Source organism: Diceros bicornis, chromosome 16 (assembly GCF_020826845.1).
Source record: "Diceros bicornis minor isolate mBicDic1 chromosome 16, mDicBic1.mat.cur, whole genome shotgun sequence".
Classification (NCBI taxonomy): domain Eukaryota; kingdom Metazoa; phylum Chordata; class Mammalia; order Perissodactyla; family Rhinocerotidae; genus Diceros; species Diceros bicornis.
Genome location: NC_080755.1, coordinates 21618584 through 21906941, shown reverse-complemented (window position 1 = coordinate 21906941; position 288358 = coordinate 21618584). Strand labels below are relative to the sequence as shown.

The window sequence follows — 288358 nt, the reverse complement described above, 5'->3', positions numbered from 1 at the left end:
ATGATAGAAAGAGATTCACTTTCATTGAAGTTTAAGAGGAGCCAGGAAATTGAAAAAGATGTCAAAAAGTAGACTTAGGACTATATGTAAGAATTTCAGGAGTGAACACATAACCCTCTTCATTAATTTTTTATCTAATCATCTAAAATATGGATTACACCAATGTTTGAAGAAAGAGAAAGGTATTTTCTGATTTTTTTCTATATGTAAGCATTGAAAGAAAACAAAATTACGTATTTTTAAACAAAACATGTGATTATATTTTTTTTGTATGTTATCTAGAGTACAAGATAGAGTCCATAGGGAAAGAAGAAAGAGAGTCTATTGTGGTTCACATTAAATTACTAACAATAATAAAAAGTATTAAACTTGGTGGAAGGTCAAAGATCCTGCCCCAATGGGCCATTTTCTGTTAGATTTCCAGCAGCGGGAATGAAACTGCATTGACCTGCCCATACTATTTTTTCTAAGAGCAGCTGCAAAGATTGGGTACAATCTACAGATAGAGAGGATGGCTAACTGGCATCTGTCCAGATCCAAACCCTCAGATCGGTTTTCATGGGCACCCTTAATTACACCAGAGTCATCCAGCAAAACAGAACAGGACATTCTCTCTGTCTCATGTGGTTTTTGCGGATCAAATGGAAACTAGTGTCAGATCCTTCCTAAATAGTTTAGCCTAAACCCTGTGGCCATTTGCAGTGGCAAGAAAAGATTTGAAGCCAAGATTCATCTGACTTTAAGTTTTCATCTCACTTTTTATGTTCTGCTTAAAACGCAAGTTTTACAGGGCACCAACTGGAGAACCCAGGTGAGATCAAGTTTTGGCTGCAAAAGGAATGAAAGCAAGGAAGACTCTGATTGTGATAGGAAAAAATTTACATGGAAAATCCACAGCTGTATTGTTTGTTAGGGCTGCCCTAACACAGAAAGGGTGGCTTAAACAACAGAAATTGATTTTCTCACATTTTTTGGCGTCTAGATGTTCAACATCAAGTTGACCGCAGGTTGGTTTCTTCTGAGCCATCTCTCCTTGGCTTGTAGATGACCATCTCCTTCTTGTGTCTTCACATGGTCTTCCCTCTGTGTGTGTCTGTGTCCTAATATCTTCTTATAAGGTCACCAGTTATATAGGACTATTAAGGTCCCACCTTAATAATCTCATTTTAACTTACCTTACCTCCTTAAGGCTCCTATCTCCAAATACAGTCACATTCTGAAGTACTGGGGGTAAGGACTTCAGCATACGGATTGGGAGGGGGAAGCAATTCTGCCCGTAACAACAGTTAAATATGTTAGCATCCCCACAAGGGACTACTGCAAGGAAGAAAAAGAATCGCAGACACATGAACTTGAACTGCATGTGACTTCTTTGAAACAATTCAGTCTGCCATGCGTGTAGCTAAAAGTTACCTGCACTTGAGATGGAAAAATTCAAGAGCTGCTTCCCTGATTCTCCCCAGAAAAGCCTTAAATTAATCCTTGAAATGATATTAGTCTCTGAACTAAACAGGGCCACAAAGAATCATGCTCCATCCTTTCTCCAGGAAAAGGAGGTGAGTTTTTTGATCTACATAGATACCTTCTTATGGCCCATGAGAAACATAGATGGTACCTAGCATTGTACTTGGCAAGTAGTAGGCCCCATAGGTAAAGGTTAATTGTATCATAAGTATCTGGTTTGAAACAAGTAGGGGCTTTGTAATCACAAATATTACAAATAAATTGTTTTAAGAACTCAGAAAACTTATTTCTTGGGGTAAGATCACTGAAATGCATTTGTTTTTTCCCTGCTTTCCCTTTTACTATTAATTTATTAAATAAACATGTATCCAGCATCTACTAAATTCCAGAAACCATACTAGACACTGAAGACAATATTTATCCTGGAGTAGGTCACAGCCTAGGAGATGAGGCAGACATAAAAACACATGAGTAACCAAGTAACAGGCAAAAGCTATAAGGTAGGTGTGATAATTTCTTTTATGGGTCAATTTGGCTGGGCTGAGGTGCCCAGATATTTGGTCAAACATTTTTCTGGATGTTTTTGTGAAGGTATTTTTTGGATGGAATTAACATTTAAATTAGTTGACTTTGAGTAAAGCAGATTGCCCTGCATAATATGAGTGGGCCTCATCCATCACTAAAAGACCTGACTAGAACAGAGATTGACCTTCCCCAAGGAAGAAGGAATTCTGCTAGCAGATGGCCTTTGGATTCAAACTGCAACTCTTCTCTGAGTCTCCAGCCCACTGGCCTACTCCATCAGATTTTGGACTCACAAGCCTCCACGATTATGTGAGCCAATTGCTTAAAATAAATCTCTTTTTCTCTCTCTTGCCGCACACACACACACACACACACACACACACACACATACACACACACACACATCCTATTGGTTCTTTTTCTCTGGAGAACCCTGACTAATACAGTAGGCTTAATCTTTTTTTACCCTAAAAATTTACAGAAGGTTTCACCAAAAAATTATCATCTAACTTGGATCTGAAGAAGAGAATACTTTCTAAAACCAGACAGTTATAAATCTGACTAGGGACAAAGCCAAGGGGCAGTTTTTCTAAAACCAGTTTCCATCAACCAGACAAACGCTTTTCTGGAATCCCAAGATCTCTATGAGAATTGTTTTCAGTTTCCATTTTGATAATCTTTGTAAATATTAACATAAGCATACTTGATATCACTTGGATAACTACATAATAACAGAGTGCTTTCGTGCAATTTTAGCATCTCCAATTGCACTTTTGTCTATGAAAAGTTTGCATGAAATGACATTAAAACAGGATCTACAAATGATGTGATGAGAGAATTTAGACACCACATGGTACATCCTGTGCTGTGTAATAGTTAGATTAAGGAAAGCAGAAGTGCATGCACATAAACACACTCACACAAAGACACACACACATGCACATACAGATTCATTCACATGGGTTTTTTTTTAATATTTTGATATTTTAATATGTCTAGAAAATGGTAGGTTAAACTAATACAGAAATCCTCCACCTACAGACACCTAGAAATTCTGCATGAAAATTGAATAGTTGAGCTTTAAAAGAAGAAAAGAAAAGAGAAAGAAAGAAAGAGAGAAAAGGAAGGAAGAAAGAATAATGGCTGAGTACTTCTCAAAATTGATTAAAAGCATAAATCCTCAGATGAAGAAGAATTTTGAATCTTAAGCAGAAGAAGTAAAATAAAAATACCCTTTGATATACCATCGTGAAAGCAGAAAGAGAAAATCTTAAAAGTAACTAGAGTAAAAGAATAGATGAACCTAAAAGGAAAAACAATTAGACTGACAAATGACTTCTCAGTAACAAAAGCAGAGGCCAAAGCACAAGGAAACAATGGAATAATTCTCTCAAAGTGCTAAAAACAGAATCTAGAAATTTATACCTACCTAAACTACCATTCAGTAGTGGGGGTATTAAAAGAGAAAAAATTTTTTTAGACAAATAATGAAAGAATTTACCATTCATAAACTCTCAATTAAAGAATTATGAAAGGATATACTTTTAAAAGGACTCCAAACTCCCAAAAATAAATTAAATTTAAAATAAATGAGCCTGGAAATAAACCCATATATACACAGTAAACTAATATTTAATGAGGGAGCCAAGAATACTCAATGGAAAAAGAATGGTCTCTTCAATAAATGGTGCTGGGAAAACAGGACAGCCACATGCAAAAGAAAGAAACTGGACCCCTATCCTACACCACTCACAAAAATTAACTCAAAATAGATTAACAACTAAAATGTAAAACCTGTAACTGTAAAAGTCCTAGACGAAAACATAAGATAAAAGCTCTCTGACATTGGTGTTGGCAATGACTTTCTGGCTATGACACCAAAAGCACAAGCAACAAAAGCAAAAATAAATAAGTGGGACTACATCAAACTAAAAAGCTTCTGCACAGCAATAGAAACAACCAACAAAATTAAACGGCAACATACAGAATGGGAAAAAATATTTGCAAACCATATATCTGATAAGGGTTTAATATTCAAAATATATAAGGAACTCATACAACTCAATAGCAAAAAAGCAAAAAATCTGATTTAAAAATTCAGACGGAGGACATGAACTGATATTTTTCCAAAAAAGACATACAAATGGTGCCTACAGGTACATGAAAAGATGCCCAACATCACTAATCATCAGGGAAATGCAAATCAAAACCACAATATCACCTCACACCTGTTAGAATGGTTATTATCAAAAAGACAAGAGATAAGTGTTGGTGAGGATGTGGAGAAAAGAGAATCTTTATGCACTGTTGGTGGGAATGTAAACTGGTACAGCCATTACGGAAAACAGTATGGAGGTTCCTCAAAAAATTAAAAATAGAACTACCACATGATCCAGCAATCCCACTTCTGGGTATATATCCAAAGAAAATGAAATCACTGTCTCAAAGGGATATCTGCACTCTCATGTTCATTGTAGCATTATTCACAATAGCCAAGACATGGAAACAACCTGTGTCCATTGATGGAGAATAGATAAAGAAGATGTGGTGTATATATACAATGGAATACTATTCAGCCATAGAAAAGAAGGAAATCCTGCCGCTTGTGACAACATAGATGGACTGAGGGCGTTACGCTAAGTGAAATAAGTCAGACACAGAAATACAAATACTGTATGATATCACTTATATATGGAATCTAAAAAAGCCAAACTTATAGAAGCAGAGAGTGGAATGCTGGTTGCCAGGGACCGTGAGGTGGGGAAAATGTGGAGATGTGGTCAAAGGGTAAAAACTTCCAGTTATAAGATGAATAAGTTCTGGGCATCTAATGTACAGCATGATGACTGTAGTTATCCATACTGTACTACATACTTGAAAGCTTCTAAGAGAATAGATCTTAAAAGTTCTTACCACACACACACAGACACACAGACACACACAGACACACACACATACAAAAGTAATTATGTGAGATAGAAGCGTTAACTAACCTTATTGTGGTAATCACTTAATATATACATGTATCAAATCATCTTATTGTATACCTTAAACTTACACAATGTTATATGTCAATTATATCTCAGTATAGCTGGGAAACAAATGAAAGGAATGATGAGCAAAGTAATTGATCAGAATGTGTATAAACTTAAGTATTGGCTATAAAATACTGGGAAATAATAACATGTAATAGGAGGGGGTGACTTTAAAGCACTCTAAGATCTTTGTACTTTAAAGAAAATGGTAAAGATATTGATTATTTATAGATTTGGTCTGGTCAAATGGTCATTTAAAAAATTTAAAGATAGCCACCAAGAATAAAAACCAAATGTTTAAAAGAGGATAAAGGGAGGGATTTTGAAAAGTAGGAAAGGGGTAAAAAGAAACAAATAAAAAGCAGACAGTTAGAAAGCATAAAAGGAGATGGTAGAAATAAATTTTAAATGTCAATAATCTCAATCAATGTAAATGAATCAAACTCACCAGTTAAAAGAGAGAAACTCTCAAATTAGATAATTTCCGTTCAAAGGAAATACAGGGGACTGAAGAATAAGATAAACGAGATCACAAAGGAAAACTTAGACTTCAAAAATGCAAAATATGGGGCATTTCATAGGAAACTAACTTACTTCTGAAATAAGTCAATAGCATGAAAGGAAAAAGAAAGGAGAACTGCTCTATATGAAAAGAGACTTAGACATCGCAACCAAATTAACTATATTGACCTTGTCTAGATCCTGATTTAAATTGCCAACTGTAAGGAAGCAGGAGAAAATTAGAGGAATTAAATTATATATTGGATACTATATGATACCAAAGGATTACTATTAATTTTGTTGGATATGAGAATGGTATTTTGTTATATAAGAAAGAATATGTTCGTATTATTTAGACACACATACCGTGAACTGCATAGGGTGAAATGACATGATATCAGGGAAGTGCTTTAAAATATTTCTTCAAAGAAAACAAAACAAAAAGAAAAGAAACATTTTAAAAGGGTTAGGGGAGGCAAATGCGAGAAAATCTTGATAATTGATGGATCTGGTTAATGGGTGTACAGGAGTTCATTGCACTACATTCTCTACTTTGGAATAAGTTTTCAAAAGATTTTAGTCCAACTGGAAGCTGTTTTTGAAAAACACCTCTAAAGGGCAATAAAACACAAAATTTGTAAATAAAATGATAAAACACATAAACATCCACCCAAAGAAAGCTGGAAAAAACTATATTCATATACGACAACTAGATCTTAAAGCAAAAAACAAACAAACAAAAAATTGGGGGAGCATAAAGAAGATCATTATATAATGATGAAAGGAACAATTAATCACAGAGGGAGAATCCTGAACCTGCAGGTACCTAACAACATCACCCCCAAAATATATAAAATAAAAATTGGCAAAGGTATCAAGAGTTGAAAACTGACTTGGTGGGCAATTTTAATACACTGTAGTGGGTTGAATGGTGTCCTCCAAAAGAAATGTCCTCATCTTGACCCCTGAAACCTGTAAATGTGACCTTATTTGGAAAAAGGGTCTTTGCAGATGTAATTAAGTTAAGGATCTGAAGATGAGATCATACTAGATTATCTGAGTGGGCCCTAAATCCAATGACAATTGTTCTTATAAGAGACAAAAGAGGAAAAGACACAGACACAGAGGAGGCTATGTGAAGGAGGAGGCAGAGATTGGAGTGATGAAGCCACAAGCCAAGGAAAGTCTGGAGCCATCAGACGCTAGAAGAGACAAGAAAGGATTCTCCCCCAGAGCCTTTGGAGGGAGCATAGCCCTTCCATCACCTTGATTTCACACTCCAGCCTCCAGAACTGTGAGAGAATACATTTCTATTGCGGGATTTGTTACAGGAGCCCTAGGAAACCAAAACATCTACCTCTCTCAATAGTTGGTAGATCAAGCAGACAAAAATAATAAAACATATAAAAGATTTGAACATATAATTAGCCATTTTTATCTAATGGGCATATGGCAATCCTGCACTCAATTATTTTTAAAAGTATACATTCTTTTTAATTGCACATGAAGTGTCTATATAAAGTTGAGCCATATTGTAACGGAAAATAATTTAAGTCAATATTGTAGAGCTGAAATCATTTTTGCCCTCTAAAAGAGCAGGTGCATTGCCCAAATGTAAGAAAAATTGGCTTAGAACTTTCTGACCCTTTAATCTGCTCGAGACAGCTTGTCTTCTTTGTGCTTAGTAGAGAATATAGTTCCCTAATTAGCCACAGATAAATAACTACACCCACGCTTCTAGTTTTATCTATTTTGGTCAACTCTTACAAGAATTAAAATTTTCAAGGACACAAAGATTCGATTGTCTTTCAAAGTAAGAACTCAAGCTGGAATCATTGTCATCATTACTAGCAGGATAATTACTCTTAAAGTAACAGTCCCCGGAAGCAAGAAGGTTTTTTTTCTCCTGGTGTTGCTGATCAGCCCTGAGGCTTCGTAAGTAAATACACACAAAATTAACATGCCTAAATGAATTTTGCATGAATCAGATCATACATTTTATATGCCTCTCACAAAAGGAAGTAGGTTAACAAGTGCAACACATTGGACATCGAGGAAGGAAAAACGTAGACAATTTTCAGAAAATAGCAAGACTTATCTTTCTTAGCTAGTATACCAACATAAAACAAAAATCAAAATAGAGCAACATGACGAGAGGATACTGACAACATGAGCCTTCTCCTTTCTCCTTAAATTGCATCATTCATACCATCACCTCCTCGGGGCAAGGACTAAAGTTATTATTTTTTGGCACAATTCTGTTTAACCATGCAATGCACGTACATTTTCAGCTTGTAGAAATATTAGATAATAATTTTATTAAAAGACAAAAACTCCTCACTACTTCTGCAACCTATTGTGTCTCCTGGCCCCCAGTGAGGGCAGAAATCTTTAAAACTGAATGCAATTGGAAGGAGGGATGTTTGCCCAGTGAAGCATAAAGTGTGTCCTAGGAAATCTGGGAGAAAGGTCACTGTGCCAGGGTTTCCATTTCATCAAGTATACACTGTCACGGCATTTCCTGGAGGGATTATGTAATGTATTTGGACAAAGACCTCTCTGGTTGCCCACTCTTAGCAAAAAGTGAGCTTTGGAAGGAACAGTTAAGGCATAAAAAGACAATTCCTTAGGGCAGCTTTGCAGATAGAGCCACAAAGTCTCATGACCCGTAAAATACTTTAAGTTCTAACCAGCTTTTGCCACAGAGCAGTGTCAGAATCACATCTAACAGCATGAGCTGCATCTGCCAGCAGACGTCAAGTGATTGGTTCCAAATTTCTGTTTAATTCTCACTCTTCCTCGTACTGTGGTTTCTTTTCGAACTAGATTGATTGCTTTTGAACTCTGAATCTAGAGACTTATGCTACTTGCATGGCCACCTTAAAGAAGTGGAATGATACCTTCTGAGAAGCCACCTCAACTATTAGGTAAAATCAAGTTTCCTGTGCCAAATTTTCAGAGCAACAATGCGGTGCTCTAATTGTCCTTTCTGAAGACAATATATTTTTTTCTTTTTTAAGAGATTGTCCCAGGCAACAGCTAAACAGCTGATTATAACTGATGTGTAAACGCTATTGCTTGATTTTCAGGAATAGAGCAGTTAAAACCAAAATCTTGAATTAATTACAGCATGTAAATGTTTCATGGATACACAGAAGCACTTTCCTTTTGGGAGGTAGACATTATAAGCCGGGTGATGTTAATGGGGAAGAGAAATGCTTACAGCTTGTGTTGGGAGAAACAAGGGCTTCCAGTAAAGGGCCGTCCCACCCCTCGGAAGTTGTGTAGACCTGCAGCTACAGAGGTCGTCCCTGCTTACCCCTTACTGGACCCTTACAGCTTTCTTCTCCAGGAGCTTCTCAATATCATGCCAAAGGCAGTCTTCCCCATTGTTTTAACTATCCACACTTTCCTGAGGACACTACATTCATTTCCCATTGTCCTGGGCATCAAGACTTAGTCCATCCTTCAAGAAATTGAGCCCTAACTTTCTACAAAGATTCTGCAACCAAAATACCCTACACTTCAAAGCCCCCCAAGGGTTCCCCAATGGGTTTCCTTCCCTTGTCTCCTCTCTTCCTTTGCTTATTCTCTGCTCCCACTACCCCTCCCCCTGACCCTCCCAAAAAAGGAGTAAAAAGAAAGTGTGCAGCATTCCACCAGTCATATTTAAGCGAGCCCAGCCCTCTCAAAAGGTCAACAGTTCCTAAATCCTTTCTGTCTTCTTCGCCTCCTTGGTCAGCTCCCTAAGACCTTTTGCAGCCCTGCCGGACACTTCCTTGTCCCCTGTTATACTCCCCTCTCACCTCCAGCCACTGGATTTCCCTATTTCTCAGCATTTTAGTGGGTGCCTAGCAGAACTCCAGGTAGTATACATATTCGTGAGATAAACACAGCATATCTCCCAGGGATGACAATTCTCAAATCCAAGATGGGTGGAATGAGGGGGGAGGAATTAAGTAATTTATCTAAGTAATTTGAAACATTATTTTTGTATTAAAACAAACATGGATGTGTTATGGAGTAGAATGCAAAATCCACATTAATTGTTAACATGAAAATGAGACTTCAAAGAAATTTAGCATCTGTGGAGGGTGGCTCCTGGCGGCACCAGGAGATCTCTCCACTTATATATTCTCTCTTTCCTCTACCTGAGGGGTGAGCAGAGACATCCAAAAACACCTGCCAAAAAACCAGGCTGCTCTTAACTTATTATAAATTTCTTCATTCACCAAATTGAGTACCTACTATATGTCAGGCCCTGTGAGTATAAATGATTTAAACACAGTTCCCACCTTCAAGCAGCTCACAATTTAAACAGACTAACATAAATAACTAGCTGTAGTAGAATGCAATAACCTTTATAATAAAAATAAAGGTATGTGCAAAATGTTATGGTATCACATATAAGGTAGCAATTAACCATTTCAGACAGAACAAAAGAAGAGTTCAAAGTTTGACAATCTGGCTGTATTCCTTAAATTGTGTATATTTTTCTACCGTATTTTCTACTATCCACAAAGCCTGCCTTAGGCACTACATTTCTGTGTCTAATTAATTTACTTTGCGTAGTACCAGATGCATATAGAACCTAATGTATTCTTTTGATGCTGGGAAATGGTAATGGTTAAACACGTTATGGGTTGAATTGCATGCCCCTCAAAAAAGATACGTTAAAGTCCTAACTCCCAGTACCACAGACTGTGACCTTATTTGGAAATAGGGTCTTTTCAGAGCTAATGAAGTCATTAGAGTGGCCCTCACCCAATGTGACTGGTGTCCCTATATGAAGGGGAAGTTTGGACACAGACACACACAGAGGGAAGATGATGTGAAGAGACACAGGGAGAAGATGGCAGGTGACTGGAGTGATGCATCTATAAACCAAGGAACACCAAGGATTGTGGGCAACACCAGAAGCTACAAGAGGCAAGGAAGGATTCTCCCATAGAACGATCAAACAGAATAGCCCCGCTGACACCTTGATCTCAGACTTCCAGCCTCCAGAACTGTGAGTCAATAAATTTTTGTGGTTTTAAGCCACCCAGTTCTTTGTACCTGTTACGGCTGCCCTAGGAAACTAATACATACATGTTCCTATTTCAGTGTAAGATTATAACCTCCTTTCTAAAAGTCAACTTCAGCTTTGTCTCCCTCGGTAATATTCTCTGCTTGAAGCTAGCTGCCAAGTCAATTTCTCTACTGCAGTAGTTCTCAAAGTACCGTCGCTGGACCAGCAGCATGAGCATCAGGGGGGAACTTGTTAGAAATGCAAATACTCCAGGAACACCCCAGATCTACTAAAATCAGAAACTGTTTAAGCAAGTCTTCCAGGTGATTCTGGTTTGAGAACCAATGCTCGACTGCATGTGTCAGCCCATCTCACTTTGCCCCTGAATCCTACTCTATTCCAAGTATTAAGGGTTATTAGACATTAGTTCTCATCACTTGAAATATCATAACAATAAAAATAAGGTACAGTTTTAATATTATTATCTCCCAACTAGACCTGCAAAGACCAACAGAGTCTCTTTGGAAGGGCCTTTACTTCTGCGGTAGACAAAACTGGCAAGTGAATGAAGTGTAGAGATTTTTGAAATTTTGTCCCACACTTGGCCTGGCCTCCTGCCTCCCAGGTGCCCTGTTACCCAGCGTCCTCATTTATAGCGTGTCAACCCAAATTCACCAGACCACCTCGTCCAGGCCTATCTTTTCCCATGATATCCTACAATCCAAAATTTCTTCCTCTCTGTTCCTCAACAAAATGTCCATTCGCTGAGGAGATTGGTCTCAACTAAATATTTGGAGGAAACTAGTGATTAATTTATAATTATAACATTAAGGACTAACAGCCTTTCTTCTTTAATTAGCCCAGGTTGCATGATTTTATTTTAAAGGTGATTTTTCACCCAAAAGAACTCTATTTGGACAGATTTCAAGCACAGTGTAGAAATAAAACAAAGATCTGTTTGTTTGTTTGTTTTTCATTTCAATGGTGGGTTTGAGGACTGGATGCGCTTTAAGGGACAACAATCTCATGGAACAAACACTCAGATTACGTGAGGCCAATCCTGTTTGGCAACTTCCTCCCATTCCTGGTCGCCAGCCTGCCAGCTTGTTGACCTTGAAGAAATGGCACCAGGTCTATCCTTCTCCTTTTGCTGCTTTCCATATTGGGTGGCTTTTTGGCTATTTCAATTTCTTAACAGGAAATTTTAGCTGCTGGTTTGAATCTAATTGAAGTATTTTGTATGCACACCCTGAGACCCTCAGGCTAGGTTGTATTTTTAATAAATCAAACAAATAAATTCCATATTTTATACTAACTGAAATGTCTTCATGCCTTTAATGGTCGCCCCCTAAATGAAAATATCAAGAAATGCAGGAACAATGCCTCATTAGTGGCAAACAAACCTAATGAAGGGAGGAAGCCCAAGTTTAAAAAGACGATGAAATTCATGGCATAAATTGTCCTGGAAATTGGCCCCCAGTTCTCAACTTGCAGAGATTACTCTGAACCTAAAGCTATGGATAGGGGGAAAGGAAATCAATGTCTAATGAACATTGTGCCAGGTGCTTTCCTTCTATTATGGGACAGTTGGGTTAAGAGACTTCAACCAACCAGATATAGCCCGCTGAAGAGCAACCTCAGTTCTTGGTCAAACTCTAGGACTGATTTAGGTTTGCCTATACAAGGGATCCGCCAAAGTTAAATCATGACTAGCTTCATTCCCAAACTAACTCCTTATCCTCGAACCTGAGTGGAAACTAAACCAACCATCAGAGGAATGGAATCTAGGCCATTGTGTCAGTTAGGGTATTGTTTTAAATAACCAAGAAAGTTTATTGGCTCTTATAATTGGGATGTTGGTGGGAAGATAGATTTCAGAGTCCGTTTGATTAAGCAACTCAAAAATGTCATTAAGAAAGAATCCAAGACCTTTCCATCCCTCCACTCCACCTTCCACAGGGCAGGAAACTTCAACCCAAGTCTTTTTCATGGTGGCAGCAATTCCAGGCTTCATGCTGATATATCACAGTAACCAGAAGAAAGACCCAGTCTTTTCCGATACCTCTCTCAGAAGAGTGAGGTGACTTTTTTCCCAGAATGCCCCAGCAAAACTCTCTTTTTTATTCATTCATTCATTCATCTAATACTATTTATTGAGGACCTACTATGTGGCAGGCACTTGGGATTCACCAGAAAACAAAACAAAACTTTCTGCCCACTTGGAGCTTGGGTTCTAGCAGAAGCTTACATTTTAAAGTCTCTTGAATCTCATCTGAGCTGTCCTATGAACTCTGAGGTTCTGGTAACCTCACTCCTTTCCTTTGGTCCCCCAGCCTTAGGCACGAGAGCTGCTTTCAGCAGCTCCTGATCTCTGGTTAGCTGAGTGTCCTCTTTTTGCTCTTTCAATCTTTGAACATCTGTGTAACCAATTCCCCATATTAAATCCCTCTCTGTTTGAAATAACAAGTATATATCTCTTTTCTTGATGGGACCCTGAATTATACAGAATGAGAACCTAAACAAAGATATAGTTACTACTGGTAAACATTGTGAAGATGAGAGTGAATCCTATGTAGGCATCCAATCACTGTCTATAATCACTGATTATTTTTCACCAACTGGGAGACTTCTCATTGAAAAGCCACGAGTCAACAATACTAATAGGAATTTCTGGTTTGAGTAAAGGTGTCACATGTCTGGGCAAAACTGGTGAATTGATCTCCAGGCATCTATCTGCATGAATTGATTTGAGTTGAATGGAAGGAAACCTTCTAGAAGATGTTTTCTGAATAGGCACCTAGAAGCAGAGAAGGCACCAGAAGAGGGAAGGAATTGTAGGAAGATAGCATGGTGATGTTTCCTCTACCCAGCCACATGGTCTAAATCTGTGCCCCATGGAGAAACAGAGTGCGAGCCATCACAGGGGACAAGTAATGCTACTTGAAGCCCAGGTGACAATTGTCTGGAGCATCCTCTGACTCTGTATAGAACCCAGCAAGCTTTTGTTCATTCTTTCTTGGGTCTCTCTCTAATCAGGCTCGCATCCCCATCATTCCACCAAAACTGCTCTTGTGAAGGTCACAAATGACCTCTGTGTTGCCAAATCCATTGCTCAAATGTCAGTTCTCATCTTACTTCATTATCAACATGCTAATCTTTTGTGTTCTTTTACAAAAGCTTGTATTTTAGAGACATTCAGCTGCTCTGAATGAATGCCAAATAGCTAAAGGAAAACTAATCGGTTTAATAATTCGACTAATAAGAATCACGACAACAATAATAGCTAATATTGATGTTACTATGTTAATAATAACATCAGATTTCATCCTTATGTGGATTTAATCCTCACTGCAGTCCTGTAAGATGAATACTATTATTATCTTCATTTTACAGATGAGTATTCTCAGGTATAGAAAAATTGAGTAATTTGCCAAAGATCACACAGCCAGTGTGCAGACTAAGTGGTAAAGCCAGGCAGTCTCCATATCTCCATTATTTGACCACAAGCAGATCAAATTCTATATCAGAATTTTAAAATTTTCATCTAGATAGGTTTTATACCTATCTGAGAAGGCTAGCGAACTGAGCTCAAGGAGGTCAGGTTTTTGGAAAGATCTCCATGATATTTTGCCTTCTCTACATTACTGGTATAGCTCAGGCCATGGCTGGCCATGGTGTACTTACCTGCAGCTGGAAGGGTCACAGCACCAGTTTCAGGAGCCAGGAGGAGCATGCAGTCCAGCTGGCAGGCAGTCTATGAATCACCATCAATATTCAAGAAACCTGGGGTTCACAGCAGAGCAAAAGGAAACCTCGGGAGTGGATGATGCTCTGATCAAAGACAAATAGAGAGATCTTTGGAGGGTCCCAGGGACCTAGGTACTAGGTTGGGGCTCAAGGATAGAACCCTTATCCCTGAAAAAGGAATTGGGAAAACAAAGCAAGACCGTAGCACTAAAAAAATGATTTTTCAGCGTATTATAAAAAGTAAGAATCAGAAGCAGTGAACAAAACACAAAACCGTAGGCTCCAGAGGGACAAGAAACCTCTTTGTCCTGCACCATCATATCTGCCGCACAACCTGGCATACACTCCACTGCTCAATGAATTCCAGTTATCCAATCTCAAGCCAAAGACCTGGCACTAATAGTATGTTCAAGTTCATATTCAGTGGACATTGAGCACATACATGGCAAAAGTTGCTGTGCCAGGTTCCCTCATGCTGGATCTAAGAGTGGTGGGCTACAATTTCTTGACCATCTCCATCCTAAGGATATGTGAGTACTAATGAGTACGAACTCATATAGTACTTATACAAGTACTAATATAGTACTTATATAAGTACTATATGAGTACTAAAGACCAGGTTGAGGCTGGGTCTGCTGTTTGGGGTCTTAGAAGCCAAGAGTGAAGGATATAGAAACTAGTAGGCCGAGCCATTTTCTTTCACCTTTCTTACTATAAGTACTCCTCATATTTCTAAATTTCCATGTCATTGTTCATTCAAGTCATACCACAGACAGAAGGCTAAATGTACCACCAAGTGCTCTGAAAGTCTGATAAAACTGATGAGATAGTCTGATATTTTTTGAATAACCTTAGCAATGGAATCAATTAAGATCAAAAGCAGATTATTTCCAAAAATCCATTTTTTCCCTTTGTAAATGCCCTTTATTTATTGATTTCAACCTCGCTAAAATGTTACTTAGATATTTTTTGACCCTTGTTGGAATTCTCCATACAAATAACTAAATACTAACACTAAATGGCATCAATGCTCAGAATCAAATCAACCAATTGAAGAGGAGATCATTCACATGAGTACAGAGGCACCTTTTGTTTTTATTAATACATCGATTTTCTATTATCCAAAAATGAAGGATTGTGCAAAACTATGAAGTAGTTACAACACAACCCTCCAGGTCTTTCAAAATACATTTTGTTTCCTGATGACAACGGTGTATTTCCCTTTTTTTGTAGTTTTATCATTCCGTGAACCATAAAATCTCACTCTCAGTTATGAAAATTTAATTCCATGAAGCCCCTGCATCATCAGAAAGTTCATGTCACCCAAAAGATGGCATTTAGAGTAAACTGGCCTTGCTCATACTCCATTTTAACCCTCCATTTCAACTCTTCTCTCTTATCAAAATATCTTCTATCGTAAAGAATGACGAAAGAAGGGAATAGATCAAAGAGGTTGAGTAAAAACCCAGGAGTCCTAAATTTGAACTGGAAGTAACAGGGAAACTCAGTATAAACAAAAAGACTGTAAAAAAATTATGAGACAATTAGAAATATAAACACTCACTGGACATTTGATGATATCAAGGAATTAATGCTAAACTTCTTAGGTATAATAATGATATTATGGCCATGTTTTTTAAAATAGTCTTTATCTTTCAGAAAACCATACAAAAGTATTTTTCAATAAAATGATATGATGTCTGAGATTTTCTTAAAAATGCTGCAGGACCGGAGGAAGCATGTGCTGAATTTGGATGATGGTAGACGGGATGTTAATGGTACTAATCGGTCTAGCTCCGTATATATTTGAAGTAGCTTCACTACAGATTACTGTACTGGAGAGTCATACCTAACTTGCCTTGTAGCTAAACAGTGTTTTTCTCAAGAAAACTCTCTTCACATTTTTTTGCAAATTAAGCTACTTAATCCTCCTGCTTTTAAGTGAACTATCATAGGTTTCCCTCCACAGATGTACATCCTTCTCTTTCACTCATGGGGAGAAGAATCAGATTGAATATGAATAAGGAGGGACAAATTAGACAGCAGTCCAAAAGGAAGTCAATAGATATGTCATTTTGGGGGTGGAGGTAGTAGTGAAACACTGGATTATTTTTTATTTTCTAAGGAACTTGCTGTTTATTACTGATCTTCAATACTGGAAAAACCCTGGACCATCATATAGCCTAAGATAACCCTACTCTTCTGTGCATCTGGGAAAATCTTAGTTCTGCAATCTCTAGTGTGCAAAAGGCTGAGGAACATTACTGTGTCTTTTAGTGCATTTCCAGAACTTCCCCCGCAATACCCTTGAGGTACCAACAGCCACCGTTCATTAAGAAAAGTAAATGCCAGGGGCCAAGTTTCTGAGGACTAACTTCAGTCACTCAGAACAGAAATAATAATAATAATAGAAATTATTCCAGTTTGTATATATAAGGAAACTAATGTCAAGGAAGGTTAAGTAATTTTTCAAAAAATTCAATAACTAGTGAAAAACAGAGCTAGGATCTGAAGCTGGGTCTCACTCAGGCTGTTCCAGGCCTGCTCCCAACTGCTGAATGTCACCGAGAAGAATACACGTTCCAGTTTCCTCTTTAAATTCATGACCACAAATCCTCAATGGGTACTCAACTCTTCTGGGAAGTCCTGCTACACTCCTCTATTTAGTTCACTCTTCTACTTTCCGAAAAGACAATTTCATTCCTTTTTCTTCCTGCTCAAAGGTCCAACAACCACTTCCCATCCCCTCTCTCATAATTGTCCACTTTGCCTTATGCTACTTTGGAAAAATAAAAGCCATCTGAAGGGAATTCCATTGTCTTCTCCAAACAAATCTGTCAGCCTGCCTACATCTCTGTCAATGCTCCCTGCCCTCTATCCTGTTACTAAGGGAGACTCCTTTCATGCGGGGTATATTGTAGACAAACACTCCTTCACCCCTTCTCTCAGGGAGTTTGTCCTTAATAACCACTTCTCCCCTACATCTCGAAGACTCTCCACTAAAGCAGCCCATCAACAAAGAAACATATTCTATTATCTATCATCCATAATAAATAAAATAACGACACTGCCCTTTACCACACATCCCTCTCCAGCTACTGCCCCATTTCTCTGCTCTCCTTCATAGCAAAACGCCTTGAAAGAGTTGCCTCCAATGACATTCTCCTCGTCCTCCTCTCCTTTTTTCTCCTCCACTCATAACAATGAAGCTTCGGCTCCCACCGGAGAAATTGCTATCATCAGAGCCTCTGATGACCTCCATTTTCCCAAAGTTCAGGAGTGATTCTCTTAAGCAACACACTCAGACTCTCAACACAGTTGGTCATGCCCTCCTTCTTGAAACACTCTTCTCTTAGCCTCCATGATACCAAAACCTCCTGTACCAAGGCAGGGATGAGGTAGGTATATTCAAGGAACAGAAGAAAACCAGTGTGGCTGGAGTATACGGAGTGACAGGAGAGGAGGATGACATGGGTTTAGAATGCCAAGGGGACACGGCATTATGTAAGACCTTTTAGGTGAGGGGAAGAAGTTTGGGAGATTTTTAGGGGATTTTAAGCAGGTGACCAATGTGCTCTTAACTTATGTTTTATAGGTCACTCTGGCTGACTGTGGGAAGGAGACTGTTCAGGCATGAGAGTAGGAGCACAGACAACAATTGGAAGGCTCATAATAAATTCTAAATAAGTGTTTGTTGGCTTGAAATAAACTGGGAAGAAAGGAAGACACCAGTAAGCAGAAATGTCTGGAGGACAGAAATAGAACCAAAGAGCGAAACTCCAGGGGGCAGATAAACAGCTCTTGGAATTAGTGAGGGGGCAACTTCCCCCATAAGATTTGGCCCAGTTCCCAGCAAACTCAAGAACTGTCGAATAAGGATCCCTGTCCTGATGTGCCCATGGAGCACATTTGCTCCTCCAAATGGTGAACACACAGCCTTCATCAGCGCCTGCGATTACTATCAGGTGATGTTCTGCAGTGGGGAGAATTTGACTCATTATCTTCCACTGCGTCTGTCATGTCACATTACTCTTCAGGTCCTGACAGAGCACTCTAGAAGCCTGATGCATTAGGGCTTGATTCCAGGTACCCAGTGCTGTGCCTCATTAGAGGGAGCAGGAAACGCACGAGCGAGGGGCAACCTGCTTTGTACTATCCCAACTCTATCCACGACTTCATTAGTCTCTTAATCTTTTTGCAGTTGTCATTAGGGGCTCAGAGTTTTATGTCCTGGTCAATTTCCAAATGACAGCTTTTAGTGTCAAAGTGATCAAGGAGAGCTGCTTTCCCCTCTCCGGAGTGACAGCAGCAGACAATCACAGGAAATTGATCATGTTGGGTAAACTCACCTGATCCTAAAAATGATATTGGCTTCATGCTCCAGGGCAGGGCAAAAACAACTGAAAAATAATTGCCAGCACACCCCAGAGGAAAATTCTTTCCCTTCCCCAAATTTGACAATCAATCTAACCCAGTACACATGACTAAAAATCACTGCTATAAAGAACGTAATTCCGTTTACACACCAAAACACCATGGCAATTTGATTTGAATTGGGGGTCATTCTGACTGGGTTTTTATTTTTCTTTATGAAAGACTGTATTTACAAGAGCTGCAAGGACTTACAATACGAAAACGATAACCATGTCTAGAACAAATAAGCGTGTCCCTATCAATCCTGGTTAGATTAGCTAGTTTTTAGCTATGTTTTGATTATTCCTTCTCAATTTTTAATACATTAAAAAAAATATGTGGCACATTGCAATGTTCTTTTCCACCTAGTCTCAGAGTTAAGTGTGCTAGCTATCTTCAGAAAACACCCCACGTTTTGTATGGTTTTAGTTTTTCATGTATGGAAAGTCTCTAGAATGGGTTTATTCATCTCTCTCAAAGTGAGGAGTCCAGCCTGACCAATATAATTCTGAGAGAGGCTTTCTGTAACCAGGAAAAATAGTTTGCATTCCTTTACGTTTAACTTCCAAATGTAACCAGGGCTTTTAATCTTTGTATCCTTTGAATTTTTAGGGAAAGACTGGGGAAGGCACTTTGGGTAAAGTTGCTCTCTGAATTAGTAAAAGAGCCTGCAGGGTTACGTTGTGGCTCTATAGCTATGCCATCCTTTGAAGATCTTGAACTAATTAGAACATGTCTGCTCACCACTTACAGCACTTGACCTTCCATGGCAAAGTGACCTGGTGCTCATTTGCATGTTATTTTGAATATGTTCCATTTGTAGTTTTCTCTCTAAAGGCTCTGCTCTCTCTCTCCAAGCCTTTCAAAGACTAGAGGTTCTCAGTCGCCATGCCTTCCCCACAGAGCCAACTGCCATGCCAGTTTGCCTCTATACATCCTACCTGGATATTTCCAGCTAGGCAAATGGCCCTGATTCATGTGCAAAAAACCAAGCCATTTGGAAAAGAAAGCCAGGTTCAGAGTCCGAGCAAACTAACCAGGATCAAATTCCAGAACTGTGTTTCCCCAACTCTACGTTGTTTTACAAGTTGGAAGGAGATTCAGTAGCCAATAACCATGCAAGAAACTCTAAAAGTGTTCAGTGAGAAGATTAATTGATAAAGGACAAGGGAGACATCAGAAGACACCATGACAAACTTGCCCAATGTCATCCAAGGACAGTATCCACCTACAAGCAGTTGTGTCAACAGTATTTCCCATCCACAAAATATAGTCTATTTATCTACGTATCTATCTATTTATCTATTTATTTACAAGACGGGTATCTCTGTTTTTCTTCACATCTTTTCCTGGGTGTATAACAAAGACCATAAAACTTAGAAAATAAAAACTACAATTGGAAATTATGTGGTGTGCATAATTTCTTGATTTGTATTAGAGGGCTTCGTGGTCAAGTATTTTCAACAAATCTAAGGTTAAATCTACTTGGGTATAGGGTATCTAAGATCTCAGGATGAATGAAGCTATGTCATCTAGTCACGCAGTGTGGGCTCAGGTCAAATCCCAGCCCCACTATTGATTTATCACTGTATTTCTTTGGGCAAATTTCCTAATCCCCCTGCATCTCAATTTCGTTAACTTTCAGGGGGCCAATAATAACACTCATAGGGTTATTGTGAAGATCTAATGAATAATACATGTAAAGTAACTAGCACAGTTCCTGGTACTTTTCGGGTGATCAATGGTACTAGTTCTTTTCCTTTTTACCTTTGTTAGATTTCTAGAGCTATACATCACTCCAGGTTTATAAAGTTCTAAGTCCATACTTATACTTTAATATGATCTGTAATAAACTTGAACATAATTATGAGATGTTTTAGTTTTATTCCAGATCCCAGTTTACATCTTCCCCTTGCCTATATGAGGACCAAAGCTAAAATGTCCATACCATCCTGTACAGTAGCCACATGTGGCTATTAAGCATTTAAAAAGTGGCTTATAAAATTTGAGGTGTGCTGTAGGTATAAAATACATACCAGATTTCAAACACTTGGTACCAAAAAAAATGTAAAATATCCCATTGATAATTTTTTTTTCCTTCTCCCCAAAGCCCCAGTGCATGGTTGTATATCCTAGTTGTAAGTCCTTCTAGTTCTTCTATGTGAGCCACTGCCATAGCACGGCAACAGACAAACAGGTGGTATGGTTCCACAGCCAGGAAACGAACCTGGGCCACCAAGGTGGAGAGCGTGGAGCAGGTCTACTTTAACCCGTAGACCATCAGGGCTGGCTCCCATTAATAATTTCTATGTTGATTACATTTTTAAATGATAATATTTTTATATGTTGAGTTAAATAAAATATATCATTAAAATTAACTTCATCTGTTTCTTTTTCCCTTTTTAATGTGGCCACAGAAAAATTTTAAGTTGTATTTGTGGTTCTCATTGTATTTCCATGGGACAGAGTTGGTCTAGAGGGTAAAGACCCAGAGACAACCCAAAGGCTCACAAGAGGTGAGGTGTTAGCCAAGTTCACCAATACCCTTTGGGCGAAACTCAAAGAATTTAAGGCCCATGCACTTGTTTACCTCAGTCCCTTATTGTATCTACACATCACAAAAAGTGCTTTGCATCTGGTACTACTGATCCCTCCCCTTCCATTCCTGCTTTTTCTGATGATGACAAGTATGCAACCACTACAGAGAAAGGCCTACCACAGTGCTATGTCTCAGTCTGGATAAGCCACATTGCAAGTGCTCAAGAGCCACTGGTCATTAATGGCTATTGTATTGTACAGCTCAGCTGCAAAGTATAAACCCACTATGTTTTCTTGAGTATAACAATTAGGGTGAACTGTCAAAACAACAGAAATATAGCCTCCCCAAAAGAACTAAGCTCAAGCCATTCCCGTAATCCTCTTCAAGCTCTACATTTTTTAAAATTTATTTTATTGAGGTCACAATAAAATAACATTATGTAAATTTCAGGTGTACCTCATTATATTTTGACTTCTGTGTAGACTGCATTGTGTTCACCATCAAAAGTCTAGTTTCCATCCATCACCATACACCTGTGCCCCTTTCACCCTCCTCCACCCCCTTCCCCTCTGGTAACTACCAGTCTGTTCTCCATATCTATGCTTTTGTTTGTTTATCTTCCACGTGTGAGTGAAGTCATATGGTCATTGTCTTTCTCTATCTGACTAATTCCACTTAAGCTCTACATTTTTATAGGTTACAATAATCGCCTTTATTTAAACAATGGCTTCTATTTTATAGTTTTAGATTGGCCTGCCAATGAGAAGTGTTTGTCCCATAGCAGGCTTACAAAACAGAAAGATATACAGTCCAAAACGAAGCAACTTAATCTCCCATTTGCTACTAGTTACCAGATGTTGCATTTTGACCCTTGAAGAATTCAAGGCACACACCTTGACTAATTGCAAACTGGGTATGAGATGTAATAACATGGAAAAGATTAGCCATGTGAGGAGTCTTGAATCAAAGGGTCTTTTTTAGGATTTAGCTGCTATTTCTGCCTTTCACTAAATGACAAAAGACTTTTAAAAATCATAAAACACCATGTAGTGTGCTTCTCAGTTTTCTAAGGCTCCATTAATAGAGTAGTTCTGTGTTTGAAATGGCATGTAGTCTACACAACCACAGCAGTTTATTTAGCATTGAAGATTGTATATGTAATTTTCAAAGTGACACTTTCAAAATGCTGGGGAAATAAACGTTAACTCTTTTTATACAGAATTCTGGTAACAAATGCTTACAAAGGAATTATTTATTACCTTGGGATAAACGCACTTTGAAATTTTTCCCCCAAAAAGAGAAAGTTCAAGTAGAGGTAGTGGCCATGAAGAACAAGGATGCTATTGTGAACTACTGTTGTGTTATGCTTTGAGGACTAACTTTATTTCTCCCCGTTCTTTGATTTGACCAAATATCTTAAATTGATTTATCCACTTTATGAAATGTATTCACTTTAGAAAGGCAAATCTGTATTTTTTTTAAAGAGCAGAGGTGACTTAGTTGAGTCATTGGACCACACAGGAAGCACAATGGTGAGAACAGTGGGATTAGGAGGACTGTCCTCTTCTCCATCTCTCAACTCTACCCGAGCAGTCATGGACAAATCACTTAACCCCTCCGGGCCTCTGTTTCCCATTAGCAAATTGAAATTAATGACTCCAACTCTTCTCTACTGCACAAAGACATTTGGATGGCTAGCAGGAATAAGAGTTGACTCATTCTTCTGCCTTAACCACACAGGGAACATAGACTTGACTACTCACCCCATCCTCCTACCACCCCATCCAGCTCAAGGATAGAGGCAGAGAGGTAGAAGAGAGGTCTGTACAGCTGGACTTAAGGAGAAAAAGTAGTAAACTGAAATCAGTTAATCCTTAATGGTTTCAAGAAAACTCAAAACTCCTAGCTAACTTGATCTAACTTCATAAGTCACTAAATGCTCAGTGCCTTTTCCATCTGCAGCACTATACTAGCCTCCGGAGGCAGTGCAAAAGACCCTCCAGACGTGGTCACCACACATTGTTTATTATCTTGCCAAGAAGAGGACATTCATTCATGCAGCCAGCAGAGCAGGTATGGGCAACTTTTGAAAAATAAGGTAACAAGTTGTTCCGCTGTAGTGCTAAGGATGGAAGGAGAAGGAGAGAGTAATGACTATGCCTAATCTCGTAGGTGGTTGTCAGAAGCAGAGAGAGTGTAGTGGGATTCTGCATAGGCCAACTCTTGAAATTCGTTGTGTGTGGTAGAGAAGCAGGGTATTATGGTGCATCCAGACACTGAATACGAAGAATATATTATCTCAAAATATGAAACATACACAATTAAATTCATGAATTTTTAATATTAAATATCAGATTTCAACAAAATGTTTTTAGCTTGCTGCTTCAATTTATCCTGCTCAAGAGGACATGTTCACGACCTTTTGCCCTTAGAGTTTCTTTGGTGTAAGTTTTTGAGAATTTAATTTCCTGAATTTTTCTGATACCACTCATGGTACTTGTCACTCAAGTATTGCATCAGACAGATCCTCAGAGATGATCCTCATGGAAGCACAGAAAGACCAGGCCAACCTTCATTCTTCTAAGAAATAAACGCAAACACGTCAAACCAAAGAATATGACCTACCTCTGTGAAGTTCTCAGAAACATCAGGCTGTGCTATGGGATGTTTATGGAGATAAATAGCACACATCCATGAAGAACTCAGTGTGCAATAAACATACCCAGTCCATCTTTTCTATTTTCAATCTACTTATCAATAGAACTGAGTTCAAAAAGTCCTGGGGTTCTGGGTTACGCTGGAGATTCTATTTAGAAGCAAAGATGGAAAATAAACAATTCACCTTTAAGTTTCCTCTGATCTTGTTATCTTCCAACTTTAAAATGCTTTTGATAAGAAGAAATAACACATAAGACAGGACTTCTGCTATAGGTAGAATAACAGAAATTGGATGTATCCTCCTGTCTTAAACAACAAAACCAGAACAAAACCCATGACTAGTTTTCAGACGTTAAACAATAGGCAATGTGGGATTGTGATTCCTGAGAGAATGGTGATTGACTACAGTTGATGAAGGCAGTTTTCAGGCTGCAGGGCAGGGAGGGAAAACCTGAACAGAGACCAACAGTCCTCCTAAATTGAGGAGGCAGAGATCAGAGTTCAGAGAAGCCAAGGCAGCTGAAATTTGAGGACTAGAGAACCAGGGATTAGGAAACTGCATAGTGAGAGAGCTCCAGCTACCTGTAGAAGAGTCCTCTCAAGTTTTGGGCTTGAGTACTGAATACTGATCTTTACATGCAAGAGAAGAAATTATCAGAGTTGAGAAAAAGAACCACCAGAAATGAATACGCAGAACAATTTCCAAAGTTCACACAGGGCTGAGAATAGCCTATGCCCTCCACCATAGCAAAGTGGAAAGACATTGTAATACAGGGCATCAGGTATTACCTTAGTAAGCGGTTAAATTAAACCTACACTAAAAGCTGCCTTGGACCTGCCCTAACAAATCTTATAAGCAAATCAAAAAGACAAACTGATTCCAAGTCACTTAACTGTGCACCAGAACAAAATCCAACAATAGTTTTAAAAATACAACAAAATCCAGCAAGCAACAATGTAAAATTCATAATGTATAGGATTAAATAAAAAATTACAAGGCATGAAAAGAAGCGAAGAAATATGTTTAATAACAGGAGAAAAATCAATAAATAGAAACAAGCCAAGAAATAACAGAGATGATGGGACTAGCAGATAAGGATGTTAAAGCCAATAAAGAATAATAATTAAATTTAAAAGTATAGCTAATAAGTAAAAATTAAAGATAAACTGGAGCCATAAAAAATTAATCTAAAAGTAGGCAGGGAAAGAAAGTAAAAGGCACAAAGAACAGATGGGACAAATAGAAAACAAATAGCAAAATGGAAGTTTTAAACTCAACCAAATAGATAATTACATTAAATACAAATGGTCCAAACACTTAAATTAAAATACAGACTTTCTCAGATTGGCTAAAAAAGCAAAATCCTACTATATGCTGTCTACAAGTAACCTACTTTAAATATAAAGACATGGATAAGTTAAAAATAAATGATGGAAAATTTTATACATAAAATGTCCTAATCAAGAAAAAGTTGGAATGGCTATACTAGACAAGTTAGATTTTAGAACACAGAACCTGGGATAAAGAAAGAGATTTCATGATAAAGGAGTGAACTCATCAAGAGGATTACATAACAATCCTAAATGTATGTACCTAATAACAGAGTCTCAAAATATACAAAGCAAAATTGATAAAATTCAAAAGAAAAATAGACAAATCACAATTACAGTTGGAGAGATTGAAATCTTCTCTCAGTAATTGATAGAACAAATAGAAAATCAGTACAGATAAAGGAGATTTAAACAATGTTATCAATGAACTTGACCTAATTAACATTTACAGAACACTCTGCTCAACAGTGCCTAGAATAGTCACCAAGATAAGACTATATTGTGGGCCATAAAACAAGTCTGTGTATATATATGTGAATGCGTGTGTGTGTGTGTCTGTGTGTATAAATTAATGAAATTTAAAACAGAAAAACTATGAAAACAAAAATTGGTTCTTGAAAAGATGAACAAAATTGATAAACTTCTAGACTGATGAAAAATAAAGAAGAGACACAAATCACCAACATCAGGAATGAAAAGTAGGATAGCACTACAGATCCTACAGCTGTTAAAAGATAATAAGGGAATATTTTAAATTTTGAATTTTATGCCAATAAATTTGATAGTATAGATGTGTTGAAAAATTTATGTGAAAGACAAACAACCAAAGCTTATTCAATAGCCTCATTTACAATAAAGAAATTTAATTCACAGTTTAAACCCTTCACATGAAGAAAACTTGACATAAGGAACTTATTGATGAATTCTTCCAAACGTATAAGGAATAAATAATATAAATTCCATGCTAATTTTTTTCATAAAAACAAGACAAGTGAACACTTCCTATCTCATTTTATGAGACCAGCATCACCTTGATACCAGAACTAAACAAGATATTACAAAGAAAAATAATTACAGACTAATTTCCCTCATAAACATAAACATTAAAATCTTTAAGAAAGTTTAGAAAATCAAATCCAGCAATACATAAAAAAGATAATACCTGATGACCAAGGTAATTTACCCCAAGAATGCAAGACTGGTTTAATATTCAAGACCAATTGATGTAATTTGCCATCTTAACAAACTCGAAAAGAGAAACCACAAGTTCATCTCAATAGATTCAGCAAGAGTATTTGATATAATTCAACATCTATCCATGATAAAACCTCTCAGCCAACTAGGAATAGAAAGAAACTTCCTCAACTGGATAAAGGGCAGCTAAAAAACCCTACAGCAAACATTACACTTAACGGCGAAAGATTAAATGCTTTCATCCTAAAATCAGGAGCAAGGTGGACTTCTTTCTCTCACGGACTGGGAGAAAATATTTACAAACATATACCAAATAAAGGACACGTATCTTTAAAACTCAATAATAAGAAGAAAAACAAACCAATTAAAAAACAGGACAAAAAATTAGGTTAGACACTTCACCAAAAAGAGGATATACAAATGGCAAATAAACATGGGAAAAGATGCCTAACATCATTAGTCTTTAGGGAAATGCACATTAAAACCACAATGAGATCCCACTATATGCCCCATAGAATGGCTAATATTTTTAAAACTATGCTGACTAGGATGCTGGCAGGGATGTGGAGAAACTAGAACCCTCATTCATTGCTAGTGGGCATGCAAAATGGTAGGGCTCCACTGGAAAATGTTTGCCAGTTTTTTGTAAAGTTAAAAATACACATACCATATGACTCAGCAATCTCTCCCAGGTATTTATTGAAGAGAAATGAAAAAATACACTTACACAAAGTCTTGTACTAAATGTTCATAGTATTTTTATTTATAATACAAAAAACTAGAAACAATACAAATGTTCATCAATTGTTGAATGGATAAACAAATAGCAGTATATTTATTTAATGGAAGACTACTCAGTAATAAAAACTAGATACATAAAATAATATGGATGAATCTCAACAATTTATGATAAACAAGAGAGACCAATCACAAAAGACTACATACTGTGTGATTCTGTTTATATGAAACTTCAGAAAAGACAAAACCATAGTGACAAAAAGCAGATCAGTGATTGTCCTGTACAAGAGGCAGGAGGAGGAGAATGCCTACAAAGGGGCACAAGTGAAGTTTTTGGGGTGAGTAAATATGCTGCAATAGACATTTGTATTGAAGTTTTTGTGTGAACATACGTTTTCATTTCTCTCAGGTATATCCCTACGAGCGGAATTGTTGGGTACTATGACAACTCTATGTTTAACTTTTTGAGGAGATATATCTATATCATGATTGCAGTGGTGGTTACGCACTGTATACTTTTGCCAGAACTTATCAAATTGTACACTTAAAATTGGTCATTTGTATTGCATGTAAATTATACCACTGTAAGTTAATTTTTAAAGCAAAAAACAAAAAAAAACTGAGATCGAACAGAAAAAAAAAACAAATCATAATTAATCCTGAATTATATATACTTTACTGATGCACAGTGCTCAAATCAACAAGATGCTGCCAAATCTCTACTCACTTTGTGCTGTGTAGACCCAGCCAAGTCCAAAGTCTCTTGTGCCTATTCAAGAAGCAGTGACAGGAACGTGGGCATTAGAGAGAAAAGGCCTGGGCTTCACTCCTGGAGACTTCTCCTCCACCAGATGGGTATGCTAGCTGAATTGCCTCCAAATCCCCCCTGATTCAAGGCCCTCCACCTCCACTTGGTGCCCCTCCAACCCTTTGCAAAAGCACTCTCTGTGAGCATCTCAGGCTGGGGGTTCCGTCTTCAATCTGAATCTGTTTGCTTTCCATCTTTCCAGGATTCCTCACAGTTTATGGTCCACTGAGAAGATTCCTACTCCTGTCTTTGGATGTGTGTGTGTGTGTGTGTGTGTGTGTGTGTGTGTGTTTTCTATTATTTCTACGGGCCTGGAACAGAACACTGTGTCGTTAGTTTACCTTCTTGTATTTCTCCGAGCTCGGTTTTCTGATTTAAAAATTATTGTATAGTCTTCTCCTCTCAATTTTGTTGGACGAACCAAATAACATAATGACGTAAAAGAACCGTGTAAATGGAAAGCAAATAAAAGACTCATAGTTAAAGCCAATGTGTTCTCTAGAGTGAGTTAAAAGTCAAACACGAAATTTCTCATTCAGAGTTTAATTATTTTCACTAATAAATTTTTCCTGTCTACATACGTCCTACTTGAGGTCTCCCACTCTTCCCAGGAAAATTCTAAAGTGTATTTACCCAGAAAGAAAAATTAAATTAGTGCTGGATTTTATAATGACAAATAGGTGAGAGATGATAGCCAGCTAGATGGATAGATAGATAGAAAGATACACATAAAGGAAAAAGTTGTTTCTTATTTTCTAATGTTTTAAACATACTTGTGTGTGTCTTTATTTAAAAGTGATGAAACTGAAGTCTAGCACATAAGCAAACCTTCTTCTGAAGTGACCTTCTAAAATTCTGCCTAAAACACAAATGGAAATACATCTGTCATCTTTCCTCCATCGTGTAACACATATTTAAAATTCTCAGAAGATTTTCTAGCTTCTCTCAGCAAACAGAAGTAGGTTCTCTACTTCTAGTTACACAAAATCTCACCACAAGCATTCACCTGATGTCGTCTGCTCAGTTGAGCCTGAAGTTGCCCAGCCAGAGGTTTTCTCAGGACAAGAGAAAGTGCCAGAGGAGAAATAAACTGGTAAGGAGCCAACATCAGACCCGGGCGACAGCCGAGACAAGAACGGGTTGAGTGGTCAGACCTGAATTACACTCGCACCATGCTAAAGTATGGGTTCCAAAGTAACACTAACCATTTAAAACGTTAACAAGTAAAACTTGTCATGCACAAAAGCATGCAAATATCAGGTCTAAATGCCAACTATATTTAGCTCACAAAGGAAAAGTCGAACTTGGACAGAATTATCAAACACAAAAACCAATTCACAGTCATTTCAACACTCCAGTGGATGTTGGACAGAGCCCACAACCAGGACACGAAACAAGGTCAATAACTCACACCTCTGCACCCCCGCAGTGGCTCAGCCCATCAAGCTGAAGTGAGAGGGCAGTTGTGACCAAGACATTTGCTCACAGGCCTTCCAGTGCAACAGAAACACATGTGAATATCAAGTAATAGAGAGTGACATTCCTTATGTTGTGTCAGTTTTAAAATCCAGCGAGATGGAGATATAGATGTCAGCGCCTAGGACAGGCCGTCTTCATTGCCCATGGACACGGCGCTGCCAGCACCTGTCCGCTCAGCAGGTTGTGTGCCTTGAAGTGAAGAAATACGAGAGATTCCTCCCCAGCCTCTCCTTCCTGGGCTGCGGTGGCCGTAAAGAGGACACCTCCCCTCAGTCTGTGCCAGCACATGGAAAGCAGTCAGGGGAGACCACTTATAATTACATGATGCAGATGGTCACTTCATTAGCATATACACCAAGCAGCCCGATACAGGGGGTTGAACTGCCTACCAAGCCCTCCTCCTGCACAAGCCTTCAGGCTATCAAGCCATGTCTTTTAAGCAAAGAAGAGCCTTCTCGTACCACTCTGGAGGCCCATTTCGTGAGACACGTGGAGGCATTTTAGGAAACCCTAAAAGAATGACAAGTTCCTGGGTTTGTGTGACTTAGAAGCCAGATGCTCACCTATTCCTAAATGAGGTCATCAGAATGCGTGGAACTCATCATTAGAGCTGGCAGTTTTCTCAGCCCCCGTGTGAATCCGTAGCAGGTTCTGAATTGTAGAAATCGGTCCTCACAATAACACTGAGCTAAGACTCATCTTGACAACTCACCTCTCCCAGCACAAAGAAAGCAAACCAGGTGGCCGGAATGGCTGGAGACTCGGATCTCCAAATTTTAAAGTGAGAAGGCAACTTAGACACACAAGTCCAGTGGTTTTTCAAAGGTATTTGAGGAGCACATCTCATTTGAAAATAACATCTTTGAGTGAGTGCCAATGTACAGAACAGGAAAAGCAAAAGAATTTTGAAGGAGAGTTTGGGACCTACAGCGCTGTCCACCCGTCTTGCACCTTGCCCCAGGACGCCACAAGAGAGCTCGCGGAGGAAAGCCAGGTCTCCTCAGAGCGCAATTTGGAAAACACTGATTAAAGATGCTCTTTTTGTGGAGAAGGTAGGGAGCCCCAGGAAAAAACCTCGTGGCCTGTAATCCAGTCTCCCTCTCCTCTTGCCAGGCAGGCACTCCCTACTGACCCCAGGGACTTCCAAGTGTTACTAGCAAAAGTGTAGTGACTTCTTAGACAAAGGGTAGTTCAGTTCAGCTTTAACCCTGATGTCTCTCACACATACAATGGGATCCACACTGAGAGGTTACAACATACAGACCATCCAGCACAGCCTGCAAAGCCCCTCAAAAAGATATCTTAATCTCACCATCTGCCCTGCCTTCCAGCTCCATGCCACCAGGAGCACATACACCCTGCCCACGCTACGGATTTTGTGGTGAATTTATAAGGAGGTCCCACCTTGGCAGGGAAACAGAAATAAGGAGGCAGACATCTGAACCTGAGCTCTAAGGACAGACCATCTGTAAGAATATACGACCCTCCACTCCTTCCCACTCTCCCCTCAACAGAGTTTTGCTGCCTGAGTTATCTAAACAATTGCACTTTGCCTGACCTTCTGTAGACACAGCAGAAAAAGATCATTCCTGTTCATGAACAGAAATTTCCTTGGATTCTTATCCATATATCTCCTGTGCATTTTAAGATTTTATTTATTTATTTATTTTTCCCCCAAAGCCCCAGTAGATAGTTGCATGTCATAGCTGCACATCCTTCCAGTTGCTGCACGCAGGACGCGGCCCCAGCATGGCCGGACAAGCGGTGCGTCGGTGCGCGCCCGGGATCCGAACCCGGGCCGCCAACAGCGGAGCGCGCGCACTTAACTGCTAAGCCACAGGGCCAGCCCTGCATTTTAAAGTCTAACAAAAACTTGTACCATTCTTAAAAAGCGCCAGCTATCTGGAAAGCGCATCTTAATCTCAGAGTGCAAGGTTGATTTATATACCTAAGCAATCGTGACTAAGATGCTGGCCACATTTATTTAATGGTTCACATAGCGCTCCTTGCTCAGCACAGTCTCCACGCATCTTTTCACTGGTCAAGTCAACACCAATGTCTTTTTAAAAACACAGTAAATCTCTTTGATTGGGACTTGAGGCTGGAATCATTCAATTTGTGTTCAGCTAAACTGTCTTATCTCCTTGTGTGCCAGGCTGTCCCTGGCATGTCCAGAACGGCATCCCAGCATGGCCTCAGATGCCAGCGTGTAAAAGCAAAAAACAGGAGCATTCGAGCAGGACAGACAGGCTTTCTCTGCCTTTCCCACCACTGGGATCCCAGTGATGACAGATAGGAAAATGTCACGTGGTCATTACTCCAAAAACCAGAAGAAGGCTGCTCCTCCTCCTCAGACAAACAGTGGCCTGAGCACAGACCTATTAATTTCAAAGGGGAAGAGACAGCTGCACATATGTTGCCTGTGAGTGGTCTTAGGCAGAGTCTGCAAATACCAGGAAAAATACTTCTGTCAGGAACTTGTTTTAAGAATAGTATTTCTCCTGCAGTTTTAATGCTCTTTTCTTTTCTATTCATTCATTCCATCACCTGACATTTATTGAACAACTACTACATGCAGGCATTGTCCTGCACATGGATGAATTCACTCATTCCCTCGTCATGTATTCATTCATTTAACAACCAAGTATTGAACAACTATTTAGTGTCAGGAACCTTGCCAGGTGCTGGGCATGCAGAGAACAAAGATATTCTCCCTCTCCTGGAGAAGGTCAAGGGGCATTAGTGCTGAGTCAACGGCTGCTTGGTGCCAGGTCCTTGCCAAGAGCTCTATGGCCATTGTCTCAATCAAGGCTCATGGTAATCTTGGGCCCATTTTACAGATGAGGAAACTAAGGACGCAAAAAATTGAAGACCCATCTCAGGCTTTTCTAATTCCAAAGTTGAAATTCCTTCCAGCTCACTAATGTCTATAGCATCAGAGGAAAAGGAATATGCTATAAGAAAGATACATGAAGAATAACATTACAGCACCATCTTTTCCATCCAAAGATGACAGCAATTTCTATTGTTCTTTGTGCACCTGTGGTTAAAAAGAGATGAATGATGTGGAAAAGAGTCTGGCAGTTTCTCAAAAAGCTAAATATGATTACTGTATGACCCAGCAATCCCACTCCTAGGAATACACCCAGAGAAATAAAAACATTTCTTTATATAAAAATGTGTCCATGAATGTCCATGGCAGCATTTTTCATAATAGCTCAAAAGTGGAAACAACCCAAATCTCCATCAAAAGATAAATAGATAAACAAAATGTGGTATATTCATACAATGGAATATTATTCATCCATAAAAAGGAATGAAGTATTGACACATCCTACAAAGTAGATGAATCTCGAAAACCCTATGCTAGGTAAAAGAAGCCAGACACAAAAGGCCATGTATTGCATGAGTCCATTTACATGAAATGTCCAGAATTGGCAAATCATCCATAGAGACAATGTAGATCGTGGTTGCCAGGGGCTGAGAGGAGGGGGTAAAGAAAAGTGACTGCTAATGGGTATCGAGTTTCTTTTGGGGGTGATTAACATGTTCTAGAATTAGATAGTAGCGATGGTGGTACAACCTTGTGAATATACTAAAAACCACTGAATTGTACACTTTAAAATGGTGACTTCTATGATATGTAAATGACATCTCAATTTAAAAAAGGGAGAGAGAGAGATGAAAGGGCTGTAATGAGCCAAGAAGCTGGCGAGGATTCTGCTTCCTCCTCTCCTCTAAGTCATGGCCCAAGAAGAGCTTCACGAAAGGACCCCTTTGCCAGCTCCTGCTGCTTCAGCTGCTCAGAGCAGGGAACAGAAGTCACTCTGGGGGGAACCCCCATGTCTAATGCAGAGAAGCTGGACGGGCAGCCCTCGGCAGAGTTTGGAAGCAGGCGACGTTTATCTCTGCCAGCCCCTAGCTGTCCTTTCCCTGAGCCGGCCCTGGGCTGAGTGTCGAGAGACCTTGGCCCTAGTCTCAGCCCTGCCACTAACTTGCTTTTTGACTTCAGACAAGTCTTAGTGTTCTCTCAAATAGCCTAATTCTTCAGACTTATTGCCTTAAATAAATGACTGGGGAGGAGAGGGATCATCCTTATCCATTTTTTTCTCATATAATGGCAGCTGCCTGCTTAACCTTGAGTGATACTAAAAATCAAGCAAACAGCCACTGGATGCGAATGTAAAGCCCATTAGCACTCAGCCCGCCCGTTCTAAGGTGGACAGCTGCAGACAGGAAATCTCCTTCCAAGGAAATGCACCTCCATCAGGGGCACCCCAGGAAGTTAAGATACTCACACTGCCCCGGAAGGGCTGGCTGGGTGCTTCAATTCATTAAGTCATAGATCTTCTGAGCTGGAAGGGTCTTCCAGATCATTTAGTTTAGGTCCCTCATTTTACAAATGAGAAAGCTGAGCCCTGGGCACTTATGCTCCTTATCCCCAAGTCACAAGCTAATAGAGGCACAACCCCATTCTCTCCTACCTCCTGCCCAGGGCTCTTTTTAGCCCAGCACACTGCTTCTCTAGAGTCACCTCTTATTTGTGGAAATCCTATGCCCATGATAACCAAAATACATTTGTCCCAACACCTGCACCAAGCCTGACAGTCTCTAAACCCGCTGTAGCCCAGATGTGAAATTTCATTCTTTTTAGGGCTTGTTTGCAGGTTCAAAGTAGGAACCTAATTATATGAAAGTCAAGAAAAAGCAAAGAGTATCATTTAAGGGAAAGTAAATGCTGCCCCTAAAATCCTTATCTTAATTGTGAGAGTCTTAACCCATGAAACTATTCCTCATCATCATAGCATCTGTTTCATGGATTAAGGTGATGGGTTTTTTAATATTGTAACTATTAGAACTCTTGATTAAAAGTGAGAGAAAACCCAACTAAAACTAGCTTGCATAAAAGGGAAATTTATCAGCACACAGAGGTAGACTTTAGGCAAGGCTTGATCCAGGTTTCAGAAATGTCACCAAAGAGTTGGTGTCCCTTTCTCTGTCTCTTGACTCTGCTCTCCTCCATATTGGCTCCATGCTCACAAAGACTCTTCCCATTCCAGAACTTACACACTCTTACCTTCAAGACCGGTAGAGAAGAGTAAGCATCCACTTCCCTGAGAGTTCCAACAGAAGTCCGAGAATTGAGTCTCAATGCCTCAGGTTGGCCCAACAGAGTTATTTTTTCTTCTTCCTTAGAAATATAGTCATATTTTCATTCTTTCTGTGACATTGCAGACTAATTAATAAAGGGCCATTAAACATGGAAGAGAATTCTGCCACCATTTGGCCTATATTTATTAATAAAGATAATCTCAACATCAAACCCCACCTTCTGAAGATCGGTTCTCTCTCAGCTAGGACACCAAAAACCCATTAAAGAAAAAAAAAAAAACCTTACGAGAATCCTCTATGAGGTCCACACAATATTTTCTTTAGACTAAGAGATTATTCTCTGGAGGTTTGTGTTGCTAATTATAATACACAGTTTGAGACCTTGAAATTGATCTAGTATGAAAACAGATAAAACCCTCCTGCTATCTGGGATGATTCATCAAAGCCAGAAAGTGTGCCATGTCACCCCTCATAAGAGGCAATTGCTGGAAAATAAGTTATTTTTGTAGAGTCATTTGGCTCGGCAAATACATTCATGCTAGTCAGGGTCAGCCCCAGGCAAAATGTGAAACAGGAAAAGTTGGATCTTCAGTGTTAGCAACATTCCTCATCCCAATCTCCTTTTTGAGCGAGACTTTTCTCACCTTTCAGTAGCCTTGACCATTCCCACACCCCCACTAGTGCCCTCATGTTGTACCCGGGATACCCTGAATTCCTCTCTTTAGAGCTTGGGTCTCCTCTTTCCTGGAAACACTTCATCATTGTTATCAACAAACATCAGCAGAATGTCTAAATTGTGAAAGCGTTTGCGGGGTGAGATGGACATCTGCTACTATTTTGGCTACGCTGTATCACTTTCCTTGGGATCCTGCCTCTTCCTTATTATAGGCAATTCTTGTGGGGTTGTCAATCAAGGGGAAACACTTCCCTCCACAAATGGGTGAACTTGTCATTCAGGCTGGCCAATCAGGACAGATGACTATGTGACTCAAGTGAGAACAATCAAAGTCCTTCTTAGGGATGGTTATTAAGGCTGAGACAGAGAGAATATTTTTCTTCTGCTGCATGACCATGTGCTGTAAGAAGCATATAAGCCTTACACTGGTAGTATCCATCTCTGGGCCTGAGAATGAAACCAACTCAAAAGAGAGGGGAATTAGAAATGGGAGAGATATGGTCCTGATGGCGTTATTTGAGTATTGGATTGAGCTGCACCTAAACTTTTATCCCTAGAGTTTTCATTTACCTAAGCTATTAAATGATCTCTTTAGTTAGATTTGTCCATGTCTTTTCTCTTGCTTTCAATCTAAGAAGCTTAACTGATATAATAAGATATCAAGAAGTATAACATATCAACACTCTACTATATAATCGGCCAAAGAAGGTCATGGCTTTGTGGCCCAAGTAAGAAATTCAAAGTAGCCATTGATAACACAGGCTTCCTAGCAGAGCTCATTCCTTCCTAGAAATCTGTAACCAGCTGGCTGATTTTGCTGCCACATGGTCCCTACTCTTCACTTTCTTTCTTGGTTCTTAGATCTCCACACTGATTACACAGCACCTCCTAGCATACCCCTCCACTGGCCTCTTTCATTGATTTCCTCTGAAAACTTTGTCCCCTAAATTTTGAAAGGCTCCTAGCTTTCCCCAGCAGACAGCAGATTTTTAGCTTTCATTCCTCCCCTCTGATTGTTAACACAGGCTTCCCTATAAATAGGTCCCTGCTGCACTCAAATCTCAATCACTGTACAGTTATCATCCTCCCTGGATCACCACCAACTTCATCCCATCCTATTTATCTCCTAGGATCCTTAGTCCCAGCCCTTGCAACACAACTCCCTAAGACATGAAGGAACTCATGTATAGGATTTCTCTATACAAATAACATCATCAAAATCACCATCAACATCATCACAGCTACCATTTACTTGTTGGGCATTTATTATATACCACTGTGTTAAACAGTTTACGTGCATTGTCCCAACTTGCTCCAAATAACATAGCTACAGTCTTTCCAACTCACTGAAAACAATACCAAGCTGAAGGTCCATGTCTACTGAAAGAGAACTAATTCCTAAATTCATAACCCAGTTGTATTCCTCACTCTCCAACCTCTGGCTGCCCTTACTTCCATGTCCTCTGTTGTGTATTCCATTGACATTCCAGGCTAAGTTTCAAGGGACCAAGGAGATGTTACTCAGACTTTTGATCCAAATTCATTTTATGATTTCTCCACTGTGGGTTTTCTCACATATATCATTGTCAATGAGAATAAAGTTAGTACCACATTGGGCCAGTATAAAGACCTCAAGCCTGAACTTAAGCTGATGATAAATGACTAACAAATGGAAGAAACTGCCAGCAGCAGGCTTCCACCTGCTAGCCTAAAGCTAGAGTGGAATTTCTGACCACTTCCTCAGAAATAATAATTGGTAATATTTACTGAATCCTTGCCATGTGTGAGGCACTCACTCTTCCATAATCTGTCCAGGAATCATCTCATTTAGTCCTCACACTATCAATGAGCTGGGTGCTATTATTCTTCCTCTTTTATACTGAGGAACTGGAGGCAGAGATGTTAAGTAACCTGCCCAAAGTCACATGGTTTGTCTGGCTTCAGAGTGCTTGCTATTAACAATGAGGTAGTACCACTCAATGGTGTCATAAATCAGAGCATCATCTTCCTGACATGTTCGTTCACATAAATATCAGTGGAGGGTGGCCTAAAGGTGGAGAAACTATAAGTGGTGTACTATTTTTCTATTGCTGTATAACAAATTACCACAAAACTTAGAGCTTAGAACAACGTACATTTATTATCTCACAGTTCTGCAAGTCAGGAGTTTAGGCACAGCTTAGCTAGATCCTCTGGTACAGTCAAGGTGTTGGCCAGGACTTGTGCCTCATCTGAGGCTCAGGGTCCTCTTCCAAGCTCATGTAATTGTTGGAAGAACTCATTTCCTTGCAGCTATGGAACTCATTACTTGTTTCTTTTTCAATACCAGTAGGAGAATCTCTCTGACCTCAGGAAGGGTCCAGTCTCTTTTTTAAAGGGTTTATCCACATAGGTCAGGCTCACTCAAAATAATCCCACTTTTGACTAATTCAAAGTCAACTAATTAGGGACCTTAATTACATCTGCAAAATTCCTTTGCCTTTGCCATATAATGTAACATAATCATGAGAGTGATACCCCATCACCTTTTCCACATTCTATTGGTCAGAAACACACTATAGGTCCTACCTCCCACTCAAGGGGAAGAAATTATACAAAAGCATGGGTCATTGGAGATCATCTTAGAATCCTGCTTACCATGCCATCCATACCAGGTCTTGGGTTGGTTAAGTGGTTAGACCTGCTGCCCCCAAATTGAGCCATTCTCTAATGATCTGACTCTGTCAGGGCCTCCATCTAGAGGCCAGAACCTGATGCCTAGTGTCCTGCCAGAACCAAAACATGTCTTTTTATGACCAAGGAGCCAGAGCCATAGTGATCTGCAGAGTGGTACTGGTACCTCTATCCATTGCACAGACTCACCTACGAGAACAGAGGCACCGCTACCCCATCTGGCAGAACAGCCCTGTAATGATTCAGTGCTTGATGGGTAACACCTTGTATGGCCTCTGGCTCAAGAGTTTGAGGACTATCCGGGCAATAAAACCAAAACCAGGAAGTCATCGATCTGAAGGGAAGAGGCAGAGAACAGAATCTAGGTAAAAGCATCATGACGGAACCCAGGATGCTGCCTGGACAAGCAGCAGTCATTGCTCCTCACTCCCACCCAAATTATCCTCTCTCTTCCTTCAGATCACTTACCTGGCTCCTGAGCACTCCAAGAGCTGACACTAAAGCTGGCAAATAAGATGTGTACAAATGAAAAAATAACTACAACAAAGATGAGACTTGATAAATGAAGGATATAAGTAATGAATGCCAGGAATTCAGATGGGAGAGAGCTCACATCTTCTCAGGTAGCTCAGAAAATACTGCAGGAAAAAGATAAGAACTGAAGTGGACAGTTGAGGTACAGTTGAATTTCAATGGCAGCAAGAGTGCTTTTAAAGCAATAGAATATACATTCACAAAGGTGCACTGTCAAGACAGCAGAGAGCCTATTGAAAATACTTTTCCTAGTTCCCTTTCCAATCAAACTAGACTTCCTATCTCCCATTCCTTGGGGCCCTAATCTCTCTCCTCTGATCTGATAAACTAATCCTTGCTAAGGTGCAAATGGATTGATGAGTAGCATATTTGCATTTTAATAAGGACCTTCTGGACATAGAGCCTTGAACCAAAGAAATGGCTACAAATCCTGGTCCTCTCTGGTACTATGATAAGTTGATAGGGGAGAAATTATGGGGTAGGTAAGTTTTCATTTTCCCTCAAATCACTCTTTTTGCATGTAGAGCTGATGCTCATCTCAGGGTTCAGAATTTAATAAAACTCAGTTTGTCTAGTAAGTCATGTTTCTCACAGGAATACCAGTATTCATGTGCCAGGCACCCAAAACATAGCTACATAAGTAAAGTTTACTCACAAAACCCTGGTATTTTCCTAAATGCTCCATAGGTCAAATGGTAACTTCATACAGGCCAAAGCTGTTCTTTGTGCCGTGGACTTGTCATCCCAGGTCGACAGGACAGGAAAATCCCTTAACTACTTTAAGACACTACAAATGTAACACGTTGCTTTGGGATTTCTTGATCCTAAATGCTCTCAAGTTTGGGAAATCTTATGAAGTGATGATTAAGTAATAAAAGAATCACAAAGGAAATCTTCTCAATTATAAGAAAAAATTATAAATAGCAACAAGTCTTTTCACTTTAAGGTTTTTTGGTTTTTTTTTTTAGTAGTAGTAGCATTGCTCTGGAAAGGACGTTCTATCCAGAAGCATAAAATGGGAGGTAACTATGACTGTACTGACAACTTTCCTACTCTAGCTCACATTCGTTCCTTTTAAACACAGGTACTTGTCATCAAACCAAAGTTTTGTGATATCACTGATACTGAACTCAATACGTTAATGATCCACAAAATACACAGGACTATCAGAGTCCATGGCAGAAGAACTCATGAGTTAATTTTTGAGACAAGAGAAATAGGTTGGTTTGGCCCCTACCTCAACTTCTTTTAGGACATGAATCAATTCTTTAACCTTTCTGGACTTTACTATTCCGCTTAGCAAAATGTAGGCAACCCCTTTGTCAACCACAAAGCAGTGTCATGATAGCTTGCTGAATAGTCTTTCTTGAAGACTCAACTAAATACAAAGTTTAAAGTATTAATTATTTGTACTATATTTTTCACTCATTATAATTCAGCTTTAAAATATAAGGGAATATATAACAAGGTTACTTCTGTAGGCATTCTATAAAAACTTCAAAACCAAAGACTATAATTAAGTATAAAATTAACTTTTACCACATCCATACGATAGAAAAATTGGCCTCATCCAGTGACCTTTATTGGAACATTGATTAAAATCAAGCTCAAAATGGCTGTTGTTGGCTACAGATTAGTACCTGGTATTACATCAAGTGTCCTGGTTCTCAGCATGATGATACCTTTAAAGAATTTTTTTTTAATTCCCAGAAGAGCCATTGTAGGCTTCTTACTTTCGCTGAAGTTTAACATACATACAACTTCAGACCAAACACATTTCTTTTAAAAACCCACAGATCAAAATTGTGCACTGCATCTTAATACTGTCTGTGCCCCGGTATGTAATTTGCTTGGGGTTTTTCTGTTGCTTTTTTGTTGTTGTTGCCTTACTTTGAATAAGTAAATTAACCAATGAATGCCTGAGGACACACAGCACATGTTCAGGGTTTGTGACACAGGAGGGCATAAAAGCAAGGATGGTAATATCTGCTAATAGAACTTCCCATCCCACGAGGGGGTTTTCATTTCTTTTGTTTGCACAATTTAAATAGGCAAAGCTACCCCTTTAAATGCCATGAACCTTTTGTCCCTATGAGACTTCGGTTATCAGGCCACAGTCTGTCAGTTTGAAACCATTTCCTTCCCAATTAGCTTGCAGTTGGGTGGTGCGGCGTGCTGTTTTGCGGTTTCTCTACCTCCATTTGACCTTCAGCGTCATCTGCAGTGCTCTCTGTTTAACACCAAAAATCACAATCAATGCAGAGAAGCACCTGGTGTGTCTGTTCAAGAATTTTGTGCTTGAAACCTTATAGCTTGGGAGGATTTGGGGACTGTGGTTTGTCTGTAGTTGAAGGTTTTGTCTGTGACCAGGATACTTTCTCTTCCAGGAACTGCAGGGAATAAAAACCCAGGAAAATCTCCCATCCGCTCAAGGCATCAGCAGCAGTGCAAGGGAAAACACCTTTATTGGCAGATTCTATCTCTTCAACTCTTTTCTTGTTTTAACCGAGATTTGGGCTATTTCCCCTGAGGCCGATCCTCTCTAGCTATTCCCATCTCCCTTCCTTCCTGTTCCAAAATGATTACCTGCAGACTACAAGGACCTAAACATTCTTTCTCACACTCTTCTCTCTCTTTACCACCACCGTCCAATTACAAAAGACAACTGGACGACACAGAATAACAACGTAAGTGGGAAAAAATCAAGGAATTCAGTGCAAATACCTAATCTGTCCAAAAAGATCCCAGAGCAAATGCAAAATAAAACAGCTCACCCAGCAGCTCCACAGTTGGAGGGAGAATCCTTCCACCAGAGTGAACTGCAGCACCTGATAACAGCCAAGGGCATGATTAAGGAAATCTTTAACTCAAAATAGAAGAGAAACCTGTTTCCGTGAATATGTTAGTGTGTCATTAGGGTGCTGAAGGGGATATAGGAAATATTATAGGATCACTTAAAATTCTTTTAAAAAATTAGAATCTTTATCTTAAAGCTTAAAAAATTTCCAGCTTCTAAACAAAAGAGAAATTTGTTTGTCTTTTTGAAATTTCAAAAAGACATAAAACCTTAAATATTATTTGTTGCAGCGTTGTTCTACAAGGGAGGAAACTGAGGCCCTAAAACATCAAGATATCCAGTCAGGATGAATGAAATGACCCAGCCACACAGAGCAGTTGCCCAGCTGAGTGCAAAGCCAGCTTTCCTAACTCCCAGCTCACCTTCTTCCATACTGTTCTGGGGGAATCAGAAGAGGCTTGAGAGGTAACAATGATAGTAAAGAGAGGTCTAAGTCTTCAAAACTGTTTATTCTGCATTTTATTTGGAGTCTGCCTCTTTTGACATTTAAATCACCAGCATTTTGCTGGGTGAGAACTCTAAAAATGAAGAGAAATTGCAATTTGACCTGAGAAGTTTGTCTCACAAAGAAGCAAAGCTAAGAAATGTCACAAGGGTTAAAGCTAAGCATCCAGGCTACACAAAGAAGCCCGAAGTGAGCTTATTGTACTAGGAGTGTTAGCCTGAAATCAGTACTGCCCGGAGCCCTCCATCTGTCAATCAGAAAACAGGAGGGCGGGTATTCAGCTAACATGATGAGTTTCCAAGCGAAATCTAAGGAATACCATCTGTAATTTGTGCTAGAGGATATCTATCATTCCATCATAACTATCATCATTGCTATCAAAATCACTTTCTACCTAGACACCCACCAGAATGGCTGAATTTTAAAAGACAGACAACACCAAACACTAGCAAAGATATGGAGCAACCAGGACTACGGTGCACTATTGGTGGGACTAACACGGGGCGACCCCTTTGGACGGTGTCTGACAGTCTCTTATAAAACTAAACATACATCTACCCTATGGCCCAACAATGCTTCACCCAGACATTTACCTAAGTGCAATAAAAACATATATTCCCAAAAAAACTTGTACAAGAATATTCATAACAGCTTTATTCATAAAACCCCAAAATTGAGAAAAGTCCATCAGTGGGAAAATGGATAAACTAACTATAGCATATTCATGCAATGAAATACCATTCAGCAATAAAAAGAAACAAGCTACTGATACACACAGCAATATGGATGAATCTCAAAAACATTATGCTGAGTGGAAGAAGCCTCATACAAGGGTACATTGGTGGGAAAATCGGAACAGTGGTTGTCTCTGTCGGGGGAAGAGTAGGCAGGAATTGGCTGGGAAGAGATGTGAGGGAACTTTCTGAGGTGATGGTAATATTTTATATCTCAAGGGGAGTTTGGGTTACACAGATATATGTATTAATCAAAACTCAGTAAATGTGCACGTAAATCTTACATCAAAAGAAAAGAACTTGGGGCCAGCCCAGTGGTGCAATGGTTATGTGTGCATGCTCTGCTTTGGCGGCCTGGGGTTCACAGGTTCAGATCTCAGGCGCGGACCTATGCACTGCTTATCAAGCCATGCTGTGGCAGGGTCCCATATAACGTAGAGGAAGATGGGCACTGACGTTAGCCCAGGGCCAATCTTCCTCAGCAAAAAAGAGGAGGATTGGCAACAGATGTTAGCTCGGGGCTAATCTTCCTCAAAAAAAAAGAAAAGAAAAGAACTATAACCAAATACTGAAGGTTAGTTAAACATGTACTTTCTGAAGTATTTAGGGGGAAGTGTACTGATGTCTGCAATTTACTTTGAAATGCATCAAAAAAAGATAGACTCATAGATGACAGAGGTATGGCTAGATAGATAGATAGATAGATAGATAGATAGATAGATAGATGATAAAATAAGTACAGTAAAATATTAATGGCAGAATCTAGGTGGTAAGTATACAAGTGTTCACTATAAAATTCTTTCAATTTTTCTGTATGTATGGAAAGTTTTATAATAAAATGTGGAGAGAGGGCAAATCCTTTGGGATTTAGGACTGTGCTCAAATTTGTTTTAGCAAATCTCCCGGTGTGTTTCTCTCTCTGTCTTTCTGTCTCTGTCTCTATCTTTCTCACTCTCTTTCACACAGACACACACACACTTGTTCTCTAGGAGTTTCCAATCCCAGCTGTAAAGTCCATTAATTCGAATGTGAACATATCAGTAAGAAGTTTCTCTAAGAGTCCTGTCAGCATGCACAGGAAGAAATAGGTGGCAAATTGGTGGCATCTGACCAGCCTGGGCTTGGAGGCTGGGTCTACTACTTCTAAGTTGTTATGCTCTCTGAGCCTTGCTGTTCCCATCTGTAAAAAGGCTCATCATCACCCACTTCTGCAAGTTGGTATAAGGATTGAGATGACTACAGTGACCTCGGTCCCCAGCCAGGCCCCTACAAAGTGCTCAATACATGGACCTCTCATGAGGTTGGGCACCAACATGCAGTGCTCAATTTAGTTCAATAACACGTTACCTTCAACATACTACATGGTTCTTCATTTAGGGAGAACTACACTTGAGAAATGCCCTATTTGGAAACACACTGTTTTAACGTCCTCATTTCCCTCTGAGTTTTTCAAATATAACCATCTGGAGGCGGTGTGGGACACAAATGAGAAGGAATGTCCATGTGCTTTGTACATAGCACAGCACTGTATAAACCAAAGCAGACAAAATAATACCATCAAGCTAGGGGTGGTTGGGGCATGTTCCTTGTTCGTTTTTGTAATTTTTCTAATTTTACACACACACACAAGCACATGCACACAAGTGCCTGTGCACTATTGGAAGGATATCTTGAAGGGCATCCATTTGCTGTCTAATTTTCTCATGAGGACCTCCCACCCCTCACCCCTCCGCAGAGTCTAACTACTTCATCAGCATTTCCTTGGCAGGCCCGGGGCCCTGACATGCTAAACAACAAGCCCTCTGTTTCTCATGACTGTGCTTGTGCCAAAAAAAGATCTTTGTACCATGCCAAGATTAAAACCTTCCCCTTGTTTTATTCAAATGCCTGTGTTTCGACATTATGAATTCTTAGAGGAAACCATACCAAGATAGTCCAAATTGTATATACTCATCATGCATATCACACGTTTTGAGGAAGTATATTCAAAAAATGTCATCCCTGGAGACTCTGCTCCCATCCTCCTTTCTGCAAAGCCAGAGCACTCCCAAATAAGAAAGCATGGGCTGCTGGCAATCATAGACAAAGCCACCAGCACACTCTGATTAACCCTGCTTGCCAGTTGAGAACAGTCCCTTGGCAGTTTCATAGACAGTGCACATTGCTTTGGGACCATTGCCTCTGATTGAAGGATATTGATCATGAGTTCAAAGGACAACCCATAATCAGAAAGTCTGAGAATTGAGCACCAAGATAACTTGGTGGTAGCCATCCACACAGGATAAATTGCGAGCCGAATATAAAAGTGTGCTGTTACACAAGAGTATAGCTGGCCATCTCTGCAGGAGACCCTATACATTACTCGCCCAATACAAATTGGGCCTAATTTATCCCCCTGCTGGAGAACTGAGCCATAAGCAGGCGCCGTGTCCATTCACCTTGGCACCACCATACCCAGCAGACTTCCAGACACAGAGAAGGCCCTCAGTAAATGTTGGTTGGGCTAAAAGATAAGGCTGCGGGATGGAGACAGGATAGCACAGTGTTTATACGTACAGGCTGTGGAGCCTCCTCAGTTCAAATCCTGCTCTGCTACTTACTAGCTATGCACCCTTGGACGAGCTATTTAACCTCTGTGTTCCTGTTTTCTCATCTGTAAAATGGGAATAAAAATAGACCACTAGTCTCTGGGGTTTGTGAGGACTGAATAAGTTAACATGTGTAAAAACACATAGACCAGTGATTAACTCAATGTAAGGGCTATTGAGATGTTATCTATTATTTTTGTTTTATCAGAGCAAGTCAACAGGAGTGCAACTTGCATGAGAAATCCCTAGGTCTTCTTGGGAGAAAATAAGAAGGAAACTGTCAAACTAATAAGTGGGCACCTGACCACTACCCCTAAAAAAATTAGGCACATTGGAGGAAAGACCAGAAAGACAATTCGGATATACCTCTGTTATTCTGGTATAATTATTTACAGCACTTCCATTCACTTTCAGAATTGTCGCAGTTTGGACCACAGATTATGTGATCACCCTACACATGATCCACTGGTTCAGAGCAAGTGAAGAATGCAGCTGATGCATCACCAAACGTGCCCTTTAAGGACCCACCAGCTCTGATTCTGGGGGACCCATTCAAAATTTTTCAGTAGAAGTCACTATAAAATGCAAAGCGCAAAACCCTTTGATCACTAAAGAGTTGTAATTAGTTGGGATGAGGAGGGCTACTCTCCAACTCTGAGAACCCTACAGGTAGGATAGTGATGCTTAGAAGAGGACAAGTCAAAAAGAGGAACAACCTGGGGCCAGCCCGGTGGCGCAAGCGGTTAAGTGCGTGCGCTCCGCTTTGGTGGCCCGGGGTTCGCCGGTTCAGGTCCCAGGCACGCACTGACGCACCGCTTGGCAAGCCATGCTGCGGCGGCGGCCCATATAAAGTGGAGGAAGATGGGCACGGATGTTAGCCCAGGGCCAGTCTTCCTCAGCAGAAAAAGAGGAGGATTGGCAGATGTTAGCACAGGGCTGGTCTCCTCACAAAAAAAAAAAAAAAAAGAGGAAGAAACTCATGAGAAATGGAAGTACAGGAAGAGCAGAGCAGAACCTCCACACTGGCAGCTGCACTGGAGGAAGCTTAGGGTCGGCCACAGCAGCCATGACAGACAATGGCAGTAGCCAAGCTATCATGGGTGCGAGGAAGATTATCAAGTGCCCCTAACTCTATCCTCCGGAAAGGGAGTAGCTTTGGGAATTTAGAGACTTGGAGACCCAGGACCATACTGGGACTATTGCCCGCATCTAGCATGTTCAAAGTCAGTAACAAATTCTCTTTCTTGTATCCAACTCTGGTCACTCTATCCTTGGCCCTTTAAGCAAACCTTGCTCATCTGTCCACAAAACACCTGCTAATTCCTAGAGGTAAGCTGCAAGTGTATAAGCCAGGGAGCAAGACACCTGTCCAGAACATTTCCCCCTTCCTTGTTCCTCACGTATCTGAGGTGCTGACCTATTGTCCCAGCTTGGAGCTCACGGATCTATAGGGTAGATTTTCTTTTTATTGAGGTATAACTGACCTATAACATTATATTACTTTCAGGAGTACAACATATCGATTCAATATTTGTGTATATTGCAAAATGATCACCACAATAAGTCTAGTTAACTCCATTACCATACATAGTTACAAAATTTTTTTTTCTTTTTTTTCTTGTGATGAGGACTTCTAAGACCTACTGTCTTTATAGGCTGGATTTTGATGCCCACCTCTGACACCTCCCACCTGGTGTTTATCATGTAATCCTTGGATATCAGGCCTTGGAATTTTCTAGACTGCTGGCCCTTTGCCTCCCAACTTCTCCACTGCCCAGTAGAAACGCCCTCTCAAGGCTGGTTCTCTCAGAAGCAGCAACTATCACAGTGGCTGGCACAGAGCAGGCACTCAGTAAACTTTGGGTGAATGAAGGAATGTGTTTGGGGACAATGCTTGCACCTATCCCCAAGCAGAGAGAACTGCACCAGCATTTACACGCTCCACTCTCTGCACATCCTCTCACTCTTCACCAGGAAATAAAGACTAAAGCATCTAATTGGGGGATTCAGGGGAAATCATCTGGCGATGTTGACTCAGCTCCTTGCTCTCTGCCATCTAATGAGAGAGTCTGCCTGAAAGGGGAGGTCTGCTTTTTCCAGAGATGCCTGTGCTGGGAGGGGAAGTCCATCAAATCCTGGGTTTCAGGATTTCCGGCCCACTTGCCCACAGGATAAAGCCAGGCTCTCCAAGCTCAGCTACATCTGTATCACAACACCTCTTCCTCAGCAGTCATGTGGGGAGAGGAATTCTCAGCTCCACTCTAAAAAGTATAGTGGCCAGGAATGTATATACATATAAGAAGAGACCTTTTTCTTCATAACTTCATGAGAAAATGACCTACAATTATTTATTTTTAAGGCATGAGTTCATCCATTTATTATGTTCATTCTGAAGCCACTAGGAGGACCAAGACCAAAACTTGGGTCTCTCCACTTTCATTTCTTGATTGAATCTCTGGACTAAACACATGTCTTCCTTGTGTATATTGCACAAAGGCGTATGGAGTGCTTTGTGTAGACACCCACGGGAAGAAGGAAGACATGAGGTAGGTGGTGCCACTGTGTTCGAGTCAATAAGGAAGAATGTGATGTGATCCAACGGTGCTGCAAAATACAGAAAGTAAACAACCCGGAACACTTGTCGCTGCACCTGACCTGGGCCACTTGTGCTTGAGAGGAAAACCAAGCTGTTGGTTTAGAGAGGAATGGCCGATCTTTCTAGTTAACATGTCCCTGAAATTTATTTGCCTTCTCCAGGGATCACTGCTCCTGCAATGGTTCCAGAACACACCAGCTCTTTCCTAGAGAAGCAATTCTCAAACTCTTTGGTCTCAGGACCGTTTTACATTCTTAACAATCACTGAGAACCCAAAGATCTTTTGTTTATGTGAGTTATATCTACCTATATTGACCATATTAGAAATTAAAACAGAAAATGTTTAAATATTTATGTAGTAGCTTATTTTAAAAGAACAATAAACCCATCACACATTAACATAAATAATACAGATAATATAAATAGCGTTTTTTATTTTATTAAAAAAATTGTATTTTCCAAAACAAAAATTAGTGAGAAGAGTAATGCTGTTTTACATTTTTGTAATTCTCGTTAATGTCTGTCTTAACAAAAGATAACTAGATTCTTGTATCTGCATCTGCATTCAATTTGTTGCAATATGTTGTTTTAATTGATGGATTTGAAGAAAATCCAGCCTCAGATAGATACTTGGAAAGGGGAGGGCCTCATAGACCCCCAAGAGAGTCTTGGGGACCTCCAAGGGCCCCCAAGCTACACTTGAGAACCACGACACTGGCAGACTCTTGAGGTCACAAACGAGAGCGACAGGTGGGGTTCTCTCTCCCACCATCGCTCCTCTGTGCTGTCGTCTTTGATCTCCGTGCTTTCTGCTTTGCCCTCTTCCTTCTCAACGTAGTTAATGAGGGAAAGTCTCATCTGAGAGTGTCTTCCACTTGGGAGGCCTCCCCCACCCACCCACTGCCGGCCTGCCAAGCAGAGTGTGCAGAAATCCAAACTAGCAATTTGCCTGGAATATTCTCTGCTGTGAACATCCCCTGGGAGCCCAGGGCAACAGCAGGCAGCTTGTTGCATAATCAACCATCCAAACATTGGTTATGTCTTTTTTCATCAAAAATGTCATATCTTCTCATCTGCTTTTCCTTTCTTGGTATCACCCAATGGTCTCCCCAGGTATGCCTATGGGACACTGGTGGTTTTATAATATTTAAGAACCCCTGGGTGAGATTCATTTGAAGAGATAAAGAAAGATACTAGAAAGAGATACAGACATCATCCTGAGAGATTTTAAGCAGAAGAAAAGTCAAGGATCCAAGAGGAGACATAAAGGAAAGAGAGACTGCGTGTGTGCGCCAATTTTTCACGTGTTCCATTATAATTTCAAAGGAATTATTTTGAAAATAATAATATTATAAAAGGAAATATTTGGGGCCCAGAGTGGGAATAAAAATTCCACTTGAGAATTATTATATCCACAGCAGGGACCATTCCATCTTCTAAAAAAGCAATCTGCATTTACGTCCCAAGTGACGCATGCCAAAAGTTAGCTGATGGACAACCAAGTCATGTGAATATTTCACCAGCGTCTGCTAACACTACGGTTGATGTCTATGTCTGTTGGAGTTTATCACTGATTTCCATAGACCTGAGAATCCTTGGCTATCCTTTCTTACAGAATATTTAGCTCAATGACTAAATGATATTTGTTCAATATCTCAAGCAAGGCAATTAGCCTCTGCCTCGAATTCTCCGCCTAGTATGATTGCCGAGCCATCAGAAGTGCACGTGCACCAGCTCATAGCAGTGGCTTTAACGTTCCCATGTGCCACAGCCACTCACCATAATCAAACTCTGAAGGGTGTGTGCTCACAATAACCTCCATCCACATGTCCTTTCTCTCTCTGCAGAAGAGGAAGAAGTAGCTTTCCTCCTCCTGCACCCATTTATCCCAATCCTGCTAATATGCCTCTCATTTGTTTTCCTTTCTTTAGAGCCCTGAAGCTTTAATCTCATAAAGAATTGCTTAGGGACAGCCTTTCCAGTGTCTGCCCTGGAAAGAAGCTTTTAAACTCTCAGTAAATTGCGAAGAGGTAGGCAGAGGGGGGTGGGGCTAATTTTCAGTCACCTTTCCCCTTTCACCTTTCACCACTGCCAAGCTCAAACAAGCACTTTTTATCAGCTCTCCCCACCCCAATTTAAGAGAATGTTATCAACCCCCAAAAGGGACTCACTTTCTCTCTCTCTCTCTATCGCTCTCCCTCATTCCCTCCCTTTCTTCTCTTGCTGCAAGTTATCAGAGCTAAACCCTTCTTCATCCTGGTTTGTGAGAGAGAGATGTGCATTACACATACTGGGGTTCAGGCATAAATGTGCAAGAAATCCAATCCTTTTTTCTGTTTACATCCTGCTCAGATCCCTGGTGCCCCAGAGTCCCTGTGCCCCTGGGAAGTCCTTGGTAGCCCACCCCATACCCTCCAGGAAAGAGCAGCCACCCTGCAGCCCTGCACCACCCCCCAGGATCCTTCATTAGAGGAGCATTCAAAGAAGAACATTAGCTGACAGGGCTCTGTGAAGATTTTTTTCCGTTCCCATAGGAGGATCTTCCCAAAGGGAGATTCAGATCACTGCCTTGGTTTGTTCAGTGCTGTAACTTTAGTTTGCGGCTCCCCTTTTGCAGGAAATCAATCAACAAATATTTAATCAGCACCTACTATGGATCTATCACTTGGAGAGGCTCCGAGTGAGAAATAAGGGAGACTCAAGACAATCTTTGCCCTCAAGGAGAACATGACCTATTTAGGAAGAAAAAGCTAACACAAAACAATTAAATGCTACACTGTGAGGATCTAAATAAGCAAGAGAGTAGGAGGAACTATATCCTAGAAGAGAGAGAATTTGTCTTAGGACTTGAAAGATGTGTAAGATTTAAACCAGAGAGGAGAGAGGTCACTAAAAGCAAGAGCAGACTGTATAATTAGGGGCACTAAGCAGACCGCACCAATTAGAAAGCAGATAACACCCTGGGAAGTCTTAACGAATAGGGTGATTAGAGACCAGAGTGTGGAAAGTCAGAGACTTAGGTAAATTTGAACACAATCTTGACGTTTTCTGTACTTCATAATTTTAGATTTCCCTTAGATTCTTCCCCTGAAAAACAGGGCATATTATCACCAGGTCCTGGTAGCTGAGATGTCTCGAATTATGCAATGTATACTTTACCTGAAATTCAGTTTATAGCTACAAACATTGCCCTTTTTTCAAAAACATTTTTTAAAGCATTATTAAAACAGTCAAATAGAAAACAGTAAAGATATTCATTTTAATGAATTGTTTTCATCCTGGCTCCTCTGAGCCCTAGGAGTCCACAGGGAGGCCTCCGGACAGCCCTGGGAGATGCAATAGAGAAGCCAGTGAGGGTCTGGATGCCTGAGAGGAACTAGACTTTTATCCACTCGTTACTGGGTTTCTATTAGGATTTTCAAACAAACACATAAATAAATCTCTGATGCAAAGAAATCCTTGATGACCAGTCTTTTGTGTGTCATCAAAAGCCCTTATCAGTTTATTGGGGTAAAATCCTACACACAAACACACACACCACTGCAATGATAATGTTATTGCAGGCCTCATTCTCTCGTTTCTCCAGAACCTGTTGGGGGCCTGCTATGTCCTAGCACCTGCTATGTACGTAGTCAACATCACTTAAGGGATGAAGCCAGATTATCGGTGGGCTTTGGCCTTGAACACCAGGATAACGAAATGGATGTGAGGAGGCTGATTAATGACGATGACGATGATGACAGCGATGACGATGACGCCAACGCTGATCACTTACAATGTGCCAAGCACTGTGCCCCACAGACATTATCTAATTTAATTTTTGCCACAATCTCATGAAATATTATTAAACTGAAACTGACTGAGGTTTAAGATATTTACCCACAGTCACGCAGCCAGAAAGAGGTGGAAACCAACTTCAAAGGTCACGCTCTTAGCCACAAGGATTAGCTGACTTGGTTTTATAACAAAGACACACCACCAGAAACATTCGTTTGTTCTTTTTTTTTTGTGAGGAAAATCAGCCCTGAGCTAACATCCATGCCAATCCTCCTCTTTTTGCTGAGGAAGACCGGCTCTGAGCTAACATCTATTGCCAATCCTCCTCCTTTTTTCTCCCCAAAGCCCCAGTAGATAGTTGTATGTCATAGGTGCACATCCTTCTAGTTGCTGTATGTGGGATGCGGCCTCAACATGGCCGGAGAAGCGGTGTGTCAGTGCGCACCCGGGATCCGAACCCGGGGCTGCCAGTAGCGGAGTGCGCACACTTAACTGCTAAGCCACAGGGCCGGCCCGCATTTGTTCTTTAAATATTGTTTTCTGCACATGGATATTTTCTGATTATTTTCCCTTCAAACTGTCTGAGACTTACAGGTTAAATAACCATCTTCCAGGCCCCTAACCAGGGAAGGACCCTCCGACCATCTATTTCTCCTTGCCTTGCCAGCCCATCTTATCCTCCTGCTCAAAGGCCACAATCAGCCAAACCTGAGAGAACAATAAATTAAAACAAGAAAATGAGGACAAGACTTGAAGACACTTTTAGAGAAAATAGGAACTACCAGACTCAAACACTATATATTTTTGAAAACATGTGACAATTAACTTCATCTCATAGCTAGTGACACACACCCTGTAACAATGTTAGTCCAGAACCCAAGCTCAGAAATCACATTATTTGCTAACAGGATTTGGGTACTTGCTATGTCACACTGCAATAAAAAAAAAGAAGTAGCACTTCTAAATTGCTCCTGGAAGAGGGCGTTTCTCACAAGATTGCCCAGTTGCACCATAAGTTACCATTACTCTTACAGTCACTAGGAACAAAATCAGGCATACTTTGCAGAAGTCAGCAAAATTAACTAGGCCCTAAGCAACTCCTTATTTGTTGGTTTCAGCAACGCATTATCCACAGAGGCAGGAGGAGGAAAGTGAGACTGTAGGATGCCACCAAGATGTTCCTTTGCTAGAGTTATTTCAGTACACTATTCCACCAGAGAGCTTTTAGAACATTTGCCTTTCTCCTATGAATCAGGTTGTTTTGCATCAAAACAAAACAAAACAAAAAGTACATTATTAGCATAAAACAATATTAACATCAATAGAAAGAGAATCGGGATGTTTGGGGCGTGGGAGAAAATAGCTCACATAAGTGGCCTACTCATTTCAGTCAACTTCACTGTAGCTGATAAACTGTGAAATTTCCATAACAATATAGAGCACAGAAAACAAACAGCAATTTTATTTGATAGGGAAATTGCATCCTGTTACTGGATATAAAATTCTACAGCATGTTCAATGGCATTTTCAAAGCACTGAAAATGGAGACATATGTTTTCATTTTTAAATGCAACTGTAATGTAAATAATAAATCCACCACAATTTGGCTGGTCCAGAGACTGCTGGCATCGTTAACTCAGGAACCCAGAGATCCAAACGCTCTACTTATCTTGCTAGGCCCTCAGCCAGAGGTCCCCCATAACTCTGTGGATGTTAATACATGTCCTCTGCTTCATCTACATTTCTTTCTTGCTTAAGGGTCTTTCGGGGTTCCCTATTGCTATCTGCATCACATTTTAACCGCTCATTGCTCTTTGATGCCCTTCTCTCTCCCTTGCCTGTATCCTTTTTTGTTTCTTCCTACTTCTCTGCTCACTCATTCAGCAACAAATCAAGCCTACCTTCCCAATACTGTCCACTCTGGTAAATTGATGAAAAATAGCCACACTTCTCTCTTCCCTGTATCCACTCCCTTTCAAATGTGACTTTGCAGCCCCTCTCAAGAGGGCTAGCTTTGTCATTTGTTTGGGCCAACAGCACCCAGTGGAAGTAACAGAAGACTAGACCAACCCCAGGAGGCCTTGCGTGTTTCCACTTTCTCTTGAAAATCTGCCATAGCTGTGGGAATAAGCTCATGATAGCCTTCTAGAGGATGAGAGACCATATGGAGAAGAGTCAAGGTGCTCCAACCGACAGCCGCCTAGGAGACCCAGGGGTTGCAACAGACACACGAGGAAGACCAAACCAAAATTGAACCCAGCTTAAATTCCCAACCCCTAGAATCATATGCTAAATAGATGGTTGTTGTTTTAAGCCGCTAAGTTTTTAGGGTGGCTTGTTACACAGCAACAGCAAACTGATACATCTATATTGTCTTGTTCTCCTCTTATTTTTCTGCATTACTCACACCTGACAGAACACTTAATTCTTCCAGGAATTCCAGCATGCCTTGGAAAACAATATTCACGAAACAAATTAGATCCACCACTAACTCCCAAATACGAATGTGTGGGTAGACGGTAGTCACCAAGCTAAAGGGATATGGATGCTATTCCAAAGTTCTACCACCACCAACCTCCATGGTTTTTTGTTTAGTTTTCCTTTTCTGCCTCAATATCCTTTAACATGGGAATGAATCTTTTATTTACCTACTACGGAGGTATTTATTTACCTAATATGGAGAAATTACTAAAAAAAAACTATTTCAAAATTCTTCATAGATTACATGATATTCATTAAGCTTCCCAGTTTTAAAGCTGAAAAATAGTTGCTCTCTTTCAAATTCTCCCAGCAACGTAAAGTACCTCTGTGAGGCAAATAGAATCAAATCCATTGATTTCCATGTAATTTATTAATTACAACCCTGACAAATACCTGCAGAATCTGAATCATAGCTATTGTGAGACAGGAGTTCTCAGGCAGTGTTTATACCATTATAAACATCATTTATCCAAACTACAATATGCATGACACCTTGATTCTCATTCCTTTCTTAAAATACCCCAAAATTTTATTTTCAAACATGTAATTTAATTGGTTTGTGACTCTAAATTAAATTTCCATTCACACCTTTATCATTGTCAAATTCCATTGGCCTAGCACAGCACTGGGCACATTGGAAGAACTGAATCATTTTAGCTTGCATTGAATTTAATTTGAACATTGCTGTAATTATTTATATAATATATACTGAGAGAATATATCAACATCTTATGGACTTTGCATACATTAACTGTGCTCATTTTCAGTTTCATGGATTGTCAAAGAGAGATTGAGAAAATAATTTAGTTTCTTGTCAAATGTATTCTTAGAACAGCCATCAGGAAGAAATAGTTAGGATTAGGCTTGACACTAACAAAAACTCAAAATAACAATGACTTAAACAGGATAGAGATTTATTTCTTTCTCAAGTAAAAATTCAGGTGTAGGAAAGCCAGGTCTGTAAAATCGCTTGCTCCCTGAAGTGCTTAGGGACCTAGGCTCCTTTCAGATCACAGCTCTGCCATTTCTGAGATAGAGCCCCAGCCTCATGATACAAGATGGTAGTTAGAGTCCCAGCTATCATATCCACATTTCAGGCAGCAGGATGAAGAAAAAAGAAAGAAAGAAAGGTAAAGGGTACATGCCAGCTATCTTTTGAGAAAATTACCTGGAGGAGCTGCTTAAATCCCATTGGTCAGAGTTTAGTCACATGGTCATGCTGAGTCACAATGGCGTCTGACAAAGTTTTTTTAAAAGTTGGTTGTGTGCCCAGCTATAATCAGAAGTTTAAAAGAGAAGAACAAACATCAGAGCAGGTAACCAGCAACCTCTCCAGAATGTGCTGTATGTTGGAGAGATTGTCTTTATATTTTCTCAGAGTATAAAATTGTCCATAACTTGCAAGTTTTCCATTTTGTCCTTGTTTTGCATAACAGCCTCCTAATTGACAAGCTCTATCTCTAACATCCCATGGCATAGAGTGGTAGCAAGAGATCCTTCTCCAATCAGGACTCTCTTCTGTTGAAAATGAAAAAACACTCCATCAAAATTGGCTTAAGCCATAAGGGAGTTTGTGGGCTCACTGCAGTGAAAAGTCCAGAATGGGACCCTCTTCAGGAATGGTTTGATTTGGGCTCCACTGACGTCATCAAGCCCCATTTTCTGTCCATCTCTCAGCTGGGCTCTGCATTCCTCCACTCATTGGCCTTATTCTTGGTCTACATGTGGTGGCAAGGCAGCAACAGTAGCACCAGTCCACATGTTTCCAGTTTCAAGTCCCTTGGGATAGAAAACAGTCTCATTGCGTGGCTCTGATTGGGTCACATGGCCAATGAGTGAACCAATCGCTGGAACCAAGGAGAAAGTAGCATGCTGAGTTGCTTAGGCCAATCAGCATTCCCCCCTGGTGTTAGGGATGTTTGATGCCTTTTAAACCATGTGGCCCGAGAGTGGGTGGTTTCCCAAAGGGAATTTGGGATATCATTTTACCTTAAAAACAGTAAATAGATACTGAGCAAACAACAAATCTCTGCTATGGAGACATATTTCACGCACATTGTGGGATTCAGTTGGTATTTTCCATGACTCAGGATACAACCACTTCCCAAGATATTCCCAGGACCATAAGGCTAAGAACAAAACAACTTCACAGACTTGATATGATAATTATATGACATAACATATTTGAAAATGTATAATATAACATCTTGAAGCAGGAATAAAGCTTGTTAAGATAGCATTCTGTGAGGGTTACTGTTATCTGCTCTGCCAGATTAGGCCACTAGAAAATCGTTGTCATCATCATCCTTAGTATTCCTGGCATTCAGTGGTGCCCAATTAGGGAACTGGTGAGACCCTAAGCCAGGCCTTTTATGCTTTTCCCTATATTCTATTCTCATTTTGTTATCTGAAATCTGTTCACATGCTGAGATTTTTCTGTACCCTACTCTGTTACATCTCTCTTATGAAAACTTTTATACTAATACTAGAGAATTATTAGTTCCTCTGTCTTCAGTGGCCCAAAGTTCCCATTTCATGTACAAAGTCTTCATCACATGAATTCCTAGGTAAATTTGCTATCTTCCTACACACAGTCTCTGTAAAAGTACCAGTTGTAGCAGTCACCTGGAATGGCTTCCCTCTATTATTCCTACTCGTACTTGCTCTCTCTGTCTCCTCCCCCAAGGAACTCTGGGAAAGGCTTACAGCCCTCAGGTTTGGGCAGGAAGTGAGCAGTTGTCAGGTTCAGGCCAACCTATCTGTGCACCCCAGGAACTCCCCAATATTTCCTTAGCAGCAATGTCCCAGCACTTGAAGGTTTAACCTTTTGTGTACTATTTGTGGATTCAGCAGCTATTTGTAAATGGTGAATAATAATAATTACCATCTACTGAGCATCTACCATATCCCAAACACTCCTTGCAGATTATTTATTTTTTTCTCAAACTCAGCATGTTTACAGTTTATTCTTCCCATATCACAGACAAAGAAACTGAGCTCAAAGACATTCAAGTTTTGCCAAACACCCCATGAGGGTGAACAACGAAACTGATTTGAAACCAGGGTTATCTGATTCCAAAGTCTGCTTTTTCCACTCTGATATACTGCTATCAAAAAGTTATTTCTTAAAAATATCAATTGGGTGGAAAGCAATTTACTTTTACATTTGATAAATTATTTCGAATAGAATTGTAGTTACGTGTGATGATTTTTCACGAGTGCACTGTCTCACTACAAATCAGGATTTAGCATGGAGTCAATGAGCATGCTCCAAAGATTACCCACCTTGGCCAAAAAGAGGAGGGCAGGGATTGGAAGGCCTTTTTGGTTGGGAGCCCATTTTAGTTTGGGCTGAGTTCCAGGACACCATGAATAGAAGATGATGCAAAGCACATGAAGTAAAGAGTAGGTAGAACTATACATTAGACCTTGCAAAGCAGTTAACTTCAAATGTTAATTCATGCACATCCCAATTACATGGAAGTTTCACAGTGCAGATTCCTCGACTCCAATCTTGGATGATTCTGTTGCAAGTGGCTTATTGACCACACTTGGAGAATGACTGTCCAAGATCTCAAAGCCCAATTTTGGATGTGAAAAGAACTAGGAGTGGGTGAATAGGAAATCGATTCTCCTCTCCAGCACACCTTAGATTTGAATCCTTTACTGGAAAGGATCATTCTGTACAAAAATCTTCTGACCTACAGCGTTTCTAGAAAGTGTTTTGAGAAAGAAAAATATATATACATATATATTTTTAGAAAAGATTGAATTCAATCTTTTTTATTGAATTCAATTTACAATTTTGTAAATTAATTTATTACTGTGGGAAAGGTCTAAGTTTAAAAGCCTACTGTGGAGGATCTCAAAAAGGCAAAACCTTTTGTAAAGCAAATAATTGCCTCTGATTGGTCTACTTTGAACCCTTGATGTTTATTTACATTGGATATCATCATAGCAGGACACACGTGGTATCTGGTTTGTCTAAATACTTAGAAATTCAAATTATTTAGTTATCAAAGCCCCGTCCTTATTTCCTGAACATGTATGGGTGGGCCTTCAGGAGTGATGTGCAGAGACAAATAAATATCCGTTGCTCAGAAATGCATTTTCCAGAGGGTCTATGTCTAACTTTCTAACAGATAAAGGCAATAAAAATGTTTTGGTCCAACATTGCCATAGAGTTTGAAATTCCTTGCCTACTGAAATCCTAGCCAAAGGCTTTCTTTAGTTTTGTATTAAATTATCCCATTTGGTTGGCTGCCTTAATCAACTTAACTGATTATTTACCAGATCACCATTTCACTTTGTGCAGACCCCATATCAGAGCTCATGGGAACAATTTCTTGGACCTTAACTCATTTCTTTCTTTTTCTCTAAACGCTCAGCCTGTCTCCTTTCTCGCCTTTACGCAGTGCTCCTGCCTGCAACCTCAGGTTCATGATGCTTTGCAGCTTTGTTATTTGGTTTGTCTAAAAGAAAATTAGGCATTTCAGATTTTTATTTCCTATTTGGGGAAGAGATGATTTGGAGGAGAGTTGGTGAGGTGACTGAACAAAATCAGTTGAACAGTTAATGCTTTAACCTTGCGTATAATTTATACAATAAACAAAGTCACATGCTCCCCTAATAATTTAGATGTAAGCAAATGTTGATTTATTCAGGAAGGCTACTGCCAGAAGCAAAGCCTGCAGCACTAGAATTTGAATTAAACTAGGACAGAAGCAGGCTAGTCTATAATAACATTTGTATAATTTTATTTTTGCCCTTGGCTCAGTTCATTTCCTTGTACAGTAGATGCATGAAATTGGTTCTTCAGCCACCTTTAGCTGATGTTCATTGATATCCAGGCAGGGAGCGAAGCAAGAGAATGCACCTTTCTAAGCTTTGTGTTTTCATTCACAAGGTCTTGAATTCCTAGGTCATTTCTGACAATGATTATCTTTCTCTGAATTGTGTTTTTGGTAAATATCTTAGAATAGCTTCATTTAACCTCGAGATATGGTTTTCCCCTCATACTGTGAGGGGGCTCTTAGAACTGAGACTGTTAAATAGATGCAAATGTTGTGCTGTTTTTATTCCTGTATTCAAGCCCGGGGGCATGAAATCTGAGTTCTCGTACTCTGCTTTCAGCAGTGAAATAAGGGCCTTAGGAAATTCTTTAAATGATGGTGAAAAATAAACATTAACTTGAAACAGTGAGGGACCAACCCCCCTTTTGCTATTAACCTTTGACTTAAATAAAAATTGGGAACTACATTTTACAACTTACCACTTTTGTTAGGGACTGAGCCTCCTTTAGAGGGATCAGGTTTAAGCCAGTAAATAATTTGCAAGAGCTTCTGAAAAGTAGAAGTTTTCCACCCAAACAGAGGGAAACTTGGTTTTTCATAGTACTTCCCTGCAATCCGACACCCACCAACATGCAGAGAACAGAAAAGGAAGCATTCTCAAAACCCACAATCACTTTAAATGTCACAATTTTTATCCAGTCTCCTCCATAGTTTCATTTCAGACAAAGTAACAGCTCTTTGGGGGTCAAAAGTTCTGAAATAAAGAATTTCTTCCCTTAGGCCAGGAAATCAAATATGCTAAAAATTCTTTTGTTTAGAGGGAGTTCAGAAGAAAAAAAAATCCTGAAAATTAGAAATGAAAGATTTGGTATTTGCACTTGATGTGAAATATGCATTTATCTCTCACTTCTTCCAGCTGAGAAGGTAAATAGCAGCCCAAGTGTTTTGGAGGCAAATATTGTTCTGTCCTATTCTTGGTAACAAAATCTGCTCCCAGGCCTTCTCCATCCCTGTCTGATTGTGCCCTGAGGCTGTCACAGGCAGCCAAAGGAGGCTTTCAGAAAATCCAGGCCATGTTTTGACTTCATTACAAATTCCAAATAGAACAAGTTTTCGCCTGGCTTAGGCTTGGTTATGAAAGTTTCCCACAGCTCTCAAAAATATACAGAATAATAAATGGTGGGGCAGAGAAATAGAAGGCAATAGTAATTCCATCAAAGGCTTCTAGTCACATCATAAACCACAATGCAGAGCCCGAGGAGCTTATGTCACTAGGACCCAGAGATAAAATGTTTTGCCTTCGGGCCCGAGGTCACGCGTTGGGGCAGGTGCTTTGAGGTTCTGTCCTTTGTTCGCAGGCTGGTAGGGAGAAGGGCACTAGATACCCGACTAGGAAGAGAAAGAACTGCCTCTCTCCCCCAACCATGGCCCCCTGGCCTTTCCTGGGGACACGCCGTGAGATTCACCGAGCATTGTGAAACCTACTCACCCCAAGGGGTGGCTGTGAAGCTTCAAGTGTTTTTGGGCATTTCCAGCATAAAAGCAAAAATTGATGAGTTTCAGTGGGATAAGCTCTGAGGCGCAAAGGAAAAACCCCTAAGGCAGTGGGTGTGAGGAGGAAACTTTTTATTGTCTTGCTGTGGATTTCTTCTTTCATTTTTCTTCTCTTTTCCTTTTGCTAGTCTCTTTATTAAGTCAAGATGTTATACAAATGCAGCAGTTAAATATTACATGCAGACTTCTTAAGAGAACCCTTTCCTCCCCAACTGACAGATGAGACTCCATTTGGCCATATTCCTGTTCCCCATCCGTCTTCTTCCTCCCTTCCCCCTCATTCCAGGTTCTCCCTTCTCTCACTTTTTTGGGGGGAGGGAGGACATAATGCAACACTTTAATGACAAATTCTAGAAGGCCATTTCTCACCTTATGAGAACTCTAGATGTTGACCCTACCAGCTTCCACCGCATGCCCTCCTTTTCCCACACATTTTTATTTTCGAAAACATGTATGAAATACTTAACGCCAACAATGGGGGATTTACATTAATTTTTTTCCAAAATAGTCTATTAACATATATGTCCCTCCCTAGAAGCAAATTTCATTAACTCATTTTTTAAAAGCCAGCGACTGACTATAGCCTGACAATTCCTAATCTATCACACCGACATCCGATTGGTGAGCTGTGGCTTTATGACATCAGAGCCATGGATTATGGCTTTTTCATATGTGGTTTACAATGCAGTCATGGCCATTATCCATACATTATACACTACCCTCTTGGAACCACTACAGTGATGAGAGACATGCTGTGGTTAGTGATTAAAGACTGGACACAAAATTGTCCCCAAACTCATTTTTAAAAAGTCTTTGAACATGACCAAAATTTTATTAATGAGCTTTGGCTGGGAAGAACACTATTGTGTCTCTACCTCCGTTTCCCACATTTAGTTAAACTCGTAAACTCACCCTCCAGATGGTTTCCATTGGTAACCATATTAAACAGAAGCATTAGCTAGAGTCTATAAGAAAATATTCATAGCCTTTTCCATTTATATACCACCTGGTAGAGCATACACACCTTAAATATACATAAGGGTTTAGTAAATATTTCTAATTCGACCCAAGTGGAATTATAATATTAAGAGAAACTGTTTTATTGGAAAATCTACCGTTGCAGGGAGCAGTCTGCAGATGTGCGCACCTGGGTGCATGTGTCTGTATTAAGACAATGGAGGAACAAGGTGAAAAGAAGTTCATTCACTGTCTCAAAGAAATAAAGACTTCAGATTTTTTAAATGAAAATATACCATTGGCATCAGATACTAATCACAAGGTAATTATTTTTAAAGACGTTCTGAGTAAGACACACGCACCCAAGACACCGTTAGGCTAATATATGCACCTAGAGACTAATTCTGCCCTTGGTTGTATGTGAGTTAGTTGTCCTTGGAGTGAATAAAAGCTGCTTCCCACATTACTCTACCCTCCTATGAAAAAAAAAAATGCCACTTCAGAAGATATGTTCGGATAAAAATGCACCAGATTAAAAAACACTCCTCAAGGGCAATTTGGATGAAAAGTTAAGCTGGGCAACATCAAACTAGGCCCCTTCCTGTAAAATACATCAAATTCAAAGAAGTACTTTTTTTTAAGTTACTGATCTTTCTAATGAATCTCAGACTCCATCGGCCAAACTGCCTTTTTGGCAAGAGCAGTTTTTACCTACGTAAAAGATGGCAAGGAGTGGTTTAACACAAAACACCCAAAATATTAATCATGTGGTAAGATATTTTTCTATTCTTTGTCCGAGGAAAAAGTCTTTGTTCAAGGAATCTCAAGCTAAAAGCACTCTCACCCTGGAAAGGATGGTCCCTGTCAATGCAGGGGGCTTGTGCTGTGGGCCTTGTCCCTGCAATGCCACGTCAGTGGGCACCTGAGAGGACCCCCCCTCCAGCACATCCCCTACATCCTCGCTGGAATGCACTGCAACACCAGATCATCTCCCCGAGACCTCTCTGTTAATAAATCTTCAACTGTGTAAAATATCAGATGCGGGGCTAGATGCTGTGAGGATTTTTTTCAAGTATAAAGATAATTCCTGACCTCATTAAGCTACATTTTAACTCCATATATGTCCATATCTTATACCCGGCCTATGAGCCATCCAATGTTCTATAACTCTCTTTGGAGCTATATTGTAGTCAGCATTCTGCTTTCATTCATTCATTCATTCATTCAACCACTACTTGTTGAAGACCTACAATGTGCCAGGCACTGCTTCTAGGAGCTGAGGAATCAGTGGTAAAGGAGAGAGACAACACCCCACTCTCAAGGAGTTTATCTACTACCAGGCAGAGGCATCAACAAACCAGCCAACAAATGAAGACAATAGTTGAAGACAATGATTAGTGAAATAACAACAAAGGAATGGTGATGATAAAGACTGAGCTAACGTGGATGGGAAGGCCTCATTGGGGAGGTGAAGATGTTGAGCTGAAACCTGAACGCCAAGAAAGAGCCAGTTGTTATGAATCTAGGAAGACAAGTTCTGCCCGTTTCTTAGTCATGACATTTACTCATATTTTTGTGTAGACTGTACAACTTCACAACTGATGTCTCAGAAAACTCAAGCAATTCCAAGCAGAAATCTTAAATCCCAGGCATAGCGAGAACACTTACCTTTTACTTACCAGCAGGACAACCCCAGGCATTATTTCTCAGCTGAGGGCATATTTAATTACCAAATGTTCTGCAAATGTCTTCCAAACTGTATAGATAAAGCCATCTAAATTGCTGACTTTCAAGAGCATGTACTTCTTCCTTTATCATAGAAATACCCATATTCCCTGATGAATTTGCATCTTCCATGATGCAGCATTCATTCTAATTTACAATTACTTTCTTAAGTTCTTCTAAACAACACTGTCCCTAGAAGTGTGTTTGCTTTACTTCATCAGATAACTAACTTCATTGCCACAGGAGCAATTTTATGCTTGAGAAAAAATGCAGCAGTCCACTGTTCAGCAGCATACTCGCCACGCCAGCCAGATTCAGAAATAATTACTTTAGCTTGTGGCTTACAAGAAAATACTTCATATCACATATTAATTTTTAAAAAGTTTTCTTAAGCCCCTTTTAGCCTTTATGGCAAGCCTGGAGGCCGGGTAAAAATGAATTCTTATAATATGGTTTTGTTTAAAGGCATGAAAGTTTGCCACAGCCTTTTTGTCAAGTCACATCTGGACACCTCCATTATGGTTACCTAGGTGTCTGATGGTTTGTCAGAAAGCTGGCCATAACTTAGGCGGAAAACTGGACTCCATTAAAAAAACATTAAAAGCTGAGAGGGAGGCAAGTTGATGTGGCATGGCTTCCAGCAATAAGGAAGCAAGAGTGCATGCTGAAGCTTAGAAATAGAAAGTGATGTCCTCATAAAAACATGGCTCTAGGCTGGTGTGCCACTAGAAATTCTTCTGTCAGTTTAGAATATTTAGCTCTAAGGGATTTAGACTTTCAAATGTATCTTTGGATGCAAAATAGGCTGCACAGGAGGAGATAACATTGAAGAAGGGAAAGAAGCATTTGCTCCCAATTATGATTAGTTTACGTTAAACTGAAGATTTTTTTTTTCAGATAGACTATTTGATCAGAAAGTGTGCAAGAGGGTTAGATGAGCTATCTTGCTGATATCAAGCAATCCGCTGGGCTTCATAACTAGAAAATGTTGCCGAGAACTGATAGAGCTAAACAATATTAAAAGCTTCAGCACTACGGGTTATCAAGGGAAACTTTCAGCCTAATTGGAAAGCTTCAGGCATCTGAAATCTTTGGTTTGGGGCTCTTCTCCGCATTCCAATGCAGTATTTCCAATCAATAATGGGATGCTATGCATAGCACCATCACGAGGCTTATTAACTCCCCTGAGTTTTGTATTTGACTTGTTAAACTGTAAAAGGAGTTGGAGAAACAAACAGAAAAGAAATATCTTGGTCCCTAACTGCCAAAATATGAAACAATCAAATAAACAAATACCAGTGCTCAAAGAAAACTGAAAAGGGCGAAACAGAAAAAAATGTACAGATGTATTTTCATTCATAAAACATGAGCATCTTGGGTGACCTTCCTTAGTGTGATCTGTCCTTCAGGGTGATAGGCAAAGGGGTCATCTCTCCAGGCGGATTGAATTACGTGTTAGGATTGAGTTATGACGGTGTACATTCCTCCCTAAAACCTTTAGACGTGAGGCTTTTTTTTCCACAAGAGATTGTGGTATTTTTCAGCCCAACCTAGCTACAAGTGGTGGGTTATGGATGCCGCAGTTCAAGCATCCCCAGGAAGTTCAGTACAGTCAGCTCCTCAGAGCAACCGTCACCTGCGCCTGGAATACTTCACCAATCCCCTTGCCCAAATCGAACAGCAGAGTCTTCACACTCTGGCCATTCTGATGTGTACGGAATTGCGTGCTTCAGACAACTTCCGCTGAAATCAACAGGGAGTGTTGAACCTGGAACAAGGTCTTCATTGGGTTTTGAATTTTCCTTTTGCCCCAAAGGTTCACCAAACTGCTTTCATCAGAGGTGTGAAAGGGAACATAGGAGACATTAGCAGTTGCATGAGAGGTGAGGAGCTGACGAAGTTGGAGTACAGATCAAATCCAGCACTGGCTCCCGCCCTTTGATATGAAACATCGACTTCTGGAAGCAGAGGACAAAAGCCTCCTTTGTGTCTGGGGTAAGACAGAGACAGACCTCAATTTGAACCTAAAGATACATATTTACATGCATTTTAATATTTCTGAAATCAGAATCTATCTTACAATCGCTGTCGGCCAGCAGTGGTTGGCCATGGTTGTCATTGCCTGTACACAGGCATAAAACTTGTGGAACGGCTCAGAAGGGAATCCTAGAGATGACAGTGGAGCAATCCTTTAGGAAATGCTACATCACCAACGCTCTTGATGGCACAGAGGATGAGCCTGTGCAGCAAAACTTGACCATCACTGACTCCCAATTAGAAAATAATTCATAAGAGTGATACTCTGACTTTGAAGGCTTATAAATACCTTAACCAATTTATTTCATTCATATTTTTCTTTTTACATATGCACAAGAGACATATATAAGAGAAATCAATGCCAAAATAAGTTCAAGAACCCTTCCAATACGTACACAATAAAAATTAAAGGCATAAAAAAATCACTGTGCTACAGTTGTGGGAATATTTCTTGCTTTCTTAGTGGTCCATAAAATCACGGTGGGTCTTACAACCGATGGTATCTAAAATTCAATGAAATACATAATTTGTGTTACCTAGAATAGTTTACTTCACGACTCTGAACTTCAGATTTCTCTTTCGAAAAATGAGAGACATAACCCCACATCCTAGACAGATGGGCTGAAGGAGCTAGCCCCAGTAGAGTTCACCGAACTTTATGTGGCATGTTATCGGTTCCCAGTCAATGGCAATAAATATCATTCTCTTGGCATCTCCCTACTTCATCCGGGCCACAGTACAAATACCACAAACCAACTCATTTGCTCATCTCAGTGTGCTTTCCTTTGTTCCTTCAACTTGCCAATTGTGCACCAGGTACACAAAAAAACAAACACCAATAAGGCCTTGATGGCAAATGTATTTTTTGATGATCATCTGTGAATCAGATGAAACAAAATGATTATTTGGATCTGGTGTTCTACTGATAGAACGATTTTGGCATCAAATCAGATCTTTTTAAATGCCATTCCAGGACTAGAGTACATCAATCTCAAAGTAGGTAGAGGGAATGGTTTAAAAAATTTTTTTTAACTAAAAAAAATTGATAATCAGAGAATGGGCCAACTAAAATGTTTTTAAGTTAAAAGGCTGAGTAGCAGTTATTTTTTCTCTAATTCTAAAAGTCTCTATTAAAAAAAAATGAGTGGGCCGGCCCCGTGGCTTAGCGGTTAAGTGCGCGAGCTCCGCTGCTGGCGGCCCAAGTTCGGATCCTGGGCGCCCACCGACACACCGCTTCTCTGGCTATGCTGAGGCCGAGTCCCACATACAGCAACTAGAAGAATGTGCAGCTATGACATACAACAATCTACTGGGACTTTGGGGGAAAATAAATAAATAAATAAAAATTAAAAAAAAAAAAGGAGTGAGTAAATCAGCAATCTTCAACTTAAACTAAAATTTTTAAAACTAGTTATTATTTTTACTTGATTTTTCCTCTTTGAAGATCCTTTTTTTTTTCTTTTTTTTTTTGTGAGGAAGATCAGCCCTGAGCTAACATCCATGCTGATCCTCCTCTTTTTGCTGAGGAAGACCGGCCCTGAGCTAACATCTATTGCCAATCCTCCTCCTTTTTTTCCCTTTTTCTCCCCAAAGCCCCAGTAGGTAGTTGTATGTCATAGTTGCACATCCTTCTAGTTGCTGTATGTGGGACGCCACCTCAGCATAGCTGGACAAGCGGTGCGTCAGTGCGCGCCAGGGATCTGAACCTGGGCCACCAACAGTGGAGCGCACACACTTAGCCGCTAAGCCACAGGGCCGGCCCCTGAAGATCCATTTTTAAATGGCAGTTTCTTTGTCAGTGAATAAACAGAGAGCCTATAGGCTTCCAGTGCTAATTTCTTTCTTTCTTTATTAGTATTTTCCTGCACACAGATCTTTACCATGACACTGGATATCTTCCTTCTGCTTGGGTGAGATCACCATCAGTGGAGTCATAATATAGAAGAGATCAAGTTAGCCAATTTATGCCTTAGCAAATGTGTGACATTGCCCTTTTAAAAGGCTATTAAGGGGCTGGCCCCGTGGCTTAGCGATTAAGTGCGCGCTCTCCGATACTGGCGGCCGGGTTTGGATCCCGGGCGTGCACCGACACACTGCTTCTCTGGCCATGCTGAGGCCGTGTCCCACATACAGCAACTAGAAGGATGTGCAACCATGACATACAACTATCTACTGGGGCTTTGAGGGAAAAAAAAAAGGAGGAGGATTGGCAATAGATGTTAGCTCAGAGCTGGTCTTCCTCAGCAAAAAGAGGAGGATTAGCATGGATGTTAGCTCAGGGCTGATCTTCCTCATAAAAAAAATAAAAATAAAAATAAAAGGCTACTAAGAGAGATAGAAAGATATCAAAACAGAGAATATCAGGACAAGTCAGCAACAGTTAACGTATTCTTAGATGTATGGCATTTACTACCAAACTATACTCCCATAATTTTAGGTCAATGTACACCTCAAACAAAGAAAATAATCTGTTTCTAACACTCAGGGGGAAAAAGAGACAATATAAAACATAACACAAATAGAAAATAATTACACATGATGGAGACCCATGGACGAGTGAACTGAACAAGGAAGCGGTGGGACATCAGTCTTCACCCTAGATCGCCCTTCCTTCAGTCAACTAAGCTGGGCCTCTTGCACTGTGGTTGCAGTTGCAGAATATTCACAAGACCCATTATTTCAGGCTGTTGGCTGTGGTGTATCTTTGCAAATAAATATTCTGCATTTCCCCAAATAAGCTCATGTGATGGAGATGGCACCTGGAGCAAAGAACAGGCCCCACAACCTGAGACCACACGGCTGCTTGCCCTTTACACACCACAGCTGCTGCTGGAGTAAAAAGGGAGGGTTCCCTGCACCTCTGCCCAGCTCCGCTAACACGGCCCCACACGTTTAGATAAATATAGCTGCCCAGAGTTTATTCAGAGGAGGTGGAGAAAGATGATACAGGCTTTGTGCTCCAACAACCTCACCAAAACTGCCCTCATTAAGGACACCAGTGACTTATGGTCCAATCTTCTGGGCAGCTTTCAGCATCTTTCTTTTCCTCTCTTGATCACATCCTCCTTAAAATCCTCTCCTCACCTGGGGGCTTCAGAACACCATCTTCTCTTGGGACTCTTCCTCCCTCTCAGAATCCATGGACTTTGCCTTCTGGGTTCTTTCTTGTACCACTCTTTGAAGGTTGATGTTCCCCAGGGCATCCTAGTCAATGTAGGTTCAACAGTCAGCAGCACAGGCATCACCTGGGAGCTTGTTAGAAATGTGAATGTTCAGAATGAAGCTTTGAGAATGAATTCACCTTCCAGCATCGCCAGTCTGATGCCACCTCTCTCCCCTGACTGCCACTGTCTTAGGCCATGACCTGATTATCCCTCATCTGGAATATTAATCAGTCTCTGAGTTGGCCCTCCTTACTCCCTTCTCTCCTCTTCCACCAATTTTTTAAATGCAAATTTTATCCTATCTGAGGCAGGCTGAATAATGCCTCCCACCAAGATGTCCATATTCTATCTCTGGAAACTGTGACTATGTTATCTTACATGAAAAAAGGAATATTGCCAGTGTGATTAAATTAGTAATCTTGACATGGGGAGAATATCCTGGATTATCCAGGTTGGCCAAACGTAATGACAAGCGTCCTCATAAAATGGAGGCAGGAGGATCAGAGTGAGTGTAGGAGTTGTAACAACGGAAGCAAGAGATTGGAGGGATATGAGCAAGAGGCCATGATCCAAGAAATGCAGGTGACCTCTAGAAGCTGTAAAAGGCAAGGAAATAGATTCTCCCCCAGAGCCTCCAAAAGGAACATAGCCCTGTTGACACCTTGATTTTCAATTTCTAACCTTCAGAACTGTAAGATAATAAGTTTGCATTACTTTAAACCACTAAGTTTATGGTAACTTGTTAGAGAAGCAATAGGAAACTAATACAATGTAATACCCTTTGTAAAAGTCTCTCGTACTTACTTCTCTCTCCCATATATCCATTTCCAGTCTCACTGTGTGACCCCCTGATCCATTCCCTGAAGCCGAGCTCTTCTGCCCCCTGAAGACTTGAACACATGCCATTCCCTCCACTACCCTTTTCATTCTGTCAAACTCCTATCTCTCCAGGCTCGTGTCAAATGTGACATTTTCTGTACGTGCTGGCAGAGGTACCCTTCTTCCTGTCTACCCCTGATAGCACTCTGTACGGTCATGCGCCACATAACAATGTTTTGGTCAACGGCAGACCACATATATGATGGTGATCTCATAAGACTAGTAAAATACAGCCTAGGCGTATAGTAGGCTGTACCATCTAGGTTTGTGTAAGTACCCTCTATGATGCTCACACAATGATGAAATCACCTAACGATGCATTTTTCAGAACATATCCCCGTGGTGAAGTGACGCACGACTGTAAATATTTCACTGTGGCTCATAGATCTTGAGAAGGATCCTATGTAAATGAGAGGTCTCGAAGCCTGAGCTTCATTAGCTTCATGGTAAATCTGTTTCTGATTAAGAGGAAAAGAAACATAATTGTGTGTTAAAAGTAAACTAAGTTAAAAAAAAAAAAGGAGCTATGTAGAGTATGTTTAAGATGCTGGTACCCTGTAACCTCCTTTTGCCTCAGCTTCTCTTCTGGCAAGTGGGAATAAACACAGCATCTTCTGCCTTGGGTGACTGTGATGATTACAAGTCCAGATAATCCATATAAAGTGGTTGGCACCACAGCTGTAACATAATATGTGCTCAGTAATGTTAGCTATTAACTACTCTTCTTTATTAACATTCAACTAAAGTTGTTGACATCTATTGAGCCTTTATTCTACTACAGGTACTGTGTTAAGTGTTTTATGTGTAGTCACTTACTTAATCAACTACCCTCTCAAGTAGATACTATTATTATCATCCCAACAGATGAGGAAACTGAGGCACAGAGAAGTTAAGTGGCTTGCCCAAGGTCAAACCTTAAAATACAGAGCTGACATTCAAATGCAAGCAGCCCGACTCTAAGTGTACACATAACCACTGTGCTACATATTTCATGGATTCTAAGATGTGCATTTGTTTTTACAGGCTGCTCTTACAATCAATATCCTAGTTTAATTGGCTGCATTCTTTTTTCTTGTGAGACATAAAATCATGTTATGTCTGACAGTTGATGGTATCTTGGATTCTATGAAATACTGTATTGCTTCATTACAGAATCAATGTGGAGAAGCTTTGGTTCCTACTGAAATTCTCAAACAAGAGACCTCTTCACAATCCAGAAGAGTGATACCAATGTTAGGACCAGAGTCCAAGACTATGCAAGGGCCTGAAATCTACTTTTGTTGTCAGGAGGAGGCCAGGGGGAGGAGACGTCTCCTCTTGTACAGCTGAGTAGCAGAGCAGGAGCCTTGTGGGGCAGGGCTAGGTCAAGGCCCCCAGGCAGCCTGTCTCCCTCCTCATCCAGAAGGTGGTAGGTGTGCAGGATTCCTGGAGCCCGTTCTCACAGATGGGGTGGAAGGACTCGGCAAAGTTCACAATAACAAAGGCCCAGAAGCAAATTAGAGTAAGCTTCCATGTATATCCCTTGGAGGAAAACTCTCCTTAATTAGAGACCATTTCCTAAAAAAAGGCCAGGGCTTACTGAAGCTCCCTTAGACTAATGTCTCTAATCAAGCTTGCACTTAAGCTAACGCACGATTAAGCTTAGTAAGAGCTACATAAACAGAACCATTGTTATTTTATGACAGGGAAATTGTATTCAGCCTAAATCCATGATCTTTCCTTTCCAGGAGTCCTGAGGCACCTATCCTGAGAGTGAGACTTGGAACAGGCCACCTTCTAAGACTGTAATTCAGGTCTTATATTTATACACGTCATAGCCCCTCACAGGCCTTTCTCCAGGTATTTGTGGACTAACTATAAGAATGAATCAATGGAAGAATGAACGAATGAATGAATGAATGAATGCGATGAACTGCAATATTCTCAGAGCCCCAGAAGTCCAGAATGGGAGCTAGTTTAGAGGAGGCTGGAGTGAGACGTTCTGAGAGCACTGCTGGTCCCAGGAGCAGGGACATCTGGCTGACTTTAGAGTACAGGACCAGGGTCATGCACAGAACTGCAACAGACTATATACTGGACCCAAGTGGTAAGTGCAAAATATCCATACTGTTCTCAGGCCCTAAGAACTCCAGGGAAGTCCTGAATATTTTGTATACATTTAAAATAGACAGAAAGATGGAAAGAAACCTTCAGGTTGGTTTAGGGCTGAGCTGTTCTGCTGGGCTAGGTAGCAGTGGTGGGCATTTCTGGAAAGAAGAATGACATTTGTCAAGCTCAGAGTCAAATGCAGAAGTTGGCTTTTCAGCTTATTTTGATGACTTAAAGAGTAAGTCAAGTCTGGATGCAGTGAGGACAGGCAATTAGGAAGATAAGGGGAAAGAAAACCTAAGAATGTTAAAGACACTTTCACTTCCAGTTGAAAGGAAATTAGGAGCAACTGTCTTGCTTCTAAGAAGGGAAATGAAAGGACAAGAAGGAAGGAAATGGGAAGGAGGGAGGCAGGGAGGGAGAGAGGAAGAGTGCCCTATCGAATGAAGAGGACTGTCCAAAAAGCCCAAGGTAGCATCCTCCTACGACTTCCACTGCCCAAGAACAAGCACCTTGAAGCCTCTTCACCCCTTCCCCCAACCTCAAGAGCCCAAGCTCTATGTGTCTCATAGGGGAAAATAACTTAGAAAAATTTAAAAAGGCATTAGATTTCAAAGCCCAATCATCCAAAAGACCTTTATTTTAAATATTATAGAAATATGCATACACCTAGTCACTGAGCCATAACTTGGGTTGTTAAAACAGATAGTACTTAGAACAAGAAAGGTTCTCTCGGGTTTCTTCCTACGAAGCATTCTAAGTGCTACAAGGGAGGTGATGTACTGATGCCTAATAAACAATTCCTTCTTAAAACTCATGTGGGTGTCTGCCAGTGAGAAGGAGAGAATTCATCTAGTCTTATACACCAGGTGGAAGTCTGAGTGTGGGAGCTGCAGTGGGCCGCTAGATCGCCACAAAAGCTAGGTTTGATACTATAATTGAGGGTGACTCCCAAGAGACAGTCTGTAACAGTGAACTTGAGGGAAAAGGGCAAAATCCAGGAATAAGAAGAAAATGGTTAATAGCAAGCTGAAGGGCAAAGAGAAGCTCAACCCTCAGAATCAGCTGGAGGCGAGTTGACACCATGCAGAGGTGCTCAAGGTCTCCGTGCCTCTGAGCACAAAACCAAAGCATGAAAGAGGGAGGTAAATTGGAGACTGTTAAACAGAAAAGTGTAGATTTATGAAAGCAGCCTTTAAAATCCGTGCACTTTTTCAGAAACTAATGAAACAGAAGAATCCTCTCCCTCTTCTCCCCTCCTCCTCTACCCACTAATCAAAAGAACTGACAAATAAAATAAAAGATAGTGAAAATTTGAAGGGGAAAATAAAAAGGCAGACAGGGAGGGTTTGGCGAGGAGCGGAGGAGAATTCTACATTTGAAGACAGAATCCTACAGGTGAGACTGGGGGCAAGAGTTTCCAATTACAGGGAAAGGTGAAAATGGCAGAGAAGATATGAAATATCGTATTTGTGTTTGTTCTGTACCGAAAATGAGGATCTTCCTACCTCAAGGACAATTTTCACAGAAAGCAAAACGTGCTGTGAGGGAGGATGGGGGCTCTCTACGCGTTCACCAAGCAGCCCAGACAGGGCTGTTCCACCCACCAGTGACAGCGTGGATCGGAGGCCTCGACCCCCACACTGCAGCTATGAGGAGGGCCAGCTATGACCCCCATGGGCCCTTCACTCCACACTAAAGCATTCACCGTGGACCCAACCAAAGCATGAACACAAACACCCACAAAGGCGTTTCCTTTTCTCATAAGATGCTACTACAGTTCTCTTGCCTCTGATTTTTTCTTCTCCTCCTCCCAACTCTAGTCCATGCCACATAAATAAATAGATAGATAAATAGATACATAGATAAATCGGGAAAATTCAATCTTCTCTGCCCTTCCTACCAGCCCAGGGAGGCCTGGGGCTGCCTCTAAGGTTGACTTTGAACTACTACACTTGATCTTAAATGACCCACCTTAGCACTCCACCCGCTCTCGCAATTCTCCAATGTAAATATTCTGTCAAATCCATGCTTGCATCACACAGTCCATTTCCCAACTGCCTGCCCTCTTGCTCCTTTCTACCTGTCCAAATACCGCACGTCTTTTAAGATTTACCTCTTTTTTTTTAAGCTTTATTGAGATATATTTCACATACCATAGAGTTCACTCATTTAAAGTGTACAGCTCAGTGACATTTAGTACATTTGCAATGTTGTGCAACCATCACCACTATCTAATTCCAGAACACTTTCATCACCCCAAAAAGAAACCTCAAATCCATTAGCAGTCACTCCCTCTTCCCTCCCTCCTTCCCCCCACCAACCACCCCATCCCCCGGCAACTACCAATCTACTTTCAGTCTCTATGGATGATTTGCCTATTCTAGACATTCTATATAAATGGAATCATACAATATATAGTCTTTGGTGACCACATATCTTAGGCTTCCTTCACTTAGTTTTCAAGTTTCACCCATGTTTTAGCATGTCTCAGTATTTCATTCTTTTTTATTGCCAAATAATATTCCACTACATGGATATAACACATTATGTTTATCTATTCATCAGTTGATGGACATTTGGGTTGTTTCAGTTTGGGGCTATTATTAACAATGCTGCTATAAATATCTGTATACAAGTTTTGTGTATGTATATGTTTTCATTTCTCTGGGAGTGGAATTGCTGGGTCATGTGGTAACTCCATGTTTAATATTTTGAGGTACTACAAGACTATTTTCTAAAGTGGCTGCACCATTTTACATTCTCATGAGCAATGTATGAGGGTTCCAATTTCTCCATATCCTTGACATCACTTGTTATTGTGTAATATTCACTTTTAACTTAGAAACACACACATAGAGCCAACTTACTGATCTTTTACTATGTACCAGCATCTGTGCTTGGTGCTCTACATATGTTATCTTGCTTAATCTTTACAACACCTTGAGGAGCAAATACCATTTTCCTCTTTTCCCAAATGAGGTAATCAAGCATTAGAATTTAGTAATTAGACGAAAATACCAGTGGTGGAGTGGGGACTCATCCCTATCTGTCTGCCCCCAAAGCCCACTTTCAAATACTGCCCCAGGCAGCCTCCCAAGATGCCTTTCCAAGCCAACCACAGCCTCTCGGTTCATTTCTTCTTCTGAAATGAGAACTAGTTAGTCATGGTTTGCCTACCACCTTGTATTGTTTCCTGTATAAAACATTATGTTCCCAAGTAGACAATAAACACTTTGTTGGCTGGACATATTCTTCCTCCATCTTGTACTAAGGAAATAAAATGTTTAATAAACACAACGAGTTTACAGAATTTTTTGAAAGTTTCACGTTTGCTTACTTTCTTCTGAGAGGACGGGGATAAGCTGAAGACATGATTTCCCTTTCAGCTTGTTTCCATGATGTTTGAGTGATGCAAGAAGGAATCGACCATGACAATACTCACACTCAAACTCACAAAACCCCTAAAAAAACTAAAGAAATTTGTGTTTTAGAGAGTGTTACCCAGTTATTTTTAAAAAGCAAGACTTTATAATGGAAAGCCTTGGCTTTTTCTTGGGAACCCAAGATACACACACACACCCCCATACATATACATATATACATAGGTACATACACATGAGCATTTTTGCATGTGTATTACATGCCAGGGGCTTTATATGTTATCTCTTATCTGTCTAATACAACCACAAAGTGTTAATTACCCTTATTTTATTCATAAGCAAAACTGATGCTCACACATTCATTTGACCAAGTTACACAGCTAGTAAATGACAGAACCGACTTTGGCCCTTAAGCCGAGTTCTTTTCACTATATTGCACTACCTCTCTCAGATATTCAAGAAGGAGCCATGTAGGTTGGCCATGGGGCCCCATCAATATGTCCTCTTATCTTGGAGCACCTAGCCCCTGGCCACCACAACCTGCCCCACTCAGGCCGGCTCAGTGTAATCTAGTCTTATATTCCCATCTCTACGGCCTCTTCACCCAAACATCCCGATCAAATCCTGGAGATGTACATAGAAGCATCTGGAATAAGGAGCAGGTGCAGCTTGGATTCATGGGCCTGGGCCTTCAGGTTTTGAAATGATGGGGCTAGGACTGGATGGTATTCAAATAAACTCTTAAAAACATGCTCACCTTCAATGAATTCCAAAGTGTTACCCAACGCATCCTGTGAGAAAAAAATAATAATAAATTCCACAAGTTAAAATGGTGTCAGCTTGATCATGTTCTCACTAGTCACATCACCTAGACAAACGTGAATGAGCATCATCGAAAGAACCTTCAACTAAATCCACATAGCTCGGTTTAATCCAGTGTGACATTAGTCACTTAATCTCTCTGGGCCTCTGTTTCTTCTACTATTAAAAAAAAAAAAACCATTTGACTGAATTACATGATACCCAGAGCCTCCTTTAAATATAAAACTATGTGATTCTTTAATAAGGAGGAAGGGGCCTCTCTGGGAGGAAGAGGATCAAGAACAGGGTAATTTACCTGGGGTCTACAGATGTGCTTCAAGGGGACAAGAACCTGCTGGAGGGAATGTAAATTTTATGAGCTCATATTGGAAGAGAGAGGATTCATGGTTTCCTTGGATTCTCTATAGAATCAATAACTCCCCAAATTGCCAACTATTGGCTGTAGATTGGAACTGAAAAGTGGTTGTGGAGAATTGTTTCCCACAGAGGACTGAATTCATATTGAGGGCAATCTCCAAGTTCTCCCCTTACCTCTTACAAATGGAACAATATGAAATATTTAGACAAGAATATGGACTTAGCCGAGCTCTCTAAAAGTTCCTCCTCTAAGGTAGCGAGCGAGGTAGATCAGTTTTTCTCAGTGTGTGACAAGGCTCACCTGCATCAGAATGCCCTTAGATGACAATTTTGGATGCTGATTTTCATCATCACCTGCCAAATTTGCTAGGTGAGTCTTTCCAGGGTGGGGGTCCTGGAAATCTGCAGAGGATTTTTATCCACATTCCAGATGATTATTCTTCATTTGAGAACCAATGTTAGAGATTCATATACTAGCCATACCCCTTTGTACATAATCCTAAGGAAAGTCTAGATTTGGCTTTAAACACTATAATTATCTCTTGGATTTTAGTTTATCTCAACAGATAAATGATAGATTGGATCTGAGAGCTAATTAAACTTAGAAATTCCAAAGAAGTATAAAAATAAAGGCTGCATTGGTTTCTCCTTGAGATGTTTCTAATTTGAAAACAGCCTAAATACAGAAGTTTAAATGGGATCAAACTTCAGGACTAATATTTTATTGTGGAGGTGCAATATTCTATGTTATCTTGGCATCAGAGGAGAAGACACCTCTGCAGAAAAAGGCACGGATGCATACACTACATGCCTACTGCTCCTTACCCTACCACTGAACGTGAGAGCAAAGAGGAAGAACTGGATATTTTAAAAGCAGAAAACACAGAATTAAAGATTATAAACAGAATCATATAGATACAATGGGCCTTCACTTTAAGTGAACGGACTCTGAACTTGAGTGGATCTTGGGGGGGTGGTGTGTAGCACTCCCTTGCTTTTTGTTTTCATTGTGGTAAAACATACCTAAAACTTACCATTTTAAGTACACAGTTCAGTGGCATTAAGTACATTCACATCGTTATGCAAGCATCACCACCATCCCTCTCCAGAAATTTTTCATCTTCCCAAACTGAAACCACATACCCACTAAACACTAACTCCCCATTCCCTCCTCCCCCCAGCCACTGGCAACCACCATTTAATTTTCTGTTTCTATGAATTCGACAACTCTAGGTACTTTATATAAGTAGAATCATACAATATTTGTCCTTTTGTTTCTGGTTTATCTCATGTAGCACAATATCTTCAAGGTTCATCCATGTTCTAGCATGTGTCAGAATTTCATTCTTTTTTAAGGCTGAATAATATTCCATTGCATGTGTACACCACAATTTGTGTATCTGTTCATCCATCAATGGACATTTGGGTTTTTCCCACCTTTAGGCTATTGTGAAGAATGTTTCTATGAACCTTGGTGTACAAATACCTGATTGAGTCCCTGCTCTCAATTCTTTTGGGTAAGGATCTTAGATTTTAGGATAACTTCTCCAGGGCCTCAGAAACCAATGACAAAAACACTAATGCTAAACTCATAAAAATCACCAAATCCCCAAGGACACTTATTCCTCCCCTTACCTACCTATTAACAATCTCAGTCTTTTCTTTTCCTTTCAGTTGTTTTTATAATGTATCCTTTCCTTTATATTCATCTATTCATTCATTTGTTCATTCAATAACAAGAATTTATTGGGCACCACCTGTGTGCCAAGCATTATGTTAGGTCCTTGAGACACTTGTGAGAAACAGCAGATAAGTTCCTATCTTATGAAGCAGATGGTAATCAATTAATAAACAAATACATAATTGCAAATTGATTAGTACTCTAGAGGAAAAGTCCAGTGTACTGTGAGTGCTTATAACAAAGTGCACTGAGCTGGTCCTGGGGGGAAGGAAGTTTTCCCTGAGGAAGCGATACTTGAGCTGAAGGATAAGCAGGAGTTACTAGGATAGAGGAGGGAAAAAGCATTCTTCGTATAGGAGATGTCTCCTATGCAAAGGCCCTGGGGTAGTGAGCTGAGTGGGAGGAGCTAAAGGAAACCCAGAGTATTAGGGGCAACCCAGAGTAGGGAGAGAGAAGCCTCATATGGGTGCAGAGAGAGATGGGCCAGATCAAGCAGCACCTTGGGAATTTTTGGTCTTTACTCCAAGAGCAGGGAGAAACCATTGAGGAGATTTGCTTATTTATTGAGATCCTCTTAAGGGCCAGGCCCCTTCTATCAAGAAGAGAATCTACGTCCTCAGAAAGCACAGGAAGAGGAGGGTCTCTGTCTCTCTGTCCTGTGGCATTCGTCTTTCTTGAGTGTGAAGGGGAGCAGTGGCCCCTCTGCATAACACAAAGGCTCTGGGGATAGTGATTGACTGGCTTGTTTTCTGTATTAGGAGTTGGTGGTTTGGGTTCATACTCTTTTGAAAATTCTCTTGCTATTGTACAGACAACTACTACTATATACGCATATAGAGTTTAGAATTCCACATCAGCCAGGCCTTTTATTGACTATCAAGGACATTTGGAATTAAGCAAGCCGAGGGTAATCAATTCTGATGCTTTAGGCTATTAGACCACCGTGGGGCTTGGGACAGATATTTCCTCTTTATATAGAATTGTCCAATTGGCTTTGTGTGTGAGGGGCTCTCCTCTCCCCTGGCACTGATGTCTTACATAGCAGCCTCTGCCAGAGGCAAGGTGCCTGACTACCCAGATCAGGGTCCAGTTCAGTTTAGGAAATCCGAGATTCATTAAAAAATAATGGAATTTGTTTTCATTTGCAGGAACAATTTCCTTTTCCTTCTTCAAAGGGAAATGTGCGTTATCTATACCTGTAATTCATATGAAATTGCATATAGAGACACAGTACAGGCAGAGAAAAGAAAACTGGGAGAATCTTACAACATTAAAGCATTAAACTTAGACCTCTGCAAGATTTTTCTGTGATTTGACACATGATGTATAACTGGGCAAGGGGTGCAAGGCTTTCATCTTATAAAAGGTTCAAGTTTAACTGAAGCCAAAGTTGGGTAAAATAATTACAAAGAGAAAAAGCCATATTTCCTTTGGATGGTAGCTGTTTTGTGTTCACGGCTTGCCTGGGGGAGGCAGTGTCCCACTCCCATTAGGCTTTCCTAGTCTAATTAGGAAACATACACAGTTAAGTTTCTCTGAAATTAAGAGCAAGCTAATTAGGCTGTAAAGATGTTCCTCTAGAACTTGCTTTGGTTGGGAAACATCTTTCCCTTTATTTGTCACCAACAGAGGATGAGGGAAGGCTCTGAAAAGGAGAAGAAAGATGTGACGCAAGAGAAAAATAAATGGGGCTAGAATATGAATGGGGTAGCCAAAGAATGGAGACCTTATGTTCTGCCCTCTCAGGGGTGATCTACGTCATCCAGCCTCCAGCCATCCCTGCACTGGGCCCTGTGAACTGGCCGAGTTGCGGGCATTATGACCCAGCACAGTGTTGCAGGGGTATTTATCAGCATAGAAACATGGGGAAGATATTTTGTGCTACTTGCCTGCCTGCCTCTTTCTTTTCTTGTTTCAAAAAATAAGGGTGGGCTTATGCCATATTCCACGGACAATAGAAAGGCTCAACCTCACCATTAACAGCTACTCTTTCATCCCGGCAAAGTCACCCCTTTCCTGCTCAGTCATAGGACAGAAAGGTCTTACCGAGCTATCCAAAGACAGCTGCACCTTGTTTGACGTATCTGAGTTGTGAGTTTGACTAATCCACCAACACATCAGAGCATGTAAACTCCTCTCAGGACCCTACCTCTGTCTATAGAAGAGATCATCAAAGAATCTCAGAAGACCCTACAAGGAGTATGATATCAGAAAAACTACGAGAGTCAAAGTCTTCATATAAAAGAGAAAGAGAAAGAAGGAAGAGGAGGAGGAAAGAAAGGAGGAAAAAGTCAGTTTCCTGTTTCATCATTCACAACTAGGAGCTTGTTATCCTATGGATAAAGAAATTGATTGACTTGATTCTCTTGCTTTACTTACTGAATATTGCGGCATAGAGTGAATTATTGGAAAAGTTCATTCACTACTTCAGTTTATACATGCTTACTACAAGAGCCTGTTTTTTGTCTAAGAAGCCAAAGATGGGTACAGAATAGATAAAAGTGAGAGCAAAATGACTGGTTATGACTAAAACAAATGTGAGTTCTCAGCTGGTGGAAAGAGCATTGATCTTGGAGTCAGAAGAAGGCTCTTCCTCTTGCTACACAATTTTGGGGATCACTCTTTCTCTTTCCTATCCTCAATACAATTGGGATAACAATCCCACTTGAAAGGACAAAATGAAGTAATGGAGGTGACAGAGTCCGGTAAATTGTACAAATATAGCCTCTCATTGTCTCAATCTGAATAAGAAAATTTAGAAAAAAAGGAAAGTCACAATAAAAAACCAACACGACTAGGTGGAATAATGGCAGAGCTAGCTAAGGCTAGATTTAGCCTACATTAAAATATAGACTCGAATCTGTGTCAAGATGCTTTGAAATTAAACATGGTGCCTAAAAATGGAGATTCATATTACAATCTTAATTTACTCCTTCCAGTTCTTCGGGGAGTGACAATGAGAACTTGTAACTTCTAAGAGCCCAAAGAGGGAAGGGAAGAAGTAGGTTTATCCATTCTCCATCACCCAACCCCAATCCTTCTTCCCCTAAACCTGCAGAGAAGTGGGCAGCTTGAGTTGGGTCTGTCCTGTAATTTATTTATTATCAATTTAAACTGTTTTCTTAAGTTTCTACCATAGGCTTAATTCTTTCTGGATCAAACACAAAGAAGAACCTTCTCATTCTGTTCAAGATTCTCCCTTCTGCTTAGACAAGCTTCTGGGAAACCCAAGATACAATACTGAGAAGACGAGTTGAATAATACCAATATCTAGAAAAGACACATCTCTAAACGTGATTATGATCAGCCACTCTGCCATCAGCACCAACACTCCTTACAGAGAAGCTACAAGAAATAATAAAAGATGAACCACAGACAGAGGCCAGTACTTAGGTTGAATAGATTTAAAAACCAGATAGTGATACCCCCTATAGGAACTGAAGGCAACAGGAAACAGATGTGTTCTTACTCTTTAAAATCTAAAGGTTTCTCTTGCTGTTGTTCCCAGAACCAAAAAAATCCATTTCTGGGAAATAAAAGGGCACCAATAAAACTATAAGAGGTTACTGTGAGGCCAAAGGAAGTGGGTATTTAGGCTGACTGGACAGATCTAAGCATCTTTAGATGGCCACAAGAAATTAAGCAAGAAAACCAAGGCTGTGGCTATATGTGGTTGATTCAACTTAACCCAAATACCAAGAGAAATTAAAAAGTAAAAACATAGATTTTTAGTTTCATGAATTCTAAAAACAAAACAAAACAAGGCATCCAGTTGTCTGATTCCCAAATCTTAACTAGTGTTCACACCCATAACACGTGGCAAATGATTCAGTTTAGTTAATTATTTCACCAATCTGCAAGCTGTTTTGGATTTTATACTTTCAAGTACAAGGCCATGTCTACACAATGGCAAACATATAGGGCACATCTAAAATACTGTCAAACAGTAGGCTGTTTCGCCTACGTAATTCCAACTATCTAAACACAGATGCTTTCTCTTTACTACATAAAGATAAGTTTTAAATTATGAATTTGTTGCAGACCAAAGGTTTAGCTCCTCCCACTCCCCAATTCTTTTCCATAGGTTTTACTGTAGTGGGAAAACCTAGGGAAATTCAGCAACTTTCAGGGATTGAACTTGACTCAGAATATCCAAGTTTTCATAACACAATGAAGGAATCTGTAACGAATGGGGCATTTTAGCTGAGCTGGGTACAGAAAGGTGAAGTGGTCTGTCTGAGTTCACACTCCAGTTGGGTCTTCAGTGTGATGCCGTGGCCAACACGGAGTATGGGGTTTTCTGCTTCACTTCTTGATAACCAGCTGCAATCAGGTGCAAATCACATGCCACGTGTTCTGGAGGTAACACCAGTGAGGAAGGGAGTCCAAGAACTGGATGCCTTGTTTTGGTTTGGTTTTTACCATATTGTACTTTCCCCACTATATTTTTTCAGAGTTTAATATTTGTATAGTTTATTTGTTTTGGGGTTTTTTTTGTGTGTGTGGTGGTGGTAAAATATAGACGAAATTTACCATTTTAATCATTTTAAGTATACAGTTCAGTGGCATTAAGTAAATTCACGTTGTTATGTAACTATCACCACTATCCATCTCCAGATCTTTTTCATCTTCCCAAATGGAAACTCTGTACCCATTAAATAATAAATCCCCATTCCCTCCTCTCCCCCAGCCCCAATAACCACTGATCTACTTTCTGTCTCTATGAATTTGCTTACTCTAGGAAACCTTTATAAGTGGAATCAGACAACATTTGTCCTTCTGTCCCAACTCTATTTTGACACAGCCAGAGAATCTAAAAATTAGAAATAGCTAGACCTAGGTGCAATAAAACTAAAACGACATATCTACTAATACTGACCATGTTCAGTGTGAGTTAGATGATTTCTCTGATATTTCTCTTTACTACAGAAAGATAAGTTTTAAATTATTTGTTGCAGACCAAAGGTTTATCCCCTCTCACTCTCCAAAATTTCTTTCAGTAAGCTTTCCTGTTGGGGAAACTCTTGCCCCCACTTTGGGGAAACGAGGATTAATAGGATTATAATGATGCTTTACCTATCAAAAATCTTCAGAAGCAAAAAAAATAAAATAAAAGGCTGATGAGTTACTACCATTATCTTATAAGCTCTTTCACAGAGGCTTTGTTTTGTTTAGGGACATCAACAATTAGAAAAGAAATAGACACACAAGCTTTGTTTTCTCAGCAGGAGCTGCTGTTTGGTACAATGGATTTTTTTTTCTTCCTTTTAAAAAATTAAGATATCCATTATCTACAAAGCAACCTTAGAGGGACAGATTGAGGATTTAATTTTAGAATTTCATGTCTGACTCTCATAGCCAGATGGTCTTACACAGTGGAAGTTCCCTACCATCATTTATAATTGATTCTTATCACAACTATCATTAATGTTAATATTAAGAACAATGTTGAAATCATTTAAACACCCATGTTGAATAGTCTTGTCGATTGGCTCCCCACTTCCCAGGGCCCATTTTAACTGATCAGGCTTATACTCACTTAGACTCTAGAAACTGTTTTCTCTCTCTCTTTTTTTTTTTCTTTTGTGAGGAAGATCAGCCCTGAGCTAACATCCATGCTAATCCTCCTCTTTTTGCTGAGGAAGACTAGCCCTGAGCTAACATCTATTGCCAATCCTCCTCCTTTTTTTCCCTTTTTCTCCCCAAAGCCCCAGTAGATAGTTGTATGTCATAGTTGCACATCCTTCTAGTTGCTGTATGTGGGACATGGCCTCAACATGGCCGGACAAGCGGTGCGTCGGTGCGCGCCCGGGATCCCAACCCGGGCCGCCAGTAGCTGAGCGCGCGCACTTAACCGCTAAGCCACGGGGCCGGCCTTGCTTTCTCTCTTAACTTTAAAGAAAGTACACAGATTCTTGCTTTCCATAGCAATTTGTTTATAGCGGCTCTTCCCCAAACCTAAAGAGTAATACCTTTGTTTCTTGTTTAATTATTATTTTTTGACCAGATATTTTTTGTTGTTGTTGTTCTTGGGTTTGTTTGTTTTTTAACTAGAGCATGTTCATGATTCTTTTATTTAAATTTTATGTTGTTAACCACAAGATGATTCCATTGGATAAGTTTTATAGGGTTTTTTTCAGGGGTGGAACAGGGAAAGGTTTTTTAAAAATTGAAATACAGCATCCATATGATTAGAGTTTTAAAGTTGGTAATATGCTTAAGGCAGATTTTTTATGGTTAGCAAAGCTGAGAGGTTCTGACACCCAAAGGATGCACGAAGAGATAACTTACATAAATGTATATGGTGCCCTGGAGGGGCCTCGATTGTATTACCGGGCTTCTCATGAATAGCCTTGGTTCCGATAGAAGAACAGTGAAGCAAAGCTAAGTGGTTCTCTACCGGATGGGCTATGCATGAGACATATTACACTGCAAATAGAAGTACCTTTCAATGCCAGCTAGTTTACTATGAGGTGCTGAAATATGAAATAGAACAAAATACATATCTAATGACGTGTTTATCTTATTAAAAATGTTTCCTTAAAATAACCATGGTATAACTTTAAAATTGACAGCCTGACAAATAACATGGAAAAATCTGAAAATGCTAAGGTCTAAAGCTTGGCAAAGAAGAATATATATAAACTGGAGAATGTAGAAAATTGGGTAATATGATATGATTGATTGATTGGACTATTTCTTAAAGAATTGAATCAGCTCTGAAGTTCATTTCTTCCAATTTTCAAAACTATATTTTCTTTTTTTTAATTTTGTTTTTAAAGCACTTGCTTGCACTGATTCTGTAATTCCTGAAAGGCAAAAAGCAAATCATTACGAAGAAAGAGATTCATGGCAGAATTCTAGTTGAGTCTCATTTCTTATACAAGCAATTATACAAAATGCTTAATTAATTGTTTTATTTTATTTATTTATTATTTTTTTTGTGAGGAAGATCGGCCCTCAGCTAACATCTGCCAATCCTCCCCTTTTTGCTGAGGAAGACTGGCCCTGGGCTAACATCCATGCCCATCTTCCTCCACTTTATATGGGACGCCACCACAGCATGGCTTGCCAAGCAGTGCGTCGGTGCGCACCCAGGATCCGAACCAGCAAATCCTGGGCTGCCGCAGTGCAGCGCGCACACTTAACCGCTTGTGCCACCGGGCCGGCCCCTTAATTAATTGTTTTATATATGTAAGGCAGTCTTGTCAAAATCAAGGATCCTCAAAGGAACAAAAAGAGTGCTCCCTAGTAAACAGCATCATAGATATATGATTTTTCATAGCTAGACTTTACCTGGAGAAAATCTCATTTCTCCTATTATTTTACATGAAAAGGTGATGGGCTGGCCCCGTGGCTTAGCAGTTAAGTGCGTGTGCTCCGCTGCTGGCGGCTGGGGTTCAGGTCCCGGGCGTGCACCAATGCATCGCTTGTCTGGCCATGCCCAGGCGGCGTCCCACATACAGCAACTAGAAGGATGTGCAACTATGACATACACCTATCTACTGGGGCTTTGGGGCAAAAAAGGAGGAGGACTGGCAATAGATGTTAGCTCAGGGCCGGTCTTCCTTGGCAAAAAGAGCAGGAATGGCATGGATGTTAGCTCAGAGCTGATCTTCCTCACAAAAAAAAAAAAAAGAAAAAGAAAAGGTGAGGTGTTTGTGTAATTTCTAGATGAAATAACAAAATGGGATTTAGAGTCAGTATCTTTAAAAAAGACCAGCCACAGAGATTTCAATAAATTAGGTATCTCCCATTGCATACATTTCCTTCTTCTATGCAATTAAACAGTAACACTTCACTAGGGACCATGTTGTTTATTCAACAACTCCCCTAAATCATAATTGCTATCATTTATTGAGAACTCACTGTATGCTAGGCACAATTCTAAATACTTTCCCATATTGTCCCATTTAACCTCAAAATAATGCTTCAATATAGGAATTTTCATTCATGTTTTATGCCTAAGAAACTAAGGATCAGGTCACACCAAAAATTAAAGCACAGAGTTACAATTGTAACTCAGTTAGAGTCATAAAACCTACTTGCAATTATTTACTTGAATTATAGAATGTGAATGTCCAGCAAAGCATCTTAATTGCCAGAAACTAATATAGGTGCTTCACAACTTTCTTCACACATCTACTTCCTTGCCAATGAATATATTCCTCTACTGAATAAGACTATCTAAAACAGATGTCAGGGTATCCGACCACAGTTATGTTTTATTTCTGCATTCACCTTCTGTGTTGCTCCATAATGTGAGATTATAACCTGTATTCACATTGCACAACTAGAGAGGAAAACTTAACCCAAGACCAAGCTGATTGAAGGGCTCAGTATAAGGACTTGGTATCAGTTTCTATTCAGAATTATGAGTAAGCTGAAATTGATGCCCGTCAGCTGATCTGCCACCGTTAAAAGATCTACCTTTTCAGAAAGTAAGTTATTACAGATTCTTAATATTGACAGTGTTATAGAAAACTAATATGTTTTCCAGAGGCTAATTATAAACAGATGGTGGTTGGGGCCAAACCTCCAGGAATCACAAACCCATTCTGTTTGAGCTCGTTAATGCTTCCATTCAACTCCAGGAAAATGTGCACATTCCACAGTATTACAGGGAGTTTCAGGTTGGCTGATAAAAAACAGGTGATTTCTCCCAAAAAGCTGGATCAAAGATAAAATAAAACAACATGATTAGCTTTCCTGTGTTGCAGGGCCTCTTGTGGTAGTTATAGGTGGATCCTGCTGGAGCAATGATGGAAATACTGTCACTTAGTGACCTAGAGGGAGAAAAGTGCGGTAGCCTTGCCGTGGCTACTGATATCCACACACGTCTAGGTTGAACCCAAACACTGTGGCTTCTCTCTTCTTCCTAATGGAAAGTGCAATGGAATTTTTAACTTTGATCTGAGTGTCTGGCTGCTTCAGTGGAGGGCTCTTCAATTTCACATTTCATCTCAGCAACTAATGTCCACATCTCGTCAAATCACCACCAAGAATGTACTGCAGGGCTACTCCTGGACAAAGCTGTGATGTTCTGTGCGTACTTGCAATTTGAGGGTTCAGTGACACGATGCAACCATATGAGCTGTCCCCACGTTAACATTAGAAGAGGCTGCTGCTCCCCTTAAAGAACATCGTGTTTTCTCTTCCTCAATGGTCCTACTGCTAAAACTTTTTCAACCAGGCTCCTGCTTTCAATTCAAAATATCTTATCATTGTTTACATGCCTTTAAAAACTGGTGGGGGGCCAGCCCTATGGCCTAGTGGTTAAGTTCGGCCGGCTCCACTTCCAAGGTCCAGGTTCGGTTCCCAGGCGTGGACTTAACAGCACTTGTCGGTGGCCACGCTGTGGCAGCAACCCACATACAAAAAAAAAATAGAAGAAGATTGGCACAGATGTTAGCTCAGGGTGAATCTTCCTCAGCAAAAAAAAAAAAAAAAAAAACCTACTGGTGGAACTCACTTTGTTAGAGAGACTCTGGAAGATGGAAACAGAGTTCTGTGTTTTCTTTCTGATTGTTTTCTTACCGAGAATTTTATTGCCATTGTCTTCCCTTGCTAGCTAATGATTTAGGCTGCTGGTCTCACTTCAACTATTTATTGAAAAAGGAGGTTAGAAGGATTTTTAATATACTTTTTTTCCCAACTTCTTCATGATTGGCAAAAAAGCACTGTGGAAATCACAAGATGCAGAAGTTCATTTGCACAGGTATTAATTAGATAAAAAGTGCTTTCGAGTAATTTTATGATTGCAGAGGCTGATTGGAGTAAAGTCAGTAAGTCTGTCTCTTGTACTTGGCAAGATATAGGCCCTGCTTTCCACACGCCATTTCATTAAAGAGCTATTTTAAAATTTAAATAAGTTGTAATCATCCTTGATTTGAAGGTCACGAGGTTTATTCCTCTCTTTGTATTGCATGGTACAAAATAAATTTCATTCTGAATCCGCCTAGTCTCAACTTTGAGTCCCCTTCAAACTACATGAAAATTAAGGTCCTCACCACAATAAAGTAACACCTTACTCTGCAATTTATTTACAACTGGGACTACCACAAATTTACTGATCAACTGAATAGGCTGGATCACTTTAAAATGTCCATGACCTGGGGCCAGCCCCAGTAGCCTAGTGGTTAAGTTCAGTGCACTCCACTTCAGCAGCCTGGGTTTCACGCTCAGGCGCAGACCTACACCACTCACTAGTGGCCATGCTGTGACAGTGACCCACATACAAAACAGAGGAAGATGGGCACAGATGTTAGCTCAGGGCGAATCATCCTCAAGCAAAAAGAGGAGGATTGGCAACAGATGTTAGCTCAGGGCGAATCTTCTTCAGCAAAAAAAAAAAAAAAAAAAAGTCAATGACCTAATGCTTAAAAAGAGCACCTTTTTGTAAGCAATGTCATTCTGAAGTATTAAAACATCTTAAAAATGAACATTTCAGAGGTTAATTTGTTTAAGTGAGTATCCTTCCCTTCAAAGTAGTTATCTCGGAAAGCAAAGCTCTTGTCCCAGTAATGACTCTAATGCTTCAAATACTTTGAGAATTGTGTTTAGTTTGTTTAGAAACTAAGAAGAAGAAAATTGGCCTCACTGTTCTTTGTCATATTTTCTTTTTTGACTCTAAATAGCATAAACTATCTTAATCATTTATTTATTCCCCAGAGCTGGTACTAATTTTTTTTCGGGGGGTGGGGTGGGCAGGAGAGGCAAAGGGGATTGTTTCCAAAAGTTAAACATCAAAAGACAAAGATTTGTTGCCATCAGAGATACTTAAAAGAATGTGCTAACGGGCTTTTAGGACAATTTCAGAAAGAGAATTCCGAAAGTATGGTTTAAGCCACCTTAGCACAATTTAGAATGCTGTGCAGTTTCTCAAGGTGGGTGCCTTCAGGGGGACACCACTCACCTTTCTTTTGTCCTGCCTTTTGTGGCCTAGTCTTGGCCCTGTCAACGGCTGGCTTGTGACCTTGGGCAAGTTGCTTTAGTTTCCTCATCTGTAAAATGATGCAAAGGACAAGATGCCCACAAAGGATCTTTCCAGCTCTAACATTCCAGCACAATGATACAAAGTTCTGCAGACTTTGAATAAAAGTCGCTTTAAGCCACACCTTTAATGTATTAAGTCATATCAGTGATTGAGGATGTTTCTTCCATGGTCTCTTTTCTTCTCAGGTTCTCCTATGCTAACCTTTAGCGCCCTTTGGGGGCAAGAACAAAGTTTTTATTCAACTGACTTTGCAGTTTTGTGGACATTTTAAAAGTTTTATTGCAGATCAGAGGATGTATCTACCCTGTGTGGGGCGGGGGGAGAAAGAGAATGTGCAAAGAACAATATGATTTTGTTTTGAGTTGTTTTGTAAGCCATTCTTTTTTTCTCCTTATAGGGCACTGATATTCTCAAAGCACAGTCCCATGTCACATGAACTTGTTAAAAAAAACTACCAACACCCCTTATTGTCAGTATGACATTAATCTTCCATGTCATTATAGCACTGATCTGACGGACTCTATTTTTTAAATGCCTGGCCCTTTCCTTTTCTGCTAGTACTGCAGCAACTGCTTACCTTAAAGGTAAAACGATGGTTAAAAAATACTTCCTGTGAAACGTTGCCAATTGCAGGTATTCACAGGATATGTCTGGTTCTATTTAGGATTTTTTTTCTTGCTTTCTTTCTTTTTTTAGTATCCTTGGCCTTACAGCTTGGTCTTTTTCATAAGAAATGTCAGCAAAGTCTTTGAATTAATTAACTGTAAAGTGCTCAAAAAACATACCATTTCAAAAAGTATCCTGCAAGGATATAACACTAATGGGAGGCGACCCTTGAGTTACAACCAAATATCCCACTCCAACTAAAAAGAATCAAGATAAGGACCAGCTCAGGCACAATCTCTTTGAACAAAGACCTAGAGAGGAAGGAGAAGTGATGAGGAGTGGGGGAGGTCAGAACTAGAGAGCAATCTGGGGAAAATTGTTTACGTTAGAGTCTCTATAGCTCTGTGGGGCACTTCCGTCAAATAATGGAATTATACAAACCCCCTATAAAAGATACCAGGTGGAGAGAAGCAAAGAGAAGAGAGCAGGGGAGGTATGTTCAGAAGGTTGATCAAATAAACCTAAATGGCAGGTCCTTGGCTACAACTCATGTAGGTTTTGTTTTCTTTTAATTTTATTACAAAAAAAAAAAATGCGGTGTAACTCCTTCAATCTTTTTGCAATTCTGCATGGTTGAACATTTGAAATGAGTTTGTGTATCACCCCCAGGCGCTCATTCAGACTTGATTGGGGCAAAGCAGACTGCATGTGCTTATTTTTATCCACGTCATTTGGGACGTTATGTCGCCAAAGGAACCAAAAATGTGCTACTCTATTGCCAAATTATTACCTATCCTTCGATCAGACAGGGCGGTGATCTTCATCAACAAGTTGCGCGACCTTAGTGTAACAGCGATGTCAGGTCAACTTGAGAAAGTGAGGGGAGAGCCCTAAACACAAATAAAAAGAAACAACCAACAATTCTTATAATTATCATCATCTGCTGCTTTTCCCTCTTTTGGCAAAGAAACAGTCCATCCATTTGCAGAAATCGCCCGCGGAAACGTTACATCAAAACTAATCACAACGATTAAAATCAGCTTTTCTGTGCAAGAGGAGGGTAAAAAGCAAGTTGGAGGCTGGAATAAGACTGTTTTTCCACCAAAAAAAATCTGGAAAAAAAATTTCCTATATGTATATTTATCTATACGTATATGTAGAGCTTTATTTTCGAAGGAGATCAATTGTCTGCCCTGTGATCAGTTTATTTGATTTAAGTTTTATTTTGGAGATTGATTTAGACTGGAGGTAGAGGCATGAGCTAATTGTATCCTGATCCTTGCCTTGAGGGGTTTCAAAGCCCTGGAGCAACTCTTCTCTGTATTTTGTTCTGTCTACCTTAGCCAAGCTATTGCATTTCTCTCTGGTGTGGCGAGCCGAGCAGATCGCTGGGAGAGAAATCGGAAAAGGGGGGAGAGGAAAAGGAAAAGGGGACTTGGAGAGAGACTTTGTGCTTCAATGTTTCAGGTAAGATCTGACGGTTTGGGTTTGTTATTATTTGCTAAGGAGGGTATGGCTGGGACTTTGGGCGCAACTCGCTTTTACGCATGTGCCAGGCATGGGGCGAGAGCGCGGCACACTCGCACACACACAGCCCGCCGCGGCGGCTCGGGATCCGCTCGGACCGGCGGCGGGGCAGCGGCCACCGCCTCCTGCGGGGCTGCTTCTGCCGATTCTCGGCTTTCTTCCTCGAGTGGGAGCGGGCGCGAGCGGGGCGGAGCGGGCAGGAGGAGCGGGCGCGGCCGGCGGGGGCCGGGGCGGCCAGGGGCCGGGAGCCCGCGCGCCGGGGCCGGCTTCCGGATCTCGGGGCCCGGTTCCGGATCTCGGAGCGGAGCCGCCGCGGCTCTCGGAGCCTGTGCCAGCGCCGCCCGCCCGCCGCTCGCGCGCCAGCCTCCCCGCCGGCCGCTTTGCAGCGGCTCTCCCCCCGCCCTCCCCTCACCCCCTCTCCCCGCCCGAACCGCGCGCGTCCCTTTCTTCCCGGGCGCAGAGCTCCGCGCCTGCAAACCAGCCCCGCTGAGAGCCTCCCAGCGCCGCGGGCCCCGACCCGCCGCCGCCGGCTGGAGCGCCCCGGGTCGAACCACCGCTCTGCGGGGCGCGCGGGGTCGGCGGCGCCCGGGGCTCTGCTCCCGCCCGGGGTGGGGTGCCCTCCGCCCCCTCCTCGCAGGCAGCCTCGGTGGCGCCCCCGGACGCCCCGTGAAAGACGCCATTGTGGCTGCCGAGCGGATGGGGCCCCGGAGCGGTTTTTGCTTCCCCTTTTGCCCGGGCTGGACCGCGCCGCTCGGCTTTGTGAGCGGCGGCCAGTGCCCAGCGCTGTCCGCCGTCCGTCTCCGGCCGGGCTGATCCGGATTCGCCGCCTCCGCCCACCCGGGCGCCTTTAAAGCCCCCTCCCACCACCCCTCCCTTTTCCAGCTCCCCCCCCGCCCCCCCACCACCCTTTTGAGTGCAAACGTTTCATTTATTTTTAAAAAGCTCTATTCCTCTTCCTCCCCCCCTCCTCCCCTGATAAAGGGCACAGCACATGCTCCGGATTAGAAGTCTCCTTGGGAGGCGGGGACGGGGGAGGGGGCGCAGGGTGGGGGAAGGATGTGAGCGCTGCAGGTAATGGCTGTGGCTTTGCTGCGTTCGCCTCTTCCCCGCGTTGCCTGCAGCGCCGGGTCCGGAGCCTGCATCCCTCCCTCCCCCTCTGGCGGCCAAGGTTCCCTTAAAGGGACAGAGTTTCCTGGCCGCCTCCGGTCTCCGCCGTCTAATCCAGCGCTTGGGGCACAGAGGTGGGCGGGAGGGATGCAGTTTGGCTCCTTTCTGACCTCTTTCTTCCCCCCACCCCGCATCCCCGCCGCCCCTCTTTATTGAAATGTGAAGTGTGCTTCCTCTCCCGCCCCCAAGAGGGACCTGGCTGGAAATAAAGAGTCGGCGCCTCCTGGAAAAAGAACGGGCTGGGGGGCGCGTTATGGTGAATTCGCGTTAAAAGTGAAGTCGAGCCCCAAAACATCCAGGAAGAGGAAACCAGACCTGTGGTACAGGAATCCCTTACCTGGACGCGTGCTCCGCACAGCCGCCCGGAGTACCGCAACTTCCTAGCTAGCGCGGGTCGACAGTGTCTGCCTTTACACTTAGCACTGTCGTGGAAATGATTTTCTGGTATCATAACGTCTTCACCGTGACTGTGCTTCGGGGGCCGGCTGGGCGGGAGCCAACTAAGTTTGCAAAGTTGCAAATGGGGCTGTCCGCTTTGTGCGTGGGGAACGGCACGCAGGAACTGTCCAATATCCCCGTGGCACTGGCGTGCTCGCTCGGAGGCGCACCGCAGTAGGCAGAAGTAATTTGGCACAAATGCAGCATTACCTTTAAGATCATAGAACCGGCTGCTTTCAAGCAAATCCTTGACTCGTGTGTGTGTGTGTGTGTGTGTGTGTGTGTGTGTGTGTGTATGTGTATCCTTTCTGGAATGGTGGAACTGGGAGATACATAACAGTTTAACATACTCATTCTTTAAGAAACGTTTGCCTTCTGTTTTCAATCAACTAAGCTGGCAGCTAGAGATACAAGTTTATTTGAGAATACCCTCTGGGTACCAAACATGCTTGGATTGTTTTAGCAAATTAAAAATGAGCAAAATGCTTTTACCTTCTCAGCAGTAGACTCCTTAAGAGACCTCCAGTTTTTTAGAGAAACGTTTTCTGTGTGTATCTCAAATGTGTTTTTAATGTGGAAAAGGAGGGGAAAAAAGGATTTTTAAAGGCTGAGGCTGATGCCATAGAATGATTCATTAAATCTGATTTTACATCCAGGAATTTACCTGCATATACGGGAATCTGTGGAAACTAACAGCTAACGTACTCGGTGAATTTAAAATGGTAGTGGATCCATTTGTCTCCTGGATAATGGGCAATGTGCCCATCTATTCCCCGTGTTTATATTTGTGTGGCATTTGGCTTACCAAGAGGGGCTGGTGTTCAGGAGACTGCACACTGTCTGCCACGATTGGGCAGAGGAGCCCTGCTGCTGCTTGAATGGAAAGAATTGTTAGCAATTGTTATAATGACAGTAGGTTGCATGTTTACTAATTAGGTTGCAAAGGTGACCATTGAATTTTAAAACTTTGCATCACAGAGAAAACTTCATTGGTTTAGGCAATATGTTTATACAAAGAAAGTAACTAATTAGGCAAAAATATCGTACATTTGCTGGGAAGAAATTTTGAAATGAATTGAGCGTGAATGATAGTTGGCAAAAAATCTCCCACTACAGTATTCAAAATGACTGCGGTGATTTTGCTGTATTAATTATGCCCGAAGCACAATATAAAGTTCTCTAACACACACTAGAGGTCTCTCTTCTAGCTGTAAGATTTTCGTGTTTGTAATTCTTTGCCAGGGCTTATAGTAGGGGTGCGCAATGGTAGCTTCGTTCATGCTTATTTAAGTAAGCGATTTACTGACCATTCATGTTACTCTGGTGTGAAGTACTTATTTTGGAGACTATTCAGTAATTACTGTAAAAATTATACTACCTAAGCACTAGGAAAGTAACTGCAATAAGATTTATAGTAGATGATGATGAAAACATATTATGTAATTTGTTACATAGCGTTATGGACCTTTTGGCATACAATTATTTGTCCAAAACAATTTGTTTTTAAATGTAAAAGTAATTCGTGAAAGATGTGTTATATCAGAGAACTTTCTGAGAATTAAATTTCCATTTAGCTCTAAGTTTAGCGATAAGTTGCTTGCACAAATGCTTTCTTGTTTTGATGTTTCTGAGTCAGAATGATTGCTTTCCAATCCTAAAATGAGCTGAGATGTGATGTTTTCTGCTAAGATCTGTTCCCATTTACATTGCTTTTGAGTCAAAGGATGTTTGTGAATCATCAGTTCACCAAGGCTTTTATTTAGTTGGATCTTAAACTTCATTTCTGAACCTTCTTTGGGACTGCAATTTATAATTTCCCAAGCAAATGGAGCTTCTATTTTCTCTATCTTTAGTATGAACCATCTTGGGAATAAAAATGAAATTTTTGGACGCAAGCATGTATGTTTATTTTAATAGCTTATTCATGTAGAAGTGAGAAACAATTCCATTTTCCTAGGCACTGTAATAGTGCTCTGGCTTTTCATTCATAAAAACGTACTAGGTGAAAATCGTATTATGCTTGTTGATGAGTTTGGTTTGAGATAATCATGCAGAAAGCGAAACAGAGATTATTCTTTAAGAATAACAAGCCAGGGGCCGGCCGGTGGCTTAGCGGTTAAGTGCACGCGCTCCGCTACTGGCAGCCCGGGTTCAGATCCTGGACGTGCACCAACGCACCGCTTGGCCAGCCATGCTGAGGGCGCGTCCCACATACAGCAACTAGAAGGATGTGCAACTATGACGTACACTATCTACTGGGGCTTTGGGGAGAAAAAGGGGAAAAAAAAAAAGAAGGAGGATTGGCAATAGATGTTAGCTCAGGGCCTGTCTTCCTCAGCAAAAAGAGGAGGATTGGCATGGATATTAGCTCAGGGCTGATCTTCCTCACACACACAAAAAAAAGAATAACAAACCAGTATTAATTAAGTTCGTTCATTCATTCAACAAATATATATTTGTACCTGCTGTAGGCAAGACACTGTGTTAGATGCCAGAGACATTATAGTGAGAAAAAGCATTGAGAGTCCCCAATCTCCCAGAGCTTATGATTCAGATAGGGAGACAGACGGTAATCAAACAGTTGAACGATGGACAGACAGAGATTAGTGCTTCGAAGAAAAAGGAACATGGGACTCTGTTAACATTAACCAAAGAGGGGCAAAATGGCCAAGACGGGGGGCAGAGTTCCAGAGGGAGTGTTAAGAACTGAGATCTAAGTGACAGGCAGAGGCAAGAGAAGAGAGAGAACAAGAAGTAAGTTCCAGGCTGCAGGAAGAGGGAAAGCCATAGCAAAGAGAGCAATTAAAAGGTTAACTAGCTGGGGGCAGTGATGGGAGAGCAGGCTTTGGGGACTGGCCTCTGGTCTTACCCCTAAGAGCAGTGTGAAGGGGTGGGCCAGGAGGATTGGGAGCGGGGCAGAAGTGCCATAATCAGATTTGTGTTTGGAAAGGATAATTCTGGTGTCACTGTGGGCTGTGAATAGAGGGACCCAGAGTGGATGAAGCATAGCACTTGGAAGGCTATTACAGTCATCCACGCAAGAGAAGTTAGTGCTGGGGTTAGGGTAGTGGTAGGGGAAACAGAGATGGAAAGATCCAAGATCTATTTAGAAGGTAAAATTGACAGAACATAGTAAAGGATTGGTTATGGGCGAACAAGGAGAGAGAGATGTCAAGTGGACGCCTGGGTTTCTGACATGTTAACTGAATGGCCCCTGAGATTCTGAAGACTGGGTAGATTTTGTACCTTTCATTTCATTTCTACTAGCCAGAATGAGTAGCAATGATAAGCCTCATTGACATCCTGTGTAACTGAATTTACAAGAGAAACCATTCTTTTTTTTTTTTTAATTGAGGTAACATTGGTTTGTAACATTATATAAATTTCAGGTGTACATCATTATATTTTGACTTCTGTATAGACTACATCATGTTCTCCACCAAAACTCTAGTTGCTATCCATCACCGTACGCAAGTGCCCCTTTACCCCTTATGCCCTCCCCTCACCCCCTTCCCGTCTGGTAACCACCCATCTGTTCTCCATATATGTTTGTTTATCTTCCTCATATGAGTGAAATCATATGGTATTTGTCTTTCTCCATCTGACTTATTTCAATTAGCATAATATCCTCAAGGTCCATCTATGTCGTCACAAATGGCAAGACTTCATCTTTTTTTTATGGCTGAGTAGTATTCCATTGTATACATATACCACATCTTCTTTATCCATTCATCCATTCATGGGCACTTAGGTTGTTTCCATGTCTTGGCTGTTGTGAACAATGCTGCAGTGAACATAGGGGTGCATATATCTTTTCAAATTAGTGTTTTTGTGTTCTTTGGATAAATACCCAGAAGTGGAATTGCTGGATCATATGGTAGTTCTATTTTTAATTTTCTGAGAAGTCTCCATACCATTTTCCACAGTGGCTGCACCAATTTACATTCCCACCAGCAGTGTACTCGGGTTCCGAGGTCATTCTGTAATCCCTCCGTTTGTTCCCCAGTCGTGTATGGAGCACCCATGGTGTGTCAGGCGCTGACCTCCCTGCTCTCATCCTGTCACCCATGACGCCTTTTCGTTTATGAACTGCTCTGTGATGTCTCATTGATCTAACTCCAGCTACGGTGGAATTCATCATTTGAACAGGCCTGTGTTTAACCTTCTGAAACAAAATCAAGCCTGTGCCTTATAGTGCAAATTAGTTGTGCTTAAAAATATTATAAACATGTATTAAATGACTATAAAAATTAACTGTTCAACCATGCTTTTTAAAAGCCAATTTACATACAAATAACTGGCACAGTCATTGCAAATCACTCATTGAAGAAACTTTTAAGGACCTTAACACGAGAAAGTTTGTCTGGTCTGATTGAGTCTGCTCAGCTTTGCTTCCTCCCAGTAGATTTTAGTGCATTTGTCTCTCACTTTTTCTTTCTCTAACTTTTTGTCTAATGTGTCTCTAACTTTTTGTACTGATCCTTGGTTAGTGTTATCTCAATGCAACATTTTCATACTTCTCCTAAGTGGACATTGTTTTTGGTATTTCTAATAATCTTGTCCATTCTTTCCATTTGTTCTTACTTCTCTAAATGTCGTTCCCCCTTGTCTGACTTCACAAACATGTATAACCATCAGGAAACAGTGTTTTGCCCAATAAATATGTTATTCACCACCAAAATAACATTGGCTGATGGACAGTTGATTAATTTTAAAATAACCTAAATTACGCATTCGTTTTTCTTTCAACATCAAAACTTATTAGGAAGGGAATTTCAGTAAAAGAAATCTGCCATGAATGTTTTATAATAGCTTTCCCCTTTCTGGTTGTAGTCCTTCCAGGAAATTCCAGGTTGGAGCTCATTCTAAGAAATTCGGGTTTCAGTTATTTCCAGGAAACAATTTGAATATCACTCTCTGCATAGGGGTTTGATACATAGATGCAATTCTGTAAGATACTTTTCTTGGTGGTTCTTGTGGGTGGCCCTGAGGGCAGGCTCTGGTTGGGGAAACATCTTCATTTTAGCCAAGCCACCTGGGGATCCATTTCTTCTGTAAATATGGGAATGATAATATCTCTCCAACCTGCTTTCTAGCATTGTTGAGAGGAAAAATCAGAATGTGTATGGCAAACTGATGTGCAAATAAGGAGTATCAAGCAACCCTAAAGGGCAATTTTTCTGAAGGACCCACGTGAATTCTTGCTCCTGCTGTAAGTAGCAGAGGCCAGCCTGGATTACCTCACTGAACCCCCAAAACAACACTGTGAGGCTACTCCATCTCACAGGTGAAAGAACTAAGGATTAGAAAGGCTTGCCTGAGGTCTAAGACTAGGCTAGTGGCAGAACAGGGATTCTAGTCCAGCAGGCTGAATACAAACCCCTACCTACCGTTAGCCACTCTACTGTCTCACCTACACTCCTAGTTCTTTCTGTCCAGTAGGTACTAGTTGAGCACTTTTTGGAGGCACTTGGCACAGAGTGCCTTTCTTCTCTGCCACCAGCTTCCATTCATCCTCTCCTCTCTTCTTCCTCTCCCCACCCCCCACCCCAGCCATCCATCCTTGGTATCTCCCCACCAGTTAGCACCCTACTCTTATACCAAGAGAGAAAGAGAAAGAGATTGTTGTGATCAGAACATCTGGATTGCTCTTGCTGAGCAAATCATTCACTCGCACATACTCTGTCGTGCTGACCGAAATATGGATTTGTTTCCTATCCAATGAGAACCGACAACAATTCGGGGCTTGCTGCTATTAAGAAGACACCAAGGCTTCTATTAAGAAGAAGAGTTATGAACTGAAGAGAATGTTAACCAGGTAGATTTCAGATGCTTGCTAGAGGAAGGGATATTCTTCCTGATGAATCTTTCCAAAGCATCTACTGCTATCATCACTTACTATTTGTAGCACTTCCATTTTGCAAGAAATTTCTAACTAATGGAACAGAAAATGTGTGTAAAACAAACAACCCAGACTTTCCATGTAGGGGAAATAAAAAAAGCTACATTTGTCCATGTTGTCAACACATCTGTCCTCCACCTAACCACCCCTACTCCCCCATATTCAAACACCACTCCATTTCTTTCTCATCCTATTATCTTGGGGAAATTACTTAATCTCTCTAAGCTTCAGTTTTCTGAACTATAAATGAGATAGTCACTATAAATGAGACAATAATATGAGATCATTGTAAATGAGATAATATTAGATTCTAGCGTTGTTCTGAGGATTAAATGAGATGTAACGGGATGTATATGCCTGGCACATAGTAAGCACTCAGAAAATAGCTATACAATATTATTAAGAACAGGGACTGTGTTTATTCATCTTTGCTTCCTCAGTTCATAATACAGTGCCTGGCTCACAGGATAAGTGCTCAATAAATAATTGTTGGGTGCCTGAACATAGACTTTCAGAGAACACCAGAATAAAGCCAGATGGTGATTTGACTTCCCAGTAAGCACTTTTTGCCATTGACAAGAGGGTCCAAGTTCTGCCAGATGCCCTTGCCTGATAGTTTTGGGCTTTTTCTAACCAATTACGTCAACCATTTGGGAACAGAACAAATGTGATCTAGGGAACTGTTGATGCTAAATAGGACGTTGCTTCAGAGATGTCATCAGTAGGCCTTTTGATGACTCACGGGAAGGTTCTCCTGTGCACAGTTGTCACGAGATTTCCAAAATCTGCAGACATTTAGAACTCATGCTATGAAATGATGAAACCACTAGATTCTGAACGCACAATTGGAATCAGTGAATTTGCTTATTACACAGCAAAGAAACATGGCTGATGCCCATTCCATCCAGCAGATGGCAGCGGTATATTCACAAGCAAATTCTTGGAACAGCCTCTGGTCTTTCTCTTAGTTTCTCACTATTGCCCCACCCTCGGTTGAAAAGGAAGTCTGAACCAACTTTAAAACCCCCCTTTGGCTCCTTCTCAGGAACAACTGAGGTTCAACAGCAGCAGCTGGAAGAATCCACACCTCCAAGTTGCCCATTTCACCCCAGTGTGTGGGGTGGGGAGGGGAGAGAAAGCAGCTACCGCAGTCTGTTAGAATCCACTCACTGCCAATTCCCAGAGATAGAGGTCTGTTTTCCTGTGCTTTTAAGCAAATCGACAGAAGAAAGTGCTCTCAACCTCCAGCATCTAGGATGCTACCCCACACTCTGGGTTGAGAGCACTTGATGCTAATTAGAAATCAAGAATACTAGTAAAGAAGATAACCCATTTTAGGCAGGCATATGCCCCTCAAGGAATGGAACAGTGTCATGTGCAGCTAAAGACCCACATGTAGCCCTCTCACATGGGGTAGTGAAATGAGCTTGGTCTTCCAGTTGCTTGGACCTGTGGACCCACCGTTAGCTGTGTGACCCTAAAGCTTGGCTTCATTATCTATACAAATGGAGGTACTGAAAGCCACCTCAGAGGGTTGTTGTAAGATTACATATGTAACCAGTATAGTACTTATATGGGTCGGGCTGTTTTCCAAGGACTTTACAGTAAATTATCTCACTGAATCCTCACCCATCACCCAAGTCTATTGGTATCCCCGTTTTTAAAACGAGGAAATCGAGGCACAGAAAGATTAAGCAACTAGCCCAGGGTCATCGATAGGTGAGTGGTAGAGCCGGGATTTGACGATGCTCGGGCTTCAGAGTCTGTGCTCTCAACCTCCAGGCACTGCTGCCTCTTATTAATAATGATTGTTACTAATAGGTAATAATTATTAAGCACTTTCCTTGTGCTAGGAACTTCACGTATGTTAACTCCTCTAATCCTCTCAGCTGCCCTATAAGATGGCTGCTATTACTTTCCCCATCTTATCAAATGAAGAAAAAATATTTATTCTGTGCCCCACTCTGTAAGAAACATGGGAAAACAAATTAATGGCAAGACTATAATATATTAAAGTGCTAACTGGTGAATCCCTCTGTAACTGCCAGAGTGGTGTAGAGATAAGAGAAATCAACAATGAGGCTGTATGGGGTTATGTTCCAATTGTATAAGATAACATATGTGAAAAAATAAATATCTTACCCTTTTAAATTTCCACCAGGGCCCTTAGATATTTATTGCCTCAGAACCCTTTCAGAAATGGTGAATGGCCCGCAAAGATCAGGGTTGACCCCCCTCCTGCTTAGCACTGCTTTCCTCTCCTGAGAGTCGTCACTCATCATTTTATGAGCAGGTAGGAACATTCAGGTGCTTTGCTAAATGGCTATCACCTTTCTCTCATACGTGAGAGCCAGCTCTTAGCTCTTTGGCTTGTGAGTTCCGGGAACTCACAATGGTGAAAGAAATTCACCTGTGATATGTACTAACTCAGCCTCTCCCTGATTAGAAATGCCATTCCAGTCTGGAACGGAAGACAGGTTTCCAGATTCTGGAGTCTAATGACTTTGGACCCTGGTTTCTGCAGGATGTCCAAGTGAGGTTTGGGAGAACAGACAGCTCTCTGAATGAGGACCTAAATTTCAGAATGAAGCCTTCCTCAGTGGCTGCACTGTGTTTCAAAGATCCAGAGTATCTGAGAAGTGGATCATTCTAAGGTTGCACAAGTCAAACTAGCTGTAAGGGAACTGCAGGTGGTTTTCTACAGGAAAAACAGATCTTAACCTAGACCTGCTTTCAGTGGAGCTCATCCCCACTTAGTAGAAATAGCCCAAGAGTTCCTGACCGGTGAATTCACGGGGACCCCACCAGTCATGCGTATTGCTAGGCGATGAACCAGGACTAAGTGAAAAATAGAATAGGAGGTTCTACAAACTTCCACCTTAAGAAATCAGAGACATTTCTTATCATTTTTTTCTTCCAATTAAGCCTTTGTGCTCATGCAAATCTTTGCACAGTGTTATTCTTTCATTTCTGATATGTCTTTATGTCTAAATGCATTAGAAACTAAGCATATTTCTGGCTAAAGCACGTTAAAAAGCTCAATCATTTAGCTCTGCATAATTGTTCAAGGGGTCTTCTTTGTTTCTTTTCCCTCTTAAAATTCTGAGTCAAAGTGCATTTTAAGATTTAGACTTATATTCAAATTTTACTTTTGAAAACGTGCACCCAGATTCCTTTTAGACTCATACTTTTTTTCCCATTGTACAGATGAATCATTCATATATCCACGTTATTTTTGACGGCTCTTCTGCAAACTATAAATGTATGGTAAATACCTTTCCAAACTATTCTGCTAAGGAGTAGGACAGATACATTTTTTAACACTTGAAAATTATACCTGCTGATGTTTTAACACCATAGCCATTTATTGTAGAAGTGAATAAAGTGCTTCTGAACTGATTGATTGATAAAGCTCTTTGCAAATAATTGCTTTTTAAATGACTTTTTAAATATGAGTTTATATAGCCATACGTACAATACTTAGGGTCAGTTTTTGGTTATTTAAGAGCTGATGATACAATTTCCATATGATTTATCTTCTCTTTTCCTTTCCATTGCTGTCTACCTTTTGGCCTCAGAATTATTTTTTGGTAATTCTGTCAAAGGATGAGAAGGGAAAAGAAAGGAAATAATTTTCAAATCCATTTCTCTTTCTTTCCCTCTCTCCCACCAATAACTTGACAAAATATGTTGGAAAGGAGCCAGCTCTTGATTCATGCTAATAGAAGGACATAACGGTATGAATAATCCAAAGGAATAGGCAATCCAATCATTTTTACTCATATTTTGATGTGATTTATTAATTAGGCTAGTATTACATTTTGCAATCTTAATTTGCACATTACTATTGGACAAACATTTTTCTTCTCCATTTCAGCTTCTGCAGTCACACTATGTGACTTCAGCATTAACCTGAATCACTTATTCCACCCCTTGACAAATAGTCTTTCCCAATTACGAACATGAATCAGTGTTCTCCAAAGTATTTTCTACCTCATTGGTTATGAACTTCAGCATGCATCAGAATCACCTGGAGGACTTGTTAAAACACAGCTTCCTGGCTCCGCCCCAGCTTTCTGATTAGATAGGCCTGGGGAGGGGCCTGAGAATTTGCATTTCTAACAGGTTCCCAATGGATGCTGCTGTTCCAGGGACCACGCTGTGAGAACCTCTGTTCTCAGGAACCTCTGTTCTCACTAGACCCTAGAGAGGCTCATGGAGGAAAATAAAAAGGATTCAGCAGTCAAATAAATTTAGGAAACACTATACCCTCTTTTGAAGTCTTTTTTAAATATCTTAAAGATTTGTAGAAGTCTTGCAGTAAGTGAATCAGTTTTCTAACTGGTATTTTCTAAACTTATTTGACCGCAGAGCCCTTTATTCTGTTAGTACCAATTAACTCTCAGAATACTGGACCACATTAGGAAAGGCTGCCCTGCTGCACGGTGCGTTGATGGGCCAAACTTCAGTGCCTCTCACCTTCCACATCCTGTTGGCAACCACCTGCCTGGACACAGGTGGGATGTTTTCATCTCTTAGCACCTCTCCAGCACCGCAATCTCCCACTCCAGTACTCTTCTTTTGACCAGAGTATCTTATTCTCTTACTTATTCCCACCAAACCTGCTTTTTGACCCTTCCTTGCTTCCTGTTTTCCCATCTCTCTGATCCTCCCTTCCTCCCTGCCTTTCTTACTTGTCATCTCTCCCTCCTTCTTCAGCCTGGGGTCAGTGGACCACCATTTCCACAGCACACTCACTACCACCCTTCCTTCTTCTTTCATCTTGCCGTCTCTGTCATTCCCACCTAGTCAATGCTCAGTCCTGGATAACCTTTCTTTTTCCTCACTTTTGATCCTAGGAGCCTGAGTGACACTGGTAGAACGTCACATAATTCTTCTCTTTGGTGCCATTACAAAATCATTCATCCATTCAGCCAGCAGAGACTTCTTTGGTTTTTACTGTGCGAGGCACTACCATGAGCTTTAGAAATAGTGCACCGAGCAAGACAAGAAGATCCAGATCTCATGGGGTTTACACTCTACTGGGAGGAATAAAAACTTAATCAGATATGATTAAGTGCTATGCTGAAAATTAACACAGGGTGGTCAGGTGAGACCTCCGTAAAGAGGCGACATTAAAGCTGATGTCCGCATGGCACTCATGTGAGCTCACCTTGGCTGGCCCCTTGATATTGCATGGCAGTCCCCAGTTAACTTCTTATCTCATTCCCCATGGAGGCTATTCTGGATCTTTTCACTCTTCTCAAGTTGCAAACCCATTCCCACTCACCAGGTAAACTGCCCTTGTGATTTACTGAGGTATCCGCTCCTTCTGCTCCTTGACACCAAAAATCCCATCTGTGGCTCCACTAGTCCTCTCTTCCTTTCTTGCTGTCCCTCATCAATGTCTCGTCTTTCCTCTCTCCACCGGGCCCTTACCCTTAGCCTAAAACCATTTGCGAAACAATCCATCTGTTTTTGTCCCCCCCAAATTCATATGTTCAAGCCCTAACCCCCAAAGTGACTGAATTTGGAGGTAGGACCTTTATGGAAGTAATTAAGGATAAATGAGGTCATAAGGGTAGGGCACTGATCTGATGAGATTAGTTTCCTCGTAAGAAAAGGCACCAGAGAGCTGGCCCTCTCTGCTGGAGCACAAAGAAGTCATGTAAGCACACAGCTAGAAGGAGGCCGTCTACAGGAAGAAGGCCCTCACCCGAAACCAAATCGGTCAGCACGTTGATCTTGGACTTCCCAGCCTCCAGAACTGTGAGAAATAAATTCCTGCTGTTTAAGCCACTCCGTCTATGGCATTTTGTTATGGCAGCCTGAGCTAACACACCACCCTTCAACACAAAACAGAAAACCTCTCTGCCTTATGCTTCTGCTCCCCTCGCCTCACCACCAGCACACAGCCACTTCTGCACACACCCTGCCCACCACAATCTGGCTTCTCACACCTCCTTCCTTCCACCCCTCCCTCGCAGGTTGTACTTTTCAAACCACCTTTTATTTTAGTGTGTGTTCTTGTGCCTTTTCAAAATGCAACAGTATTGCAAAACCGTGGATGTTCTAAAAGGCTAGAACATTTTTAACTTCTCTTGGGATCAGAATCTCTGCAGTCTTCCAGTGTTTCATGCCACTTAAATGACCTTAAGCACCAAATTTAATCTCTGCTTGTCCCCAAATCCAATCATATTTTTTAGTGAAGTTCCCTTTTTTATTTCCTCAACTGAGTGTTTTTCAAACAATTTAGGGAAATAGGGTTAGTTATTGCTCTGTTTGTGTTTTTCTACGTCAACACTATTGGTTTTCTACCACTTTCCAACTGAAATGGTAATAGTCCTGAGCGGGAAGGGAAGTTAAAAAATTAAGATTGGGAAGACGGTTTATTCTTTTTAAGGAAACTTTCCCTCTTAAACTCTGTCTTCTCTTTTTAATTTAATTGGAATCCCATCAAGCATTGCTTTTAGTGGAATATTGTCACAGACACGTGCTCCTCAGTACTGGATCTCTGGGGAGAGGTCAAGTGTCATTGCTTCCCCAAGTTGACCTGTGGCATCCAGACCCTGGTCACTCTCTCTGAGTGAGAGTTGATAAGAGATAGAGAAGAGACAGGATCAGGTCATCTCACATCACTGCTAGATTTGGATTTCCTCCAAATCTTCTGTGCTGATCATAGAAAGTTCCTGGGTCTACCTCCTTCACACCCCCACAGAGAAGTGAAAAATTCCTATCCAGCATTGCAGTGATTTAAGAGCAACCCCAAGATTCTATAGGACATGGAAGAGTGGCTGGGAGGGAAGGGAGGATTAAATGAAGCACTGTCCATAAAGCACTCTGCAGAGTGCCTTACATGTTGTAAGTGCTCAGAAAATGGTAGTTATTAATATCAGCACTGTTGCCATCATTGTTGCTCATCTTATACGCATACACACATATACGCATGTATATAAGTGAGGATTCTTTCTGACTATATGTGGAACCTACAAAGATTGAAGCAACTCAAGATGAAGTCATGAAGCTCTTCGTGGAGATCTGTCACCTGCCGTTATAGTTGCCTAGAGGGCTGGTGAAAAGTCACTGAGTTCTGTGCTGAAAGAAGGATCATGGAGCAGAGTATATCCATCTTAATCCCATCAGATAAATGAGTACCTTCAAAGAGTTAAACGGTTAGGCATACATGGCATAGGGGAAGGTATGCACCATGGATTCTAGAATGAGGGGCTGTCATAAGTTGGGAGTGAGGGAGATTGAGGGATGACTTCGATAGAGACCAGTGGGGAAATGAAAAGAGTACAGTGAACAGAAGATGAATCTCAGCTCTCGGGCGGCCTGGGGAGTGTTTGAGGAGCAAAATGCCAAGCCAACGGGGAAGAATATGCCATTGGAAGAATTCACAAAGCTGAGACTGAGCTAAAAAGGGCAGAGGAGCTTCTGGTATAGAGAAAGTATATTTTTAAAAATCCAAACTATATAAGTAAAAGAATAAGCTCTGTGCTGAGAGTTATAAGCAATCGATTAATCAGCATCTTGTTTTCAATCAGGCACTATGGGGCTGCAAGGAAGGCAGACCTCCTGCCCCAGATGCTTGGAATCTTGGGAGGAAATAAGATAAATGATGGGGGGGTTGGAGGGGGGGCGGGGAATGTGAACAGAGAGCTGGAGGCCCAGTGGCCAGCGGGCTGGGAAGGCTTGCTGGAGGAGGTGAGAGCATGCCAGGCTGGAACAATGAATGAACCGGAGATGAACATGTGAAAATGATTTTGACAGGCGGGTGAGACATTAGCCCTGCAGAAACAGGGGTTTGGGGAGGAGAGTGGTGGGTCTTCTTCCTGTTCCCATCACATTCCGCTCTGTGATCTCTGCAGGCTGGCCGCCCTCAGATCTAACTGTCCGACTCTGCCGTCCTCTCTGATCGTGTCCTTAAGCTTCCTCTGCAGCTTTTCCTCTTTTTATTCAGTTCATTCTTCCCGGGGAAATTTGACCCCAGTCCCAACAATGCATCCAACTCCACTCTGTGTTTCCACCCGAGTGTCTCTGACTGCCTAGTGAACACATCCACCTGGCAGACAGCGGCCTCTCATGAGGTCTCAAAGGGACTCATCACCTTTCTGGTCTCCCAAACACTTCTCCCTCCTATGATGGCTTTAGCATCCACCCAGGGGTTCAATTCTCCTTCAGTCCTTCCTTTCCCTCAACTCCTGCCTACACACACACACAGACACACACGCACTGAGTCATCAAGATCTGTTATTTCCACCTCCTAAAGGTCTCCGTGTCCATCACCTCATCTCCACCCTCGCTCTCATTGCATCACCCTTGTTCATCGTCTTTCATGTGGAACGTTGCAGCAGCCATCTAGTTTGTCTCCCTCCCACCACACTCTCTGAACTACTCCCCACCTACACAGCTCCTTTACGCTCTCACCAAATTCAGAACATCAGGATGCCAAACTCTATGTTCAAGAAAACTTTACATCTCTCTATGTATGTGTGTGTGTTGATTGTGTAACCACCGAGCGGCAATGTGACCTAGGGGTTCAGAACTTGGGTGCTGCAGCCCAATTGTCTGGTCTGAAGCCCAACTCTGCCACTTACCGACAGTGTGACCCAGAGAAGCTTCTTAACCCTTCCTCATGTGTAAATGGGAATAATAATTTTATCTATAGCATAGTTGTGAGGATTACATGAGGAAAGCTCTTGTAACAATTTCCTGATACACTGTAAACGCCCGTTACACAGTAGTCACGATGAGAGAGATGGGGGGCGCGGGGATGAGAATAAGAAGTAAATACAATAATGTCATCAATATTTATCTCTGGGCCAGAGGATTTTTATTTTCCAATTTTTACTTTGGTATATTTTTCCAATTCTCTATAACAACCGTAAAATCCTTTTATGACCATTAAACTGATCTTTTCTTTGGAAATTACAAGATGTTACAACCTCGCTTAAGAATGGTCAGTAACCTCCCACTGCCCACAGGCTACAACCCAAAGCCCTGGGCTGGCTGGGGAGCCCTGCTCCACCTGCCTCGGCTGCATTTACCGGCGTCACCTCCCACTGTCCCACTTACGCCCCAGACTTCAGCCTCTCCAGACTTCTTTGCCCCAAATGCTGTGTCCTGCCATCCTCTTCTCTTTTTACTGTGTCCTTTCCTCCCAGGGACTCTCTTCTGCTCTGACTTAACACCATCCAACCAGACCCCTGTTCACACGTGGAGACACAGCTCAGATCTCAGCTTGCCCAGGGGCCTTTGTTTCTCCCTCTGGATTCCCCTTGTATTCTGGGCTGGCATCACATCCCCTGCCAACCGGACAGAGAGCTCCCCAAGTCTGTGGGCTGGGTCGCAGTCCTGTTGGCATCTCCAGATATGTGTAGGATCCTCAGATGTTTGGAGACAGGAGCAGAGATGTGGAGGCAAAGGAGAGAGAGAAGAGAGAGGGAGGAAATTGTGAGGCTATTCCATGCTGGGCTCTAAATGCAAGAGGGAATTTTTGAAGATTTTTTTGAGTAGAAGGACAACATGATAAAATTAACATTTTAGGAACAGAAGTTGGCAACAGTATGCAAAATGGATAGTGTGGGGAGGCCATCAAGTCGGTTAAGAGGAAGTTGGCAGGAGTTGAGGCAAGAGGAGATGAGGCTTTGCTCTAAGGTGGCCGGGCCACTGAAGACAGTGCCCAGGGCTGCCACAGCTCCCGGTCCTGGGCTTCTGCCCTGTGCTGCCCTGCCAAGCACTTCCCCTTGTGGGCCCAAGGACCCCCACCAGCCTTGTGACAGGTACTAATGTCAACCTACCTTACACATGGGACTTAGTCACACAGGTGACTGTTAAACAGTAGAGATATGATTCAAACCTAGATACATCTGACCCCAAAACAAAGGCCACTAACCAATCTTCCCACACCCTAAACAGCCCACAAAACGCCTTCAGAATGGAAACAGAGGGTAAGAAAGAAAACAGGAGGGTGTGCTCAGCCCTGGAATATTCTTGAAGGTATACTTTAAGAATGTCTAAAAGTTACCGGAAAAACTGTGGTGAGAGATAAATAAAATGTTAAAGAGGAAAAAGAAGATATTCAAGTGTCTAGGAAATTATGAAGATTAGGAATAGATGAACTTGGACTGGTTCGCCATTGAACTGTGAGAGTGGGAGCTTTTGGATAAGTGAAAGAAAATATGTATATTTTACATAGCAGGCTGCAGAGCTTCTGAACTTTATACCTGCAGAGATGATATAGGCTGAGAATAGAAAACAAGTGCAAAAGATTTAGATACATGGATGGATGATCGATTTACAACTAATTTTTCAAAACTGACTACATATATGTGTCTCCCACATATATGTGGGAGAGATTTCCCTAACTTTTTGAAGGGACACCAGGGAGAGCCAGCCCATGATCTCAGACTGTCCACCATAAGACTATCTAAGATAAAAAGAATGATAACAATAGCTACAGTGTCCTCTGTACCAGCTGTACCAACATCATCTTATTCAATCCTCACAACTGTTTGAGGAAGGAATTATTATCCCCACTCTTCAGATGAGGAAACTGAGGCACAGAGTGTTAACATACCCTTCACAGGGTCACACAGCTGGTAGACTGGCAAAGCTGAGATTCCAGCCCAGGTCAGTAGACTTCAAAGTTGATGCTCTTTCCATTATAGACATTGCCTCTAAGGTGGACTGAACACTGGGCTCACACAGAGGAGCCTTCCCAATACTTTTGTGTTCTGGAATCTTCTCCAACAGCACAAAACAGGCCTCATCCCACTGAAGCAACAGGGCTGCCTCTCTCTGCTGGAAGGACACCGAGCATCTTAGTCATGGCCCGCCTTCCCTCTGCTTCTAGTTCTTGAAATCCGCAGGGGGGAGGGTGACCACACTAGATGGGCTGACCCCATAATAGAAGACAACACATTTCACTTTTCTGCCCACACGCGGGCGCCTCCTCCTCACAGCTAACCTCACACCACCCCCAGCAATCTGGACAGTCCCTGTGCCATTTGAGAGAACATTCTTAGTTGTTCACAGTCTCTGGTGTTAGGCAAAGTTAACGCTCTGGAGCGTTCCATCATCCTGTGACAAATCAGCACTGGGGCTCGGAAGGAGCATGTGGGGCCCCTAACAGTATCAGTCCAAAGGACATGGAGTCGGGAGGAGAAAGCAGAGAAAGAGCCAAATGTGGAAGATGCGTAGAGATTTCCAAGTACCATGCAGGAAAAAAAAAATATATTAAAAACCATTTAAGCAATTTGAAAAGCAGGAGCAGTGTTTGAAATGTCAGCAGTATACAGAGCACAGATGATGGGGCTGGAGTCATCCTAGGTGCGCTTGGGGTTGGCGAGGCAGGCGAGGGAGTGCGTGGGTTGGAGCACCAGCCTCGGCAGCGTACTGAAGTCTGAGTCCCTGCTTCACCACCCACCAGCCGCAGAATCATAGCTTAACCTCTGTGAACCTGTTTCCTCTTCTTTATAATGGGGGTGATAATAATTGAGAAAGTGAAAAATGGCCCCAGCAGCTGCCAGTTAGTCTGTAAAGGGTCCAATACTTAGATGTGTGGGGCCCCAAGAAAACATATTTTGTGGGGCCCTATTTTTATAAGCAATTTGAGTGGAATCTTAAAAAAGCCAAACTCATAGAAACGGAGAGTGGCAAATGGTTGGCAGCGCCTAAGGGGTGGGGAAATAGGGAGCGGTTGATAAAAGGGCACAAATTTTCAGCTTTTTAAGATAAATTAGGTCTGAGGATCAAACATATAACATGGTGACTATAGTTGATAACACTGTATTGGATAATTGAAATTTGCTGAGAGAGTAGAACTTGTTCTCACCAAAACAAAAGGGATAAATATGTGAGGTGATGGATGTGTTGGTAATTAACTAGGTGGTGGGAATCCTTTCACAGCGTCTACATATACCAAATCATCATGATGTACACTTTAAATATCTTATGATTTTATTTATCAATTATGGCTCAGTGCCGTAGTCCCTGCTTAGTAGTCCGTGGTTTCACTTTCCGCAGTTTCAGTTACCCACAGTGAACCATGGTCCAAAAATGTTAAATGGAAAATTCCAGAAATAAACCATTTATAAGCTTTAAATTGCATGCCCTTCTGCGTAGCGTGATGAAATCTCACACCATCCTGCTCCATCCCACTTGGGACGCCAATCATCCCTTTGTCCAGCGAATCCACACTGTATGTGCTACCAGCCCTGTTAGTCACTTAGTAGCCGTCTCAGTTATCAGATTGACTGTCATGGTATCACAGTGCTTGTGTTCAAGTAACCTTTATTTTACTTAATAATGACTCCAAAGTGCAAGAGTAGTCATGCTGGCAATTTGGAGATGCCAAAGAAAAGCTGTAAAGTGCTTCAAGTGAAAAGGTAAAAGTTCTCAACTTAATAAGGAAAGGAAAAAAATCGTATGCTGAGGTTGTTAAGAGCTACGGTAGCTTTTATTATAGTATATTGTTATAATTGGTCTATTTTATTATTAGTTGTTGTTAATCTCTTACTGTGCCTAATTTATAAATTAAACTTTGTCATAGGTATGTATGTACAGGAGAAAACATAGTCTATATAGGGTTTGGTTCTATCCATGGTTTCAGGCGTCCCCTGGGGGTCTTGAAATGTATCCTCTGAAGATAAGGGAAGACTACTGTAGAGATAAAAAAAAAATTAATTAAAATATGCATTAAGAAATAAAGTACTAAATGTAAAAAAATTTTTTGAGTTACTCCAAATCAGCATGTCAGCACCATTCTGGCAGCTCAGTTTCACACAGTTCTGCAAAAGAAATACTGGTCGGCCAGTGGGAGCAATCTGCTCGCCAGGCATCCCTCCTGGAACAGATGTCCCGACGCAGGGCCACGGATAACCGCAGAGGCATGAGTCCTCGAGCTCCTCAGGGCATCAGGCGGACCCCATGCTCAGGGTGGAGGTTCAGAGACTGCTCTGAAGGGGAGAAACAGGGCCTGGCACTGACATGAGTTCCAGTCCAGACTAAAGGTGCCCCCATGTGATGGCACTGCCAGCCCTGGGCAGTCTCGGGCACCTGGGAGGGACTTAGAAAATTCCAAGGAAATTGATTCAGCGTGCGGGGCCCTCTGAGGCACAGGGCCGGGATCGGGGCCCGGCTTGTCTAGGTCTGGTCAGCATTGGCTGCAGTGTTCCTAAAAGAATGTAAACATCACTCACGGAATAAACACAGTAATCAGACAAGGTCACTCCATAACTGTGTTGGAACAAACCAGCCACAAGGCCACTCGTGACTCTCTCTGACCCAAAACAGAGAGAAGGACACTCTGCAACCACAAACATAATTAACGCCCCGTCTTCTGACTAATTTGTGTGACTACTGCTTCTCTATAATGGCAGCTTTACTCACTTTAATCCTCTGTCCTCTTGGACAAAAAATAAAAAATTATAAGATTCCCGGTCGTCAAATTGCCCTTGTGCCTGGATGGCTCCCAGACCAGAACGGGCGCCCCATCCCTTAACCCCCCTGAGACTCGCCCAGCACAAGCCCAAATCCCATAATAAACTCCTCCAACTCCCTCCTATAGTTCCTTGGTGTGTGTTCTTTCTTGCAGCAAGCTGAATAAATCTAACTTCGTGTGACTAGAGGTGTGTTCTTGGTGGTCTTTGGCTGGTGGGCATCAACATAACCCAACCCATCCAGGGCTATTGTAAGGATTAACATGCTCACGGCAATGCTTGGTGTGTGTGCCCTGTCATTATTCTGGTGCATTTCGGTCTTTCTGGCCCATTCACCGTGTTCTGGTAGTTCCTCATTACTCAAAGAGAGGGAGGTCTGTGGACCAGTAACACGTGCATCACCTGGGAGCTTGTTAGAAATGCAGACTCGCGTGCCCCACCCCAGGCCGATCGAGTCTGACTGTGGTTTTTAAAGATCCCTGGGTGATCTGTGTGTGTGCACCTTCAAGGTACAGAAGCACTGCTCTGGCTTAAGAGGTACATTCTCATGCCACGCACTCTGACAGGGGGGCAGCACGGTTGATGAAGGCTACTGCACCTGCCAAATAGCTATCCAAACAAAGATTAGAATTACAGGGGGTTTTCCAGCAATGGGTATGGGCAGACCAAGTACATGGGAGCATGTCCAAGTCTGGGGGATTCAACTCGCTTACCGCTTCATGAGCAACTCTAGTAGCAAGAATACGGATGCTTCACAAGTAAGGTCTTATTCATATCTTAGTTTCTCTCCACAACCCTGTGAAGCAGGCAGGGAAATGATCATCCCCACTTTATAGATGAGAAAACTGAGCCTCAGAGATGCAGTGCTTTGCTTAGTTTCACAAGGTTGCCTAATGATGGAGATAAGTAGGGCTGGGGTTAGAGTGAGGCAAGTGAGGTACTTACCTCAAGCACTACATTTAAGGGTGCACCAAAAAACTCAGTAATTGAGATACATAATATTTTAAGGCAATATTCTTTTGAAATCAAAATTAATGTTAAAAAATCTATGATGAGCAAAATGTCAAAATTTTCAACAAAGACAAGATCTAAGGGGACTGGGATTAGGGTGAGGTGAGAGAGGCGTGCAAGCGCCGATCAGCTCCTGTCTTTATTTAAAATTTTGATATTTTTGTTCACTGTGGAGTTTTTTGGCATTAATTTCATTTTTTTCATATATTATTTCTCGGGCTTTCTGAGTTTCTCGGCACTCCTTTAAATTTTGCAAGACAAGTGCCTCACTCACTTCTGCCAGACTCTCAGAAGGCCCTTAGCAAACACCGAGACTTGTGTGTGTGGCTTGTGGAGTTAGACAGCCTAGGTCCAAATCCGTGGTTTATCACGTCCATGCTGTGTTCATTTGGGTAAGTCAAGTCAGCTTTACAGTTTTAATTTCTTCTCTGTAAGATAGAGAGGGCTAAAGTTCAATGCAGGGAAAGTCAAGAAGGACCAAGACAGTGTAGTCCAAATATGTAGTTCCGAAGGTCTAGTTTAATCCAAGGATCAAGGGCCGGCCCTGTGGCTTAGCGGTTAAGTGTGTGCGCTCCGCTGCTGGCGGCCCGGGTTCAGATCCCGGGTGCGCACTGACGCACCGCTTCTCCGGCCGTGCTGAGGCCGCGTCCCACATACAGCGACTGGAAGGCTGTGCAACTATGGCATACAACTATCTACTGGGGCTTTGGGGGGAAAAATAAATAAATAAAAATAAATAAATAAATCCAAGGATCAAATTCAAAATATCTACAAGATGGACAGCATCTTCTGTGAGTAATCCTCTATAATTATAAATTTTAAATACACAAATGTAATCATATCATGTATTTTTTGTGTGTGTGTGTGAGGAAGATCAGCCCTGAGCTAACATCTTTTGCCAATCCTCCTCTTTTTGCTGAGGAGGATTGGCCCTGGGCTAACATCTGTGCCCATCTTCCTTCACTGTATATGTGGGACACCTGCCACAGCACAGCTTGATAAGCGGTGTGTAGGTCTGTGCCTGGGATCTGGGCCTGTGAACCCTGGGCCGCCGAAGCAGAGCATGCGACCTTAATCACTACGCCACCAGGCCAGCCCCTGTGTCCTGTTGTTTTTAGCTCAGTCTTTTGCCTTTCAGCTTGATGCCCCTCTCCCCCTCTTTTCCTTCCATTCCCCTCCCTTTGTAATCCGTGTTAACATGCCTAATACGTGTCTTTCCATGTTTTCTTCCATATTCCTACAATGAGATACAGACATAATGTACACATGCTTACATGTATATACACATTTAGATATGGGGGTAGGGTCATTGCTTCACAACATGGGATTATATTGTTAATGCTTTTTTCTTTCTTTCTTTTTATTTTTTTTGCTAAGGATTAGCCCTAAACTAACATCTGTTGCCAATCTTCCCCTTTTTTTTGCTTGAGGAAGATTAGCCCTGAGCTAACATCTGTACGAATCTTCCTCCATTTTATATGTGGGTCACCACTACAGCATGGCTGGCAAGTGGTGTAGGTCCATGCCAGGGGTTCGAACTCGAGAACCCGGGCCACTGATGGGGATCGTGCCAAATGTAACCACTATGCCAGGGGGCCAGCCCCATATTGTTAATGCTTTTAAACGATACCTTATGGAAATCCCTCCACGCCAACTGGTCTACCTCTATTTCTTTCTTTTTCATTGGCAGTATACTAGTCCTTGATGTGGACTGCCGTGATTCAATTACCCATTCTGTATTAATGTGGATTCAATTTGTTTCTAGTTATTTGCCACTCTGAATCATGCTATATAATTAAACATCCTGATACATATGTTCTAATACTGTAAATTAGTTTTCCTTGTTCTAGAAGTTGACATAAATGGAATGGTACAGTCTGGACTCCTTTGTGTCCAGATTATTTTGTTAACCTAATGGTTTTGAGATTGAACCATGTTGTTGCATGTAGAATAGTTCCTTCCTTTTCACTGCTGAGTAGCATCCCACTGTATGCATATACTACAATTCATTTATCTGTTCTTTTGAGTATGTGTATTTTAAATTTTAATAGATACTGCTAGATTTCTTTACCCAAATGCTGTAAAATTTACATTTCCACAAATAATATAGGTTGTAGTTGTTTTTAATTTTGACTGGCCTGATGATCACAGAGTGATGTCTTATTACTTTAATTTGCATTTCCCCAACTATGGTAAATTCAAGCATCTTTTTGTACATTTGTTGGTTGTCTGGATTTGTGCTTCTCTAAATTGCCTTTTTATATTCTTTGATCATTTTTCTATTGAGTTGCCAATTTATAAAATCTCTTTCTATATTATATAAATTAATTCTTATGTAATTAATTTCTATATTATATAAATTAATGTAAATATTATATAAATTAATTAAATACTTGTCATTACAAGTATTTTTTCTCATATCTGTCATTTGTGTTTTGAATTTGTTTGTAATATCTTTTACCATACTTTTTTTTTTTTTTTTGTGAGGAGATCAGCCCTGAGCTAACATCCGCCAATCCTCCTCTTTTTTTGCTGAGGAAGACGGCCCTGGGCTAACATCTGTGCCTATCCTCCTCCACTTTATATGGGACGCCGCCACAGCATGGCTTACCAAGCAGTGCGTCGGTGCGCGCCCGGGATCCGAACCAGCGAATCCTGGGCCGCCACCGGGATCCGAACCAGCGAATCCCGGGCCGCCGCAGCGGAGCGCGCGCACTTAACCGCTTGCGCCACCGGGCCGGCCCCTACCATACATGTTTTTAATGTGGTCAAATATATCTTTTCTTTTATAGTCTCTGTGTTTTCTAATCTTGTTAAGGTTTCCTTGTCCCTAGATTGTACATGAAGTCTCCTAGATATTGCTGCAATATTTTGTTCTGTTTTGTTGTTCACCATCAAGACTTTAATCTCTGGGGAATGTATTTTTGTATGTGATGTAAAATAGGAACTTTATTTTATTTCAGATGGGTATTCAATTATACTGGTACCATTTTTTAAATACTTTATTATTTTCCCACTAAATTGAACTACCGGATTTGATATATAATGTGTACAAGACTATTTCTGGATTTTCTTTTCTTTTCCACTGGTCTATTTCTCATTCTCATACCAAACCACGTTTACTTCATAACAGCTTTATGGTATACTCTGACGTCTGGCGAGGCAATTCCCCTGTCATTGTTCTTTTTTATTCTTTTCCTGGCTTCTCTTGAGCTTTTATTCTTCCACATGAAGTTTAAAAGCATTTCGTGATATTCCACCTTCTCATCCAAGAACGTGGTATATCTTTCCATTTGTTCAGAGTTTGTTTTGTGACCCTTAATAAGATTAGTTTTCTTCATTTAGATGTACCTTTATTCTTAGCTATATTCCTTGATATTTTTGCTCAGTATTTTATGAATAGAATGTTTTCCTCTTTTCTATTTCTATATGCTTATTATTAGAATAAACAAAAGCTAATAATTTATGTGCATTTATCTTATATCCTCTGATTCTTAAATTTTCTTATTAATTCCAGTGCTTTAAAAAAACATTAAGATTTCTTGGCTTTTCATATCATCAGCAAGAATGCATAGTATTTATTTCTTTTGAAATGTTTGCTCCAGTTATTCATTTTCTTTTTTCATTGCATTCGCTAGATCCCCCAAGACAAAGTCAAATTGTAGTGGTCGTAACAGGCTTTCCTGTCTAGATCTTGATCTTAAATAAAACAGTTTTAGTGTTGCCGTTACAACACTTGATGAAGGGTTTTTTTGCAACTATTTTTTATTATATTTAAGTGGTTTCGTTATAGTCATATTTTATTTGGAGTTTTATTAGGAATGTCTGCTATATTGAATCAAATGCCTTTTGAGCATCCATTGATAAAATCATATTAATTTGTTTAAGTAATGATATGTTAACCAATTTCCTGATATTGAAATACTTTTGCATTATTGGAATGAACCTTAGCTGATTTATTGATATGGTGTTTGATTCTATTCTACTTAGAATTTTTGTACCTATATCTAAAAATAAAAAAGTTTTTCACAAAGAAGGTTTTGATAAATTTCTGTGGAAGAATTAGAGATTATATCATCTGACAGGTAGCTGGAATATTATCACCATCAATCTTGTCAGAAAGATTTATAAGTATTGAGAAGATATCAAGGTCACAGTAACAGATATAAGTTTTCCAAAATTCTAAAATTTTCACTTGAAAGCTTGAATTGTATCACTGGCAACAAATACTGTCAGTTGTTTTCCTTGAAGTGATAGGCATCCTTCATTCGTTTTCAAGACAATGTCTGCCAGTTACCCAAGTCTTAATCACCATAGTTTGTCTGCCAGTTGTTCTTTCAAGGAAAAATGGTGTCCCAAGAAAAAGCGGCCAGTGTAGCTCACAACTCAGTCGCACACCTGCTTTCCCCTGAGACAACCTTCGTACTTCAGTATGCAGCAGAAGTGTCTTACACATACTCTCCAGTTAGCAACACAGAATAGTAAAAAGACATGTGCCCAAGGGTTGAGATTTAATAAAAACTAACGATTTTTACTGCTTCATCAAAGACATTCTTAAGTGAACAGGAATTTTTAAAACTGAGTGTATGGCAGTGAAAAACAGTGACTACCCGTACCTTTTGGTGTCATTGCCTTTATTATCAGTAAGGTGCCTGCAATCTTACCTGCCGTTTTCTGCACCATTTGTGTAAATGTCAACACAGGGAGAGAAGTACATTACATCTCAGTGTTAGTATGAATACAGTTTTGACCTTGCCAACCTGCCGAAAAGGTCTCAGGGAACCCCAGGGTTCTGTGGACCACTCTTTGGAAACCACAACTTTAGACAGATTGGGCTCCTTCTTTGTTCCTTGAAAGAGCCAAGCTCTTTCCCACCTCAGGGACTTTGCCCATGCTGGTCCCTCTGACAGGAATGCTGATCCCCACAGCACTTTGCCTGGGCAACTTTCCTCCTCATCTTTGAGGTTCAAGTTTAAATGTCTCTTTCACAGGGAAGTTTTTCCAGGGCCCACTGCTCAACCAGGCTCAATCCCTGTGTTCTGTGCTCTCAGTAAACCTTGACATTTCGATCATAGCTCTTATTACAATTTTAATTAACAGATTACTTGTATGTTCATCCATTAATGTCTGCTCCTCCAAGAATGTAAGCTTGATCCTGTGCACCTTTCCTGCCTCACCTAGCACATTGCACTCAATCAAGATTATCAGATAAATGAATGAGTGAATGATCTGTTTTGCCTATGACTGGTTGGCTCAGGTTGTTATCTTGATGGGCTGAGGCCAAGGTCATGGTTGGACCTACCTCACCCCTTTACTCCTCCAGTCATCAGCTTGTACTTCCCAAGTTCACAGTGCAGATAAGCTGGGATGAAGGGTGGAGGTGAATAAGAGCAGATCCATCACCATTAGGAGGAAAGGCATTTAAAACTTCCTCCCTAATAACTTGTGGATTTGTTGTCATCTGCAAAGTCAGAAAGACAACTACAGCACTTCCTGATCGTCTGAGACCTACTTAAACTTCCCGCAACTGTGAAATCTTTATTTATTCACTTACTGAAAGTCCCCTGGTCCCCCAGCAAATACATACGCCTTGCAGAACCTTGAAAAGTCATTGGAAACTCTCCAGCAGTTATAAGCCATAGTTTAAAAACCTCTGAACTAACAAAATTATCATTCTGTCCCAGATTTAAACTGAATTGTGGTGATTATAGCGTATACTCTGTAGTTCTGGTTGAGAGGGCAATTCAATTAGAAGCCTCTATCTTGAGGCTCTTGTAACTCCACCCCGACTCCCTCCAAAAAATAATTCTTTAGGATGAAATTTCTCATGCCGTCTCTCAGCCTAAAGGTATGTTTTCTTATAGAAAGTTGAGTAAGATTCCATTTAGGCTATCTTTAAAACTCAAGAAAAAGGGTAAAAAGAGGGATTTCGCCATTTAAGAAATCACTCAGATACTTTTTTACTATTTTTTTTCCCAAATGAAAACTGCTTCCTTTAGAACTTTCAAGTTGTCCTTCTTGGTGCCTTTGGCATGTTTGAGGAAATTTGGTTGAGCGGTAATGAAGTTGTTCACAAAATGTGTATTGTTCATATGGAGATTTATTTCCACTCTTTGAAAGAAACTTGCATGGAGATGCTACATGGGGATTTATGATCAAATCAGATCTATGAATACAAGTGTGTGTGTGTCTATAATAGGTGCATTAACACCTTACCAATGAAAAGTCATTGGTCAGCCACATGGTGTTTGCTAAAAATGACCTTGGAAATCTTTTAGTCTGGGTTCTTGTTTTATAGTTGAGAAAACTGAGGTCCAAAAAGGTATATGTGTTTTAGTCCAGATGAAAAATGGACAAATAATTCTGAAACATGTGCCCTTATACAGAGAACACAAACTCATAAAGCAAAAGTAAAATTTATGCCACTTTGCCATTCTGGAGGCGAAGGAGGGCCCCCAGCCAGGGGAATGTTATAATTCTCACCAATCCTGGTGGATCACATGTAGAAAGTGAGGTGAAGACCAAAGGCATCTTCCTGGCAGCAATCAGATCCCTGGGGGCATTGCTCTGTCTTTTTTCAGTCAGACACAGGAAAACAATTCCATCAACAGAGTTCCTGGGCCCAGGGAAAGGACCAAGGGGTGCTTCCTTTCTGGGTAACTGGGTACAGTCATGGTTTCTATCAAAAGTGGCCAGGAATTTCAGGCCTAGGTGACACATATACTAATACACCATCATGTTTTTCAAATCATATCACAAAAACCAGTCACATGTACAAAATTCAAATGCTGCATCCAAGGCTAAATTCAAACAAATGCTAAATTGCGTAGTGGTTTTTTAAAAATAATTTGCTGTCCACAACTAATTTAGGGGACACTCAGGTGATCAAAGATACATTTCATTACAAAGGAGCAGTTCCTTGGAGGGCTCAAGTTCCACAAAAGGCATTTTTCGGGAACCACGACCAATGCATTTGGATAGTTAGTAGCAGAGTTAGACTACAGCATAATTAAAGATGATGTTATAATATGGGTTGAACCATATCAAATTGCTGATGTTTGATATATTTGACCCCACAAAAAATTACAGTTCCACATGGTTCAATCTAATATTTCAAATACCTCCTGGTAGGGAGGCAGTGAATCTAGAAGCACAGTGTATTTTCACAGCTATTAGGCTGACTAGAGTTAAGCTTTTGTGACAGACTCACCAAAAACGTAAGATGCTCTCAAAGACTAGACTCAAACTGAGGACAGTCAATAAAATTGTAAGAAAAAAACAGAAGATCATAGAAGACAGTACATCAGAGCTGCTTTCCAAGTTCCAGTTTCCAAGTGCAAAGGATGGTATAGCACCACACTCCAAAGGAGAAGGGATCCTTAGCTCTTAACTTTCAGAGAAAGTTCAAGAAGGAGGTGGGGCATAAGATAGGCCTTGAAATCTTCGAAAGATTTATAGAAAGAGGGGCGGGTAAATTAAGGAAAGAGGAATAAGCATCATTGTCTCATACTACTATCCCCCCTTGCTCAGACTCAGGGCCTCCTGTCTGTTCCTGGAACCCATCAAGCTTTTTTCAGGCTACAGGGCCTTTGCACTGGCTGTTCTCTTTAGAATGTTCTTCTCCCTTATCTCCCTGTGGCTAGCTCCTGTTTCTCATTAAAAATCACCTCCTCCAAGGGGCCAGCCTGGTGGCATAGTGGTTAAGTTCATGCACTCCGCTTCGGTGGCCCAGGGTTTGCAGGTTAGGATCCCGGGCACGGACCTATGCACTGCTTATCAAACCATGCTGTGGCAGGCATCCCACATATAAAATAGAGGAAGATGGGTACAGATATTAGCTCATGGCCAATCTTCGTCAGCAAAAAGAGGAGGATTGGCAACAGATGTTAGCTCAGGGCTAGTCTTCCTCACACACACACAAAAAAAACCCTCCTCCAAGAAGCCCTCTCTGACTACCGGATCTAACATAGCCTTCCCTCTGTCCAACCCTTCTCTATCATTTTGTTTTTTCTTTTCTTCATAGAACTTACCAACATAAAAAATTATCGTGTTTATTTGTTGTTTTTTTGTATGCCTCCTCCAAGCCCCATAGTAGGAGGTTAGCTTCCTGAGAGAAGGGCTTTATTGGAGTCATGCCTGGTATATAGTAGACTTAGGCAGTTAGGATGCTGGCAGTTGAAAGCAACAGAGAGCACTAATCAAACTAGCTTAAGCAATTAAAGGGTTTTTATTGGCTCACGAACCTGTAAAGTCCAGCGTCCCATGTCATCAAGGAAAGATCTAGTTTCTTTCCATCTCTTTACTCTACTTTCCACAGTGTCAACTTCAGCCTAAACCTTCTGGTGGCAAAATGACCACAGCAGTTCCAGGCTTCACAGTCATGCATACATCATCCAGGAGAGCGAGCATCTCTGTCCTAGGATTCAAGAATGCAAAATGCACTCCGATTGGCCTGGTTAGGGTCACTCTGCATGTTCTCCCCAAAGTAATGATGGTAGCCAGGGAATGAGGACGTACTAAGCCGGGGTGGACTGTGTAAAGACGTGGAAACCAGAAGGAAATGCTGGTTCCTGTCAGGAAGGGGGAATGGGAAGGTGAAAGGCACCCACCACATCACCACTGAAGCTTGAACGCATGAGGATACCCGGCACTGTGAGGAGCCTTCTTAGAATGTGGAGGAACAACATTATAGGGCGCTAAGGCAGAATGGCTAGAATGGGGCCGTGATGTTGAGGATCTTTGTGTGTGTGTGTGTGTGTGTGTGTGTGTGAGGAAGATCAGCGCTGAGCTAACATCCATGCCCATCCTCCTCTTTTTTTGCTGAGGAAGATTGGCCCTGGGCTAACATCTGTGCCCATCTTCCTCCACTTTATATGGGACGCAAGCCTCAGCATGGCCGGACAAGCAGCGCGATGGTGCGCGCCCGGGATCCCAACCCGGGCCGCCAGCAGCAGAGCGCGCACACTTAACCGCTAAGCCCTCCACTAAGCCACAGGGCCGGCCCCTAATGTTGAGGATCTTTGTTGAGGATCTTTTTTTTTTATGATTTTTTTTTTTATAATTTTATTTATTTATTTTTCCTCCGAAGCCCCAGTAGATAGTTGTATGTCATAGCTGCACATCCTTCTAGTTACTGTATGTGGGACGCGGCCTCAGCATGGCCAGAGAAGCGGTGCGTCGGTGCGCACCCGGGATCCGAACCTGGGCCGCTAGCAGTGGAGCGCGCGCACTTAACCTCTAAGCCACGGGGCCGGCCCTGATGTTGAGGATCTTAAGGGAAGAGGAGTTGAATCATTATTTGATAAGCAATAAGAAGTCACTGAAGATTTTGAGGGGTAGAATGCAAGTAGTGTTGAGGAAGATCAGCTGGCAGCAGTTTGCAGACTTAGTGAGGGAAGATGTGGGGAGTGGGGAACAGGAGTCATGGTTGGGCAGGGGGAAGAGACCTGGAGCCGAGGAGCCAATTAAGAGATTGTCCGGTCATAGAGGGAAGGCCCAGATCAGACATTAAATATGAAAGGATGCAAGAGAGAGAAAGATGTTCAAAACAGAGATTAACTTGATTGGATGACTAATTGGATATAGATGATGAATAAGAGGATTAATGAAAGATGACCTGCCATGTCCCTTAGAACAAAACCGTCCCTGGTTGACCTAGGAGGACCCCGTGTGCCTCTTCTCCCTGTATCTTGTGTCTTTCTCACTGACTCACTACCCTCATGGCACACAGGTCCTCTTCCAACTCCTGATGCATTTCCCCCACCCCTCTCTGCAGCCCTCGCCTCCTGCTTCAGGTCTCAGCTTAAATGTCACCTTCTCAGAGAGACCTTCTCTGGCCACCCAGATTAGGTTCCTCTCTCTCACAGGCACATGCACACACTCACGTTGTTTTCAATTGAGAATCCTTCTTTTCTTTACGAACTCACCACCATTTATAATGGCCTGTGTATGTTAACCCCTAATGTCCTCCCCAGACTTGAGCTCTAGGATCAATGGCTGGCAAGGATGCCTGGGTTTAGGTCCAGGTTAGTAGGAGGAAATTTAGTGTGCTCTCAGCGGGCAAGGATGCTGGGAAAGAGAGATGGTTTATGGGGAGAGGACAATGGCTTTGATGCGGGGCAAGTTGAGTCTCTGGCAGACATCCAAGTGAAAGCATAAAAATATACAAAAAGTATAAAGTAGCTGGTAGCATGTCAGAATTTAGAACTTGAAGAGATCTTAGTCCAGTATTTTCCCAAAATGAGGCACATCTTTCTCAAGCCCTGTCACCTCCTCCTCTCCTCCTCCCCTTGGTTTATCATGACTTGGTTCCTCTTCCCTCCTCACCTCTTTCTTCTTACTTCTGTGGTCTTTAGTAGAGAATTTAGATAGCTTGCAATCCATACTTTTATTGGATTGAGAAACGTTGGCCCTAATAAGTCCCTTTATTTTGCAAATAAGAAAAATATGTCCCGGAGTTGCTAAATGACTTACTCAAAGCCACACAGCTAGTTAGAGAGAAAACCTGCACTAGAATCTGTGTTTTTTTAAAAATTCCAGTTCAGTGCCCTTTCATTAGCCCATGCTTAGCACAGACATGTAGGTCAAGCCTTGGGAATGGATTGCCTGAAATCCATGAACTTCTTGGTTCCTTTCTGGAACCAATTTAATTCCCCTACAAAGAGGCCACAGAAAGTACACTAGGACCCTCCAATGTATATTTTGTTCCTATTTAACATGGATTAAAATGGGCTCTCTGGAATGCATGATGACATTATTAGAGAAAGATTTGGCTGTTCCAGGGCCTTTTAATAAAAGAAAGTGTATTTGCAAACCAGCTCCATATTAACAGATATTAAAAAATAACATTACCAAAGGTCAAACTATTCAACAGGTTGGCGTTCAACGAAGCTCTGGTCTGCCCCCTTGTGCATGCTTCATATTAGTGCATTTTGTCAGGATAGCTCGGGGTGGCAGGGAAGGTGAAGGTTGGATTCTTCCCTTTGGCCCTCACCATTCCGCCTCTCCCCCACATCATCCCTCCTTCTCCCCTTTCTTCTCTTATAGTCCAAATTACAGAATCAGTGCATGGACAGCTTGCATTTTGTGTGATCAGGAATTTCCCCTCCAGTTTTTGGCCATTCATTCAACAAACATTTGTGGAACAACTAGATGGTGCTGAGTTCAGGGGTGAGGACATATGTGGTCCCTGACTTCACAGAGCTTCCAGCCTAACAGGGAAAACACACATCGAACAAGTAACCACCAGCATGGCTGCTGTTCTGAAAGGGAAAGGACAGAGGAGCAATTAACAGGAACCCAGGCACATTCATCCAAACAGTAAGTTGCACCCCTATGTTAAAAAAACAGAAAAAGAAATGAATTCCTAAACACAGCTTTGTGAAGAATTGTTTTTTCAGTTAGGCAATGAGCATCATTTCAGGTGTTTGAGGACGAGTGCTCGCCTGCAAATGAAGACACACCACAACTTTTCTCTCTTATTTTAGTATTGCTATCAAAGGTTCAGTTTTGATCTCTGTCCTAAAACAGTTTCAGATTAACACGTTATAATTTTTTCCCTCAGATTTACCTTCAGCAAATGCAGACTCAAGCATGATTTTGGGAAGCGCAGCTCACTATAGACCAGCTGAGGACGTTATATGCTCAATAAGTAACTGTCACCTACTATTGGGTGGCTTTTCAGTCATCAGTTTCCTCATTCCCCAAAATCTTAGTCGCTACATTGTGCCAGGGTCTGAGCATGAGGGCAAAAAACAAAAACAAAAGACAACAAAACCCCTGTACTCAACGAGCTCGGAGCCCTGTGGGAAACAAGCAAACAGATCATTAGAATTTTGCAGGGTTTGCTTTTAAAGACTGTTTTATGACAAGGAAAGTGCACACAATATACTACTGAGAGAGTGAATGCATGACAGGTAGGTGATTTTGGCTACAAGTAACAGAAACACAGTGAAAAGTGACTTCAATAAGAAGGCCACTTGTTATCTCACACAACAGGAAGTCCAGAGGTGAGATTCTGGAGCCTGTGAATTTGGTGGCTCATCAAGAAGGGATGTGCTTTTCCCTTCTCCACTCTGCCATTTGCAGTGCTGGCAGGGTCTTCCCTTATGATCTGAAGAGCAGATAGTACCACCACCAGCGAAGAGGGGCGTTTCCTCCCATGCTTCTATTTTACAAGCCCCCACCCATCCACAGACGTCTCTGGTCCCATCGCCCAGGATTGGGTCCCATTCCCGGTCCTTACAGCAATCGTTGGCCCAGCAACATGAGACCTAGAGAGCTGGCTGCAGCCAGCCTCCCTCAAGCACGTGGCTGTGAGAAGCCTGAACACAGTCAGGTTCCAAGAGCAATGAAAATGGAGAGAAATGGCTGTTATTAGACAACCCGCAGTATCAACCTCAATACATCTGTATCACCTCCACAAACGCACCAAAATGTTATTAGTGGTATTGCTGGGAAGTAATATTATGGAAATTTTTCATTTTCTTCTATTTATTTTTTTATTTCCAAATTTACAAAAGGGATCATGTAGTCTCTTTATAATCAGAAGGAAAATCTACTTAACAAGTCAAGTAAAGAAACAAGCAGTTCTTTGGGACAATTGTTAAGGAAACGCTGTAATAGGAAGAATGGAGTAGGAACACGAGTAGCATGTGACGTAGTTCCTGTCCAAAAGGCGCTTAGTGTCTACTTAGGACCCACTAAGTAGTTTGTAAACAACTAAAAGTTTCTGCGCCCAATTCCAATGTGTAGGGTTGAGGGGTTTCCCTACACCAGCAAGCAACTCTCGGACACTAGCTGGGTGTCCTACAATTCAACTCAATCCTGACACCATCTACCCGGAGACAGCATCAGCTCCCACAGATTAAGGGCTTAGTCCTACGAGACTGTCTTCCCCCTCTTCAGATGCCAGTTGCAAGCTCAGGTTGTCACCTGTGCTTCTGACCCAATGGCTATAGATGAGAGGTTCCCACGACCTCCTCCTCTGGTTCAATTAATATGCTAGAAAGGCTCACAGAACTCAGAGAAACATTTCACTTACTAGATTACTAGTGTATTATAAAAGGATGTAACCCAGGAACAGCCAGATGCAAGAGATGCACAGGCCAAGGAATGCGGGAAGGGTGGAGCTTCTGTGCTCTCTTCAAGTGCTCCACTGTCTCAGCACCTCCACACCTTCACAAACACGGAAGCTCTCCGAACCCCGTCCTTTTGGGTTTTTATAGAGGCTTTATTACGTAGGCTTCATTGATTAAATCATTAGCCGTTGGCAATAGATTCAACCTCCAGCCCCTCTCCCATCCCCAGAAGTTGGGGGAAGGGGAGTGCTCAAAGTTCCCACCCTCTCATCACAGAGGTGGTTCCCCTGACAACGGCCCCCATCCTTAGATGAGGTCCAAAGACCTCATTAACATAACCAAAGACACTTTTATTGTCCTCATCACTTAAGAAATTGCCAGGGTTTTAGGAGCTCTGTGCCAGAAATGGAGAAGAAGACCAAATATATATTTCTTATTATAAATCACAATATCACAACAACAAAGGCATAGATCACAACATATCTAAGCTAAATTTGTTTTCTAGTACTGAAAATTAGAAACCAGGACAGTTTCAATTATGCCAATTCTGCCAAATAGACAATAATTATGCAAGAATTCAAGGAGGGCAGAAGACATGCAGAACTTCCGTCTATGGCAAGAATAGCTAGGCACTGTATTTTCGTGGAGGATGGTAAAATGCTGATCTTTCCTTTCTTAAAGAAGCACTGGAAAGGGCAGCATCCAAACATAAATGCACTTCTTCTATGTATAGCTTCCCAAATGTCAGTAGAAATGCAGCTCCTTTAATTCTAAATAATAACAACCGTGATTTAGAAAACAGTTGAAACAGAACACTAAATGGATTTGCAGCACAGCAAGTCCTGTACAGGACTGGAAATAAGTGGGTCAGCAGGGTCACTCTTGAAACACTTTCTTGCCTCCAGGTCCTTCCCCGTTCACGTTTATCTGTGTCAGAGGATCTGAGTGTCTGAGAAAGCTGAAGATAGAGGCATTGTTTATTCTGATCGTGTGTTTCCTTGAGTCCTTGACTTGTGGTTCTCTGAAGGTGGAGTTTGAGGTGGTAGGTGGAATGTACCCAGTCCCTGGAACATGAGCTCCAATCCACTTGGTAGGTTCTCTGAACCTAGACACTGAAATTCATCATAAAGGAGTACTGACAAAACAAAGTATACTGCTTCATCTCCCTAATCCATTCAATTCACTTCTTGAAGATATATCTTCTTTTGAATCTGTGAGAATCCCTCACACTTGTATAACGCTTGACAACTTCCAAGGGCATTCATCTAGTCTGCACAATCTCTTGTAAGATAGTTGTCCCACCTATTGTACAAATGAGAGAGAATAAGATTTAGAAAAATAAAACGACTTGCTCAAGGTCACATGGCTTTGAGTGGCAGAGTCTATTTTTCTTAACCAAGGTCTTGTTATTCATCCAAGTTCAGGGTTTTTTCCCTCATTAACACGGTCTTGATACCCAAGCATAGGAAGAACCAGTCAACAAAGGTATTTTATTGTATTGAGAAGGGTTTTATTTCAAAAGTTCACATAGACTTTCTGTCTTTCTTTCTTCCTTTCTTTTCTTTCTTATTTCTTTTCTTTCTCTTCTCTTCTCTTTTTTCCTCTCTCCCTCTCTCCCTCCTTTCCTCCCTTCTTGTCTTATGTGTCTCTCATTGCTTAACACCAAGCTCACAGCTGTAGTGTTTGGGATAAAGACAAATACGTTAAGTTCTCTCTTCCACCCACACCATCTTATTGCCTTATCCAACTTTTGGTTCAATTATAACCAACATATGAAAGACTTGGACACTGCATTCTAAATGCCAAAACCATTCTCTGCCACACAGGAGACTGCAGCATAGCTTGAAAAAAAATAAATGCATTAAAATTATATTTTTGGCTACTTAAAATACCTCTCATCATTTATAAAACATCATGCCCTTTGGTTTCTCATATTTTTAGCTCAATAAGTACCAATGGACCAAAGACTCTTACTTGTTTATCCTGATTTACCCATATCATATTTCAAAAGTTAAATTGTTAGTTATCTTGACTATTGAAAGACTTTCCTCCTCAGACAAAGCACGGAAGACAAGTATGTTGAGAAGCGTCAGCTATGATATATGTCTTTGTACGGCTGTTGAAAACATGCATTCCTCTTGGCTGACGTAACTAGCTCTGTGGATTATTCCAATGCCTGTTCCTTGACCCTGAATGTAACAGTGCTCAAGACATAATCTGTTTTTTTTGAGCAGTATTTTTGAATGGGTGCAGCCCAGAGAAGTGACCTTGAAAGATTATCTTGGAATGGCCAGTTTGTTTAAAACGCATGGATCCACCACTCAAAGGTGTTAAGTGACCAGAGAAAGACAAACTCGGCAATTCCCGTCCTCTTTCCCTTCCATACTCCACCAAATAAAAATCAGTCCAAGTATGCTTAACAGTCTAGTAATAACTGGGACAAGTTGCTGGTTCCCTACATTGGTGAAATACAAAGAATTGAATTTATATATAAAACCCTATGGGACTAGATTGAGCATCCCATTCCCTGTGCAATAGCCTCCCACCAGGCAATCTCTATGTCATCACTGGGAGAATGGATAAACAAAATGTGGTAGAGTTCTAGGTTGCGTTAGAAGTAATGGATTAGATGTAAACATAATATAATGGATGGGCCTTGAAGGAATAGTACAGAGTGAAAAAAGAAATAGGTATATAAAACAACAATCCACGTCTGGCAAGAACATGTATAACAAAGAAACACACCTTAAAACCCAAGGAAGGGAGCCTGTGGTGGAAGGAGTGTGGAGGGATGGAGATAAAAGGTGCTTGATCAATCTATCAATCACTCAATGGAGAGAGGACCTGGCACAGACCCAGGATGATGAGCCATGAACTGGGAGTATGATTAACTCCAACTCAGCACCTGAGGGCCAACTAGGAAAAGGGGGGTAGGAGGGATTGGAAAAAAAAAGAAAGAAATTATTGTTTCCCATGACAATTAAAAGCATTGATGGTCGAAATTCCTATTTCTATAGGCTAGTACTGTAATGTTTTTCTTGGAGTCCAGTCCTATCCTTGGAATTTCCTTTTGTCTCCATCCAACAAAAACACTCCCATTTTAAAATAGGTAGATAAGTGTTCACGTTCCAATCACAGTGGGGAACAATAGTGTATCTCAGACTTTTCAAGTGACCAGTACTGTGAAGGACAGGGTACGGAGCCTGGAGGAGCTCACCCAAAGCAGACATTTCCTTGACATCTCCTGTCCCAGCTTTAAAACCCAAGTAGATTTTGTACTCTGCTCATAATAGAGCCTCATTTGAGCATTAAAATGCTCAATACTACTTATTAAATTATTTAACTCTTCTCTCTCTTCCTCCACCAACACCAAACCTCCCCAAAACTCTGAGTAAAACTGACAGACTAGGGACTGGCACCATGGCTTAGCGGTTAAGTGCGTGCGCTCCGCTGCTGGCGGCCCCGGTTCGGACCCCGGGCGCGCACTGATGCACTGCTTGTCAGGCCATGCTGAGGCGGCGTCCCACATACAGCAACTAGAAGGATGTGCAACTATGACATACAACTATCTACTGGGGCTTTGAGGAGAAAAAGGGAAAAAAAGGAGGAGGATTGGCAATAGATGTTAGCTCAGGGCCGGTCTTCCTCAGCAAAAAGAGGAGGATTGGCATGGATGTTAGCTCAGGGCTGATCTTCCTCACAAAAAAAAAAAAACAAACAAACCAAAACTGACAGACTAACAGCAGTCCACATCGATGCTGTGGTTTCCAGTAGCCCTGACATAACCTGCTTTGCCCAGAGATGAGAAGGGTAGAAAGAGCTCTGTCCTGACTCATAAGTTTGATTCAGCCACTAAGCAGCTGGGAGCCATTGACCCAGTCATTCCATCTGGTGGAGGCTCAGTTTGTCATCTATAAAGTGGTAGGATTGATTTGAGCTGGATGGAGTGGGAAGGGATGGGTTAGGATGGGAAGTTGTTTACAAAGCTTTGATAGTCTGTGAGGTTTCCATCAGTCCATAATATTTCCCAGCTCAAGTGGGGAGAATATTATGATTTATGTCCCACTTCACTGTTTTGTTCTTATATTGATGGCATGGAATTCATTTGGCACATGTGACCAGACCCAGAGGCTTCCTCAAGAAATTGCTGGGTTCATTTTTATACAGAAACATAAATGAAGATCCAAGTAAGGTAAGTTTATTATTTAAAAAAAAAAGGAAATGAGGGCCGGCACCAAGGCGTAGTGGTTAAGTGTGTGTGCTCCGCTGCCCGCGGCCCGAGTTCAGATCCTGGGCGCGCTCCGATGCACCGCTTGTCAGGCCATGCTGTGGCGGCGTCCCATATAAAGTGGAGGATGATGGACACAGATGTTAGCCCAGGGCCAGTCTTCCTCAGCAAAAAGAGGAGGATTGATGTGGATGTTAGCTCAGGGCTGATCTTCCTCACACACACACACACACAAAAGTAAATGAATCAATCAGCAAATTGTCAATGAAAGCTCTTGCTTACTCTTACAGAGGTGCAACATTTTCATGGTATGTGATTGCTACAAGAAAAAGTGTCACTACACATGTTTAGGGGAGCAGATGAGCGTAGTCTCCCCATCAATGAGTTCATGTTCAATGGTATGCTGCTCTGCAGCTGGTCATATGAAAGTGCCTCTTTTCTGCTTGTTCAAAGCACGACAAAAATTCCTGCCTGCCTTGTAAATGATATATTAAAGCCATGAATCTATAGCTATACAACTCAAACAGCTTATACATGGAAAATCTTAGACCAGAGTTTCTTGTGTATCCTATATATCTCAGTGGACACCTTCCTTGAGCAGTACAATAAAAAACTGAGTTAAATTCAAACTCCAGAATGAAACCAAAAAATGGGCTTCTCTGTTATTCCTTTCACACCCCTGTCAGGGAAAGCCTGGGTACCAAATAGTGTTATATCCTTCTTTGAAAAGAGCTGAGAGACAAACAAAAACAACAGGCAGGAAATACAGATGAGCAGTGACAGGCTGTTCAGTTTACTTCACAGTCCGGGTGGTTTGGGCCCAGGAATTTCTTCCACAGCTCTGTGCTGTAATATACGTGGCCGTTAATTTAAAAAAGAGCTAGTCAAGAGTGTCACTTCTTTGAAAACAAGATAGGAACAAAAATATTTTAGTTTCAGGCTATTTTTCACACTAAAAATATCAAGTTGACTAAGAAATTTCGCATCCATTGATTTTTCATCACGAGTCAATCCTCAGGACACTGAGTCTGAGGAACCAAAAATACGTTGTTTAGCTCAAATGTGTATCGCACTCCTGTTGTGGCCAGGGCACTAGCCCGGGCATTGTGGTTGGTGTAAAGAAGTATTAGACGTGGCTTCTGAACTCAAGGTTTATATTCCCATTGGCAAGCCAACACATGGTCATGAGAATATTAAACAGTGAGAGTGGACACCGTGCAATTAAGAATCAAATGAATGAGGACTTCTGTTTCCAGCCAAGAAGGAGTAACAGGGACCAGATTTCCCCTTCCACCTGAAACAGCAACAAAAATCAAAGATGCTGATTTTTAAGACACTGGCTATCAGACAACAAAGGAGTGTGATCCCTGAGAGATGGGAACAAACTCAGTGATCCCTACGATTGTTCCAGTTTACTGCCTTAAGAGAGTTTCTAGACTACAGTGCAAGGAGGATGTATTACCTTCCTAGGGCCACCTTAACATAGTACCACAAACTGGTGGCTTAAACAAGAGAAATTCATTGGCCACAATTCTAAAGGCTAGAAGTCCAAAATCAAAGTGTTGGCAGGGTTGGTTCTTTCTGAGGATTGTGAGGAAGGATCTATTCCAGACCTCTCTCCTAGTTTCTGGTAGCCTCAGGCATTCCTTGGTTTGTAGATGGCGTTCTTCCTGTGACTTCACATCGTTTTCCCTCTGTACGTGACTGTATCCAAATTTCCTCTTCTTACAAAGACACCAGTCATTGGATTAGGTGCTACCCTAATAGTCTCATTTTAATTTGATTGCCACTTTAAAGACCCTATTTCCGAATAAAGTCACATACTGAGGTACTAGGGGTTAGGACTTCACCATCTTTTGGGGAAAACACAATTCAGCCCATAACAGAGAGAGATTCCAGATAGAGCCTGGTGGATTCCCTGAGTTGAGGAGATGAACCTAGAGTTCAGCAATATCAAGGCTGCTAGAGTTTGCAGGACAGAATACCAGAGAGGAGAAAGCTGTACAGAGAGAACCCTGGAGGTCTGCACTGGGTCCCCTGCAGTATTTAACAGAATAGGATCAGCACATGCATGTGAGGAAACTACCCAAGACTAGGGCAAGACCATTCAAAAGGATTAGAGGGAACAGGGCCCAATGGTCACACAGGGCCAGGAGTAGTGCCTGTTCCTACCAGCCAGGTGGAAAAACTCATAATTCATGGGGCACTGGGTAGATTACTAAGAAAGTGGTGAATAATTAGCCTGAGCATTGCTCTAGACCCACCTAATAAATCATAAAAGCAAGATCCAAAAGGATCAAACTATTTCCAATTAACTTAACTGCATCCCAGAACAAGCTCAAGAATATTTATAGAAATACAAAAGTATTCAGCACCCAACAAGGTAAAATTCACAATGTCTAACATCCAATTAAAAATTACCAGGCATGCAAAAAAGCAGGAAAACATGACCTATAATGAGCAGAATAGTCAATCAATCAAAACCAACCCAGAACTTACACAGATGTTAGATGAGCAGATAAAGGCATTAAAATAGTTATTATGACTGTATCCCACATGTCCAAAAAATTAAGTGAGACATGGAAGATATAAAAAAGACCCACATCAAACTTCTATAAATGAAAATTACAATGTTTGAGGTGAAAAATACACTGGATGGGATTAATGGCAAATTAGACATTGCAGAAGAAAAGATTAGTGACCTTGAAGACATAGCAACAGAAACTATCCAAAATGAAACAGACAGAAAAAAATTAATTTCAAAAAAATGAAAGAACATCAGTGAGATATGTGACAACCTCAAGCAACCTAATCTACCTGGAGTTGGAGTGCTCAAAGAAGAGAGAGAACCAGAGGATAAAAAAATATTTGAAGAAATAATGGCCAAAAACTTTCAAACTCCATGAAAACCATAAACCCACAGGTCCAAGTAGATCATTGAACCCCAAACACAAGAAACATGAACAAAACTACTTCAAGATATGTCCTAATCAAATTGCTCAAAATCAGTTATAAAATCTTAAAAGCAGCCAGATAAAAAAGACACGTTAACTACAAAAGAACAAAGATAAGAAAGACAGAGATTTCTTGTTAGAGAGCACAGAGATAGACCCACATATGTATGTACAACTGACTGTTGACAAAGATACAAAGGCAATTCAGTGAAGAAAAGATAGTCTTTTCAACAAATGGGACTATAAAATTGTATATTCTATGCAAAAATATTGAACTTTGAGCCACACCTCACACTATATACAAAAAGTACCTCAAAATGGACTGTACACCTAAATAAGAAACCTAAAACTATAAAACTTCTAGGAGAAAATCATTGTGACCTTGGCTTAGACAAAGATTTCTTCAATACAACACCAAAAGCTCAATCCATAAAAGAACAAATTGATAAATTGAATTTGAAAAAAACTTAGAAGTTCTGATCTTAAAAATAACAGTTGAGATTTTAAAAACTACCCGCAGACTGTAAGATCATATTTGTGAAGCATATATCTGATAAAGGACTTGTATTCAGAACATATAAAGAGCTCTCAAAATTCAATAATAGGGAAACAAACAACCTCCCAAAAGTGGACAAAAGATCTGAAAAAATATTTCACCAAACAAGATATTCAGATGGCAAATAAACACATGAAAAGATGCTCAATATCATTTATCATTAGGGAAATGCAAATTGAAACCACTATCAGATACCACTATGCACGTATTACAATGGTTAAAATTTAAAAGATTGCTCATACCAAGTGTTGACAAGGATGTGGAGGAACTGGAACTCTCATATAATCTGGCAGAATGTAAAAAGGTATGACCACTTTGGAAAATGGTTTGGCAATTTCTTAAAAAGTTAAGCATACACCTACCATATGATCCAGGCATTCCTTTCCTAGATAATTACCAAAGAGAAAATAAAGCATATCGCCATACAAAGACTTTTATATAAATGGTCAGAGAAGCTGTATTTATTAAAGCCCCAAACTGGAATTAACTCAAATGGCCATCAGTAGGTGAATGGATGAACAAATTTTGGTATTTCTATCCAATGGAATACAACTTGGCAAAAAAAAAAAAATTAATGAACAATTGATACAACAATGGATGAATTTCAAAATGATTAAGCTGAGTGAAAGAAGCCAGACCCAAAAGGGTACATACTGTATGATTCCATTTATATAAATCTTTAGAAAATGCAAATTAACTTATAGTAACAGATCAGTGATTGCCTGGGGTGGGGGTGGGGAGATGGGTGTGAAGATGAGATTACAAAGGGGCATATGCAAACTTTTGGAGGTGATGGATATGTTCATTATCTTGACTGTTGTGAGAGTTTCATGAGAATATACATATGGAAAAATGTATCAAATTGTACACTCTAAATATGTACAGTTTATTGTATATCAATTATATCTCAATAAAGGTGTTTTTTAAAAAAGAATCAAGTGAGTGATCCAGATGATGATGCTTAGAAGGGGTCAGAAAGGGAGAAAATGCTGAGGATTAGAGTGAATGAGGAAGGTCTTCCTTGGAGACGGAACCTTAAAGGGTAGGTAAGATGTGTATGGGCATAAAGGGGGAAGAGGGTTCCAGACAGGGAGCATAGCACAAGAAAAGATGGGGGAAGGGGGGTTCCAGACAGGGAGCATAGCACAAGAAAAGATGGGGGAAGGGAATTAATGAATATTTATTCATTGTCGCTTTAAGGGACTCCAGTGAGGATATAATATATGTGCCCATATAGAAGATGAAGTCTGAATCTACATTTTGTGGTGATTTATAACCATTGTAAATATTATTGTTCCTTCTCTTTTTTTGGTTATCTATTGCTGTATAATAAACCACCCCAAAACTTAGTGCCTTAACACATCCGTTTGTTATTGCTCATGATTCTGTGGATTGAGTGGGTGCTTCTCCTGCTCTATGTGTTGTGGGCTGAGGTGCTGGTAAGGCTGCGGGTCCATTGGGTTGGAATATCCAAGATGGCTCCCTCACATGGTGGGGAGCTCAACTAGGGCAGGCTACTGAAGCGCCTTCATATAGCTTGGGCTTCTCACAGCATGGCAGCTGAGTTCTGAAAGAGAGCATCTCAAGAACAGCAGAATCAAGAAACTCAGGTGGAAACAGTAAGGCTACTTATGATCTAGCTTCAGAAGTCACGCAGCTTCTGCAGCAGTGTTCTTTTGGTCAAAGCAAGTCACACGCCCAGGCCAGATTCAAGGGGAGGGAAAATAGATGCTACCTCTCAATGGGAGGAATATAAAGAACGCCTAGTCATCTTTGATCTCCTACACCCTCCCTTCCCTGACACTTGCCCATGTGCATTTACATTTACTTATACATTGGGTTACAAGGTATATATGGACAGGCACCACACAAATCTTATGGCATGCCTCGTTCTCTTGGCTCCACAAAATAAATTTTTAAATGAAGCACTTTTGAATGTGTTGTTAAATCTTCAGTAGATAAAATACTCAAGGTGAGTATAGAGCAAATATCTCCATTTTGCAGATTACAGACCAAAATCAGCAAGTTGACACACTTTGTGTATTTTAAGGGGGAAATTTAGTTCACTATTAGCAGTACCATTTTATTTTTATTTAATTTTTATTTTTTTTGCTGAGGAAGATTGTCGTTGAGCTACCATCTCTGCCCATCCTCCTCTATTTTGTATGTGGGACGACGCCACAGCATGGCTTGATGAGCGGTGTGTAGGTCCGAGCCTGGGATCCAAACACATGAACCTTGGGCAGTGAAGCGGAGCGCTCGAACTTAACCATTATGCTACCAGGCCGGCCCCAGCAGTACCGTTTTAGAAGTTTATCATTGGAGCCTTTGGAATTTAAATGAACTATCCCAAATGAAATACAATTAGTTTTATGCTTGTAGAAGTCACATTTTGAAGGCTTTTTCTAGAATTTGAAGGTTGTAGTTTCAGCAATTGAGAGAACAGAAAATCCTGTTGGTGATTAGACTGGCAGGCATTTTAACACTTTGAGCGTTGGAGTTGATCCAAACTACCCCATTTAGAGCTCAAAGGCAAGGCTTCCATACCATTCTGAGAAACAATCCTAATGGGGGGAAAAATCAGTCAATGATTTAAAAAGTAAATTGTATCCAGAATTTCAAAGAGCAAAGAACTTTACAGCAAGGCATCTCTGTCCCTTCAGCTGTTGGTGAGACACCACTTTCAGGTATGGTGGTCCGTCACTTGGTAATATGGCCCCATTAGCCTCCTGAGGGCTGAACTTGGTGCTTCAGCAAGAAGCCTTTTGCTTTAATGCAGTTGGCTTAATTTGCCCAGCATGGCAGTGTACTGTACCAGAGAGGTGGGAGCTGAATTCATTTTAAAATCACAGCCCATTAGAGAAAATTAGGCCATGATGTGCTACTGCCAGGCACTTAAGATGTTTACTCTTTTCATTAAATTTTTTCTTCTTAAATATTTAATGCTTAGGGATTTCTATTTAAATGTATTATACAAAATGCAATGGCTGATGTGGCAGGAATTTTTAATTGCATTATATGAGATCTTGGTACCACTTTAAAAATTTATCCTAAGAATCCAGAGAGGTCTGGTGGACAGGGCACAGGAGTTACAACCCCAATTTTGACATCTTCTGCAGCCTTGGGCAAGTCACTCATCTCTTGTCGGTGTTTCAATATCTATAAAACAAGCCTCATAATTTACTGAGCCCCACCTGAACACTGTGAAGTATAACTAATTAGTGTTTACAATCTGATTTGATGAAAGGGATTAAATGTTATTGTTGTATTATTATGTAAACGATGGTTCGGAAAAAATTGGCTTGTGACAGCAAAGCTTTCTGATGAAATTGGATCTTGCAAGAGGTACACACCTTGCCGGTAGATTTCCTTCTTCAAAATAATTAAATATACTGTGTCCAGTAAAAAGTTGAAGAGGCATCACTGTGTGCAATAAGACATAGGATGTGATTAATTATACATTCAGATGTTTGGGTACTCACGCGTAAAGTACGATAAAGGGTAACAGAGGGGCAGGGGGCTGGGGGCTGGGGGGCAGCACAGAGGTTGGAGAACAGCCATGAAAGCCTTTCCTGAGTGCAAACTGGTTTCTCCTCCCAGGCTCCTTCCAGGAATGCTACAGTGATCAGAAGGATCATTTTTGTGCCTTTCTTCAGGTCCATTATCATTTTCACTAAGGACTGACAATCGAGCCATGTCCAACGGCATATAACAAATGAGCAAATGGGGTGAAATCTAAAGAACTAAAAACCACAGATCACAAAATCCTACCTAGTTGCCAATAAACCTGTGGTTAGAACAACTTCCTCAGCCATTTCTATGCTCACTTAGAAACAGAAAATTAGTGAGGCGAATAAGATGAGAAATCAAACAGACAGGGTGACTTTTAATCACTGTTAAGGAGGCTGATGGTAGGACATTAAAAGCAAACAGGTATATTTTTAGTCTATATTAAGGGCAGTGGTGAATATGATTGAAAATTAAATTGAACAATTGAGAGCCGGCCCCATGGCATAGCGGTTAAGTGCGCGTGCTCCACTGCTGGCGGCCCAGGTTTGGATCCCCGGCGCGCACCGAGGCACTGCTTGTCAGGCCATGCTGTGGCGGCATCCCATATAAAGCGGAGGAAGATGGGCACAGATGTTAGCCCAGGGCCAGTCTTCCTCAGCAAAAAGAGGAGGATTGGCATGGATGTTAGCTCAGGGCTGATCTTCCTCACAAAAAAAAAAAAATTGAACAATTGAGAAGCTTTAAGAATTTGAATTTTCAGAAGATTTGCAAGTAACATGACTGTCCAATATGGGAAATTACCAATCAAGGAAAATATGGCACTGCATACACTTAAAAGCCACACGTGGAAAGGAAAAGAGGCATAAACACATCAGCCACTGTGCGATAAATGACCAAAATTTGAGGGAAGCATCACAGAAGGAAGGACCTCTGCATAAGACAAAGTATATTTATAGTTTGGAAGAAATAGAAAAGAGAAAGGATTATGTATGCTCAATATTCTAGCATTTATTTATTCATTCATGCAACAAATATTTTTGTGTGCATCATACAATAGACCGTCCTTGCCATCAACCAGCTCAGCCTAAAGAAGATGGTTGTGGGAACAAGTAACTATGCATTGCATGCTATAATAGAGGGGTGGAGTTCATTGAAGAAAGTGTCTAGATCTGCCTGGATAGGGAGGAAGCATAGGAAGCTTTCCCAGTTAGTATTATATTTCATCTGGGTCTTGATAGATGGATTTAGAAGGTTATTAGACTGAAAAAAATAGGTATTTCAAGGCAAAGGAACCCAGAAGAAAGACCACATTTCCCAGCTTCCCTTGCAGCTAAAGGAGACCTTGTAAGCACAGGATCCTGGTCGATGAGATGTAAATAGGTGTGTCACGTAGCAGTTTCCTGGAACCTTAACTAAAAGACAGCTGAGGCATGCCCTTTGCCCCCTTCTTTTTCCTTCCACTATCCTATCACCTGGAATGCAGACATCCATTTTTGGCCCAGGAGGATAAGGGCTGCACCCTGAGGATGGATGGCAGAGTTGTGAGCTGGAGGAGCCTTGGTTCCTGAAGAGTTAATAGAATGAAGCCACTACATCAACCCTGGATGGCCTGCCTATTTTCTGACTTTTAAATGAAAGAGAATTAAACCACTATGACCTTTAGGCCTCTGTTATTTGGGGTCTCTGTTATTCACAACTGAGCCTAATCTGAACTGATACAGATGTGGAAGGAGAATTTAAGATTTGTGTGGATCATGATATTATCAGGCCAGGAGGAGGAGCAAGTCTCCAAGGGAAGTTCATGAGTTCAATTAGGTAGCTGATAAGTTTATAGTGCCTGGGGAAGAAACCCATAAAGATCTTTAGCTCTGGGGAGAGCTTAGGGTAGGGTACTGCAAAGACTTATACTAAAACACTTTTGTATCTCTGATATGTATTTTGTACCATTTGTTTGTTTTACTTATGCATAAGCAATTAAATGCCAACCGTTCACAAATACTCCCAAAAAATAAAAGAGCAGAGAACACTTTCCAGCTCATTCTATGAGGCCAGTATTCCTCTGATACCAAAACAAGGCAAAGACATCACAAGAAAAGAAAAGTACACCAATATTCCTAATAAAGATAGATGCAAAAAATCCTCAACAAAATGCTAGCAAATGAATCCAGCAACATATAAAACTATGATCAAGTGGGATTTATTGTGAGAATGCAAGCTTGGTTTAACATATGAAAATCAATGTGTGGTACACCATGCTAATAGAATAAAAGACAAAACTCACACGATCATCTCAAGCAACATAGAAAAATCATTCGAGGGCCAGCCCCATGCCTCAGCGGTTAAGTGCGCGCGCTCCGCTACCGGCAGCCCGGGTTCGGATCCTGGGCGCGCACTGATGCACCACTTGTCCGGCCATGCTGAGGCCGCAGCCCACATACAGCAACTAGAAGGATGTGCAACCAGAAGGATGTGCAACTATCTACTGGGGCTTTGGGGGAAAAAAAAGGAGGAGGATTGGCAATAGATGTTAGCCCAGGGCCAGTCTTCCTCAGCAAAAAGAGGAAGATTAGCATGGATGTTAGCTCAGGGCTGATCTTCCTCACAAAAAAAAAAAAAAAAGAAAAATCATTTGACAAAATTCAATGCCATTTCATGATATAACTTCTTCAACCTGATAAAAGGCATCTATGAAAAATGAACAGTTAAAATCATACTTAATGGTGAAAGACTAGATGCTTTCCCCCTAAGATCAGTAACAAAACAAGGATGTCTGCCCTCACTTCCATTTAACATTATATTGGAGGTTCTAGCAAGGGCAATTGAATAAGAAAATAAAATAAAAGCAACCAGAAAAGAAGAAGTAAAACTCTCTCTATTCCCAGATGACATGATTTCGTATATAGAAAATACCAAGGAATCCACCAAAAACTGTTAAAATAAACAAGTTCTACAAGGTTGCAAGATACAAGATCAATATACAACAATCAATTTGTATACCCTAGCAATGAACAGTCTGCAAATGAAATTAAGAAAACAATTCCATTTACAATAGCATCAAAAAGAATAAAATACCAGGAATAAATTTAATAAAGGAAGTGCAAGACTTGTACACTGAAAACTACAAAAAACATTGAAGGAAATTAAAGAAAACAAATAAATGGAAAGGCACTTCATGTTCTTGGATTGGAAGGCTTAATTTTGTTAAGATTGCAATTTTCCCCTAATTGATCTGTAGAGTCAATGCAATCTCTATCAAAATCACAGCTGCTAGTGTGGCAGAAATTGACAAACTCATCCTGAAATTCATGTGAAAATGCAAAGGACTCAGAATAGCCAAAGCAGCCTTGAAAAAAAAGAATAAAGTTGGAAGATTCACACTTCTTGATTTCAAAATTTATTACAAGGGTCCAGTAATCAAGATAGTGTAGTACTGGCACAAGAGAAGACATAGATCAGTGGAATAAAATTGAGAGTCTAGCGGCCGGCGCCGTGGCCTAGTGGTTAAGTTCGGGATGCTCTATTTCACCAGCCTGGGTTCAGTTCCCAGGTGCAGACCTACACCACTTGTCGCTGGCCATGCTGTGGCAGCGACCCACATACAAAATAGAAGAAGACTGGCATAGATGTTAGCTCAGGGTGAATCTTCCTCAAGCAAAAATCAAGAGGAAGATTGGCAACAGATGTTAGCTCAGGGTGAATCTTCCTCAGCAAAAAAAATAAATAAATAAATAAATTGAGAGTCTGAAAATAAGCTTTTACGTTTATGATCAATTGAATTTCAATAAGGTTGCCCAGACAATTCAGTGGAGAAGGAATAGTCTCTGCAACAAATGATGCTGGGACAACTGGATATCCAGGTGCAAAAAAAAAGGGACAAGAAAATGAAATAAAAGAAAGGCATCCTACCACACAACATATACAAAATTGCATATATGCCACATACAAAATTACCATATACAAAAGTTAACTCTTACACCTAAGTGGAAAAGCTAAAACAGTAAACCTCTTAGAAGAAAACATAGAAGTAAATCAGATTTGGCAATCATTTCCTAGATATCACACTAAAAACACAAGCAACAAAAGAAAAAATAGATAAATTGGCCTCAATCAAAATTACAAATTTTTTTGCTTCAAAAGACACCATCAAGAAAGTGAAAAGAAAACATGAAATAGGAGAAAATATTTATAAATCATAAACTGATAAGGGACATGTATCCAGAATATATAAAGAACACTTACAACTCAACAATAAAAAGACCAATAAGCCAATTAAAAAATTAGCAAAGGATTTGAATAGACATTTCTTCAAAGAAAATATACAAAAGGCCAATAAGCATATGAAAAGATGTTCAACATCATTAGTCACTAGGGAAATGCAAATCAAACTACAAGACAGTACTTCACACCTAATAGGGTGGCTATAATAAAAAACACAGACAATAACAATTGTCAGTAAGGATGTGGAGAAATTGGAAGCCTCATACACTGCTGGTGGGAATGTAAAATAATGCAGCTGCTTTGGAAAACAGTTTGGCAGTTCCTCAAAAAGTTAAACATAGCATTACCCTATGACCTCGAAAAGTCCACTCCTAGGTATATACACAAGAGAACTGAAAACAAATGTCCACACAAAAATTGCACACAAATGTTCATACCAATATTATTCATAATAGCTAAACAGTAGAAACAATCCAAATGTCCATGGATAATCAAAATGTGGTATATCCATACAGTGGAATATTATTCAGCCTTGAAAACAAATGAAATTCTGATACATGCTATAATATGGATGAACCTTGTAAACATTATAAGTGAAAGAAACCAGACACAAAAAGCCATATATTGTGTGATTCCACATATATGAAATGTCCAGAATAGACAAATCCACAGAGACAGAAAGCAGATTATTGGTTGCCAGAAACTGGGGGGAGGAGAGAATGGGGAGTGACTACTAATGGGTATGGTGTCTTGGAATCAGCCATTTCTCCAAGGAGTCCTGGTTTCTTGCACCCAAGAGTAGAAGCCAAGACAGTGCTAGGTGTGTTCATTGCTACTAGGATGTTGTTGCTCCTAGTCCTTCATAGTAGAAAGAGTTAGGGAACTTATGTATGTATATACACACATACATTTGCATCTATATTTACTTCTATATTTACCTATATTGAAAAACTTGAGGTCATACCAGTACCTCCAATCCCTCATCACAGGGTAGTTCTCTCCCCTCCCATAGTTAACTCCCTTTTCTGACAGTGAGAATCAGCTCCCATTATCTGTCATATATTTCCTTATTTGACCAATCCCCTGGATGTAATCAATATCCTATCACCACTACTGCACAGCCCTGCATGATGCCCTCCTCTCAATTTCCAACACCTCACGGCGGTTCACCCTTCCCACATGCATAGCCTGCTTACTTTGCTTGAGCTCTGACAATCTACACTGGGTCACTGCTTCACAGGGCTGTCCTCTGGCCCTCACTCCAGGCTCTAACTTCCATCCCAGGCTTCCTGTGTCTAGCGGTGTCCTCTTCAACCTTCATTGGGCTCCAAAAGCCTGCGCGGTGTCCTCCTCAACCTTCATTGGGCTCCAAAAGCCTGCGCCGGTCTGCCCCTTCCACTGGATGCCCACCTCGCCTAGCTGGGGCTCTGCTTCCTCCGACAGGCAGCCCTCCTACACATATATCCTCCTTATCCTACTTTGCTCTGCCCTAATCACTTTACCACCAAATTTTTCAAGAAGGGAAGTGGACAAGAAAGAGGAAAATGAAGAGCCACTTATGATATTAAGAGCTCTTTCATCAGCAATCCTACCAAACATCTCTCGGTTTCTCTGTGAACTAGGAGGTGAGTCACCTCCTGAGAGTGAGGGTGACAGGGGTGGAGCTCAAGGCTCGAAGAGAGAAGAATGTTTAAAATAACCATTATGGATGATAATAACAATAGCAATGACTTCCTGCCATTTATTAAACCATTAGTATGTGCTGGGCACTTTGATTTAATTTAACCTTCACAACAACCTTGTGAGTTGGATATTATCTCCATTTTGCAGAAGAAGAACCTGATGCTTAAGAAGGTAAAGCAACTCGGTCCAGGTCACTCAACTCTTATGGGCAAGGTGGAATCCAAATGTAGAGCTATGTAAATTCAAAGCATGAGCTGTTTAAAGCTAAATTCCCTTGCTAGAAATCTCTTACCAGGTACGCTAGTTAGGATTGCGTTACATTACATTTCTGAGGTTAAGACTTCCCTTATTAAATATAAACCTTGGAACTTTAAGAGGGTCTACTTAAAAGTAGATGGAAGCCCACGAAATCCAGTGGTGGTCAGCTCAGGTAGGTGAGGGCACCACAGTGCTGGGCACCCAGACTTCTTTGTGATTGCTCCTCTGAGCATGACTCCCCATCCCAGAGTCACCTCCTGAGATCTAGCCATCACATCTACATTCTGCCAACAAGAAGGAGGGAGGAAGAACAGCGCCTGCGAGTTTCACAGCCCACTTCCTCTTACATCCCATTGGCCAGAACATAGTAACATGGCAACATACACCTGCAAGGGACACCCAGAAATGTAGTCTTTATTCCAGATGGCCAAGTGTTCACCTAAAAAACAAAGATTCTGTTTCTACCAAAGAATGGAGGAAGGTTTTGGCAGTACACCAGCGACTCTGCCACACCAGAGAAGAAGGAAGAAGAAGGAATCCTAAATGAAACTGAGGGCTGAGCTGAAGGTGGAAATAAGAACGTTAGAGTGATGCTCAGGGCCTATCATGGGAATGGGGTAGGGGGAGAGGGGAAGACCCTGTGCCAGGCCTGACATCGTTCATGAAGGGCCTCAAATTTAGACTTTCGACTTTATGACTAAATATAGCTACACGTAGGTTCTATATTAGTCAGGGATCTCCAGAGAAACAGACCAAATTTGATGGAGAGATAGGGAGAGAGAGAGAGATTCTAAGGAATTGGCTCGCATGATTGTGAGGGCTGGCATGTCTGAAACCTGCAGAGGCAGGCGGGCAGGCTGGAAATTCCAACAGGAGTTGACGTTGCAGACTTGAGTCCAAAGGCAGTCTGGAGGCAGAATTCCTTGTTCCAGTTTTTTCTCTTAAGGCTTTCAACCAATTGGATGAAGCTCACCAGCATTATGGGGAATCCTCTGATTTACTCAATGTCTACAGATTTAAATGTTTATGATGTCTAAAAAATACCTTCACAACAACACCTAGACTGGTGTTTAACCAAAGAGCTGGACACCACAACCCAGCCAAGAAGACACAGACAATGAACCATCCCAGGATCATGAGGACACTGACAGGATTGAAATACTCACCCCATAGAGTTTATGCTGAAGTCATCCAAGTTATACTACCTAGAGTACACTGTGATTTTTGTTTCAATTTCTCTATATGAATAGCACAATCATAATGCACTATATTTGTAACTTTAAAAGCCTAATTGGTGAAATATAAACTTTACGATTTTTAAGGGAACACAATAAAAATCCCTTCTCTTCAACTGACTTCTAAACATCAGTTAAGAAATAGTCAGGGCCGGCCCCGTGGCTTAGCGGTTAAGTGCGCGCGCTCCGCTACTGGCAGCCCGGGTTCAGATCCCCGGCGCACACCGACCACTGCTGAGGCGGCATCCCACATGCAGTAACTAGAAGGATGTGCAACTATGACATACAACTATCTACTGGGGCTTTGGGGAGAAAAAGGGAAAAAAAGGAGGAGGATTGGCAATAAATGTTAGCTCAGAGCCGGTCTTCCTCAGCAAAAAGAGGAGGATTAGCATGGATGTTAGCTCAGGGCTGATCTTCCTCACAAAAAATAAATAAAAAAAATAAGAGTCAGCATATGGATGCTAAAATTTTACCTTTACTACTAAATAAGCTTCTATTGGAGAATGCAGCACACAGCTGCCAGTAAATGAGCTTCCTGGTAGTGATTTAGCCAAACTTACCCACCCTGTGGGGCAGGACTTGGCCTAAGTCTTCCCCAGTTGGAGGGGGAGGAAGCAACACCGAGATAAATCTGCCCGGAAGGACAGAAGAGGAAGAGCTATGCAGGCCCAGCTTCTGCTTCCAAACTCACCAAGTTGATAAATGACTATTTGTTATGCTAATGAAGTTTCAGGGCCAGGGATGGAGAATTTCCCCCAAAGATAAACATTTAAATAGTCCACAATATTTTGACATTACCTCCCCTCCTCCATTCCCTTCTCCCTCCCTCTTCCCCTCCCCCTTCCCCCTCCCTTTCCTTTAATAAATATATGAGAAGCTTCAAAAACAGAAATGCCTCGGGCCCCCTGGCCAAGCTGAATGTCCTCAGCAGCATGGGAGCTAGAGTGAATCACGAAAGTGACATTTTTCCAAGGTTGTGTGTTAACCAGGACCAGGTGGTGGGACATCCAGGGACCACCTGAGCGAGTGAATAAAATGACTGTCTTGGGAGCCCAGAGGCTGGAAGAGTCACAAGACCAGCCTTCTCTTTGAGATCTAAGAATAAGGTCAGTAGGTGTGAGAACGAAGAATGAAGAGAAGGGGAGAAACTAGCTTTATTGAGCATCAACTGAGTGTGTTGCCGGGCGCGCTCAGTCCCAGGACCATAACCCACGTTACAATCCTGCAAAATAGACGTTGCTGTTCCGCTTCCACAGGTGAAGAGTATGAGGCTTTGAAATATACAGTAATTTGCTTGAAGTCACACAGCTAGCAAGTGGCAGGGCCAATATTTAAACCCAGATCTCTCTGGTTCCAAAACCTGTATTTTATTTGATCATTATATCAGCTGCCTTCAGGGACATGAGAAAACTAGAATATAGGAAGTTGCAGAGAAAGGGAGATTATGTTTTAAGTTTTCAGAGCTGGAGCAGTTTCAAGTCAAGGGTGTGACCGTGGGAGTAGGGCACTGAAGTGCTGTGGACGTCAAGATCTTTGGAGCAGAGAAGGTCGAAAGAATATGGGACTCGTGTTGAATGGAGCATCAGCATGGACGGTGAACTTGTCTAGGAGGCTTGTCTGAATAGAGGTAGAGGAAGCACGTCAGGTAGGAACCCCAAACAGATGTTGGGGAGAGAACTAGAGATTGGTGGGCGTGGAATGATGGGCACAAAACCATTACAGCCTGGTGACATGCTAGCCATGAAAATAATGTAAATGAACAATCCTGAGGTAACTGTGGAATTCTGAGTTCTTATCCTTTTCATGTTTTTCTTTTTTTCTTTTTTTTTTTTTTTTGGTGGGGGGCCTCCTCACAGGGGAAAAACGTCTTGTCCAAAAATCTAAAGAAAGGAACATATCTGAAATCTTGGGATATGTCTAAGCATGCACATCTGAGACTGCTTCTATCAGGGACTAAGTGGCCTCTGGGGCACGGCAGTCAGCAATTATAGACAGGCAAGAATGTGTCAAGAAGTGGCTCTTCAAAAAGTTCATGAGAAGGCAACAAAGAGGGAGAGGAAGAATCGCTATTTTTAAGAGTGCATGGTGGTGTGGGAGAAGGCACACATCAGCCCTGGCCACGCGGACCATGACCTGGAGCCTGGGGGCAGATATGGGGAACCTTGGGTAGGATCCAGGCTCCAGCTCCATGGCGGTGTGTGTTTGTTCAAGTTACGAAAAACAAGTTACTATGTTTTTCCCTGCAAAGGACATATTGCAGTTTCACAAGACCACAGACATCTTCATATACTTCACTGTAGAACTAAACAGTTTTGAAGGATTATTTAAATTATTTTTCCAGCAAAGGAAAAAAAACCCGTTTGTAAGTTTTTGTAATCTAAGGGATTTCTTAAAGGATGAGTTTTAAGAATGGAGTCAATTCTACTCTTAATTGGTGGAAACTGAAGCTTAATCTGTTGTTACTAGCGTAACAAAGTAACCAGTAGTTATGGTTACTGTGTAAGTGCATGATTTTAGGCTCTAATGTTCAAAATAAGTCATTATCCCAAGATTTTTATTTAATTGCTTTCCGTAGGACTTAAGAGTTACTAGAGAATTTGTAGAGCTGCTTGCTGGATGTGGAGATTCCAGAGGTCTTTTGCTTCTAGCTCTTCTTCTGTACGTCTTTTGAGCAGTCTTCAGGCAGTTTCTGCAGGCAGGTGGCCATGGTGAAGGCAAGGGGGTAATTCCAGCATTTGGACAGGTGTGGGTGCTTCCGGGCTCTGTAGTCAGGTGGACCTGGGGTTCAAGCCCAGTTCAGGGTCTCTTGGTTACCAGTTGGGACACTTTGGGCAATATGTTTTATCACTCATCTTCAGTTACCTTTTCTGAAAGAGGATAAAATATGGGTAAAGAAATTTAAAGATGGGTAAAGGAATTTGAAAATAATTTAGTTTTTCAAAGTATTTTCTTACACGTTATCTAATCTGAACGATTTATCTTTATATTACCTTTAGTGCGGATAATCACTAATGCGCTCTCCTGGTCTGTCAAATAAACCAGCATTGATTTGGAGTTTACCATCAGGACTGTTGGGCGTGGAAATAGTTTTTAAATCATTATTTACATAGTTTTCTTTTAAAATTAGTTCCTATAAGAGGGACAACATGGGACCTAGCCAAAATCTATTGAACACATGATAAAATGCTATATTTGATGTGTATAATAGATGCAGATTTCTGGAGTTAGAAATATCAAAAATGCATATAGGCAGGGGGCCAGCCCGGTGGCGCAAGAGGTTAAGTGCGTGCACTCCGCTGTGGCGGCCCGGGGTTCACAGGTTCAAATCCCTGGCGTGCACTGACACACTGCTTGCTAAGCCATGCTGTGGCGGTGTCCCATATAGAGTAGAGGAGGATGGACACGGATGTTAGCCCAGGGCCAATCTTCTTCAAGAAAAAAGGGGAGGATTGGCATCGGATGTTAGCTCAGGGCTAGTCCTCCTCACATACACACACACAAAATGCATATAGGCAATTTACACCCATTATGAAACATAAACAGCAATCTAAATAAGTGAATATTTGCAGCTGCATCAAGTAACCTTTTAACATTGCTCTGCAAATAGCTATTCATTTTTCAGCAGGTACAACGGTGCCAGATAAGCAGAAAAAAAGGCCTGATTGAGTTTATATTTTCTAAGAGAAGCTCTGCTAAAACAAAATAACTGTACTTTTTAAAGTATTGCTTGGTCAGCTACTTTTCTAAATAGATAGGGCAATAACAAGTAACAATGTCATTTAGGATGCTTTGGGCTGCAAATAATTAGAGACTCAAAAATGGTCTAATACATTTCTAATAAATAAAAAAAATGTGTTGTCATTTAAAAAGTACAGAGATTGGGTTGTTCCAGGGTTTCCTAATTCAGCAGCTCAACAACAAGAGCTTTGCTCCTTTCAGTTCTGCCTTCTCAGACTGGGCCCCCTCGTGGTTGCAAGATGGCTGCCACAGATCCAGTTATCACGTATAGTATGACTACATAAAATAGGAAAAGGGGCTGTTTTTTCCCATGCAACTCTTTATCAGCCGGAGCACGTAACAGTCCTCCGTCTTCTCTCACTGCCCAGAATTGCCTTATGTGCTCATTTCTGAACTAGCAAGGCAATGGAATCACCCTGCTGGGCTTAAACCAGTCCAGCCTCCCTTGATACACATGACCACTAGATATCTGAATAAAATTGGGGTTCTGTTAGCAAGAAAGAAAGAGAATGGCCAATAAGTAGGCCATTAAATAGTAACTACCACAGTGACCAACATATTTTGGAAGCATTGTTGGCATGTCTTTGATAACTTCAAATTTATTTAAATCTAAAAGACTTTATATGACTAGTTTTCCATTGAGAATTTCAGAAATTTGGTGCTAATATTATGTGAATATTGATTTTTTTAAATGTAATACCAAATACCAAGACAATACTTATGTGACTTTTCTAAGGCTTTCCTTAATCGCTCATTACTTCAGAATTTTTAAAAATCACAACTTTTTTTTCCAGCTTTATTGAGGTATAATTGACAAATAAAATTGTAAGATACTTAAAGTGTACATTGTGGTGATCTGATACACATACACATTGTGAAAGGATTCCCCCGTCTAGGTAATTAACACATCCATCACCTCACATATTTATTTATTTGTGTGTGTATGTGTGTGTGTGTGAGAGAGAGAGAAGGTTTAAGTTCTACTCTCTTAGCAAATTTCAATTATACAATACAGTGTTATCAACTATAGTCACCATGTTATACATTCTCTCTCAGACCTTATTCATCTTATAACTAAAAGTTTATACCATTTTACCAGCCTCTCCCTATTTCCCCAGACCTTAGCCCCTGGCAACCACTTTTCTACTCTCTGTTTCTAGGAGTTTGACTTTTTTTTTAGATTTCACATATAGGTGATATCATGCCTATCAAGTATTTGTCTTAAAATCACCTTCTGTTGTCTTGACAGTGGCCTGATTTCATTTCCAAAGCTGTACCTACAGCTCAGACTCTATCCTGCTCTCGGTTCTCTCCTCCTGACTCAGGACACCTCCAACTGGATGTTCTATAAACAATAAAGATTAAATGTTGGAAACTCAGCTCCCTGAGGGCAGGGACCACGTTCACCGCTGTGAGAGGAACTTAGTGGGCGCTTCACAGATATTTGTTGAATGGATGGATGAAGGAACAGAGGAAACAACGAGCTCATTACTGTACCTTCCTTTCTAAACCAGGACAGCTTAGTGTTCAAGAACAAGGGCCCTGAGGTCATATCGCTGAGAGCAAAGCCTGGCTCCTCCACTTACGCCTGTGCCCCTCTGCGCCAGTTACTAAATTTGTGTAAAATGTGGAAGGTAGTAATGCCTCATAGAGGTTTTGTAAGGGTTAAAGATGACCATTCTTAGAAAGTGCTTAACAGAATGCCTGGCATATAGTAAAGTCTCAGTGTTAATTCTTACTAATCTTCACTTTTTACAATGTCCCCCTGTGGCCAATTGGCTGGCCCAGGGAGAAAGACGCAAACTCTGAGCCCCACCCCTGAGCCTTGTCTCTCTGTTGCCCTGCTAGCCTCTCCCAGCTGGAATCCCACAGCCACAGGTCTAGTCGGAGCCTTTAATTGTGACATAGCCTCCTGTAGACACGTCTCCGTTCCAAGCTCTCCTGTCCCCCTCTCCCTGACACATGGGCCCTGGGAGGGAACCTTGGAGCAGACTCTCAAGAGTATTTACCTGGCTCTGCTGATGGCTTGCAGTTAAATCAGTGGTTTTCCTCCTGCTTTTCCTGGACGTCCAGGGACCAGAGGCCATGCCTAGGGTGGGACCAGAGGAGGAATAAGCAAGCCAGGCCACACAGACCCCTTCCTTACTTCAACCAGACTGTTCTATACTTTATGAACTAGAGCTTCATGTTAGACTGTTTTGAAAAAGGAGCTCTGCTCCTTGTGGAAAGTCTGAAAAGAGATGGATGGAATGATCTGTCCAGTGGGCACAGGAACCTCTCAGAACCTCTCTTGGCTCTGCACATTGTTTCCCACCCCATGCAAACTCCCAGTAGCTTGAAGTCCCTCTCCAATCGCTTCCTCCTCTGTGCTGTGCTTCCTTCACACCCAGCTCATACTCTTCAGTGAGGAGAATGATTCCCAGGCCCCAAACAACTCTTTGATGATGGGTTTTGCATACATCTTCTACCTTGTTTCTAATGTCACCTGCCACCTGGGCAATTGTCATCCTCAATGCTGCACCAACTCATCTGCACTTGGCCCCCAGGACCAGTGTCTTGGCCACTCTTTATTACTAATCTCATACTTATTGATAAGCTTCACTATGTTCAAACACTGTTCAAACACTATTCTCTATGCCAGAAGTTCTCATAGTGTGTTCCAGGGACCCCTGGGGTTCCTCAAAAAACCATCCAGTGGGGGTCTCTGAGTCAAAACTATTTTCACAATAATACTAGACATTATTTGCCTCTTTTGCTCTTGTTTTCTCACAATTGTGAGAGTGGAGTTTTCCAGAGCCCACATGATGAGATATCGCAACAGACTGAATGCAGACGCTGATAGGAGAATCCAGCTGTCTTCTATTAAACCAGACATTAAAGAGATTTGCAGCAATATAAAAATAATACCGCATTTCTCACTAAATTTTTTGTTTTGAAAAATATAGTAATTTTCATAAAAATATATCCTGTATGATAATGTAATCAGTTTGTTGTTATTTTTAAATGAATTTTAAAATAAATATTAGAATGTTTACTCAGTTTAAATGTCTTAGATGATAAATATTGATACATATAATCCACATAAACAAAACCTTTTTGGGGTCTTCAATAATTTTTAAGAATGTAAATGTACCCCAATACTAAAAAGTTTGAGAACCGATACTCTACACTATATTGTTTTAGTATCTTCCAGCACAGTGCACTATATTCCACAGTGGAATCTAGAACGTTTCACACAAGAGGAGCTCCATGATGGCTGCTGACCACTGTCTTCAGCCAGAAAAACTTCCAAAGCTCCTGGAAAATCTATTGGGTCAAAACTGTACTAGTTTTGTTTGCTTATTTAATATTTTTATAACATACATTTATTGAAATATAACACTTTTCAAGTTTTAACCACAATTAATTAAATTTGCTAGATTTAAAAATTACTATCAGGAACAATCTATCCAAGGGATGCTTATTGCTCTCATTTTGCCAATTTTGCAAAAAAAAAAAAAAAAAATCAGATGCATCACATGGCAAAATTCAATAAAATATAACACTTTGAATTGTAGTTGCAAAATATGTAATTAGTTCTCTGACCTGGACCGTTAAACTGAATGAAATCCCATTTTTGCCTTCTTGCTGTTGTACCGAGACTTTTCTTAGTTAGATAATTCTTTGTTAGTATGCATGCCATTTAAGGCTCTGTGAAAGTTAAAACTGAAGAGAAAATAGAGATTACTGAGTTGAAACCCCCCACTAACAAATGAACAGAGGCCCCAGCAAGTTAGGTGCCTTTTTGAAGGTCACTCATTAAGTAGCAGAGCAAACACTTCTGGCCCCCGTGTTTATTGCACTTCCCTGATCAAACATTTCTTTCTTTGTACAGGTAACGAACTCCATTTGGATAGTAAACTTGGCCTTAAATAAGTTATCAATATGGATAGTGCTCTCACCATAACTGAAAATGTATTTGCTAAAATGTATTGGTTACCAAAAGCATGCCAGTAACCAACATGAACACTGGAATGAATCTTCCAGCTGATGGTAGGTCTGGCTGCACAGGGAATCCAGGGCTCCCGCTAAATTCATCTTTCTCTTCGGCTCCCTAAGGCAGTCCTCTGGCCTAGTATGGATGGGCAGAATCAGACTAGGGTAAAGATAGTCCAGAATATTCACGAGGTGTCACCCAAAGTCAGTAGCAGGAAACATAAGGAAGGAGGTTCCTGGTGATCTGAACCAGCCTGCCCCTTCCACAGTCACTTCTCTCCACTCCCAAACTCCAGCTGGACCACTGCTGCTCCCTAAAGGAAGCCATCTTCTCTGTCTCCCACGCTTGTGCCTGTGGTTACCCATGCATGCAACACCTGTACCCATAATCCTCCTTTGCCCAGTCTGGTTAACTCCCGCCAATCACTGAGCATTCGCTTCTTACTTCATCTACTCCAGGGAACCTTCCCTCCCCAGCCTCCATCACCACACCCCACCCAGGGCGCTGGGTCAGGAACCCCTCCCATGCGTCCCCAAACCTGTGAATAACCACCTCACAGCACTACTCATCTTCCTCTTGTACTAACGTGAAAGCTCCTTGAAGGCAGGCACTATGCCCTATTCCTCGTGGTATCTCCAGGCCCAGCACAATGCCTGGCGAATAGTCATCTCCTTATAAATACTTGTTGAATGACTGACTAATTGAGTCAGTGAGTGCGAACCCTCTAACGTAGTGCTATCCAATAGAAACATAACACAAGCCACATATACAATTTTTAATTTTCTAGTGGCCACATGAAAAAAGTAAAAAGAAACAGATGAAATTAATTTTATTAATACGTTTTGTTTAACCCAATAGATCCAAAATATTATTTTTCAACATGTACTCAATCTAAACCATTATTAATGAGATGTTTTACTTTTTTTTTTTTTTTTTGGTCTTAAGTCTTTAAAACCCAGTACTATGCATTTTACACTTACAGCACATCTCATTTCTGTGCTAGCCACATTTCAAAGCTAGCGCTATTGTACTGGAGAACGTAGGTAGATGCACTCTAAGAAATTTCTGTCCAGGATCTTACCAGAACACTCATGGCCCATCATAGCTCTCGCTCCAATCCCAATATTACCTCAGAATCCTGGTCTTCCAGACCAGAATAACCTCTAGTTAAACGAAACCTCTGGGCCAGCACCAAACCCAACTGGCATCTGGAAAATAGAGAGAGGCTACTGCATAGAACTCATCCCTTGACCCTTGGACTGATATTAACTTGAGGATGTAAAACAACAAGCCAAACTCAAATCGAGGTAAACTGGGTGGCTGTCTTGTGCAGTAAGAAATTAGACACCATGACTAAGATGATCACGCTCTTCTCCCCGGGTTCTTAGGGGTGGATTTTGTATTTTGATAGACTGAGAAGTCTGTTCTTATTCTTAAACAGAAAGGATGTTTTTAAATTTCCTGAAACAACTGTTCAGAAAATGTCATGTAATCACAACGATAGCTGAAATGACTGACTACTGACCTCACTGTGTCTTTGCTGTGCTAAAGATTTTAGACGGTGACAGGATCTGATGTAAGAAGCTTTATCCATTTTAACTCAACTTATGTATGGCCAGAGCTTTTGAGTTCCTTTAAGGTAGAGTACATCAGATAGGTAGCTCCATTTGCATAGAATAAAGTCTCACGTGGAGCCAAATTACCTATTTTAGATGATTTGGTGACTGTAGTAGCTATCATAGTAAATCCTATGCTCTGAATAAATAAACAGAAGCCCATGCTCACTTTTGCTCTCTTGTGTCTTCATTGTGGCTTATTTTTTTAAATTACTATCTATCCACTATTAACCATTATAGAAATATATAATTTAAAAGTGCAAGCTCCCTATAATGTTAATTGTATATATTCTTTCAGATTTTCCTATGTATATTCAGCATTTTTTTCAAAATTCAGCTAATATAATATGAATTTCAATGTTAATTATATTTATTAAGTATGATACTAAAAGGACCAATAAGTACGAAGTAAAAGTGAGGCTCCCAGGGCCGGCCGGTGGGATAGCAGTTAGGTTTGAATGCTCCGCTGTGGCGGCCCAGGGTTCATGGGTTTGGATCCTGGGTGCGGACTGACCTCACTGCTTGTCAAGCCGTGCTGTGGCGGCGTCCCATATAAAGTAAAGCAAGATGGGCATGGATGTTAGCCCAGGGCCAATCTTCCTCAGCAAAAAAAAAAAAAAAAAAAAAAAGAGGAGGATTGACAACAGATGTTAGCTCAGGGCTAAACTTCCTCACAAAAAAAAAAAAAGTGAGGCTCCCTTCCTCCCTTTTCCCTAGCCAAATGGTTCCCCTTTTCAAAGGCCACCACTGTTACCACTTTTTTCTGTATTTTTCTAAAGATAGTCTATGCAAGGAACTCCATATAAACCTTTTTTCCTCTTTTTTTTTTCTAAACAAATATAGACTCTATTCTTTTTTCACTTAATATAATTTGGACATCCTTCCATACCTATACATGAAAACTCCCTCATTCTTTTCTAGGGCTGCCTGGTATGTTTTAGGCTCCACAATTTATTTCTCCCACTGATGGACATTTAGCTTATTTCCAATATTTTAGGATTGAAAACAATGCCAAAATAAATAACTGTGCAATCGTGTGATTTCAAATGTGAATATTTCTACAGGATGACTTTCTAGAATTAGAATCACTAGGTCAAAGGGTATATGCACTTTAAATTTTGGTTAGATATTGTCAAATTGTACTCCCTAGAAAGTTTTGCCAATTTACAATTCCACTAGTACAATGTGTCCTCATTAGCTGAGAGGTGGGAAAATAGTATCTCATTTAGTTTAATTTGATTTTCTCTTATAAGTAGCTTGATCATCTTTTCAGAGATTTAAGAGCCATTTGCAGTTTCCTTTTCTGGGAATTGCCTATTGATATCCTTCATCCACTTTTCTGTTGGGTTGTTGTTGGTCTTTTTATTGACTTGTAGGAGCTCATTAAGGAACAGACTCAGTGCTTTTTTTTGCAGTTTATCATTAGTTGTTGACTTTATTCATGGTGGTCTTATCATGCAAAAAATATCTTTTTTAAGTTTTTTTATAGCCAAACTTACAAATCTTTCATTTTATAGCTCCCTAGATGTTATGTTACATTCATTCATTTATTCATTCAACAAATATTTATTGAGAGTGTACCATGGGTCACAAGGTTCTGGGTACTGAGGATGCAACAGGTGAACAAAACAGACCAAAAGCTGCACTCACAGAGCTTATATCACAGTGGAATATTTGGAGAAGCCAAATGTATTACACTCAAATTGTTTTTATTTGTTTTACTTAACATATCACAGACATCTTCCTGTGGCAATATATAGAGAATTATCTAATTCTTTTGCATGGTTATAATATTCTTTTTTTAGCATATACAGTCATCCCTCGGTATCCACGGGGGATTGGTTCCAGGAACCCCCACAGATACCAAAATCTGAGGATGCTCAAGTCCCTTATACAAAATGGCATAGTATTTGCATATAACCTACGCACATCCTCCTATATACTATAAATCATCTCTAGATTACTTATAATACCTAATACAATGTAAATGCTATGTAAATAGTTGTTATACTGTATTGTTTAGGGGATAATGACAAGAAAAAAGTCTGTGCATGTTCAATACAGATGCAACCACTGTAGGCCTTTTGATCCACAGTTAGCTGAATCCTCAGAGGCAGAACTCACCGACAGAGAGGGCCAACTGTACTATAAATGTTATAGCCAGTTCCTTGCTGAGCCCATATTCTTAATCAGAGGTCAGCAGATTCTTTCTTATAGGCCCAAATATTTTAAGATTCATGGGCTATACAGTCTTCTCACAACTATTTAACTCTACTGTTGTAGCACAAAAGCAGCCATAGACAATAACTAAAAAATGAGCATGACTGTATTCCAATAAAACTTTATTAATGAACACTGAAATTTGAATTTCACATAATTTGCACATGTCAAAAAAATATTATATATACTTTTTTCCCAGCCATTTAAAAATATTAAAAAATAATTCTTAGCCCATGGCCATAAAAAACAGACATAAAAACATACAGCGGGCTGAATTTGGCATGAGGGCCATAGTTCAATGATCTCTGCTCTAAACTGTTCGGCTGTATGGCCTCCCAAATGTCCTCTGAGCTATGAGTTTCAGTGGCATCTTTTAGAATCAGATTAGGAAACAACAGGAACTCTATTCCCAAGGCCAAAAGTGCTAATAACAATTGTTATAGTATAGTCATGTGCCGCAAAATGCCATTTCAGTTGACGGACCACATATGCAACAGTGGTCCCATAAGATTAGCACCATACACCCCAAGTGTGTAATTGGCTAGACCGTATAGATTTGTGTAAGTGCTGTAGGGGAGGAAGAAATTTTTCTTTACCCTTCTAGGTTCTTTCAGCTGGTCTAGGAATTAAATTGACATGAGCTAGATTAACAGGAGAAAAGCAAACAAAAGTTTAATAACATGTATACACGGGAGGAACCCAGGAAAACCAAGTAACTCACCAAAATGGCTGAAACTCTCACCTTAAATACCATCCACAGCTAAAGACAAAAGAAGGTGTTGGAAGTGGGGAAAGTCAGGGACTTCAAAGGGAAGGAAGGCAATTCACAGGTAGGAGAAAAGGAGCAAATGCTTGGAAAACAAGTGTTTGTTTGGCCACACAGAAACAGAAGAACACAGAGGGGAGCCCAACAAACAGGCTTTTCTAGGTTTCTCCCTGTCTACCTAGTTCATGTTATACTAAGGTGATAGCTCCCTTCCTGAGACAGGTTTTTTAATCTGAATTCTTTTAGGCAGTTAAGGGGGAGGTAACAAGAAAAACTTTGAGTCTTTTGTTTCTTAAAAATAATCAGCCTAAAATAATCCTCATTTTAATCCTCAAATATGGGGCAGCTCACATTTTCTCCAAAAGGGACACATTTTGGGGTGGTAAATTTTATCCTCCTTCAGTACACTCTATGATGTTCACACAATGACAGAATTGCCTAAGGACATATTTCTCATAACGTATCCACGTGGTTAAGTGGCGCATGACTGTTATAACAATAGTAATAAATCGTATCTTCAACTGCAGAAAACAAAGGCCTGCTCATAGCCACTGCTTGTCCTGCAGTGTTGGTTATCACAGTGTGTCCTGTCGGTACCAAAACATAGATCTGGTTGAATGATTAAGGCACTGATTCACTCCGGAATCACAGCTCACTGAGCCCTGCAGTCTCTGGGCATCCCAGGCTCCTCCCTCACCAGCAAAAAGCCCTGCCCACCACAGACACCTTTCACTCCACTCAATCTGCTAATCCTGCTTTGTTTTTCCTCATTGCACTCAGGAGCCTGACATTACATTACTTATTCACGCATTTCTTGTTTGTCTCCCTCATGAGAATGAGGGCAGGAACTTTGCCTGCCCTATTTGCTGTTTGTTCCCAGAGCCTAGAACCGGGTTTGGCATATGGTGGGTGCTCAATAGATATTTGTTGACTGAATAAATCAACTCTCTTCACAAGTCACCCACTTTGGATTGGGCAGGTGGAGGCCGGAACTCTCATAAATATGGAAAGACTTACTACAAATAGAACTTATCCGCTTCAGAAAGAATCAGTGAGGACCCTTTTACTGTCGGCCAACATCTCCATACAGCTGGATAGATAGAGGAGAAGAAGCAAATATGGGCGCAGCTCACATTTTCTTCATTGCCCTAAACTTCCTCCATGACTCAAAGGATAGATAAGGCTCCTTCCCACGTCCAGAGACCTAAGGACCAGTGATGAAACAGTCCAGAAATGACCAAACCAGAGCCCACGAACAATAGGTAGGCACCTAAGTGCTTTGTTTTTGACTGGTAAGCTGAAAGGAGAAAACAAACCAATTTCTCTGGCTGGTTCAAAGAGAAATTGGTTTTCTCCTTCCAGTTTAACAGTCAAAAACAAAGTACTCTGGCGCCTGCCTACCTGTTGTTCTCAGCACTTAGGTACCTGTCTATTGTTCTCAGGCTCTGATTTGGCCATTTCTGGACTATTTCATCGTTACTGAATGTTTCTGCATTCCAAAATATTTCTACATAATATTTATATTTTAAGCAGAATACAACTAAATTTTAAGAAAAAAATTAAGCCTCCTGAAGGAAGCAGTACAGGAAACCCTAAGTAAACTTTATCTAAATCAGGTTGAACACTCCAGACGACAGTTATTGAAAACATATACAGTTTTGTTTTCTCTATAGCCATCTACAAAATAGTTGTCTAATTTAATTAGTTCCTAAGGTCACGCACAACATAAAACAATTACCAATCACCAAATACGTTGTGATTTCCAAATGTGTAAGACAACATTTTTGGACACTAACTGGGAGGTAAGGTTTGAGGCAGACACAAAAGGAATGTTTGATGAGGTCTTTGCTCACAGGGTAGTTATAAGCAACTGGAGATTGTAGGGCATGAACCTAGGAAAGGAGCTTTTTGGCCTTATCATACTAAGCTTCATTTATACCCATTGGGAAATTGGAGGGTCGGGGGCAGGGAAGATTGTTAATCACTAAAGTACTTTCCAGCTCTAAAACTTTTTATAAATTTATTTTTTAAATTTTTTTCAATGATTTTATTGAGATCATATTGGTTTATAACATTGTATAATTTCAGGTGTACATTATTATATATCAGTTTCTGTATAGACTGCATCATGCTCACCACCAGTAGTCTAATTTTTATCCGTCACCATACATATGTGCCCTTTTACCCCTTTTGCCCACCCCCCCCATTCCCTTCCCCTCTGGTAACCACTAATCTGTTCTCTTTATCCATGTGTAAAGCTTTTTATAAATTTAAATACCCACCTAGCCCATTCCGACCTTTGGATGCTTTTTTTTTGTGATGGCAAAAAAAAAGCCCACACTGTAAAAAATTAAATTCCTTTCTACTATAGGTATCAAAAAGATCCAATAAGTATATTTAGAGCATCTATGGTGTGCACAGCTAGGTGCTGGAGATCCAATGGAGTAAGACAAATAGGAATTTGTTGTCTAGTATGTTTCCTACTTCTTAAGTCTTTGTCTTCCATATGTATTCAGTATTTGGTGGAGAGAAAAAAAGCAGGTAAGAACAGATCCTGTGGGAACTATATGGGACACATAAAATAAGCCTGGCTTTGTTGAAAAGCATTCTTATTTCCTATGCAATTGGCATGTGGTAATTATATTTGCTTTCTAATTCCTAATGAGCACTTCTTAAGTAATTGGCACCCTGTTCATGCTCCCCAGTACTAAGAATTATACTGGATAACCTCCACGGAAGTGGTGAGTGTGTAATTTGACGAAGTGGAAGGGTAAGGTATCCACTGTAATTGAAATAAGTTTCCCTGTTGCATTTAATATTGGCATACCAAGAAGGGGAAGAGAAGTCGTGTATAATTATGATTAAAGGGGAGTTTCTCAGGCATTTCAAGGGCTCCTTCATACAGTGACCTAGGGAAGAAATGGGTAAAGTCATGCTATTCCCATGGCGTGGAGCCCAGAAGTCTGCAATAGAGAATCAACTGCTGAGGTCGGTTCAGTTAAGTTCAGCAAACCTATTTGAACACCAACTACATGACATGCACTTTGCCAAGTACAAATTAAAAAAAAAAATTAATAAGATGCAGCGTCAGAAGCTCTTTGTAATTCTTCAAAGAGTTTACTATCTACTTGGAAAGATAGGACATAAGAACAAATGGTGACAATAGTCTACGATACAAGCAATTTCAAGTCCTTGATATAGTTTTAATTTTAGTGTAAATATATTTTCATTAAAGCCAGTTCAAGTCTTTTATAAACAATATTCCACCACTAAAGTTTGTAAAAGTGATCTATGGGAGAGCAAAAATACATCACTATTTATAGAACTTTGCTATTATTGCTTATTAGGAAGCAAAGTAGAGATGGGTAAGTAGGAAAATTTGTAGTGAGTTACAGTGATGTCAGAGAAATAGTAATCTTGATTGACATCTTCTCAAATCCTTAAATTCTTTATAACACAATTCAAACCACAGATACAATTGTACTTATGGGCGATCAGAATTAAGAAATGCTAATAAACTTAGCTGAAAGAAATAATCACATCCAAAAGAAGCCGAAGAGCCCAGTTCAAGATGGCAGGCTAAGTATCTCTACCATTTCCACAAAGCCCATCAAGATAATAAAAAAAGATATCCTAAAAAGAACTAGTTTATAACACCTCTAACAACAAGAGAGGTGTTATTAACAGACAACAAATCTCATCTAAGTTCTGGACGCCAAAAGCAGAGGCATTGCATGTGAGACATGGGAACTGCTAAAGCCTGGATGTAAAGATCATAGACCTTGACAGTGATGGTGTAGCTGGGAGGAGTTTGCAGGAGTGGAGGGCGAGGGAAGTGTAGATGCTCTAACATCCACAAAGCACACAGCAGGGTACCTGGAGTTGCTGGCTAAGGTCTATGGGGCAAAATAGAATTTTAAGGATGTTATATGAGCTTATCAGCATAACCACTAAAATAACTAAACACAACAAGAGAAAGAAAATCAGGAGGTGGGGGAGGGCGGTAGGTGGAGTAAAAGCACTAAATTCTTCAACTTTCTTATCAAGGAGTTGATAGACACTATCTCATGTTGAGAAATCAAGAAGCGATTTGGAGTTGTTGGGATAACCAACAAAAGTAGTTAAAGTAGGCACGATTGCAAGTGTTTACCTCTGAGGTATGAATGGCAAGAGCGCAGTGGACAGAGAGGGCTTTACTTTTCATTTTATATCTTCTGCACTGTTTGATTTTTTTAAACAAGTGTATTGAACATTTTTATAATGAATAAATAAGAAGATGAATACCTGAACAAGTAAATATTCCGAGCTTATAAATAAACAAAAATAAGATATTTTATATGTTATGTAGAAAAAAAGCAAGACCCAGAACAATATAAAGTATAACCCTGTTGTGTTTTTATAAATAATTTTGTTGATATATTAAATATAAGTTTATAAATGCAAAGGAAAGGCTTTAACAGCAGTTTCCTCTGAAGGGAGGGAGAGAGACTGATGAGGAAGGATGAAAGGAGATTCATTTTTTCCTCTTCGTGTACTTCTGAATTATTTGAAATGGTTACTGGCAGCCTCTATAACTCTTGAAAGCTTAAAAACAATTTATAAGGACTAATAAATTAAAGAAATCAAGAGAATGGCAAAAATACATAAAACTCTTAATGTAGGTCTACACTGATTTAACATATATATGATATTTAACATAAGATATACTGAATTCCTACCGTGGGCTATGAATTGTACTAATCATAGGTGAAAGGGCAATAAACAATACAATCTCTGCCTTCAAGGAATTCTAGTTAAATGGCTCAACGGACAATAAACACACAATTACAATACAGGATGATAAGTGTTTTGATAGATGTAGGCAGAATGCTCTAGAAGGGTCTAAAAGGGACATGTACCCTCACTACCTCAGTGGGTAAGGCTTCCTGAAGTGATGATGTCCAAACGGAGGACAGCTCTATGAGGGTCAAGGTACTACAGAGTGTATACTTCTCTAGGGATTTGTATGTGTAAGTATTTGTATGAAACAAAAACAAGAAGCCATGCTGATAACAAAGTGACACCAAATATTGCCGTGGCTGACACTGCAGGCTCAACCCTCGGCTCTGTTTCAGGAGCTCCAATAATCAAAAGATAGGTGTGTTGAATGAGGCTTTGGGGAGGTATGGGGAGGAAGGGAATGCATTCTCAAGTTTCCAAGTGACCCAAACTCCCTGAGAAATTTGGGGAGCACAATGAAGTATGACCTGCACAGCCTAAAAGATGTACACATATTTGAATAATGGTTGAGCAGTCTTCCCTTTGAGGATCATAAAACACTTCTGCAAATAAAGACTCTCCCTTTACAGATGGCCAGCCCCAGGCTAAGATAGCCATTTCCCCAAGTCACAAAGACCGGGACTTGCAGACACAAAACAGACCCCAGCGTTTCTGGCTTGTGTCTTTGTTCTGGTGTCGAGATCAGGTCCCTCCCTCCCCCACTGAAGAGACAGAGACAAAAGTTAGAAATGGTTCTGTTCAGGGGGTCGCAGAATTTGGTGTCAGCTTTGTTTCCGAGTCGTGTTCTGGCCTACCGTTTTCTTTGGGAGACGCTGCACGTGGTTTCCGAGGCAGGCAGGTGCGGGCAGGGCACTCAGCATTTCAAGTCTGCACTTGTATCCGAGTTGCTGCTACTCGGCAATGCTCTTCTGGCAGGTTAGTTATGCCCTGCAGGATTTTCAGTTGGTTTTTATGGTCTTTAAAGCCACCATGAAAGTCAATGGGCCTGGAATTCAAACTTCTGAAATATTCTGCTCTGTTGCTGAGATTTCGCTGTTCAAACCTGTTTCTTTTTGCAACAGAAGTCTCAGCATTTAAGACAAGATAAATGTGATAAGACAATGGCAGAGGAAATTGTGGGTTTATGTCTCCAGGTGGGCTAATTTCCAAATTGCACTAGAGAAAATTGCTCAGGATAATTTCACAGGTTTCCTCCACGGGTCGCGGTGGCAGGATTGTTGCACCTGCAAAATTTAATTACACGTTTATTTTTTTTCCACAGCAAAAATATCACTGTAATTGGGGGTTGCCTGTCTTAGCCAAACTTGTTTCTTGTAGGGCCCAGGAGAAACAGTTTTATCCTGGGAATGAATAAATGATGACGTGAGGCTATCTGACATAATTACTCTGCAGATTTCAGGTTACTTCATTTTATCTACAGTGAAATCACTGGAAGAAGAAGCGCCGTGAAGAGTTTTGATCTTCGCTATGACTGACTCATGTTTGTTTTCATTGACTGTGAGATGATGACATACTTGAAAGTGAAATATAGCACATTAAAATTCCATCTATCTGGTGGGACTGAAGCTAGGGTGTTTTGATTAATTTAATATTGGTAGTTACTGTAAATATCTTACATGGACAAATTCAATTCATTTAACAGATATTTATTGAGCGCCTTCTGTGCTCAAGGCTACATGAGAGGTGCTGTGAGAAATATGAAAATGAAGAAGGCCTGTCCTCAAAGCACTTGCCCTCCTGAGAATTACGAATTTTTTAATGAAAAGACCTCAGTCCCAGTATGTGTTAACTCAACCCATTTTGCATGTGACTTAATCTTCCTTAAATGACTGAAGGCATTTGGGACACTGTACTTGCCTGAAGGGCTGTGGGGAGGGATCCCTGTGACAACATGCACCAAGGTTAATGTTTAGAACCAATATCTGATATCAGTTCATTTATTTGCCAGCTTTTATAAAAGTAGACAGAAGAAAGCATGTTTACTTAAGATTCTCTGTTATTTGCTTTTCAGCTAATTGGGCAACACGGTTAAAAGCCATTTAATTATTTATTAATTAGGATCAATAAAAGATAAGTGAACTGAGCTCCAAGAAGGAGGAAATCACGGTGGAATGAGAAATCTGAGACAGCGTCAGTGAGAGGGTGATTGGAGCTGGGGCACAGAGTATGGTCAGCATTTGATTGTGATGGAGGGGCATGATGAAATTTGGGGGGACTTTCAGTTGTCACAATGACCGTGGGGTACTACTGGTATTTGGTGGGCAGGGGCCAGCGATGGGAGATGTCCTGCAGTGCTAAGAACAGTCTTGAACCACAAAGACTTGTCCTGTTTGCTTCACAACCTAATATATACATGAAAAATCTGCTTATAATTATCTAAGAATCCAACTTGTTTTACATATAAATGCAATGTATCTTTTGCACAATTCTAAATATGCTGAACTTTCCAAAAAATGCAACTGCCATATAGATCGCGAGAAAACTGGGCTTTGTTTTGTGCAGAACTTCCCAGGAGTCATTCACCATTTGGCAAATACTGTCCTCAGTATCACTGCACTGGAAACACACACATCAGACTGCATTTGTACCATTCACATTCGTGGTGACTCCATAGACAGCCAGCTTCTAACTAGCTCCTATGGCCTCTAGCATAGTTGTGCCTAGGTATTAACATTTTGTTGTTCATATTATTTGAAAATAAATGACTTTCCCTTTATTTCTCTTTTATATTACAAGTAGGTCAATATGATTTTTATTATGTGGTAAAATACACACAACATAATATTTACCACCTTAACCACTTTTAAGTGTACAGTTCGGTGGTATTAAGTACATTCACATTGTTGTGCAACTATCACCACCACCATCCATTTTGCATAACAGAAACTCTGTTCCCATTAAACAATAAATCCCCATTCCCTCCTCCCCTCAGCCCCTGGCAACCATCATTCTCCTTCCTGTCTCTATGAATTTGACTACTTCAGTACTCACAGTATAATGATTTTTGAGAGTTTATGTGTAGATAGGTTATATTATCTATGAATCATTGCAGGAGAGTAAGGAGGAGTTACAAGATATGTGTTATAAAAAAGAAGCATTGAGGGCCGGCCTCGTGGCTTAGCGGTTAAGTGCGCGCGCTCCGCTGCTGGCGGCCCAGGTTCGGATCCTGGGCGCGCACCGACGCACCGCTTCTCCGGCCATGCTGAGGCCGCGTCCCACATGCAGCAACTAGAAGGATGTGCAGCTATGACATACAACAATTTGCTGGGGCTTTGGGGGGAAAAAATAAATAAATAAAATCTTTAAAAAAAAAAAAAGAAGCATTGAATCTGATAGGGTTAGAACTACTGGTGTCTATGAATCAGCTACAGTACATTTGCATGGTCTGTATCTTAGAAAATCAACCTTTAACTTAGTAAGGTATTTAAGATAAAATCATTTCCTCCAAACTCAAGCCATTTTGAGGAGGGCTTTTGTTTACTTGAGCTTTTCCAGTATTGTTTCAACTTGTACACTAGTTTGACCTGATCCAAGAAACAAGACAACCACCTTGAAATGGAACTTACTGTAGTCAACAAAAACGGGAGCTCCTCACCTAGACCGTGGTCTACTTCATTAAGTATCTCAGGGTTTACCACCATGCTGGGCAATTCCTGAATAAACAATTGTTGGTGGGTTGATTGAAAGACATTTTAAAGAGAAGAAAACTGGAGTGATTGGTAGCCTCACCCCAAGTGGCTCATCCACATCATCCCACATCCCACTTTGCAGTTCCTAACTCCTGACGCAACCAATCACCTCACCCACGATGGTGACTCCACACACTGATCAGTTTTAATAGGAGCACCATACTGTCATAGTCATCCTGATGCGACATCCATTAGCTCTTCTGATAACTCTGGCCCTAAGAAAACATCACCCAAAACCAATGAAAAGAACTTGGTATAATCTGACTCATGCACTGGTTTGTACCATGGCTGTGACTTCACTTTCCTTGAATTACCTGAGGTAATTTTCTCACACCAGGAGAAATCTTATTTGTCATTCTTTAATGGTGTCAGTAAGAATAAAAAACCTTACCACTAGCATGAGGTTCAATTTTTAAAAATGGATACAGATCTCACTCATATGTGGAATATAAACCAACACATGGACATAGAAAACTGTACTGTGGTTACCAGGGGCAGTGGGGGTGGGGGGTGGGCACAAGGGGTGAAGGGAGTCATATATATGGTGATGGACAAACAAAAATGCACAACCCAAAATTTCACAATGTTAAAAACCATTAAAACATCAATTAAAAAAAAAAAAATGGATACAGAGGGCCGGCCCCGTGGCTTAGCAGTTAAGTGCACGGGCTCCGCTGCTGGCGGCCCGGGTGCGGATCCCGGGGGGACACCCACGCACCGCTTCTCCCGCCATGCTGAGGCCACCTCCCACATACAGCAACCAGAGGGATGTGCAACTGTGACATGCAACTATCTGCTGGGGTTTTGGGGAAGAAAAAAAATAATTAATTAATTAAAAAAAATGGATACAGAATTAAGTGCCATCTACTATTTTGCATTCAGAGTAAACTCACTCGGTGAGTTAATTTCTTCTTGGCTACTACCCCAAACACTTCATGCCTTTGTTTAAAGACGCAATATGGATCATTATATATATAGGTACATTTTAGCAAAGCTTGCATTTGCTACCCTGTGATTTTTTTTTAAGGAATGTCTATTTGAAATGGATTACACTATGACGGCCAGTTAATATGCACAATCACCATACATGATTCCAGAATACCTATAGATAACACTAACTTTTTATCCTTGAAGTAATCACTCAGATGTGGGCATTTAAAAAAACTGCAATATGGAGTATTCTTGATTATTTCTCCTCTTTTTGTTAAAGCTATAGCAGTTTTCCCAAAGTTTGAAGAATTGAAACTCTGTCATTCATTTAATTACTAATTCATTCGTTCATTCATTCAACATGTATTGTATTTACCGGCCTAATATGTGCAAGGGACAACCCTGGTTCCTGTTAATGCAAAAATGAATGAGACTCAGTCCTTGCCCTCCAACTAGTGAAAGAATTTTTTTCGTATTCAATGATTACTTGGAAATTTATTGTTAAGCCCTTACGTTCTGTAAAAGAAAGCTGAGGAATTTTAGATACAATGGATATTTATCAGTAAAAATATTTTATAATTAGTAGCTATATAAGTGAAGAATTGGGGAATTTCATCTGACAAAAATATCCTTAGAACCACGGAAATGCCTGGAGTACACTCAGAGAGTAATGGAGTTATACCCAGAAAGTATCTTCACAGAGTAATGGAGTTATACTCAGAGGATAACTGAGACATTCTGACAGAGTAATGGAGCTATATATGACTGGGCCATCCCCACAGAGTAATGAAGCTACACTCAGAGTACACTGGGGCATCCCAGTATATAAAATATATCTCTGTATACTTTATATAATCTCTATAAAGTAATAGAGAGTTCTAATCTTAGTAAGACTGGAGCATTCTAGGATAGAATGGAGTTATACTTAGAGGATGACTGGATGACTGGAACTGAGTTATACAATTCGCCTGATGTGAAGCCTTTTTATGAATTTCCTCATTTCAGTCAACTGAAGCACCATTTTTCCTGTCCCAGAAGTGTAATCACTGGAATCATACAATTCTTTCATGTTAGAGAAAGAAGGCAACCTAGTCATTTTCAGAAGAAGGAACTTAAGTCCAGAAAGGCTAGATGATTTGCCTGAAGTCAGAGGTCTCATAATAAATTAGGAGACGCTTTCAAGCAAGAGCCCAGTTCCCCTGATAAGCATGTCTTCACTGAATTCCTTCTAACCAATTGTGAATTCTAGAAACTGTCCCTTGCAATGTTTCTCACATTTTACCCTTCCTCATCTCTGGTTCTCTTAAGCATCCTTCTTCTCCAAATTTCTCCACACATTGTTACAAAAGTAATATTCCCTGAACACAGCTTTCTCTGTGTCACTCCCCAGTATGAGATCTACCATGGCCTAAGCAAATATTTCCTGAAGAGTAACACAAAGTCCCCTCTGCCTCCATGAAGCCCTCCTGGGTTGTTCCAAAGTATATTTAGCTAGCTCTGTTTGGAACTTAGTTGCTTTACTACCTAGCATGTGAGTACAGCCTAAGTGATATGGTTGGGCAATGATTTTACCAATACAAGTCTTTTCTCAATATTGTAGTCAAGGATCTTTGGTTGCAGAGAACTTAAGTTCTTTTTGCACACAGATTGTCTGTTCTTACTCATGGGCTCTTGACTACCCCCATAACTTTGGCTCGCACATGACTTTGGTTTACCTTGGTGCCAAAACTACATGATCTTTTATAGTTGACCGCCGATATCTAATTAATTCGGTTTATCAGACAACATACTATTCTTACTTATCTGGGAGTGAATAACTTTATAAGCTATGTGTCTCTCTGTCTAAAACTAAGTTCCAATCAGTGATTTCAGATCTGAGCCAGGAGAGGGTTAAGATCAAGTTAGAGGGGGTATTTCATAACCAGAAGTGAGTTGGGAATTATCTGTTCTTTGAGAATAATCAGTGCCCTTACTTCCCCCTCAACAATTAATGTAACAGTTTAGTTGTCACTGCCGTGAGAGTCAGGCAATGTGCCCCACCCCCCGCCGAGTTGAGTTCCAAATGCTTTGCAAGAAGAATCTGACAGCCTGAATAAAAGATAATGTTGTCGGGGGCGCAGGATAAAGGCGAGAGAGGTAGGAAGTGTTTCTTTTCTGTGACATTTGAGCTGTGAGTTGTCAGGAAGGGAGAGATCTGAGTGGGTTTTTATCAGCTACAGAGTGAAGCTCTGCTCAAAGCACTCAGCTTGTTTCTCAGAGCCTCCTGGGGTTCTAGAGTGTTAGGTGGCAGCTGTAGAGCAGTGAAGGAATACAGGATTTGGGATTGCGAAGTACTGGGTTCAGCTCTTGATCCTGTGTCTCAATACCTGGGTTAAATAATTTTGGGGCAAATTGTTTAAATGCTCTCTCAGTTTTCCTATCTGTCGAGTGGGGAATATAATAGCACTTCATTCTTTGTTGTGAAGTTTAGATATGATAATACATATGAAAGTGCTTTGTAAACTCTTAATTTACCATACAAAGTTCAATTACATACTACTGAAAGTGCCTCAGCTCAATCCTTATGCTGAAATGCTGCTTATGCAATGAAGGAGGGATCAATTAACAGGCTAATTGCCTTTTTAAAATGTTAAACAGTAATTATTCTCCTTCTCCCCTAACCCAAACCGAATTTTTATGTCAAAAAAAAGAAAAAGAGAAAGAAAGAAAAATAACATTGTTTATTTTCACAAAGAAGATACATTTGGAATGTAACTAGATTTTTCAACAGTACCAACAAAGGGCAATTTAGCACCCAAGAAGATATCAGGGCTGTTGGGCTTCCATTCTACAAAGTTCAGTCTCAAAAGTGTATCAGTAGCAGCAAATTAGTTACAAATTAGTAGGGTGCAAACAGAGTGTTGGCCTTGATTAAGCTCTCAATGGAGCATGTTAATTACTCTGTTTTTTGCTTGTATTATTCTACAGTGTAATGGTTTTAGATGCAATAATTATATAAATGACTGCCTTTACGCCCTACCTACCTAGGTTTTTTTTTTTTTATGTTGAAAGAAAAAATCATTAAAAAATGCATGAGGTCGCCTATTTATATTTGTTAACTCCTCCACTCTTACCCCCTTGATAATTCCACTTACATTCCTTTTGCTGTATTGGGGCTTTCATTTAACATCACTTTATGCAATCTGTTAATCATGCCTTATTAAGTAGAGAGGAAACAAGTAGGGAATGAATTTTTGAGTGGCCTGAGAAGAAAATGATCTAAAATATCCTAACTTAAAATCCTACAAATGTTTAAGAAATTAAGGCCTTGATTGTCTTGATTTTGATTTCATAAACAATATTCTTCTGAAAATACATCATTTCATTATTGGCTTTCTTCTGATAGGGTCACACACAGAGGACAACTGCTTTTTTTACATAGATTAGAAGAAATCACAATCATCATCTTCAAAGTGTGTCTTCAATTCCTATTTGCTGTGGTGGATGTTTTAAAAGGAAAAGTACTAGAGTTGTATTTCTAGAACATCAGCAGTTCCCTTTCATTCCCACACCATCCCTAAGATGGGTGTTCTTTTGGAGCTATAACAATTTCTCTACCCCTATATTCTCAAGAAAGCACGTTGGAATTGCAAATAGATTCCAGGGTGGTTGTTATATTATTTGTATCTAAATAATTTTCCAATTTCAACATTTTAGAATTAGTAACACATTTCTTGAAACATTGAGAAATGCCCGGAGATTTCTTATCCTAACATAGAGATTAGCAGAACCCATCCAATTCCCTATCCTGGGAGATGTACTAAAAAATAGAGATGTTGATGTTGTTTGGATAGATCTCTTTAAAAAATAATTTGTGGAATACTCGGCAACTAGTATCAAGGGAAGCCAGATCAGCATTTGAACTTCACTGGGAGAGAGAGGGTTTGCAAGAAACCCTCAGAGTCATTTCCCTTCTTCCCTAGCTCCCAGAGAGAATCCTGCAGCACAGAAAACCTTCTCCTTGTTCTTTTGTCTCAGGAAGCAGCCCTCTGTGGCACCAGTCTCAAAGCTGATGCCTGAACCAGTCTGAGGACATAGGGGCACAAATTCTTGGGTGTAAAGAAACAGATGGTTTCCTCACTACCCCTCCAAATCCCCTTCAAGATCTTGCCTCCAAAACAGAGCTTGGGGATTCTTATCTAAGGTTCTCTAAGCCACCGGGGGAAATGCCAGTTGTGTGGGCTGTGACTTTGGGATGAGACCACAGAACCCGTAGAGTCAAAGTTGAACCTCCAAGTGCCAGCCTCGTGGATTCGGCACACAGGCTGCTGCAGCAGAACGTTTGTGCAGACGCTCTATGAACGAGCTCCCTTCCCAAACTGCAAATTCAGATTTTCTCAGATTCATCAAGTTGGAAATCTCTATATATACCCGCCTTCACTCTCTGTAGGCAGAAGCAATTTCAGAGCTGTCTTCTCAGTGAATTGTTAACCAACTCAAAGTGTGGCAGTGCACCAGAGTGGCAAGCTTTTGTTGGTTTGTTTCAGGACAGCCAGAAGGAGCTCAGTGGAACTGGTCTGGTGCCTCTGCAGTGCAGGTGTGGACCTGGTGGGGCAGGAAGTGCAGCCAGGGAAAACACAGGGCAGGAGCCTGGGCAGACACGGCCATCCGAATGGAATCTGGCTTCCTGCTTCCCTATTCAAGCCACAGATACAGAGCTAGGATCCTTGGACAGACCATGAAACCTTGAAAATTGGAATTTCAGGAAGAAAAATGGTTAAAAATGCCAAAATCCTGCATTGATGTAATTGAAGAGGAAACAATATTTAATTATAGCTATTTGATCACATTTCAAAATAGCAAGCCATTAGATTCAATTCAGTGCAACCAATGGTTGTTGGTCCCTACTGTGTGTTTGGGTTTGTGTTGGTACTGGGTATAGAATGAAGAAACAGACAGACTATAGCCCATAGGGTTCAGGCTCCATTAAGAAAGAAAGCTATATTGGGCAAGAAATGTAAAGAATACTTGTAAAAGAAACATATTTTTCCTAAATCAAACTTAAGATGTCATAAATCCGGAGAGAAAATTATTCAGTAATAAAATGCTCTTTGAATGGGAAATTCCCACAATAATAACAAAAACAGCAATGGCATGTATACTTAGTACAGATCTAATTTGCCTTTCATCTAATGATTTCAAAGAGTTTAGCAACCACTGCTGAGTTAATCCTTAGTACTAAACCTGACTCTTCCATCTCCTTTTGAAAAAAAAAAAAAAAAAATTGGCACTAACACTTCAACATCCCACAGGGAAGAAGTTCTGGAAACAAAGCATGCTCACCCCCACACAAGCACCCAGAGGAAATTAAAGACAGTCTAATTTATTCAAAAAAGTAAGTAGGGACTCAGAAGAATCAAACCAATGCCCACAAAATGAAAGTTACTGAAAAAGAAGCATAAGTTTACTTCTTGCAGGTTGACATGAACTGTTTAACGCACCTTTGGGCATCCTTGTTGGGCTTTCTCTACCTCTCAGAGACCTAAGGTCCAGAGTCCATTCTGGGAAGGCTTGCCTTCATATTCAAAGAGAGAATTGCTTTCTCCTGTTTTGAAAACAGAAAGATCAAGATCTCATTTCCATAACAGAATATATAAAGACAATCTAATTCAGCTGATGACTGCCAAGCCCTTTGATGGGTCCCCTCAGAACCATATTCATATGAACGGAAAGGCTATGAATGAAAGAATTTGATCGTTTGCAAAAATAAAGTGAAACTCGGCCAGAGATGGAGATGATCTGGAACAGACTTGATCCCTAATTACATAGTAATCTGATACTTAGCACTCTTACCTGGCAGTCTTCATCTTCAAAGGATCTTACTGATATTAATGAATTCTTCACCTCCTTTCCTCTCATCTACTCCCAAAATAGCTACTCTTTAATGGAAAGTTGGTCTAACTTTTTAGAAGACTTGACTCACATTATCATATCATTCTAGGATATAGTCACAAGTACCTTTTCCTTTTGATGTTTTGTGATGCTCCCTTCTGCCTTGTTTTGAAAAGATATGTAGGGCCGGCCCTGTGGCTTAGTGGTTAAGTGCGCGCGCTCCGCTGCTGGCGGCCCGGGTTCGGATCCCGGGCGCGCACCGACGCACTGCTTCTCCAGCCATGCTGAGGCTGAGTCCCACATACAGCAACTGGAAGGATGTGCAACTGTGGCATACAACTATCTACTGGGGCTTTGGGGGGAAAATAAATAAATAAATAAAATTATTAAAAAAAAAAAGAAAAGATATGTATATTCTATGATCCTGTCAAACTCTTCTTTAAAAAATACACACACATACAGGCACATTGGAGCCTCTCTGTGGAGATATTGGAATAAAATAATACAGAAGCCTTAGCATGGGGACAAAGAGCAGAGATGGCTCCATGAAAGCCTCTAAGACGTGTGAGCTGGGTCCTAATGGATAAGTAGGAATGCGTTAAGTGTGTGAGAGGGAAAGGCATCCTGGGGAGAGGGAAGCTGTATGGACAAAGGCCCAGGACATGGATGGGCATTGATGGTCCAGATATAAGGCACAATGCAGTGAGCTAGAGCCCAGGCTGTGGATGTGGGAAGGTTAATTGGAATGAGACTGGAAAAGTGACTTGCTCAAGGTTACACAGCGAGGAAGTGGCACAGCCAGGATTTAAAGCAGGCTCTCTGGCTCTGAGTCCATGCTCAGTCTAACTTACCACCTCCCTGCCCCTCCTTATGCAAAGAATAAGATGGATACAAGGAGCTCAAAGACTAATGGGTGATACAGGCAAGTAAATTCACAATTACAATACATGCAACAGATATCCATGGAATGTCTTCTATGTGCCAGTAACTATGCTAGGCAAAGTGAATACCAAAAAAAAAAAAAAAAAAAAAAATTAAGCTCCTCTCTTTTAATGAAGGCCAAGAAGTCTGGTTAAGGAAAGAAGACCAATTATAATACACACAACTGTTAAAACTGGGGTCTGTCCAAAACGCCAGGAAACATAAGCATAGGAAGCCAGAGAAGGTACCTCAGAGGACTTGAGCTGAGACTGGAAGGCTCACAATTCAGTGGAGGGTGCCATAGGTACTGCACAGGATTGTGATCATTGCTGACATTCATTAAGCATTACAGTGTTCCAGGTGCTATTCTGAGCACTTTTCCCATAGTAACTCATTTAATCGTCATGACAATCTCCCATTCTACAAACAAAGACACAGACATAGAGGTGAAGAATTTTGCCAAGGATCACACAACACTTAAGTGGCATAGCCAGAATTTGAATCCAAGTTGTTTGACACCAGAGCCCAAGCACTTCGCCACTACACTACTCTCTCGCCATAGAGAAAGGGAACCCCAAGCGTGCTGAAGTCAGGGAAGGCTTCCAAGAGGGGCAACATGTGAAATCATTCCAAAAAGATCTCTGGGAGTTCGGCCATTGAGTGAGGGGATGAAAAGGATGTCAGGCCCAGGGAGTACAAAGCCAAAGTATGCGGCATGAGAGATAAGTGATTGCAAGGAAAAGCAATTACTTTCTGGTAGCTGGAGGGTGGGGGTGGGTGTTGGGGGATGGTGGGAACCCCTAAAGGAGTAGGCAGGGAGCACATTTTAGTCTGGGTTTGTTGGTTTTCAAGGAAGAGAAACTTACATAAATAGGCCAAGTTAAAGGATATAAAGGCATCCTATGGACATCGAAGGACCAGAAACCAATCACAGCCTGGGCACATATGGAGCTGCTCCCTCTTCCATGGGCACCACCACCTCAGTCTCAGCTTCTAGTCTGTTCCCGGGGTCACAGAACAGTGGAGGTGGCCTGAATTAGGGTGATGCCATTGGAGCTATAGAGCATGAGCTGAATGGGACAGATTTGACATGACCATGAAGGAACAGTTAAGGTGACTACTGGGTTCCTAGCTTGGGTGCATTGCAGAGAGAGGAAATAAGGAAGGAGGAGCAGGTTTGGAGGGTGTGATGGATTGAATTATGTCCCCCCCCTCAAATTCATGTGTTGAAACACTAACTCCCAATGTGGCTGTATTTGGAGATAGGGTCTTTAAGCAGGTGATGAGGTTAAATGAGGTCATAAGGGTGGCCTTCATCCAATAAGACTGGTGTCCTTAAAAGAAGAGACAGAGAGACACCAGAGATCTCTCTCTTTCTCCACACACATACAGAGAAGAAGCCATGTGAGGACACGGAGAGAAGGCACCCATCTACAAGCCAGGAAGAGGTTTCATCAGAAACCAACCCAGAGAGCACCTTGGTCTTGGACTTCTAGCTTCCAGAACTGTGAGAAAATAAATTTCTGTTGTTTAATCCACCCAGTCTGTGGTATTTTGTTATGGCAGTCCGAGCAAACTAATACAGAGGGAAAGACAATTAATCCACACTTGGATGAAAACACAGTAGATGGATTTAAAGGAAATGGTGAGTTAGAATTGTCAGGGCTTGGTGCTTTGGTGGAAGTGGAGGGTAAGAAGGAGCATGAAGGAGGAAAATGGGGAAGGAATATTGTCTAGATTTCAATCTTGGATAGAGGATGAATTGTGGTGACTTTCACTGAGTCTGAGATTAGGGAGCTGGACCTGGGCGAAAGGTGAAGGTGCAGTTAGGATTTCTTGGATGTAAGCAAGAGGAATTGAAGTCAGGGGCGATTAACTGTAGGGATGTATTGGGACCATAATGAAAGTGGAATCTCATTGAAACCCAAGGTCAGGATTCTAGGAGGCTCAGGCCCCCTGGAGTCTGGATACAGAACAGAGAGCCTGGGGGGCTCTCAGCAGGAGTTCATGCCAGGAGCATGACCGGGCTGCTTCAATAGCTCTGCTTCCTTTCTTCTCCCTACTGGCTGACTTACTCTCATCATAATTCCTAGAAACAGAGACTGTTTGGCTCAGGAGTTCCAATACAGGCTCCTAGTAAGCCTAGGAATTTGTTGTCCAGGGACCCATCCTTGATCTAATCAGTTCGGAATGGTCGTCATGTGACAGAATACTAGGCTCGACAAATCTGTCCCTTTATCAGTGGCTGTGAGCAAGGCAGCATCCCTTAGATGGGTCTGGGGTGTGCCAGGCAGTGAAACATCTAGAGTGGAAGGTAGGAGTGGAAAGAAGATCATTATTTTGGTTTTAGTCTTGTTAGGTACATTTGTAAAATATGCATATATCTTTTTGGTTTAGTTTTTTCAAGAAATGAACTTATACTTTACATTAATATTCTTTACTCATTTAATACAATGCCTTGGAGATCATTCCACTCAGTACCTACCTACAAGTCTATGTTATTCTTTGTATCTGTAGCTCGGATTCTGTTGAATAGATGAGACATAATTTATTTACTCACCATCCACCTCTGAAGTTAGATTTTATCCAATGATTCTTTATTACAAACAATACTTCAAGAACATCCCTGTACATTTTTCTTTGTGTGCAGCCTAGATTCCTAGAAACGAATTACTGAGTTGAAAGGGATGTGCGTTTTGCCTGCTGATAGCTACTACCAAATTGTCCTCTAAAACACTGTAGCAGTTTATACTTCTAGCAACAGAGGATGCATGTGCTTATTTCTCCACATCCATATGAATGTTTCTTAAACCACTTTAAGTCATAAACCCCTTTAGATTCTGCTGAAAGCTATGAGTCCTTGTTCTAAGAAAATACACAGTTGTACATATATAGAACATTTTGCATACAATTTCTGTGGGTTCTCAGACCACCTGAAGATCACCAGGAACCCCAAGACTTTATGTGAAGGGCCACTGAATAGATCTGTATGAATGGGTCTCCCAGTCTAGGACAGTGGGTGTCAATCTTAGCTACACATTCGAATCACCTGGAGAGCTTTGAAAAATTCCCATGCCCAGGCCACTTCCCAGACCAATTCAGTCAGATTCTCTAGGGAAAGGAGCTAGGCATCAGTAGTTTTTGCAAGTTTTCCAGGTGATTCCAACAGGCACTCACTGGCAAGAACTACCGCACTCTAGGAGAGGCCTATAGAGGGATAAAAAGAAGTAATTTGAAGACAGAAAACTAGAGAGTGTACAAGGGGCTCTCAGGGGCCTCAGACCTGGCTGCAGGAGTTTTTATTTTAATGAGGGGCAGTGGTGGGGACCTGGCATCGATATGTATGTTTTCATTGGAAAAATGTTCAGCATACACAAAAGTAGAGAGAATGAACACCCACGTGACCTACACTAAACACTTTTTAGAATTTTGCCATATTTGCTCTATGTCTTGCGGGGGGGGGGGGTGAAGGGGGCGAGGGCTGACATTTCTCCCTTAAATTATTCAGTGGCATTGGTACTTTTTAAAAGCTCCCCCTGGTGATTCTAAGGTGTAGCCAATATTGAGAATCACTGTGCAACGTGAAGCCTCCCAAAGAGAAGAAACTCCAAGGAGTGAGGGTAGAAGGAAGAAAAGCCAATTGCACCCCCGAGAACTTGCAACTTAGAACCAAAGGGCAATGTAAGCTCCAGTGGACAGCACTGACCAAAGGGCCTGGCCGTCAACGGCAGGGACAGTTTGCTTCTAGCTGCGATGGTGGGAGAAGGCTCCATGGAGAAGTGGGATTTGAAGCTGGGCCTTAAAGAATCAAGACAATTTAGATGAGCAGAGGGGAGGAAAGGAGGAATTTCCCGGTTGGAAAGGAAGCTGGTATTTGGGCTGGTTCAGGCCTCCTAACAGCTCCTCCATTGCAGGCTCAGCCATGGGCATCATACGAAAGATTCCTTTCCCGGGTCCTGCTGAATTGACTCAGGGAAGCTCACCAGGCTCCATGCCCTCAACCCCTAGCCCCAGCTTTCCTCCTTCCCTGTGCTGCTTCTTCCCTTTGGATATGTTTATCTATCTTCTCTTAGGCTAGTGGTTCTCAAAAGTGGGGTCCAGGAACCAGTGGCTTCAGCGTCACCTGGGAGCTTGCACATTCTTGGGCCTGACCCTGGACCTGCTGCATCAGACCCCGTGGGGTGGGCCCAGCACTGTGTTTTGACAAGCCCTCTAGGGGATTCGCATGCGCGCTCAAATTTGAGGATCAATGTCCTGGGGACTCCCAGCTGTGTCTCCTCCCTTTCCAGCGCTGTTCTTCCTGGAGTCATCCCGCACAGAGGGCTGGACTCTTGTTAGGGAGACGCAATGAAGAACGTTGGGAAATTAGACTGGGGCAAGATTATGGGGAGTTTGGACTTGAGACTGAAGAAAGGAGCCATGATAATTTTTAGATCAGGGAAGAAAAAGTATAAAATGGTGTTGGAGACCACGTAACAGCATTTTAAGAATGCGGCTGGACCCCAATCCCCGCTGAAATGGTAGGCAGAATTGGTTGTGCGTCTTCTGAGGAAGAGGTTTCATAATTTTCATTCAATTTTCAAATGAATTCGTGGCCCCCAAATGATTTAGTAATCGTTGCTAGAGAGGAAGTTATCTTTTTGCTTGTTAAATTATATTAGCTTTTGAGACCGTGTTTCTCAAAGTGTGGGCAGATTAGTATTAGAACTGTCTGAGCTGTGTGTAAAAAATGTACCTTCTTGGGCTGTACCCTGGACCTACTAAATCAGAATCTCTGGAGTTGGCACCCAAGAATCTGCATTTTAAAAGAAGTTCCCTAGGTGATTCTGGTTGATTCTGAGGTACTCTAAGGTTCACGAACTGCCTCAGGCTTTAAACCTAAAAGCCAATAAGTCTAGGAAAGCTAAATTAATAGTGAGTTTAGAAAGCACGTGAGTTAGTAACATATGGTGCTAAGGCATGAGAAGCCTTCCAATGCCCACAATGGCACAGAACTGGGAGCAAGAGCCAGAGCAAATATTTTCCTGGGCATCTCAGTGATCATCCATTTAAAGCTGTATTCTATGTGTGTTACCATCAGGATGGCAAAAAAGACCAGAACAGTGAGGGTTCTCCTCAAACTCCAACGGTTAACTCAACTTCCCACAGTTGGATGAAGAATAAGTTAATGCATTTTTCTGTGGCAGATGGAAATAAGATAACTAAGAGACAGCAAGAAGGGAAACTATTGACCACACGGACCTACTGAAGGTTCACCCCACCCTGGAGTCAGGCCAGGCATGTTCCTGGAGAAAATCTTCCACCCTTCCTGCCTCTTAGCACGTGCTTGGCAGAGTTTGCCAAAAATCCACTGATTACATACTTTGAAATATGTAGTACTTAAAAAATAAGCCACATAAGATCAAATTCATGGAAATACACTCGAATATAAAGAGTGGTTTTTTCTGGGCAGTGGAAATAGAACTGAAGGACCTGGTCCGGTGGATTGTTAAGAAAGTGTGTGTGCTCCAGGGTCCAACCCTCATTAGCTGCATGATGTTGGGCAAGTGATTTAAGCTCTCTGGGTTTCTACTTATCCAGAACAGTCCTTACATATAGTCATGAGAATGACTTGTGAGTGTTAACGTAAAAGGCCAGATCCACAGCAAGCACTCAGTGTTAACAAGAAAGAAATGTGGTGCATATATATTTTTCCGGATTTCTGTACGTTTTGAATCTTCTCCAATGAAGACTTACTGCTTTTATAATCAGAAAAGAATGATAACCCATAGTTTTGCTTTGGTTTTTTTTGTTTTTAATTTAAGAGAATGAGCCATAAAGAGAGAAAAGATAGTAAGTAAAACAGATGCAGCCTCGTCAGGGGAATCTGTTTTTATTTGGAGTACTGGCAACACATGACCCCTGGGGTATCCTCATCAAAGCACAGACTGTAGGAAGAGTAAACAGGAGGAATTATGAGTTCTATACTGGTATCAACCGTGCCCTGGCCCTGCAAACTTAGATCCTCAAATAGAGGGGGGAGGTCACGCTGTATCCTGCTTCCCGCCCCTCTCCAAGGCAGTCCTCTTCCATCAGGTGCAAAGCCTGGATCTCCAGCATCAAATTAAAGAAATAGAACAAACCCATCCCAGGGCTTCTTTAAATATTCACATAAACCCATGTGCCCCTATCAGTTAAATTAAGCTTTCCTAAGAAAAAGTAAGTCAATTAGTTCAAAATGTGGGTTAATGCTTCTGGGTATTTAAAAGGGATTTTTTTTTTTTCTTTTTTAGTTCATTTAGAAACATAGCCATGGGGCAGGTACATACCCACTCCTCAGCACATCCTGTGAATTGCCATGATATACCTAGATACTAATTTCTAATACCTAGAGCTTCAAAATCTGGTCCTTAAACTTTCTCAAAGTCGTGAAGATACTGAAATATGAGCTTTAAAATTCATCTTGCTTTGCCCTTTTAGTTTATATCCTTTATCTTCACCATCATCAATATTCGTCAAAGGATGCATGACATTGCTATAGAACATTGAGAAGATGATTCTACCATAATTGAACTTCCTTCCTTCATTCAACCAATACTTACTCTCTAAACTTTTGAAAACAAAGCTAGGTCTCCAAGACATCATGAAACGTAGTTCTAGAGCATACTTTGTGATGTGTACAGCAAAACTCATTTGCCAAGTGGTCTAGATGCAATAAACCAAACTTTACCAAAATACAAATGAAATTAGGTATTTCTTAAGAAGATGAATTTCCAGAAGCGATTTCTGAACCATAGAATATGAACCTTTTCATGGCTTTTGAGAGGTTGCCTAATTGCTTTCTTAAAAGGCTATCTTGATACTGAAAAAAATACAAGAATAACATTTTCATACCAACATTTGGGTATAAAGTGGCTTTTTCCATTTTTGTTGTTTGTTTTGCTTTACTTTTACTAATTTAATAGACTACTTTTTTGAAATACAGCAAATAGTTTCAGGAATATTTTATGTTCTGAGACAATTGTAAATAGCTCCTCCATTATTTAAAATATATGTATTTGTTACATGACATTAACATATATCTTTATCTTCTTTTCCACCTTAATTAGTATTGCAGTGGCACTGATATGTTATTTAATAATAGGACTAACATGTATTTCAATCCTACATACACTTTAAATATATACGACTAGAAGATAAAGACATGACTATCATTATTAATTTTATGTTACCTTTGTCAGCCTTTGCATTTGACTTCTTTATTAACCAACTGAAGTTGCAGTATCAGAATTACATAACCAAGACAGATAACACACTTTTCATCTCCACAAAAACACAATTTACTTATGGAAAACTACATTCCCCTCATACATTACCTGTTTTAAAAACAGCCTAGAACACTGGTAAGTGATTATTAGGTGGAAAGATCAAGAATTATAGTTACCAGGTGGCAAATAGAAACTAAAATTCCTACCCCTGTCAATCACTATGCTAAGTTCACTCTGACCTGTTTTTTGACAGAGCATCAAAGATAAAAATAGGTAATGCCCTCCCTGCCTCCAGGAGATTTATGCAGAACAGCCCAAGATTTCTATAGAAAACACTGAATTCTAGTCTGGTTGAGTTTGTGGGCGTTCCTTTTGCCTCTAAATTCTTCACTGTCATTTCTTCTAAGACATATACGGGTCCCTACTTCCAATAGCCCAGGAAAATAGTACCAGTGGTTTATGTGGCTAAGTGACAAAGGTGACACTGTTTGTTAGGCCATTTCTGCTGTGCTCACAGTCAAAGGCCTCAGCTTAGTTCTGTTCTGGCTTTGCAAGATTCTCAAATCAAATGACACACAGAAGTATTTTAATGGTAGGGAATTGTTCCCTTGAAGATTTTTTTTTTCATTCTTTGGTTCCTAGAAGCTGAATGTGGTCAAGTGGCTCGAGTGTGGGCTGTGGAGACAAACTTTCTTGCCCTACTGAGGTCTGGGAGACCTTGGGCAAGTGGCTTAACCTTTGTCAGCTTCTCTGGCCTTGGTTTTCTTATTTACAGTCAAGCCTGGAAAGTATTACAGCCTTAAAAAAAATGAGCTGATAGTTGAATGTTTACTAATGTTCCAGACACGGTATTACATACTTTACTCATATTAACTTATGTAATTCTCGCAACAATTCTATGAGGTAGGGGCTATTATTATTACCATCCAGATAATGAGAGAACCAAGACATAGAAAAGGGCGGCTGGTAAGGCCAAATGAGGATTCAAACTCAGGCAGTCTGGTTTCAAAGATGAAGCTTTTAACCACTCTGCTACACAACCTTTTGTGGGGGTTAGCTCTCTCCCCACACATAAATATTTGTATGTTTATTAAGGATCTACTATGTACCAGCCATTCTGCTAAAATATGCTAAGGAGCTGTACTGGAAATGAACCAGAAATGCAATAATACAGAAGACACAGTTTCTGCTGTTGTGGAGTTTTCTTTTCTTTCACTTTGTAGAGTTAGATTACATGGGTTCTATTTTCATCTGAGTTCAGAAAAACATTTTTGAACTAAGATGATCTCCAAGTGAATTCAACAGAATTTAGTAGTGAAACTGAAACAAAGATATGTCAAAATAGCTTCAATTTGAATTCATATTTAACCTCCAAAGTTCTTTATGAATCTTTCAGTAATAAAATCAAGAAAGCATGACTTAAAAATTACGAACTAAAAAGTGACCTAAAAGCCCGAAAGATTCCTTGAATTTATTAATTTAAATCCTCCCCAACCCACCTCTCTTAATACATAGATATCTCCATTCCCTGGTCCCTCCCTCTACTTCTGCAATAACTTCCTACAGCACGTACCACTAGAGAGGGAGTTAGTGGTGGGAAAATATGTATTAAACCAAAGCAGTCATTATATTCATTTTAACTTGCAAACAATAATGTTGGCTTGTACTTACTTTCTGTCCTGGTTTTTAATATAGAAATTCAGATCCATGATATTTTAGATTTTTCACAAAAAAAGTTTCTTGCTGAATATAGGATTTAACTCAACACAGATGCTGTTCATTCATTCATTCATTCAAGAGAAAGGACTGGAGTGCTCACCATGTCCCAGGCACCAGCATAAACCACAAAGGTATGTTGGTTTAGTAGAGGAAATAGGCGGATAAAAAGCAACTACATCGATTATATAACAGATGATGCTCAGAAGACTGGAAGCAAAGAGGAGGAAGAAGAGCTGAATATGTTTCTTTATGGCATAACCTTTCATAAAGTGTGAACCTGAAATGGGAGTAGATGGGTTATAAAACGAGGGAGAAACATTTGTAGTTTTTCCTTCTAAAATAACCATGTCACTACTTTCAAGTAATCTAAGAAACAGAGAAGCACAAACATATAAATGGTACTTTATAATGAAGATGACAGAGACAAAACACATGGAGCATCTTGTTGAAGTTGTCAACATCTTAGGGTAGCTTACAGTAAAGAGTTCTGACAGTTCAATAATTGCAATACATGTACCGTATAGCAGTGGAATCGTTTTTATATAAAGAAGCTATGCATTCTGCACAAGAAATAAAGCATCCTTTCAAAGGAGTGACAGGCAGCTGTCAGTTGTAAATGGTGGGCTGAATGGACTTCATGACGGGGCAAAATCAAACTAGAGGAAGCTGGGCTGGGCTGAGAAGCAGAAGACAACCAATATTGCCTCTCTACCAAAATAATAACAGGAAAGCTTTTTTGATTCTCTCAATTTGGAATTGAGTGTATGGAACCATGGGATGTTTTTAAGGGATCATTTATTAAACCTGGAGTTGAACTCCTTTATGAACTCCATTGTAATTTTGTGTTATTGAGTTTTAAAAATTAAATAACATTTTTCCCTTGGTCAGGAGGGGGAAAAAGGGTTTATAACTGCTTGGTTTTTCTGGGTGTTCTTCCTGGTAAATACTGTAGGTACTAACATGAAGAGGTCTTTTCCAGTATTTGATGAAGTATCATGGGCAAAGAATTTTGGTAGCGTTTCAAGAGCTGGTGCCACGAAGCAGATTCACAGTCCCCCGATAATCAGGCCAAGGCATACTTCCCAAGGTGCGTTTTTCGTATCTAATGTTAGCGGAGGTCCCGCCCGTTGTTTGCAAATTGTCCAGGCAGCGTCTGAAGCTGTTGTTTTTCCAAGTCCGTTAAAAAGTTATTTGCGCTTGGGGTTTTCTGGTTCTGCTATTCCCTACCCCCGCCCCCTGGCTTATGCCAGTAGAGACCTGCCCTGGGGGGTATTTTGTCCCGGGAGAACAAAACTATTTTCTGGAAATAAGTTGACGTCAACTGGGAGCTGTTTTTGGTTGCTTTGTTTCCCGGAGCGTCCAACCCAGCACACCGCCTCCGGCAAATTGCGAGCAATTCAAAGCAGCTTGCCCAGTAGGGAGGGGAGGGGGGGGACGGCCTCCCGCAGAAGTGGGGAGACCTGGGGAGCGGCTCTGCTCCTGGTGGAGCGTGGGTCTGAATCCCCAGGCCCAGCCGGGAGCACAGCCCCGAGCGAGCGCCGCCCGCGAGTTCACTGCGTTTGCGGTGAGGGCCGCCGGGGAGCAGCCCCTGGTAGGTAACCTGCTGGGCACCCACCTGAGATCTCAGCACCGCTGAAATTCCCCCACCGGGCCGTTCCGGCGGCTGGAAAACCTGGGAGCATCCCGGGACAAAGGGCCAGCCCTCCGGAAGTAGCCATGTGCGACTGGTGTGTGCCAGATCGTGTGCGCGGGTCCGCGTGTGCAACTAAGTTAGCTGCCTACTGCCCTGGGTTCTGAGAAACAAACACGCCTTTCTGCATATCTCCGGGGGGCAGTGCATTTGAACAAAGCCGGCCGCACCTCGGGGACGGTTCCCGAGGAGTGCAAGCTCCTGATTCTTCGCCTCCCGAGACGGCTCTCTGTGGAGAGCAGGGAAGATGAGAGCGCGCGCGAGTGTGTGTGTGTGTGTTTCCCCGAGGAGAGGGAGGGAGCCCGCGAGGCAGGAACTTGCTCTAACTTGTTCACACCTGGCGCGATTTCACCAACGCTCCGCGGCGTCCAGGGCCGAAGAGGCACGCGGAGGGCGAGGATTGATCGCTGCAGAAGACATCGTGTGCTCCCACTTAGACGCCCACGCGGCCCAGAGACATAGTCTTCCTTCCTTCCTTTTTTTTTTTTAATTACAAATTGACTGATGGGTTTCTATTGATGCGTAAAATTATAAACTGCCCTGAAAGTAAGACGGAGGGCTGGGAGGAGGAAACGGGCAATTGACAAGACTCCCACAGCCGAACTGCCGAATTCGTACTCGGATGCAAATCCGAGGACGCACTAGAGGAGCTGGCGAGGCTGCCTCCCAGGAGGGCCGCCCCAGCCCGGGGACGCGCTGCGAGGACCTGACTCCGTGGGTTCCCCTCGCCTCTGGGATTCTGAGCTGGCCAGCGCGCCAGGGCACACTCAGGCTACCCAAGGAGGATAAAGTTAGGATGCAGTGAGAGCTCCGGAGGTGGCTGGGGCTGTCCTTCCCAAGGACACAGCCAAAGTCTCTGGCGGCTCTGGGGGCGCTGCCCCTGGGCGCGGAGAGCTGGAGGCGACGACGCGAGGACGCGCCCAGAGCCTGGGCGCGCAGGGGGCGGGCATTTGGCTGGAAGTGGGACAGTGTCTCCTATGGGAAAGCGGGACCCGGCGAGCTCTTAGGCCGCCTTTCCAGTTTCAGAGGTGTCCGCCCCCGCGTGCCGGAGGCAGCGCAGCCCGGAGGGCGAACGAATGGCGGATGGCAAACTTGGAACGAGAGCGCGCTGGAGCTCCGAATTGCCGGAATTGTGGCGGAGGCGGGGGCGGCCGAGACCCAAGTTCACTTTTTCCGTCCGCCCGGCCGTCCGACGGGCATTAGGGACGAGAGGGGCATTGCTCTAGCTCCAACCAGGTGGAGCGCCTCGCCAGAGGGAGTTGTGTCAGTTTGCTCCGAGACAAGGAGGGCGGTGGCCTGTGCGGGTGGGGAGGGGTCCCTGGGGTCCCGAGCGCCTCTCCCGCGTCTCTCCTCCCACCCGCCCCTCCCAGTCTTTCTTCCTCGCTCCTTCCCCAGGCTGGCTGGACCGGCGCGGACTTGCCCCGGACCTACGGGGAGCGCCTCAGGTCTTTAATGACAGCTTAAAAGTGCCTGATGGAAAAGTCGAAAGGGATGAGGCTGACGTGGGGCGTGTTTCGCTCCTTTGCAAGAGTCGGAAAGGGAGCTGGGAGCCGTGCGGCTGGCCCCAGGCTTCCGCGCCTCGCCGCCAGCAAGTAGGTGGGGGAGCCGCCGCCAGCCCCATCCCGCTCCCTAGCCTCGCCCGCTGCGCCCTGGCCGCGGGCGCAGAGAGGGTGCGGGGCCTCGCCGTGTCTCCTCCACCCTGCTCATTAACCTGCCTGCTCCGCTCCGCTCCGGGCGGCCCCAGACACCGGCTTCTCGAAGCAGCACCCGCGGCCCGCCCGGCGCAGCCGCCTCCTCGAACCCCCGGCTCCGGGGGGCAATGAGGGGGCAGTGGAAGGGGCACTGCTCCTCGGGCATTACTTAAAGAAGCGAGACCGCCCCGCCCTCCCGCCAGCCCTCCCTCTCTCCCGCCCGGGCCCGCGCGCCACTCCGCCAGAGGGTAAGTTGGGAGTGTTTTACCCCCACCGACAGCTCTCCCTCCCCTTCCTTTTTTTTCCCCTTCAAAGTTTTCTTCGGAGCGGGGAGAGGGGTGGGAGAGGAAGAGCGTCCAGCCAGCCTCCGTTCTTACCCTCTCCCTGTCTAACTTACCCCCGCCTCCCCTCCATCCCCTGCGCACCGCTGCCCCTCCGGAGCAGCGCTCCGAACTGACAATTGGAGCGCGGCTCCTTTAAGAGCCCGGCTTTGCCTCCCGGTAGCTGAAGGTCATTAAACACAAAAGCTCTCAGCGCTGCGGTCCAATATAGCGCATGCGCCCTGCCCGAGGACTGGCAGAGAGACGGCAATATGGCGAGAATGCCTGGCAGCGGGGACTGTAACACCAGCGCGGGCGGCAGCGCCAGCGCCGCCGCCGCCGCCGAGAACAATGGGGAGCGGGGCGAGGGCGAGCGCGGTGCGGGGGGCCGCGGCCGCCGCCACGGCCGCCCGCACTACTGCAGCGCGGGCGAGGAGGAGGAGGAAGAGGAGGAGGAGGACGAGATCCAGGAGGTGCAGATAACGGGGGACGAGGAGGAGGAGGACGGAGGTGGGGGGCTGGAGGAGGACGAGGAGGAGGAAGAGGAGGAGGAAGAGATGGGGCTGGACTGGGACGAGCCCCTAGAGCCCGAGGACTCGGCCGGGGAGGAGCTAGAGCCGGAGCCGGTCCATATGATCAATATGGACCAGAGCGCCGCGCTGGAGCCCGAGGCACCGCCGCGACTGCTGGCGCCCCGGGCCCGCGGCGGGCCGCCCGGGGACGGCGCCGAGCTGGACCCCGACGTGCTGCAGCGCCCCGAGCGGGCCCGGCTGAGCGAGAACACCCGGCTGGCCACCCGCTACGCCGTGCGCATCTTCCGGGAGTACCTGAGCGAGAAGGCGCAGAGCCCGGACTTCGAGACTATGGACAAGGGGGCGCTGTGCCGCGTGCTGCGCTCCTTCTACGCCGAGGCCCGCTCCAAGAGCGGCCAGCTCTACAGCAAGTCGTCGCTCATCAGCATCCGCAGCTCCCTCAACCGCTACCTCAACGAGCCCCCGTACTGCCGCACGCTCGACCTCACCAAGGACCCCGAGCTGCGCAGCGCCAACCTGACGCTGGCCGCGGTCATCCGCAAGCTCGAGGAGCAGGGCGCCGGGCCCGTGGTGCAGAAGCAAGCCATCACGCGCGCCGACCTGCGCAAGCTCTACACCTCCAGCGTCTTCAGCACCAACACACCCTTCGGGCTGCTCAACAAGGTCTGGTTCGAGACGTGCATGTACTTCTGCACGCGCGGCCGCGAGAACCAGCGCGAGCTGGAGGAGGACTCTTTTGGGCTGGCCATGGACGAGGACGGCCGAAAGTTCGTCTACTTTAAATCCCTCGGGCCCTACCACAAGTCGCGCTCGTCGTCGTGGAGCAAGAAGCGCGCCGAGAGCAGCGACGAGGAGAATTTGCCCCGCATGTACGAGACCGGCACCGAGTTCTGCCCCTACGCCAGCTTCGTCAAGTACTTGTCGAAGCGCAACCCCCTCTGCAAGGCGTTCTTCCAGCGGCCCCGGGACCACTGCAGCGAGGGCGATGTGACCTGGTACGAGAACAAAGCCATCGGCAAGAACTTGCTGGGTACCAGGATGCAGATGCTCTCTAAGGCGGCCAAGCTCTCCAAGACCTACACCAACCATTGCATCGGCGCCGTCTCCATCGCCACGCTCAACAGCATCGCGGGCATCGGCACCAAACTGGGCTCGCCCGCCCCGCAGGGCTGCTACACTGAGGCTCTGAATGGGGCGGCTCGCCACCACTCCCACCACCCCCCCACCCATCCCTCCCACCACCACCGCCCCCAGCCGCCCTCGCTGGGGAACACCTACATCCTCCCCAAAGACAGCCAGGTCGGGCCCGACGTGAAATCCGAGGCTGCGCCCAAGCGCGCCCTGTACGAGTCGGTGTTCGGGTCGGGGGAAATCTGCGGCCCCTCTTCCCCCAAAAGACTTTGTATCCGCCCCTCGGAGCCTGTGGATGCGGTGGTGGTGGTTTCCGTGAAACACGACCCCCTGCCTCTTCTTCCAGAAGCCAATGGGCACAGAAGCACCAATTCTCCCACAATAGTTTCACCTGCTATTGTTTCCCCCACCCAGGTAACCAAACCAAACTCTATGCATGAAATGTTTCTCTGGTACCACTTCGAGACTAACTTGTGCTAATGCAGGTCTGTGTTGGGGGGAAGTTTTTAAAAGCAGCAAATACACTGAATCGGATTTGGTTTCACTCTTAGAAGCTTAACTCTGGGTGCTTTTCAGGAAAGTTTACACCTAACCTTAAAAAATGTGACAGGGCAAGCTACCTAACAGTCACCGCTGTGCAGTAACGCTGAAAACTTGCAAGTTCGCAGAACAAAAGGGTTAGCTCAACGCTCGCAGCCTCTCTCCCTTGAACGCATGAGTTTTATAAGGCAGAGAGTGCAGGTATACTGTAGGTATAAGTGAAACAGTTACTTAAAATATATTTGGATAAAGTAACCATTAAAATACTCTATTACATATTCACCATAACTTATGAAGGTAGAAAAACAGTTATAAATTATTAAAAAGAAAACATGCCAATCCCAGTTCCTGTAAGGGGGTGAGTTGTGCAGAGACTGGCAGCTGAGTGCCAGTTTATACTGTAACTTGTAGTTGAAGGTAAAGTGACGTTTGGGATGTAGTTTCTGTAAACTAACCTCACTTGTTAAAGTTATTATTAGATGGAAAGGTGGTATCTGCACTACCAGCCAGGCTCCCAGTGTCACAAGCCCTGTGGTGCCCAGCACTGTGGGTGCTGAAACAGTGCTATCTTTCCCTACCCCCTGAAGCTCACCATCTAGGGGGCAGATAAGACTTAGGAAGACAATCAGTTAAGACAAACAGCACGGTAGAGTATTAAGAACACCAAAGTAAGAGTGCTGGCTCAGAAGCTGAGCCACCTTGGACAAATCAGTTCACCTCTGTGGGCTTCAGTGTCTTCATTAAAAATAAGGGAGCTGTTTAACATTAAAATTATTTAATTCTAAGCAGTACCAAATTCTAGGTCAAGATTGGGGGCTCAATCTCATCTTCTCTTACTTGCTTGTCTTACTGTTTTTTCCTAGAGGAAGATATGCATATTATGAAAATTATATTCATCTTTTGGATACTCTTCTTTAGGAGACAGAAAGCAGAGGTCTTTGGGGACTGTGCTCTGTTCTGCAGGCAGGAGTAGCCACTGGAGGTTTTACAGCTTTGACCTCCCTGCCACCAAGCAGCATAGGAATTTTGACTGTTAAGTCTGAGGTGTAGTGCAGGCCCTTCAAGGAACAGATGTCGTGTACCTCTGTGCTTTTTTCCAAAGTGGAAATTCCAGTTCTGGACACACTGACCCTTTCAAACGTTTGCTAGCTAATCAGCAAGCCTCAAGGCCAACTAAGAAAGGGACTGTGAATGGTCATATAAACACCCAGGTTCTCTAAAATACGCAAGACGTGCAGGCTGTGTGTCTCTGTACTTCCAGTGTGAGTAGTACATTTCTGACGGACTGCGAGGTGGTTTTAGGGAGTTTTAAGGATGGAGAGAATTCTTTCTCCTCTTTGGAGAATTTGGGTTTGCTTTTTCTTTGAAAGCAAAAATAAATGTTCACATTCTTCTGATAAAGTAAAAACCTTTAAAATGTCCTGGTTTAGAGTAACACCAGATTAATTAAGAGTTAAAAGCCTAAGAAAGTTTATTAAAGTGTATATCGGCTTGGAATAATAATGGAACACTTTGTCTGCTGGCATCTGTCTGCTGGTTTCTTGACACCAGTGTCATATAAAATCATTACTAAAGAGCCACAAAAGATGAAGGGGGGTTGTTTAGTTGGTTTTATTTTGTTCTAAGGAATGCAATTACTATTTCAGTCTTTTATTTTAACTGAGGTAAATTATTTTCCCTGAGATAAATCCGTTCTATAAACCTGAATCCTGATTCTTTTTTTTATTCTTGAGTTACTATCTGGTAACTCCCAAGTTAAATATAGATTTGAGTGTCTGTATGTTGGTTGTATTATTACGGCTCTCAAGCATTGTCTTAGCTAAGTCCCTTGTAGTTAAAACACTACAAAAGTTGTTCTTTTTGCACATATTTAATAGTCAGCTTTTCATTTATGTTAGAGTAAAATTTTTTTTATCAGCATTAAGAAGTTTAAGGGAACTCTTTAGTAACTCCTGTAGAACTCACTTTGTGAAGTCTGAGCATTCCAAGTATGAAACGGATGTTTAGTTTAAGTGGAAAGCTGATATTAAACTTTTTCCTCTTGTATTTATTCAGATCACTGTAGCGATTGAGGTCCAGGGCATTTCCTGGGGATTAACTGGCCGGGGTTACTGGCCCGAGGCATTGCTTTGGGTCGTCAGCTCCTCAAGCTGGTCATTAATCCCCAGGAAATGCCCTGTGTACCTCGAGCTTCAGCCATTACTACTTAATTATAAACACAGGCTGTCTAACCTTAATACTGACTAGACCTCATCGAATGGTGTCGCACTGAATTCCACGGTTGACCATATTCTTCTAGACTTCTTGATATCACAGTCACACTCTGATGCTGTCATTTACTTCTAACATTGCAAGTGTCTCAAAAACGAAGAGCCTGTTACTTTAAATGCATTTACTCTCTTCTTGAGGGTGTTAATAAGTGTGTCATATATGGGACTGGTTGGAATATGAAGGCACTCCAGGATTAACAAAGATTATGGAATTTGTGATTTTTACTCCTGTGAAGTACCTGGCTTTGTTTTTTTTTGGGGGGGGCGCGATTGTGGTGGTGGTTGTGATGGTTGCTTTAGCAGACTTTTTCTTTCTCTTGAGTGGCTGTGTTCAAAGTCAACGGTAGTTTTAGTTCCTTTTTCCCCACAGCTGTTATGATCCCGTTATTGGTGCAGCCTCCTAGCTCCAGGTGGAGATCACATGGTACATTTCAAAAGGTTTAACGCCATATCCCACATCTTATTGTCTGTGCATCAGCATAGGCGTTTTTCCTGCTCAGAGAACAGTACTTCAGCTTGGATGGTAGAGATTCGTAACTTTAGTCTTTATCATTTACGCAAAAAAAGAGTATGAATAGAAGTTTAGATTCTAAATATGGTAGTTTTGTTGCTCAAGTTTTTATAGACTGTGCCTCTCTCCAGTACCAGACAAAAATGTGAAAATTCGCTCCCTAAAATACCTTAGAAGCATCTGTAAGCTTGTGACAAAGGTGTCTTCAGTTGCACTTGCTTGACTTGTCTTTTTTTTTTTTTTTTTTTCCTCCCCAAAGCCCCAGTAGATAGTTGTATGTCATAGTTGCACATCCTTCTAGTTGCTGCATGTGGGACGCGGCCTCAGCATGGCCGGAGAAGCGGTGCGCCGGGAGAAGCGGTGCGCCAGTGCGCGCCCGGGATCAAACCCGGGCCGCCAGCAGCGGAGCGCGCGCACTTACCCGCTAAGCCACGGGGCGGCCCAACACTTGCTTGACTTAACGCAAATTATTTCCAGAGATCCTTTTAAGGAATTCTGTAAGTAGGAAATCTGTTAGTGGAAAGATTCTGGGACCAGTGGTGCATGTCCCCTGTTTCTGTTCCAATTGTCTTCATCAGGGGCCAGAGTCGTTCCTTACAGTTTTTGAGCTGAAGATTGGAGCAGCCTTCCTGTGGGGCACACAGTCGTTTATGGCCTTGCCTTTGAGGAGAAGCCAGATGCTGACAGCACTGGGAATTTCATTTCATTCAGGTGCTGGAGTGTGGGAAGGGAGAGGGAATGTTCCATCTATCGACTTGATAGAAAAAGACACGCATTTGATGTATTATTGAAATAATCACCAAAGTCTTATTTTGAATTTGGAGACTAGGTGGGAGAGAGACTCTTATTCTCTTAAAGATGGAATCAGCCTTCTATAAATGGGAAACGAGTTGTGTGTTGAACAACTAGAGCAATTTTAACAAGACATTTTTGCAATGTTTATCTGGAGCTATTAGGATTAACTGCCTTGTTTAAAATGGATATTTTTGTGATTTTTAGTATTAATTTGTGGCTACATTCCTTTTTCTACTTCAGGAATGTTTGCTCATCTTTATGGAAAGTTCAAATTGATAGAGAAACTAAATGTCATTAACATAAATATGCAACTTTTTTCATTCATTCAGGAAACACTGAGCACCTAATATTTTGGCTTTTGTACCAGGAATCTATAAATTAATCTATTTTCTACTTGGCAAAGTCTCACTGGCAAGATTTTGGCCTCCTTAAATATTAAAACTAGATCAAAATAAAGTTAAAAGATAATGCACTCAATGTTTTGCAACAGTCATTTTGGGAAAGCTGTATTTTTACTCTTGCATATTAATATTGCAATCAATACTCAGGTATATTATTTTAAATTGATATAAACCCACATATAGGTTAGCTCACTGTCTATTAAATCTGATACAGGAAATAGAAAAAAAAGTATTTGCTGCCAAAGGAGAAAGTGGATCTCATTCATCTAAAACTTAAATCATGTGTCACCCTGATTTTAAAATTGGGCTCCCCTAACGAATGTCACCTAAAAGGCCATCTTCTTGTCATTGCAAATAGATTTCAAGCAAGAAGAGCCCCTTTGTCTAATAGGACTGCTGGTTGTGTATGAGAGCACGTAGGCAGGTTCGCACCATGGCCTAGGCCAGTCAAAGCTCCACTTCAGTTATTTAATAAAAGTTCAATTTCAGGTTGTCTTTTGGTATCTTAACTGCCATTTCAAAAGCAAAATCGATATAGGAGTTGCTGTGTGGTTACCTGTGTTGGAAATCTTAGGACCAAACATAAACTAGTCATCTGCGGGTCTGTCATGTGCTGGAACTTTTCCTTCTAGGACCTATTTTACTTCTCTTGCTCAATCAGTCACTGCATTCTACCATTTAGTTAGAATGCCTTTTTAAAGACTTTTTTGGAGAATTTAGATAGGGGATGGGGTAGTGGGAATTAGTTGGTGCAGGAAGAGATATTGATTGACCTTGGTAAAACTCAAATGAAAGAAGACGTAATGTTAGGATTTGAAACATTGTGCTGATAAACTTTTTTATTTAACACTAGTAGTGTTCTAGAGATGCTGAATTCAATTCAACCATTGTTACTTGAGTCTCTTTCTACCTGCTAAGTGCTGCTAGAGGAGTGGGTTCAGGCCTGGCCCTCAGTAGGGGTTTGCAGAGAACCGGCAAGTTAGTGGACTTCAAGCTGAAGTGATTCTCTGCTGGCCACGTGAACATCGCAGTGGAAACAGGCGGACTTTTACAGTTTTAGGTTCTATACCATTTTGGGCTCTTTGGGTTTTCAGATCTGTAGAGGTTTCTCTTTGCCTGCTATTCTCCTTTGAGAGAGGATGGGCTCTGAATGCTGTCGACTCTTTATACCAGAGAATCAGCTTCTATATGGTCTAAAAGTAAATGAGTGTTTAAGCCGTTTGAGATATCTGGCTACAGCAAGGGCTATGGGCCAACATTAAACCTGCATATGAGACTGTATTACCTAACTCTTGTGGCTATAAACTAGGCAACAGACCGCAGTGTGTCTACCAGTACTACAGGAGGCCAACCTAATTAGACAAGTTTTAGATTTTTAGTAATTCTCCGTGTCCTTCTGTTCAACACTTTCTTTACAGTCAGACTTCCTTCCTTTCAGCTTATAGTTTAACAAGGTAATAGAGCCTTTTCTTTTTCCCAAAAACGATGCCTTTATATATGACAGCAAACTTTCATGAGTGACAGACGTTTTCTTATTCATGTCATATCCTAAATTTTGTCCAAGTCTTTGGACACAGAATTTTCAACAATAAGGGAAGTAGGAAATATCTTACAGTATTGTAAGTCCAGAGTGTCTGAGCTTTAATGGGAGTTTTCATCACAGCAGTTTGCTTTTGGGCTGCTTTGGGAACCCCAGTGGAAACTTCCTTTTTCTGGAAACCCACTGCATTCTGAGACTTGTGATTTGTGTTTAGTGATTGCAAACAGTTCAGCTCCTGCTGGCTCTCCAAGCAGAGAGTTTGGTTGTTTTTAATATGTGGGGTGCAGGGAAGTCCCAAAGATCTGAAGGTGCGGTGTGAGGATGATGAAGGTCTCCTGTGTTGAGTCCATTTATATAAGCCTGGAAAACTGAGGGAACGTGAGGAGACCTTGAAGGAGAGGACTGGGGATATGCAAGAACAGGTCAGTTATTCCCACATCACCAGCCCATTCTCTGCCTTTCAGCCCTGTCTCCACCTGAATATAGACACTTAGAAATCATCTTTATAGTGCAAACCTTTCCTGGGAGTATCTAGACTCATTCACACCTTGAATTACGGCTTTGCCCTGATCACCTGGCAGTGAACCCTGGTAGATGGGCGTTTTGATCCGGTCTGTGAGGAAGGAGGTAAAAATGTGTACCTGAAAAGGGCTGACAGATTTAAGAGAGCATTAGGTTGTAGGCTTCTGGGAAAAAAAGAGAGGAATTCGGAAAGGAATGCTGAAGGATGACAGAGATAAATGTTGCTTCCTCTGTGAGTAATTCGGTTACCAAATTAGAATGTCAAGACTAGTTTGGAGGCTTGTAATCATCAATTCTAGTTTTACTCCCATGTCCCCAGTCCAGGTCAACCCAGTTCAGTCCAGTGTCTCACCATTCAATCCCCATCCTTCCTCTCTTGACACAAGAGAAAGGGAGCTATTATTTATAGCACTCATTCCCATTTGGAGCCTTTGTACCACATGCCAGGGACGAAGCTAGTAAGTATATATTAGTATATATTCTAATTTAATATTTGTAGATTTCTCTACCTCTCCCTCTATTTAGACAAAATGTTCATGGATAATATGTTCATAGAGATATAGATACACCTATCTATATATAAATTTGATACATGATAAAATCCTCCATTTTGTTATTATAGTCTGAGAAATAAGTGTTTTAAGACAAGTTTCTTGAGCTTGTGGATTAGTTCTAATACCTGAACTTGCTATGGTTTTTGCCGTCTAGTTTTTCAGGAACTTAGAAATGTGAACTGTTTCACCTTTCTGGCTTCCGAGCTGTCCTGGGTCAGTGAGTGGACAGTTGGACCAGATCCGGGCAGGAATGAATGAAGGGAGGCTTTCAGTTCATTGGGCTGCTGTCCACAGAGACAAATGTGATTCCTTCCTTGCGGAGATGTGATGTCATCTGTCCCAACTTCTAACTGATTCTGTAGTTTGCAGTGGTGTGTAATCACTGATAATGACCAAGATGTACCAAGGGCTTTAAAGTGGTCCACAGTCGGCAGCCTCTGCATCACTTAGGAGCATGGTCTCCTTGGTGTCTCATTTAATCCTCACACAGCCCTTTACGGAGTTATGGTTATTATTTCCATTTTACAAAGGAGGAAACTAAGGTTAACAGATGTTGACTAATTTGCTGAAGGTCTAACAACTGGTAAGTAACTATGCTGGGATTTGAATCCAGGCCTGTCTGATTCCAGAGGCTGTGCTGTCAGATTCATGGTCTGTTGATTCCAGAATTCTTATCCACTGTTCAAATAAAAGAATCCAGTAAAGAGAAGATGATATAACATTAGATTCATATCACTACCTTAGGTGCTTTCCTAGAGCAACTTAAGAAGAGAGAACTTGTTAAAATACAGAAAAAAAGGAAAAGAAAAGCAGAGCACACAAAAGAATATTTCCAGGACGTGACATGCTTCCATTTTGCTTTGTGTGGTCCCCAGCCTTTGCTGACGCTGGGGACTTTATCAGCCTCTTTTGAGAAGCCCAGTCACATAGTGGTTAAGAGCAGACACCAGTGCCAGACCCCCTGGGCCAAGTCTCAGCTCTGCCCTGAACCTCCCTGTGCGTCAGTTTCCTCCTTGGTCAGATGGGATGGTGGTAATACTTACCTCGTAAGGTCTTCAGTGTTAAATGAGGTGCTATTTGAAAAGTGCTTAAAACATTTTAAGATCTTAGCACAGAAGGTTTTACATATGAAAAACTGCTGATCTTGATGATAAAGTCCCAGGCTTCAATTTTTCTCTTATAAATAGCTTGTTCGGGTGCTGTGCATGGCCTTTCTGCTGTTCTTCTTCCGGGGTATCCGTAGGCTGGGCCAGTAGCACTTCCTCTGGTCTCTATCTTCACACCTCCTTCTAGGTTTGTTCTGCAGAACCTTCCCATTGCTCTTTAGGAAGCCTTGGGAATGTTCAAGTGCTGAACAGGGTAGAGGGAGCTCTCTGATGGGCGTAATTGCTGCCCAAATTCCAGTGGATTCACAAAAGTTGGCTTGGAATGAGATGAACAGCTTTTCACGAGAGATTAAATTTTATTTGGAATGGTTTGGGATTAGGGGAGTGGTCGTAATACTCGGGTTCTTCAAACATTATGAAGGTCGATAGAGCCATAACTTTCGTACAGTCTAGTTTCAGTGTTCTGGAAGTAGGTCCTGTATTTGGCTAGATCCTCTGTTACAGTATTTGCATTTCCTTAATGCATAATTGCACTATGACTTTCTAATACTTCTGTCTTGGAGACTATGTAAATCAATAGAAGTTCCACTAAAGTTGATGTGTACTAATATATGTTTTGAATAGACTGCAGAATCGGGGTAATTGGTTGGTGTTTTGATGCAACATTGCTGACCAATTAATGGCTTCTTATGACTTGTTTTTAGTTTGACAGAATGCTCTTATAAAATAGAAATGATTGATAGGGCAATGCAGAGATGTGTAACCTCTAATTTAGGTTGCCCTTCGACTTTTCACAGTATTCATCCACCACAGTCCTTATAGGATAAGTTCATGGGCTTTTAAAATTCTATTAATTCTATTAATTAATAATTAATAATTCTATTAATTTTATTAAGGCAGCTCATCTGGAATGTTGGTTTCTATTTTGTGACACTTTCTGACAAAACTATATCTAAATAGATTTTAGATATTTTCTTCTGTCTTGAACAAATATCTAGTCGTTTTTTACTCCAAAACAAAAGAGACTTGGAGAATACTTATTTTTTAGTGGATTGAGTAGCAGTTCAAAAACATCTTGTTGCAGAAACACACAGACCTAAATAAAAGTATAACAAGAATATTGGGAACCTGATTATGCTAGCTTCATTTTCTTTTCCTCTCAACTCGGTGTTTGTTCACATGTTAATTTTTTATAATTAACAGTAGGATAGTCATAGTGCTGGTGATTTCACTGTTTTCATGCTCATTTTATTAGGAAGAGGGGGAGTGGTAAAGTTCCAGGTATGTTTCTCAAGTTATTTATTTTTTTTAACCTATGAAGAGGATCGTGGCATCACAGATCCTATCCCCAGCATTTCACTGCTGTCACAAGTGATGCATGTTAGAACCACCTCATGGGATGCGAGTTATGATCTAAGAAGAGAAAAGTCAAGGTGGAGGAGAGTGGTATACGAAAAACTCTGAAAATAGTATTCGTTTCTAAAAGCATCTATTGAGCACTTACTGTGTGCAAGGGCAGGGATTTGGAGGTAAGGAATAACTTAGAAATAGTTCAGAGAAGACACTGGAGAAAGTACAACGGGAATCCCTAGAAGTCAGGCAGAGGGCTCATTGGAGAGGAAGAAGAGGGTCTTATCTCATTTAATGACTGTTCACAGTAACCATGGAGACTAAACAATGTGTATCACTCTCTGAGAAATGGGACTGAAGGTGGCCTGACCCAACTGGAAGTCTAAACATTTAAACCTTAAAAGTGTGTAAGGAGGATGTGAAAACTCAGAAAAAATAAAATCTTGCCTTGTGAAAACTTTAAGCCTTTTCTTTGCTATCACATTGAGACCTCTTGGGAGCGCCTTAGTATACTGCAATTTTAATGTCCCAGCATGAAGTAGGCTGCCACATCTCACTGCATATCAGCCCCTCTAAATATTCACCCTGTTGTTATCCACATATTTTAAGATTGTGCAATAACCCAAAGAAATTCAGAACTGGTAGTGGGTCCCAGTTTACACTGTAATTAGAGCCCTTACAATTACCGAAAGCCTGGCCCCTCTGGTACCTAGCATCATTTCTTTCACGTCTCGGGCCTATGAGACATACTATGAATAATCGGTTACTAAGGTACACGTGAATGGTGCTTTACATTTTGCAAAAGGCTTTGCTGTGTGTGATTTGATTTCATTCTAAGGAAGCTTCATAGGGCACTTCCTAGTGTCAGGTTCTGGGTTAGGTAAACGGTGGGGATGCAGATAAAATTCTTGGCCTTGGAGGACTCCCTGAGTCTCGTGCGGGAAGCAGACGAGTAACCTGAGGAATAAACCCTGACGATGGGATAAGTCCTGTGATATTCTATACACACAGTATAAGGAAGCTGCAGGGGGAGAATAGGAAGTGTGATTATACCCATTCTACAGATGAGAAAAACTGACCCTTGGAGAAGTTATGCAGTTTCTCAAGTTCACTTTACTACTGGGAAGCAAAGTTAAATTTCCATTTCTAACTGCAGGTCCAGGGTTCTTACATAGTGGTTCTTTTTTAGCTGTAATTTATAGCCAAAGTTATAAAAGTGGGACAGTTAGGCATTGAGAAAAAGGACACTGAAGCACCAGTATGTGGATGGGGGGCCGGCCCTGTGGCTTAGAGGTTAGGTGCACGTGCTCCGCTACTGGCGGCCCAGGTTCGGATCCCGGGCGCACACTGACACACCACTTTTCCGGCCATGCTGAGGCCGCGTCCCACATACAGCAACTAGAAGAATGTGCAGCTGTGACATACAACTATCTACTGGGCTTTGGGGGAAAAAAGGAGGAGGATTGGCAATAGATGTTAGCACAGAGCCGGTCTTCCTCAGCAAAAAGAGGAGGATTAGCATGGATGTTAGCTCAGGGCTGATCTTCCTCACAAAAAAAAAAAAAGTATGTGGATGGATGTGTCTTTTAAGAACTAAAAGAATCTTGGGGCTGGCCCGATGGCATGGCGGTTAAGTTTGCGTGCTCCGCTTCGGTGGCCCAGGGGTTTGCAGGTTCGGATCCCAGGCGTGGAGCTATGCACTGCTTATCAAGCCCTGCTGTGGTGGCATCCCACATATAAAGTAGAGGAAGATGGGCAAGGATGTTAGCTCAGGGCCAATCTTCCTCAGCAAAAAGAGGAGGATTGGCATCAGATGTTAGCTCAAGGCTAATCTTCCTCACAAAGAAAATAAATAAAAACTAAAAGCATCTTAATGTGATTTTTGTGCTTTTGGAGCTACAGGAAAATAAAAAGGAACATTCTGGAATAGGGTGAAATAGAATGGCCCAGTCTTCCAAATGTCAGCACACCCTGAAAGGGACAGTCAGATTGATTTTTTGTAAGTTAAGTTTTTTTTTTTTTTTGAGAAAGATTGGCCCTGAGCTAACATCTGTAGACAATCTTCCTCTTTTTTTTTTTTTCTTTTTTCTCCCCAAAGCGCCCAGTACATAGCTGTATATCCTAATTGTAGGTCCTTCTAGTTCTATGTGGGACGCGGCCTCAGCATGCCTTGATGAGCTGTGAGGAGGTCCGCGCCCAGGATCCAATCGCGAAGCCCGGGCCACCCAAAGCCTAATGGTCGAACTTAGCTGCTGCGCCACTGGGCAGGCTGATTTTGGGATCTTAATGTAAAGTCGAGCTCCCAGGGGAGCCCTTTCTGCAGCAGTCGAGGGCTGGCCAGCTCCTCATCGGGTCTGAGGCTCCCTGGGAGCAGGTCGGGGTCTCTGCGGTTCTCTATCTGTTCCCTGACTGTTTGGCATCTGAAGAGTTGCTCCCCAAGGCCTTCAGTCTTTTCCACTTCACTCAGAGCACTTAATTAAAAGAACAAGTGAACACGGTTCTGATGCAGAGTTATGACTAGTAAAAAGAACCAATAAAAATGACTATAAAGTGCCTGACAAATAGAAAATGTTTAATAATACTAAGGCACTTTATGGGGCCAGGGTTTACCTCTTGGCACAGGATGACAGGCCTTCCTGCGGAGGCTTCTCCCTGGCTGCTGCTCCTGGCAGACGGTTCTTGCCCAGCCGGAACAGGCACAGAAACGGATTCCACTGTCCTGGGGTCACCTGAATCTTGCTGCAAGAACATCATTGGGAAGTGACAACCACAGATGTGTAGCCCTTTCGCTGGTGACAACAGATAACACAAAGGATTAAGGACACTTTGGTGACAGAGCAAAAAGGAAAACAAGGAAAAGACACCTTAGGAAAAAAAGGAAAGGAGAGGTAAGTAGCTAAGACACCTCCAGTCTTACAGGAAGTTTGGAGGAAAACTAACATTCCCTCTCAGTTTTTTTTTTTTGTGCATGTGAGGAAGATCAGCCCTGAGCTAACATCCATGCCAATCCTCCTCTTTTTGCTGAGGAAGAGCGGCCCTGACCTAACATCTATTGCTAATCCTCCTCCTTTTTTTCCCCAAAGCCCCAGTAGATAGTTGTATGTCATAGTTGCACATCCTTCTAGTTGCTGTATGTGGGACACGGCCTCAGCATGGCCTGACAAGTGGTGCGTCGGTGCGCGCCCGGGATCTGAACCCAGGCCGCCAGTAGTGGAGCGCTCGCACTTAACCTCTAAGCCACGGGCCAGCACCCTCCTCAGTTCTAATTAGGCTTACCAAAGGAGAGGCCACGTTAAAGTTAGGAGACTAGTTCACCTGATGGTCTTGGGCAAGTTACCTAGTTTCTCATCTATTGGGTAGGAATGATGGGAATATTACTGTTGTGAGTAGTAAAAGCTCAGAGTAAGTGCCCAATAACTGATAACTTATTTTAAAAAATTCTCTTGGTTAAAGATTATTGACAGGCTGGAAGAAAAGTAGGGGGATTGTATACAATTCTCAATATTCTCTTTTATTTATTTATTTTTTTAAATTGTGGGGGTTTTTTTAATTTTATTTATTTTTTCCCCCAAAGGCCCAGTAGATAGTTGTATGTCATAGCTGCACTTCCTTCTAGTTGCTGTATGTGGGATGCGGCCTCAGCATGGCCGGAGAAGCGGTGCGCAGGGAGAAGCGGTGCGCGCCCGGGATCAAACCCGGGCCGCCAGCAGCGAAGCGCGCACACTTAACCACTAAGCCACGGGGCCAGCCCTCAGTATTCTCTTTTAAAGCTAAGACAGAGGATCCAAAAAAAATCACAAAATATTTATAAGCACAGGTGAAACAATGGAAATATACAAAGAAACCAGTTGAAGAACCCACATATATGGTAAGAAAATAACGATAATCAAAAGACAAATAATAAAAATTGTAAAGTTTAGAGAAAGATGGATATTAAATTCTAGGTGTCCCTATTTGAGCCACTGTGTAACTCACTAACATATACAAGTAAAATTAAATCCTCAAGCTTTTATTCTCTGCTCATTTGTCATGAAGATAATTTAGTTTGTATAAATTTACTTAAAATTTATATAAAAATATACTTTATATAAAATGTTTAAGGATTAATTTTGATCTAACTTTTAAGTAAATTTTAAACAGATAAAAGTTGCAATGACTTACAAGTATTGACCATGTAAGTCTTCAGTGTTCAATAAAATTATCCATCTCATTAAAAAACACACAATTTGATTTTTCCTAATTATAAGCAATGAATTTATAGAAATTGATCTCTATAAATTTCTTTAGAATGTTGTGATATCAGTAAAGCATATTCTAAATTTGTTTGAATAAACAAGTATCTTAATCATATAGAATATGGAACTAGGATCCTTTAAACTTTTATCATTAAAAACAATACATACGACCAGATGATAATTTACAACCAGAAAAGATCTCATCGATAAAATAAAGAATATGAAACTTTCTGGCCATTTGTTATGTAGAACATAGCCCCCTTTGTGTTAAAGTGCTAATTTGAAAGAGATTGTGTCATTCTCCTAACTCTCTTTTCCGATTTGACAAATAAGATACTTGCTCAACTGACATAAATCATCAAATAATTCACATTTTAGTCTTAATTTAGTTTATACCAACTTGTTTAAAAGTGAAGTCAGTAAATATTATCTGCATCATGAAGTACGAATTGTAATTAGATTACTAGCCTTCAGTGCATTGCTTGGTATTGGGACTACACATCTCATTCCTGAAGAATTCGTCCCCATGATCAATCCAGTAGCTAACATATATGTAACATGTTACTGTACATACTCAGTGCACATTATTCCATCTCATCCTTGTAACAGTCTTGTAGGCTAGAGAGATTAAGTAGCCTGCCCCAGGAAGTACAGTTAGTAAATGGCAAACCCATGCTGTATCCCAGGTCTCTCATGTGTCCATTCATTCAACAAATATTCATTAGGCACCTACTATGTGTTGGTCACTGACGACCCGATAAAGAACAAGACAGGTCTCATTTCTCATGGACTTGACATTCAAGTGGGAGTGACAGACATTAAAACTAACAAAACTATCATTAAAATAGACTGAAGCGACTAGGTGGCTATTCTCTCCTGATGTGCCGTCTCTGCTATCAGTTGGGTCCTACCCACACGGAAGCAGGCCACACACACTGACTGCTCATGCTACATGAGGCTCTGCGTGGACCCAGGGCAGATGGAGCTGTGACTGGCCTCATCCATTCTTCCAGATAAAGGCAGTCACTGGGCGATGAACCACATCAGATTTAGAGTTTCCCCAATTAAATATCAGCAGAAGGACAGGTAAACTACAGAACAGGTGTTAGCATCATTCCTTTCTTAAGAACTCAGAGGGGATAACACATCTGACTGCCTCACCTAGTTAGGTAGGGTGAAGAAATAGAGGCCCAGGGAGATCGAGTAGCAGAATCTGGTCCAGAGTCAGGAATTGATCGTTTATTCATAGGCTCAGAAGCTCTTTCCTGGTCAACAAAGCCCCCTCTCTTCACTTGCTAGGTTATTTGTAACCATTACAGTGTGATTGCTTCAGACTTTATTCAGTTGATTCTCATGCTGCACGAGTTGCTGAGGGACTGAGGTCTCTTTTCTCCCAGGTACACACTTCCCTGAACTGCCTCACTGGATGGGTCTGTCAGAAAATCTATGCTTTTTCTCCCCCTCCCTGTAAAAGAAAGCAGCTAAGGTATTACTGATGGAATATATATATATATATATATATTAACATAGGTACACACTTGTTTGTGAACAGCTTAGTCCATATTGCTGATGCTAAAGAATCATGGGATTAACATTTGAGAATGAGAGATCAGCTGATGCAGCTGCTGGTTACAGCTAAGCTGTAGCCTAACCTCCCTGGGTGTTAATCAGACTAGCTCACCTAAACCAATTTACGGGAAGCCCTTCTCAGTGAGACAACTGTTACAGGAATAACTGGTCAGGTGACCTTCAGAATCCTTCCCGCCCTAAGAGCCTATGATTCTATCCTGGCAAAAATGCCTGCAAATCAAATTTTTACAAATCAAATGTTTGTAAATTAGATCGCAGTTTAAATCCGCTGAGGGAAATTCTGTTTTAGAGCCCTCGTTTGTCCTTGATGTGAATTTCAATATCGGGTCAGGCTGTTTAAACATACTTGGTATACTTAGAGTGTCTGTTGCCATTTCTGGTTGGGATTTATATGTTTTAAGGAGATATATATATCTTTTTTACAATATTTGACTTAATGTGATATATAAAGTGTTATATCTGACTTAATGTATTTCAATCTGTGGTTTAAAATTTTCTAATTTAGGATTATTTTATCCTTTATTTGCCATATGCAGAGTAGCCCTTCAAAAACTAATAGTTGAATATTTTACGAGTGAGAGTTCATATTTTCATGATCTTTATTCATGCTACCCTTTACATAAGATCTGTTCCTGGCGCGTTGCCTCTTTTGCTCTCTGCTCTATTCCTGGCACAGTGGGTGGCACATTTTAGGCGCTCAAAAGTCTTTGTAGAAATGAATAAAAATATTTTGTGATAACATTTTAAGGTGAATTTATAATCTTTGCCCTCCTAGCCTTCAGCAGAAAGGATCTAAATATTTTACCCTCGTGTGAAAAAATGAAAACTAATTCTTTAGCTGTAAAGGTTAGAAATAAAAAGCCCCTCCGATAGCACATAAGGAAAAAAAAAAAACCTTTCCTTAAATATCTGTGGCACACCTGCTGTGTGCCTGGGGAGCGTCCTGTGCTCTGGAGGGTCAGATGATTGAGACAGTGCCCCTGAAGATTAAGTGAAGTTCCTACTGCATGTGTCCCAAATTTAATTTCTTCTCCTGTGTTGATTTCTTAGCACACAGCAGGAATCACAGGCACCCAAATAAATCACCAGCCAAGTGAAACGTGGTGGTGGTAGCAGTGCTGTCCTAGTAGAGATGTGGGTCTGGTTGGCAAGGTTGTGCCCTCTGGGGATGAGGGAGGGGCAAGACTAATATGGACTTGCCCCGGGGTCACCAAACCTGGACTTCAGCCTCTTCCTTGGTGCTTTAGGTCTAGACCAATGTTCTTCACTTCTCTACCTCAAGCCTACTCAGATTTTCTTTTCTTTCCTTTTTTCCTTTCCCCATAGCCCTCATTTCTCCTCTGCCTTTCCCTGGCGTAACTGCCAACCCCATAACAGCTAAGAGAAACCCTTTTATAAAGGTACACATTGATTTCACAGAATCATCCAATGTACAGTATTTGCTCAAATTATAGAGTTGACAGTACACAGTTGAGAATTTCTTAGGAAACTCCAAGTTTAGGGGGTCAGCGGTATAATTTGGGTTTCAGGAAGAGAGTTCCTTTTACTTGTCTGTCTGTCCAGCTGTCTACCTTTGGTCTTTGTGGATGTTATTTAGCCTCTTCTCACTCTCCTATGTTAATTCTATTAATATTAGACGTATCATATACTGTATTAGAAAATATCAATGACGATTGTCACTAATCCCATTTTAGTTTTAAGAGATTTGGTGATGGATTTCAGATGCCTTTTTGATTGTTCACAGCTACAGAAAATAAAATCAGTATTCTCACAGCTGTTTAATACCATTTGGGAGCTTATGTCTGTTCTGGTTTAGGAACAACCTCCTTGGGATACATTTTTTTAAACTTAAAGAATATGTTCTGAGAGGGCAAAGTACAGTTAATAAAAGGATATAAACCTACCTGTCTGTTTTTCCTTCTTGGTCTGTTTTTCAACTGGTCTATTTCTCTCGGTTCTTATTCTCCTTTGGGCTTTATACTGTTTATATTCACTTCAAGGGGGTGCAGAGAGAACAGAGAATGGAAGAAGGATTTGGATCTGAGAGACATGGTAGACAGAAGGAAGTGCATGTGCAAAAGCCCCAAGACAGGAAAGAACATGGAACATTCCAGAATATTCCAGAACAGAAAGGAAGTCTGTGGGCTTTAAGCATAGAGAATGATGGGGAAGTGTTGAGAGAAAGCTGAAGAGTCTGGCAAGTGCCCTATGGTGTCCAGGCCATTTTAAAAGTTTCAAACCTCATCTTATGGTGTAGGCTGTTATGGAAGAATTTTAAGCAGAGGTGGACAGGATCCAACTTACTTCTTTTTTTTAAACAAATTCTCTTCAGTTGAGATGTAGACTGTGGATTGCAGAGGAACTAGAGCAAGGGAGAGGTGATAGTGTCTAAGGACTAAGATAGAAGTAGTGGGGTGGGGAGAATTAGTAGATGGTTCTGAGAGATATTGGGAGGTAGGGTCCACAGGGCGTGGGGATTGATATTGGGGGCGCGGAAGAAGTTCTGGCAGTGGACAGGACAAATGGTAGTGCTGCATGTTGAAACAGGGCCACTGTAGAAGGAGCACTGGGGGACTTGGTGGGTTTTGCTTTGGAGATGTTCAATTTGAGAGGCTCATGGGACACCCAAGTGGAAATGTTGGATAAGTGAGTAAATAAGCAGGTCTGGTAAAAAGTCTGGGCTGAAGGATAAAATTTGGAAGTTTATAGATGACAATTGAAGTCTCTTGGGTAGATTATTTTGCTTATAAAGAAATCGTAGTGGGAGAAGAGAAAAGGGCCTCAAGAAACTGGAATATTCCGAGGCGGGGCAGAGAAGGAATTAAGGGCATAGAGCCACAATGAGGGGCCAGAGGGGGAGGAGGGGAACTGGTGGGGTATAGTGTATCAGGAGCCAAGGGAGTGGCCGATTTTATTAACGCAGCTGAGAGTTCAGGTGAGATGAGTCCACGGGGTATGTCCTCTGGCTTCTCCACAGGGGGGCGGTTAGTGGTCTTTGCAGGGCAGTTTTGTGGGGAGATGGGCAGAAGCCACACTGGAGTGTGCTGAGGGACCAATGAGAGGTGAAGAAAGGGAAGTCCGGGGGTTTCTTTCAGGTTTGACTTTCCAGGAGAGGGAGCAGGAGCTGGAGGGAGGTGGGGCGGGAGATGAGCTTGTGGGGGAGTTCTGTATATTTTTAAGATGGGAGAGACCGGAACGTGTTTATATGCTGGTGGGAAGGAGTCAGTAGAGAGTAAGAAGGACGGTGGCGTGGCAGGAACCGGAGGACAGGTAAAATGACTGGCTTTGAGTTGTTTTATTAATATTTTGTGTACTTTTCCAAAATCACGGAAGGAAAAGACTGACCCAAGTTAGACTCAGATGACCCTGCGGCCTCACCTCCCCGCCCTCCACCCACCGTGCTCCTCAGGGAGTCTGGATCTCTGGTCATAAAGGATCGCTGCTCCCACACAAAGGTTGTTCCTCATACAACCAAGTCTTCCCCATTTAGGAGAAGGAGGAGTGAACATCCTTTGTATTTGAATTGAGTCCATGACAAAGCAGAGGATCAAGTTCAAGGTAGGGGCCCTCTTTACTGAAAGAAAAGCTGGATAAAATAGGAACACTGTCTGAAAATGTTTCTCAGACCAGGGAGCGAGCAGATGAGTTGCATTCTGTGAAACGTGCTTGGTTTCAAGTTTCTTGGAATTAAGATAGGCTCTTGTTGGCATCACTTTAACTGATTTTAAGTATCGTGCATGTGTGCAGAGAAATTTCTAGATTTCAGTCTTAGTTGGGCCTGAGTAAAGTAGATGCATATAAGGGAAAAAGACAGGCTTCTATTTGCTGGCTTTTTCTGGAAAAAATTACTTTGATTTGCAACAAGTGTAATTTTTCAATTTATTTTTTCTTAATTAATAAACTTTATTTTTTAGAGCAGTTTTAGTTTCCCAACAGAACTGAGCAGAAAATTCAGAGAGTATCCATATGCATCCTTCCCCACACACGTACAGCCTCCCCCCATCAACATCTGGCTCCAATGTGGTACGTTGTTACAGTTGATGATGCTACATTGATATCTCCTTAGCACCCAAACTCCATGGTTTAGGTTAGGGTTCGTTCTTGGTGGTATACATTCTATGGGTTTTGACAAATGTACAATGATGTATCCACCATTGGAGTATTGGACAGAATAGTTTCACCGCCCCCAAAATCCTCTCTGCTCTGCCCGTTCATCCCCCCTATTTCTTTGTTTGTTTGCAGTCATCCTCTTCCATGGTAACATAAAAATTAGTTTTTCAGTCTCTCCTTTCTGAAGATCTTGATAGAACCTTAGTAATAGCTTTGTTTTGGTTTGAGTACTTTTGTACACAAAAGAAAAATCCAGTCACTGACCTGGAATTATGACTTTAAAGCAATAAGACATCTAATTTCAGCTTTACTCTTTTCTCTGTAAGTATTCCCCACCCCCCTTTTTAAGCTCTCTGTAGTTAACATTTCAATAGAAGCTTTTTTTCCTCTCTTTCGTTGGCAGAGTTGGAGGGGAGGGCAGACAGACCCACCCTTGACCCTGGCCTCCCAAATCACTGGAGGGCAACCAGCTGAGGATGTGTTCTTGGCCTCTCTCCTGTTTTACAGAGAAAGTTTCTGTTCCTAAAGGGCCAGAGGAGAAGCTGTGCTTCTTAAAGGTACTGACAACTGTGTTCGCAGCAGGAATCTTAAAAGAAAGACAGAGAAAGGTAGTTTGGGGGTTAAGGGGCTAAAGCATTAGTATTCTGGGTTCTACTGTTTACTCATTGCTACTTTATACAGAAAATATGTTGCTTTAAAGCCTATGGAAACTGGTAATTGTAAATTCTGTGGTTTGAAAATTGTTGGGGAAAAAATCCCAAAATATGCAGGGCGAATTGGACTGAAAATACCAATTCTTCAGAGAAGATCCCCTTTGGCGTTAAGCTTCTTTATCCACGCATGGTGTTCTCCATTACCAAGTCTTTACCCAGCGTCCCCTGGTTTCCAGCATCCCTCTGGATGCCTTGGAGGAGACGGGAGTAAAGCAGGAATCCCCTATCGGACTTCTCCGCACACCATGGCGGTGACTTTTGCTCTTTCTCGTTTCACCAGTATTCATATTTACCTAGTATTTTTCTGTTGACTGTTTTACACTCATGCCAGGTGATAGCCATGAAATCAGAGGTGTGATGTGCTAGCTCTATTTTCTAATACTTACTGAAACACGCTTATGACTATTTAGAAACAAGAAAATAGTTACCGCGTACCCCCGAAATAACCTTGCACCTCCGCGGGGATGCATGTTCCACTGTTTGGAACACCGATCTAGACCACAGCCTCAAGGAGATGGAAGGAACCCCCCCAGATTTCCTGAAGTTCATGAATGAGGCCCCAGGAGGTTCACTGTGCATGCGAGACACATCTCCCTCCTCCCATTGCACCCTGGGTACCCCGAAATGTCAAGGAAGGGCTGCTTCCTTGCTGGTCTCTTCTCACATTGAACTGACTCACAATTATGTGCATACTTGGATTTGTTTTTTTCCACCCAGAGGAAAATGCTGTTAAAGACTGGTCTCCTGCCTCCAGGATTGTATAAACTGGGGGCCCCACCCTGGGGAATGGGGGTTTAGAGATATTAAATAATTTGCATATCTCCCAACTACTCTTCCTTAAACACCTACTACAGGTGCTGTGTAGGCTCTGGAGATGACAGCCGTCCACCAGACTGACAAGGGCCCTGCCTTTTGGAGTTTATGTTCTAGGGAGAAGGAGAGGGACAAAAAGGAGAAATAGGTAACAAGAAAATGTGATATAGTAGTAAGTGTTGTACAGAAAATGAAAACAAGCAGACACGACAGGTGGTTAGTGGGGAGTGGGGCTGTTTAAATGGGGCCTTCAGGAAAGAAAGCTCAGTGGCACGAGGGACCCACCCTGGGAAGAACAGGCAGAGGGAACAGCTCTGGCTAAAGTTTACCTCTGGGGTGCAAAGAAGGAAATGATGGAACAGTTGGACCTCACTGGAGGCAATGGGGAGTTGTGAACACTGGCTTATACAGAATAATCATATCCCAGCATTCAGCCCCAGAAATGAAGCAGCTTGCAAAGAGGACCAGAGCACATGCGTTGTTGCAGTTTGTCGTGTGGCCTGAAGCAAGTCACTAATCTCCTGACAACATTTGATCTGTGAGGTACGGATATTAGCAGCCCTGTCTCACGAGGGGATGTCTGTTCCCTGCTTAGCAGAAGGCCTGGCACGCAAAGCACAGTGCATGCTAGTTATCTGGTTAGTATTATTTTCCTCTTAACCCCTGAGGCCTTCTGGAAAGTCCTTACTGGTAGAAAGATAGTTGCATTGTGAGAAATAAGCCAAGATTTTAAAAGTTGGTGTTTGCATAATTCTGCTCTTTGCCAGACTCATCAAAGGAAGGCTCTGGAGACTGTGGCTAGTATTGGCTGGGTTTTAAGGAGAGAGATTTTTTTTTAGGGAAATGAACTCTTTTGATATTAAGCATTCTTTCCAGAGGACCTTTTTGGGTGGAGTTTTTCCAGGCAGTACATAGAACCAGAGAGATCAAGGCATTTCGTCAGAGGAGGAGTAAAAGTTGCAGCTCTGGCAAATACCCCTGGAAGGACATGTGGTTTTGTGCCTTTCGATTTTTTTTTTATTTAAAAAATGTTCTATAATTGAACACATGTACATGTTAAAATTTAAAAATATACCATGAAAAATAACCTTGCTTCCGACTTCTGACTTCCAGTTCCCATTTTACCCCCTAGAGACAACCACTGTTACATTTCCTTATGGATTCTTAGGGCTTCAGACAGTTAATATGCATGTTTAAGCATATTGCATGCATCCTGTATCATTTTGAAAGGTAGCGCTTTCTTACATGTTTAGTGTACGGCAGCTGCTCAAAGATTTGGGGAAAAATCAGATATTGTAGAAAGAAGATGGAATCATGTCATTGAGATATTGATTCCTGTGCATGAGTGAATTTGGGGGCTCACATAAATAATACAAATCATTGCTAAGGGAAAAAATTAAAATCATATGTACAGTGAAATGGAGCTAATTCTATCTGTAGAGACAGAATGTTTGGAAATAAAATGAGACCTTGAATATTCTCCTTATGTGTAGTCTAGGGGAGTCTTCTGGAGTCTTTTCTTCTCTCTGTCACCAAAGCCTGAAAGGGTTTGGGGATCCTGTGGGCACCTTCTCCTTGGCACCCCCAGCAGGCAGATGTGGCCATGAGTAAGGGTGGATGTGGTCTGAGCAACAGGCAGGCCCCCCTGCTGGAAAGCAGGCAGTTTGCTCAGGTGAGGTCCAGCATCGCAATCCAGTTGTTAGGGTGAGCGCCTCGCCTCAAGGTAGGCTCCCAGGTGCAGCTCCTGAACGGGGCAGTGGCAGGGGGCCAGTGGCGGGATGCCCACGCTGGTGGTCTCAGGGCATTTGCGTTAGAAGCCACCAAGTTAAGAGTTGAGAAGCTCCTGAGTTAACACAACACCTCCCTACTCCTCATCATCATATCCAGCACTCTCGAAGCCCTCAAGTCCTCTTCAGTCAAGGTGTTCCTGGACTGCAGATTCCAGGCTGTTCTCTGCTGGGAGCCACACTGGCATGAGCTGGGCTTTCTAGTGAGAGTGCTCAGACCCCAGAGCCTGAGAGTGTTCTGAACAGCACCAGCAGATTTCCATCACCTAAACCTTAATCCTTCGGGTTCCACACATTGCATTTTCCAATCTGCTAGAAGCTTTTCTTAATTTAGCAAAGAAGAATCAGGGGTAGGTTAAGGGAGGCTTCCCACCACTATTTTTCTGAACTCAAAAACTGTTAAATACTAAGATTTTCACAAAACCACACAAGGCTTGCCTTAGGTTTATGATTTTTCAGATTTTAATGCCCTTTCATATATTTTACCTAATTTGAGCCTTACAACCACCCTTTCAGATAGTAAAACATTGATTATTATCCACCTTTTTTTTTTTTTTTTTTGGTGAGGAAGATTGGCCCTGAGCTAACATCTGTGCCATTCTTCCTCGGTTTTGTATGTGGGATGCCGCCACAGCATGGCTTGACGAGCAGTGTGTTGGTCCATGCCCAGGATCTGAACTGGTGAACCCCAGGCCGCCAAAGCTGAGTACACAAACTTAACCACTACACCGCTAGGCTGGCCCCTATCCACATTTTATAGATGCAAAAATTGAGTTTTTGAATAACCAAATCCCATGGCAAGTTCAAACAGAAAGGAAGTCACTGTGCACTCTAGACTTTCCCCAAAGTGAGTGAAAGGGAACGCTGTTCCTGCAATAGGTACCTAAAATGCAGTGTTCCCAGGTCAGGAAAGTTTGGGGAACAATGCCATCATCTTGGAAATCCTATAGAAAGAAACCTGTCTAACTTGGTGATTCCCAAATTTATTTCATCATCAACTCGCCACCCTCCCCCACCAGTAATGTCTAGTGCTGCTATTTCTCATAGCATTTTGGGAAACACAAGTCTACAACATCAGCAGGAAGAAATGTAATTTTTTAATAACAAAAAAAAAATGCATCCCTGTAAATTTATTTGTACTATTTACAATAATTTTAGCTCTAATAATTTAGAAACTGCAAAAGTACCCACATGGCTGTGAGCCACCAGTGCTGTTTCGGGTTCACAGAGTAGGGTACAGGCACTGTGAGAGACACTTGAAATCTGCTGTAGGTCTCGCCCACTTATTAGCTTTGTGACTTGGCCAAATTACTTAACCTCTGTAAACCTCAGTTTCTCTATCTGAAAATAGTGTTACATTAATTCTTACTCCTTGGTCATTGCAGAGATGAAATGAGTTGACTCAATGCAAAGCACTTGGCACAGAGTAAGTGCTCAGAAAACACTAGCCTTTATTCTTCGTGAGCAAAATCATGCAGATTTGCTGTTGAGCAGAGTCTGGTAGACTCCTGTCTCGGGGATAGAGGCCATCAAGATCTGATTAAACTTGAGAAAATTACAGTTTGCTAAAGTGTCCTATCCTAATGTAACTGGAGAAAAAAAAAAAATGTACCCTATTGTATTAGTTTCCTAGGGCTGCCATAACAAAGTGCCGCAAACCAAGTGGCTTAAACAAGGGGAATTTATTGTCTCACAGCTCCGGAGGCCAGAAGTCTGAGATCAAGGTGTTGGTAGGGTTGGTTCCTTCTGGGGGTCGTGAGGGAGTGTCTCTTCCAGGCCTCTCTCCTAGCTCCTGCTGGTTTGCTGGCAGTCTTGGGTGTTCTTTGGCCTGTAGTCGCCCCACCCTGATCCCTGCCTTCCTGTTCACGTGGCATTCTCCCTGTGTGCGTCTGCCACCAAGTTTCCCCTTTTTATAAGGACACCAGTCATATTGGATCAGGGGCCCACCCTACTCCAGTAGACTTCATCTTAACTAACCATCTGCCAGACCCTATTTCCAGATAAGGTCACATTCTGAGGTCCTAAAGATTAGGACTTTTAACATATGAATATTTGGGGGACACAATTCAACCCACAACAGCGATATGGTAGATCAATCCCATAAGGACGTGCAAGAGAAAAGAGATTTGGTTAAATATCCAGTTGTGAAATTTTATGCTTGCCTTTTTTTTTCTTAGAACTGCTTTTTTTTCAAGCACCTTTATTGAGGTTGATTTATTTTATTTATTTATTTATTTATTTTTTGTGAGGAAGATCAGCCCTGAGCTAATAACATCCATGCCAATCCTCCTCTTTTTGCTGAGGAAGACCAGCTCTGAGGTAACATCCATTGCCAATCCTCCTCCTATTTTTCCCCAAAGCCCCAGTAGATAGTTGTATGTCATAGTTGCACATCCTTCTAGTTGCTGTATGTGGGATGCAGCCTCAGCATGGCCGGAGAAGCGGTGCGTTGGTGCACGCCCGGGGTCCGAACCCGGGCCACCAGCAGTGGAGCACGCACACTTAACTGCCAAGCCACGGGGCCGGCCCTATTGAGGTTGATTTAAATGCATCCATTTTAAGTGTACAGTTCAGTGAGTTTTGACAAATGTATGTGCCTATGGAACCATCACCCTAGTCAAGACATAGATCATTTCCATCGTCCTAAAAGTTTCCTCCTGTCCCTCCCCAGTCACTCCCCCACCCCCTATGCCCCAGCGCCTCAGCAGTCTCTTCTCTGCTTCCTGCCACTGTAGGCTAGTTGTGTCTTTTGTAGCATTTCATATCAATGAAATTATGCAGTATATGTATTCTTCTGTGCTCACCTTTTTGCTTGTGTCTGCTTTTAAAGTGAACCATTAATCCACAGGAATCTAGTGTAGAAGTTTTTAATAACTATAAATCCAGCCCTTAGAATTCTGTAGCTCCATGGAGCACAATTTTGATGGATCTTTAAAAAAAAATCTTTATTATTTCCTTACTGTGCCCGTGGTCCTATATTAGACACCTCATACCCTCAGAACAGCCTTGTGAGGTAAATATTCTTTTCCCCATTTATAAAAGAGGCAGTTTCTTAGGGCATTTTTTTTTTAAGTCTGATTACTGCTATCTAGAAAATGGCCTTAGTTGAGGGAAGTTGAACTTTTGCTGAGACTGGAGCTTCAGAATATTGGGATGTGCCTGTAACGGTATTTTTAGTAAAGTGTCACAAGGTCATTGTAAAGATTAAATGAGATAGTGTGTGTCAAGTGTTGAGTATGGTGCCTAGCACACCGTAAGGGCCCCCAAATGCTACTTGTCATTCCTGTCATTAGAGGGCTCAGAGGCTGTCACAGCTGGAGCCCCTCTGTGATAATCCAGGCCAGAGCGCCTCACCCTTCAGGACCCTGGGTGGTCCACCCTCCTCCAGGCAGGGGTGGGCCTGGCAGAAGGAGAGGGGCCCTGGCACCCTACCCCCCACCCTCCCTCCCCCAGCAGCACTGCCTTTTTCTGCTTGTCACCTGCAGCTAAAATGTAAGATTTCCTCTGAAAAGGTTCCACGTCAACAAATGTGGGTGCTCCCCTAAAGGAGTTCTGCCTTCTCAATCTCTGGCGGGAGAGGGTGTGGCAACTTCAGGCAGGAGTGTGTGCAGGAGCACTTGGACCTAGCTCTCCCAACTTCCAGCCTTTAGGAAATTAAAACAGGGGAGATGCCAGCAATATTGGGATGTTTTAATATCGCACCAGTTCAAAGCAGGGACTGTTCTTACCCATCTCAGTATTCCCAGTGCCACCCAGGCTGGAGTACACTTTTATAGGCGTAAATTGAAAGTTAATCATCTCATAGTTTCTTGTTTGGGACTTATTAAACGTTTTAGAGCTAAAATATGGAATTGGCTGATATTTTTTTTAGCAGTAATTTTAGTTTTTGGTTTCTTTAGTTCTAATTTGTCATATTTTCCTCATCCCTTATCCTTCATATCACTTTTGAAATAGTGAATTAAGGTCAATTAGTGTGTGTTGACATCCACCTCAAACTAAATCTCCAAATTATCTTCATAGAAATCTTGAAGAGGTAGTAATTTCAGCTGAAGTGGCAATTAAGAAGCAAGAATTGTACTTGATAACCTCCACAGGTTATTCTGTTGTGGAATCTTAACAAATACTATTCGTCATCAATAATTTAGGTGGGATATCATCTGACTTCCATTTAGTTTTACAAGGTTACACAGGACTCCAGTTGTCTCTGGGGAGATGGCAGAGAGAAAATAGCTGGGCACATGGGTGCACTGAAGCCATGCTTACAGGTACTTCTCAGCTCAAGGCCCTGAACAAGCCTCCATGTCTCCCTGAGCCTCAGTTTCCCTTTTTTGGGAAACAGTCACAAACTAGCTCTTTTCCAGCCCTGAGTTCATTTGCTATTCGTTATCAAAATATTAATATGCAAATTCTGTTTTAGAGCTGCTAACTCAAATATGATCCTGTGTTAACGGGATAACATTAATTTAGTTAAGTGTATTGTCAGATTTGACATTGAGGACATATTCATGCTAATTAGAACAGGTACAGTGAATAGCCTCCTGCTAGAGCTGTCTCATTGAGACTGAATTGAATTGATTTTGATGCTTTCTTGCAGATTTTTAAATTAAGAGTAACAAATGGCAGCAATTGGCTCTGAATATATAGACTTTTACCTAGAACAGCCACAGTGCCACTCTACAGTTGTTATTTTTTACATTTCAGGTATACTAATTTCTTACCTCCTATCTCCTTCTTTATTATCATCCAGCTAAATTATATTAGTGCAACCGAATATAGCTTTAGAGAGAAAAGTGGTAATCACTGCTTAATTTGTTTAACATTTTAATTTCCATATAGCAATTACATGAGACAGGATATCAAGTATGTTATTAGCAGATAAAATAATTTCAGTGATGGAATTTATTTTGTCTTAGTTTATATAAATGGTTGAATGAATATTAATACTGAGATCCTCTTCTCCAAATGGTGCTAAACAGGCCAGAAATCAAGTGCCATTTTTATTAACTTCATTTGATTACCTTTTAGTGTAGGATTTCCATTAGAAGGTCAGCGCATTTCAAATGTAAAGATTTAGAACATTTTTTATTTGTTTCAGCAAAACACTTTTCCATATAATACTGGACTGACTTAGAAACAAGTCAGTATGTATGTTAATATTTTAACTACATAATACAAGTATGTCGTTAATATTTTAGCATCACTCACATACCCAAGTCTCATCTTTTGCTTATTTTTTGCACATAAGAACTACAGAAAGGAGGCATGTTCTGTATTTCTTAGGGCACTTTTATTCACATGGGAGTTCTGAAAGCAGTGGCTATCTAAGGCCATCATTGGAGTTAGGGTTTCGTGAGGATATGTGAAAAGCAGTACTTGTGAGATTTAACATAATTGTGAAAGTCAGGCAAATTTTCATTCACCAAGTGTCTTCGTTGAGGTAGAGGTTATACTTAAACAGATTTGAGAATAAGTAAAAGCAGGAAAAGAATGAATTTACTGCTTATTATTCTTGGTGGTTAATAATATCAAAAGTTCATTGATACACATTATGTGTGTCAGATAACATGAATTATCTTTTCCTCTGACAAGTATAAGTTTCTGGGTATTTGTATAGCACTGCATACTCTGCAGTATGAAGTAAGCTGGGATTTCACAGCAAGTTCGGAACCACTGGAAAACAGAGGGAATAAAGAAATAAGAATGGTTATATGAGCGACATATGTGTAGACTGGTATTTTGTAAGTATCCCTTAAAAATAATCATTAAATCCTTTAAAAATAACAATTATAAAATTTATAAAATTTATAAAATCTTTAAAACCATCATAAAAAATAATAGCTTACTTCTTTTTTTGAGTTGTATTCCAGGCACTAGGTAAGTGCTTTCATAACTTTCTACTTTTTTACATGAATTACTGATTTATCACAATAATTATAAAAGGCATTATTATGATCATCTTAAAGATGGGGAAACTGAGGCACAGAGCGGTTAAATCACACAGCAGTCGTGTGATGGAACTAGGATTGAAGCCTAGCACTCTGGCCCTGGAGCTCACAATTCCATTCTGCCTCTGTATACCATTGCTAATGTGTTAGTAATATTTTTCCAAATAGAATTTATAAAGAGTACCTGTCAATTCATAAGATTATACCATCAAATATTTTACTAGATTAAAAATGTTATTACTTTTATTACAGAATAAACGTCCACCTAAGTTATTCACAACATTTCTCATAGTCTCTGTGTTTAAATCATGTGCGGCTGTATTGCTATGTTACGTTACTTGAAGTGTCTGCCTGTTCCAGCCTCAGGTTAGTTTTATATTTCCCCTTCTGCTCCTATTCTCTATACTCAAGTGGTTTCTAATACCTTATATGGTTGTTGGAGAGACAAGAAAGAAGTCTCTGTGAAGGAAGGTGAAAGATGGGGAGCCGTGGTGCACCCACCTTTTACATTCTCTTCTGGAATTCAATATTAAGTTATCCAGCAAATGTTTATTTAGTGCCTACTACATGCCAGGCTCTGTGCTAGAGACTGGAATACAGTGAACAACACACACAGCTCCCTTGCCTGCGGAGCCTGCAGTCTGGTTGATTTCCAAGGGTGATTCTGAGTGCGTTTCTTTCGCGAAGACACTTCACCCTGGATTGGGACTTGATAGGGTTTGACTCCCTTGTCCTGCCTTACCCCACCCATCCCAAGAGTTTGTCCCTTAGAGCTGCAGGGATCCCGAATCAGCCCCCAGAGCTGATTGGCCGCCGCCTTCTCATTTTTTTAAACCTGAGCAATACCAAGACTCCTAACACCCTGCCTCTCAGAGTGTAGACTGGTAACCCTGGAAATTCCTCGTAGCACGGGTGTTTCTACTGCGCAGTATGACAACGTCAGGCTTCTGTCTTGGGAAGTGTTATGTGTTTACTTTATTTCCACAAAATCTCTATCACCTCATTAGAGTTTAATTTTTCCTTAATTGATGTTTGTGCCTGTTAATGCCATGAGATTTGGGGTTTTGTTTTTTCTTTTTATTTGGTGGGTAGGTAGCAAATCAAAAAGCGTTTGAGGGCCCCTGCCCTAAGGGAAAGTCACGGAGGTCATTTACTGGAAGGAGATCAGAGCACTCAATTATGGAGCCTTATAGACTTGCTTTGTCATCCTCAGTACTGTTTATTCATTTTCTACTATGTACAAAAATAAAAAAGGATTTCATTAAGTACTGTGGGGAGTTGATAGGAAAAATAACTGGGTACTGCTTACCCCTGATTGCATTCTGATTGTATCTGTAGGCTTTCAATTGATGCCTATGGTCTTCTATTCTATAGGCTAGAACCATTTATCTGTGAGCTCATTTATTGGCAAACTTTCCAAAGGCATCAAGGATCTACATGGTTCTCTAAGAATTAGGCTTCAGACCCACAGTCTTCAGAAGAAAGCAATACATAGAGGGATGGTTCAGATTTGTTACCAAGTAGACCATAGCAAACTACGAGACCTGGAGAACCCTTTAAACGCTTCCCCAGACCTCTCTCATGGCTGCCCATCGACAGAGCCCACTTATAGGGACCAAGTAAGGTCCTACTTTGGAATAAACAAGAGCACTTACAGGCGAGCAAAAGGGCATTAGAAACTGACCTCCTGAATAGATAAGGAGACAGGCAGTTGGAAAACGAGGAAACAGAACTAGTCTGATCCACCCCCTCCCCCCCACACACACTTTTCTTCCTCTCTCTTTCTTCTCGTCTCTCCTGTTTTTTCCTTTCCAGCAGTTTCTCTTCCCATCTCCCTCGACCTTTTCTCACTTCCTGCCCCTCTTCCATTCCTGCCCGTCTTCTCACTTCTTCTTGGCCTCTGTTCTTGGCCTGTTCCCTGTCCCTTTCCTGCTTCTCTAACACTGACCGCTTTTCTCCGTGGACAAAATTTCATTACCCACCTCACTCTGCCACCCCCACTGTTGTCATGACATTAAATACTGTGTCTTGTGGTTAAATAACCATCTAATAAAATTAAGCTGGGGGTTTTAAGAATACCAAAGACATTCTGCTGCACGTTTCAACTCCTTGAGCAGAAATACTCCTGTGCAAAGACTTCTGCTGCCGTGGGCAAATGAGAGGCCTGTTTTCAGAGTCTGATCCGGGTCCTAGTGGGTCAGACACTACCAGATTGCCCCAGACCAAGACAGCACGTTGGAGACGGGAGAATGCAGGCTTAGATCCCAGAATATTTTGCTTCTAACTTTAAATCAACTAACTGTTTTGACCTTGGGCAATTAATCTAAATATTTCTGCTTCAGAAGAATTTCCTTCTTTGCAAAAGACAGTATTGGCCTTGCCCTCTTCCCTCTCTGGACCTTTTGGAAGGCTTATGGGTTATGATAGTTCATAAGGTCTTTGGAATTCTGGGATTTCATAGATAATTACTTCATATGCATAAGGCCCTATGTAAATTCCAGGTATGATTGTTTTTCTAATGCATTTCCATTTTTGTACCAAACTTTTTTTGCCAATCAGGTTGATCTTTAAAAAGTTGGTTTGTTTTTTACTCTTGTTAGTATTTATTTTAAGATACTTCCCCAAGAACACAGATGTCTCCTTTACAGTGTGAAAATTGTAAAGAATAGCTCGTTGCAATAAACTACCAAGGAGGATGACTGCTTCGCTGCTGTCTTTACTGCTCATTCGCATTCTCCCTAATCTGTGCTTTCAATGCTGTCTTCTCATCCATCTGCTCCTCTGCAGGAAGTTTCATCAATCAATGTCGCCTCTAAAATATCCCAAGAAACAGGTCTACTGTGCTCATACTAGGACTGGCAATTCAGCTTTGGGCACCTTTAGGCCTCCCAGGGTCACTGGCCCCAGTTGGCTGCTGGCAGACCCAGCCTCGGCCACGTCATGAGGAGCAGACCCAGAGTGGCCCATTGATTCACCTCCACTTTCATTTAACAGCAGTTCCTACTAGCAGCTCAAATGGGAATAATGTAACAAAGAACCGGGATGACCTAAACAGCCAGAAGAGAATCAGTCCACTTCCTCTGGGGATAAAGATCCCACCTAGCACCAGATTTCACCTAGGAGAAGCATTTTTGGCAAGTCACTAGACCTCCGGCATGCCTATCAACATGACATCACCCATTGGTTCTGGTGCGGAAACATTGAGACTACTTCCCTCAGTCGCCCCAATTTTTTATTCAATATGTCTTCTGGGAAAGACGACACTGATTCTGCTTACAAGAGATTCTTTATTAAAAAGCATCTATTTTATATTGCTAAAACACATTATTTCTACTCTGTAAAGGAATCTCAAATAAGCTGCTTCCAGATCCTTCTAGTATTTTAGTACATTGCAAGATATAAATAAATAAACAATACTCCAATAAAATGGCACTAAGTAAAGAATCTCTCTGAAGTAGGCATTCTGCTCATTAATCACCATATTTTATTGGCCATTTCCTCCTGTCAGTGAAGGCAAATAAAAAGTAGTAGTGATTAAAATTTAATCTTCCTAATCAGAGAAAATGCTGTGATTGTTAAGAAATCTCCAAATCTTAGTCTTGGCTGCTGCCGCCTTTTTTTTGCACTCATACTTTTGGAATGCCTTTCATTTCATCACCAGTTCTCCTTTCTTTCAAAGGAATTTTGAATTCCAATTCTGAGCTTCTAAAATGGTAAATTTATTGAGACATTTGAATCTCTATGGTTTCTATTTTTTTGAGTCATAGAATTGTAAAAAAAAAAATCAGGACTCAAACAAGCATTATAGACCAGGGAATGGGAAAACTGAAGTGAGAGATGAAATAATTTGCCAAGGCCACGTAACTCATCAGTGACATGGCGCAGATGGGAACTTGGGTCTCTACTTTGTGACATTCTCGGGAAAACGTTTCTGGCTTTAGAAACCTCAATCAATGTCAACTCTGTTAGAAGCACTGCAACTAGTTCCCTCTTTAAAAGGTAATTGGGTCAAAAGTTAGGAATATGATTCTTGTAATGCGGAATTACTAAATATAGGTATGTCTTCTTTAAAAATAATGTACCCCAGATTCATAAAACCAAGAGTAGTACATTCCTTGCTGTACCAAAATATTATTTGCTCTAAAAATGGTTTGCTTAAGAGTGTCAATAAGTAGTTCTCAGAGTATTTAAAGCATGATTTGATTTAAAATGTTTTTATTTACGTGGAGATCTCTTGTCATCAGGAGTTCCCTGGGCATATGGCTAGTTCCCAAATCAGACTCCTGACTCCCTGAAAAGTTCACCTCCATGGGGCCCTAGCCCAGTACCAAAGAGAACAGCCAACCAGCATTTTCTGAATGAATGAACAAGTGAGCAAATGAACTTTTTGAACACATCTATTATGTAAGTTAGAGTAAGCTAACATATTTTCAAACCTGTGTATCTCAGTTTTTGATTTTTTCATGCGAAAAGGTCAGGCAAGTAGCCATTTAAGAATCTTAGGAGGAGGTTCCCAGGGACCCAGTTAATGTTAGAAGGAACACATTTAGCTTTTGACACTGCTGGACAAGGAATTTTTATGACCACATCCAAGAAGTCAGTAAGTCAAGTTTATTGTCTATTTAGAGGCAGATGTGTCCTGTAGTTAACTTCTAGGACTGGCAGTCAGAGGAGTAAATAAAATGCCAGTTCTCTGTGATGGGGGGAGGAGTCTACTTCCTGGGTCAGCTGGCTGCTGCCTTCTGCTGACCACTGACAATCCTTCTAACCCTCCAGCCAGTTGTGTTCATCCTAAAACAGACCGAATGGAAGAATGTGGATGGAGCAAGGCAAGTCTGTCTCTCCTGTTATGAAAGCCAGAGCATGGATAGCCTAGTTAGTAATGGAGCGTGGTAACCTTATCCTGGTACACAATGGCTAGCGTGTAAAATATCACAGTAAATTCATTACTAGATAATTATAGGCTAAGCCACTTGACCTCAGAGTCAACTTCCTTCTCTGTGAAATGGTGATAATGCTTAACATTGTGCAGAGGTTTCTGATTTCAGACTGGAAGGCCCTCTATGAGTGTTAGATACTGTTTCATTGCCAACCTTTGCTGCCATCTGTGTCTTCCTTCCAAGAGAGCGCGTGCGGAACTCTAACTTCTGGAAACACAAGAGCTGTGCATGTACAACTTTTATCCTCTTGCTGTTGCTGTATTTTAGATCTGGGACTGGAGGGGACCTTGGGGAGGCGACAGATGACGAGATAGTTCCCAAGAGTGTGGAAACCATATACTCCTGCTCCTTTCTTTCAGGATCAAACTAAATAGACTTCTGTGTCAGCTAAATATGAGCTTACCATGACCTGAGGCCCATTTAATTTTCTGTTCTGCACATTTCCTCCCTGGCAAGAAAATAAAGGGAAAGGAAGCATTATCCCTAAATTCAGTTCCATTTCTTTATTTCTTCATTCAGTCCTTCATTTAAAAATGTCAAAAAAAAATCCTGATTATGAAGGTAAAATATAGCAGCATGCCAAGAGTATGTACTAATTGATTTAATTGGACAATATGTTTTTTCCTTTTTAAAAATAGAATTTTTTTTAAGTTTCAAAAGTAATAAATGTTCAACACTATAAAGCACAAAAGAATAAAAACAGAAACAAAATTTGCCTGTAACATCATCACCCAGTCCTAACCCCTGCTAATATTTTGGTGTGTTTAATTCCAGAATTTTTCATCGTACATACAACATATCTTTGCAAAAATGGCCTTTCCCTATAGAACTGTTACAGAACCTGCTTTCACTTTAATGCTGTTTTAATTTTTTTAAAAATTAGTAATATCCATAGTTGAGCTGTAGTGTCTATTTAAAAATACTCTGTGATGCTTTAAGTACATTTAAAAAATCTAAGAAATCTAATTTAAAAATTCATCTAGCTAGTAATAAACACAGCAAAATTCTATCAAAATGTTCTCTTTTCTAGTTAAAAAAAAAACAACAGAAAAAAACCCAGAAATTTAGGCAAATAGTTGCTCTTTTCATGGTCCCAGCTTGGTAATCTAATAAGGGAGCCTCTTGGATACATATTTCATTATGAAAAAGAAAAAAAAAAAGGCATATTGAGGTCACATACTCCATATCTGGCAGAGATTGTGCATTGAAATAGATAAACACTAGTAACCCCTCTTCCTGGCCCACAGCAAGAAGAGTAGATTAGCAGACATTTGGTCCTGTCCAAAATGTCCAGAAGACATTTGGTCTACACCAAAAGGTCCTTGATATCTGGTCCTCTTTGGTCCTGTCCAAAATGTCCATAGAGACATTTGATCCACACCAATCGTCCTTGATATTTGCAGGACCATTTGGTCCTGTCCAAAACATCCAGAAGATGTTTGCTTCACCCCAAAAGGTCGTTGATATCTGGTCATATTTGGTCCTGTCAAAAACATCCATGGAGACATTGGGTCCTCGCCATAAGGTCCTTGGTATTTGCAAGACCGTTTGGTCCTGTTCAAAACGTCCACCATACATTTGGTCCACACCAAAAAGTCCTTGATATCTGGTCATATTTGGTCCTGTGCAGAACATCCGTGGAGACATTTGGTCCGGGCCAAAAGGTCCTTGATATTTGGTCCTGTGCAAAACCATTTGGCATGAACCAAAATATGCTCATGGACGTTTTGGTAAAAACCAAATGTCAAGGACCTTTTGGCACGAACCAAATGTGTGATGGACATTTTGGACAGGACCAAATGTCCTGCAAGGGAAGAATAACATTTTGCTATTTCAGATGAGGAAGTAATTGCAGATTAATTTAACACAGTTGCTAGTCATTTTGAAACAACTTTGAATCCTCCTATTTTTTATTTTTTTTATATCTGTGAAATTAAGATTTTGATCTGAAAAGAAAAATCAATCCAGCTCAAGTGCCATTTCATTTTATGAACCTACTATGATGATTTCATTCTCTGCTTCTTTTCATACACTATGTCCAAAGCACATAACTGGCCTCTTTTTATGCTCTGCCCTATTTGCTTTTTGTTTATCTATACCTCACAATGTAATGCTTTATCAGTGTAAAATGCTGTCTTTCTCACCTATGGGTCTTACCTCCTCAACTACTTTAAAAGTTCTCTTCTCACCAGGTCCATAGACATCTCTGTACATCTGGTTTACTGGTTTGTCAAATTCCATTTTTCGTGTGCATAAGGAAAGAAACTTCCTTTGTCCTTCTCTATGCCAAGCACTGTATTGTATGCCTTCACAAACACGTCTCACCCTCTACCAGATTTACCTCTCTGTAGAGTGGGAAGATTCATCCCTGTCTTAGAGACAAAGATGCTGCAGTCTGATAGATTTGGAAACTTCTCTAAGATCATACAAAGGGTAAGGCTGAGCTCAAACCAGGTCCTCAGATTCCGAAAACCGGGGCTCTTTCTCCTCTACTCTGTACCTGTTCTGTATAGGTGACTTTTCCAGCTGTATAAAGTTTTGACAGTTGTCTTACCTTTAAAAAAATGTTTTTCTTTACTTTTTTGAGGCAGAAATCTTTCTCCAATATATCATATACTTTTCAATCTAAGCTAGTCTAGGGTTTGATTTTGGATGATTTTTGTAGTTAGTTCTTGTCCTATGGGCTAGAAACCCAATGACCACACTTGTTATACAGATGTGACTTAAGAGTAGGTAGGTTCTATGAGTTTGAAGGCAGCTCCTATGAATAAAGTAAATGGAAGATCGGATGTCAAATTGGAATGTTCAGAAGGCTTTTTGGCCTAATTCTCTGCTGTCTTCAGAGGTTGACAGAAACTGTCCTCTAAAAAAATTATATATACAGTATTCATCAATTTTGAAGCACTGCCAGGGTTGTTGTTTATTTTTTAACATGTGAAATTATAAGAAAAGATTTTTTGTTCTCTCCAGGGTCATTCTGCTATTTAGTTAAAGTCAGTGGAGACCATAGAGTTTGACACTTGGTAGGAGCTCAATAAATATTACTTGAATGAATGAAGAAACCAGTGAGGCCTCTTACAAAATACATTGACATTATGGTTGAGAGTCTTGTCTATGATTAGGTAACTATGGTCAGTAAAGTGATGTTTTTCTACAAGAACCATTATTGTGAGTCCAATAGGATTGTGCCAGTCCTAAAATAACACTCCCAAAGTAACCACAAATTTCCATCCTAGGAACTAGCAGGGTTCTTTCCTAAGATATTTTGATTACAGTTTACGTACCTCAAATGGTTGGCCAAGGATCAGAAAATAGAATAGTCAGAACACTCCAATCTCCAGGTATTCCGTATAATATTGATGCTACTTGAGTATGTCTGTGTGTGTGCACGTGTGCGTGCGTGTGTGTGTGATATAAATACATGTATATTAAACGCAGGTTGAAATTTGTGGAAAAGTTATGATTTGTATTAAATTCCTTCGCTGCTCTATTGAATGTTATAAATTATGATATCAAATAATATAGATAAGTATTTTACTATTGATGGGCTTTTCTGGAAATATCTCTAAGAAACCTATTTCTTTCCCCAGTGAAAGAGGTAATATAGTGCATTTTGATAGTGAAACGTGACATGAGACGGGGCAGACATTCTTAACAAATAAAGTCATTAAAACTTTCAGTTTAAACTTCAGCTCATTTGTTCAAGGCAGTGCCCCCGGGGCTCCTGTTTGAACAGCACACAGCGAGGTTAGATTTAGGAGGCGAATTTTTCATTAGCTTCTTTTGAAAGATGCCTGAAGTCAAATCCCTTGAAGGACTCTCCTACCAAAAAATCATTGCCGCTCTGTTGGGTAGGTGAGATGGATGATTAAGCTACAAGGAAGCCGCAGACTGAAAGCAGCTGGGAAATGGAAATTTTAAAGATAAACTGATCAGCATGCCTAGAAAACCATATAAGATAGAAATGGGGGAAAGAAGATTTAGAAATAAAATTTCCCACGGTTGTTCCATGTCAGAGTATTGTCATCAGATTTGGTGAATCCTATGAGAGGAAATAATAAACATCTTTCTGGGTTTTAAAAAAGGCAATATTTCACAGAAATTTAAATGAGTATTGGGACAGTAAAGTGTTTTGATTGGAGGAGTTTTTTCCAAGATTATTTTTGGTTTATTTTCTTTTTAAGTAGAACTTAAAGTAAATAAATCTTAAGTGTACATATGTATACAACTGTGTAACCACTTGGATCAAGATTTAGAACTTTTCTAGCTCTCTAGAAGGCTCATTCTTACCCCCTCCCAGTCAGTACCCCCTAGACGTGGCCAGTGTTCTGAGCTTTGTCGTCACAGGTTCATTTTGCTGTCTGTAACTTCGTGTGAATGGAATCATATGGGACGTGCTCTTCTGCCTGGTGTCTTTGCTCAGCTCTCTGTGAGATCCATAGATGTTGCGTATGTGGCAGGGCATCATTCTTTTTCCTCACTGTGTGGCTATTAATTTATTTTCATAAAATCCATAAAGAAGAGAGAAATACTGTTAGAAGGGGAGAGGGAAATGAATGTGTTGCAGAGTCAGAAGCCGTTCGTATTCACTTTTAAAACACGCCTGCTTCTCTGTCTAAACATAAGTGATAAGTTCAAGTTGTCACGATTTGGGCTTCCATATATTAAGAAAAATTCAAACAAGGTTTAGTATGCTGTCCATTACGATAGCTACCAGCCACATGTGGCTACCTACATTAAAATTTAAATGATTAAAATAAATTACAATTAAAAATTCAGTTCCTCAGTTGCACTAGCCACACTTTAAATGCTCAAATAGCCACATGGAGCTACTGGCTACCCTACTGAATGGTGCAGATATAACGTAGCCATTATTGCAGAAAGTTCTATTGGACAACGCTGTTTAGAAAGCCACCTATTAGCTCTCTTTTTCTTCCTCTTCCCCTTTTCCAGACATAAGGATGTTGTGGTGGGTTTTATCTATTTTTCATTGTAAGTTATCATTTAATTCTGTGGTTCTCCGATCATCTTCTTACAAGCTTCTGTTTCTTGCATTATCCCTCCACCCTGGGGAAAAAAATAAGTGGGAGAATTCTCACAATATGCTGAACTTTTAATTTCTAGAATGTTCCATGTGCTGTCCCTCTTTGGGGCCTTGGCAATACTGCTTGGAGCCCTCCTTCCAGCTTCCCACTGTTTGTTGGCTTCTTATCCATCAGATCTCAACCTAGATTGTCTCCAGGGAAGCTTCCCCATCCCTCCTCCCAGCCCGCAAGCCTGGCTTACGTGTCCCCTTGATTAAGCTACCACAGGAACCTGGCTTTCCCCAGCCTGGCGCTAGTTGCTTGTCTCCTGGCTTCTCTCTCCCACTGGACAACAAGCCCGGTAAGGCCAGGGACCAGTCTTGCATGTTCACTGTTGTATATCCATCCCTTGGTACAGTGCCTGGCACTTAGGAAATGTCAATAAATATCGTGGAAGGAAGGAGCAGTGGGCTGCACAAGGAAGGGGCAATAACCAAGTAGCTTAATGTGAGGGTGGGGTTCCTCTCCCCTGCGTGAGGAGACTGTTCCAGAAGGGGGTTTATCAGAGACAGCTTTCTACCCGGCCACCTTTCAGAACCACATCAGTGCTCTGAGCTGTTTCTTCAGTAGTGATAATGCCACATCCAAGACATTTGCACCCTTTCTGATTAAAGCTGATGGTTTTCATTTCCCTGGAAGTAGTACTAAAAGACATATCCAAACTGAGACATTGATGGGTGAGTGATTGAAGGGAGAGCAGAGTTGGAGAATGATGATAATATGACAGAAAATTCTGCTGCATCTATCAGCCTGCAGCTGTTCTTGGCGTCACACGCCAAGTCTCATCAAGCCAAGTGACCTCACAGGGAGGCAGCTGTAAAGGAAGGTGTTCTATCAGGACAAGTAACAGAAATCCCAGCTCAAACTAGCTTTAAAAATAACGAGATTTGTTTTCCCAAGTAACAGGATATTTAGAGATAGGAGGCTCAGAGTTGTCGATTTGGTGTCTAAACAATGTCTATGAGAACCCAGCTCTCAGCTCAGTCCTCCTGGACGTTGGCCTCATCCATAGGCTGGTAGGGAAATGGCAGCTGCAGGTATGGACATCCCATCTGGGACCTCAGTGTCCAGATAAAGAAGAGAAACGCCAGCTCCAGCCACTGGTGAGGGAAAGAGGTTGCCAGAATTGTGTTAATGAAACATCTAGATATTAAGTGTCCACTACAAGTGCCAAGACCTCCCAGCCCCAAAGATCACCTCCCAACCCCAGGCTATGAATTTTAAAAGTTCTTTCAGCCTGTGCCAATAAAGAAAATACTGAATGAAAACCCTTTACTCTGTTAGCTAATATCAGTTAATGCCTTAGAAATGATCATCACTACGGGGACACATACAGAACAGGGAAAGCTTCTGGGGTGGAGAGAGAGAGCCTAGGAGAAGAGCTAGGAGGCCTCACCAAAGACCGGCTCTGATACTTACCAGTCTTGCTCGAGTCTACTGAGCCCAGCCATCAGGAAACTCCCTCCTTGCCCCTAAGCGTTAATCTCCACCACTCCTACCCCAGCTGAAGAAACACTGGTTTAATTTAAATTTAGCAATATCCATACATTTATGATTTACAATGTAAATGGTATATATTCTGAGAAATCTGGAATCCTTCAACCGATCAGTTATGCTTTAATTTTTTTCTCCTTCTATATAGCCCTCACGCTGTTAGAGCTGTGCTGAACGAGGTCACAGTCTAACTACAGTATTAACCCTGCAAATCTGTTCATTTTCGCCTGAGCACCCTCAGGCAAGATATAGAACGTGTCCAATTGAAAAACTATTACAGACACCACGGTACTGTGATGGGCTGAATTGTAACAGGGAGGAGGATGTGGGGAGGGGCTGTGTGCCTTTAGCCGGGAAATCATTTTCTAAAAGGAAGTCATTTTCTAAAAGGAAGTCAGGTAGTATGTATCTCTTAAAAGTAGAGATTATATGATTGCATTTTTAAAGGAAAAATGTGTCTTTGGTCATCCGAATTTTAAAATGCTACTTTTATTATTTCCAAATCTTAAGTTTTTTTTTTTATATTTCCTACCAATTGTATCTTGGTTTTTTAATTTTTTCCCCTATTCAATATCTCTTTACTTTCTTTTCTCTGTTGTGTTGCAAACATCCTTTTGTGTTTTTTTAATATCTATTTTGCATTATTAAAAATACAGAGAAACATATAAAGAATAATAGAGTGAACACCCATGAACCCACCACCCAGTTTAAGAAATAAAACGTTAACTCTTTTTCTGTGACTGTTTCTGGGCTCTGTTTAATCTAGCACGGAAAAAAGCACAAACACAGATGGTCAGCATTTTGTGTAAAGGCCCAATCACCAGCCCATTCACAGTAGATGCGGAGTTTCAGAAAGCGTGTGCGTTCACGGTCTTGCCTGGACATGTGGTTAATGCTAAGTAGTCTAACATTGTGCCCCAGGTAACTGCTAAAGCTGTTTCAGATCATAAAATCTATGATGTTTGGCAAATTTATATTTTATCATGCTGGGTTTTATGCACAAAAACTAGATGACTTCCCTTTTTTAATCTCCTTCAAAGGAACTTTTCAAAATCCCTTATCACTGGCTTTGCCACACATTGTTTGCATGTTTGAAAACAATCTCTGGCTAAATTATAAATCTGAGAGTATACTAGTGGTGTTTGTCTTGCAGAATTCAGACACACGTAAATGCTGTTTTCGCTTATTCCTCAATTGTGGACTCTAAATATTTGACCCCTTCATTGAGTGCCAGAGACCTGACTTTACGTGTCCGTCGTTTGAGCTCTAATTTAGAAGCAATCAACCATGTTTGCAGAGCGTTTGAAATATTTATATTGTATCCATGGAAAGGATGTAATATTTTATTTTCTCAAGAGGACAGTTTCTTCAACGTGATCTTGCTGCCGCCGTGTGATCTCCTCCTCCTGCTCTGTTCGCTCCCATTGCACCTTTGCCCTTGGGACTGCCCACTGCTCCATGGACATCTGCCTCCGCGCCCCCTTGGGTACTCGATCTCTTCAAGAAGTCCAGCATGCACAAGAGCAGCTTGCTCCTGGCTCACAAGCACATACTTATCCCTGGAGGGTATACTCTCTTCAAAGCGTCCCCAGACCAGAGTCTTATAGGGAGAGAAACAGAGAACCAAATGGATAGAGTATGGATAGATTTTTTTTTTTAATCTGTTAACTGATAAACTTGTGCCTATTTACAAGGTTGCTTTGAGTATGTGAGCTGATGGCTAGACCAGTCATGCCCTCTTTTTCCTGATTTGAAAAGTAGAAATCGAAGAAAACATTTTGCAGAACACAAGTGCTAAAGGTCTGTATTATTCCAAGTGCATAGCAATAAGGAAATTTTCAAAGAGAAGGATAAAACATATGTATTTTATTTAGATGTGTATTGTTTTAAGTGTTGATTATCTCGTCATTTGGAACGAATAGTACTTCTTCACATGCCATTTACCAGTTGTAAAATCCGAGAATTCATTAGTAAAATAAGCTGTCATAGTGCTCAGGATGATTTGAAATGAACATTAGTTCAGCTCCCTGATTCTGAGCATGGGAAGTTTCCCTTTTCTCTGTTATAGAATTTGTTTTTCTAATATTCCTTATAACAAAAGCAAGAGCTTCCTGATTTTCCAGATTTTATTGCCGGATGAATATCAGCACTAGTCACTCACTTATTCTTTATGATGTGTGTTTCCTTTCTCTCCATGTCTAAACTTGCTTATCTCTCTGTAGGACAGTCGGCCCAATATGTCAAGACCTCTGATCACTAGATCTCCTGCATCTCCACTGAACAACCAAGGCATTCCTACTCCAGCCCAGCTCACAAAATCCAATGCGCCCGTCCACATTGACGTGGGCGGCCACATGTACACCAGCAGCCTGGCCACCCTCACCAAATACCCTGAATCAAGGTAATCCGAACAGTGGAAAAGTCAACTCAGAAGTGCATGTCTTTGATGGTCTAACTGTTTTTCCTCTGACCAGCATAGCAGCATGGCCTTGCCAGGGCCGGGGTTAGGACATGAAGGTGCCATGCAGGCCATCCCACTACCAAGGCTGTCTTGGATGTGGCTGTAAATCTTCTACGAGTCAGGGTGGACCCACAGCTTCGTCAAGTATGAACATGTAAAAATGTCATGTGAGAATGGAGTTCTGTGATGTTTCATTCTACAAAGATCTTCACAGTTTTCAACGTAGTTCAAACAGGACCATGATTTCTCCGCCTGACCTTTCTTCTGTCCTCTTCTTCTAAAACACACTTTCTTATTAGTTCTTGTAATTTTACAGGAGATCACTTGGCCCACTAACTTGTGAACTAGAGAGAAAAAAAAAAAAAGAGAGAGAGACTGTTATCAGTGAGGCAGTATATTTAGAACAGTATGCAAAAGTCCAGGAAGCCAAGATAGTCTTGTTTAAAAAAAAATGAAGGGCGCTGGAACTTATGAAAGCTCAATGCAGATAAGTAAATATAGAAAGTGTATGAAGAGGGAGAGTGGTTTACAAATAGGCAATATACATTTATGCTTATGAGATACCCCTCCCAGGCCCCCACCCACCTATTTCTTTTTTTTTTTTAATAATTTTATTTATTTATTTTTTCCCCCAAAGCCCCAGTAGATAGTTGTACGTCATAGTTGCACATCCTTCCAGTTGCTGTATGTGGGACGCGGCCTCAGCATGGCCGGAGAAGCGGCGCGTCGGTGCACGCCAGGGATCCGAACCCCGGGCCGCCAGCAGCAGAGCGCACGCACTTAACCGGCAAGCCATGGGGCCGGCCCGCCACCCACCTATTTCTAAAGGAGTTCCAAGGAAACAATTTACTTTGCATTCTTGGACAACCCTGCTGGCTCTGCCTAGATCTGGGGCCTATGCCCAGATCCTCTAAAGGAATTTATCTTCACCAGCTCTGCTGGTGGATAGAGGAGGAGGCATGAGATCCTGTGGGCTAACATCAGGAAAAGGGATGTTTTTCTGCATGTTTTTCTCATATGAAATGGAAACACAACACTTGGGCTTCTGAAGGGCACCAACTGCATTTTTAAGAACTCCTTACAAAGTGACAGCTCTCAGGTAGCTTATAGCCTAAGTAGATAGCACTGACATAAAAATCACTGTCATCTTGATAACTGCATGAAGACTGGTTTTTTGTTTTGTTTTTTTATCTCACTCCACTACCTGATATTTTATGAAAGAATGTGAAGGTTGAGAAGAAGACAGATGAAATATTTTCCCTCTCCATTTCCAGATTTAATTTCTACAATCGAAATCATTTTTTAAAAAATAGATGTCCATTAATTCAATTATCCAAAAAAACTATATTTTTAAATGAAATGATCATATCAGTTATGAGGATTATTGAGCCCCCACCTTCCCTAAGTACATTGTAGTAGGTGCTACAAAATCATGTTACATGATGGGTATATTTCTCAAGAATATCATTATATAAGTAGTGTTCTTTTAAAAAAATACTTCTTTCCATTCCTTCTAACCTTCCGCTAAGACCAACATCAACAGCAGAAAATCACTGTGCCTCGTCACATGAACACTTAATTCTAGGGGGCAATTCACGAAACATACATAAGAGTCAAAAAACAAATCCTCACCTGTAGCAAAATTCACTGGTCTGGTCTAATGACATTTTGCTTCAGTCTGATTTTTAAACTCTGATACAGAGGGAAGTTCATAATTACACCATTTGCATATGACGTAAGCAGTGGGTTTACTTCTAGTGCTCATCGCAGCTGGATGGGTCTCTGCCCACTGTCTAAGGCTCCATAGGGGTTTTGGCCTTCGTGAAATTCCCAGGTGTCACTTGGCCTGTTGGCAATGGTAGACAATAGAAGGTGAGAGGCTCTATTGATGCAATTCCTCTCTCTCAAATAATTTGCCAATTTCATCATTTTGGTGCTTCATGTTATTAAAGACCTCGAATAGTGTCTCGTTTGGAGAGTCTTCCTCTGGCCACCTTCTGAGAGTCTCCTTTTGTCCCTCGTTATCCACAGCCTGAGCCGTGCATCACCTCCACGGATCTTGGTACCTCAATGTTTGCACTCTCTCATATGGCAGCCACTGGCCATGTGCAGCTATTGAGCACTTGAAGTGTGGCCCATCAGAACTGAAATGTCCTTAAGTGTGAAATATGCACTGGATTTTAAAGACTTAGTACAGAAAAAAAAAAAAAACGGGGGGCCAGCCTCGTGGCGTAGCGGTCGAGTACGTGCGCTCCGCTGCTGGCGGCCCGGGTTCGGATCCCGGACGCGCACGGACACACCACTTGTCAGGCCATGCTGTGGCCGCGTCCCATATAAAGTGGAGGAAGATAAGCACGGATGTTAGCCCAGGGCCAGGCTTCCTCGGCAAAAAGAGGAGGATTGGCATGGACGTTAGCTCAGGGCTGATCTTCCTCACAAAAAAAAAAGGAAAATATCTCGATAATTTCTGATATTGATTTCATGTTGGAATGATGATATATTGAGTTAAATAAAATATATCATTAAAATTAATTTCACCTGTTTCTTCTTTTTTAATGTGGCTACTAGAAAGCACAAAATTATGTATGTCTCACTTTTTATTTCTGTCAGACAGTACTGAAATATACACAGATTTTTTTTTTAATTGTCTTCTCTTTATTTTTATTTATTTATTTTTGTGAGGGAGATCAGCCCTGAGCTAACATCCGTGCTAATCCTCCTCTTTTTCCTGAGGAAAACTGGCTCTGAGCTAACATCTATTGCCAATCCTCCTCCTTTTTTTCTTCCCCAAAGCCCCAGTAGATAGTTGTATGTCATAGGTGCACATCCTTCTAGTTGCTGTATGTGGGACACGGCCTCAGCATGGCCGGAGAAGCGGTGCGTGGGTGCACTCCCGGGATCCGAACCCGGGCCGCCAGTAGCGGAGCACACGCACTTAACCACTAAGCCACCGGGCCGGCCCTACACAGATTATTTTTAAAACCATCTAATTAAATCTATCCCTCCCCCAACCTGATGCTTATACGCATCATACATTGAGTTTCTCTTTCACCAGCTTAATTAGAAAAGATAAAATTGTCATCTTCCTTTCCCGATCTTCCCGACGCTTCCTTGTCACCATTGGGCCACACTGTCACAGGACCAACATCAAAAATAATTTGTGGTGCATTAGTCCCAGGTCTGAATGCTGAGGCTGCCATCTAATAGTTGTTTGGCGATGGATAGGTCCAATTTCCAAGCGCCTGTCTTCTCTCTTGTGAAATAGACACAAATATGTCTTCTTGCAAGGTTATTGGGAGGATTAAATGTGATTACGAAAAGCACACCATGGCCCTGTGCCCAACGCATAGTATTGCCTTTATACTTAATCTTCTGCCAAACCCAGCAATTGTTTCTTTTCAAACTGCCTTCCAAATTCCAAATATATCCCATTCCTTCGTTTCCTAGACCGTGGATACAGCTTCACTTCTGGATTCTTGCCTGGATTACTACAGGCTCAAGGGACTCCTCGCCTGCACCTTCTGATCCTTTATCTTAAATGCCCCCGCCTGTCGCAGAACTGCTGAGCCATTCCAAGATGATCTTTATCGTTAGGAGATATTTTTAAGCATATGTCAAGACTCTTTGAAACCAGCCTTACAAAGTAACTTTTGTTTCTGTTGCTTACACGTAAAGCAGATGACGCTGGGTTAGGTGTTGAATTGACCACTGTGTGTTGCTTTGCTTCCTCTTGGGTTTTTTGTTTTTGTGTGGGTTTTCTGTTTTTTGGTAAGTAATTAAATGTTCATTTTAAAGCAACAATCAGTTTAAGGAGACCCATACGCAAATTTTAGTAGTCAAATATACAGGGAAGAAATGGTTCTTCATGCTTTTCCCATAGATGTCAGGTGTTCCTTCCAACTTCTGAGAAAATCTCTTGCATATCATCAGCCCTTTGGGGATAAATCCTGGGACATTAGGTTGTCCATGACCATAGAATTACAAAAAACTTCAACTCGAGCTCTCTAGATGCTGGGTACTTTGAACCCTTCTCACCCTATGGGCCAATTCCCTCCCCCTCTCCCCACTTAGAGCACCCTGGTTTCCCTCTCACCAGCCTTTTCTTGGGTGTAGCCCAGAGGGGAGGAGGGCTCTTTCCTCGGTTTTGTTTCCTAGGATTTCAAGAGGAGATTTGTAGTGTAAAAGTACTAATTTGTTTGTAACAAGTGATCTTTAAAGATGTAACATCTTTCTACAATTTCAAAGGTCCTGCAAAGAGCCTTTACTCCATTTTGAAAGACTGTAGGTAATTTTTTATTCTCTATTTACTGCCCTCTTGGCTAAAAACCACCTTTAGAACATGGTCCCCAGAAAGTGGTACAGTGGACCACACGGCTAAGATTTAGAAGCACCTGGGAAGCATTAAAAAGCCATGCGAGGCCCTGCCCCAGACCAAAAAAATAGGAATCGCTGCGATTTTCCTAAGAGATCCTGATTTTCACCATCTGGCTTTGAACAACACCAAGATGTATGGTCGCTCCAAGTGAATATTAGGCCTCTGCCTCTTCCTCAATGAATATTTCATGCTGTATCATAATGGCCATTCCACCAAAAGAAAATACCTTTTGATCTTCATTTCTTTAATTACCTGGTTCCACTGTGTGTGTATCCATGTCCTTTTTTTTTTTTTTTTTGGCTTGTAAACCCTGAGTTGGATTCAACAAGCAAGTTGACTTTTGAATTTTACAACAAGGTTAATCGCTCACATTGTTATTCCCTTCCATTGTCAGGTGGTTTTTAGCTAAAAGGACTGAAGGTTTCAAATAAACTGAAGTACCATACGTCAGTGATGTGCTCTGCCTTTACCAGTGTTTTGTGTAAGATGCAAAACAGCTCTTTGGAGGTGTTTATGAGACAGAGGCTGATCCATGCCACCTCAGTGATAAACACGGTTCCCTTTCAGAGGAGCCTGCAAGTCTCCAATTTCTGGTTGCTGTTTTGAATTGTAATCACCAAGAAAAACACCCAGTTCAGATCTGCAGTAATTTCACATCAAATAAGTAAAACAAAAAAAGTCAAGAAAAATATATCACCATCATGAAAAACTTTAAATGGATATACAAAGAAGTTAGAACATGCTTAACAGTGTGTTAGCTTGGTTTATAAGTTGTAAATATCTAGACCTGTGGGAGGTGGGCCTGACTTGTACTCTGCCCTGGGCCCTGCAAGTTTTAAGGACAGACCTGATGATATCTGATTCAAAAATACAAGGTACCCACTATTAGCATCATTGATAGCAAAAAATCTAGGTATCTAAATAATTAGTCATAAGTAAAGATTGGTACCAAATTACATGGCCTCTTTAAAATCTCCCACTGTTGACACTCTGAAATGTCTTCTTAGCTACATGTGTGTGTGATATTAAAGAAACATTCTATTCTTTAAAAGAAGACACAAGTCTGAGGTCCAAGTTAGATCTATTTCGTCTTTTACTATCACCTCAAACAAAAACAATATTAATAGCAGCTATGTTGATGGCTATTCAGATGTGGACTTGTTAAAACCCGGAAGTGGGCTGATACTGCTAATTAAGCAAACCAATCGGATGGTAATAAGGCAGGGGTCTTAGCTAACAGAGCTGTTAGCCAGTGACCTAGAGGTGAAAGACAAGATCTCATGTTACAATCCCCTGAGCCATCTGATCTGACTGCTTGACAGAGCTTTTGTATATTTTAAACCCAGTACATGAGTTAACTCCTACATAAGTAGATTATGCTAAATTGGTCTCTCCTAAATAGCAGCGGAGTTACTAAGCACACTGGCATATGTACATAATTGCAAAACTCCAGAGACTCTGCTTTCAGCTCTGCAGTCGACACCCACGGCCACCCAAGGGGTGTGTGTAGTTGGAGCGTTAGGACGGAGATGCCAAGCATGTGTGCCTCGCCAGCAGAGATCCAGCTTCTGGCGTGCTTCGCTCTCGGATGTGTGAGCCATTACAGGGTGGTTTATGTGGAGCTGCACTGAGAGGAAAGTCGGATGGGTGCAATATGAAGGGATGGGTGCACACACTCTCGGGATGATTGAATTCTAATGTTTGGATTCTCATGTAATTGTTGTGTGCCAGCCGAGGGAGCTTTCTGTAATCCTGTGTTAGGGCTGGGGATTCTGTGCTATGACTTCGTGACTTCACAGTTCCAGTTTAACACTGCAGTCCTTAGACATGTGTCCAGCCATGTTGTCACACAGGTGCACGTTTCAGCATCTCAACAAAAATGCCAAAACATAAATGCATCCTATTTGCCCAACAATTCACTGAGCTTTCTTTCAGAATTCTTGCATGGCACTGCACAGAAAGCTTTTTATTGTAACGTGCTCTTTAGATCAGCGTGATTTATAATTCAATGTCTATCTTAAGTTAAAAAAATCACAGGGGCCGGCCCGGTGGCACAAGCGGTTGAGTGCGCTCTGCTGCGGCGGCCCAGGGTTCGCCAGTTCGGATCCCCGATGCACACCGACCCACCATTTGGCAAGCTGTGCTGTGGCAGCGTCCCATATAAAGTGGAGGACTAGCCCAGGGCCAGTCTTCTTCAGCAAAAAAAAAAAAAAAAAAGAGGAGGATTGGCAGATGTTAGCACAGGGCTGATCTTCCTCACGAAAAAAAAAAAATCACAGGATAGGTTATTGGGGGGTTTTAGAGGAGTGGAAGTCGACCTGGGATGTATAGTTTCAGCATGAATGGAGAGAGAGCACGCGTCCCTGCTGCTGTGAAAATGCCCAGGGAAACGCATAACATAAGGACAGTCCACCCAATGGTGAGCAGCTTTGATTGGTAAGATTGGTTAATCTTAAAAAAAAAGATTAGTTTACAGAAGGATTTAAAAAGAGGAAAAGCAGCTGGCAAATGAAAAATGGAGAGTTTCTCCAGGATAACAGGGGAAATTTTCCTCCTCTCTGTCTCTTCTTTTCATCTTTCAATATTGCTTTTCCAAAATTGCCCCCTTAGTTATATAGGCAAAGAGTAAATGAAACTAACTTCAAAAGACTTTTTTTTTTTAACGATGAGACTGGATTTTCTGTGGAGTGCGGAAAAGCCGGTCCTTCAGTAACATACGCTGCACCACCACTGGGTTCAGCAAACTTCCTTTGCCACTTAGGAACAAAATATGCCTAGCCTTTAAAGTCATCTAACTCATAAAGTCTTGTCTTAGAGCATAATTCAAAGAAAAAGCAGCCACACTGCAGTGCCTGTGGCTTTCCCTGTCACGTTCTTTCCTTCGTTTAACAGATTTATTCCGTGCTCCCCCACAGCTGGGGCATATACTGGCCAGCAAAAGCCCTTGCTCTCTTGTAGTTTACATAGGGGAGGGGGAGGACAGACAATAAACAAGTAAACAATAAACAATATTTGAGTTAGTAGTAAGTGAAGTAGGAAGTAAGGAAAATAACACGGGATAAACAGGCCCACTTTGGGATGTACTTTGCCCCCTATATTAAGTCTAAAGATAATTTTATTCCTATGTTTCGTTTTGTTTTCTCAAGAAACATCTTTATTTGTTCATCTACATTTTCAAGACAAAATCTAGTTAACAATTTAGTGTCGATTTAGAAGCAGATTTTTGTCCTTTCCGTCACACATCACCCCTGTTCTAGGATCAGTTGCCCATTCTGGGTTCTGTTATTCACCTCCTGTTATCTGACGTGTGGCAAATACATACGCTTACCCTTCATCTCAGTGGGAGGGAATACATGGTGCAGTCTACGCCCTGGGTCCTGGATGCGGACCAGCTCAAGGCCAGATCACCTTCAGATCCCCTCGCTAGTATAACCGTAACACTGCCCATCACCTCACTAGTTCTATTAACCGTAATACTGTTTCTGATACATTTTCTTTAATTTTGCATTTGTTGGTCACTGAAGTTATATTTAGTTTTGACCGAAGTAGAACGTTATAAGATGTTAAAATAAATGTGTGCAGAAACCCCTTGGAGGCGGATAATAACAAGGCTGGCTTATCCTTCAGCCCCTGCCTAGCTTAGACCAGGAAGAAGACGAATGCCACCCTGTCACCACAGAGCTCTCGCATCCATAGCCCCGTACTCGGCCTTTGATGGCAGAGCAGTGACAGTGGGAGTAACACTGGGTGTCTGTGTGAAACAGCTCAGGGCAGGACTGTGGGTCCTGTTCTCGATTTTTACTAACTTCTCACTTGCCAAGAACTCAACCTCAGCTTAGGTAGAAACCCGTTCCCTGGAAAGCTTTCTCACTCAGTTTTCATCCTTATATTCTTGGAGCCTCGTATTGGGCCTGCTACAGAGTGGACATTCAAAAGTTTGCAAAATATATGAATTAATTATTGGGTAAAATATTGTATATAGAGGCCAGACCCTCAAACAATAAAGGGCAAATAAATGAGTAAAGCTATTCAGAATAGAAAGTTAAATTTAAAGGCTAGGCTGAGTTCATTACCTGTATTATCTCAGTTAATGTGTCGCTGTAACCTGATAGGAAGGGGCTGTTTACCCCAGTTAACGGCTAAGAGCCCTGAAACTCTGAGAGGTTAAGTGACATGTTCAGTCTTATTCGGCAAATGAGGAAGAGCCAGGATTCCAGCTCCCACTCTGACTCCTGGACCTTTGTCTTTCCCTCTTTTGTAGCCTTACTTCTCAACCCTAGGGGCATGTTAGAATCAACTGGGGCTCTTAAAAAAAAAACCTGGCCCTGCCCACAAAGACTCTGATTTCTTTGTCTGGAGCAGGACCTGGGCATGGGATTTTTTAATGCTTCCCATATCTAGCCATGTGGTCCATCTTCCCACCTTCCGGAACTACGTTCTCTAAAGGCGGTCCTTAGCCAAGAGAGCAGATCATCTACAATATCTCAAGCCGCTTTATTCTCAAGGTGGCCTTCACCTAATTCCCCAGTCGAGAGCTTCTCAGCCAGTGCTGGGGCGAGGGTTACACACCGTGACCCTTCAGCCCCTCAGGTAGCCGGAGCTCGCGGCTGGTCACCTGCAGCCACGAGCAGCCTTCCCTTGTTGCCCCAGTGTCATACAAATGCAGTGCTATTGTTTTCTATGTGTGTCATGACTTTAAAAGTCTGAAAAGCACCGCCTTAGACTGAGCAATGGGGAAATGGGTCTTGTTCTTATTTGCCTGTGGTTTTCAGGAAATTCTGTTTTTCAGGCCCCAATATCCAGTGCACAAAGTCTGCCCATAGCAAGGGACAAGGCTGGCCTTGGACCAGTGACCTTGCCACTTGCTGATGGCTGCTTGGTTGTACCTGTGAAGAGAAAATCATTAGCAAAGCATTCAGCGACCAGCTTCGGCCCTAGCACGCTGTGTTCCCCCCCCCCCCGGGAGGAATGGTACACAGGACAACCCCGCGATATGCAAGGCTGCTCGTCATGGGGTGGGGTGTCTGGGCCCATGGATGCATTAGTCACCCCCTTCCTGCTGGGCTCCTCCCTTCCCATTGCTAGTAGGACAGTAGACCCAAGAGTGCCCCACAATGCAGCAAGCTATCTCAGGGTTCACACCTGTGCACAAATACACACGTGCACAAAACACGCATGCATGCAGCAATCAGGAAAATTTTTTTAAGATTTTTAAAAGTTCATTTCTAAAACATGCCTTCTAAATCTGTGCCCTAGGTTTTTAAGCAAATAATAGATCCACTGGTAGTCTTCAGTGCCTTGCCTGCTGTGCCTGGCACCTAGCAAATGCTTGATAAATATTTGTTGAATGTTGAATGAGTTTTGCTTAGTTTAGTTGAATGAGTTTTGCTATGACCTGGAGCAACTCAGCCACCACAGGGCTGTTGCAGCGTGAAGGTCGAACATTTTGTATCATCAGGTTCCAGGGTGACGTGAAGACTTAATGGCAGGCTGAGTCCAATCTGGGCAGCAAAGATTTACGTCCTTTTTTCTTCAAGGCAGACCAGAAAGGGATTTTCTAGTCTGGTTACCTTGAAGGGAAAGAATAAGGATAAGGGAATAAATCAACCCAGTCACAGCCCAGACACTGAGAAGCCAGATTAACAGAAGGGTGACACCTGCCTTCAGAATGTTTTCCTACAACTGATGCCTCCTCCCTAACACTCCCCCACCCCCCGTATCAGGGTCATCTCAAGATGCTTGAAAAAATGCAGATTCCCGGGCTCTACCTGCCATGTATGTAATCTGCATCTGAGAATACGAGGGAAATCTGCAGTTTTCCTCAGCATCCAGGCGATCGCCTGCATCTCAGAGTTTGGGTACCAGATCTGCAGAGAAGGGTTGTGGAACAAACGCATCAGCGTGCAGCACGATGGGGACAGCGGTGGTGTGGCAGGAGACAAGTTGTTAAAGTGAGGCTTTTATGGATTCTGTCTTGATTCTCATCGCTCAGACAATAATACTGACTGTGCTCATTTTGATCTGTCATGGTGAATAGTGTCATTGGGCCATGCCAAGGTCATTTTTGCTCTATGTTTTTTATCGGATTTTCATGTTTCCCCTCATCATACAAGAAAGTACTTTTATAATAATAAACTGTCTGTTCTATTTACTTGTTTGAAAAGTTAATTAGTAGGTATTCCAGAGAAGATTCTGGTAACTTCTTACAAAGTTAATATGTGAAAAATATGCTCCACTTTACTGTGTTCTTGAGAACAATAACATTAAAGGGGCTTAAAATTGACTGTTATTCATACAGCCCAGCTCACAAATCTCGTATGACTTTGGCTCCTCAAACCCTGCAGTCTCTGTCAGTCACATAACTCGGATTCTGGTTGAGCACTTTGAGAGCATCTTTATGGCAAATGAGGACCAGCATTAAAACAGCTCAGGTGAAGGGGCTGGCCCAGTGGTGTAGGGTGGTGTAGCCTGGTTAAGTTCGTGCGCTCTGCTTCAGCCATCCGGGATTCGCCGGTTCAGGTCCCAGGCGCAGACCTACGCATTGCTCATCAAAGCCATGCTGGGGCGGCATGCCATATAAAGTAGAGGAAGATGGGCATGGATGTTAGCCCAGGGCCGGTCTTCCTCAGCACAAAGAGGAGGATTGGCAACAGGTGTTAGCTTAGGGCTAATCTTCCACAAAAAAATAAATAAAATAAAACATTTTAGGTGAATTTCCAAAAGACAAAGTGCATTTTGGCCATGTAGAGTGCTTTGTGGGCAGGAATATTACATCCCACAGCATTATTCTTGTGTCTACCATATATCTCTGATACCATCTTCCCAGGCCACCGTGATCCATTTCCTAAGATATGAAATCTCCTTGTATCAGAAAGGAAGCGCCCCTACGTCAGTACACAGTGAGGTGTCCATGCTGTATGTATTCTTGCTGGAATAAAACAATGTGCAAGTTATTCTCAAGTTGGGGCGGGGGGTCTTTTTTATTGAGCCAATGCAGAAAATAAACATTTTCTCCTTAAGTTCCAAATAGGCAAACACATGATGTTATAATTTGCATTTAAACTTTGAGGACTTTAAAAAAATAATAAACCTCAGAAAGTCACACTGAAGGATACCTTATGGGTCCCCTGAGCATATAAATGCCCTCTGCTGAGACCTGAGGTGTGTTAATAGAAGAGTCCGGTTCACTACGTCTGCCTGCCAGACAGTTCAGTCTATTATCATTTTATAAATAACCCACTGAAATGCCATTTCTTCTCACTAGAGATGCAGGATTTATAGCCTCAATAGATGAATTATCAATATTCTGCTTCTGAAAGATTACTCTCAAGATGTTTTGAGATAGAAAGTAGCAACAGTTCATCCCCAAAGCAGCAAGCTGAAGTGGGTGCCTGATGTTTACATGCGGGGCCTCTGACCGTGCCCAGGATGGTCGTGTGGGAGAATGAGGGCGTGTGCGAGCCGGTAGGGGTGAGAAGTCGGCTGTGCTCTTACAAGGTGTGTGCATTTCAGGTATTCATATTCTAAAGGCAGACGCCCAGAAGCTCCAATCTGGTGGCAATCCCATTGGCAAAAGAAAATGTTAAAAAAAAAATCCATGTCTCAGTCCCACAGTTATATCGGCTATTTGCTGGACTGTCTGCATCTAATCAAGATGCAGTGTCAGTGGAAATGACACTGTCACTGGATAATGGCTTCCCGCTGCTACAGAAATGCCATGTGTCGGTTTGCTTCGTAATGACATTGCTGTTTATCTTTTCTGGTGGTAATGATTATTTTTACTCTTGTGCAACTTTTCTTATCATATTCCCCATATTCAGAAGATAAATTACAACTGTGCATAACAACTAACCACCACTTTCAAACAATGACAGACCTTGCCAGGCCAAGAGTGCTTCGTAACTGAAAGGTGAATTTGAGCTCGCCCAAACCTGTTCCATGATCTGAGCTGAATGTGTTCCAGAACTCCCACCCAGCCTAATTAGGCTTGGCTGGGCCCCTGCCACTCCTCCGAAAATTGATTTTTTAAAAAATGGTTTAGAAGGCCCTGCGGGCTTTAGAGCTTACATAAACAATGAAAACTCTTCTAGTCTCAAAGCAGTGCAAACAGTCAATATAAAAGAAAAAAAGAGGGATCTTTTAATTGTATCCCACTGATCCATAATCTTAGGAGCCCTAAAGAAGGTACTTCATCAAAACATCACCATTTTGATGATACATTGCAGAAGGAACAAGATGCATGAAGGGTGGAGTTCAGAGAAAATTGTTGGACACATTAAAATGGACTTGGTTGTAACAACCAAGCAAACCCAGGGAAGCATGTTACTCTGAATAGAGCTCTTTTTGCCCTGGCTAGATGTCTGTGACGAGCAGAAATGGAACAGGGACGAGACGGTTTGTATTTCCAAGTACACGGCCTGTCAGGCTCTTGAAGAACCCATTTGTAACCCTTTATGGAGATTTTAAAACTTAGCGAAAGTTTTCATTAGAAAAATGAGCTTTGGCTTTAGTGCACATCTCAGCAGGACTCCCAAATGACAAGCCACAGGGACGGCAAGTGTGGGACGCAGTGGTATCAATTGATGACTAAAACTTGTCCTCTTTTGTATATGATCATCTGAAAAGGAAGAGAAAAAATGAGAAGTGCTTGTTATTAGCTGGGAAGCTTTTATTTCTTTAACTGTTTTGCAGGTTAGTGCTTGGTTCTGTTTTTTTTGTCAGAAGGGATGGGGAGAAATATCAGTAGATACACCTACCGCCTAGTGAGTCTATGGACCGGCTTGGTGCCTCTGGGTAAATTCCTGAACTATGACAAACTGGGCCTGAGCCCCAGGAGGGCGTTGACGGTTGCACAAGACACACACCTACAACAGCGCATTGTTGGCCTTGGTGCAGCCAAAGGCAGAATGCTGTGAGCGGCCTCGCTCATGATTTCCCAACCCCACACACCTGAGGATGTTGTCTTTGAATCATGAGCTGATATAAATTTACTATTTTTCACATGTCATTTTGATTTGGTGACCATTTAAAAAATCTTGCGACATAAATTTGAAATCTTGAGCTTCTCAGAGTATAAAGCCAACCAGGCACATTGTCGTCCTTCATGATCTGAAGAAACAATTAGACACTTTTTTAAAAGAAAGGAGTGGTATGGACATTTTCTGTGTTCTTTAAAATGCTTCTATACTTTTGAAGCTGGATAAAAATGACTCTTGTCCAATGTGCAGCCTCCTTTCCTTCTTCTAAGGAGGTATAACTCACAGTCCTGAGGCTAAATCTCCTCCCTTTGGTTTTGTCATCTTAAAGCCTGGTTTCTGAAAGTGTTTTTAAGCTTCCTAGTCACTCTGAAGTCAGACAGCAACCAAATAATTCATTCATTTCCATTCATCCAACCGCCTCTCGATACTCTTGAGTAATTGAATGATACTCTGCTGCTGTTATGAGACCCTTGAATGATGTCAGGAATGAAGGAGTGTGGGGGTGGGGGTGTGTGTGTATGAAGCAGTGGGAAAGGGGTACAAAGGAATCAGGGTAGATTCACTTATTTTTTTCCATACATCTTCTGTTAGGTGCTTGAAAAGCATTTACCTAGTCTTTACATAAATTATATCTTTGCTGTTGTTTCTTTTTTATTAAGTGCTGTGTTAAGCTTCTGGGTTTTCACTTATAGGTACTAAGCAAAAGATTTAAGTACTTCGTTGTAAGCTGCTGTTTTGCTGGCTCCATTACGAGTAGGAAAAAAATTGTTACTTGAAAATAGAAACAGCTGGCTTCGCCGTAATCCTCTCATGGTGTCCTATAATTAAGACAATGCTTTTATTCGAAGTGACTACTATGGCGTAATTGTAAGTGAATTCTTACAGTCTGGAATAGTAAAACACTGAAGGAAGTGGGGACAAGTTCCATTTCATGTCCTGTTCTCATTATCTTCTCAAAGTAGGGCCGAGAGAGTGGAGCCACTGGGAGAGCAGCAATCTCCGGGGGACGGGCTGAGAGTCCACTCCATTTATTAGAGAGATTGATGGCATAGATGGAAGAATCAGGAGTGTGTCGTCATATAGGAAGGCACTAGTTCAATAGTTAGGGCTGCTAGTGCCCCGGAATAATAACAGTCACTGAAAAAGAGATGAAATGCAGTGGGAACACATGTAAAAGAGTTTGCTTGTGTAATAAGAAAACTAGAAACAAAACTGGAGTGGAACTCCAACATGAAGAAAGGACGGCAGGAGCTGCCGGAGCGGGAGAGGAGCCGGGAGCTCGGGACAGACGGACCCTGAGAGGCGGGGACAGCGTCGAGGACGGGCTGGCCCTCGCTCTTCAGGGAAAAGAGGCTGCATAGCTCAGCAACCCTCGGCAAGTCACCTATGGCTCTGTGCCTCAGTGTCTCCATCAGTAAAATCCAAATATTTCTTGTAAGTACTATATAGAGTTGTTCTGAGGATTAAATCAGATAATCCATAAAGTTTTTTTAGCAGAGTGCCTAACTCTCAAAAAAATGTTAGCTATTATAACATTTTTTTCTCTGAATAGTAATTATTATTGTAAAATGGAAAACATATTCTAGAGTTTTAAATCGAGAGAAAAAAGGAGTATCAAAAATACCTCCAAATATAGAACAGACTGTTGGGAGGAGGCTGGGGGCGGGCTGTGGGGGCAGGCCCATGTGCACGTGTGCAGGCTTGCCTGCCCAAAAAGAAAGCAAGAAAAAACCTAAACAGAAACCGTTTGAGCCGAAAATACCAGAGCAGGCTCCCAAGGGAGGTTATGGTGATCTGATCCGGGGCTGATCTTAAAAAAATAGCTGTTTGCCCTAGAAATCATTTTTAAGCAGACACTTGCTCAAACCAAAGAACAGGACCAGGTGATCTTAAAAGTTTTCTTCCAATTCCGGATTCCCAAAAGGATTTTATAGATAGTCAGAATTCTGTTTTGGCATAAAATCACCGAAGGATGAAAATCTCTCAGCATTTACTGAGCCCATGCCAGGCGGGCACAGTGCTAACCGAGGAGCAGGGGGACCACTGGGCTGTGAGGGAGTGGCCCCGAGCCGAGCCCTCAGTCCAACCGCCAGACTGTGCCTTCTGGCCTCAGCATTGGTTAGCTGGCTGCAGTGGCCTCCCTGTAAGATGGGGATGATAGTATTTACCTAGTTGAGTTGTGAAGACTCAGTACAGTGCCCTGCACGCAGTGAACACTCAATTAATGTAGCTTCTATCAGAATTCCGTTTACTCCTTATAGGAATTCTTTAGGCTAGGTATAATCCTCTTTCTCAGGTGAAGAAATCAAAACTCTGACTGAACTACTCCTAAAGATGGTAAAGCCAGGATTCAAACCCAGGTCTATGAGTTTTAGAGCTGACTGTGCCGGAGGCTCCTAGGACATTACTGAACGCACCATACCCAGGATCTTGTGAATAATGGTGCCATATGTGCCCTGCTCAGGTCGACGCTTTGCAAGATGCTCTTCATTTGCTGTGTCCCCAGCTCACCCACCATGTTCTTTCTTGCCTGAAATCTCTTCTCCAAGCCCCTGTGCCCTTCTCCTTATGCCTAGTGATCCTTAAAACCCTGCACAGGCATTGCCTCCTGCAGGAAGCCTTCCCTGCCTGCCTCAGGCTGCCTAGGTCCCTCTCTCCTTTCATGGCTCCCAGTGGGACTGTATCATGCTCGTTTTAAGACACCTGGCAGAGCACCAGGAACGTGGTAGGCATTCAATAAATGTAGAAATAAAAAGCCTACTTATGTAAATTCTAGGTTTTTTTAATCAGGTTTATTGTAATAATACATTTTTCATAGTAAACAGTGAATGTCACACTCCTAATTGAAGAAATTTTTCTAGCCAGAGTCATGGAGAGGACTCATGAGGTTCCTGGAGGATTAGCAGCCCCGAGTGGCCTCGAGCTCCCCCTGAGCCATCAGGATTGCAACGATCAGTGATCGATGCTCTGAAATGCTGAGTCCTGGAGTTGTTGGTGCTCTCATACTTTTTCTTATATCTTAAACTTATCTTTTACTTCTCCCCTAGTTTCTTCAGTTCTGTGCATCGTTTCAGAAAATGATGCTGCCTCAGGGAACAGGTACTGGAAACATTACTTCCCCATAAGTAGACATAATTTGTTTTGTTTGTTTTGTACTAAGAAGGTATTTTCTCTCTTAAATTACTTCTGTCCATTTCTATAACAAGCTCTGAATTAATTTTTATTGGCATTCATGAAATACAGGCAAAATTTCACAACTGTGGAAACATAACTATTCCTAGAATTTTTTAACAGTTATAACACTTTAAGTAAGCAAATTAAATGTTGTTTATGATCATTTAGACTTCTGAAACAATAAGTTGACTAGTAATTTTTTTTTTTTACATTATAATAGTGTCCAGTATAACATTCCCTTTTTAAAAAAGAAAAACTTTTTACCATGGACATTTAAAATATGTGCAAAAATAGAGAGAATACAATATTGAATGCCCACATTTCAGAAAGTTTCAGATATCAACCTAGCGTTTCTCCCCTTCCACCCACTTCGTTTCCTTCCTCTCCCATCTCAGCAGAAAAGAGGAAAAAGTCCCCACTGGTTGCAATGCTCCTTCCCTCCCCGCTGTTCTGAGTCCAGTTTCCCCCTGCAGTGACAGATCTCCACACACGTCTCGTGCATGCACACACACTCACACCCACAAACACACACACACTCAGGATTGCACATGCACAAACATGTGCACCTTCACCCACCCCTCTACCCCATTTGCCATCTTTCTTAGGTTTCAGATATTAGAACAGAAACTTGGTCACCAGAATCTACTAACTTGGATTAGTAGACATAAAAAAGTATGAAGCAGCAAGTGCTTCTGAAAATAAAATTATTTAATAGAAAAATACTCTTTAAATCTGATTTTTTTTAATTTATTTATTTTTTCCCCCAAAGCCCCAGTAGATAGTTGTATGTCATAGTTGCACATTCTTCTAGTTGCTGTATGTGGGACTCGGTCTCAGCACGGCCGGAGAAGCGGTGCGTCGGTGCAAACCCGGGATCCGAACCCGGGCCGCCAGCAGCGGAGCGCGTGCACTTAACCACTAAGCCATGGGGCCGGCCCAAATCTGATTTTTTTTTAAGTAATATCCTACTGATTGGTGGACTCACGGCAGATTGTTTTTCTGTTTTGCTGCTTCTTCGTCCTCTATACTTCTCCAATTTTTAACAATGAGTAGGTATCACTTTTGTAATTTAAAAATATCCCCAGGGGCTGGCCCAGTGGCATAGTGGTTAAGTTCCAGTGCTCTGTTTCCTCGGCGCAGGGTTCGCAGGTTTAGATCCCAGGCATGGACCTGCGCACTTCTTATCAAGCCATGCTGTAGCAAGTGTCCCACATATAAAATTGAGGAAGATGGGCACAGATGTTAGCTCAGGGCCGATCTTCCTCAGCAAAAAGAGGAGGATTGGCCACAGATGTTAGCTCAGGGCTACTCTTCCTCACCAAAAAATTAAAAGATGAAAAAAATTAAAATATCCCCAAAAAGTAATGCTAAAGTGGTAATTTGGAAGTTGCTTCTGAATCTCTTAGCCAGCAAACTACATCTGGACCAGAAATTAAATTCAATCTTTTCCTCATGTCCAAAACATATTTTCTATGGCTCAGAAGCCCAGAGGTGGAAAAAAAAAGGGCATTTCTTGGCACAAGAGAGCTAAGTGGGTGAAAAGGCACAACAACCTGTGTCCTGCCCTTTTCTCATCATCTTTATCCCTTGCTCTGTCTTTGGCAGTTCATTCTCAACCCCACCCTTGGGCAGGGTCTCCTCCACCCTCCCTGGGCAAGTCGATCCTGCTGCTCTGCAGAGGATCCCTTCTCTTACCACCTGCCTCCCAGTGTAATTACCCTGTGTGGACTGGCTCTGGAGAGTTGAAAGGATTAAACCGCTTGCCTCTGGTCAAGCAGGGTCTGGTGTCGTGTTACAGGCCATGGTACTTGACGTGCCGGGGTGTTCACCAGGCAGCGGAAGGTGAATTGGGTGTGGGAAACCACTCCAAGCTAAATTTCCTTAGCTATAGGGAAACCTCACAGGCGTTTGTCAGGACTCAGTGTAGGGACACAGCTAATATGGGACACCACAGCTGCAAGGTATATGGAGCTAGAACCTCATGTGTATCCCTCTCTCCAGAAGTTTTCATTGTCCTAAGAATCCTCACTTTCCCAGCCCCTATTATGCCCCTTCATGGGGGTACCAACAGCTTGAGGCTTGGGGTGCTTTGGTCCCATTAAGTTCCCTTCAGTGTAGGGTCTCTTCTCAGTATAGGAGCCCTCAACTACACCAAGGCCCTGAGCCTCAACTTTTTGTATCCCAGCTATTAAGTAAATTCATTTCCCACAAAGTTGATAATAACCAAACTTGCTTGGGATAACATGCAACATTAGCAAACTCTCTTGAACTATAAAAATTGTGCATTTCTCAAGGGAAGTTGTTCAGTTGTCTTCTTCTTCTTCTTTGTTGTCGTTGTTGTTTTGAAATTATAAATGAAAAGGCATTATATGTAGCGGTCAAGAACACAGGCTTTAGAATCAGACCTAGGTTGGAACCTAAGCCATGTGACAGCCATTCTGGGCTTCAGTTTACTCATCTGTGAAATGGGAATGATATGGCCACCTCTAGGATCACTCTTAAGAATGAAATGAGATAAAGTCCGTAAGACAGCCAGCTCACTCTTTGGCACATAATGCTATTCAATAAATAGTAACTAGCATTAGATCAGTTGTCCTGCATGGGCTTGAATGTGACCGTCCTCTGCCCATCACCCCAGGGGCAGCATGGCGGGTTTAGAGCCAGCTCTGTGTCTAGCCAGCTGTGCCTCCTTGAGCATTACATATTTGGAACTCTCTCCATTTGTAAAGTGGGAGGTTGAATTAGGTCACCCTGGAGATCCTTCACTTCTAAAACTGTGTTTGGCTATTTAAGAAAAAGTGCTGTGACAGTTCAGAGTGACAGAATGACTAACTGAAAGCATCTCAAGTCGATGACATTGACTTGGTCCTCTCTAGTCTCTCTGCTCATCCTCCTGGGCTCTGGTTCTCAACTCCACTGTTCATTAGACTTGCTTGGGGAGCTTTTTAAGAAACGCAGATGCCTGGCCAATAGTTACATCAGCATGTGTGGTGCTGGGCATCAGTATTTTTTAAAAGCTCCCCCCCAGGGGATTCCATTGTGGAGCCAGGGTTAAGAACCACGGCTGTATGCAAATGACCCAGTGAAAAGCAAGGCAGAGGAGACAGGATTGGATAAGCCACAAGCTGGATCTGTGAGACGTGATGTCAGATATGATATTTCAATTCTCACTTTTAAATTTGCTCTTTTCCTTAACATTGCTGAGAGCATAGCCTTACATCAGTCCCCATCGCCCTTGAAACCAAATCCAAACTCCTTGACCTGGCTTGTACAGCTCTGCGGGATCTGAGTACTGCTCCTCCAGCCTCAATTTTCAGTCAGCCTGACTCTACGCCCCAGTGGAGAGTAATCACGTCAGGTTTTTTCCAGCTTCAAGCCTCCGTATCTTCCCTCCCCATCTCCTTTCTTACCTAACCTTACCCCCTGCCCCTGTACTTGGCCAACTTCTGCTTGTCCTTCAGGTCTCGAGTGAACTTTCTCTTTCTTCCCTGCCTCCTCAAAGTGAGTTGGGTGCGCCTCCTGTGTACTCCCTAGCCCGCTCTACACACCCAGTGACACGCTCCATCACACCGCACTTGATCTGCATTCCCAGCCCCACAGACTCTTAAATTCCACGAAAGCAAGGAGTGTGGCTTGTTCACCACTGCATCCCCTGTATTTCGCATGGTCAGACTCAGTGAATACTGGTGGAAAGAATGAATGAATAACTGAGTGACTACACAATAAAGAAGGAAAGAGAAATTCTTCAGGAACTAAGTCACAGTAAATTAGAGAAACCAGGTCCTATAAATGAATGAATACATAAGAAAAAATAAATTCTTAATGACTGATTCCCACTCAGCCAGGTAAGTCAGATCCTATCCCTATACTCTTTCATTCTTTAATGCCAGGGAGGGGGGAGCCATAGTGGGAAACCAGACTTACTTTCCACCAAAAGGAGCTTAATTTCCTCGGAGATTTGGTCCTGCATTATTTGCTCGATAAACAAGTGTAGTCAACAGAGTGCTAACATTAAAAAGCAAGAAACATGAATATATTTCAGTATCTGTTCATGCATATTTTCAGTGAACCTTTATAATCCTATTAGCTAATGAAATATTTACAGATAAAATGATAGGATGTTTGGGATTTACTTTAAAAATCCTAGTGGGGGAGAGGGAGGCATAGAGATATAGGTGAAACAAATCAGACAAGAGTTGATAGCTTTTGAGGCTGGATGGACACAGAGGGGTTCATTATATTTTCTCTGCTTTCACATAAGTTTTAAATTGTCCAAAATAAAATGTTAAAAAACAAATGTTAAAAAAAAAATAAAATTGTGGAAGGAAGTTTTTCTCAGCATTGCCACTTGGTTCAATGAATGTTTAAAAAAAAAATGAAAGGCAGCCATACATCATCTGGACCAGCTTGGTCTTGGTCAGTTGGAAAACAGGAATGTTCTCCAAGGTTAGTAAACTGTAATCAGTTCCACGTAGTTTTCAGACCCCAGAGTTTACAAATCACTGCAGTTTGATTTGTAACTCCATTCATATGTCCACAAGAAATACAGCCCGTGCTGATGTCCCCTCTACTTGTGCAGCCAAACAATGCTTTTCCACACCCCATTCAGGCTGATCTCAAAACCCACCCAAGGACGCCATTTTATGATCACTGGCACCACCCTGTCCTGCTGCATTGTTTTCACAATACAAAACCTTCCTCCTTTTAAACCTAGAAGAAAATCAGCAGCACTGTGCTTCCTTTTATTACTCCTAACATTTGTTGCCTCAAACACGGGGATTCTTTCTTCACCGAGAGGCCTTTCGCCTCAGGAATGTGCATGGGCCTGGCCCACGGGTCTTCCTTTCCAAGGCTTTCCCTCTTCTCTTCACCGTCCTTTCCCTCCCAGCCCCTGGGGACCACACAGCTTCCTCCGCCCGGAGCAAGAGGCCGGGAAGGTTCTCCCACCACCTTTCCGGAGCAGGAGGCCGGGAAGGTTCTCCCACCACCTTCAGGCCCTCGCCCCGTCCTCCTGGGCCACCAAGCGCAAGCTCGCGGCCTAGGCTGCGGCCGCCACGGGTTCCGGGCCTCGCTGCTCTGCACATGGGGCCGCGGCCCGGCTGGGGTGTCTCATCTGCCCGCTGGAGTCCAATCCTTCCTCCTCAGCTTCTCGTGGCCTTCCGTCTTGAATGAGTCCGCCTGGAGACCCCACTTCTCCCGCTCCTGGCCCAGAGGCCGCTGCCGCTTCTCCATCCCGCGCTGGGCCTCCTTTCAGATTTCCCTCCTGCTCCTTCCTTCCCAACTTTTCCTATTCTGCATAAGTCGGATGTGAATGTGCTTCTGATTGCAAGTGTGCCCAATTTCCTGCAGCTGCCAAAGGTGGATTTTTTTTTTTTTCCTTCCTAAAAACCATTTAAGTGACACGTCTCTCCTACCTTGGAAAGATCTATAACGATACACTTCTGCCAAGATTGTTCCGTTTTCTCCTTTAATCCTGTTTCTCAGTGCTTGCAGTCTTCTACCAGCTGCTTTCATAGACATTTTTTTTTTTTGGTGAGGAAGATCAGCCCTGAGCTAACATCCATGCCAATCCTCCTCTTTTTGCTGAGGAAGACTGGCCCTGGGCTAACATCTGTGCCCATGTTCCTCCACTTTATATGGGACACCACCACAGCATGGCCTGACAAGGGGTGCCTCGGTGCACGCGGGGATCCCAACCCCAGGCCCGCAGCAGGGGAGCACAGGCACTTAACCGCTACACCACGGGGCTGCCCCATAGACATTTTTATTTGCTAGTTTGGGATACCTTATATTGCTGTGCTCTTTTTAAGTATGCCATGACCCCATTTGATTTTCTCATCAACCCTGAGAAAAACTTAGGGTAATTTTATAAAAGAAAACCAGACCATTTTATAAAAGACATGCAGACGCAGAGAAGTCACCCAGAATTCACCCAGACTGCAGCTAGTAACTGGCCAGGCCTCATTCCCCTCTCTACACAGTCACTTCTTTACTCATTCCGTAAAGATGTATTAATCACTCATTCTGACCGGAGTTAAGTACAAGTCTAAATTTAAAAAATGAGCATTTAAGAATAAAAAGCATAGGATTTGTTTAAGAATAAAATATTTACTTTCACCTCTTTACTAAAGTGACTTGTAATCATTGATACTAATTTATTTCAGGCTACAAAAATAATCAGTATACACTCTTGGATTTCATTGTAAAGCTCTTGCTGAACAAATATAAGATAGAAATAAAAACTCTAGATCAAAAGCTTTCATTCCATAGTAGTAATTCTTTTCATTCCAATCATTGTAGGGAGGCCCCTTTAAGATCAAACAGACTGTGCCCAAATCCCCCAATGCTACTTATCTAGTTGGGCAAGTTACTCATCATTTTGAGCCTATTTCTTCATCTTTAAAAGGAGGATAATGGATTTGTTAGACATAAAGTGAGTAGGATAGTTCAGAGTATCTGGAAAGCACTTAATAAATATAACTCCGTTTTCTTCCCCTGTCAACTGTAAATTTATCAGGTTATTAACAGTGAAGAATAAAATGTTTTAATAATAGGCAAACAAGTCTCATTCTTTACGATACTGCACCAGTCTGTCCTGGAAGCTCCATAAATAAGTAACTAGGTGTATTTTAGTCTCACTGCCCCTTCTTTATGTAGCCTACCGTTTGATTGATGTGTTAATGAGAAATGAATGACAAGGTAGCATGCAGTGAAAGAATCCTTGAATGGTTGTAATCCACACCCTGGATAATCACCTTCAATTCATGGAAAGTTAGACAAAAACATTAGCTGAGAAAAGTATATTGAGTTTTAGAAATATGACCTGACTGTAATTAGTTGCTTTCTTTTTTGTACTTACTACCTTCAGGTAGGACATGAGTTTTCTAATTATCTTTATTTATTTTTTTTTTAATAATTTTATTTATTTATTTATTTTTCCCCAAAGCCCCAGTAGATAGTTGTATGTCGTAGTTGCACATCCTTCTAGTTGCTGTATGTGGGACACGGCCTCAGCATGGCCGGAGAAGTGGTGCATCGGTGCACGCCTGGGATCCGAACCCAGGCCGCCAGCAGCAGAGCGCGCGCACCTAACCGCTAAGCCACGGGGCCAGCCCTCTAATTATCTTTAAAAGATTTTTATTGAAACAGAAATTCACACACCTTTCTTTTTTGGGAGAGAGGGGAATAGCTTTCCTATTTGTTCGTTGTATTTTAAGAGGGGTGGAATTATTGATTTACCATTACATCTGGCCCATTTCAACATAAGATTAGAAAATGTATGATTTCAAAATCATCTTCAGAGCCACAAAACGATATTCCTAATCAGTTCTCATCAATTATTATGAGTTCTGCAAAAGCTTTTCATTAAAAAATGGGGCCATTTGCTTGCCTACACTGTTAGTGAAAAGTAAAATGCACCTTTTGGTCAAGGAAGTGATTGCTAGTATGTAAATTCTATTTTCTGATATAGGATATTTGTCTGTTATTAGCCAGCCTTCTGCTTGTTCATAGTATGGATGTGACCACTTTCTATTAACTAAATATATACTAAAGTGTGTAGGGTCAGCCTTCCTTAAAGGGATAAAGAATAATGGATTGAAAATGCTTTACCTGTAGCACATTGTTCAAAAGTTTACTCTAAAATGAAAAGAACATATTATGGATTCCTGTTTGTAAAAATTACCTATAGCCACTTATGTTCCAGAACTAGGTCATATTTTTTGCGTGGTCAAATATTTATATTTTATAATGATTCCTGGCTGTTACAAGTGATTTTTGCTGAGACCTAAAAAACTAGACTGTATATTGTTAATGGAAAACATATTCTCTTAGACAAGTGATATTTTCAATTATTCTTTTTTATAATTAAATGTATTATAATATAATAATATATTATAATATAATATAATATAATATAATATAATAATAATATAATATAATAATATATATAATAATAAATGTATAATTAAATGTAAAAGCATATACGCATTGCTTTATTTTTTAAAAGTTTGGGATTCATGGATAGGGAAAGCTCAGAAAACAGATTTCTTAAAAACAAAATTGCTTTTTTCATAGAATCTGTTTAAAAGATACTTTGGAGCAATAACATTTTTTTAAAGCAGAAGAGAAGGTTGTTTTAAGTAACACAGAGGAAAAGACATGCTCTTCTATTACAGTGACAGCACTTAGCCATAATCACCATGTCAGGAACATTTTCTTTACAGGTAAAAGACAGTGAATAAAAGAATTTACTTGAGAAAGGCTGAGACTATTTTGAATTGTGTGGTTCTGAGATATTTATCAAGCCGGGGCCACTACTTCTCAGGGCACCATAACTACTTCATGAGTGATTTTTCCTGACTGCCATCTTTGAAAGTGCTACCTTTGACAGTGACACGAAACAGTAGCTCTTAGTCTTAGTGGCTGAACAATTGATTCTAATCGTCTTCACTGTTTCCTCTTTTCTATCACAGAATCGGAAGACTTTTTGATGGTACAGAGCCCATTGTTTTGGACAGTCTCAAACAGCACTATTTCATTGACAGAGATGGACAGATGTTCAGATATATCTTGAATTTTCTACGAACATCAAAACTCCTCATTCCTGATGATTTCAAGGTGAGGGATTCACATTAAATTACCAGTAGCATAAATATGTGATTTGTTTTGATGTGCTCCAAAAAATATTTCTAGTTCTACGTTTTTAACATATACCAACTCTAATGGCATCAGAGGTCTCTGACACAGACACAGACATACTGTCTTCATGAAATAGAGTACGTGGTCATTAAAATTTTACATGAGGACTGCTTTTTTTTTTTTTTTATTTTTTCCCCCAAAGCCCCAGTAGATAGTTGTATGTCACAGTTGCACATCCTTCTAGTTGCTGTATGTGGGACGCGGCCTCAGCATGGCCGGAGAAGCAGTGTGTCGGTGCGCGCCCAGGATCCGAACCCGGGCCGCCAGCAGTGGAGCGCACGCACTTAACTGCTAAGGCACGGGGCCGGCCCAGGACTGCTTTTTATATAAAGAATTGAATAACAGTTCAACACATTGAAAATAAGCTGGTTAAATTGAAAACTTAGTTCTGATAAGTCTTAGTGAGGTAGAGAATAAAAGAAAACATCCATAGCTTAATAAAGACTTTGTCTCCCAGAAATTTAAAGCAAGCCTTATACTTACATTATGTAACATATTAGAATTGTTCCCTTGTAAAGTTAGTAACAAGTATTAAAGTTGTGCTGGCAACTGTAGGCAATGGAATTAGACCAGAAGAACAAATAGAAAGTGTTAATATTAGAAGGGAATATACACAAATGTAATCTTTGCAGCTGTCAATATTTCTCTAAATAGAAGATTCTAAAGAATCAACTAAATACTATTAGAACTAATAAAGAACTCATTAAAGCATCTAAATTCAGGATCAATATATTACAGTCAATAGCTTTCCTATAGATTAGCAAGAGTCAATTATAAGATATAATGGAAAAATATACCATTCACAATAACAACAAAAATTATGACACCTAGGAATAAAGCTAACAAGAAATATGCAAAGTGTGATTGAGAAAACTGCAAATCTCTACATACAGGTATAAAGGAAGAGTTGAATTAACGAAGGGATATTCTGTGTTCCTGGATGGGAAGACTCAATATTGTTAAGACGTCAGCTATGCCCAAATTACTCAATACAAAACCATTTAAGTCACAGATTTTTAGAAAATTAAATTTGACCCATTTATAAAGCTTATGTAGAAGAAAAAAATGTTTAAGAATAGCTAAAAAAATTTTGGTGGTGTTAGTAGTGGTGGGCAATGGTGTATGTGTCCTACAAGACGTCAAAACATAGTCTAGAGCTATAGTAATTAGCAAATGTGATCCTGATGGGGCTAAAATAGACAAATAGATCAATGGAGAAGAACAGAGTCTGGAGAGAGAGGTGTGTGTGTATATAGGAATTTGATATATTATAAAGGTGGTGTTTTGAATCAGTGGGAAAAGAACAATCAGGAATTGGCACTGAGACAATTAGCCCCAAGATATTTGGGGAAAATGTAAAGCCAGAGCCGTATCTCATATCATAAGTTCACAAAAATTCCAGAAATAAACACAAAAATTAAACCTATAAAAGCATTAGAAAAAAATATAAAAGAATTTCTAAGTATAATTTTGAGGCAGAGAGGGCCTACTTAAGCAAGACTTAATACCCAGAAGATCTCCTTTAAAACAAAAATTGTTAAATTACAGACACTATATATAAATAAATGATGTGTCAGACTAGAAGAGATATTTACAACAGAAGATTAATATCCATCATAATAGAGCTCCTAAAAATCTATAAGAAACCTACAAACAACCCAATGGAAAACATTTTTAGATATAAACAAAAATTTCTCAAAGAAAAAAACAGAAATTGCCAATAAACATTTGAGAAGATATTCGATCTCTCTAGTATCAAAGAAATAAAGCTTAAATGAGATACCCTTTTTTATCCATCAGATTGGCAAAAATTAAAAAATTGATAATATATAGTGTTGGGAATATAAGTGTGGTTGGGAGTGAAAACTTTAAACATTGTTGGAGGGCAATTCAGCAGTAGTTTTTTAATTTTCAAAATACATACTCTGATCTAGCAATTTCATGTCTATTAATTTATCTTCTAGAAATATTCACATAAATATGCAAAGGTGTATGTACATAGGATGTTTATTGTAGTCATATTTGAAGTAGCAAAAACTAGACGCAGCTAAGAAAAATGTTCAACAGTGGCACATGGTTACAATATAGAATATCCATACTATGGAATAGTTTAAAAGAATGTGGTACAGGCCAGTGGTTAGGTTTGCACGTTCTGCTTCGGTGGCCCAGGGTTCGCTGGTTTGGATCCTGGGTGCAGACCTACTCACCGCTCATCAAGCCATGCTGAGGTGGCATCCCATGTAGAAGAGCTACAACTCTACAACTATGATACACAACTATGTACTGGGGCTTTGGGGAGAAAAAAGAAAAAAACAAGAGGAAGATTGGCAACAGATGTTAGCACAGGGCCAATCTTCCTCTCTTCAAAAAAAAAAAAAAAAGAATGTGGTAGATCTATGTCTGTTGATATGTGTCTATGGGGGGAATCACCAAGATTTTATTGTTCAGTGAAAATATTAAGTTGCAGAATATGTATAGTATGTTCCTATTTATGTAAAAAATTATGTGTATGTGTGTATAAAATACATAGAAAAAGATCTAGAAGAATAGGTCCCAAATTAATGGTGTTCAGGATGTCTCTCATCCATCCTCTCCTTCAGGATTTTGAACATGGAGCATCTGCCAAGGATGATTAGTCAAAGGGAAAAGAGAGTATAGAGGGTGATATTATGTACACATTTATCTTACATGAAACAGATCTATCCATTTGGCAAGAAAATAGAGTAAGAACTGCAGCTAGCATGTGCAGTTCCCTGCAGCCCTGGAATGAGCCTGAGGAGAATCATGACCCCACTGCTCCCCAGCCAATGGCAGCTCCCAGGGGCCTCTCGGAGTGTGTATCTCATGGTGCGAAGTGTGAGTCCAAGGTTCAAAGACATGTGGGGTTGGTTTGTGCAACATGGCTCCTAAATGAAAGTTGGCTACTTCATCAGTGATGATGTCTCCCAACTCAGGAAGGAAAACGGATTGACGGTCTATTTCTAACATGACACCTTCCTAGAGGGTTTTCAAGGGTGGTTTTCAATATATAGTTCTTTCTTTCCTGCCTTCCCCTCATGCCACTTCATTCACTGGCAAGCATCTTATGCTAGGATCTCAGGTAATAGCTAGATTAGATAGAGTTACCCCATAGGCCTGAGGCCGAAGTGAAGTCTCCTACCTCCAGCCCTCAGTCTAAACCTGGGGATGCACCTGCTTAGACACAAGCTCAGAGAGAGCTGGCTAGGTTTAGACAGCAGACCCCAAGGCTGCTGGGACGACCAGCTGCATAGCTGAGGACAGCAGGCCCGCTTCTCACGCTAGCTGCAGGTGGAACAGAGAGCTCGGAAGAAAGTCAAGACTGCTTCTAGAAAGCAGGCTCTGGCCCTACGTGGAGAGAGGAAATGGGGCTGAGTCCTGCAGTGGGCACAGGAAGTGAAAGGAGTCAGGAGAGGGCAGAGGGCCTGCTGTATGTGGGCATGGACTTCAGCAGTGGCCCCCTCCCCACCCCGCTAATCAAACCTGGTACCACGATGTTGGGTGTTCCCCAATCGGATCTGGGCTCGCTCCTGTGTGGGGAGAGCAAGTAAGCGAGTAGAGAGAAGGGCTGAAAGCGTGATCTGGCGAGGGGGGCGAACGTTTTCTTACTCTCTTGTATTTTCCTAGAAGGCAGGCAGTGGAATAGGAAGAGATGCTGAAGGAGGGAAATTTCACTTTTAGTTCTAAGGTGATCGCCTTTCCAAATGCCCACTCAGAATCTCTACCTGGATAGTTCCTTGGCTCGTTAAACTTAAGTTGCCCAAACATGAGCTGGCTGTGCCTGCCTCCCCTGTCCCTCCACCACCACCATGAAACCTGCTTCTCTTCCTTTGTGTCCTATCGCAGTAAAAGATGCCAGAATCCACCCACCAGCTCCAGGCAGGAACCTGGGAGTCATTCTGCACTTCTTCCTCTTCACCTCCCACGTAGGATCCATCAGTGAGTCTCCATCGTACCTCCCGGATACTTCTCGAATCAGTCCACTCCTCTCATCCCACCTCCCTGGTGGGATGCTCTCTGGATGACTTGGAGTCGTCCCCTCTCCCACCCTTACCCCCTCTCATCCACTCTCCATGTTGAAACCAGGAGACACTTTTTTTCACTGAACTTTTAACTTTGAGATCATTGTAGATTCTCATGCAGTTGTAAGAAATAATAGAGAGATCCTATATTACCAGTTACCCCCAATAATAACATCTTGCAAAATTATAGTACAACATCACAACCGGGATATTGACATTGATACATTCAAGGTACAGGACATCTCCATCATCACAAGGATCCCTCCTATTGCCCTTTCATAGCCACATACCACCTCCCCTTCCTCCATCTCCCTCCCCATCCCTGACCAAGGGACACTTTTCAAAAAGGATAGTGTATGATGACTTGCTCCTGCTTAAAACTCTGCAGGGGCTTCCCATTCATTGTTCATGGAGCAAAGTAGCACATCTTTGTCAGAGCCCATGTGGCCCAGAAGGCTCCAGCCCCTGCCCACCTCACCTGACTCTTACCCTACACATATGCCCTACGGGACTTCTCTTAGTTCCTCAAACACACCGTCTTCCTGCCCCCTTCAGAACAGAACATTCTGTCTGCCTGATGCTCTTTCCCTGGCCTTTATTTGTCCCTCAGGGCTCATTGTATTCATCACTAAGCTGTCCCATGCCTAGGCTAGCTTAGGTGTGCCTCTACCTCCTGATTCTCTAGGGTCACACACAATACATTTGTAATTGTCTCTATTGTTGAGCGCTATTATACCCAGCTGTAAGTTACAAATGCTTTCAGCTGCAGGTGGTGGAATGGCCAATCAACAGTGCCTTAAACTAATGGAGATTTGTTTTTCTCACATAAGATGTCAGAGGCATGGCTGTTAGCAGTGGTGTCTGCTCAGTGACCAGAATTCTCAGTCTTTTTGGTTTGCCATCCTCAGTGTTGACATTTGGGCCTCATGCTTGTCACTTCAAAGTCATAAGGTGACTGCCACAGCTCCAGGCATCACATCCTCATTCAAGGCAGGAAAAAGGGGCAAAGGCTTTTAACTCACAAGACTTTGTCCTTGTCAAAAGATCCCCAGTAGGGGACTGGCCCCGTGGCGTAGTCGTTAAGTGCACGTGCTCCGCTGCAGGTGGCCCGGGCTCAGATCCCAGGCGCGCACCGACGCACCACTTGTCAGGCCATGCTGTGGTGGCATCCCGCATAAAGTGGAGGAAGATCGGCATGGATGTTAGCTCAGGGCCAGTCTTCCTCAGCAAAAAGAGGAGGATTGGCATGGATATTAGCTCAGGGCTGATCTTCCCCACACACACACAAAAAAAGATCCCCAGTAGACCTTCCCTTTATAGCTCATTGGCCAGAACTGAGTCTCCCGTAGCTGCAAAGGAGCCTGGGCAAGTGGTTTATTCTTTTTCAGCCTCTGTAGTGAGAGAAACGGACAAAGGATAAGGGGCTGGGAATAGCTGTTGGGGAAGCTGGCCAGAAGTGCCTGTCACACAGGCCCTGCCACATATTAAGTATGTAAATATTTGTGGCATGAGTGAATGAATGTATGGATGGATGAATGAATGAAGTGAGTCTCACATTCAAACAAGATTCTTGTTCATATCTATCTGGTCATGTACTTTCTTATACTTGGACTCTAGGTATTTTGCATATATCTTGACTCTTTACTTTGTAAGGGTCTCACAGGCAGGGACGTTTTTATGTTTTTCTGGAGGACATTGTGTGCTGGGCACATAACAACCGCTTAGTATTAATTAATTTAAACAAAGCCGAAAAAGGTCAGAAGAGTCCTAGGAGACTAGCAGGCACCACACTTCTCTTTAAAATTATATAGGGCTAAATGGAAAATAGAAAACGTGTATTATACATCATCATCCTAAACTACCTATCGGGGTAATATATTAATTTATAATTCCCGTGGTTAAAAGAGATGCAGACTCCAGGGACTACAAAACAATTCGTGGAGAATCATGGTTAGAAAATGATAATAGCCATTTGTTTTTAGTTGCAGTGTGTTCCAGAAACGGTATTTTAAACACATGTAAATGTGGCAGGCATTATTTTTTGTACACGAGCATTCAGGTTAGATGCTGGGGAGGGAAAGTGCATAGGAGTTAAGCTGTGGCCAATTCCAAACGACATCCCTTGAGGACTCACCCGGTCACCCAGCTGGCTAAGACTGGGATGGTGGCTTCTCTGCACCTTTTGAGCTCCCCGGGGATTCCAGAGCCCTGAGATACCTGCTGCTCTTCATCAGTTCTACGCACCGAACACGCCCTTTAATTGGCTAAGGATGTGGCTGTGGCCCATGCTTGGGGGGAAAATACAAAAAGCATGTCAAGTGAAACTCACGTATGCCGGGGCCCTGAAATGTTTCCCACGGAAGCTCTGGGTGACAAGCTGTAAATTACAGGGTGTTCTGGAACCTGGAGGAGCGGCAGGAGAATGGAAGCTGAGGTGGCCATTCAGCTCTTGCGGCTGAGGATGGAATTGCAGCACCACCAGTCAGTTTATGCAGATCACAAATACAGGCGCACAGATGAGCCCTCAGCCTGCCCGTCCCTGAACGCTGTAACAGGTGCTTTCTTCCTCATCAGAGTTCATTTCCTGACCCTGGAAAAGGGACGCAGCATCTGGCAGGTGGGGAGACTCTCTCTCCCTGGGTTTGCTAGGGAGAGCGTTCCTTGATTACCTGCTTGCCTCTCCAGCTATTTAATGCTGGCTTGAGCAAATGCATGAAATCTTGAAATCACAGCATCCCACGCCCCTTAAAATCTCATTCTGCAAATGTGCTGTCTGAGCTAGATACCCATTTAACAATTTAGATAATTTCATATTTCAGAACACCATTTAAGTGGCAGCTGCTTGCGTCCTGCTCCCACTGAAAGCCATTGGAGTCTGTTCTCCAAATAAATGATTGCAGAACTTCTCTGCAGTGTTTTATTAAGGATATGACTGTTTGTCCCTCTTCCCTTAATTTCCCCCTGCCCCCCAATTATACTGATTTGTTCATTGTTGCTTTATTTTCTGCTTATGCACATGTGTATGTATGCATACACACACACTGTTGTACTTGCCAGTACACTAGGAGTCCAGAACTTTGGTTCCATTTTTGACGGGGAACCACAAAATTCTCTCTCTCTAGCCTTTTGTTTTGAACACCTTTGGTAAGTGTCCCCCATGTAGCTAACATCTTTTGTGCTCTCTGGATGAATTCCCACCCTTCCTAGTTATAGAAAAATTTGCTGGCAGACAGCCCCCAACATACCTATCACTTGCTTAAGTTCGAAAGTCTATTAGTTATTTCTAATAACCTTTTAATATTATAGAAGAAGTATATATACACTGTAGAAAATCTGAAAATATAGATAAGCAAAAAAGAAGTTTAAACAGCATATTCCCACCACTCAGAGATTGCCAATGTTAAAACCTTCGTGCATAGCCTTCTGGATCTTTTTCTATGCTTATTTCAGACAATAATCTCTATCTTTTCATTTTAATAAAATTGTATTTCCTCTAATACCACAACCATATACAAATTTCCCTGGTTGACCCTAAAATATCCTTTAAGGTTGGTTTTTCCAAGGTGGTATCTGATCTAAGACCACATATTTTGGGGTCCAGTTATGTCTCTTCCTTTTATTATCAGGCATAGTCCCTTTTCATATGATGTTGACTTGCTGAAGAGACTGGGCAGCTGCCCTACAGAACATCCCACCATCTGGATTTGCCTGGTTGCCTTGTCATATGTAGTTTAGCTCATTACCCTATCCTCTAATTTCGTGTAAACTGCAAGATATATCTAAAGGCTTGATGGGTTTAGGTTAAACATTCTGGCAAGAATACATGTACAGTGATGTGTCCAGTGTGACATTAGCAAACATATATGGTTGAACTACCATTAGTGATGCTGGGACTGACCATTTGACCAAGGTGAGTTATGTGTTCCTTAGGTTGCAACAAAAATGATCCCTGTGAAGCTCAGAGTTTCTCAACCTCACACTATTAACATTTTGAGCCAAATAATTCTTTGTAGGGGGCTGTCCTGTGCATTGTAGGATGTTGAGCAGTATCCCTGGCCTCTACCCACCAGATGCCCATAGCAGTTATACAGCCAAGTTACACAACCAAGAATGTTTCCAGACATTGCTCAATGTCCTCTAGGGTCAAAATCACCCCCAGTTGAGAACCAGTAGTCTAGCTTAAGGAAAAGAGGAAGGAAGTATTTATGGGAAGGATACTAATTTATCTCACAGAATTAGTGGGAATGTTCTCTCAAGGGTGGAAACACTGGGGTAGCTCAGTCGTGGGAGTTTGTGGGCTTCTAGAGCACTGCCATTAACACAGCTCTGCTCCAACAATGCCCAGGGTCTTTTTCCCCTTCTTTGCTTCTACAGAGAGACCATCTGATTGGCTCAGTTTGGCTCCAGTGCTTACTCTTTAGCCAATCAGCTGTGGCAACACAGACATGGCTTCTAGGTACTCACTCCTGAGGGCCGAACTTTCTCAGAGAAGACAGCAGTAAGCTGGGTAGGCCTCCAAGAAGTTTCTTCTTCTGCAGTATCTAAGAGAGTGCCCAATTAGGACATCTGCCCCAGACCCTGGTCTCAGCTGCCACCACCTAGACTCTCTGTCCCTGGTGCAGAGACTGTTACTCCTAGAACTCCTGCCCAGGCCCATTTCTCACCTTCTCCCAAGGCTACTCCCTCAGCAGCAGGACTAGCTGCAGCAACCAAGGAGGAGGACCAGGAGGCGGGCAGAGCAGCCAGCCCCAGCCCCATCTCAGGTAGCATCCTAGCCCCTGCCCTCGCCATGCCCTACACATCAGGCCTAACTCCTGCAGCATAGTGTCCAGGGTGTGGCTTCAAAATGGAGACGGATCTGCCTGCAGTTCTGCCATTAGCAACCTGTCATTATCACTTGTATATACTTTAGCCTTTCTCTAGGAGATTCGGAGGTTGGGGGATGGAGACAGTGGCCAAATAGAAAAAGGACACTATGCCGCTGCTTCCGTTTCCTTTAATAGCCATCAGGATAAATCTTAGGGTAGATAACCTTGCCCCAGAAAAACAAAAATAGTTGGGAGAAGTGGGAAGTCGGTGCCGCTGGGCCGGGAGGAGGCCTCCTGGAGGGAAGTAGCAAGTGGTGGCAGCGGAAAAGCAGCAAGTGGGCCAGTCCTTCTGGGCTTTGAAGAAAAGAACAAGGTTAGGGGTGGGAGGAGGGATGACTAGGCGGAGCACAGAGGAGTGTTAGGGCAGTGAAGTTATAACGGTGGATCCATGTCGTGATACATTTGTCCAGACACAGAATGTACAGCAGCAAAAGTGAACCCTAATGTAAGCTATGGACTTTGGGTGATTATGATGTCAATGTAGGTTCATCAGTTGTAACAAATGGGCCACTCTGGTGGGGGCTGTTGATAATGGGAGAGGCTGTGTATGCGTGGGGGTAGTGGGCATATGCGAAATCTCTGTACCTTCCTCTCAATTTTGCTGTGAACCTAAAACGGCTCTAAAAAAAACTGTCCTTTTAAAGGAAAAAAAAAAAAAAAGAAAGAGTGCCAGCCCACAGAAGTATTGCAGAGCCGGGGAAATTAAGAACTTTAGGTGCCCCAAACCTCAAACACTGAAAAAACTATAGCGGCCCACCTCCCCCTCAAAAAAAAAAAAAAAAAATCTTTATAACTAAAGGAAAGTAAGTCCTGCAGAGATCTGTTTTTTTCTTATGATGACTACTACTTGGATGCTATTTTTGAAATGTGAAATATAAAATCCTTTCACTTCCTATCATTTTCTTGATACCCAGCTTTGTGGGTCCCCTGATATATACATACCCTGCCTGTTGGGGAACCGAGCACTGCAGGGTCTCAGAGCAGTGGGTGGGAGAAGAGCTCTAGGGCTCCTGGGAGGAATTGGATGCATTCCCCATAGAAAACCTGTTTGTGCCACAGTGCCTCACATGGCATCGGGACATACACAGATTTTAAAATGAGTGAGTGGTTGAGTTGCCTTTTAAGGGTAAGGACCTGTCAACTACTCTTTAAACTTCAGGTACATTAGGAGTTAAATAAACCTTTGAGCTCTTTTTGCAGAACCAGTAACTGGGTGTCATAAACTGAATAATGGCCCCCGAAGGTGTCTACATCCTAATCCCCAAAACCTGTGAATAGGTTACTTTACACGGCAAAGCGACTTGGCAGATGTGATTAAATTAAGGGTCTTGAGATGGGGAGAGTATCCTGGGTAATCCAGGTGGGCCCAATGGAATCACAAGGGGCCTTATGAGTGAAAGAGGGAGGCAGGAGGGTCAGAGTCAGAGAAGGAGATGTGATGCAGGCGCGATGGGATTGCTGGCCACGAGCCAAGGAACGTGGCAGCCTCTGGAAGCTGGAAACGACAAGGAAACCGATGCTCCCCTAGACCCTCCAGGAGGAAGGCAGCCCTGCCGACACCTTGACGTTAGCTCTGTGAGACCCATTTAGACTCCTGACCTCCAGAACCATAAGAGAATAAATTTGTGTTGTTTTAAAAGCCATCAAATTTGTGGTAACTTCTTACAGCAGCAATAGGAAAGTAATACACTGTGTATATCACTTTCCTCCCCCTAGGGAAAATGTTTTCTCAATTCCAAATATATAATCAAGAAATAAGCCTTTGAAACATGGCCAGTTTGCATTTTGGAGTCCACCTATATTTACCTTCTTGTTGCATGTACCTGTCTCCAGGGTCTTAGGGAAGCCCAATTGATTCATCTATAGAATGAGATCTTGATCTTTCTGCCTTGCAAAACCATTATAAGTTTCCAAAAGAATTTTATTTTAAAAATATGTACTCTAGGGGGCCGGCCTGTTGGTGTAGCGGTTAAGTGCTTGCGCTCCGCTGCTGGCGGCCCGGGTTCGGATCCTGGGCGCACACCGATGCACCGCTTGTCAGGCCATGCTGTGGCAGCATCCCATATAAAAGGGAGGAAGATGGGCACAGATGTTAGCCCAGGGCCAGTCTTCCTCAGCAAAAAGAGGAGCACTGGCATGGATGTTAGCTCAGGGCTGATCTTCCTCACAAAAAAAATAAATAAAACTATGTACTCTAGGATTCTAAAATTATTTAAACATGATATTAGGTCTGTGAATAACCTATTTCCCTTTACCTGGATATGAGGCTAGCAAGAACTATGGGTGATGCTTTCTTAATGAGAGAAGATACAGTTGGCAGAGGAACAGAGAAGAGTGACAGCATCTAGTACATTCTGGAGTTGCTTTGCTGAAAGTAAATGTGGTTGCTTTGGATTCATTTCCTTCAAAAGAACTAGGGCCGAACCTGCTGCTGCCCTATAAACTCCTGCCCATTTCCACCTCGTACCTTGCGAATAAGAGACTGAGTCATTTAGAGTTGGTAAAAGCCTTTGTAAAAGGAATGGTGGGCATTGTTAGGTAAGAACAGAGCCTTAAGGAAAGAAGATTTCCAAAGATTCAGAGACCGCAAGGAAATGAGCACAAGGCCAGAAAATCTAAAAGGAAACATGATAAATTCTAAAACATGGGATTTAGGTAATAAAATTAAATGATCCTGATTGAGGAAGGAAAGGAGGATGTGGTTTCTAAAGAAAGCAGCCATGGGGACTGAGTCTGTCTGCAGGGAGTTCTCTGATGAGCCGAGACTAGAAGCATGCGTTAGGAAGTCGAGAAAGACAAATATAAAGGGGCCTGCCAAGAAAACGAATGGCCAGTGTGAGCTTAACCGTGCAGAAAATGGTAACAACAACAAGAAGGACCTTTTTGGTTCCCAGGCTGGCTGATGCTTGGAGGCAAGCCAGCGTAGGGAGCCAATGGCCAGGCGAAGCCCGTGTGCTCAGCTGTTCTGTAGCATCCACTCCCCCCTGCACGGACGGCGGCTCTACCCTGGAGACCAGACAGAACAGCGTGGTAAAGGGAGAAATGGAGCCCAGATAGTCAAGAGAGAGTAAAAGAACACCTGGTGGTTTGAGGTAGTTCAAGGCTAGGCCGATGAGATTACATCCCAGGGTGCAGGATGACCTTTGGGGGAGCCCCTTTTAAACCTTCACTTTAATAACCACTAGCAGGATGCTTGAGAAATCACTGAGCAGGGCCAAAAGTCTCAGAAGGGCCAGTGTTTCCCTAATTTTCCAAGAGCAGATAACGATGAATGTGAACATTACATAGGGAAGTGCTCTGTCAGTCCGTGGCCAGATTTCAGAGCGGATTAGTACACATGTGGTTTGTGAACTCAGAGGAAAAAAGAAGGTGTGAGGATTCAGAGTCAGCATAGGGGGACTTGTTACCCCAAGTCCTGTTATTCCCTCTGGGTTATGATAGACAAATGGTAGCTCAGGGCATTGTCATGGGCATAGACTCATAGACCCTCAGGACTGGAAGCAACTTGAATGTAATTCATTCCACTCATTTTACAGATAAGGAGACTGGAGCCCTGAACAGTTAGAGGAGAGTCTCTGGGCACTATGGAGACTCAGGCCCCTCCCACATCTCCAGCCTTCCCTGAGGAGTCCCACTCAAACGCACAGTATTTCAACAAGACCTCTAGCAAATGCCACAATTATGGGCTGGATGATCTTAGAATTATGGGCTTTATAACTGTTTGAACAGCCAAAATCCAGAGTCTTAATTTATTACCTGAGCATTAACCTGAACAAAGGCTTCTATATAGCCCTGTCCTCTCAGTACTTTAAGAAATGATTCACATATACAAAGAGAACACCCAGTTCAAAATGACAAAAATAGGAGAGGGAGACTTAGAGCACTGGATGAAAGAATTCAAAATTTCTCAGTACCTTGGGACAAATTCAGAACGTACAGTATACAATTTGGAGGATTTAAAGATTTTCACAAACACTGAATGAGGAAGACCTAGTTCAATAGCAGCTCTTGGGAAAAAGGTGGAGGGATTTCATCATAAGCCAAATGTGAACTAATAGAGTAGTGGGACTGCCAAGAAGGCTAATACAGGCTTATGCTGTGGGATAGGCAGACTGATGGTCCCCCAAAGATGTCTATGTCCTAAGTCCTGGAAGCTATGAATATCTCAACTTACATGGCAAAAGGGACTTTGCAGATGTGATTAAATCAAGGATCTTGAGATGGGGAGATTATCATGGATAATGCAGGTGGGCCCAGTGTACTCACAGAGGTCCTTACAAGTAGAAGGAGGCAGGAGGCTCAGAGTAGGAGAAGGAAATGTGACAGCAGAAGTAGAGGTAGGAGTGATGCTGGACCATAAGCCAAGGAATGCAGACAGCCTCTGGAAGCTGGAAAAGACAAGGAAATGGATTTTGCTGTAGAGCTTCCAGAAGAAACACAGCCTTAATGACCCATTTTAGAGTTCTGACTTCCAGAACTGTAAGAGAATAAATTTGTGGTAGCTGTTACAGCAGCAACAGGAAACTAACACAGGTTGCATTAATAGTGGTTAGAGGGTCCAGCCAAGAAGAGGTTGTACAGTGCACTCATTAGATCACATCTGAAATGTTAGGTTCAGTTTCGGTTTGGGTTTTAGGAAGCATGTTAACAAAGTCAAGAACATACCAGATGTTGAAGAACTTCAAAGTCGTAACACATGAAAAGGAGCTGAAAGGATTGGGTATTTTCAGCCTGAATGATATTAACACGTTACAGTTGTCTTCAAATGTTTGAAGGGTTAACGTGTCAAAAAATGATGAAGATCACTGTAACCCCAGAGGGCAGAATTAGAACTAATAAGTTGGAGTTACAGGGAAATTCAGGTCATTCTATCAAAGACATTTCAACAGAGCTGCAAACAAAGTAAATGCTGTGTCTTGTTAGGTAGTAAGCTTCCCATCACTGGAAGCATTCAATCAGAGACTGAATGGTCACTATTCAGTGATGTTAGAAAGGATTCCTCCAGGGCCGGCCCCGTGGCTTAGCGGTTAAGTGCGGGCGCTCAGCTACTGGCGGCCCGGGTTCGGATCCCGGGCGCGCACTGACGCACCGCTTCTCTGGCCGTGCTGAGGCCGCGACCCACATACAGCAACTAGAAGGATGTGCAACTATAACATACAACTATCTACTGGGGCTTTGGGGGGGAAAAAAAAGGAGGAGGATTGGCAATAGATGTTATCTCAGAGCTGGTTTTCCTCAGCAAAAAGAGGAGGATTAACATGGATGTTAGCTCAGGGCTGATCTTCCTCACCAAAAAAAAAAAAAAGAAAGGATGCCTCCATAGAGTCAAGGTCGGTCAAGAAGACTGCTCTAAGCACCTTTAAGATTTGAAGACTTGTTGGCTCTAGAAACACAAAGCATATTTTCACTGGAGTCCAGATCTTTTCTTGTGCTAGAATTTGTAATTAAATCTCATGGGAAAATAAAAAAGCAGTAGCAGAAGTTCTCACTTCTGTTTCTTGTGTAACCCTCAGTGCTGTTTTTAAATCTCCTTGAGAGCTGTCAAGGAGATTTAAAAGTATTGAGGTCTGTATCTCACAGCTGGTGTACTTCAGAGACAGCAAGTCCCCGTTAGTGGGGAGCCCAGGTCGACTGCGAGGAACCTGCAGTCTCCCCACTCTTACCCTCAGGCTGGGCTAGGGGACCTCGGGTCTGCCCTGCCTTAAGAATGGCAACACCTCAGCTTAGTTCTCAACTCCTCCAAGCAAACAGTGTCTCCTTTGGGTCAGGAGGCTGAGCAGGTAGCAATATGTGAAATGAAGATGATCAGAGCAATGGGATGCTCTCCTGTAGGGAAGCAAGACTCCTGTAGTGGTGGAGTTGCCAGGAGAGGACAGAAAAAAGCAGCAGCCCATTCTGCTGATGAGTATCGACAATAGCTTCTTCCATCTGGCCCAAGTTTCTCAATATGGAAAGTGGATGATCCACTAGAGGCCCACTGGTACTTTCTCACCTCTCCACACTGTTTTCTCTGGAAGCATTGACTAATTCTGCTGCTGCTGTTTGATTTGCAACAAAAAGAGCAAAGTGCCAAGGAAAAACAGTTCTCCCGTGGTCATCCTCTCCCCATGCTCCATCCGTCCAGATGGCAGAGGCCTCTGACAGCACTCAGGCCCCGGGCTTACTGCACTGGCTCTCCTGCAGGCACCAGGCACCGCCTGCCAGCTCCAGCCCATGGAAGGAAGGCAGAAATGCCTGTGTCAGTTGATTAAAACGTTCTCAGTCAACGTGTCTGGACAAGTATCCACTTACCTCACACCCAGAGATGATTGTGGCCATAGCTACGTTTAGACATAATATTGACCTGCTTGATAACATTGTTCCTAAGTTGCTGCCTCCCCCTCATCCTCCTTTGTCCTCCCATTCCATGGCTTTTGTGTGTTTTAATACTGTCTGCTAGATTTCTGTTTTAATTCAATAGATTTTTTTAAGGCAAGAGAAAAAGAAACCACACCTAAAGACTGGGTGATTGCACTTTCAAAAACAGACTGGTTTCCTTCCTGCATCTCTGTCTTGCAGGAGTCGAGGCCTGAAGTTGTTTGCCTCTCTCACTTTATGATGGCAGCACCCATAGGTGTCTGAGGGTGTATCTATGTGCGTCAGCCTCTGTATCTCCACCAGCTTCCCCCAAACCATCACAGATCAACACCCAAATTTAGGTAAAAGCAGCGTGCATGCCCCCCAGGCATCCATCCACCACCTCTCCTGCCTCACTTCCACTGGCGCGCTGCCCCACGCCCTCCCACGAGAGGCTCTGGAGCTGCCACTGAAGATGATCAGGAGCCCAGGCTTCTGGTGAACAGTGCGCAGCTGTGCCGCCTCCTCCTCAGTCGATGTTTGTGCTCCATCCAAGAGAATATACAGTGGATTCTCTCCAACACAATCAAACTTTAAATACCCAAAGGCATTTTTCTATGAAAAGAGAAAAGTCTTGGGTGAATCCTTTCACATCCCAATTTTCTCATCTGCAAAATGGAAATAATAATGGTTCCCAAGTCACTGGGCAATTATGGGGATTAAAGGACTTAATTCATATAAAGCACTTAGAAGAGGCCCACCTTGCCCTTAATACCCAGAGCTCCTTTTATAATCACTGAATGAACAAATGAATGAATGAATGAGTGAATGCACATTGAGTCTGTACAAATGTGTTGTAAGTGCAAATTTTACACCCAGATTTGATTACTGAAAAAGCAGAGGTGAAAACTTCACCTCTTATATGTGGACATTTGCAGTACTTTATGTCTGTATTTTGCACTGTGGAATACCGTTTTTTTTTTCAGGACTACACTTTGTTATATGAAGAGGCAAAATATTTTCAGCTTCAGCCCATGTTGTTGGAAATGGAAAGATGGAAGCAGGACAGAGAAACTGGTCGCTTTTCAAGGCCCTGTGAGTGCCTAGTGGTGCGCGTTGCCCCAGACCTTGGAGAAAGGATCACGCTCAGCGGTGACAAATCCTTGATAGAAGAAGTGTTTCCCGAGATCGGCGACGTGATGTGTAACTCTGTCAACGCAGGCTGGAATCACGACTCGACGCATGTCATCAGGTTTCCACTGAATGGCTACTGTCACCTCAACTCAGTCCAGGTATAGCGTTGTCATATACTGTGTGGCATTGAATGTCACTCTTAATCCTGGTACTTAACCTTGCCCTCACATAGTGCCTTTCCTCCAGAGAGCTGGAGAACTCTCATGTGGTAACACTTCTGTTGGGTAGGTGAACATAGTCACCCCTCTACAGCATTCATTCAATCATTCCACAAATATTTATTGAACATCTACTGTGTGCCAGGTGCTGGTATGAGCACTGGAGATACGGAAGAGAAAAAATAGACAGTGCTATTTTCATGGAACTTACATTTTGGGAATGGAGTGGGGGGCAAACTGTAACCAGCATAAATGTGGGTCAGGTAGTGAGAAGAGGATATCTGGGATAGAGTGTCCCAGGCCTAGGGACCGGCAAGTTCTGAAGACTCCAAGGTAGGAACATGCTTAGCATATTGAGGAATATCAGGAAAGCCAGTGTGGCTTGAAGAAAGTGAAAGGGATAGGGAGTGCTAAGACACAAGGCCAGCGAGTGGCCAGGGACAGATACTGGATTGCCTCATTGAGGGTAGTAAGCACTCTGGGGTTTTTTGTTTTGGTTTCTTTTGGTTTTGGTTCATTTGCATGTGTGAGTAGAATGGAAGCCATTTGAGAATTTTGCATGAAAGAGTAACATGCTGTAACTCGTATTTGAAAATTCCAGCAGCAGGTGGAAAACAGTGGAAGCAAGGGGGCCAGTTAGAAAGCTATGGTCCAAGCAACAGTTGAGAAGTGTCTAATTCTGAATATCTTGAATGTAGAGCTAACAAGGTTTTTTGTCAATGGCTATGGATTGTAAAATAGAAGCCAAAGATGACTAAGATCTTTGACAGAGAAACTGAGTGAATGGAATTGCCATTTTCTACGATGGAGAAGTCCATGGGAGAAGGAGACTTGAGGGTGGAATTCAGAACTTTGGTTTACACCATGTGAGGTGCCATATGCCTTAGATGCTGGTGGGTGCGGTCATCATCTTAGCTAACATGTGCCAGCCTCGGGCCAAGGGCTGTAGATGCGTTGTCTTCTTATAACAACTCTTAACAGGTAAGCACTATTAATCCCCCTGAATTGCTGATGAGGAAATGGAGGCACAGCTGGGTCTTGACTCCAGGTCTACGTGACTCAAAATGATTTGAAGTCAATGGAATGAGGGTTTGGGGGTTCCCTCCCCCTTTTTTAATTGGAATGGCCCATGACTTTGTTCAATATTGACCCAACAAAACGTCTCCCAAAGCTCAGACTGGAAGTACCCACTGTACCATTCTGCCTCTTGAAGATTTTTCCACAACTATTTATAATTTTTAAAATTTATGAACAGATGTCTGAGCAGAACAGCAGGAAACTCTGACAGAAACTGAGCTCTGGGCGTTCCAGAGGAAGGCACACACTCTCAGGCAGCAGGGCAGCCGCTGAGTTGTGCGGTCCAGAGGTGCGCCCCTGTGCTGCCCCGTGCAGCATTCCTGAGCGGGGCCTCTGCTATTTATAAAAGCCTCTAGAGCCCTGAAAGCCTTTCCCTTCCCATACACCCTGCCCGGGCTCTCCCCTAGACGGAGGGAGGCAGAGCCCTTCAGAGCCAGGACAGCATTTCATCGCTTCCCTAGGGCTCCATCTCTCACACAGAAAGCCTCGGCCTCAACCCTCTGGCCACCGAATAACTCCCATAAATTCATATGCCTGACATATGTTTCCCGATCATCCGAGTCTGATCAGATGGGGAAATTTTCATCTGGATTAACATCGTTGTATGATATAGCCATGACCCCCTCGAGCTTCCTGCTTCCTACCGAGAACTAGGCACCATCCTCTAGCATTCAGAGGCTTTGGGATAGGGCACAGGAGACCTGCTACCCCACAGAGTGAGTTTAATATTCTCAAATGATCACTAACTTTAAGGAACTTTGCTATTAATATGTTGATGTTTGAGAAATAATGGTCAACAAGCATAATCTGTTTGCATTACGTTGCAATAAGCTTTGACCATATCCAGGGCAGCACTGGGTCACACTGAATAGTTATCATGTTATACATAGCAGACCCTCAGGGGAGGGAGCTTAGGGATTTCCTTATGTTAGCAATTTAGCCACCTAACAACACTGAAAGACAAATGATATCAGAGTTAGGCTCTTTATTGTTCAAAGCTTCCTCTACCTTTGTAATTCTTCTCCTAATCACGGCAAAGAATTCTCTCCAGTGCGGAGGTTTGGCCCAGCAAACTGGGGCTTTTCTTGCTGACAGGCTGCAACCCTGCCCCTGCTGGGGAGATCTCCTCATGTTCTTCGCCTTTTATGCACCTGCCACCAAAGCACATCTTGATTTTGAGCTTAGGGCTTGTTTTCTTCCTCCTGTCCTTTTGCTGCCTGGTGTGCATATGCTTTGTGAATTGATGTACAAAAATAGAGCATGCAGGGTAGAGTGTTCATTTTGTTCTCATAAGGACTTTTTTTTTAATTTGCCAGCATTTGAAGTTTTAATTTTTAGAAGGCATCTCTCTTGCTTTCCAATCTCATCTAGTTAGCTGTTTTGCAAAATAGCAGATTATATTCCATATAAAAGTAGTTGACTGAAAAAAAATAATTAAAAAAAAACAGAGTTCACTTTATATTGACTACATTTTGAAGGTTATTTAGTAACATTTCACTTCATTCCAAAAAACAAATCTGAATCAGGCATTTTTTTTTTTAAGTTTTGATTGAGTCATCTTGCCTTTAGAATGGTGAAATAATTTAATTATCTCCGGAATCCTGACAGGGAACATTTGCAAGTCTAATATTTGTTGAATTCCTAAAGTCACAGAATGCTCTAGATCAGTTTGTGTATTTTTGCCTAAGAGTTGCAGGAAATATTTCCTGCCTTTAAGAGGGTCAGACATGCAGTGACAAACCCAGGGATCTTTCTGGCATAGCTATTTGATTTCAAAATTAAAGAAAAGATTATGTGGCTTATGTTTATGTGAGAAGTTTAGAATATCTTTACTTTGGATGTTTTCTAATATATAACCATTGCATTTATTCTTGCCTCCCTTAATGCACACAAAGCAATAAATCTATTTCAAATGCCACAAACTTGAAAACCCATAGATAAACCTCAACTGTCTTCAAGAGCCCATTTGTTCTGCTATTAAAATTACATCGGTCTTCCAGCTGAAATATATTAACTCAGTATTGGGACATTTGAACAATGGCAGAGTTGAGAGTGAATCACTGGCTGACTAAATTCAGATAATGACACTGACTTACTTTCCATATCCTTTATAATTTCATTGAATATATTTTAGTGGTAAATAAGCGTTGAAATGTGCACTCTCTCTTTTTGCAGAGAAGGTAGTATTTTTCCATATTGCAAAAAACATGGGATTTGAGGCCAAACAGACCTGAGTTGGAAACCCAGTTCCATCACTTACTAGCTGTGAGCCTCAATTTTCTCATCTATGAAATGGGTGAACACCACCAATTATGCCAGGTGGTTGTAATGATTTCATGAACTTGGCATGTTTAAGCCAGCGTGTAAAAGCACATTTTAGGTACTGTATTAGAAACGTTTGCTCCCTCCCTCCTGCCCTTTAATCCAGAGTCTTTGTTTGAAACCAGAAACTCAAAGAGACTTAGAGGTTGGATAAGACTGATCAGAGCTGCACGTGATCTCAAACTTTGGGACAATTCTTTGGGCTGTTTTTGTGGCCAAAGGACCCATCTCACACCTAACTGGATGCTTGTCTTGGCCCCTCACAGGTCCTCGAGAGGTTGCAGCAAAGAGGATTTGAAATCGTGGGCTCCTGTGGGGGAGGAGTGGACTCGTCTCAGTTCAGTGAATACGTCCTGCGGCGGGAGCTGAGGCGGACGCCCCGTGTACCCTCTGTCATCCGGATAAAGCAAGAGCCTCTGGACTAAACGGACATACTCCTTATGCAAAAAGGAAAAAAAATACACAACCAATAACGCAAACAAAAAAGGGACATTTATGTGCAGTTGGGACAGCAAACCAAGTCCTGGACCTAAAATTGAATAAAAGACACATTTATATCCAGTAGAGACCACACCTGTATTCATATGGGAACAATTGGAATAGTGATATCCTCAAGGTGTAAAAAATATATAAATATATATATATGTCAAAAGGTAGGAAATGCAAAAAAAGTGAAAAAAAAGAAAACAGAAAAAAAAAGGTGGTAGCTACAGTTGGTGCTGTGATGGCCGTGAAGTGTCCTGGGCCCCCAAGGCCTCTGACCAATAAACAAGCCATGAGCAGTGAGGACGCATCTCCTTACAGTTTCCATTGCCAATAGCCATCCATTGTTTCTTTTTCCTTTGTCTTTCTTTTTCCTTTTTTTTTTTTTTAAAAAAAAAAACAAAACAAAAACAAAAAAACACCTTGAATTGAGTTTCTTTGCATATGGAGGTTTCATGTCTCTTTAGGCAGGGACTGGGCAGGACTTCAGAAAAACGCTGATGAGCACATTGCATTCGAAAGATGTTAGACATGAAATTTTAAATGTAGTTTGTACAGAAGCCACACTTTTTGGTCCACCTCACAGATGTGAACGTTACTTTGTTTTTAAACTGATCAGTTTTGCAAAGGGGCCAGAATTATTACTTGTTAGAGTTGCTCCAGTTTGAGTCTGCTGCTTTCCTACAATTTTTCAAATTTTATAATGTATTAAATACAATAAACTCTGTTTAAAAAATAAGGTCTGTGTGAAACACACATGTTGGGGTAAGGCTGTACTGAAATGAAATTTTTCTTTTTTTAAATTTTCTGTGTTGAGCCTCATAAAGAAGCCTAAAAGCTGAGGCCAGTTTTGAGGTCAGAACTCACTAAAGGGGGCTGGCCCCATGCCATAGTGGTTAAATTCAGTGTGCTCCACGTTGGCGGCCCGGGTTCACAGGTTCGGATCCTGAGCGTGGACCTACACCACTCATCAGACATGCTGTGGCGGAGACCCACATATAAAGTGGAGGAAGATTGGGACAGATGTTAGTTCAGGGCTAATCTTCCTCAACCAAAAAAGAGGAAGATTAGCAACAGATGTTAGCTCAGGGCAACTCTTCCTCACACACACAAAAAGAATGGCATTAATAAAAAAAACTCACTAAAGGATAAAGAAGTCGTCACCTGTTCTAAACATTTCTGTTCCCACTCTGCAAGTGTTGTCTCATGCTTTGTTATTCTGCATTGGCTAGCAAGAATTCTTGTGAACTTTTTGTTTACAAATTTCAGTTATCTATTGCTCCAGAGCAAATCACACCAAATCGTAGCAGCTTAAAACATTTTATTCTCTCTCATGATTCAGTGATTCTCTGGTATGGACTGGCCTTTGCTGGGCTGCTTCTGCACGAGATGTCGTCGGGAGCCTGACAGGGCTGGGACGTCCAAGATAGCTCCTCCACAGGGCTGCCAATTGACAGTGGCTGTCGGCCTCTCCGTGTGGCTTGGGCCCCTCCCAGCGTGGGAGCTGGGTTCCAAGAGGGAGGAAGCGGAAGTCCTCTGAAAGGCTAGGCCTGGAACCACTCAGTGCACTTCTGCAGCAATCTGTTGGTTCAACAGATTCAGAGCCAGCCCAGCTTCAAGGGGAGGGGAAAGAAAATCCGCCTCTTGTTGGGGAAAGTGACAAAGAATTTATAGCCAACTTGAATCTACCATAACACCTGTCCAAAAAAATCCAAAAAGTAGGGCATTGAAGCTTTGGAAGAAGTAGGGAAAATCTCTGGGCCAGAATGATCACCTTATTATCTAGAGAGGTAAGAAACCTGAGATTTCAATACCACTTTGGAATTAAGCCCTCAGCTTTTCCGAGGGATTAGTGATTCCGGAGGCTCCTCTATCAGCCCTGCCATCACCTTTCTTCCCTACTTCCTCTTCCTCGTTCCAGACACTCAAAATAAACCTGGCATGCTGATAAGATTGACAGGTAAACTATAATATGTTTCTGCTGCAGAAGGCGTTCCTGTGGTGATGGGCTATTTCCATCCTGAACTTTCTTTCTTTTTTTAAATTAAAAAATCTATGCCTGAGGACACTAGTAATGAAAATATCTCTGGCTTTTGAAACTAAAAGTAAGCTGTTAATGGCTCCTATCACCCCCTGAAACAAAGAGGCGCCCAAACACTGAGTTACTCTGATGACTGCCAGCCAGACTTCCACATGGTTTAATGTTCCCTTATTTGAGACTAATACATCACTGTCCCAGATGGAGACAGCCAGGGCTGCTCCCACCAGCTGCTTGTCCTCCACGTCTTCCTGAAAGGAGAATGAAATTGCTATATCATTTTACTAACAATCCACCCTCATTAGGCAAAATTTTCTAGAAACAGTAAAGCAAGGGCCCCACTTTGGGACCTTCTGCAGGTTGTGGTCATCAGTTCGCATTTACCCTGCACTCTCCACGTGCACTTAGCATTGTCCCAACCAAACACTGCACAGAATTACAGGCATTAGCTATCGGCATCCTCTTTGTTCTTTTCTCAATTCTCATGCCCATTTATACAAATACAGCCCAACTGCACATTCTTGCTACAAAAACTCCGATCCAGTTCAACAGAGCAAACATGTCACATGTAATTCTCACATTTTTAGGTCTTACAACATATAAATTCTTGGATACCAAATTCTTCAGGAAAGAGCTGGTCAATCAAAATATGACTGGGTCACAACCTTATTTTTTCCCTACTTTTTATTATCCAGTATACAGCTCATATTCAAACCTCACCAGTCATCCCAATTAGGATTTTTATGGCTGTGCCTATCTTCCCCCTAGAGGATCTGATCAAGGCCCATGTGCTGCGTTGATGAATGTCTCTTTAGACTCTAATTGAGAAAGGTTTCTCCATCGTTTTGTTTGTTTCTTTCTTTCTTTGGTCTTCCCTCACATTGGTTTATTTGAAGAGTCTAGGTCAATTGTTTTGTAGTTTGTTGCACAAGATGGATTTGTCTCATTGGTCCCTCGTTGGTAGGACTAGGTTAATTTTTTTTGCAAGAATACTACACAGATGATGTTATTTCCTCATTACATCACATCACAAGGGTTGTTTGGCCCATAATGGTGATGGTAATTTTTTTTATTTTTATTTTTCACTATTATAAATCCTATTGCATGTCAGTTATGATTTTTCTTTGGTGATGGGAATTTTGACCACTTGGTTGAAATGACATCCGCCAAATTTCTCCAACGTAAAAGTAACTTTCTCTCTTTATAACCAATAAGTAATCTATGGGATGAAATTGTGAGACTGTGTAAATATCCTATTCCTCAACACACTTTTGCCTGATGGTTTTAACATTCTTTGGTAATCTTTTCCTGAATCAATCATTACCTTGGTGTTTATAAAAGTGTACTTTTAAAAAAGCTACTATTGTCTGAACCATCGGTGTTTGAAATAACCTTTTTTTTTTTTTTTTTTTGAGCAAAACACATTTCTTTAGTGTAGGGCACACAAACAACAATCTCCGACCTGCTCTTTCCTAAGAAGCAGTTTAGAAAAATAGAATGAAGTAAGCCACTTCTAAATACTAGGTGTATTTCTACATAGCAATAATAATAACCATGCACTGAACGCTTGCTCTGTGCCAGGCACCGTGCTAAAAACTTTACCTGCGGGCCGACCCCGTGGCTTAGCGGTTAAGTGCGCGCACTCCGCTACTGGGGGCCCAGGTTCAGATCCTGGGCGCGCACCAACGCACCGCTTCTCCGGCCATGCTGAGGCCGCGTCCCACATACAGTAACTGGAAGGATGTGCAACTATGACATACAACTATCTACTGGGGCTTTGGGGAAAAAAAAAGGAGGAAGATTGGCAATAGATGTTAGTTCAGAGCCGGTCTTCCTCAGCAAAAAAGAGGATTAGCGTGGATGTTAGCTCAGGGCTGATCTTCCTCATAAAAAAAATAAAAAAACTTTACCTGCATTTAACTCCTTGAATCCTTAGGACCACACAAGAGGTTGTATTATCCCTGTTTCTCAGTTAAGAAACTAAGACTCCAAGACATCAAGTAAATAACATGATAAAGACTAATGTTCAGTTAAGCTTTCTAAGGAAGGCCACAAACTATTTGAGAAAAAGTAAGTTTTCATGTTGTAATAGGATGAGGAAGAATGTAGATTAATTAATAGCATTTTCTACTTAGAATGGAAATGTATTCCTGTATTTAAATATTTTCAGCATCGCTTACAACATGTTGGGCACTGGGTTTTGGCGATACTATGATAACCATAACAGGGTTTCTGCCAGGGAGCATTGGGGTCGGTAGGGACCTGCACATCAAGCGGCAGAATTGGGCTATATACATAGCTAAGTACAGTAGAGGGCTATGGGATACCTGTCATTTCATATTTACAAACCAAGGATTATAGAAATGCCAAACGATAAGGGACCACATCTAGCTGGGAACGTAAGAAAAGAACAAGGTAGGCTTTCACAATGAAGGGGCATTGAGGGAGGGCAGGGGCTCCAAGCTGGGAAAGCACAAGGCAGGTTCAGAGGGTGGGGTGGGATGCAGCTGGGTTAACTGGGGAGGAGGGAACATGGCTAGAAAAGGAAGGTGAACTTGGACTGGAGTGGGGGTGGATCTTGAGTGCCCAACTAGGGGTTGGACTTCACTCAGGAGCTGTTGGAGAATTACGGAGGGTGGGCTCTGTGCATATTCACCTAGGGGGTCTGCAGACTTGATTGGCTGTAACAGTCTGTCTTGAGGGGCAGTTAAATGGCTGTTTTTCTGGTTCATCCATTCATGACCTACAAACCAGGCTAAGAGCTGACAATCCAAAGATGTATGAGAAAATAAGACATCACCTTGGGTTTAAGGGTGACAAACCCAGATGCCTACAAGGGCCAGGTGAGTCACATAAATTAGGAGACAGACAAGCAGGAGCATGTGTGCCCACACTCAACTCCAGCAGGTTCTCCAGCAGCAGAACAAGGGTCCTCTATACCTAAACTCCTCATTTTCCTAGAAAACCTGGAAATCTAGACTTTTGTGTGACATCTCTAGATATGTAAATATTGGAACTAATTCATTTTTCAAATGTACAGACTAAACAAGACATCTGCAAAATTTGTAACTCTGAGAGTTACGAAATAATAAAACAGTTTTAGAGATTCTAGAAAAATTCCACTTGGGTGGACACACATGTGATGGCACAAGAACTAAATTGTTTGAGGACATAACTTTTATCAAAAATGAAGCGTTGGGGCTGGCCCAGTGGCGTAGTGGTTAAGTTCGCGTGCTCTGCTTCAGCGGCCTGAGGTTCGCAGGTTCAAATCCCGGGCACAGACATACACACCACTCATCAAGCCATGCTGTGGCAGCGTCCCACATAGAAAATAGAGAAATATGGGTGCAGATGTTAGCTCAGAGCTAATCTTCCTCACTAAAAAGAGGAAGATTGGCAACAGATGTTAGCTCAGGGCCAACCTTCCTCACCAAAAAACCAAAAAAAAACCAAAAACAAAGCATTGATGCACTTTTAGTCATAATATCATTTGTTCATAGATTTAAATCCTGGTGTATACCTGACAATAGTAATAATAAGCTACCCTCATTGAATGCATACTCTGTGCCAGGCCCCATGCTAAGGGCTTCACAGATATTGTTTCCTTCAATCCTTATAGAAACCCTATGAATTTGGCATTCATTATTATACCACTTTTACAAATGAGAATGTTGCTACGTCAAAAAATTTTGCCCAAGTCCCCAAGAAACTTGGAACAACACAGACACACATACATACATACACACACACACACACACACACACACACACACACCATGTTTGATTAATACCTTGGACTTTCTGGTTTCTTAATTCATGCAAAAAAATGATTTTGCTCTGTCATTGGCAATTTCAGTGTGCTTCACTATAAGAAACTAGACAAAAATGTCACTGCAGTAATTTTCTGGTTATAGAGTAGGAATTACTAAGCTCTGAGAAGACTTGTTGTCTCTGACTTTGTAACTGTCAAGCAGCTCTGCTCAATAAAAGTTTATATTGGTTCTATCAGGATTCCCCAAACTGGCTTGCTCATAAGACACACAAAAGGCACTTGTTAAAGTTATAGGTTCCAGTCCACCACCCCCTCTCCCCATAGACATCTTGAATCTCAATCTCTAAGTGAACAGCCTGGGAATCTGTATTTTAACAATGCCCACCACAGGTGACTCTTCAATCAGGCAAGTTTGGAAAATATTGGGTAATAGGCTTGTGCTCCCTCAATCTAGCCTAAGAATAGTAGATGAGAATCTTCTGGAGGTACTTTTGTGACATGCCTTTTTATGACTTCATTGATGTTTATTAAACAATGGTTGGCTTTTCCTATTCTTTTGAAGGCCAGATGGAATACTTCAAATGGAGTTAGTGGAGATGGGGAAGTGCTTAACTGAAATGTAACCCGAGGCCTTCATCCTTTCCTAATTAGGTAGAGAACTGCCTGATCTTGTGGAAATAGCCCACCAGCTACAGAATGCTTCCACCTCCTCTTAGAAAGCTCAGAGTCTTGAATGAACCTTACAGCACAGGAAATAATTACAGTAACATCTATCACCTGTAACAGTTGCTTCTACAGGTGTGCAGGAATCCACCTTTTCCCATATATTTTAATTTGTGTGAGTTTCTTTGAAATTTAAATGACTTCAGAGCTTCAGAATTTGAAGAGGTGTGTAAATCTATAACCCTAACCATTTACCACAAAACTCCTCTGCGTATGTTTTGATATATGTAAGATTCAGAGAGCTCATTCTGACTGTATTTCACAGGACTCCAAGCTCACTTTCTCTCTGTTTCTCCTACCCCCCTCACCCTCAGTGTGAGACCCAGTATTTCATCACTCCTCTCAATCAGTCCATCAGATTGTGCTTGTCAGAATAAGGAACAGACAGTACAGGTATGAAGTATACTGTTGACTAACAGGACTGAAAAAGCCAAAAAACTGAAAAAGCTGTGCAGTCCATTCAAATTCTGGAACTTGACTGGGAAAGCCTGTCCCGGAAGCTGTAGACCAAATCCTTGTCACAGAAGCATCCCATTAGTTGGAAAAGCAGCAAGACCAGTAGGGACAGTTGATTAAATCCAGTCTGAGGAGACCTTAAAGGATCATTTAAAGGTCTGCGATTTGAGCAATCTCTTTTGCTGGCCTTCCTATTAGTCAGCAGTAAAGGGCCACTGGATCGGCAAGAGAAATGGTGGGAGGTGGATTGCTTGTGGGCCCTAAAATTTAAATATTTCATCCATTGTTGGTCTTTGTTGGAAATGCATTTTATTATATAAAGTATTATTCTCCTAGAAGTCATATTCGCAAATATGTGGTTCCTTAATATACATAAATACCAGTAAATTTGAAATTCTGTTGAGTAGGTTGCATATTCATGAAAATAATTCAGTTGTCACATTTACTTTAAGCAGTGTAGATGTGTTTCTAAAACGGAAACTTGACCTGTATAATCTTTTCCCTACTGCTATTATAATTTCAAAATCAGAGTTATTTTCCCATAGTTCCTAGAGAAGGGGAGGGAACTACATACAAATGTTCATTCCAATAGCTTTCTGCCTCCATCCAGTCTGCATTACCCACCCTCCACCCCCCACGCGCAGCCCTGTCCACTCCTTGGGACTTTTCTTCCAAGCAAAGTGAGTCAAGTGATGCATAGAAATAATTTCTGCACAACCACTAAAATCCTTCATGTTAATGTCAAAAATATACAAAGGGAATGACTTACCTAAACCAAAAACTGACAAAGCAGCAGGACCGCATCTATGTGGTATTTCACAGAGCCCGCAGAAGAGACCCATGACCATGTGAGGCCACTAGGTCACTCGTTTCTCAAATTCTCACCCCAAGGTGTGAACGTCTTTTTCTTATGTGTCAATGCTCTTCTCGGCATACTCTGTATCTCCCTGGGTGATCTCATCCATTGATGGTTTTCTTGTCACCTGTGCTTCAGGTGTAACCTCTCCCAGAGCTTCAAGCAGGGTAGGAGTACTGAGGATACAGTGACAAATAAGACATGGGCCTGCCATTCAACTTTTTAGTTAAGCAGGTAAGACATAATCGGATCATTTCAATATATTGTGTCAAAAGCAATGACGGATATAGGGTCTGCAAAATGTTTCCATTTAACTCTCCAGAACTGAACTTATTTGGCCCCTAGACCTTTCCTTTCTCCTTTTAGATTTCCTATCTCAGTTCTAGATGCTTCTTTCTATCCAAGGCATCCATTTCCTGCACTCCCTACTTTGGTTGGTTACCAAGTTCTACAGAAACATTTCTACAGAAACAAGTTCTCCTAAACATTTCTCAAATTGGTATCTTCCACTCCATTTCTACTAACACTTCACAATGTCATTAACTGCTCTTATGTGCACCATTTCCACAAGATCTTAGTTTTTCTGCTGGGAATTGGGAGTGTTGACCCTAAAATGCATCCTCCACATTGCAGCCCACTCACTCCCATTAAAAGCCCAACAGTGTTTCCTCATTGCTTTAAGAATCATCTCATCTCCTTAGTGTGGCATCTAAGGCCCTCCTTGATGAACCCCTACCGCGATTCTACCTACCTCTCAACCTCATCTGTGGCCACCCCCGGCGTCGTACATAAAGCTTTTAGCTCCCCTACACGTCATATTGTCTTAAGTCTCCCTGCTTTGGGATACATTTATCCTCTCATTTGCTTAATCACCTGTCACTCATCCTTCAAGACTCCTTTCACCTATCACCACCTTTCCATGTGACCCTCAGCTGGGTGACCCTTCTCTATGGCCCTAAACCACCCTATTCGTACTTTTATTTCACTTACCATATAATATTGAAATACCTTATTACATGTCTTCATCTATTGGTCAAACTTAAGATATTCAATGAGAGAAATCTGACTTATTTATGTCACACCTAGTAGGTGCTCACAAAATGTTTGTGGATGACAGATGAAATAAACAAATGAAGTCCATCATTCCTAAAAGACGAAAGAGTGTGGATTCCCCGTTACTAACTCCATAACTTGGAGAGCTTCTTAGTACTCATACGCACTAGATTAAATGAAAATGTATGTAAAGTAACTGGCATACAATAGGGAACCAATTATTAGTAATCTTAAATCCCTCGAGCACTATGAGTTTTTTAATGTTTACTTCGGATTTTGCCCAATAGAAAGTCATGGGAGACTTCCACATTTGACCAATAGGGAATAACAGATTTACTCTCCCACTGAAACAACTAAAGAACTAGAAAAAATATATGAAACAATGGTTTTAAAGACATTGGATATCAGGCAACAGAAGACAGTGATCTCTGAGAAGTGGATAACAAACAAGGTGAGCCCTATAGTTGTCCCAGCTAACTGCCTTCAGAAAGTTTCCAGGCGTGGTTCAGGGAAGAGTAAGCCAGGCAAAGGCTAGTGGTCTCCTTGAGTTGAAGAGACAGAGCCAGCAGTCTAGGGACGCCAAGGCATCTGGATTTCACAGGGCAGAGTAATAGAAAGGCGAGAGCTATACACAGAAAGAGAAGACCAAAGAACTGAAGAGGGTCTCCTTGGAGTCTTCAGCTGAGTTCTGATCTGCACATGTGTCTGACGAAACTACCCAAGGCTAGGCAAAGAACTATGTAGAAGGATTATAAAAAACAATCCCCATAGCTCACACAGGGCCAGCAATAGTTCCTATTCCCACCAGCCAGAGTGGAAAACTTCATAATTATGGGGCATTGGCTAGAATACTTAGAATGCCTCAGTGGTAGGGAAAAATTAGCCCTAGACTAAACATAGCTCTGATCTCACCTAACAAAGTTTAAAAGCAAATCCCAAAAGGATCAAACTATTTCTAAGTAACTCAACCTCATGCTAAAACAAAGTTCAAGAATATTTATAGGAATATAAATATATCCAGCACTCAACAAGGTAAAATTCACAATATCTGGCACCCAATAAAATATTACCAGGCATGCAAAGAAGCAGGAAAATACAACTCATAGTAAAAAGAAAAATCAATCAATCTAAACCAACCTAGAGATGATAGAGATGATAGAAGTTGACAAAGACATTAAAACAGTTACTAAACTATATTCCATATGCTCAAGGAGCTAAAGTAAATACTGAACATGTTAGGTAGTGACATGGAAAATATAAAAAAGAACAAAATCAAATTTCTAGAAATGAATATTACAGTGTCTGAAAAAACACACCTGATAGGATTAACAGCAGATCACACATTAGAGAAGAAAAAAATTAGTAAACTTGAAGAAATAGCAACAGAAACTATGTAAAATGAAACACAGATATTCTAAAAGGCTGAAACAAAATGAACAGATCATCACGGAGCTGTGGGACAACTTCGAGCAGCCTAATATATATGTAATTTGAGTCTCTTTCAAGGAGTGGGGTGGGGGGAGGAACAGAAAAATTATTTGAAGAAATAATGGTTGAATATTTTCCAAATTTGAGGATGACTCACGGATCCAAGAAGCTCAATGAACTCTGAGCAAAAGAAATATGAAGAAAAACACACCAAAGCACATAATAATCAAATTGCTTGAAACCAGTGATAAAGAAAAGAACTTAAAAGCAGCCAAGGGGGCAGAGGTAAGATACACAATGAACAGAGAAAGAAAGATAAGGATGATAGCAGATTTCTTTTCAGAAAAAATGCTAACTAAAAGATATTGGAGCAACAACTTTAAAGTACTGAACGAGAAAAACTGTTGACCTAGATTTCTATACCCATTAAAAACTTCTTTCAAAAACAATGGCAAACTAACTTTTCCAGACATACAGAGGCTAGAAGAATTCATCAGCAGCAGATCTCTCTACAAAAATCTTGAAGGAAGTCCTTCAGGCAGAAGGAAAATGATACCAGATGTAAACCTGCATCTATACAAAGAATGAAAGGCACTAGAAATGATAACTACACAGATAAACATAAAAGGCTTTATTCTTTATTGTTTAAATATTTTTAAAAGATAATTTACTGTTTAAAGCAAAAGTAACACTGCATTGTGGATTTATAGCATACGTAGAAGTAAAATATATGACAACAATAGCACAAGAAAGGGAGAAACGAAAGTATAAGGTTCTCATACTATATGTTAAGTGATATAATATTACTTGAAGGCAGACTGTAATATGTTAAAGATGATGCTATAAACACTAAAGCAGCCACTAAAATAATGCAACAAAGAATTATAGCTGATAAGCCAACAGGGATAAAATGAAATCATAAAATATACTCGTTTTATCCAAAAGAAGGCAGAAAAAGAATAAAAGCAAACAAAGTATGATGGAATAAGTAAAAAATAGCACCTAATTAGAATTAAACCATGCCATATCAATAATAACATTAAATGTAAATGGGCTAATACCTCAATTAAGAGACAAAGATTGTCAGCTTAGATGAAAATATAACACCCATTTATATGCTGCCTACAAGAAACCCGCTTTCAATAAAAAAATGGATTAAAAATAAAAGGATGGAAAAAGAGATACCACATTAACACCGATCAAAAGAAAGCTGGAGTTGCTATATTAATATCAGGCTGATTTCAGAGCAGAGAATATTACCAAGATAAAAAGGTCATTTCATAATTATAAAGAGGTCAAGAGGACATACACTTCACCATTTTTTTTTGCACATTTATTATGAGCATTAGAATAGAATACAGGAAATAAAAATTGATAGAATTGCAAGGAGATATAGGCAAATAACAATTATTGTCAAAGATTTCAATACAGCTCTCTCAGGAATTGATAGAAAAAGTAGACAGAAAATTAGTCAGGATGTAGATGACTTGAACAACTCTAACAACTTAAAAAATAAATGAGTTAAGTCATACAAAGGATGTTCTCTAACCACAATGGAATGAAATTGGAAATTAATGACAAAAAGATCTCTGGAAAATCCCAAAATATTTGAAAACTAAATAATACATTTCTAAACAACTCATGGGTCAAAGAAGAAATCAAAAGGGCAATTAGAAAGTATTTTAAACTGAATGAAAAGGAAAATACAACATATCAAAATGTGTGGGATTCTGCTAAAGCAGTACTTAGGGGAAAATTATAGCACTAAGCATCTATATGAGAAAAGAGGAAAAGTTTCTAACCAATGACTCCAGCTTCTACCTTAAGAAACTAGAAAAAGAAGAGCAAATGTAATCCAAAGTAAGCAGAAGAACAAAAATAATAAAGATCAGAACAGAAATCAATAAGAGAAAAACAAAAATTAATAGAGAAAAGCAACGAAATCAAAAGCTGGTTCTTTGAGAAAATCAGTAACATAGATAAACCTAGCCAGACTGATCTGGGAAAAAAAGTGAGAAGACAAAAACAGTCAAAACTAGGGATGAGCCAAAGAGTAAATCAATGAAGGAGCCCAGATTCTAAGTCAGGCCTGGCCAACTATCGTGCCCATGACCCATGGACTCCTGGGGGTTTAGAGAGGCACACGAGATTGACAAACAGGTTGGGCACAGCTTGTATAAAATTTTCCTGAAGCCATAGAAGTGTCCCTAACAAGTTTAGTAACCTTCCAAATTATACATTTGCAACCTAAACACTTTCCAGCAACACTTTCGTGTAAGAAATTTTACATTTTGTTACCCTCTAAATGAATTTGTAATGAATTAAAAAAAGAAACATTCATTTTCTATTTGGCAAAGTATCTGACCTTCAACATTAAAATAATTTTTAAGAATAAATTCTTAAATTCTGTACTTCTTTCATACTAAGAGTATTTGCCAGAAAAAACAAAATTATGGCTTGTATTTCAAAGATGCTTTATGCCTGGCAACATGCTGGAATCCTGGCTATATTAGAGTTTTAGGAAGGGCTGCCTCCTCTTATAAGCACTGGGAAGTAA

General features: G+C 41.6%; 1 protein-coding gene across 4 annotated transcripts; it reads left to right on the top strand.

The window, feature by feature from the left end:
* The first annotated feature begins 90345 nt into the window (after positions 1-90345).
* Positions 90346-278519, top strand: KCTD1 (potassium channel tetramerization domain containing 1). 4 transcript variants are annotated; one of them, XM_058556923.1, is made up of 5 exons: positions 90346-90426; positions 229533-229711; positions 254773-254917; positions 271229-271534; positions 275260-278516. In XM_058556923.1, the coding sequence occupies exons 1-5, from the start codon at positions 90418-90420 to the stop codon at positions 275416-275418; spliced, it is 798 nt and encodes a 265-aa protein (XP_058412906.1). In that variant the 5' UTR covers positions 90346-90417; the 3' UTR covers positions 275419-278516. The 4 variants fall into 4 exon arrangements, with proteins under 4 accessions (XP_058412906.1, XP_058412907.1, XP_058412905.1 ...); XM_058556924.1 differs by lacking the exon at positions 90346-90426 and adding an exon at positions 184742-185274; XM_058556922.1 differs by lacking the exon at positions 90346-90426 and adding an exon at positions 185283-187424 and having other exon boundaries at positions 275260-278519.
* Positions 278520-288358: the final 9839 nt, after the last annotated feature.

Coding starts and splice junctions, on each gene's coding strand:
- KCTD1 (XM_058556922.1), top strand. CDS start 185,619: ATGGCGAGAATGCCTGGCAGCGGGGACTGTAACACCAGCGCGGGCGGC. Junction 229,712..254,772: donor ACCAAATACCCTGAATCAAG/GTAATCCGAACA, acceptor TTTCTATCACAG/AATCGGAAGACTTTTTGATG. Junction 271,535..275,259: donor GTCACCTCAACTCAGTCCAG/GTATAGCGTTGT, acceptor GGCCCCTCACAG/GTCCTCGAGAGGTTGCAGCA.